Genomic DNA, 285,285 nt, shown 5'->3' with positions numbered 1-285,285 from the left:
GCTGCTGGGTGTTAATCCAGTGTTCCTGATTTCCCTTTGTGTGGTTTTCAGTGTGCTTGGAAGGATGTTCCCATGGGGAGGGGACAGTCCTCCCTGTTGTGAGGTGGCTTCTTTCCTCCCTGAATCCCTTCCCACAGATTCAAGGTTCTCAGCAGAGCCCCATCCCTGGGCAGGTGGCACCCCCCCCACCCCCACCCCCAGCCCCTACCTCGGCTTCCATTTCATGAAGCACCAACTCACTGGCAGATGGGACTCCCAAGCTCCTTCGGGGATCCCGTCCTTCACATCCGTGACAGGTGGCCGTCCAGCCTCCCCTTGAGTACTTCCCAAGCCAGGAAGCCCACTATCTCACAGTGTAGCCATTCTAATTTTGGCTTATTTAATCTGGCTCCCTCTAACCTCCACTGATTTTAGCACCTTAGAGCCTCACAGAATACATTCAATTGCTTTCTAATATGGCAGGCCTGTCCACACTTGTAAGGATTGCTCTCACTTCCTGGTAGAGAGTAGTAGCTTTCCAGATAGTTCTGGCTCTGTCACCCCCCCCCCCCCCCCCTGCTCTCAGGAACAGGTTCCTCACCCTAGTTGCACTGCTCTGAATATGCATCTGTCTCTCACATACTTACTTTTGGTGTTTATGCATTCACATTCCCAATTTATTCCACAAGAGACCTGGAGGGGTTTGCAGAGCATAAGTGATAGGGCAGTGTGATAAAAATGGTGAAGGAAATGTTAGCGAAGGGGAAATCAATGCAGGAAATGTTGCCCCAAGACCAACGTAGTACATACAGTTCTCTGAACTTGGCTAGACGCAGGCCCTGTATTTGCCCGTTGAGCTGACTGGCAACCAGATCAAAAAGGGGAACATGGACACTTACACGATTCAGTGCCCATCAGAGCAAACGGGAAACACAGCTATTCCTGGATCTGCAAATGAAAGGAAACTTTCTGAGTCCCCTGGGGAAGAATGCATCTAACATTTTTCTGAAGATAAATTCAAGAAAGGGAGTCTGGGTGGTTTAGTTGGTTGAGCTTCTGACTCTTGATTTCCACTCAAGTCACGATCCCAGTGTCATGGGATCAAGCCCCGCGTTGGGCCCCGTGCTAAGTGTGGAGCCTGCTTAAGATGCTGTCTCTCTGCCTCCATCCCCTGCTCACACGCTCTCTCTCCAAAATCTAAAAAAAATATAAAATAAAATGTGTCTTTTTGTTTAAAAAAAAAAAGATAAATTCAATAACACACTTACTCAAGCTGTTTCTTATAAAGTCATCTGTCAGTAGGGATGTAGGTTTTAACTCAAAAGCACATTTTCGATAAACATATACGCCCCAGCTTGTTAATGTGCCTCTCAAAATATGCCAATAAAATATCTCAGAATCAATCTGACCCAAGAAAATTACAATGAGATATCTCTGCCTGTTTTGGGACACTATATTTCTATTTCTGCAGCCTACAGTTGCATTAGCTTTTTGGACAGCGACATTGTTATTGACTCTTAGCAGTCTGCTCAAACCCATTCCTGCCGCCATGACAGGAACTGAATTTCGGCCAAGTTGTCTCCATCTTTTACTTGTGCAATTGATTTTTTGAACTTAAGTGCAGGACTCTCTTGTTTATCACGACAGAATACCATCTTGCGAGCATCACTCCATTTTTTTCCATCCTGTTGATCATCTTTGATTTGGATTACAGCAACCGATGTACCGTATTGCATCAAATCTAAGACTCTTCTAATTGTAAAGTGCACCATTAAAAACATTTCCTATGAAGAAGGAAGAGACACTCCCAATTAAATTATGACATGCCATTGATGGTGTGATGCATTCGAGCTCAGACATTTAACATGTGCATGGTAGAATTAGAGAAATACGGTATTAATAAACTCGCATCCTGTCCTTTGCAATTTGATAATCCCATCTCCCACAGCACATTTACCGGGTGTTCGCAAAAGGCACCCCACTGATGAAAACGCTGAGCTGGACAAGGCAAGGACCACGGGGGAGCCCTCTTGGGCTTTCTCGTTCATTTGTTTGCACATCCACTCATCAAATAAATATTAAGGGATCTGGTCAGAGCACAAAAGATATAGGTCACAAAAATGAAGAAGATCTGGTCCCTTCGATCCCAGTCTGGAATTTGCACATTAATCTGCTGACGCACACCATCTGGGCCTGATTATTCGGGCCCGTTGGGGTCCCCTTAACTGAGCTGTTGTCCACACCAGGACTTGAGGCTCAGTTGGGAAGGGCGACTGAAGGAGGATGGGACAGAGCAGTAGAGGGACCAGGACCTGGTCCCTGATTGCAGGGAGAAGTAAGTAAATAAGGAGGTCATAATGCCTGAAGGGTGAGTTGGATTCAGAAAGAACGGGCACCAGACAAGACTTGTCACAGTTGTCAATCCTCAGGGTCAGGTACTTGGGCAGGTGACTTCCAGAGGTCTGAGCACGCACGGGCACTAGGACAAGGGTCCGGGTCCAGACGGTGACAGTAGAATAGGGCACCAAAGACCCCCCAGCCCATGCTTTGCTTCTGGATGGGAGCTGGACCCCAGGAGGCAGGACCAGCCAGGCCTAAGAACCAGGTTCCAAGACTGTGGACTGGTCCTGTTACCTCAGCTGTCACAGAGTGGGGCTGTGTGGCGGTGGGCAGGCGTGGGCAGAGACTTTCTCCTGGGGGCAGTAAAAGTTTGGGCCTGGCCTCAGTGTAGAGCGGGGGGAGCCAGCCCCCGTGCTGCTGACATGCAACCAAGAAGGAAACTCAGGGGAGAAGGTGGAGAAGAACATAGGATGCCTGTTTCTGAGATGCAGTCTGAGGTCTCCTGATGCCTTGCCCCGGAGGCAGACAGAGAGTGCTAAGGTCTCTGACACATGGCGTCCCAGTCCATGGGCTGGTGGATAACAACACGAGCACATGCAGCTCTGAAGACCTGGGGGCGGGCAGAGGCAGAGGGAGGAGGCAGTGAGTTCTCATTCTCCTTCTGGAACGCAATCACTGTTTCATCCATCCTTCAAGATAACCAACGAACACTGCTTTGTGAAGCATCTACTCCCCGCAAGGTGTAGAAGGGGTGCAACTGGGGGAAGGCACTTGAGAACCATCTCTAAGAGTCTCCGTGCCTAGGGGTGCCTGGGTGGCTCAGTCAGTTAAGCATCTGACTTCGGCTCAGGTCATGATCTCGCAGTCCGTGAGTTCGAGCCCCACGTCAAGCTCTGTGCTGATGGCTTGGAGCCTGGAGCCTGCTTCAGATTCTGTGTCTCTCTCTCACTCTGTCTCTCCCCCGCTCGTGCTCTGTCTCTCTCTCTCTCTCTCAAAAATAAACATTAAAAAAAATTTTTTTGAAAGAAAGGGCCTCATCCCAATATTAAAAAAAAAAAAAAAAAAGAATCTCAGTGCCTAATGAGGAAGGTAAGACATGAACTCAAATACTTCAGTCTTTGGGATTAAGTCTTCTGTGGCTGTAACGTGAAAGATGGCCCAGCAGTCTCTCTGAAGCCCCACCCACCGACCCCCACCCCCACCCCCACCCCATGCCCCAAACCACAATGCAGTCCCTCTGGGTCCTGATGCCCTGGCCATCCGCTGTCACTTGCTTCAGGGCCTCCCCGTGTCTCTGCTCAAAGCTTGGAGATCTTAGTATGGATTTAGCATGCAGACCACACAAAAAGAGAGGTGCTCTCCTAATTCGGTCAGAACCTCTTCGAGACCACGGGTCTGAGGGAGTTTACCTTCGTGTTAAGCAGAAGACATGTGGTCCAAAGATGCTTACAGTGGGGTCCCTGGGTGCCTCAGCTCAGTCGGTTGAGCACCCAACTCTTGATTTCGGCTCAGGCCATGATCCCAGGGTTGTGGGATCGAGCCTCGTATCAGGCTCCATGCCGAGCGTGAGCCTGCTTAAGAGTCTCTCTCTCTCTCCATCTGCCCCTCCCCCGGCTTGCACTGTCTCCCTAAACAAACAAACAAACAAACAAACAAACAAAAGACAAAGAAGCTTATGGAATACATTAAGCAGGCTAAAATGAAATGATTAAGATAGCAGCCTACTCATCAGTGTTTAAGTTCATTTTATTTTTTTTATTTTTTTATTTTTTTTCAACGTTTATTTACTTTTTGGGGGACAGAGAGAGACAGAGCATGAACGGGGGAGGGGCAGAGAGAGAGGGAGACACAGAATTGGAAACAGGCTCCAGGCTCTGAGCCATCAGCCCAGAGCCTGACGCAGGGCTCGAACTCACGGACCGCGAGATCGTGACCTGGCTGAAGTCGGACGCTTAACCGACTGCGCCACCCAGGTGCCCCTTTAAGTTCATTTTAAATCCACTGTGGTATCCCCCATGTTTGACATTTGTAGTCTACCTCCATTTCATTAGTAGTAAAAATTGGGCTCAATGAAACTTTTTTTAAAAGTTTATTCATTTGAAAGAGACAGAGCAAGTGGGGGAGGGGCAGAGAGAGAGAGAGGAAGAGAGAGAGAGAGAGAGAAAGAGAGAATCCCAAGCAGGCTCTGCCCTGTCAGCGTGGAGCCCTGTGTGGGGCTCAAACTCAAGAACCGTGAGATCACGACCTGAGCCGAAACCAAGAGTCAGACACTTAACAGACTGAGCCGCCCAGGCAACCCTCAAACGTAAGAGAGAGAGAGAGAGAGAGAGTCAAGGGTTAAACAGTACATGTATTGAGTGCTTCTTATGTACCAGACCTCAGGCAGCAGGAGCCACGGGGGTACAGAGATGTGACAAACTACTGTCACCGTCTGCGGTGACTTACTGTTAGACCTCTTCCCAAGTTTAAAATTGCCATGTCACCCTTACTGGGACAAAAAGGCAGTTCCTTCTCTCTAAAGAGTTAAGGAATAAGTTCATCATGGTGGCTTAGAGTGATAATTATAAATCAAAGGCAGAACATTAGTTCACTCTCAGGTCAGAGTGAAATACAAATATAGCCGATTCTGGCCAAAGGCAACTTAATTCTAAATGAAGCACGGTGCCAGCGGCCAGGGTGTCAGGACAGCTTCATTACTGGCCCTAACTCCAATTTCCCTCAGGCACACGCGGGACTAGACAGTGCCCTCTTGCTTTGAAGGAAGTTCCTTCCAAACACCCCATCCCTCTGGTTCTGTGTTTTTGCTTTCAAGAGAAAAAAAAAAAAAAAAGGTACAAGACCTAATTAAGTCACGAATTTAGATACAAACTTTAAAATGTGATTCTTGTAATCACCTTCAGTTCTGTTATTTTTTAACGTTTATTTTGGCAGAGAGCACATACGCAGGCATGCGTGCACACACACACACACACACGTAGGGAGAGAATCCCATGCAGGCTCCGAGCTGTCAGCACAGAGCCCCCCCTCCGTGTGGCTGGAACCCACAAACTGTGAGATCATGACCTGAGCTGAGATCAAGAGTCGGACCCTCAGCCGACTGAGCCACCCAGGCACCCCACATTAAGTTCTGTTATTCACTAAGGCTTAGAGTTCCAGAGCTTTTTCTCTCCTGGGCCACACTTCGATTGAAATGTGGAGATAGTCGATTGACATTAGGATTTTTGTGCTTTTCTGGGAGGGCAGACACACGCCCCCAGACCTGGAGATTGTTCCGAGGCCCATCACGAAATGTGTCAGTCGGTGGCCTACGGTGACAGTAGAGGCAAGAATGTGGGGCACCTGCTGGGGCCGGGCGCCGCAGCCGACGCTGGGAATACAGGAGTTAAGTATCGGCAGCCAGTGTTTGATCGCCAGGCCCCGTTCTAAGCTCCCCACGTGGACCGCTGTCCTCAATCTTCACAACAACCCTGTGGGATGGGTGTTATTTCCAACCCCCGTGACCAGCGAGTGAAGTAACTTGCCCAGACCCGGGCTGGAGTTCACAAGCACAGGCAGGATTTAAACTGGCCCCGGAGCCTCCTCCCTCAAACAGTGATGCTGAAGGCCTTGAAATTACCTCTTCCTTTGCCAACATTCCCAACGCCGACCCAGTGCTTCAACTGCAAGGTGAGCTGGGAGCCTGAGCCACACTGAGAGTTTAATCCAGGCCTCCCTGCCGCAGCAGATGCACAAATCACCAGAGATAGATCATTTTCCTAATTTATCTGCTAGATAGTATTTTCCTAGCTCGTGCTGCTACGACCGAGTAGCTTATAGACCACGGGAATTTGTTTCTCACAGTTCTGGAGACTGGAAGCCCAAGATCGGGGTGCTTGTACTGTCAGATTCTGGTGAGGGCCCTCTCTTGGGTAGGAGACAGCTTCTCCTTGTATCCTCACAGGGTGGCAGGAGTGAGCCAGCTCCTAAGGGCACGAATCCCACTTGCGAGGGCTATTCCTTCATCCCCTAGGTACTTCCCAAAGGTCTGACCTTTAATACTATCACACTGGAAATTAGATGTCAACAGATGAACCTGGGGGTGGAGGGAGAGAAAATATTTAGTCTAATAACACTACCGATGAAGGACTTGGGAACAAGAAAGGTGCTTGGGCTCACAGGAATCAGGAAGGTGGGATGTCAAAGGTCGCCATGGGAGAGCAGGGAGACGTGTTAATTTATTTTAGTTTTTAGTGTTTATTTATTTTTAAGAGAGAGACAGAGAGACAGAGACAGCGTGAGCGGGATAGGGGCAGAGAGAGAGGGAGACACGGAATCCGAAGCAGGCTCCAGGCTCCGAGCTGTCAGCACAGACCCTGACATGGGGCTCGAACTCACTGAGATCATGACCTGAGCCGAAGTCAGACGCCCAACTGACTGAGCCACCCAGGCGCCCCAATTTTGTTTCTCTTTTCTGATTTAGAGTCTAAAGATGCTAGAATAGCAAACCGAGACAGAGATGGAACCCATTGGACTTGTCTGTTCCTACTCCCTCCCCAGGAAGATTGACATTGGGAAATCATTACTCCTTGACAAGCAATATAATGATGATTTACAAAAGCAACGCACTATATGCACAGGGCGCTAGTGACCTTATATAATGGCACATGACTGACTTAGGACCGGCAGGGCTTGGGGCAACTCTGGGGAGACCCTGAAACACAATCCTTCCCCCAGCAGACCCATGCATGCTTGGGCCTCCCTTCTATCTTCCTGTGCATGTGCTACTTTATTTAGGTATGGGATTTATTAAGTATGGGAGAGTCTTCTCTTGTGAGACAAGGATTAGGTCCTTGAACCCTCCCTCTACTCCACCCCACTGTGGATTTCAGAAATTCAAACATGTGCTCATGGACTTGGATGGTTCTGGCTGAGGCCAAATTGGAGAAATTAAATATAGGGGCTTCTAGGGATACATGTGCCTTTAAGAGAGGACAGGGTCTGTTCTAGACACTGCCTGGTCTGTCCAAGTGTGCCTTGGACGAAATAACTACAGTGCGTGCAGATTTGAAAAAATTAGTACCTTGGTTGTGCAGAGTGAGGCGTTGAGGACCGACGGTTCTACACTTGATTGGTGGCTCCGTGTTTTTTGGCAAATTACCCACCTCTACCTAAGCCTTGTCTATAAATGGGAATTATAGTAATAACGTGCTCAACTCCTTAAATGTGGGGAGGAATCAGTAACGGAACAATTCATGTACTGAATGCCACATCGGGCGCATAGCAAATGCTCAGTACGTGTCATGTAGAAAACCACTAAAGCATACACAGGTCGTTGAACAGCTGACCCACTCGGACTATGGGCAGTGTCACTGTGGAACAGTCCTCCTTGACTTGAATACTGAGGGCTGCGTCATAGCTTGGTCATCCATCACCACCTACAACGGTTGGCCAATTTCTGTACCAGAGCGAGTGAAAACAAGAGTCCCCGGGGTGGGTGGGAGGAGGCGCCCAGCTGGTCTCCACCTCCGTGGACCTACAGGGGTTTGTTCTGTTATCCCGCATACCAGTGACCACCATCAGGGACTGAATGGTGACGTGGGAGGCACGGGCAACCAGTAGGAGGAGCCATGAGGAGGGAGGGCAAAGAGGACAGGCCTTGGTTGGGGGGGAGGGGGGGGGTGAATGCAAGTTCCTGCTCTCCCAGCAGGGGGCAGCACGCGCTGAGGACAGGACTTTCAAGAACTCCGGATTCACTCGGGGGGACCACCCAAGAGTAACCCCGCAACATAGTGAGTTTCCTTCTAATTTGAGAGGTAGCAATTCAGAGCGATACATTGGGTATTAAAGTAAATGTGACTTTATTTTCTGGTCACAAGCCGGTGGGGTCACAGTCCTTGAGTTATAAAAAAACATAGAATTTTAATAAATTTGAAGCTGGTGGGATCACAGTCGTTGAGTTATAAAAAAAACATACAATGTTAATAAATTTGAATAAAAGAGTTAAACATAAATCACAGTAGAGTGACTGCAAATTGCAAAATAAGCTTATAAAAACATTCTAACATTGTCAGTACAAAGAAGCGTAAGCAAGATAAAAAATTTTTTAACTTTTTTTACGTTTTATTTATTTATTTTTGAGAAAGAGAGAGAGTGTGTGTGAGCAGGGGAGGGGCAGAGAGAGAGAGGGAGAGAGAGAGGGAATCCCAAGCAGGCTCTACACCATCAGCGGAAAGCCTGGCACAGCACTTGAATTCACCAACCGTGACATCATGACCCAAGACGTAACCAAGAGTCGGACGCTTAACCAACGGAACCACCCGGGAGCCCCAGGAAGATAAGATTTAAAAAAAAATGTCAAGCTCTTCAAAAATTTTAAATTATAACTTGTGATAGTTTTTCTTAAGATTTTGTTTTTAAGTAGCCTCTACACCCAACGTGGGGCTCAAACTCACAGCCCCAAGATCAAGAGTCATATGGTCTACCGACTGAGCCAACCAGGTACCCCTAACCGCTGATAGTTTTAAGTACTTTGGACTCTTTTCATAAATCATCTCATTTAGCCCTACTAATCCAAAAATAGTCCCAAGGATCAATCCCATTTTATGAGTGAAAAAACTGAATTTCCAAGAGATTGGGTGATGTAAAGGTATCAATTTAAACATATATGTCGATGTCCCCTTATGCTACTAAAATGATAATAATTCTGTGTTGTAGCAGCTGTCTGTGCATCGCAGGATGTTGAACAGCATCCTGGTCTCTACTCACTAGAAACCAGTAGCAATCCCCCTTCCTAGTTATGAAAATCAAAAATGTCTGCAGAGGGGTGCCTGGGTGGCTCCGTTGGTTGAGGGTCTAACTCTTGATTTCAGCTCAGCTCAGATCTTGATCTTGGGGTTGTGGTTTCAAGCCCCAGGTTGGGCTCTAGCTGGGTGTGGAGTGTACTTAAAAAAAAAATGAGGGGCACTTGGGTGGTTCAGTCAGTTGAGTGTCTGACTTCAGCTCAGGTTTGTGAGTTCGAGCCCCACATGGCGCTCTGTGCTGACTGCTCAGAGCCTGGAGCCAGCTTTGGATTCTGTGTCTCCCTCTCTCTCTGCCCTTCCCCTGCTTGTGCTCTCTCTCTCTCTCTCTCGCTCGCTCTTACTCTCTCGCTCTGTCTCAAAAATAAATAAATAAACTTAAAAATAAAATGAATGTGAATGACGCCAAAAGAAGGCAATGCCAAGAGAAAAGGACAATTAGAAATACCAGCCCTGGGGGCGCCTGGGTGGCTCAGTCGGTTAAGCAGCAGACTTCGGCTCAGGTCATGATCTCGCGGTCCGTGAGTTCGAGCCCCGTGTCGGGGGGGCTCCGTGCTGACAGCCTGGAGCCTGTTTCAGATTCTGTGTCTCCCTCTCTCTGACCCTCCCCCGTTCATGCTCTGTCTCTCTCTGTCTCAAAAATAAGTAAACGTTAAAAAAATTTTTTTTAAAAAGAAATACCAGCCCTGGCAAAAAGGGGTAGGAAAGTCAATGTAATATCAATATACAACATGGGTCTCTTGAATAGCATTTATAATAATTTATTATATTCATCACAACAACTATAACACACTAATGACCACCAAAATGAGATATTATTGTTATATTATGTAATAATTAATTATCAATCATAATCGGTAAAACAAAACAGTGATGTAAGTTTATTGGGGGGGGGGGGTGAGGGAAGGAAACGTGGGGAAGCAGAGAGTAGTGAAAATGACCTAAATCCTAATCTGTTGCAGAACTAAGTGATTAGATAATGTCTACAATTTTGAAATTGTGGAATAAACATGTTACGAGAGGTAAGCACCTAAAACAATAGCTAAAAAAAGTTAATAGCTAAAAAAGTTGTCCCTGGACTGTGGACAGGAAGGCAGAACACAGTGGGTCAGGGGACTAGTGTTTTTTATTATGTCCCTCTTAGTAATATTTATTTCTTAAAACGATAAGCATATGTCATTTTGATTAAGGAAGAATTTATAATCTCCAGACCTGTTGAAACTATAGTGAGGGGAGGATTCTCCTTTCTTGCTGGCAGGAGTTTTCTGGAAAATAGTATGATAATTATCAAGAGCCCTAAAATATTCATGATCTCTAGGAAGGCATCCTTAGGAAGAAGCTGGAAATGTGGGCCAAAATTTAGACACAAAGCCTCACGGTACGCCATTTGTAACAGCAAAAAGTCAGAAACAACATAAATATCCAGCATTTGGGGAGTGGCTAAATGAATGTATAGATACAAAATTAGTGCTATACAACCTTTAAAAGTGTTTATAGAGAACCTTAGTCATGCGGAGACATGCTTACCAATGTTAAGAGGGAAAAAAACAAGGCACACAACTGGCTAAAAGGCCTTATTTCAACCATGTGAAGAAGGTAAGGGCGGAAGAGAGACTTAGGTGGGAACACACAAACACATTAAGCCTGCTGGTCTCTGGGATGAAGGTCAACTTTCTTGTCTTCTCAGCTTTTCTCAGTTTTCTGATTTGTCTTCGATCAGCGCCTACTGTTATCATAATCCGAAAGAGCGTTAGTGTTCTTATTTTTAAGAGGAAAAGAGAGACAAACCATCTTGAGCGCCAGATGTCTTGGGACAGAGCAACACGCACCACTGTGCGGCTCGGGCCTGCAGGATGGAGTGAGGCGATTGCCCATCACCTGCTTTGGGCTTTCCTGGAACCGCTGAAGGCTGACTTCCCACTTCACTGTCAGCTAGAGATCAGGGGTGGAACAAAAGACTAATGTACAGTTTCACTTTGCGTAATTGATTTCGCTCATCAAGGCCTTGGAACACACGTTCGTTTTTATCCAGAGTCTAACGGAGGCGGCTGTTGTCATTTGTTGTCACTGTCAGATGTTCGAGTCTGTGGAGCTGGTCCTTAGGACTCTATGAATCCTTAGACTCCTCCGAGGAAGTTGAGGTTCTTCAATTGCACGTAGCAAACAACAGGTGAATGATGGCGTTTCCATGTAGGGCTGTTTGCACCAACCCCCTGGGCTCACGCGGATATGGCGAAATCTCAAGCAAATAAACAAGGCGTTACTTATTTAAGAGTCACGTTTTCACGGTCTTTTTTTTTTTTTTTTTTCCTAATAAAATGTAGCTTTTCACTAAAACGCTGAATCAAAATATTCTGTCACTCATGAATAATACGAAATAGAACAGTGCTTCTCAAACTTCAGACTTGTTGATTATCTGGGAAACTCTTGGGCTCAACCTCAGAAGTCTGATGCATTCACTCAAGGGTGGATTTAAGAATGTGCGTTTTCAACAAATACCATAATTTGATCTCCGTCTGTGTTTCTGAAACCAGTCTTTGATTGTTGCGGAGTCAGATTTCAAGTACATGCTCGGGGATGTAAAGTAAATATCTTCCAAGCTAAAAACTCGTCAGGATGAATCACTGCTTAATCCAACTAGTCCTCTTTAATTCACAAATAAATTTTTGTTTTTCAGTAAAAGATTGGTGTTTTAAGTGTGGGGCGATATCTTTATCCTACCTAAGATTCCAATGAAGTGACCGTAATTGGATTTTGGTAAAAGTCATAAATCTACAGGAACGAAGAAAAGAAGGAGAAAACATGACACTAGAAGAGAGAAGTCAACAGGATATTGGGAGTCGTAAAGAGGACAGACAAGTAGTAAACGATTTGGCGGTGTGGAGGAAGCAGAAATCTCCATGTGCAACAGAAGTGATCGTGAGAAGCCAATTCGCTCAAGTGAACCTCGGAGGCTTGGAGACCGGAGAGAGGTACCAGGAACCTCTGAGCTTAGGAAGGAGGCATGTGGCTGAAGAAAGCATTCACTCACCGTCTATACAAGTAGCAGTCAGCTCACAGGCCCCCTTCCCTCCCCCACTGCAGGAGACAGAAGATTCCTGTTCTACAAAGAGACAAAGAGGCCCTAAATCCAGACACCAAGCTAGTGAGGGGCAAGTGTGCCTGTTACCAGTTTATTGTCTCTCACTTCCAAATCCACCCTTCTTTGCCCTGATTTGTGATACCGGAATTGAAGCCTGTGAGCATTTCTTTCTTTCTTTCTTTCTTTCTTTCTTTCTTTCTTTCTTTCTTTCTTTCTTTCTTTCTTTTGCTGACTGGATCAGTATTAGGCTTTGTCGATAGAAGTTTCTAGAGTGATACCGGAATTGAACCCTGTGAGCATTTCTTTCTTTCTCTCTTTCTTTCTTTCTTTCTTTCTTTCTTTCTTTCTTTCTTTCTTTCTTTCTTTCTTTTGCTGACTGGATCAGTATTAGGTTTTGTCGATAGAAGTTTCTAGAGTAATACCGGAATTGAACCCTGTGAGCATTTCTTTCTTTCTTTTCTTTTCTTTCTTTCTTTCTTTTTTTTGCTGACTGGATCAGTATTAGGCTTTGTCGATAGAAGTTTCTAGAGTGACACTACAAGGTGATAGCAGCAGGAAGGTGCTTGTTTTCCTTGTGGTTTCTCTACCATTTTATTTAGTGGGGGAGCCAGTGGATTGGTGAGGGAGGCCTGGTGGTGTTCACCTCAGCGGCCCTCACCATCGGCTCCAGCCACACTCGGCTTGTGCTCTGTCTGCCCAGCAGTCCCTTCCATGGTAGCTCCAGGTAGGCCCTCGGGTAACCGTCTCCTCGCCTGGTGGCCATTTCCACAGAAATTTAGCCCATCCACACTTCTGCTGTGGCAGACCACTTCTACAGATCAGCACTGCTGGGGGTCCTCTGGCGGTCTCTTTGCCACAGGCGGGCTACGTGTTCCTGTAGTAGCCATGCCCTCTTTGAGGGGAGCTAATCGTAGCCTTGTGTGTGTGTGGTGGGGACAGGGAAGCGGTGTGCCTCTCCTAGTTCCTGGTCTCATTTCCTTTATGGTTCACTCTCCCTTACCTCAACGGTCTGAAGGAAATCATTGCTCTTTTTTTTGGCCACCTCTGGGGCCTTTAGAGGTTCCCCCTGCCTCCCTTGTTCAGTAATTAACCACTTTTTACTAGTTACCATTTCTCTATATTGATTTTCCTCTTTTGAATTACCAGTGTAGTTTCTTTCAATACAGCACAAGGGTTTGAAAATGGGGAGTAAGTGAAAATCCTCCTACGGGAGGGTGAGATCCCCAGTTTCCTTCCTTCCTGGACTCCCCCAACACTGGCATCCAGGATTATATCCCTCAGGCAGGAGCATTCCCTCATCAAGGAGCTGACAGACCCAGGAGAAAAGACTTAACATTGACACTCATGTTCTGCAACAAATGGCCAGGTCTTGCCTGATAGCCCAGTGGTGAAGCCCATTGGTCAGCGAGCTCCAACTCTGTTTATAATCAGCTTTTTTGGTTCTTTCTCATAAATACAAATAGATAACTGGAATCACCAGGCATCCGAGGAAAGTTTTCTCCCTAAAAGACAGTTTCAGTAATGAAGGAACAGAAAAAAATAAATTAGAAGGAAACACCTCGGACTTATCACCTGAGGCATGTGACATTCCATAGAATGAGGGGAAAAGAATGAGTAAATGGAAAATCCAAATTATGATCCTGAAGTTAAAAGCTCAACAAAAGATGGGAAGACAGAGTGGAAGAAATCCCATCGAAATGAACCAAAAAGACAAAAATATAGGAAAATACAAAAAATTAGAGCAGTGATCCAAGAAATATAACTATTTTAATAGGCATTCTGGAGAAAGACAACAAAGAAAATTAAATAAGAAATTAAAAAAAAATAGTACAAGAAAATCTCTTGGGCCATGAGCTTCCCTATTGGAAAGAGCTCTCTGAGTTCACAGAACAGTGGCACAGAGACATGTCATTGTGAAATTTTAGGCAATTGGGGAAAAAATAAGATCCTAGAATCTGAAAACCAGTAGATCTCTGGTAACCCCAGTCAGCAACCCTAGAAACTGGAAAACAGGGGGGAAATGCCTTCACAGTTCAGAGGGGAAGTGATGACCAACTTGGAATTCGCTGCCCAGCCCAACTATTCATCAAGTGTGAGGGCAGAAGAAAGACATTTCTAGAACATGCACATCTCACAAATTTCATTCCCTGTGCCACTTCTAAGAAGCTACTGGAGAATGTGCTTCATCAAACCGGGACACGGGAACATATGAGAGCTAAAACACAGGCATCCAACATAGGAGAGAGGCAGAGAGGATTCCCAGGGGACGCATCTGTAGCAAGAGAGGACAGAGACCCTGATAAATCAGAAAAAAATAAATAAATGAAGAGGATAGATTACCTTATGTCCTTATGTGTTTGCTTTGCGGGGAGGAGTTTTATTTTTTATTTTTTTGTTTTTATTTATTTTTTCTTTTTTTTTTTTTTTTCAACGTTTATTTATTTTTGGGACAGAGAGAGACAGAGCACGAATGGGGGAGGGGCAGAGAGAGAGGGAGACACAGAATCGGAAACAGGCTCCAGGCTCTGAGCCATCAGCCCAGAGCCCGACGCGGGGCTCGAACTCACGGACCGCGAGATCGTGACCTGGCTGAAGTCGGACGCTTAACCGACTGCGCCACCCAGGCGCCCCTTTATTTATTTTTTCAATATATGAAGTTTATTGTCAAATTGGTTTCTATACAACACCCAGTGCTCATCCCAAAAGGTGCCCTCCTCAATACCCATCACCCACCCTCCCCTCCCTCCCACCCCCCATCAACCCTCGGTTTGTTCTCAGTTTTTGTTTTTGTTGTTTTTTTTTTTTTTTTTCAACGTTTATTTATTTTTGGGACAGAGAGAGACAGAGCACGAATCGGGGAGGGGCAGAGAGAGAGGGAGACACAGAATCGGAAACAGGCTCCAGGCTCTGAGCCATCAGCCCAGAGCCTGACGCGGGGCTCGAACTCACGGACCGCGAGATTGTGACCTGGCTGAAGTCGGACGCTTAACCGACTGCGCCACCCAGGCGCCCCTGTTCTCAGTTTTTAAGAGTCTCTTATGCTTTGGCTCTCTTCCACTCTAACCTCTTTTTTTTTTTTTTCCTTCCCCTCCCCTATGGGTTTCTGTTAAGTTTCTCAGGATCCACATAAGAGTGAAACCATATGGTATCTGTCTTTCTCTGTATGGCTTATTTCACTTAGCATCACACTCTCCAGTTCCATCCGTGTTGCTACAAAGGGCCATATTTCATTCTTTCTCATTGCCATGTAGTACTCCATTGTGTATATAAACCACAATTTTTTTACCCATTCATCAGTTGATGGACATTTAGGCTCTTTCCATAATTTGGCTATTGTTGAGAGTGCTGCTATGAACATTGGGGTACAAGTGCCCCTATGCATCAGTACTCCTGTATCGCGGGGAGGAGTTTTAAAATTTTGACAGAGTTTAGACGAAGAGTTAGCGATAACACAAACGAAAATATACAGTAATTATCTTCAGAGCATTTTTTTAGAAGGAGGAGGATATGAATCATAGTAAGGTTTGTGGCTCAGCTGTGAATAATAGGTAATCAGAATAATGTAAACACTGAATATTGAGTTTTTAATAAAAAAAAATCACATCTCCCCCCCCCCGCAAAAAAAGAGCGTACTACAAGGATAGAGGAAGAGAAGTTCATGTGAGTGTGTTGGAGGGGAGGTGGTCGTTTGATAGTTAAATCCTCATTTTCCATAGTAGGAAGGCAATAGATAATACCTACACTTGAAAAATCAAGAAATTTTAAGTATAAGCATGTGTATCAATATGGATATAAATGTCAGAAGAGGGGCTCCTGAGTGGCCCAGTTGGTTAAGTGACTGACTCTTGATTTCGGCTCAGGTCATGATCTCACGGTTTGTGGGATCGAGCTCCCGTGTTGAGCGCTGTGCTGTTAGCACAGAGCCTCCTTGGGATTCTTGCTCTCCCTCGCTCTTTGCCCCACCCCACTCACATATGTGCGCACCGGCGCATGCTCTCTCTCTCTCACACAAAAATAAACATTAAAAACAAACAAATATCAGAAGGAATGTGTGAAGGAGTTGGAAATGGCTCCCTGTAGGGAGTAAAACTGGGGTACAGGCAAGAAAGACACTGCGCTTCCTTACTGTAAACCTTCTAGCACTTGTTGGATGATTAACTTTCTGTGCAAGTCTTCTCTGAATCCACAACTAAACACGAAAACAGAGAATTCCAATGACTTGCAATCCTCACTATTATTTTTGTGGCATCAGGTTGGGTGTCCCTGGGGCCACCTCTCGGTCCGGTGATTTGCTAGGAGGGACTCATAGACTGAGCCTATGGTCGTACTCACGGCAATGCTTTGTTAGAGCAAAAGGAGACAAAGTAAAATCAGCAAAGAGAAAAGGAGCACGGGGCAAAGTCCAGAGGAGGCCAAGCACAAGCTTCCGGAGTTCTCAGCGCAGTCACATGGAATGCGTTAATTCTCCCAGCATTGCCTTGAGACAACACCTGAGAAATACCATCTAGCAGGAAAGCTCATTAGAGACTCCATGTTCAAGGTTTTGACTGGGGGCTGGTCATGTAGACACCTTCAGCATAGCACGGAGGAGACTGAATTCTAGACTCCTGGAAGGGAAGGAAGGCGGGTGTCCAGCACAAGCCCCATTGTCTCACTAATTGAGCCACCCAGGCGCTCCACCAAGCCCTAATGTTGACACAGTTTGGGCGCAGCGAGCCCCTCTTATCATTTAGGGGACAAAACGTATCAGTCTAGGGGAGGGTTTATCATTGAATTTCCAACAGCAGCCAACGGCCAACCTTGCAAAGCAGGTCTTTCAGAGGATGGCAGTCTTAGTCTGCTAAGTTAACTCTTTTCTGCGTAGGCATTACAAGTTTTTACAGGTATTCTTACAACATATCACAAAAGTGCTGAGTGAACTGGAAAGACTTCTGCGTGCAGTCAGTCATGAGATCCTAGTTCAAATCTCATGCAAGGTGTCTAATGGTCATGTGATACTAGAGAGGAACTGAGATCACTTGAGGCTTACTTTTTCCATAGGGCTGATGGAAAGTTTGAAGGATATTATATGCAAAAACAGATACCCAAGAAGTGTTGATTGCATACAGTTTTGTGATTTTGCCTACTGAGTCTCCTCCCTCTTACACATCAGCCTTCTCACCCAGCCTCCTCTGCGGTGTTTCGGCATTAAAATAGACGTGTTCTACGAGGAGTTTTTAAATGTTTCCTTCACATAGTTTTGTCTCGGCTATGTAGCAATTCTGCTATTGTGTGCTTTTTGGCAAGAGGCTGTGCAGCTTCCCGGGCTCTGGGTGAAACCCTTTGATGGGTCCCTTAACAAGAGAAACCACATCAGGGGCGCCTGGGTGGCGCAGTCGGTTAAGCGTCCGACTTCAGCCAGGTCACGATCTCGCGGTCCGTGAGTTCGAGCCCCGCGTCAGGCTCTGGGCTGACGGCTCAGAGCCTGGAGCCTGTTTCCGATTCTGTGTCTCCCTCTCTCTCTGCCCCTCCCCCATTCATGCTCTGTCTCTCTCTGTCCCAAAAAATAAATAAACGTTGAAAAAAAAAAGAAATTAAAAAAAAAAAAAAGAGAGAAACCACATCAGTATAACCAGCTCTGAGTGGGTTCGGCCATGAAGACTCCTTGGTGGCTTTCTTCCATGTGTCTCTGGCCTGCTTTCATTCACAGCGATGCCCTCCAAGAAAGAGTTCCCTTTCCTTGGTTTCACCATTCCAGACTGTGCCCATGCCCACGATGTAGCCCTCAAGGAACTTACAAAAGTTGGGGAGCCCGTTGGCCCAATTATACCCATTCACTCTCCATTTGTTTCTGTCTTGCCTCCCTCAATCCACTGGTTTTTGACCACTTGCTCTGAAGTAACCCAACCCGGATCTTGGGTCCACTGTCCATCGGGCTCTGAAAGGCCATTTTCTGCACCGTTAAGATTGTTCTGAAGATGACATGAAATAAGGAATATGAAAGTGTCCTAGCAAATGTAAAATGTTGTGTGAGTCACGAATGTCACTTTACCAGGCAGTTTTAGAATTCTGCAGATCTCCTTGTTAAGTGACAATTATTTATACCAAAAGTGCCCCGATATGACACGGTTAAGCTCCTAGGACCTCAAAAAACTCCAAAACTGAAGTTTATTCTGCTGTTTTAAAAATATATTTATTAGCAATAAGTACTTTTTACCCAACTGAAATTCTTGGTCAGAATCCCTAGTATTTTATTGGCTTAAAATTTTACTTCAGATTTATGCCATTTATTATCAAATCAGTCAGTCCAAAATGAGGCTGTTTTGATGAACACAATAACTTTATTTCTTTTTAATTGTTTTTTAATTTTGAGAGAAAGAGAGAGAGCATGATCAGGGGAGGGGCAGAGGGAGAGAATCCCAAGCAGGCTCCGCAGAGCCCAAGACGATGAGGGGCTTGAACACACAAACCGTGAGATCATGACCTGAGCCAAAACCAAGAGTTGGATGCTTAACCAACTAAGCCACCCAGGTGCCCCAAACATAATAACTTTACATCAGAGGTTATGAATAACAGTTTGACTCTCACATTAGCCAACTGACCTCTGTATTTTGTTTTGAAGGCATAGCACTGAGAAAATCCTAATTGCACAGAATAGAAATCACAAAACATACGTTTAAAAAAAAAATAGCTTGCCTGAAATCTAACAATGCACTTTAATTAACTGTTCCAGAAGCTTGGAAAGGGAATAGGGTGTCTTGTGACTGTTTCAAAATTGAATCATTAACAATATCTAATAACTGCTGTCATCTTTAATTGGTTATTATTCTATGTGGAGATCATGAATGAATGGACTCCTCAGATAATATTCCACTATTTGGGAGAAGATACATTTTAATTGTATGGTAGCTTCTGATATTAGGACATTTTAATCCATGACCTTTTACAAAGTTTTCTATAACTTAGTTCTTGTCTCTGATAGACGTTCATTGAGTTTCCACACAGCAAATCTAACTTATTTTTTTCATGGTGACTCCACACTTGGTTCGGTTTAATCTCTGACACTTTCTGCAGTTATAAACCCAGCGTTACTGTAGACGACCATGTGATTTTATTGAATTTACTAAAAATATCAGTGAGATATGCAAGCTTGTACAACCGCATTATATTGCAGAGATATTTAACTCCGGGACGTATAAAGTCATAAGATCTCTCTATCAGCTTCCCTCAAAGTGGTTTCTTGTCTCATTTGAATTATTTGTACAAACATCCGGTCTCAAATGTCATTATGACAAACTAAAATTTGGTACTCACAGTCCATAGCGCTAGGAACAATGATGGAAAATCCAGTTTCAGGAATATACCTTAATCAGGTCAGACCATGTGTGTGGAATTAGCCCACACTGGGAAGATTCTGGCATCTTAGAAGGGGCTGTGTATCCCCGTGGCACATAGTGGTTCATTGAGCACATTTCAATGGCAGCATTTCTATGTGTTAAGACTTGTGCAGTTTTCTATTACTTTTGTGCTCAGCAATTATGGCACGGCTGCTTGGCCAGCTTATTTGGTGGAGTATTAAAATTGATCCCAGCAATTAGGAGTGTCTTTTCCTGTTACGTGGGAAACCTTTCATGTTTGTGCCCACATGATCGCATTGTGTAAGAACAAGTAAAGAGGTTGAGACCCGTGGCATTACTCCCAGCTCCCCACCCTTTTCACTTCACACTGGAAGCAAAGTGTGACCGTGTTTAAATACCACACACCGGGATGTCTTCGAGACGTACAACCACGGAGCCATTGCAGCTCTTGCAAACATCTAAAAAGAGGGCTTAGTAGAGAAATTGCTAAGAGTGTTCTCGGAAATCTTGGGGTCTGCTTCCTCCAAGAAGTCAGAGAAACAGGAGGCAGTAGACTTTCAATGAGTCATTAACTTGACATTCATTGGCCCTTTTGTTGACAGAATTTAGAAAGAGGTGGGTTTATTTTCATGGCTGCCACTAGCACTAATTCTAAGGAGGGCATAAAATGCAGGGCAGCTGTCTAGAAATCCCGGGCAGCATAATCCGGTGCCCTCTATTTACCAACGGGGAGAGGGGAAAGTCCTGTATAACTGTAAATCCAATAGGCTCTCAAGAGATTTGAATTGACCCTCAGTCCTGGTGTCTAGAAATCCATCATTCTACATAGACACAGGGACTTGAGCTGAATGGATAATTAGTATGGTGTAGAGAATTCAATTCAACCAGTATTTATTGAGCGCACTGTGAACACACAGTGTTCGGGGCCAGGTGCTGGAAAAGGCAGGAAACAGGGATGGGAGAAAAATATGCCACAATATATTAAATGGCTCCAATCCTCAGGAGTTTCCAGTATTGACAGAGAGGCCATACACACTTTGGAAATAATGCGAAAATTCTAGAGACGGTGTCTGACAGTTAAAACCATATTCTGAGTAGTGATGAGTGTCCAGAGTGACCTGTGGTCTCTGCTTGGGTCATGGGTTGGATGGGGATGGGGGAGGAAGGAGACCATCGCAGGCAATTGACTGGTGTAGGGAGAGATGATGAGGCCACATTAGGATAAGGCAGGGGAGAAGGACACCATGGTGATAGTGACAGAAGTGCCACAGGAGGTATTGACTGACATTGACATCTGATATTAGGACATTTTAATCCATGACCTTTTACATTGACTGACATTGACATCAAACTCTTCTTTTGACAATGTAGATTTCTGCCAATCCTCTTTTTTTTGAAATTTTTAAATAACATTTATTTATTTTTGAGAGACAGAGAGAGACAGAGCATGAGCGGGGGAGGGGCAGAGCAAGAGGGAGACACAGAATCCGAAGCAGGCTCCAGGCTCCAAGCCGTCAACACAGAGCCCGACACGGGGCTCGAACTCACAAACCGCGAGACCGTGACCGAAGCCAAAGTCGGACGCTTAACTGGCTGAGCCACCCAGGCACCCTGGTTTCTGCCAATCCTCTTAAAAAATATATTTTAATATATTTACATGTTAAAAATGTATCATATTTTATAATATTTTTAAAAATTATAATATTTTAATATTATATACTAAAAATGTATACTTTATTTTCTAAAGTCCTTTTCAGCTCAAACACAATCTATTTTTCCTAAGCCTGTTCCAAGTCTACTGACAATTAGAACTTTATGAAGAATCAAGTATAGGACTCCCCATTAGGATAGTCTAGAAATGATGGAAGTATAAAAAAAATGAATTTAAATTTAAAATGTACACTTAAGCTGAATACAGTTAGATATACAGAACAGGGATGTGAGGAAGAATAAGAAGAATGAGGGAGATATTTTAGCGATGAAAGGGGTTGCCGTAGAAATCCTATTTTGAAAGAATGTCTGCGGTAGACATGACTCGTGTACTCCTCCCCTTTCAGACGTGGAAAATTACAGTCTTCCAATCCTTTGAAGTTAGCCAGGGCCCTGTGGCTAACTTGGAACAATGTTGCCAGCCACTGTCCTATGTATCACTTCCGGAGGAAGCTTTTCAGTGCTGTGGGCTCGGTTCTCCCTGCTTTTCTCCTGCCACACTCCCGAAGGAGTCACAAACTAAGGTAAAGCAGCAAAGTGTGGAAGGGCTTCCGTTAGCCTGGATCCCTGAGGCATCTCGTGGAGAACCTGAAGAGTCACCCGGGACCTCGGTGGCTGCTGCACGAACGTCATGGAGAACCTGAAGCATAACCCGGGACCTTGGTGGATGTTGCACGAATGAGAAATGAAACTTTGCTGTTATACCATGAAACTTGGGGGTGTTCGTTATCACAGCATCGCCTATCCTATCCTGGTGGGTACAGTGTTTGGTTTTCCCTTTAATTTTCACTGAAAAAAACTGAATCTGCCTTAGTTAGCTCATTGGTCCGAGGATGGTTCTAACAAGGCCATGGACACAGATTTAATCTCCACGCAGGTCAATTAAATTCATGGAGAGAAAAATTATTTGAGAGGCGCCTGGGTGGCTTAGTCAGTTGGGCGTCCACCTTCGGCTCAGTTCATGATCTCGCGGTTCCTGGGTTCAAGCCTCACATCAGGCTCTCCGCTGTCAGCGCAGACCCCACTTGAGGTCCTCTGTCCCCCTCTCTCTCTGCCCCTTCCCCACTTGTTCTCTCTCTCTCCCTCTCTCTCTCTCAAAATAAAGAAATAAACTTAAAAAAATTATTTGAGGAGTCTATGGGACTCCAGCTTTGTGTGTCTTCTCTGATTCCCTTGATCGCCTCTTTATTTCCCAAAGCACTGCTTGCCTCCCTAGCTGTACCATTACCATCACCAATCTGCTGGCAACTGCCAAGATTTCTGAGCCATCTGGGGATGAGTTTTTAGTGCCAGCATGGTTTCATATCTCACGTCCCAAGCCTTGTTTGCTCCAAATCACGTTTCCACTTCTGGAACTTGACCGAAGTGATATGCCATGGAAGCATAGGATCTGGCTCTCTGAGCGACTGAGGGCCGTCACCTAAAAGTGCGGGGGAGTGGATTCTTCCTGGGATAAGACTTGCAGTAGGAAGTAGGAGATGGAGAGAGCCAAGGAGATAAAACGTTCTCTTCCCTTCTTCCTTCCCTACAATACACAGAGGCATGGATTTTTCTCACCATATTTCCAGAGGAAATTCCACCAACGCAACCTTTTCTCTTCATGGCTCCTTGTGAAGATCTGGCCACCCTGGGAATGCAGTGTATCACGCGACTTTACTTTTTTCCTCCCTTCCTTTCCCTTTTACTCATCCCTAAAACCATGGGCTTCCATCATCTTGAAAAGGAGACAGCAGTCTTTCCTTGGGATCTAATGATGAGTCACAGCCTTCACTCCAAAGTCCAGACAACAAATTCACAAAACAAAGCCACGAACCTTCACAAGGGGTCTAAACTAGAAAAGGTAAAAGGGGAAAGAGGCTCCATATATCGTCCATCTTTGACTTCCCATCCAGCCTATTTGTCACTTCTTCCTGAAATGAACATATCTGGGAAGTTTCTTTGGTAAGGAGCTCTCCAGGTTGCCTGGTTTGCCTGAAAATATCTTCATGTTAGCCTTCTCCTAGATAAGTAATTTGCTGGGAACATTTCTAATTTGACAGGTTGGTTGGTTTTTTTTTTTTCTTTAGCAATGTGAAGATCTTGTTTCGCCGTTTTCTTGTTTACGTCTCGCTGTTGGCGAGTCTTCAGACAGTCCTTAGTAGGTAATCTGTCTTTATCTTCTAATCGCTTTTAAGTCCCCTTTGTCTTTGGTGTTCTGCAGTTTAACTACAGCGTGTCTAAGGGTAGATTAGTTTTTACTTATCCTGTTCAGCATTTATTATGCTTCACTGATCTAAGGACTAAAGTAGTCATCAACTCTGAAAAACAGGTAGTGTGTCTTCAAATAAAAGGAGGAGAGTCTTTGAAAGTAACACTCCTGGCTTCTTCCATCTGTCCGCTCATCCTCTCCTCCCCTGGGTGGGAAGATGACTTATCCAGGGTGAGGTTGGGCTAATGTCTGAGTGTTCTCAGCTCCACCTAGAGTGCTCTTTCTCTTTGGGAGCTGACTGCAGGGAGTACGTGTTCCTTTCTGTTCCTCTGTGCTAAAAATTTTTCAGGGCAGATATCGTCAAGTACTGGGGAGAGGGGACAGGGCTTCGATTGTCCAACACCACCTATGATGGAGTGGGTAAGTTTGCTTAATTCTGAGATACAGTATTAGGAAGGCTACTCATGCATACTTATTCAACAGTTCCATCAATAATAAATCTGGCATTTTATCTCCACCTGCCTGCATCCAATGTACTTTATTCAGTTGGTTCCAAGACAGTAGAGAATGGAGTGGTACTTATTGGCCTTCCCCTTAGACTCCAATATCCCTGAGTCCTACTCTCTTATTCTGGAATCATTTTTTTAAGATTTTAGTTTATTTTATTATGTTTATTTTAGTTATTTTTGAGAGAATGAGAGCGTGAGCAGGGGAGGAGGCAGAGAGAGAGTGACACAGAGAATCCAAAGCAGGCTCCAGGATCCGAGCGGTCAGCACGGCGCCTGACATGGAGCTTGAACTCACGAAATGTGAGATCGTGATCTGAACCGAAGTCAGACGCTTAACCGACTGAGCCACCCAGGCGCCCCTAAAGCTTTGATTGTTCAGTAACCTCGACACCCAACATGGGGTTGAGCTCACAGGCCCGAGATTGAAAATCGCATACTCTACTGACTGAGCCAGCCAGGCGCCCCTGAAATTCTTGTTAATCTCATGTTAGACCCATTCTATTTCCCGTGCCCCTTAACTCTCTTTTTATATTTCCCTTCTTTCTGTCTTACTCTTTGCATCCTGGGTAATTTCTTTCAACTCACCAATTCTGTCTTCTCCTGTCTATACTCTCTTGCGTGACTCATCCTTTTTTGATGATACCTTTTTCCCGGCTCAATTCCAATTCCTTTTAGCGTTTTGAACTGTACTGTAATTCTAGTACGCGAAGTCCTAGATGATCTAACTCGACTGTTCGTTATTTTCACTGACTCTTGCTCGTGGTGGCATGTTTCCTTATGTCTTTTATAATTTCGTGATATGATCTTGTGTTTGGCTGAGTTGTGTTTCTCGGGATCCTGAGACACCTGGGCTGAGGCTATGCCTTCTAGAGGCAATTAGTGTTCGCTTCTACCGGTCGCCATGCACACTGCACACCTAGAGGCACGACACTAAATTTCTCAGCTTGTGACTTCTTGGCCAACACAGGTAGTGCATGATCAAAAGCCAAACTTGAAGTTTTAGGAGAGACTTTTTTTCCCCCTAGTCAGCTTCAGCCCAGGCTGAAAAAAACCCTGAATGACTCACTTTGCTTTTGAGCAGCTTTTCCGTAGACACCTTTCACTGAGACTGTTTGACATTACATGGGGGTCTTTGCTCAACTCTCGCCTGCAGATGGACCCAAAACTTTCACCTCAGCCCTTGTGCAACCATTAAACCCGTAACTCTGGGTTACAGAAATCAGCAAATCTCCAAAGGGCACCTACAACCTCAAAGTCAGTTCATTCCCATGTTTCCAGCTTCAGTTTCATTCTGTAGACATTTCACTATCTTGTCAAGATCAGTGACACCTTTCAGAGGAGAGTTGATCTATTTTTTCCAGAATCTCTAGATGTCTTATAGTGGGGTATTTTCTCAGGCTGTTTCATTTACAATAATGCCAGAAACAGAAATCTCCAGAATGCTAAACAAATGAAACACAGAGAATTTTCTGTCAATAAAATTGATTAAACTAGCACCATGACACGTGGCATCGTATCCACGTGTCGTGGACTTCTGCCATACTTTGTGGCCACCTCACTTTTGTTTTTAAGTTTATTTTATTTTTGAGAGAGAGAGAGAGACAGAGCATGAGTGGGGGAGGAGCAGGGAGAGAGGGAGACACAGAACCCGAAGCACTCTCCAGGCTCCGAGCCGTCAGCACAGACATGGGGCTCGAACTCACTGAATGCGAGATCGTGACCTGAGCCGAAGTCGGTCGCCTAACCAACTGAGCCACCCAGGCGCCCGACCCCACGTTATTTGAATAGCTTCCTGTGTTTGGGGAACTTCCCACATTGTGGACTTATCCTTCCCAAGGGGGAAACTTGAACTCATTTCCCCAGCTTCCTATGCAGGTGTAGGAGACAGACATGCTACCTAGACTCTGCTTATCGGATGCAAAGTACAAGACTCCAATTTGGCCAAGAAACAAAACAGATGAACATAGGGGAAGGGAAGCAAAAATAAGAAAAAAAACACAGAGGGAGATAAAGCATAAGAGACTCTTGAGTACGGAGAATATAAGCGAGGGTTGCCGGCAGGGTGTTGGGTGGGGGATGGGCTAAAGGGGGAATGGGCGTTCAGGAGGGCACGTGTTGGGATGAGCACCGGGGGTTCCATGTAAGTCACGAATCACTGAATTCCGTTCCTGAAATCATCATTGCACTCTATGTTAACTAATTTGGATTTAAATAATAAATGAAGTTGATAAAGCAAAAAAAAAAAAAAAAAGACTTAAGTTTGGAAAAGAACAATGTGAAAAGCAGAACGCATGGGGGTGGGGAGCTTTTGGCCAGAAGAGCAGCAGAATGTTACTTTTCCAGAAAGCGGTGTCAGAGCTTTTGATCACCAGTGCCCGGCGTCACCCGTGGGCACCGTACTGCTCCCTGTGTGGTCTTTGTTGGTACAGAGTCGTGATGGCACGCACTTGGCCAAGTAGCTCCCAAGCCTGACCCTCTGGCTTTCTCGGAGAGTCTGTGTGATACCTGATAGCCTGTAACAAATTCCCCTTCTGTTTACACCAGCTAAGTGGGTGATGGTGTTTTCAGTTAAGGCCCCTGAGTCACAGCCTGCGGATGGAGTCATGTACAGAGGTTAATGATGAAGACTAATTCTACAAGCGACACGCAGAAATCAATATTAGGTACAGTCCTGCCTCACTGAATTCTGTGTACTCGTAAAGGGAAGGCTTACAAACTCAAATCACCGGAATAAATTAGATACTATATTTAGAAGAGAAAAACCGCTTCAAATCTAAAAATACACCTGTCTCATCAACAATTTGTGTTCAACGGCAGCTTAAAATATATAGAAGTCTAGTGTCTGGTTCAAACTTAAGGGTATATGTGATGCGTGTGTGTGCGCGCGCGCATGTGTGTGTTTCAAGTTCTGCGTGATCTATGGTTTAGTTAAAAATAAGGAAGGAATATTTGGTTCCAGTTGGGATTTTATGTAAGTTCCTGCCAAGGTTATTATTACAAAGATGCAAAGAGGTCAGCACCATGGAGATAAATAATCACACTGATTTTCCACATGATGTCCCACGACACCCCTGATAAATAAAGACTATGCATCTCATTTCCATTCACCTCTGCTCTCTTTGCCTGGATTTTCCTCCCCTCCTGTCTCCACAGACCTAGATTATAGATGTCCTTTAAGGCTCCTTTTTAATGCTGTTCCCTCTGCTGAATCTTCCCTCCGTCACAGCAGAAGACATCAACACCTCCCTTCCCTGGACCCTCAAAGCGCTCCGTGACCCGCACTTACTCTTTGTGTATATGTCTGTAACCTGGGCACCGATCTCTTCTGGGGGAAGGCGATAGAGCCGGACCAGAATGGTCCTTGAGTTGCTGGTCAGCCGGCTCCAGGAAGGGGTCATCCTCAGCTCCCCATCTCCGGTCCCTGGGGAGTGTCCTGGCCAGGGAAGGCCGGGAGGTGGAGTGGAACGGAAAGGTGACCTATACAGGCCTCATCCGGTCACGTGCACGAATAGGATCACACAGGATGTAAAACCAGCTCTTCCCTTCTGTCTCAAGCCTTAGGCTCCAAAGCATGCCTAGTTTACTTCATCTGTTTGTCCATATTTCCCTCCTATTCGCATAACTCACACGTCTCATCGTACGAAAAGGCTCTCGGTTCAGAAGGCCTGGGTTTCCCAACAACAAAAACAGTCTCCTCTATTTGGTAGCCTTGGGGGCTTCAACCTCTGGGAAGGGAGGAGATGGTAAGGAATGGAAAAGCTCATTCTTCCATCTATCACCTCCCGGGGCTAGAAATTTAGCATTTTGAGTGACTGAGCCATTTCGACAGGGTCCTCGATCCTTGTACGGAGTAGATCGACACATATTTGTTTAAGGGATGGGTGGACTATGGAGGCAATCTGGCAGAGAAAATTCCACGTCCTGATGTTTGATGATACGTGACTTATAACGTCAAGACCTTTATACTCTCCTCTTTTTCTTCATAAACTTTTTTTTTTTTTTTTAAAGCGAGTGCAAGCAGGGGAGAGGGACCAAGAGAAAAAAAGAATCCAACGCAGTCTCCGTGCTCATTACAGAGCCTAACGCGGGGCTCAATCCCACAACCCTAGGATCGTGACCTGAACTGAAATCAAGAGTCAGATGCTCAATCAACCCAGGTGCTCCCGTACCCTCCTCTAACAAGGCATGGAATGCACGGTCTTTATCTGTCTGTGCAGCCCAGAGTGGTTGGCCGCGGTCAAGGGCTGAAGTCAGGAAGTTTGCTCTCGGCCCCCCTGCCCTCCTTTTTGGTCCCCCAAACCCCAAGCATCTCTCCTCCCCTTCCACCCTAGTCAGAGCCTTCTCAAAAACAGGAAAGATCTGATACCACATGTATTTTGACTAAAACCGTTTCTGGTGAGATAAACTAGATAATTGTAAAAGGTGAAGACGCTGTCTTCACGATATCACAGAAGCGTGACGGCTCAGGTAAAAAGAGATGCCTGAGCAGCAGGGCTTTGTTTCAGAGCCTGGAACTCTCTCGATGGACACAGGGGGCTGGACAGGAACCACCGCTGTAAGAGCCCACCCCAAGCAGCGGCAGGAGCAGGGTGGTGGGGCTCTGTGTGGGACAGGAGGTAATGATGTGGGCACCTGCTATAGTTCCAGGGAGGGTTGGCTTCTGGGACTCAGAGTGGGGCTTGGAGTTGAACAATTGCTTGCAGCGCTCCTCTGACTCACATACCATCGCACCTGTCACCTCCCCCCGACCATCCCCCAGGGCTGATGAGACCTGGCAAATAAGTGTATGTACATCTCAGCAGGATGGTGAGTTTTCCAGGCCAACTGTAGTATTTTGCAACCTTCTAAAGCATTCTTTTTTTTTTTTTTTTTTAACGTTTATTTATTTTTGGGACAGAGAGAGACAGAGCATGAACGGGGGAGGGCAGAGAGAGAGGGAGACACAGAATCGGAAACAGGCTCCAGGCTCTGAGCCATCAGCCCAGAGCCCAACGCGGGGCTCGAACTCACGGACCGCGAGATCGTGACCTGGCTGAAGTCGGACACTTAACCGACTGCGCCACCCAGGCGCCCCGCAACCTTCTAATCCTGTGCCTAATACAGTGCCTGGCACGATAGATGTCCGCTGTAAAACATTACTGGAGGGACAGATGGACGAATGAACGGCCGAATGAATAGCAAGTCGACATTTTCTGGGTCCTCCGAACTGAAAGACAGACAGGAGGGAGGCAGCTTCTGGAGGCAGCTGGGCAACGTCCTGAGCTTTCTGAGAGATTTCGTATGTTCACAAATACCATCAAAAATTCGGAGTTGCCTCCTGTGACCCTCTTTCCCCACACTTCAAGGTCTGGTCATATTCGTGTGGTCATAGAACTGTCTCTTCACCAGTTTTATGCGTCCACCAGGAGGCTGTATCCAATGGAAGGGGGGCTTGGAGCCAGTCCTAGGGAAAGATGGACACTTACTCTCTCTAACTCCCTTGCCTTCATCCATTGTACATTTACTGACCAAATTCTGTGGGCAGGAAGAAAGAAGTCACTCAAGGGGCCCATCGTCTGTCTCTTACGTATATGGCAGGCCAAGGTCGTCTTCGTGATTCGTGAAGATAAGTATGGTTCCTATAAGTATTTGTGAGGTGGGAAGATGGGGGTGCATAATGAGTGAAAACACAAGGTACTCTCCTCTGTGATGTATTTTATGATAACGTTGTACCTAAAGAATATACACACCCAGCGTAACAGTGAGTGTACTGCTTATTCTCCACCTGGCCTCGCATTCCATCTTTCTCCATCCGTGTATCAGGAAGTTGACCCCCATGGACTGTGTCACCTGGGCTCCATTACCTCTTGGCTGCCGGTGGGGTTGGCCAATGAGCAGCCATGAGAAGGGAAGAAACGTTGGGGTCCTTCCCTGCTTCAGTACTGTGTCCCTGGCTGTAGCTGTGTCCTTCCATGATGATGGCTCCCTCCTGGTGACCCCTTCCCCACAGCTCTGGCTTTCACTGGACCCCTTGTCCCTTCTAGTCTCAGGGGTAACAGCTTCATACAGTTCCTAACCTCTGGGTACCTCAGCACCGCTACTGGCCCCCTTGACCTTGCCCACCCGTGGTAAGTGGTCCCTTCCTTGGAGTCTCTTCAGTTGAACCATCTGGATGGAATTCTACTTCTTGCCAGCGCCCTGACTGGTACGGAGAAGAGTGTGTAGGCAGCACATGAAGAGTAATTTTCCACTAAAAACAAGTTCTTACATTGTGCTTGTGTTTTTATTATTGAAAAGCGATTTCTGGCTTTTCAATACCTTCCCGCCCAACCTGTTTTCATGAGCTCTTTTCACTGTAGCACGAGTACTGACGACAGCACTTCAAACACGTGGCTTATGGTGGATGTTCTGAGTGTTCCTGCCAGTTTGGGGGTTCGGGTTCCTGAAAGTTACAGTAATTCTACTGTGCAGGGGTCCAAGCCCCGGCAGTAGGAAGAAGAGAGGGTTCATTATCCAATCTCAGCCTCCAGGAATCCTAAACGGACGTTATAGCCAGGACCAGATACAAGCATAGTATGGTTTGAAGAACAAGGAGAAGGGCTCGCGGGCAGTTCTTGCCACGCTCCTGACACACTGGCTGAAATTCCTAGGGGACACCAGGTTTTTCCACGAATTGCACGTGGCCTGGTGAGGGAAGGCATTGTTGTGAATGTGTGTAACTGCTTTTTAGTCAGGGTGTAAATGATAGTGTCTGATCCTGTCCTGTTAGGAAGCAGGAACAGATCTGGCTCTGAGAAAATGCCAGAACCCACATGGAGGGGAAAAGGTAGAAGGAAAAGAAAGCCCCACTGAGCAGAGTGTCCCCTGAGGACTTCCCCTAAGGGATGTCGTCCCCCTGAGAACCCTACCTGATAAATACTCCTTCTGCAATGCAGGCCCTCGGAGGAGATCTCCCTGTGGGATGCTTCCCCTGAGAAGTGTTCCCCCTGAGGACTCCCCCACCCTGCCCTGATGAGTGCTCCCCCTGAAATGCATGCCCACCAAGGAGATTCCCTCTGAGGGATGCTCCCCCTGAGAAGTATTCCCCCTGAGGGCTCTCCCTTGGGAGTGCTCCCTCTGAAACACATAATTCTGGAGGAGATCCCCCTGAGGGATGCTCCCCTGAGAAGTATTCCCCCTGAGGACTCCCACCCAGGGTGCTCCTCCTGAAATGCATCCCACCAAGGTGATTCCCTCTGAGGGATGCTCTCCCTACACTCAATCTTAGCCAAAGGCTGAGAAGCGATGCGAGGGATGCTCCCTCTGAGAAGTGTTCCCCCTGAGGACTCTCCCTTCGGAGTGCTCCCTCTGACATGCGCACACCCTGAGGTGATCCCCCTGAGGAGAATTTCCCTGAGGATGGCTCCCACTGAGCAAGGCTTCTTTGGTCTCTTACAGATACTCCCCTGAACTCTGGGTTGAGAAAAGACTCTCTCCCCTAGAACAGGGGACTTTCCAGCTTAGCAGAGAACAGACTTCTCTTTCGTCTTCCTAGCAGCTCTTGGAGGCTACCAGTGGAGGGCTCCATGGGCCTAGCAGGTGTTCTGGAGAACATCAGGCAAGCTGCCCTGCTCACACGGCCTTAGTCCCTCTGCTCTGGGCAGAGGCTAGCCTCAGGCAGAGTTCTCAGGGGGCAGGAAATTGCCCCAAACCCCTCCCACATTACTCTTCTCCCCCTAGACCCCTAATCGTATCCTACCGTTTTTACCCCTTCAGTACTCAGCCTATGTGTTCTTCTTCCCACACGAAAAAGGCTGCTCTTTTCTGGGAGGACTTGTGTTATAACAGGGTTTGAGCCCTTATGCCAGAGGTGAAATGAAAATGGAAAAATGAAAGGCCTAAGGCCCCAGTCCATTTGCTTCCCACTGAAATGAAACTATAAAAACAGACAACAACAACAAAAACAAAGAACAGTGCATGAACTCAAGACCTAGAATACCTACTTTACTGAGTAAAAGATTGTCAGGGAGGAAACCAGTATGGCTCTCTCTCCATTAAAGGATTAGTATCTGGATACTGATGCCAACATCACTGGCCGGTCTGATGGTTCTCACGTGTAACTCTCAGTCCTGACACACAAAGCTCTAATAGTGAAATTTCAGTTATCAGCCAGTGTTATGGGAGCTATCTAGGGGGCCAGTGGGCCTTCCTGGCCCCTCGGACATCACACCAACGGGCTCTCCTTGTCCTGTCCCTGAGACACAGATCTCCCTGATGTATAAAGAGGGCCTGACTTTCCTCCACCTTCCTGAAGCTTCACAGAAGACCCCTGTCCCTAAGAGGTGAGTGGTAGGATTACTTGGGGCCTGTTCTCTGAGTAGCAGGAATTTCTACAGCTACTTGTCTCCACTTGCGTTCATAGGGAAACATGTCTCTAAGTACAACCAACAGTCACACTTGCTTGCCTTTACCTGTCCGGGTCACAGACATCTGCCTTGCCTCTCTTGATGAACATATAGCTCTAAGATCTATTCATTCAAACTTTGGTTACCTCGTTACCTAGAGTCTTTGCAGGCCACTCTCTGGCAGGAACCTTTCCTCTTGAGACTACCTGCCTTCTTCCAAAGCCTTCTGAAGGCTGATGTTCAGTTTGCTGATACTGAGGGTGGAAAAGATAAAAGTACTCATACTGATGTCTTTGTTTTCTGGGAATCGCTTCCCTGTTTTCTCAAGTTCACTCCACGAGGGGACCATGCAGCGTGAATGGTGAACCTGCCACAGGTCCCCGGGCTCCTCCCTGCTTGCCACCTGGTCCCCGTCATCTCCTCGCCACTGACCCAGGAAGCACCTATTACGTGGGTTATGTGGTTCTTCACATCACGGTGCGGTTCCTGAGAGAGATCGCTGGCTCCTGAACCAGCCACACCCATACAAATGAATGTGTTTTAATGAATAAATGAACGAATTTGCTTAGAACTATTTAGGGAGCACCAGCTGTGTTTCAGACACCGTGCTAAGTACTGGCGATTCCAAGGCCAACCGGACGGACCCAGGGCACCATAGCCCAGTGTGAAGGCAGGCATTACAGCAATGGCCGCTCTCAAACATTAGGAGGGTTGTAAGAGGGGACAGTCAGGGCGCCATGAGGAATTCAGAAGAGGAGCCTAGTACTCCAAGGGTTTGGGAAGATGTTTGGGGTCTCAGGCAAGAAGGATGATGTATAATGTGGAACAAATAGAAGCTGGCCAAGTAAGATGGTAGGGCTGGCCTGTGCAAAGGCCTAGAAGTGAGAGAATGTAAATATGTTTAAATAACTGAGTAACGCTGAATATGCCCAGAACTTAGTGATGGGGGTGAACGTGGGAAGATGCTTGAGAAGTAGGCAGAAGTCAGGTGGGGAAGTGCTTCAAAAGGCTCCTGCCTGGGGCTGTGGTCTGCCTTGACATGTCGGCCTCTGCAGTCCCTGGCCACTGTCCCATCAGCTGTGGTGGAGAGCGGGAAGGGAGCTAATCTGAAGGCAGTGCAAAAGGAAAAAAATAAACACTTGAAGAGTTAATTCTCATTATCCATGATAGTTAAGTTCTATAAAGTCACCATAAAAACTGAACTGGCAAATACCAAGCCATCGCTCCCAGGGGAGTGAAATATAGGGTTAGGTTCACGTGAGCCTCTGGTCACATTTTCAACAACTGATTAATACATAACCTTGTTTTATGTGTGTTTCTGTTTGTTTGTTTTCTTTTTTTTTTTTGCATGTTAGTGATGTTTTATTTGAACAACAGTGAGTGATTATGGAATCCAGCTCCTCAACTCTATTATATATTCAGATATACAACAATCAATAGGGAACATATCGGTGATTTCTTGACTGGGACCCTACCAATTCTTTTGCTTTTTAATATAATTTATTGTCAAGTTAGCTAACATACAGTGTATACAGTATGCTGTTGGCTTCAGGAGCAGATTTCGATGATTCATCACTTACATGCAACGCACAGTGCTCATCCCAACAAGTGCCCTCCTCAATGCCCATCACCCGTTTTCCCCTCTCCCCAACCCCCCCCATCAACCCTCAGTTTGTTCTCTTTATTTAAGAGTCTCTTATGGTTTGCCTCCTTCCCTCTCTGTTTGAAACTATTTTTTCCCCTTCCCTCCCCCCATGGTTTTCTGTTAAGTTTCTCAAATTCCACATATGAATGAAAACATAAGATATCTGTCTTTCTCTGACTGACTTATTTCACTTAGCATAATACCCTCCAGTTCCATCCACATTGCTGCCAATGGCAGGATTTCATCCTTTCTCATTGCCAAGTACTATTCCATTGTATATATAAACCACACCTTCTTTATCCATTCATCAGTTGATGGCCATTTGGGCTCTTTCCAGAATTTGGTTATTGTTGAAAGTGCTGCCATAAACATTGGGGTACATGTGCCCCTATAAATCAGCACTCCTGTGTCATTTGGTTAAATTCCTAGTAGTGCTATTGCTGGGTCATAGTGTGGTAGGGTCCGCTCCCTAAGGAAAGAAAAAAAACAAAAAAAACCTCAAGGCAACCTGGTTATATGCATAACTGACAACATCCCTCATGACCTTGCAGCATGAGACCACTTAAACAGACTACCTGTTTGTGTCTTACCATATATGGGAGACAAAGAAGTGGAATATAAATAGACAACTACACCACCACATGGCGTTTGGGGCTCAGTTCTTCGGGTACAAACCCAACTGAGTGGTGCCAGCAGGAATAAATTTGCTTTTTGGAAAGAAAGCCTCAGTGTCATGACTCTGTGCAAGAATCCTACTACAATAGGGTAGTTCTATTTTTAATTTTTTGAGAAACCTCCACCAGTTTTCATGCCCCCCAGCAGTGCAAGAGGGTTCCCGTTTCTCCACATCTTCGCCAGCATCTGTTGTTTCCTGATTTGTTAATTTTAGCCACTCTGGTGTGAGGTGGTATCTCAATGTGGTTTTGATTTGTATTTCCCTGATGATGAGTGATGTTGAGCATCTTTTCATGTATCTGTTGGCCATCTGGATGACTTCTTTGGAAAAGTGTCTATTCATGTCTTCTGCCCATTTCTTCACTGGATTATTTGTATTTTGGGTGTTGAGTTTGGTAAGTTCTTTATGGATTTTGGATACTAACCCTTTATCCGATATGTCATTTGCAGATATCTTCTCCCATTCCATGGGTTTCCTTTTAGTTTGGTTGATTTTTTCCTTTGTAGTGCAGAAGCTTTTTATCTTGATGAGGTCCCAATAGTTCATTTTTGCTTTTATTTCCCTTGCCTTCAGAGACATGTCGAGTAAGAAGTTGCTGCGGCTGAGGTCAAAGAGGTTGTTGCCTGTTTTCTCCTTTAGGGTTTTGATGGTTTCCTGTCTCACATTCAGGTCTTCCATCCATTTTGAGTTTATTTTTGTGTAATGGTGTAAGAACGTGGTCTAGTTTCATTCTTCTGCATGTTGCTGCCCAGTTCTCCAAGCATCACTTGCTAAAGAGGCTGTCTTTTTTCCATTGGCTACTCTCTCCTGCCTTGTCAAAGATTAGTTGGCCATACGTTTGTGGGTCCAGTTCTGGGTTCTCTATTCTATTCCATTGGTCTCTGTGTCTATTTTTGTGGTAATACCATACCATCTTGATGATTACATCTTTGTAGTGGAGGCTAAAGTCTGGAACTGTGATACCTCCTGCATTGTTTTTCTTCTTCAATATTACTTTGACCCTTTGGGGTCTTTTGTGGTTCCATATAAATTTTAGGATTGTTTGTTGTAGCTCTGAGAAGAATGCCAGTGCAATTTTGATTGGGATTGCATTGAATGTGTAGATTGCTTTGGGTAGTATTGACATTTTAACAATATTTGTTTTCTAATCCGAGAGCATGGGATGTTTTTCCATTTTTTTGGTGTCTTCTTCAATTTCTTTCATAAGTTTTCTATAGTTTTCAGCATACAGATCTTTTACCTCTTTGGTTAGGTTTATTCCCAGGTATTTTATGGTTCTTGGTGCAATTGTAAAGGAGACTGATTTCTTCATTTCTCTCTCTGTTGCTTCACTATAGGTGTATAGAAATGTAACCAATTTCTGTACGTTGGTTTTGTATCCTGTGACTTTGCTGAATTCATGTATCAGTTCTAGCAGCTTTTTGGTGGAGTCTTTCGGATTTTCCATGTATCGTATCATGTCATCTGCAAAAAGTGAAAGTTTGACTCCTTCTTTGCCAATTTGGATGCCTTTTATTTCATTTTGTTGTCTGATTGCTGAGGCTAGGACTACGAACACTATGTTAAACAACAGCGGTGAGAGTGGACATCCCTGTCGTGTTCCTGATCTCAGGGAGAAAGCTCTCAGTTTTTCTCCATGGAGGATGATATTAGCTGTGGGCTTGTCATATATGGCTTTTATGATGTTAAGGTAGTTTCCTTCTATCCTGATTTTCTTGAGGGTTTGTATTAAGAAAGGATGCTGTATTTTGTCAAATGCTTTTTCTGCATCTACTGACAGGATCATATGGTTCTTATCCTTTCTTCTATTCATGGGATATATCACATTGATTGATTTGCAAATATTGAACCAGCCCTGCATCCCAGGAATGAATTCCACTTGATCATGGTGAATAATTCTTTTCATATACTGTTGAATTCAATTTGCTAGTATCTTGTTGAGAATTTTTGCATCCATGTTCATCAGGGATATTGGCCTGTAATTCTCCTTTTTAGTGGGGTCTCTATCTGGTTTGGGAATCAAGGTAATGTTGGCTTCATAAAATGAGTCTGGAAGCTTCCTTCCTGGGAGTGTTTCTATTTAGAGACACCTTCTTTAAGGTATACTGTTGGGGCACCTGAGTGGCTCAGTCAGTTAAGCATCAGACTTCGACTCAGGTCATGATCTCATGGTTTGTGGGTTCAAGCCCCATGTCAGTCTCTGTGCTCACAGCACAGAGCCTGGAGCCTGCTTCAGATTATGTGTCTCCCTCTCTCTTTGCCCCTCTGCCTTTCTCTCTCTCTCTCTCTCTCTCTCTCTCTCTCTCTCTCTCAAAAATAATAAACATTAACAGATTTTTAAAAAAGATATATTGTCAATGCATTAACTAGAACTCATGGCGAACAGCACTATAACTCATGCCTTAATGAAGCTTTTCTAACACATATAGTTTCTCCATAAGGCACATCAGAGCCTTCCTGCCCTTAGGAACATTAGACAGCATTTCAATAATTATGGACTGTTCTCTCTTCCAAAATTCGTACATGAAAACCCTAATCCCCAATGTGACTGTATTTGGAAATAGCGCTTTTAAGGAGAAAATTTAAGTTAAATGAGAGTAAAAGATTGCGGCCCTAATCCAACAAGACTAGTGTTCTTTTTTCTTTTTTAATTTTTTTTTTCAGCGTTTATTTTTATTTTTGGGACAGAGAGAGACAGAGCATGAACGGGGGAGGGGCAGAGAGAGAGGGAGACACAGAGTCGGAAACAGGCTCCAGGCTCCGAGCCATCAGCCCAGAGCCTGACGCGGGGCTCGAACTCACGGACCGCGAGATCGTGACCTGGCTGAAGTCGGACGCTTAACCGACTGCGCCACCCAGGCGCCCCAAGACTAGTGTTCTTAAAGAAGAGGGGACCCCGGGAGTGCACCGGCCTAGAGAAAAGTCCACGTGATGACATCTGCAAGCCAGGAAGAGTGTTGTCATGAGAGATCAACCTTACTGGTGCCTTGGTCTTAGACTTCCAGCCTCCAGAACTGTGAAAAAATAAACTGTTTTTTTTTTTTTTAAGGCACCTGGTATTGTTATGACAGCCCAAGCTGACTTATATCAACAATGAATTGGGGGGACCATTTTTTAAAAATGTTTATTTACTTATTTTGAGAGACAGAGAGAGTGAGGGAGAGACTCCCAAGGAGGGTCTGCACTGTCAGCATGGAACCCAACGTGGGGCTTAATCTCACGAACTGTCAGATCATGACCTGAGCCGAAATCAAGAGTCGGACACTTAACCGACGGAGCTACTCAGGCGCCCCTGGGGGCCATTTTCAATTATGAAATCACCAACAAAGAAGCACAGAAGAAACGTCCAAGAGAGGAAGTGGACACACGTTTCACCACCCTGATTTAGCTCATCTGGGAAACCATGCCCCTGTGCCAGTCACAGTTCTCTCACTTTTTATACTCCTGTAACGCCTTGCTTTCGCCACTATTCTGGTTCAGAACGTGGTATCCTGGGGTTGACTTCTGGAATCCTGTCCTGTTACTCGAGTTAAATCCCCACACATTTGTGTCTCTGTTCTGATATGGTCCAACTTCTCCAGCCCGAGGTCCTCTTAGGGTCCAGTTTATATATTCTGTCATCTTTCTATGCTTAAAAAAAAAAATTGTCTTAACCCCCTTCTTCTCCTCCTCCCCCTCCTTCTTCTTGACATAATTGTCAGATTTACCAAGATTTAACATGCATATAGTTTAGAGTCAAGCAGTCCCACAAAGCTTATTACCAAAAAGGATACTAACGCTTGTAGTAGCCTCCTGATACCCCCTCCCCACATTTCCCACTCTCCAGGGAAAACCACCTTCACATTTTAAAAGTGAGTCTTTGGGTATTTACATCCCTGTCTCTAAGGATGATTATATAGTTGCTTCTTGATTTTTTTTCCATTTCAGGCATATGTGTATAGACTCCCCACCCCTAATCCTACCAGTAAAGCAACCTTATAATTTTGGATATGTCAACATTCAGTGTTTATATTATTAGTGGTCATGTAAGTGTTGTGCACTGCCAAGTGATATGGGCTGCAGTGATTTGCTTTTCTGTGCAAGTTATTATTTTTCCTATGGTTAATTATTGTCTTTTGTTCATTGAGTAATGTGCTCTGTACTTATCCCTAATTTATTCTCAAACTCTCCCTCAGAAATGTAAATCTTTTCTCAAAATGCTTAAATACATCAGATGTTTTATTAATTTCATCTTCTTGAATAATTCTCCCTTGGTCCCTTTCTCTGCTCCAGTCAGTCTCTCTCTCTCTCTCTCTCCCTTTCTCTCTCTCTCTCTCTCTCTCTCTCTCTCTCTCCCCTTCTCCTTTCCTTCCTCTCTTCCCCACCTTCCTTTTTTGGGTCCCAGTGTTCCGGAGTTTTACAATGATGCATCTTGTTGCAGATCACTTTCTTTCATGGTGCTAGGTCCTTTGTGAGCTCTTTTCATGTGGAAATTTATGTCCCCGTCTCTTCTCGGCCTTTTGGCTAAGATCAAGTGTGGAAACTTACGTCCTTCCATTCTGGAATGTTCTGGAATTATTTCATGGACAACAAACTCCCTCTGTGTCCACTGTTTTCTTTCCGGAATGCTCATTTCTTAGGTTTTGGATCTACTAGAACTGTGCTCCAATTTTAAGATCTTTTTATTACCATTGTTTCATTTTTGTCCTTTTGCTCTGTTGTCTGAGAAAATTTTTCAACATATCTTCCAGCCTTTTGTTGAGTTTTTCCTTTCTGCTATTATATTTGTAATTTCCAAGAATACTCTTTGTTCTCTGAATTTTCTTTTTTCATAGCACTCTGTTCTTTTTTCAGGGATGCATATTTTCTCATCCCTTTGAGCTCAATAAGGGTAGCGTGCTGTTTAAGTTTTCCTCCCTCACCTCCAATGTTTATGCTTGGGGTTTTTTTTGAGTGTCCATGTTTCAGATTGGAAGCTTTCCTCCTCTCCATGGTATACTCAACTATCTGCTCATATTTAAGAGAAGAACTGTAAAGACAACCTTGTGTGGGTAGGGGGGGTTAGTGACAGCAGACTTCACTCCAGGGTCGTCTAGATGAGTGGTTTCATGGGGAAACCCTGGATGTTGGTGTCATGAGGTCTTTTTCAATAAGATTTTTTTGTTAAGATCTGGTGGTTTTTTTTTTTTTTTTTTTTGAGCTGATAAGTCTTTTCTAATATCCTGCCTGAAAAAATATCTACATAATCTGCCTAGTTTCTGCAAGCTGGTAGGGTAGGAGTTCAATCCCAACATTCAGTAGAAAACTTTTATATAATCCCCCTGTTTTTTAATATAGTCCCTTTTGGTGAACTGTGCCTGGCATCTTCTAATCTAGAAACTCTGTTTTTCCATTTCCAGGGAGCAAACCTCCAGATCTCTGCCAGAAGTAACTGATCTGCATGGTGTAGGAGACAGAATCTGGGATCTAACTGCTTCTCATGAACCAGCCTTTCTGTTTCAGCCTCACCATCATTCCTACTTCTGGAGGTACCTCATGCCACCAACTCCTATGCCTTTTGAGTATTTAATGGCGTAAATCAGTTTGCACCATGGCTATCCCCATTACTGCCTTCAGATTGATGTCACTTTTGAAGTCTTCATAGTCAGCTACTGCCCTTCCCTCTGCCTTTTCCAACTCCCCAGAATACGCTATTGGGGTTTTTTCCTCTGTTTTCTCTTTTTTCGTGTGTGGTTTATTTCTCTTTTTCCTAAAGTGAGGTCTGTGCCCAACATGGGGCTTGAACTCAAGACCCCGAGATCAAGAGTTGCACGCCTCTCTGACTGAGCCAGCCAGGTGCCCCTGTTTTGGTGATTTATATCTTTTATTTTTGTTAAGTGTAATGTCACTTTTGTTGGGTTTCACAAGGGAGTAAAGACTGATGCAGGAGTTAAGCTCTTACCTTAACTAGAGATTCCTCTTCTTTATTGTTACCTCTGCCCTGTCCCCTCCCCAGTCACAGCCCCCTGCAATCTAGGTATTGTCTCCCTTGTGCATGTGGCTGGGCTCTGCTACACCAATTCCTTTTGGACCTCCAGGACTGGTTGACTGCTTGAATCCATGAAAGTGGAATCCCCAGTGCAAGCATTGGCAGGAAGCACCACCCCTGTGCCAGCCCTGGCCAGTGGGTAGATCTCATGTGGACAGGTAGGCTATCAGAAAGACCAGAATTTCCCTGGCCTCCCTCTCCTCTGCTTTGAGTTGCTGTTGAATAAACCACCAAGCCATCTTATGTCCAGATGTGTCATCGGGGTGGCCCTGTTCAAGGGGCCAAGGAGGTGACAGCCAGGCCGGTGGCTCCGTCTAAGCTTTGTGGGGTGGTCTCCCAGATCTGTTCTTCAGCTTTTAACACATATGGTATAGAACTTCATCCATTTGTCCCATGCGGCCCGGTGTTCGGAAACTAACACAGGTGAATCAAACTCACAGCACAATGAGTCACCGTATAGTGTGCCTATTGACTGATTTATAATCAACTTTGTCTTTTTCCAATAACCGGGTCATTTATACCTACTATCTGGGGTATTTCCGTTCCAGTATCAAGCCAGATAGAAAGCTCAGTTACCAGATGTCTTCTGTCCAACAAGACAGACCAGTTACGTTTACATCTATTATTTACAGTTAATCCCCACCCTGCCCCCATGAGCTGTTATCCTCATTTGACAGATAAGGAAACCAATATTCAACGAAGCTGAGTAAACTACTCCAGCTCTGGAAAGGCCTCTCTAGTGACCTTTGGTCTGGGTCCTGAAAGAAGACTGTGGACAGGTGAGGAGCCAGGGGGACAGGGCAGGCAGTGGCCCTGGAGTACAGAACACATGTCCCAGCCTGAGAAGCCCTGTGGCTGCTGCCTGGTGAGCATGGGTGAGCCCTGAGGGGCCCATGTGAGAGACTGCAGGGAGGAGGGCCGAGTCCACGGCCAGGGGCCCCTCGGAGCCAGGCTGGCCTGGGTGCTTGGATTAGACAGCTCTTCAGGGAGGGCAGGGGGTGGCTATCAAAAAGATCACACTTTTCTACGACACTCTTGTGTTGTTTCAGTCTCTCGCGTTACCTGGATATTTTTTCCAACTTGGCCGACTTCCTTGTCTAGAAAGTTCCCTGCAGAGGATTATCTTTTTTTTTTTTTTTTTTACTTCACTTATTGTGAGACAGAGAGAGAGAGCACAAGTGGAGGTGGGGCAGACAGGGAGAGAGAGAGAATCCCAAGCAGGCTCTGCACTGTCAGCGCAGAGCCTGACGCGGGACTGGGACCCACAAACCGTGAGACCATGACCTGAGCCAAAGTCAGACGCTTAACTGACTGAGCCACCCAGGATCCCTGTGGAGGATTATTTAACCAGGCTGTCACCGTCTTTCCTACAAGGTTGTATTATCCATAAGTCCTCAAGTTTGGCCGCCCACTGATGAGGAATAATTTGAGGACCAAAAGACCTGTGCTTCCCCAACTTAAATGTCCATTGCAATCACCTAGAGAGGCTATTAAAAACACAGGGGCCCCAACCTACCCCACTGAATCACCGGGATTTCTTTTCTGTTTTTTTTTTTTAAGTTGGTTATTTATTAGGTGATCTCTACACCCAGCGTGGGGCTCCAACTCACGACCCTGAGATCGAGAGTCACACGCTCCTTTGACTGAGTCAGGCAGGTGCCTCATTTTTTTTTAAGGTTTTTTTTTTTATTTTTTAATTTTTTATCTACAGTCTATTCTCATGCAGCTGGCCTGACCATTTCTTAGAAACTCCATGCCCCAGGACAGGATCAGTGGCAGGCTACGCATCAACAGACATGTGAGTGACTGCAGCATAAATCTTGAGCAAAACCCGTGTCTTCTGCCTTACGGTGGAGACTCCAGGCGGGCAGGGGATGTGTCTTCTGTCTACAGATGCCATAGATACTCACTGCCCTTCCTTTGACAGGACTGTCCTCACCCATCCAATCAATCGGCTAGTGATATTTTCCACGAAGTGCTAGACACAATACTGAGAAATAGTCATTGTCCTCAGGAAGCTTTCATTGATTTCATTTTTTATTAAAAAAAAATTTTTTAATGTTTGTTTATTTTTGAGACAGAGAGAGACAGCGTGAGCGGGGGAGGGTCAGAGAGAAAGAAGGAGACACAGAATCCGAAGCAGGCTCCAGGCTCTGAGCTGTCAGCACAAAGCCCGACGCGGGGCTCGAACCACAAGCTGTGAGATCATGACCTGAGCCGAAGCTGGACGCCCAACCGAATGAGCCACCCAGGCGCCCCTTGCTTTCATTGATTTTAAAAAGCATTTTTGGGGCGCCTGGGTGGCGCAGTCGGTTAAGCGTCCGACTTCAGCCAGGTCACGATCTCGCGGTCCGTGAGTTCGAGCCCCGCGTGGGGCTCTGGGCTGACGGCTCAGAGCCTGGAGCCTGTTTCCGATTCTGTGTCTCCCTCTCTCTCTGCCCCTGCCCCGTTCATGCTCTGTCTCTCTCTGTCCCCAAAATAAATAAACGTTGGAAAAAAAAATTTTTTTTTTAAAAAAAAAGCATTTTTTTTTTTTTTTTTTTTTACATTTTAATATCCCGGAAACGGAGTTGCGCCTAAAAGTTGATTGTATCTTAGCATTTGTTACGATGCAATAGAGAGTGTTTTTTCTTTCTTATGGTATGTAAAATGATGAAGCCTCTTGGAATCCATGGTATCTTCAAATTGATGAAACACAGTAGTTGCAAAGGGAATAATATACCTGTATAAACAGGTAACTGACGTGAACCTTGCTCGTGCCGTTCCCCCTGCACAAGTAATTCTGCACATCTATTTCATCAGTGCTACTGATTTATTATGACTCAATTCAAATGCCACTTCCTCCAGGAAGCCTTCCATGTCACCTCAGTTCCTGCACTCAGTGTGGATGCAGAGTCCTTCCTCCGGGCTCTTATTCTTGCCTCTGACCTCCACTTACCAAGCCGTGTTACATTCGTCCTCCCCTCTCCAGACTGTAAGCTGAGTCTAGGCAAAGATGCAGTCGTACCTCTCTGTGTTCCTACCACCCAGCACAGAGCCTGGTACGGAGACGTTCGGTCAACGTTTGTGGAATGCGTGAACGATGTACGTTCTTTACCACGTGTAATGCCACCGGATTTCAGCAGAAAGGCGGGGCTGAGGCTAGAAAGGCAAGGGAAGTCTTCATGAAGGGATTGGGAATGGGCCATGCTGGCAGGATGGCTGATGGAATCACTCAGGACTGCCGTGAGGGAGAAGAATGGGCCAGCGCTAAGACCTTCATTTCTCCCACCAGGTAGATCCCGCGAAAACCGTTACTTGGTTGGATTTCGTGTCTGAATTTCGGGAGGCTGTGGGGGTTCATCCATCATCATCCTTAATAATCGACTCTGGGTGTTAACACACAGACACTGAGGTTCAGAGGCAAGAGCGGCTCCCCCCTCGGTGCGCTCTCACAGGAAGCCCTGAATATACATAGACTTTGTGGTTTAGACCTCAGAGCTTCCTGTCAGATCTTGACAAGGTTTAGCAAGTCGAAGAAGCCAGGAGAAGGGGGGCAGATGGGACCACAAAAATGGCACCAGCATTTCAAAGCAGGTGCTTTCGCACCGCCTATCATTGTCAACCTTAACTGAAAACTGTTTTGGTTTTCTTTTCTTCCCACTTCCCCCAGTGCAGTTAGCATGTGGCAGCTCGCTGGGGATGGGGTATGCCCTTTTCCTAATGGCCATTTAAGACCCTCGGGGTTTGATTCCACCGACCTGGCTCTTGGCCTGCCTTTTGGTGGTGTTTGGTAGGCTCGTGTCACTGCCAGTATTCACGGATTCCTTTCTTTTCGGGGATGATTCTACAGATCCTTGTGCCCGTGTCTAAACAGTCAAGGAAGCGAGACCCAAACAAGTACGTTTGCTGGTGGCCCTCCTTACACTTTGCGCGCAGAGGTTTCAATCCATCAGACAAGTCTACATATAGCCTATCGGGCCAGCTTTGCAGCTGAGACCCGGGGAGCACGTTCTGGTTGTCCTCGGCGGGGGGATTAGGCGGTCCGGGTGAACTGGGGTGACCAAACTGGATCCTGCTGTCACACACACCCGGCCTCCTCCTTATCCAGCAGCTTGATGCTGGGCTTCTTTCTACAATGAGCAGACACGGAGGTCAAATGAAAGCTTTTATTTCCCTTCTACGTCCAAGATGGTGGGCAAGCGTCCACCAGATACATAAGAAATGCAAGGGCGTCTTGAGCAGGCAGACGGCTTGCAGCGAGGTCCCGGTGCTGCAGGACGCCTCACGTCTGCACGGGATCTGAAGGGGAGGCGAGGACTTGGTGGTCGGTGGCCCATCCTCCTGATGGTGGCACTTGTACTGCCAGCCCTTCTGGGCGTGACAAGGAGCAGCGGCTCCAGGTGTTAGAGCATGCAGGTGAGCTAGGAGATGCCGACACGGCATGGCCCGCGAGCCCAGGGGTGGTCATCCTACCACAGAACACGCCTGATGGAAGTGTAGGTGCTCCCCCTCCCAGCGGAGAAATTCCACGGTGCCTTTATGGGAAAGGACGATTTCTATCACTTTTAATTAGAGGAAGGGGACACCCAGGTCAGGAGACAGAGTTATGAGTTTCCTGTGGCCCCACGGGGAGCTTTGGGTTGAACTCGAGGCCTGGGGAGGGGAGGGCCTTTCTGCTGATAACCTTGTGTGGCTGGTGGAGGGGGGGCCTTCCTCTGCTGGTTGTGCTGGGCCCGGTGGCCAGGAGGCGGTGGCCGATGACCCGGGGCCTGGGGCCGATGACTGGGCGGTGGAGGAGCCTGGGACGCAGCGGGACTTTGAGGAGTCGAGCCTGGCACCTGGCAGGGCTTCGGGCCCCTTTTCTTGGTGGTTACTCTGCATGCTTTTATCTCCAGCTCTTCATCTGCAACAATAAAACCTCTGACAGGTCTCTCGGTAAGATAGGATTGGTGTAAATATTTACTGAGTGTACCACCTACGTGCAAAATGCCATGCTGTTTGGGGGGATGCGATGAGGCAGAAGCCCCCTCTGCGCTCTAAAATGTCCAGGTCCTGTAGGAGAGACAGAAACGCCCACCAGCAGGGTGGAGTGAGAGCCCAGGGCTTCCAGAACTCAGGGAGCCAGAGGCAAAGAGGCGGGGAGAGGAGACAGCTTTGTGTCTGGGTGTCCTGACGACATGGACCTCAGTGCCCTGCCTCTGGGTTATCCAAGAGACCATGCTCAGAGGGGACCCTGTGGTTAGAGCCCTCAGGGCAGGAGCTTAATAGTCAGAGGGGACATCAGCAACAGCCTGCCTTCAGGTGGGTTTCCCTGTTAGATCTGCCTTTCATGCAGTTGTGTTCCAAGGAACGTGAGCAAGAGGCTTTTGAGACCTTAGAAACTCCCTAGTGTCTATGCATTTCTCAGAAATTCACAAACCAGCCCCATCCTCTTGGGGTTGGCAGGAAAAGAACTTCTCGCCCCGTCTGGAATTTTCCATGATGTGTGACTGCCCTCCACGAAGGCAGGGCCACAACTCCCAGTAACGTGGCTGTTCCTTTGCTGTCTTAAAACCACACGGGCAATCTGTGAGGAGGCTTCCTACTTCTCTAGGCCTGGCGGGCCCCGCTGGCCCCTCGGGCCTCCCCGGGCTACGAGGGAGGCGTTCTGGTCTCTGTGTCCAAAGCCATCCTTGGGGGGCGGGGGGGCTCCCAAGGGAGCTGGGGTGGGCTCCCAAGGGAGTTAGGAAGAGGGTGTCCTCCTGGGGCCAAGGAATGGCCCTACATGTCAGTATGGAGCGGGTACAGCCCCGGGAATCACAGGCCCCCTCTGAACCACCCCCCACTGTAGCTTCGGGTGAGGCTGCCCATGGAAGAGCCGCCCCTCATGGCAGAAAATGCAGTCTCAGGTGGCTTTGAACGTGAAGACTCAGAGTCTAACAACGTGGTTGTGACACGTGAGGGGCCAGAGTGCTCTGTGCACCAAAGGTCAAGGGCACAGAAAGGGAAAAACACGTCCTCTATGCCACTTTTGCTGGCCCGAGGTAGCGGTGGGTACGCCAGCACGCTGTGGGGAGGACCTTGACCCTGACCCCAATTCCCAGCAGTGGGGCTCTTACAGCCCTCGTCTAAGGCAAGCTTGGGCTGCCCATTTGTCCACCACCCACCGTCCCGTCCGTTTGTTCTTCAAACATCTATTCCCTGTCTTCTGGGTTCGGGTGCCATGGCTAAAGTAGCAGCAACGGCTCGGCCGCAAACACTGCCCTCAGGAAGCCTGAAATCAAGTGACACAGAGCGGAACGCACACAATGCACACAATGTCCGTCTCCGGTGAGAGCCCGGAGGGGTGCAGGCAGAGCCCAGGGGCTCTGGGAGGAGGGGTTGGGTGTGGCCAAGTGGCTGAGACCCCCAAGCCGGCTCGCACAGACAGGTGAGCTGTGGCTCGGAGCGGCCTGCCTGGCAGAGCAGGACTGTGGGGCCCGGTTTGCCCACGCCTGTCACTTCAGCCACTGCCCAAATGTCTGCTCCCAGGAATTACTCCACACTCAGTGTCCTTTCTCACTCACCTCGCCTCCTGGGTACGCACCCGGGGCCCAGACTACGGTGACGCAAGCAAGATGCCCAGGGCATGGCCTTGAAAGAGCCCTCACTCTCAGGGTTGGGCAAGGGCAGCATGGGCCCTGAGGGCGATAGTCTCCTTCAATTTTGCTTCATTTGATGGGCTCCCGGCTTATATCGCCCTCGTCCTGACTCAGCCCGCGGGCCATAGGATTGGGAGGGAATCACTCACCCTCATTGAGCTTGAATTTCCTCACCTGTATGGATATTATCTATCTCACAGGATCACCGAGACAGTTGGATATGATAATGAACATGAAGCATTGTTACAGAGATAAGTGCCTGGCACAAGTGACCGCTTGTCAGCGTCGGCTAATGATCACGCTGGTCACTTTGGCCTGGCGAAAGCAGGGATCGCCTTGTCACGGGGTGCCACGCGAGGGCCACGTCGGAAGAATACGTGGTCTTTGACCATCAGGCAGTGGACAAATGCAGGGGGACTCGGGCAGAGAACCGCCTGAGCAGGGCACAGGGGTGACGGAGCTACGCGTGCCTGTGGGACTCGGCAAGCAATTCTGCTCCATGGGGGCAGAGAGCGCTGGAAAGATGGTGGTGGAAATATGGCGCCACACTGGGGGCAGTGGTGTGGCAGGACATGGGGCTGAGGGGCAGGGGCCCGAAGGAGACCCAAGGCGAGAAGTCTGAAGGAAGCAAGCTAAATCCAAAAGGGGTCCAAGGCCACCCCTGCTGGGGCAGGTTCAGCCCACATCCTTGTTTGCGTGGCGCTGCCGGTGGCCGGCATGGGCCTCCCGGGCCCGCTCTAGGGAGAGACCCAGAGTGAGGGGACCCAGCCCTACAGTGAATGGCAGATTGCCCAGGACCCGAGGGACCTTCCTGCCTGGCTGCACGTCTTGCTGTTGGCCGGACACAGCTTGCTGTACGCTCCTGGAGCATGGGGCCCCGCCCCCACCCCAGAGCCTGCAGGGACACCTAAGGCACCGTCATGTGAACTCACTGCCTTGGGTGGCCTGTACTGTATGCTCTTTGAGCCCAGCTCCCCACTTCTGAGCCTAACGTTCTCATTCTTGGTGGCTGTTGGAGAGGCCTGACTTGCGGACGCAACAGTCCCAGAACTAGCACGTTCCGTGTGAACAACAAACCAGAAAGGGGGGCATAAACCCCTGGTTTTAGACCATACGTGTCCTCGTAGGTCCCTGAAATTGTACCTGTGCTCCTAGGAGCCTGGTCCTGAACACATCTCGGGCTGCCCTCTCAAGAGAGGACGAGATGTTTGTTGATGGAAACCATGTTTTGACGCTAACCGCTCTACCCACGTAGAGACGTGTGGCTCATTCGAAATAGGTCCGCATAGGCCTTCACCGAGTCAGCCTCGGCGGGGGATTCCAGGAGGCCAACCAGGATTCGGCTTCTCACAGCTCTCCTACTGTCGCCACCGAGAATGTGTTTTTCAAAGATCAAGCTAACCACGAAATGGAACACACTGTAACCGCTGGTGATAAGCCTGACATCCTCAAACTCCCCATCTCCATTATTTTCTTTACAGACTCAGAGTGTCGTCCCCATGAGTTGTTTCCATGGGGATTTTGCCTGGGGCCTGCAGGGGGACAGAAATGGGGTGGCGGGGTGGGGGGACAGAAGTGGGGTGGCGGGGGGCGGGACTTACCATTCCTCCTACTGTTCTGTTTTTTCCTCTTGTTGATGTAGAAAATGAGTAGCACCATGAAGATGACGAAGATGGTGCTTCCTCCACAAACACCAATAATGAAATACAGGTCCAGACCCTTCTCTGCAAGAGGAACAGGAGTGGATGGAGCGGGGGAGGGGTCCCGGGCAGAGCGGCCATCTTACTGCGCTGGCCAAGGACTCCTGCCTCCCGCATGACGCGGATAAAAAGAGCCTGATGGGACTTTTCAACCTCAGAAAAGCCGAGCTCGTGGAGGCTCTCAATTGTGTCAGCCTCCAAAAGGGCAGGGTCCAGGATAAGCCCCCCGACCCCAGATGGCTCCTGGGTGTGGGGGGGCGGGCGGCTGGTCTGGACTGGAAATGCCAAATTCCTCGTGTGCTGGGACATTGTCCACTGCTCCTCATCAAGGCGCATGTCACAGAAGTTTAGCTCTGAGGAGGAGTTTAGAGACAATCTAGCGTCACCTTCGAGTTTCACAGACAGGCCCAGAGAGGGAGGATGAGTTGCCTGAGGCCACACAGCATCTGTTTCTGAGTGGTTCCTTTAAGCAGCCCCTCGTGTCCAGGTTTCTGCACTATTTACCCACCTTCATCTCTGGCTGCCCTCCTGCACCATTTTTCCCCCTCACCCTCTTGACCAGGCATTTTCCAAAGACTTGGGGTAAATCTTTCAGTTGTCCGGCCCACTGGCCAGCAACCCCTCCCGGATTTTCCCCGGCCCGTGGGAGAACCTCACACACGCAGTGAGTTAGCAGCAGCCGTGGATTTGATCTTCAGCTCACAGACCGTCAGTGGCTGTGATGCCACGAGGCTGACAACTCTGTGTGCAGAGAAATGGGTTTGAATCCAGGCTCTTCTAGGCAAGAGCTGTGTGACCTTTGGTAAGGGACTCCACCTCTCTGAGCCTGTTCCATTCTTCATAAAAGGGAGATCATGAAACTTACATCACAGGGTGGCTGTTGGAGGTCAATCAGATAATGGATGTGAAAGTGCTTTGTAAACTGTAAAACAACACATAGGGGTGAGGTCTTGTTCTTAGTAGAGCCCTGTGCACTGGTGATTCTGGGAGCCATTTCCCGGGAGAGGTGCTGGGCCGGCTGCCCTTTGTGAGTCAACAGCAGTTAGAGAGGCAGCAGCTGGGGCCGTGTGGCGGGGGACTGGCACATCTGGAGAACAAACTGGAGCTCAGCCAGTGTCACAAGGAAACCCTTTTCCAGCCCAACGTCCCCAGGAAGACCCTGTTACCCGGGAAGCCCACGATGGGCCCTGGCAGCAGGCCAGAGGCCCGAGAAGCAAACTGAACAGATTTGACTGCAACGGTTTGTTCATTCTCTCTTTCCTCGGGTCTCTCTCTGCCCCATTCTTTGCCTGCCGGTTACACAACCTCTCCCTGCCGTGTGGACGAAGGTGCCTCCATTCGAAAAGCAGGCAGGACACTAAGCTCCCGTTCCATGGGACCGAGAAAGCATTGGGGTCCTTTAGGCTCCGCAGGCTGAAGCCAGGGGTTGCTGGAGTCTCTCTCGGGCTCAACTCCCCAGGATCTGAGACAGGTCAGGGAGTGCGGGCCGAGCCACGCAGCCATGGGGCGGCCACACCCCAGTGTGGGGGCACTGGGAGATAGGCGGGCATGCCTCACACCGCCCGCTGGCAGGCCTGTCCGGCGTGGCCCTCCGAGGCACCTGGGGTGCTCTCCACAGGGAACCTTCCAGCTTGTCTCAGAGGCGGCCATGGCTCCATCATTTAAAACCACACCCTGTCCGTCTCTGAATCCAAGCGTTCGGCTTCCTGTGTGCCCTCCTGGAGATGATGTGCCCCTACGTTGCTGTGATGGGGTCCTTCTTCTGCCTCCAAACCTGCTCCTCCCTCAGGGTTTTGGTTTCGAGGACAGGCTCACCTCTGCTGAGCCAAATGGTTAGTCTTGTCCTTGCCCCGCTCTGGCTTGGCCCTTGAAAGTGATCCCTTTGAGGGTACCTGCACCTCCCCCGGCCCTCCCAAGGTGTTCTTCCCGTCTCTTTCTCGGCCCTTCCTCGGACTGGCGTCTGCTCTGCACCACAGAGGAAGGGACACGAAGGTCCCACCTTTGAGCCTTGGCTTCTCCCGAGGCCCTTCCTGACTCCCTCCATCGCTGATGCACACACATGTCTATACTCGTGGGCTCTGGCTAAAATAAACATGAAGAGCAGGTTTGCCCGATAAAACACAGGACACCCAGGTTCATTTGAATTTTGGATAAACAATGGATAAGTTTTAGCATAAGTATGTCCCATGAAGCACTTAGAAGATACTTATACTGTCTTTTGTATTTGCTAAGTGGGGCAGCTCTGATCAGGGGCCTCCCGGAAGGGGTAAAAGAGGTTGTGAAGTCAAGAAGGGACAGATAGATTCACGCAGGGAGCCTCAGTGATCGGGGGCAGGGGGGCGCGGAGCCATGGCTGGGGACCAACGTGAAGAGTGAAGTGATGCTGGTCTAAGCGTGTGGTGGGCAGACTCTAAGCTGGCCCCCACAGCCCCCCACCTCCGGGTATTCCCATCTCTGTGCAGTCCCCTCCTATGCATGTGGGCTGGGCTTACTGAGTTGCTTCTGAAGAACAGAACACAGCAGAAGTGATGGGATATGTCTCCTGAGGTGAAGTTACAAATAGACTGTGGCTTTCGTCCCGGGTACTTACTCTTTCTCTTAGCCAGCAAGGAGGGAAGCTAGCAGCCATATTGTGAGGCGGCCCAACGGTCCAAGTGAACGAGCCTGGACGTGGACCCTCCCCGCACCGAGCCTGGGCCTGACTGACATGACTGTGGTCCCTGCCGGTGTCTTGACTGCGGCCTCACGGAAGACTGAGCCAGAACCAGCCAGCAAAGTCATTCCCAGACTCATGACTCACAGACACTGGGAGACAGGAACTGTCATTGCAAGCCACTAACAAAAGTAATCTGTTATGCAGCAACAGATAACTAATTGAAAGTATATATGAAAAAGCCTCACTTCTGACTTCATAGCAGTTCAGGGCTGTTTCCAGAGGTAGCTAACCAGCCATAGTCCCTGTGGAAACTCAGGGCGTCTGGCCAATTAACTATTTTTGTGTGTGTTCAGTGTCCCTTCGGAGGGGTTAACCAGACAGCACGGGAAAGGTACTCATAGGATACCAGAAGAAGAGACTTTTGGAGCTCATGGCGCTCATTCTCTTTGTGGACCAGGTGACAGAAGCCCAGAGGTGGGGGTGGGGGTGGGGGAGCTCTGACGAGGTAATCTTGCTAAATTTGGACAGACCCAAACTAGAAGTCCAGGCCCCTGGTCCCCAGAGCTCCCACTACCACAGGCTGCCTCTCAAGAATTACTTCCGGGGGTCATGTCAAGCTGGGGACCCTGGAGAGGAGTTTAAACTCTTAGAGTTTCAGGACTTCCTGGTGCTGACACCACACGGGGCTGTCAGCTCTGTGGTGGGAGGAGCTTCGCCTCACTGTGTCCGCCGTCTTCCCTGGCCGTGAGCGTGTCCTCTCCCCGTAGCCCCCCTAACTTCTGGGTTCCTACGGCCCTTCTACCTTTGCTCCTGGTAGGAAGTACTGCCCATCTCCCTTGTACAAAGTAATCTTTTTTTGCTCCCTTCTCCATCATTACCCTGGGAGTCACAATCCTGGTCACTGACTAGCTGAGGGACCTCGAGCAAGTCAGTGGACCTCTCTGGGAAATGGGGGTTTGCATGAGATAAACCTCGACAGTTCCTTCAGAGGATCTTTTCGATTGCCTGACGTTAAATTGTGCCCCATGGACGGACGCCCAAGAACACCACACCCCTCTCTCCTTCAAGGCTTCCCTTGAAGGTTTCCAGAAGGAAGAGGTGTGTTTTCAAAGGGCTGCCTCCCAGCCCAGTCCCCCGTGCCCCAGAGCGAGTCTCTGCCCCAGACCTGACAGGCTGTGTTTGCCAAATGAGCTTGGGATGTCGGACCAGTGCTTGCCACGCACCTGAACAAGTGATCATCTTCACGTCGCTTTCCTTGCTGACTTTGTTTTCTGCCGTGCAGTTGACTAATATCTTCTGCTTGTTTATAAACCTGTATGTGCTGAATTTCGAAGAAACGGGCTTGATACTGGTCCCATTTACGTACAGTTTTAATTCAGGGTCTGTTCCATTTGCTATCTTACAGACCAGGGTTTTGTTGATACAATTCCAGTCGATGTTAGGCGTTGAGACCTTCTCTGGAAAAAAAAAAAAAAAAAAAAGATCCAATTCATAGTAGTCAATTTTCTGATTTTAACTGACATACTTATTTATGGAGGGGGGAATGGAGTTAGTCTGGGACCAGGAGACGATTTCCGAGACCACTAGTTATCGTTGCAAATCATTTTTATTTAAAGAATTTTTTTTTAATGTTTATTTTATTTTTGAGAGAGAGAGACAGAGCATGAGTGGGGGAGGGGCAGAGCGAGAGGGAGACACAGAATCGGAAGCAGGCTCCAGGCTCTGAGCTGTCAGCACAGAGCCCGATGCGGGCTCAGACTCATGAACTGTGAGATCATGACCTGAGCCGAAGTCGGATGCTCAACTGACTGAGCCACCCAGGCGCCCCCATTTTTATTTTTTTTATACAGCACACTCAGAACAATTTTTTTATGACGTTCATAGATACATCATATGAGCAGGAAAAAAAATGCATCCTGTCAAATGTTTATGTGCTATTTTATACCTCAAAATGTTTTCACATACATGATGTCACTTAATCCTAACAAAGAGAAGAGGCTGATTTTTCTTGCCATTTACAGTGGATATCCCCAAAGCCCTGAGAGGTTCAATGGTGATCTAAGGGCACCCACTAATAAATGGCAGATAACAGGAGAAGCTCACTCTTCTAAGCCCAAGTTCAGGAGCATGGGTAAGACAGTTAGCATGTCTTGATCCCCAAAACTTGAGGGGGGCAATGCTTCCATGCAGCCAGGAGCCCTACCCCGGAGGTGTCGTTACATGTGTGGTCTGGGACCTTGGTCACAAACAGACCCTACTCCCATCCATCCACCAGGTCCTGGGAGGAGAGGGCCGGGTGTGCAGCTCAAGTTCTGGGGTGAGTGGGTACCAGCCCCTCATAATCATCAACTCCTTGCCTCTCTTTTTCTGACACAACAATATTCCAAGGCTGCGTCATGGAAGAAAAAGCCCTTGGCTTCACACAGGGCTGGTCCAAATCCTAATGTCACCACTTCTTAGCTGTCTGACCTCCTTCTTTTTCTTCTCTTCTGTTCTTGTTCTCACCCTTGCTCTCTTTTCCCAGACTTAACCACCTTTCTCGTTCAATTTCTCTCCATCCATTTTGCAGCCAGATGGCTGCTTTTTCAACGACCCTCCCTCCCTGCCTCCCAGGCAACGTATCTTCTCTGTGCACGTTCCCATCAAATTTCATTTCTGCTCTAGTGGATAGGTATGCAGAAATTAACTTTTCTTCCCATCCCAAGATTCTTTGGGGTCCAGAATGAACAGGATGGAGGGCCTACAAGGCAGGGACAGTGAAGAGTCTAGGGGTCAAGTCAAGGTGTCTATTTGCCTTTTCAAAATCGAAAGAATCTTCTTTCTATTTCTAACAGTAACATCTAATCATTGTAAAACTTGATCAGCTACAGTAACGTTTCAAGATTAAAAAAATCGTGTGTAATTCTACTACCCAGAGTCAATAGATGCTTTCGATACGTAACACACGTACACATGTTTTAAAAACTAAAACTGGATCGTATGATTGTGTAGTCTGCTTTTTTCCCTCCTTACTGATGATCTGTTATGAAATTCTTTCCTTTCTGAACATCAAGAAATATTCATCTCCCCATCTTTTTAAATGAGGTGTCTTAATTTAATGAAGAAGTTTGTAACTGCTGGGGACTTTGTGACCCGTTCTAGTTTTTCACTAACATAAACCACACAGCAATGAGCAGGTTCTTGGAGCCACGTCTTTGTAAATGTCCTCTCTGTAAGTAGCTTCCCGGAAGAGGCATGGCTGGATCCAGTGGGGGCACATCACGTAGATGAGAACTCCCTAGATCCAGGTTGCTAGGATTTATTAGTTCTCCCCTAAGCTCTCTTTAAGAGAACTTCTGATGCCTCTTTAGCCAGGGGAAGCAGCCTCCTCAAGGAAACTGAAACTATAGATGCGTGAAGAAACAGGGTTGGGGTAGGGCATCAGCACTGAGCAAATGGGTATTGGGTCCCAGGTGCTGTCCAGCACCTTTGCTCAGTTATCTCATTGAATATCCCATGGAGTTATTATTACACAAATCAGGCTCAGAGCAGGCGGAGAAGTTGCCCAAGGCCATGTTGCAAGTAATGAGGACCAGACCACAAGCTGAATTAAGATGCCGTGTGACACTGACACACACACACACACACACACACACACACACACACTCACTCAGCAGGCACCAGTCGTGTCATGGAAAGATCTCTGTCTTTTGGCCAAGGAGAGTGGGGGTTATTTTTGGGTAATGAACACATTCTACAATCAGTTGTGAGCTAGTTGCCTAACTGAATATACCAAAAGCCATTGAATTGTACACTTTTAAAAGGGTGAATTTCTGGTATGTGAATTCTATCTCAATAAAGCTGTTTGGCGGGGGGGGGGGGGGGGAATGTCACCATCCTCATTAAGAGAAGTGCTGAACTTGCACCCTGACTCTGCTCCTGTCAAACTGTGAGACTTCGGACAAGTTGCTCCTGATTCCCTCTGGATGATAAGAGGATGCTGTCCGCATTGCCAGGAACCTTAAACAGGATCACGTAGCAGGGCACCTGATGCCTAGTTGATAAGCCATCATCACTGTGTTACTAGATGAGACACACGTGTAAGGCTCATGTTCGGGAGAGGACACTTGAGCCCATATGGACAGGAGTCAGGAGAGCTGTGTTCCCAGGGCCCGGAAGCAGAGGCCCCTTCCGGCTCTGTTCTTAGTCTCACCCCATTTCTGGAATATCCTCTCCGTTCGGGGTTGCAGAACTAGGGTATGGAAAGTTGTCATTTGCAGGGAGCTGGCCCATCTGGGATTGCTAGAGTGGGGGCTGGGAACAGGCCGGAGGGTGATCCTAGGGAGGGGGAAGGAACCCTGTCTCTGGCGACAATTCCTGTGCAAAGCACAGAAATATTGATTTATTTGCCCTCTGAAACTCTGGCTCATGCTGTTGCTGGAGTTCCTGTCTTTCTCCCCAAGCTTCTCTTCCTCCTATTGCGCCCCTCCCCCTGCCGAGGGTCTCCTGGACTTTCAACTTGAGTGTCATTCAATTTCACTTTCTCTTCCTTGTCTGCTGTACCCAGACCATCTTGCCCATCCTTCCCCGCCCCCCCACCCCCGTGTACCCTGCTTCCTCATTTACAGGCACCCTTTATTGAGGTCAGTGGTCGTGCTTTGGCTGCCCATGAGTCAGCTGGGGTGCTCGAACACCTGCTGATGCCCCGGCCCCATGCCAGGGAGTTCGGATTTGATTGGTCCGGGCTGGGACCTAGGCACCGGTAACCTTTCTTAGCACCTCAGTTGACTCTAACAGGCAGCCTGAGTTACGAATCACCATCCAGCTCCTTCTCACCTCACTCGGATTATAGCAGCAGCTCCCTGGCTCGTTGTCAACATGCACGCCGGCCCTCCCGGCCCACCACACACAGCCAGCCACCCCTGGCGTACCTTCTACAGAGAGCAGCAAGAGTTAACTTCTGCTTCTGATCGCTCTCCTGTTGAGTAGATCTCAAACACGGGCCGTTCATCTTTAAATTCATCACTTCCAGCCCTTTAGGGCTTAGAACGACTCCTTCAGGGCATCCTGGCTTCAAACGGCTCTCCCGATGGAAGACCCAGTACTCTCCAGTTAGCTTGCCCCACACCCCGCTTGCTCCTTCACGAGCCACCTGGAATGACCGCTGTTTTCTTCTGCCCACGTGCTCCCCTCCTCCTGATTGATGCCACCTTAATCTGGGTTGGACACTCAGCTCTACCTCCCTGTAACCTCTGAAGAGAGCGTTTTAGGCAAATAGAGGTGAGGATCTCTCCCCCGTGGATTTCCACACGTGTGGACCTCATCTTTTCCACAGGACTGGAGCCCTCACTGAGCTGGGAGAGAGGCATTAGATTTTTTTTTTTTTTTTTTAGAGCTCGCCCAAGGCCAAGGTCAGGCCGGGCCGGTCCCTAAATGCTATTCCCCTACTTACTAACAGCACCCATGCTGAGATGAAGGAATTTAGGGAATAAAGACTTACCTTGAATCTTCAGCTGAAATGTTTTTTCCAACGCATTCTTTCCATCCTTATCATATATAACTACCTTGTAGGTATCGCTGTCTTCTAGCATCAGATGTTTAATTTTCAGAGTTCCATTCATTGACACATTATATTTTTCATCTGGATTCTTAGGCTTGTTGCTAATTTGGAACCTCGCCACCTTCTTTTTGCCTTTTTCCCAGTGTATATCATCTATATTAATCATTTGAGAACCAGGAATGTCCAGGTTGATGTCCTGACCCAGGGTACCCCAGACGATATCATCATTTGCAGGAGCTGCACCTATAAAAAGCAAGACAGTTACCGAGATCTTGAGACTCCCTGCCAGAGAAAGCTGGGCTCTGACCTCTTCGACTCTAACACTCGCCCCAAGGTCGCCAGTGGAGACCCACGCCACCTTACCTTGGATGGAAAAGACGAAAATCAGAAGGAAGATTTGACATGTGAGGCTCATCTTTGGGATTAGTTTCCTTGTTGTGATTCTGAGCTCTTCCTGCAAAAGGAACTGAAGTAAGACCAGTGGAATCCACCCTCTGAGAACCAAACCACGTGCCTCTCTTTTTTGCTTCTTCTACTGCAGCAATCACACACACACACACACACACACACACACACGCACACACACACATGCATGCACATACCAACCCTGCTGATGTGCTCCTTTACCAAAGCAGGTATGTCTGTATGGGTACAGGTCTTCTTACCACATTTTAATCCTCACAAAAATCTTGGGTGGGTTTTACTAGCCCCCTCAAAGACAAAAGGAACCAGGAGGCTAAGTAAACTGCTCGGGATTCCCCTTTGGTTACTGAGGATTCAAACCTAACCATTCTACCCATTCCGCTACATGGCCTCTAGCAAGATCACATAAAAATACAGGTAAATGTTCCTGAGTATCATCGCACAAACCTGTATCCTATGATTAAAAGCATTGGGAAACGTATGCATGTGAAAGAAGTATGACAATGGATGTTTTTCTCGTTCTCGAAAGACGTATTTTTACATCCTAAAATTCTTTGTGATTAGAAAGAAATATAAGCCGAGTCTCGCCTGCAAAGACTTGAAATCCCCCAGAGCTTATGTTTAGCAGACATTTTACAACTCTGTTGAAATTCAGTTAGGTAAATAAAAACTTGTTCCCAAACAAACAACAATGCGTAGAGTCTGTGGAATAATACCATCAAACAACCAGAACGAATCATTCAGAACATTTACCACGGCTAACACTACAGATGGTTAAAAAAGAGAAAAGGAAAAGTGAGAGAGGACTCAGGAAGAGGGAAGAAATTTGCGGGTCAGGGAGAGAAACAAAGTGATGCATTGATAGATGCACACAGAAAAAAAATGCACCGAGAGAGCCAGCCACAGAGAAAAGGGACACCCGATTTCCAAAGTAAGTGTCTAGTTTTTGCCTCCTTAGGATAGAGTGAGTAAAAATTTTAAGACTATGCTTGCTTGCTTTTTTTAATTTTTTAAAAATATTTATTTATTTTTGAGACAGAGAGAGACAGAGCACGAACAGGGGAGGGGCAGAGAGAGAGGGAGACACAGAATCTGAAACAGGCTCCAGGCTCTGAGCTGTCAGCACAGAGCCCGACGCGGGGCTCGAACTCACGGACCGTGAGATCATGACCTGAGCTGAAGTCGGATGCTTAACCGACCGAGCCACCCAGGCGCCCCTTGCTTTTTTTTTAAATTTAGGCACAAATATGAATATTATCTCTGAGAAAATTGCCCAGGAAATGAAATTAAGTCAAAGCAATGGATCTCAACCACTGGGTAAAAGGAAACCTACAAAGAACATTTACAGCACAGAGCCTGCTTTGCATCCTCTATCCCCCTCTCCCTCTGCACCCCCCCCCCACATGCTTTCTTCCTCTCTCGAAAATAAACGTTTTTAAAAAGTGACGTTTATTTATAGGCAAAAGGATGGACAAAATGAAAAAACATGCTGGAAAATATGTGCCACATATACGAAAAATTATTAATCTCCAAGATCTAGAAAGGTTTCCCATTAATAAGAAAAGGAAAACTCAAGTTTTTTTAATTGGGCAAGGATACAAACGAACGGTTTATAGAAGAAATGCTTTAATAGAAGAAATGCCAAGCACATGACAGGACATCTAACATAGCCATGAAATACCATTATCACCACCAGATTGGCAACATTGGAAAAGATAATGATTTACATTATTGTCAAGAGTATAGGAGGGGCGCCTGGGTGGCGCAGTCGGTTAAGCGTCCGACTTCAGCCGGGTCACGATCTCGCGGTCCGTGAGTTCGAGCCCTGCGTCGGGCTCTGGGCTGATGGCTCAGAGCCTGGAGCCTGTTTCCGATTCTGTGTCTCCCTCTCTCTCTGCCCCTCCCCCGTTCATGCTCTGTCTCTCTCTGTCCCAAAAATAAATAAACGTTGAAAAAAAAAAATTTAAAAAAAAAAAAAAAAAAAAAAGAGTATAGGAGAAACATGCATCTTTGTACGATATTGAAGGGAGTACACATCCATACTTCATGGGGAATGAAATCTGACAATATCTGCCAACCTCAAAATATATATATACTTTTACTGAGTAATTTTAATTTGAGAAATCTGTCTTACACAGATATTTACATAAATGTGCAAAAATTCTGTTCAAGGATGTTTGTTGTAGCATTTTTTTTTTTGTAGTAGAAACTTGCAAACAACTAAAATTACAATATATTCACCTTATGAAACTCGGCGTCAAGGTTAAAGTAGAATGAAGTAGACCTAACAGTGAGAATTATACTACATTATATCATATTATATATTACAATTAGTGGATGCACTGGGGGAAAAAGTCCAGAAGGATGCTGCTGCCCTTTTAACAGTGTTCCTCCTTCAAGACTTCGATTTCGAGGAGGCTGATGAGAATTGTGCGCTTTCCTTTTTAATTTTTTTTTTTTTACGTCTATTTATTTTTGAGAGCCAGAGAGAGACAGAGCACGAGGAGGAGAGGGAGACACAGACTCCGAAGCAGGCTCCAGGCTCTGAGCCTGACGCGGGGCTCGAACCCACAAACCGTGAGATCACGACCCGAGCTGAAGTCGGTCGTCCAACCGACTGAGTCACCCAGGCGCCCCAGAAATGTGCACTTTTGACTTTACCAACTTCTGCGAGGTCAGAAATTTTGGTAACAAATGCTATTTTTGTAACGAAGTTTTTTATGTCTTTTTTTAAATAAAGGATGCTTCAGACACACGTGATTTTTTTCAAAAGCATAGGCAGATTCTGAGAAAGCATTAGCATCCAGCTTTCCACTCGTAAGTGACCAGCCCACTAGCTGGCTGCCCAACTTCAAACAGATCTGGTCTTGCCTCTGTGGCGGCCATTGTATTATCTGCCTCAGCTTTTAAAGGCAGTTGCCGCCCCCTCTTCCTCCCACTTCCCTGATAGTTTTTCCTATGCTTTCATGGAGCAAATGGAAAGCAGCTTTCTGTTCTTCTTTTTGAAACAATAATTTTCTCTTCCAGCTCATTCACTTCTAAGTAATGAGCATGACACCCAGGGCACGGACCGTGAAAAAGGAAGGGATTGGCAGATCTGACTATTAAAGTTTAAAACTTTTGTACATACAACCCCCTAAGAAACATTAAAAGACAAAGTACTAAGTGGGGCAAATGAATTGCAAGATGTATGACAAAGGCTAATATCCTTGAAATGATTTTTTTTTTTTTTTTTTTGCGTAAATGCAGAGAGAAAAGACGGACACCTTGATGTTAAAAATAGGTCAAGGTCGTAAAAGGGACGATTCATAAAAGAAGAAATGCAACTGAAAAATAGGCCCATGAGAAAGTAGCCAATTTATTAACAAACAAAGCAATGTAAGTTTTAACATAGATTCTCATTTTTCATTAAAAAAATGAAATAGGGGCCCCTGGGTGGCTCAGTCAGTTTAAGCGTCCAACTCTTGATTTCAGCTCAGGTCATGATCTCATGGGTCGTGATTTCGAGCCCCGTGTTGGGCTCTGTGCTGACAGCTCAGAGCCTGGAACCTGCTTCGGATTCTGTGTCTCCCTCTCTATCTCTATCCCTCCCCCACTTGTGCTCTCTCTCTCTCTCTCTCTCTGTCAAAAGTAAATAAACATTAACATTAATGTTAATTTTGTTAACATTAAATGTTAACATTAAATGTTAACATTTAATGTTAACATTAAAATTAAAAGAATTGAACTATACAGTGTTGATGATAAGTGAAAACAGACCTTCTGGTATATGGCCAGAAGAAATGCAAATCAGTGTAGTTTCTGGTAGAAAATGTGTCAGTGTGAATCAGAAGCATCAAAAATATTAATATTTGGGCCCAGCAAGTCCATAACAATGATTTTGTCTTGTGGAAATAAGGAAGGACTTACAAGACTTGGCTCTACGTTTATACACTGGTCTCTTTTACAAGTCAAAATTGGAAGCAATTTAAACGTCTGAGAGGAGGAAGTTGGTTGAGTTAATCACAATACAGACAAACTGACTATGAAAAACAAAGGTCACAATAAGCAATATAATCTCACTTCTGCTTCTCAAAAAGTGTGTTGGGCCATGCAATACTACGTGGCAGTGAGAAAGAATGAAATATGGCCCTTTGTAGCAACGTGGATGGAAGTGGAGAGTGTGATGCTAAGTGAAATAAGCCATACAGAGAAAGACAGATACCATACGTGTTCACTCTTATGTGGATCCTGAGAAACTTAACAGAAACCCATGGGGGAGGGGGGGAAGGAAAAAAAAAAAAAAAAGAGGTTAGAGTGGGAGAGAGCCAAAGCATAAGAGACTCTTAAAAACTGAGAACAAACTGAGGGTTGATGGGGGGTGGGAGGGAGAGGAGGGTGGGTGATGGGCATTGAAGAGGGCATCTTTTGGGATGAGCACTGGGTGTTGTATGGAAACCAATTTGACAATAAACTTCATATATTGAAAAAACAACAAAAAACAAAAAACAAAAAGTGTGTTGGGTATGTGTTTTCAAAGGATGTCCAGCAGGGCGTGGGCCCGTGCATGGCGGGATAATGGCAGTTGCTCTGTTGCCCTTGGTTCTTGTCACTCTTCTAATATTTCTAACTTGATCCCATGTTGCGTTTCGACCGAAATTGAAACGTTTATTTCGATTCTCCGTGGGCCCCATACTTACTTAAAAGCTCCAGCACCACGGACTGGGGAAATGGATGAAAGGGAAGACGGAAAGAAGCCAAGCAGGAGGAGGAAGAAGGAAGCGTTCTCAGAGGCTGCTGTGGGACCAACTCCTATCCCTGATCAGGGAAATGCCTCCTGTCCTGACCCCCACCGCCCTCTCTTGGGGTCAAGGTAACGCACTGGGGGAACCAGGCAGTGCTGATGCTGGCACTTCATACCCGACCGAATGTCGTCAGTTGCTGGATGTTGTTTTATTATTATTTTTTTAATGTTTATTTTTGAGAGAGAGAGAGACAGAGCGTGAGCAGGGCAGGGGCAGAGAGAGGTAGAGAAAGAGACACAGAAGCCTAAGCAGGCCCCAGGCTCTGAGCTGTCAGCACAGACCCCCACGTGGGCCTCGAACCCACGAACCACGAGATCGTGACCGAGGCTCAGCCGACAGAGCCACCCAGGCGCCCCTGAGTTGCTGGTCTTTTGAGTGGAAAGAAACTCAGGGAGGGATCTGGCCTCCACATTCCAGCGGAGGGTTCTGAGCTCAGGGAGGCCCAGGTCAGCAGCCAAATCCCCAGCCTCTGGGACACTGTGTGCGTCCTGCTGAGGCCCCCGGCTCATCCTGGCCTCCCTTGACTTAGGAGTCACTAAGTTTGGTCCCATCTTCCTACGAGACATCCATCTCCTCCCTTTGGTGCTTCCCACTGGCCCCTTTCCACACCTTCCCACAAGCTCAGGTGAGAAACACGGAAAAGGGGGCCGCATGAAGCATGTTAGACTAAAGCCCAGGATTCCAGGGCTTCACGGATGATCGGAAAGGCCACAGCCTGTGTGTGTGTGTGCAGCCCGGTCCTGCCCACGTCAGCAGGCTGGATCCGGACAGTCGCATCAGAACCAGCAGCTGCGGCCACAGCCACTCGTGCGGCACGCAGGCCCACAGGTGGCCGCTAATGCATATGCATGGTGGGAGACCCCGTCTTTGAGAGCCTCCTCCTCTGCCAGGTATTACCTCCGGCGGGGGGGGGGGTGGGGGGGTGGGGTGGGGGTTGAAAACGGAGTTTTCTTATCTTTTCGCGTCTGCCACCCCCGCAGCAGGGAGGACGGCATCAGCCCACGGAAACAGTTCCTGTGCGAAGTCTGGGTTCCTGAGATGAGCATCACCAGCTTGGAAGTCCCCCAGGGGCCAACTGCGTCTGAGGGGAGGGGTACTGAGGGTTGGTCGGCGACCGTGTAATCACGTGATTACAGAGAAGGGCACTGGGGGCCAAGCCGACCCAACCCACCGCCTGCCAGCTCCCCGGATCTGCGCGTGCAGGCCATGTCTCTGAGCCTCCGTGGCTCATTCGTGGCTCATCCGCGAGCTCATACTGAGATTCACATGCAGTGACTTGTGTTCAGCCTCCAGGGCGGTGCCTGGCCCCAAAGAGACCCTCCACAAACGCCCGTTTTCTTTCCTGTTGGCCACCACGTTCCTCACAGAGGGGTCTCCTTAAGTGAAGAAGCCGGAGGATAAAATAGAGAAGCTTCGGGGCGCCTGGGTGGCGCAGTCGGTTAAGCGTCCGACTTCAGCCAGGTCACGATCTCGCGGTCCGTGAGTTCGAGCCCCGCGTCAGGCTCTAGGCTGATGGCTTGGAGCCTGTTTCCGATTCTGTGTCTCCCTTTCTCTCTGCCCCTCCCCCCGTTCATGCTCTGTCTCTCTCTGTCCCAAAAATAAATAAAAAACGTTGAAAAAAAAAATTAAAAAAAAAAAAAATAGAGAAGCTTCACCTTCAGAAAGAAGCTTGAGGCTCTCCAGAGCCTCTCAATCCTTCCCAGCAAGAAAGTCAATGGTGTCAGAGCCACAGGAACTAGAAAACTTTACAAGGTTTCTTAGGCGTGCTTTACTTTTTTCTGTTTTTTACTTTTGTAACCTTACTCTCTACCCCCCCCCCCCCCCCCCGCCGCTTTATTTCTCAGGGCAGTTTAGCTAGAAGGCCCACAGGACCTGGGAGTTCGTGATCTAGGAAGCGATGAGGCAGGGGACACAGGGAAACAGAGCGCTTCTGGGCCCCTGGGGTGGGAACACAAGCCCAGGACACAAGGAGGTAGAGCCAGCTGCCGGGAATAGAGGAAAACAGGCCGAGGCCTCGCGCAGCTGGCCGAGAGCAGCGTGCAGCGGGAACTGCCTACTGACCTTGGCCTAGGCCGCGGGCCGGGTGGCTGGAAGCCCGTGCAGCGCTCTCACAAACAGCGAGAGCCCAATAAATGCTGGTTGTAGGAGCAAGCGAACAGAGAAGGTGAAGGAAGAGTTGGTGCTATGGAATTCAAGCTGGGGGACCCGCGGGCCAGGTATGCTTTCGAACTTCTGCTTGCCAGCTGTCTGAAATGGTGAGGTGCGGAGGCAGCACTCTGCCTGCTCAACCCAGATCAGAAGGTTATGGCGAGGGCTAGATGAAGTCACCGACGAGAAACCTTACACCGGAAGGGTTTGGAAGGTGCGGAGCTGGTGGGAGTGGCCATGAGAATCTTGCAGCGCGCGCGCGGGGTGGGGGGCGGGGTGGACCGTGCAGGGCAGGTTTCCCGGAGTTGGGTCAGCGGTGGTCAGACCCGACACCGGGTGAGAGGCTAAGTGCTTCAGGGTCAGGTGCAGAAAAGAAAACCATCACCTCAGGACAACCCAGGAAATTGATCCCTTCCGGCAGCTTCTAGGGCTGCCTTATTTCTCAGGACGTGGAGGCAAAGTCCCTGCCTGTTTCTGCCACCGTCTGGCCAGAATCTGAACTGCACCCTTGCTGATTTCTCTGTCGATGGTTGTAACACCTAACCTTTGCAAACAGACCGTATATTTGCATAGTGTGTTTGGGCTACGCAGTTTCTCTCTCGAAAATGACATTCTCCCATCCACATAGTATCTTTGCAGTTATAAGCATTTTTGTCGATGAACAAGCCAAAGTTTGGAGAAGCTTAATGAGTTTCTGGGGAGACTTAGCCAGGAGATGAGCCCAGATTCTCTGGCTGTAAGACCTGTGTTCTTTCTGCTATCACTAGAGATGTATCGGTTAGTTCTACCCCTACTATGGTAGTTCTCAGAATGGGAGTAGGGCGTTCTCCCAGACATCCTCTCCTATCCTTTCCTTCTACCGTGGCCCCCAACTCCCTACCTCCCCCAACTCAGAGGCTGAGTTGGGGCAGCCCGTGGGCAGGGGTGGCATGGGCAGTCTCCCCCCGCCCCCAGGGACCTCAGACAGGTGAGGGAGGTGAGACAGGCTCCCGGGAAGCAGGGTACACTTGAGAAGCCTCACAGGTGGAATTCTCAGATCAAAGACGCTCCAGCTGGGAGAAGAGGTGCCTGATCTGGACCTTGAGAGACCAGTCGGATGCAAGTTCATAAAGAGGTCAATGATGGGGTACCTGGGTCAATCGGTTAAACATATGCTCTTGACTTTGGCTAGGTCATGATCTCACAGTTGGTGAGTTTAAGCCCCTTGTCAGGCTCTGCACTGACAGCACAGAGCCTGCTTGGGGTTCTCTCTGTCCCTCTGTCTCGGCCCCTCCCCTGCTCACATGGTGTATCTCTCTCAAAATAAATAAACTTAAAAAAAAAAAAAGAGGCCAATTAAAGACAACCAGGCATGGGGCCTGGTGGGAGGGAGTCACAGACACCAGGGAGCCTGGAGGGGAGCCGGTGATTGTGAGAGAGGCAGGCAGAGAAGCTGCAGTGAAAGGTTTCAGAGAAGGATGAAATTCGTACTGTTTTCTTTATGTTTCATTTTTTTAAAATATTTATTTGTTTTTGAGAGAGAGAGAGAGAGACAGAGTGCCAGTAGGGGAGGGGCAGAGAGAGAGAGAGGGAGACACAGAATCGGAAGCAGGCTCCAGGCTCCGAGCTGTCAGCACAGAGCCCGACGCGGGGCTCAGACTCACGGACTGTGAGATCATGACCTGAGCCGAAGTTGGACGCTTAACCGACTGAGCCCCCCAGGCATCCAGGATTTCCTTTTTTTTTTTTTTTAATGGCTGAATAATATTCCATTGTGAATATCTACCACATTTTCTTTATCCACTCATCCATTGAGGGACCCAGCGTTGTTTCAATGTCTGGCTAGTATAAATAATGCTGCAATGAACATGGGGTGTGTGTATCTCTTCAAGACAGTGATTTCATTTCCTTTGGATATATTCCCAGAAGGTGGGATTGCTGAATCACATGGTAGTTCTATTTTTTAATTTTTTGGAGGAAACACCATACTGTTTTCCAGAATGGCTGTACCATCGTGGTAAGCGTTCTTATGACCAAAACACAGGGACACGAGAAAACTTTAGAAGGTGTTGAATACGTCTGTTCCCTTGATCATGGTGATGGTATCATGGGTGTTTGCATATGTCCAAACTCAACAAATTGTGTACATTAAATACATGCTGTTATTTGTGTATCAATGATACATTTATGGAACTTTTTTTTTTTTAATGTTTATTTTTGAGAATGAGAGAGAGAGAGACAGAGTGCGTGTGGGGAGGGGCTGAGAGGATAGAATCCGAAGTAGGCTTTAGGCTCTGAGCTGTCAGCACAGAGCCCGACGTGTGGCTCAAACTCACGAACCGTGAACTCATGACCTGAGCCGAAGTCAGACATTTAACCGACTGAGCCACCCAGGTGCCCCTGGAACTGTTTTGTTTGTTTGTTTGTTTTTTAAGTTTTTTCTTGAATGTTTATTTATCTTTGAGAGAGAGAGAGAGAGAGAGACAGAGCATGAGCAGGGAAGGAGCAGAGAGAGAGGGAGACACAGAATCTGAAGCAGGCTCCAGGCTCTGAGCTGTCAGCACAGAGCCCGATGCGGGGCTCAAACTCACGAACTGTGAGATCATGACCTGAGCTGAAGTGAGACACTTAATCGACTGAGCCACCCAGGTGCCCCTGGAACTGGTTTTTTTTTTTTTTTTTTTAAGGCAACAACAGAGGAGCTCTCTAGAAGGTCCCTGGAAAGGGGCCTGCATCCTAGGCCTCCCCCCCCCACCGCCCCCGTGGGTTTTGTCTGTAAACTTGTAACTAATCCCTCCTCCCTCCCCATGGGGGAGGGGGCAGTGCCACGTGCCAACGTGTGCCAAGTATGTATTAATAAACTCTGAACCATATTGGCAGCTTTGTGGTTTGCTATAGCCTTTTGCAGCCTGGGAAACGTTTTCCGATTAGAAGCCCCTGCTGTTTTATCTATTACATGTGAAAGTGAATACATCTCCACATGTCCGCTGGGGGTTGGCAAGTAACATCAGAGTGTGCAGTGAGGGGAAAGGAATTAAAAAGGGAGCTAATGTCGTCCTCGGGGAATAGCTGGGGAAGGGAAAAAAACCACTCTGGAAGAGATTTGCAGAGGGATAGTTTGCCATGTATTGTGACCACTCAAGGCAGAAGAACGTGTATGTTGTCCGCGCCCCCACCATGTAAAAGGCAGCTGTAAAGAATGTGATGCCATGGGCTGACTTAGAGGGGGAGATTTTTTTTTTTTTTTTTTTTTTTATCTCACAAGGCAGATTTGATTTCCTGTGAGCCATATGCTTGCTTTTCTTTTCCCCAAAAGGTCCATAATCTCATGTGGGAGAAATTCAGTTTTATTGGCTTTCAGAGAAGAGGGAATTGGAAATGTTAGATAAATAGAGACCACATGGCCCAGAATTTCACAGCACTCCCCCAAGGCTGTGGGCGGGCGTGTGCCACGAGGCTGTAGATTTGTGGACGGAAGTGCAAAACGGACGTGTGCATGAGCTGTGGGCAGGGCATCAGGAAAGGTGGGATTTGGCCCCTGCTCTGTTGCTTAACGTTTTGGAAGCCCACTTCCCCGTAGTGTGGGACCAGGGCAGGATTTGCTCCGTGTATCTGGCAAAACCAACGTAAGTATCCAAGGGAGCACGGTATGATCCCTGGGACTCGAAAGGGCCAGTCGTGGGCCAGGCACTGTAACTTACAATCCGACCCAAGCTAAGGTATTTGTTTAGGCACATTTTAGGTAAATACTAATTAAACCCTATGTTAGAACACTTTGTCTACAAGTGGCATAAAAAAAAAGTAGCAGAAAGCCACCTGAAAATAACCTTAATCAAAATATAAAGCAAATGAAATGAAATGAAATTAAAGAAGTCACAAGGATGCAATATACAGCATGGTGACCATACTGAATAATACCGTATTATGTATTTGAAAGATGCAAAGAGTAGATTGTCAGACGCCTCATTACAAAAAAAATAAAAAATAAAACTGGTAACTGTGTATAGTGATGGATGCAACTAGGCTTATAGCGGCGACCATTTTTTGCAATGTGTAGAACTATTGAATCATGATCTTGTACACCTGAAACTAATAGAATGTAATATGTCAGTGATACCTCAATAAAAAAAAAGTCTTAAAAAAGGCTAGACGTAAAGCTACCAGCTGATCCAGCAATTCCACGCTTAGGTATTTACCTTAGAGAATCGAAAACATGCTAACATCATTCTTGGCAATGAAATAGGGAGTGCTTCCCCCCCCCCCCCCCCCCCGCCTTGCCAGAAAGCAAAGACCTTACTCAAAATAGGGAGGTGATTAGCTCCGTCGGTCTATCCATCTGAAAGCTGACAGTACTTTACGGAGAGGCTGCTGTGTGCCAGTTTCTATTCTAAGAATGGCATATATAACAGCAATCCGAATAGCCCCGGTTTCTCCAAGGATGTATATTCTAATGGAGCGATATAGCTAATAATAGCCACGTGAATATATACATTTTTAGGTGGTGGTATGTGCTATAAAGAAAACGAAAGCAATCCCAGGGGCTGCAGGGTGATGAGGCGGTACCATTTCAGGCAGAGGGTCAGGGATGGCCTAACTGAACAGGTAACCGTTGAGCAGAGCCCTGAAGGAAAGGAGTAAATCATGCAAGGGTCTGAGGGAAGAGCATTTCAGGGAGAGGGAACAGCAAGTGCAAAGGCTGTGGGGTAGGAGTTAAAAGGCTAGTGAGGACAGCGTGGGCTGAGTTGGGGTGAGGGTGGTAAGAGATGAGGTCAGAGGGGGAGCAGACAGGTCAGGCAGGGCCTGAGAGTCAAGGTAAGGGTCTTGTAGTTGAATGGAGAGTTTCAGGGGGTTCTGAGCAGAGCAGTGATGTTATCTGACATATGATTTTGCTAGGGTCTCTGTCTGCTCTGTGGAGAATAGGGGATAAGGGACAGGGGTGGAGTCTCTGTGAGGGCTGTGGTGATGGTCTGAGCCAGAGGCCCAGGAAAACATCAGCAGACACCCAAGAAGGGATCGCGTTAGGGGTATATCCCAAAGGCAGTGCCGGTGGAGTTTGCTTCTGGATCAGCTCTAGTGTGGGTATAGGACCGAGGTCTAGGAGCGGTTCGGGCACAGCGGGTCCGGCACAGCGGGTCCATTGGCCCTGCTTTCATCTGTATCTTCACTTTCAGGTGGGCTCTTCCATATGGTGGTAAAGATGGCCACCAGTACCTCCTGGCCCACTTGGAGAGCCTCTCTCAGAAGAGCAAGGATGCTTTTTGTTCTGGAAGGATCCTCTCTTATCTCATTGGTCTGAACGGTGTTGAGTACTCACCCCTGAACCCATGAGACTAGCCAGGGGGTGGAGTTGCATTGACTGGGCTATGCCTGAGCCACATGCCCCATTCCCAGAGCACCGAGTAGGGCCAGCTTCCCTTCGCCACCTGGGGAGATGTGGATAGTGGAAAGAAAACCAAGAGTGGTCACTGAGAGAAGGGGGCTGGGTGTGGCTGACCACCAGTGTCCGCTGCAGCCAGGTGGCGTTTACCAAGGGCATCAAGTGCAAGTGGAAAGGGGTACGCATCAGAGATGCACACGGGTGAACTATCACGTATGGAGGCTGAGGAAGAAGGGGGGGCCAGAGATATTTCTAGAATAGTTTAGGCAATGGTGCTACTAGAAATGGGGACCGTGGGATCCAAAGCATGTTTCTGTTGCAACGGGGCAAGGTAATGAGTTAGAGAGAGGCATGGAAGAGAGAGAGAGAGAGAGAGAGAGAGAGAGAGAGAGACATGTGAATGACTAACCACAGGTCAAGGCACAATGAAATAGATGTTCAATACGAAGAATAAGCCGAATACGCAGGGGAAGCTATAATGGTGATGCCTGCAGGTCAGAGAGGGAGACATGGGACAAATTGTCCAGAAAGGGACAAATAGGCCGGTAGACATTTGGATCTGGCTCTCAACAGCCCAGGAGTGGAGTTTCGTTTTGTCATTGATAATGAGCACTTAATTATCCTGGGCCATGACCCTGCTAGGTAGGGAGCATCATTTCAGTTCACTCTGCCACCAGTGTGTGCACCAGAGCTGCTAATAGGTGGCCCGTGTGACTGCTCTGGTTCCCTCTTCCTTCTTGCCCCAGGGCACAGCCGTCTGTTCCACCAGCGAAACAGCCAGCAGAAAAATGGAGGGAGAAAGGACACTTGGTTTGGCCGCAGACGGAGGGCTGGAGAAAGCTGGGTGGTTTTCAGGGAAGAAGCATGCGGAGAAGGAGGGGGTCCCCCCATAATTAAAGCCCGACACAGCACTTCTTGTAAAGGAGAGCAAAATGCAATCAGTGCAACTTCCCCAAAGACTGTTGGAAAGCTCCGGAGAAAGAAATACTCTCCTGTCTGTGGAGAAGAAAGAGAATTAAACAAGAATATGCTGCATCAGTTAAAGCTTCCCGGGAAAAGATAAGAGTGGTGGGGGGAAAAAAAAATCAGAATTAGATCACACCAGCCAAAGCAATTAAGGAGAATAAGATGTGCTTTTACAAATATCAGGGGAAAGGAGATTATGGAGAGGAAATAAGACTTAATAAATGCAGAGGACCATGAAATTAATGATGACCACAAACAGCTGAAATACCCAATTCACTCTTTGTTAGCCTTTAACTAGGAAACAAAGAAAAGAAAGCACGCTATTACAACGTAAGGGCGACTTGAAGGGATCGTGGAGTAGACGCTGACAGGGAGGAGGGTTCTGAAACATCGCGGGCACCTTCCTGGGACCCAACGCTCATGCAGCAGCCCAGCCCTGCATTTGCACTGGTGATGCACAATTTCCTGAGTTTCGTGAATTGACAGAGCTTGTCCTTGGGAAGGACAGACCCGGGCCAGGCACCCCTGGGCCATGGGGAGTTGGGAACCATCAGAGTGGCCCCGAGGTAAACCACACACGGGAGCTCACCGGGTCTGCGACATGGCTCTCCCTGCCATCCTTCCCTGCCTCGCTCTCTCCCTCCTCCTCTGGCGCCCACTACTCAGTGGTCAGTACACGTCTTTTGGCTTATTCCCCACGAAGAGCTCGCCCACGAGATTGCCAGGTTTGTGAGAAATTGTAGGAACTGCAGAGAGGCTGGAGCATGCTGAGGAAATAAGAGTGGCTCGTCCTTTTTTGCTCAAGTGAGGAGATCGAGTTGGTTTGCATAGCTTGCTACCAGGAGTCCTGACCAATACAGCCAGCTGCTGCAACAGGCCCTGGGGATAAAGGTGTGAAGATAAGGGGCATTGCTCTCCAAGAGCTCACAGCCCAGTAAGGGCAACATCGTATAAACAGAGCTTTGCAAGAGGATGTGATAAATGCCATAATGGTGGACGTGCGGGCAAGTTGCCTGACAGAGGACGAGGGAGCCGCTCTGCTAGGGGAGGCCAGTGAAGGCTTCTGAAAGTCCCCCATGCTTTCTTCTGCTGGATGACACCAATTTTGACCAGAGGCAAAGGAGCGCCTTTCAGACAGCAGGTCCCCATGTGCAAAGGCCAAGAGGCACCAACAGTGTGGCATCCAATACATAAGTCATTCCCTTTCCTTTCTACATCTTCCCCGTATCTCTACCCTCCGCAGCCCGATAGTCTTTTATAAGTCAAATGTTTCTAGAGAGAGTTTTAGGAATAGATCGAACTGTTGGCTAACCACAGGTGTTAGGGACACCCTCTCCTCCCTTACTTGCCTTACAAAGGAGACTCAAATGTGAGAACAGTGCTGAACCAAGCAATAGACTTTCTGACCTGGTGGTTACAGAGGTTTGGGGGCGGTGGAGGGGAGATTCAAGAGCTGGAGTGCCATATTGATGACCACCTCCTGGGTCCAGATGGCTCTTAGGCCTCTGGAAAGCCACTGGGAAGCACAGAGCACCTCACACAGCTTCTCTTCATTCATTCATTCATTCATTCATTCATTCATTCAAGAGGCACCATGCCAAGCACCAACATGGTTCCCACCATCCCAGAGACGAAACCATCACAGAAACAGAGGAATACCTGTAAATGGGAGACGTGCTGGGGAGGAGAGACACAGGTGCTGTGACCTTGGACCCCAGGGGAACACGATCTGGTCAGGAAGGTGAGGGAGGCCTCCCTGCGGAAGGACCTGGGATGGGAAGGACCGGTAAGCCTTTACCAGGCCAAGACGATGAAAGAGCATTGGCCCAGGGCAGGGACAAGAGCAGGGGCAAAGGCCCATGTGAGGATGGCAAGTGGGCAGGATGGGTGATAGACTGAATGTAGTGGTGTGGGGTGCAGGGTACGGAGAGGGTCACATATCTGGCTGGGGAGAGGTGCCACCAACCAAGTGGGGACCCTAGAAGAGGACGTGTGGCCTCACTGAGCCTGGGCTCCTCTTACTCTTCACACGGACCTGCCCAGGGACCATTTGGAGGGCCCAGCGCTGTCACCATCACCCTGACTGGGCCCCAGACATCTGCTTTGATCATCAATAGGCCACATCATCTCCACTTCCCCAGGGGAGGGAACGTGGCACCGTGAGGCAACATTATTGCCACTGACCATGATGTTGCAACTGTTACTGTCATTCTATACTGTTTTCGCCAACTGCCTTTTTGGGTTTTATTTTTCCCCCTCCTGAAAAGAGATGGGGCTAATGGTGAAGACAAAAGGCCTGAAAAAGAAGCTATTGACTTGGCAAAACGTACTGAAGAGTTCTATGATCAATCAATCATACAGCGTTGGAATTGAAAGGAAACTTAGGGGGGGAAAAAGAAAAAAGAAAGAAAAAAATCTCTTCCAGGGCAACTTTGACAGCTGTTAAAACACCCCTCGCTTCAGTGTTTCCAATCCCTGGGAGCAAACTGTCTCAAAAAGCAGCCGGTTCCATTGTGAGAGGGCTCTGATAGCAGGAGATAGGCTTTTCTTGTATGGAGTCAGAATTGATCTCTGAGCAACCTCCACCCACCTGTCTTGGTTCCATTCTCCGGAGGCAGAGCGGGTCAACGTCCCTTTTAAAATGTGGTGCCCAGAAAGCGACACAGGACTCCAAATGCGGTCCGATTCAGTTAAAGCCCTGTGGGGAATTGAGAGGGCAAAAAAATAAAATAATAAAATAAATAAAGCCCCTGAGTTAACCAGCTTTAAAAGATGACAGTCACAGAAAGGCCCATGAGTGCAACCTTGGAACCATAAACTAAAGGAGGCCTTTGAAAATACCCAGCCGGCCCCTTCCCCCCAAAGAGGAAAATCACACGTCAACCTGTCCAAGCCGGAGAAGCTGACCTATTTTTTAAGATCTCCCAAAGCCAGAGTTCCAAGGATGTTTACTGCCGAGAGACTGCTTACAAATCAATCATTATAAAATATTTTCAAATCAGTGTTTTCTAGTAGATGAATTTGTTTCCACATTTTCCCCTCCCGCTTGCTATTCTCTCTCCTACCACATAAATTGTCTTTCTAATGAAGCCGCTTATTGTAGCATATTCCGACAGCGCGTGTTCTTTGGCTCCTGTAGTGTTTCAGTTTCTACGGCATTAATTAACCACACTTCTCTATCATTTTCCTCTTTTTTTTTTTTTGTACGGGATCCATGCTCTTTATCCTTATATCGTTGCATAATGCTTTGTGGGACGGATGTGTTCTCGAAATCGTGTGCAAATCTAATCTTCGCAAATCGAGTCTCTTCAATGAGAAGTGCCTTCCAAATGCATTTCGAGCGTTCATTATTTAAAAGAGCTCTGGGGGAGGCGGTCTGGCAGGGCAGGAAACACGGGGTCCTTGGATGCAGACATCTGGGTCCACCTCTTACAAGCTGCCACCTTGACCAGATGCATCATCTATATGAGCCTTGGTTTCTAATCGGTGAGATGGGAATAATTATTCCACAGTAGAAGGTTGTAGAAAATAAATCAGCAAGGCGAAATTCCCATGTCTTAGGAAATAGATGCGCCTTCCTCTCTTTAAAGTGAAGAATCTGGGGCGCCTGGGTGGCTCAGTGGGTTAAGCGTCCGACTTCAGCTCAGGTCATGATCTCGCAGTCCGTGAGTTCGAGCCCCGTGTCGGGCTCTGGGCTGATGGCTCAGAGCCTGGAGCCTGCTTCCGATTCTGTGTCTCCCTCTCTCTCTGCCCCTCCCCCGTTCATGCTGTGTCTCTCTCTGTCTCAAAAATAAATAAAACGTTAAAAAAAATTAAAAAAAAAATAAAGTGAAGAATCCATTTTAAAATGAATAATCTTGCAAAATTTTATTTTGCACGTTCAGACATTTGCAAGCACTCATTCCTTCTTTCTTCTTTTTTTTTTTTAAGTTTTATTTATTTGAGAGAGACAGAGACAACATGAGTGGAGAAGGGGCAGAAAGACAGGGAGAGAGAATTCCAAGCAGGCTCTGCACAGAGCCCGACACGGGACTCGAACCCACAAAACCATGAGATCAAGACCTGAGCCGAAACCAAGAGTCGGATGCTTAACCGACTGAGCCACCCAGGCACCCCTCTGATCGCTCATTCTTAAAGCAGGACATAATCATGTACTGACTTTGCTCTCTGACTTTGGAAGCTTTCTACAAAACGTCTTCTTGGGTTCCCCTCTCTTGCTCCCTACCTCGTTCTGGACACACCGCCTCATCTGGTCCGGAATGGAGGTTGACATCGGCAGGCTACCGGCTGCCTCGTCACATCCCTGCTTTGATCCACTGCACACGGGTTCTTGAAGCTTAGGTCACATTCTGCCTTTCTCACTGTCACATGTCTCTTCTGAATATCTTCACCTGCCTTTTTCCCATGACATCTGGGTCTCAGTGGTTCTCCCAGGGCTCTTATCCACAAGTCTGGAGTTTTGCATGCGCTCAAATCACCCTCCCTCCTACCTGACTTTGAGCTCCTTGAGAGAGCATGTCCACAGGCCAAACCAGTGCAAGAATGAACAGCTAGTGACCCTCACTGGAAGTTCCTTCTGTAGCCTGACATATGGAGCAAGTCACTTTGCCTCTCTGGGGTTCCATTTGCCATCTGTAAAACGCGGAAACACAATGATCTCAGGGGTTTTCCAGGCTTGAGTTCCCAGTCCTTAAAGGTTCACCATGGGAAAAATGGAGACATGGACCAGACAATACTCGGTATTTTTAAAAGCTCCAAAGAAAGTATACAGTGAATACTCGGTATTTTTAAAATACTAGGTATTTTTAAAAGCTCCGAAGAAAGTATACTGCACTGGCTAATTTCAACGCCGTCTCCTTATCTGGCTGGGATGATGTCAGTTTGGTGTGGTATCACAGGTAAAATCATGTTGCTCAGCATGTACGTGAGTCAGGATTCTTGGTCGCAAGGAATAGAAACCAAGTCTGATTGACTTAAGCAAAAAAAAAAAAAAAAAAAAAAGTCCATTGGAACAATGTCCGCTGGTCCCGGAAGAAACAGAGACGCGCAGGAGGGCAAGGCTCTTGAAATGGCCAGCAGCTAGGGGAACCTGAGTAAAAAGCAACCTGCTTAGACTAGCCCTGGACACTGGTCAGGGAGCCCCTGGAACCACCACTCGAGGGCGCAGGATGTTGCTGCCTGGAGGAATGACCCCCAAACCATGGCTGCCGCTGTGTGCCCCTCACTCTGGGTGCAGAGTCCCAGGTCAGACCATCCGGCCGGCTCATCTTCAGCTTTCTGTGCTCACGTCCAGCTCAGACAGGGACAAGTGTCAGGTCATCAGAGACTCTTTTGTGTTAGGAGAACTCCCCAAATACAGAAAGAGGAGCCACAGCTGGGCGGCCCCCCTCCCAACTGGCACATATCCACTATGGTTGCTAAATGTCATTTTTTTTTAATGTTTATTTATTTTTGAGAGAGAGACTGAGGATGAGGAGGGGAGGAGCAGAGAGAGAAGGAGACACAGAATCTGAAGCAGGCTCCAGGCTCCGAGCTGCCAGTACAGAGCCCTGTGCGGGGGCTCGAACTCACGAACTGAACTGCGACATCATGACCTGAGTCGAAGTCCAACTGTGTCAACCAACTGAACCATCCAGGCGCCCCGGTTGCTAAGTGTCATGATGAGTAAACCAATTAGAACTTAATCCATGGTGGGGGGAGAGCTTATTTCGGAACATAGGATTGATGGAGCAACAAATAGCAAACAGGCTTGATGGTTACAAAGGGGGTCAGGGCACCTGGGTGGCTCAGTTTGTTAAATGTCTGACTCTTCATCTCAGCTCAGGTCTTGATTGCAGAGTCGTGAGTTCAAATCTGGCGTTGGGCTCTGCACTGGGCTTGGAGACTACTTAAAAAAAAAAAAAAAAAAGATTGGCCAGAATAGATGATTTCTTTTTTAATTTTTGTATTTATTTTTGAGACAGAGCATGAACATGAGCAGGGGAGGGGCAGAGAGAGAGGGAGACACAGAATCGGAAGCAGGCTCCAGGCTCTGAGCCGTCAGCACAGAGCCCGACGCGGGGCTCGAACCCACAGACCGCGAGATCATGACACGAGCCGAAGTCGGACGCTTAACCGACTGAGCCACCCAGGCACCCCCAGGATAGATGATTTCTAATATTTCAGGGTAGGTTGAGGTGCCCCCTGCAGACAGAATGAGGGAACAGGGACCAAATTGATCTCAAGCTCTCTCTTTCATCAAATATGTGTCATAAAAACCTAGACTTGTAGAATTAATCACCGTTCAGAAATAATTAGGCACAGCTGACATCAGGTTCTGCCACATAGCAAGAAAATAAAAGGAGTAATGGCATAAACATGATACAAAGCTTTCTCTTAGGTAAGAGAAATCTGGAGGCAAGTGGTCCCAGGCTGGTATCGTTTCCTAGTGTTCATGAACCCAGGCCTCTTCTATGTGTGTTCTGCCATTCTTAGTAGTTCAGGGTTTTCACCCACAAGGATAGCTCCTCAAGGCTGCTGGAGCTCCAGCCACCATGTCTACGCCCCAGATAGGAAATAGGAGGAATGGTGAAAAAAGAAGGCAAAAGGGCACATACAAATCGATGCCTTTGAAGACCGTGAAAATCACGGTTAACGTGTCTGCTTATATCTTATTGGCTACGCCTAGCTGTGAGACCGCCTGGGAAATAAGGTCTTTTAGCTGGTCGCACTGCCACCCAAAGACTGACTGGGCAGCTAGCAGTCTTCACCTCCTCAAAGATGAGCAGAGGGAGTCATAGGTCTGGTTTGGTGGCCACTGGCTCTCCTTCTGCCCTCCTTCATCCCTCTCCCCAAATTTATGTGGTGTAGCTTAAGACCCAGGAAGCCTCGGTGGGAAAAACCAGCACAGGTGCCTTAGGAGAGAGCTTTCTGAAACATCTAGAAGGTGGGTCCTGCGAGGGACTTCCTAGAGAACAATAAAAACAATCAGCAGGTACTGAGTATCTGTCCTCCGCCAGGCACACTGTGTGAAGCGGTTTATCTCCATCACCTCATTCTCCCAGCGACTCCATGAGTTGGCACAATTGTACCCAGCCTGCAAGTGAGGAAACCAAGGACTGGTGGCAGTGAGCATCTGGCCTGGTCACAGTAAGTGGGCAGCGAGCATCGAAGCCTGGGTCTGACTCCTGAGCCTAAGTTCTTTTTTTTTTTTTTTTTTTTTTTTAATGTTCATTTATTTATTTTGAGAGAAAGAGAGAGAGAGAGCAGGGGCAAGGCAGAGAGAGAGGGAGGGAGGGAGGGAGAGAGGGAGGGAGGGAGGGAGGGAGGGAGGGAGGGAGGGAGGGAGAGAATCCCAAGCAGGCTCTATGCTGTCAGCACAGAGCCCGATGCAGGGTTCAGACTCCCGAACCGCGAGATCATGACCCGAGCCGAGATCAAGAGTTGGATGCTTAACCGACCGAGCCGCCCAGGCGCCGCTCTTGAGCCTAAGTTCTTAACCAGCCCCCTGCAGTTGCGCTGACCTATACGGTGTTTAGTGGCCACGAGTAGTGATGCACGTGTAGATACAAGGCAGTTGACTTAGAAGGTGATTTGATGGCTCAGTGGCCCCCTGCAGGGACTTGTGGCTATCACACTGAATAGTGAAGACATAAAATATTTTCTTTCTTTTTTAAAAAATTTTTTTTTAATGTTTATTTATTTTTGAGACAGGGAGAGACAGCATGAAGGGGGGAGGGTCAGAGAGAGAGGGAGACACAGAATCCGAAACAGGTTCCAGGCTCTGAGCGGTCAGCACAGAGCCCGACGCAAGGCTCGAACTCACGGACCTCGAGATCATGACCTGAGCCGAAGTCAGCTGCTTAACCGACTGAGCTGCCCAGGCGCCCCGACATAAAATATTTTCAACGCCACAGAAAGTGCTGCTGGACAGTGCTGTGCCAAGGAAATGGATTGTTTCTGGCTTCCATTCCTCATCCCAAAGGAGGTGTTGGGATATTCTCTTCCTTCCTCCAGCCTCTTTTGTTTCCCAGTTGCTCTGGCTTGCGACCCTCTACAACTCGCTGTGAAAAGAAGTCGAAGAAATTCCGAAAACGGTAATACCCATGGAAGTTGGGAACGCGGCAGCCTGTGATATTTCTGAAGCTACAGTACTTGGCTTTGGGGCAGGGGGACCATTGTGGGGACGGGGCTGGCTTGGCACTGAGGATGCTCCCCGGAGTTTACAGTCTGCTCAGCTCACAGGGTGACGGCTAGATGGGCGTGAGTTCCCGAACACCACGCTGCAGCCCCCTCATCTTTTGATTTCTTTCTTTAGCTTTCATTCTCTCCTTTCCGTTTTGGCACAGGCCCAATGTGTTTCGCTTTAAACTTGCTCCTTTAGGGACACCTGGGTGGCTTGGTCGGTTGGGTGTCCGACTTTGGCTCAGGTCATGATCTCGAGACTCGTGGGTTCGAGCCCCGCATCAGGCTCTGTGCTGACAGCTAGGAGCCTGCTTCTGATTCAGTGTCTCCCTCTCTCCCTGCCCCTCCCCCGCTCGAGCTCTGTCTCTTTCACTCTCAAAAATAAATTAAAAAAAATTACATCAACTTGCTCTTTTAAAAGGTTGCAGAGCTCTGGGCTGCTGCGAAGTCAGATTTTTAAGAGCACATTTGCATCTTTTCTCAGCTGCTGCCTTAATTACACATAACAAAGGTATTGCGCTATAAAAGAATAGTTGATGAGCCTGAACTATAATAAAAAGGTCTTGCCAAAAGCCATTTCCTTTGTCAAGAGAGAACTTGCTCAAAGGCAGCGTGAAGCCGTGATTCATTCTTCTACCCCAAGCGTTACTCCGAGAGAGAAATTCGGTTCGTTGGGAGTGGCTGTCGCACACACTTGAAGCAGTGACGGAGCCCTCAGTCAGCATCCTTGCTTCGGCTGGGAACGGAGGACAAGGGAAGCCCAGTGCTGTGTGACCGGTTTATCGGGGTCTGAAAATTTTGCCGGCTGACGGCCTGATTTTGTAAATACAGCTCTGTTGGCACAAGGCCCATGGCCATGCTCCTTCGTTTACGTGTTGTTTGTGGCAGCTTTCTCCCTGCAGCAGCCGCACTGCGTGGACGTGCCCTGTAAAGCCTAAAATACTGTGACCCTTCCCCAGCCTCTGGCTTAGAAGGCGGGAGTGGGTGGCAGGTCGTTTGGATGTCGCTCCAGGAGGGTCTGCCCTGCCCCTGCCCTCCCTCCTGGTCCGGGACGGCATCATCTCACCCCTGCATGGCTGCTCTAGCCTACCTCCGCCTACCGGTGTCCCCCCTGTCCTCTGCAGTCTGTGCTGCACGCTGCGGCCAGGGTGCCCCCTCGAAATAGAAGCCATTTCATGCCACTGCCTCGCTCTAAACCCTCCGAGGGCTTCCACATCATAGGCGGTAAAATCCAGGGTCCTTCATGTGACCGCAGGGCCCGACATCCTCTGCCCGCCACCCACCCCATTACCTCTCCGACCTGCTCGCTTCGCCTGGCTCCCTCTGCCCCAGTCACCCCCGCCTCCTGGCTGAGCCTCGAACTGCCAGGCTCTGCCCCCACTCACTGGCTGGCCTCCCAGGATGCCCGTCCACAGTGTGGCCTTGCTGTTGGGAGGCGGCAACCCCGTCCGATCCCGGGCATTTGGGGTAGTCTCCTGACTCGTTCTCACCTCCGCGGCATAACAGGAAGTGGGGTCTGTCGCCACTGGGGGGGGGGTACAGGTCTTAAGAACTGTTTGTGCCTCCTCTACTCCCCATCTGCCGACTCAGCTGGGAGGTCATTGAGGCCCTTGGAAATGGGAAAGCCACAAGAGGGAAGGCATGTGAGTCCCTGGACCCAAAGAAAGCATGCTGTCCATCAGCCAGCAACGCAACACCGGAAGGAACACGAGCAGGAAATAAACATCGGTTGTGCCGTATTGTTACCGTGAAGTTCTGAGATTCGGTCGCCTCGACAGTGAGTGTCATCCCGACCAACAGAGAACCTTTGCATTTGCTGTTCCCTCTGCCTGGAATGCTCTTCCCCAAACATCTGCATGGTTTTCTACGTCCTTCAGCATTCCGTTCAAATGCCTGAGCAAATCACCTGTGTCCCAGCTCCATTTGCCCCTGTACGGTTTTATTTTTCTTCGTGACACGCGGCGTCACCGGACATCGTCTTTATTTACTAGCTTATTCAGCACCTGACCTGTTTGCTATCTTTCTTACTCCGCTAGAATGTAAGTTCCCAAGCACTCAGCACAGTGTCTGCGAAGTGTAAGCGTTTGCTGAATGAACGAATGAATGAATGAACAGACTAACAATCCCAAGGGTCTTCCTGATGATGTACGCAAGGACTAATAGGAAGAGTGATAAGGTGGGGCGGGGAAAAGAAAGGATGTGGCGTGACTCTTTCTGCAATTTTTAATACTAAGCAAAGTATCATTTGATGGCAAGGCAACGTGGACGCCAGGCAGGGGGAGCCGTTGCTTTCGTGCGGGTGGGGGCCACAGGCAGCAGCCCTCGGTGAGAACCGCTCTCTCTGTCGCCCCTGAGCCCAGGCTGCTCAGAATCTCAGGGGCTGGGCATCAGAATTAGCCTGAGGGGCCCGGGGAAGCTTGCCAAAGGAGACAACACCCAGGAGGAGCTCGCCGTGAGAAGAAGCCAGGAGAGGTGTTCCTGGCACAGGGGTGACCCCGAGACGTGCCACAGCCTGGTGGGTTTGCGGAACCCTGAGCGGTTCGGTATGGTGTGAACTGAGGGGCAGGTGGGGAGTGGGGGAGGGTGTGGGGCCAGATCATGAACAGACTTGCTTGTTGTGCTAAGCAGCTTCAACTGCCTCCTGAAAGCTATGGGAACCAGGCAAGAGAGGGACAAGCAGCGGAATGGCATAATCAGGGGGGCGTTTTACGAGGCTCGTTCTGGCAGGGGTTGGCATGGGCGTGAGATGAGGGACCAGGTGAGGCAAATACATGGACACGTCCTGGGGGTGGTCCAGGACCCCGGCCCCTCACTGCTGGAAGATGGCACAAACCGTGGGGCCCAGCTCTCGCTGTGCCAGCTAAGGAGGTGAGTGCCATCTGGGTCTAGTTCCATAAAACCGTGGGCTCCAGGAGACAACAGTGGCTTCAAAAAGTGCATGTCTGAAACCTTACTGAGCTCTGCATTCACCTCTCTCACTGTCCAGCAGGGACCCTGCGGAGACGGGGGACCCTGATGGATCACTGCCCCAAACCAGTGCCTGTGAATACGCTAGGGGCCTGGGGTCACCACCAAAGGGAGGATGTTTGGGAGGCCCAGGCATCAGGTCTGTCATGTCATAACTTATGCTTTTAGGGTCCTGGCACCTGAGTGGTACCTGGAGAGGGACATCAAGGGTGTATGGACTATGCTGCTGCATTTCAGAAGAGCGGGGTTGGCATTCGCCAGTTAAGGGAGGCCCAGGGAAGGCGGGATGTCAGCGATGGCTAGCTGGAGCCACCCAAATGTCAGCAGTGGGTCTTTCATGACTCTTGGTTTGCTCCCAGACACTTGGTAGCCTCCATGTGGCAGTGTCCCCACAGCAGCAGAACCCGTGACACCTTCATTCCATCGCGTCCCAGGCTCTCCCCCACCCGTGGAGCACTTGCCGAGGACTTAGGGAATGGGAGGAGTGTGGAGTGGGGTCTCGCAGGTGTGCAGATACTATTTGGGGCTGAGGTGGGAGCACTCTAGGGGTCTGGCTTCCACGAATGGGCCTCGAAAGCCGGGAGAGGGTGGAGACAACCCCTGTTTCTCCTATGGTTTGTGCCGTGAGGAAGCGACTGCCTTCCAGGAGCTTAGAGATGTTCTGAGGCTGAAGGAGAAGGACAGGTGGGTGGGCGATGTCCGAAGCATGGTTAAGCACATGGAGGAGGTGACGCGTGCCTGGAGCACCCTGGAGACGGGCCTCTCCCAGGCTCTCTGCGGCTCGTGTTAGGCAGGGGTGGCATGGGGGTTTGAGTCGGAAGCTTGGAAGGGCTGGCAAGCTATGCGGAAGAATAAAGTGGGCAGGTGGTGACCAGTCTCCCCCCGAAGGGGGAGCCATCCTTCATCTCCAGCCATTTGTTGCAAGAGGGCTCGGGGCGGGGGGGGGGGGCAGGGTCATGGGTCTTCTGACTCTTTAAGATGAAAGGAAGATCCAGATTCCTATGCGAAATCTCCCCTATCAGTCAGTTTTGCTAGGTGAGAGCTGTAGAACAAACAGCCCCCAAAACTGGCTTATACCAGTAGAGGTTTATTTCTGTTCCTTCTGCATGCTGGCCGGGATGGCTCTGTTCTGAATGGCTGGCCCCATCCTGGATGTGCCTCTTGTGGCAGAGGGAAAAGAGGGCCTGCGGACCCACGGGCACCTCTTCAAGCTATGGCTCCCAGCAGGTGGCATGGGTCGCTCGTGCCTGCACTCCATCAGCCAGAGCAGGTGCCCTGAGCGAGGGGAGGGGAAGGGGGAGGCTGGATCCCTGCCCCTCTGTCTTTCACGAGGAGACTCGTGGGGAGACGCTGCTGCCCACGTGGCCACTGGCGGGCGAGGGGCGGGGCATAGGGGACAGCGGGGGCAAGGATACCATCTGCAACCCTCTTTTTAAATGTTAGCAACTGAATCAAAAGCACCATCAATGCTGGGCAGAGCCACACAAGACACAGGGCACCGTGGGCTGCCAATTTACAACCTCTGATTCATAGGGTCGGAGATGGAATGAACAATCTCGTGCTCTCTTCGCGAAACACAGAGCCCCCTGTCTCAGAATCCCCTGAGGTTAATAGTCCTCTCAAAAAGTGAGAAATGGTTACCGGGCCTTAACATTATGGGCAAATCGATACCGGCTCCTAGCAATCACCACTTCCTTTTACAAGGGCTCATGTATCTCCTTCTAGTAGTTTATTCATGAATATTACCCGGAATCTAAGTGGCCGGTCATTCTGTGATTTCCAGAGTTCCCCCTCTTCCGTTGTTTGCCTACAGGACATTTGCTTGGGTCTAGTCGTAGGACGTCAGTTTCGTCCCCACAGTCCCTTGAAGACTGTTGTTGGCAGAACTCAGCACTGACATTTGCAAGGCCTCTCAGCACCCAAGGGTTAAAGTTTCAGGCCAAGAAACTTAACACCATTTCCAATGGTAAGACGCTCTTTTAAATTCCCTTAGTTAATTCTTTTATGATGGGTGTGTCCTGGATGAAGCTGGCACCTGCCATTTTCTTTGAGAGCCCCATGGGTGGGTAGAATCTAAGGAAATTCCCATTCAAACTCATATTCATCTTTGTCCAGCAAGGAGACAGCGAGTTGGATCCCTCGGGACGGTCGATCCTCGGGTCACACTTTCGGAGTCATTTTGTTACCTACGTGCATACACGCGAGGCAAATGCCTCGTGCGTGCCCTTCGCAGCAATGAAACTCGTGATTAATCTGGATGGCCACCTTAGGTTTGGTTGATAAATGTTTTGTTTTGGCAGTGTATGTTTTTGTCCGTGATGAAGGCTGAGCTGAGTCCCCATGATCTTGCTTTCAGAGGAGGGGAGAAACAGTTCTTAACTCCGTACGAATGCTGAGGATTACCGGGTTTGCTTGTTCTTGCTGAGTGTAGAGTATTTTCTGCCTGAGCAGTTGTTTGCGGGAGCTGAGGGCCCAGAGGACTGTCAGGGACACCCAGGCAGAGTGCTCACCTCCCCTGGAAGAGAGACTGTAAGGAAAACTAAGGATGCTTGGAGCAGCGTAATTGGAGCAAACAGTTCCTGTCCTCCACGTAGCATGACTGAAGACTGGTGACCCCAAAGCCCCTTGGACTATTGTGCTCTGGACTGTTCTACAGGTCACTGCAGGACAAGATCGCAGACCTGGGGGGTGAGGGCTGGTTTCCTGGGGGAATGGATGTCCATCACCAATCACCACAGAGCAGGTGCCAGGACAGGAAATGCACACAGGGAGGCAGGCCTAGGAACCCCTCGCCCTCTCCCCGCCTTGGGTGGGGCCGGGGCTGGGGTCCAGGCAGAGCTGGCCTGACACCAGGAGGCTTGCGAATAGGCAGCTGTGCTGACTCATGCCACACATTGGCACGGCGGAGCCGTCGGGAGACAGCGCAGCTTGTCCGTGGAACAAAGGTTCCGGCCAAGGGGTGACACCAGGTCACGCGTCCAAGGACGGCGCTATGTCCACTCTGGTGTGGGCTGTCTTCGGGCAGAAAGCACGCCTTCTCTTTCTTTTCCCTTCTTTGGTCCTTTCACCCCTTTTTATTTGTTCTTCTCGATACGTAAGGATATGTGATCATTTTGAAAGGATTATCAAAATCAGACCAGCAGCATTGCACCATGCTAGCTGCATAAAAACATTACACATAACAAGGATAAAAACCATGTCAGTGTTCTGGGGGCCTCAAAATAGGTCTGTTTCTTCACCTGTCTGGAGAAGGTTTGTCACATAGAATTCACTACACACTCACAAGGGGGAAATTCTCCGTTTTTAAGGAAGTGTCACCCTAACCGTTCCATGTTCCGGGTTAGCTGTCACTCAGCACTTTCTAAAAAGGTAACAGGCAGCTTCGGGATGCTTTTATTTTTTTTTTTTACTTTATTTTTTTTTAGCATTGTTAACACATATCTCACTTTATTTATTTATCTATTTATTTTTATTTTATTTTAAATCCAGGATAGTTAACAAGCGGTGTTCTATTCGTTTCAGGTGTACAATTTAGTGATTCAGCACTTCTGTACATTCCTCAGCGCTCATCATGATAAGTGTGCCCTTTAATCCCCATCACCTAGTTCACCCCCCTCCCCCCTCCCCCCCCCCCCCCCCCCCCCGCCGGTAACCATCAGTTTGTTCTCCATAGTTAAGAGTCTGCTTGGGGCACCTGGGTGGCTCAGTCGGTTAAGCCTCTGACTTTGGCTTGGGTCCTGATCACACGGTTTGTGAGTTCAAGTCCTGAATTGGATGAGCATGAGGCCTAGCTTTGGGTGAGCGTGAGCCCCGAATCGGGCGAGCCCCACTTCTCTCTCTCTCTCTCTCTCTGCCCCTTGTGGGATTCTCTCTCCCCCACCATACTCTGCCCCTCGTTCATTTGCGCCCCCCCCCTCAAAAAAAGAAACAGACTGCTTTATGGTTTGTCTTTTTTTTCCCCTTTGTTCCTTTGTTTTGTTTGTTAAATTCCACATATGGGTGAAATCATATGGTATTTGTCTTTCTCTGACTGCCTTATTTTGCTTAGCATTATACTCTAGTTCCATCCATGTTGTTGCAGATGGCAAGCTTCCATTTGTTTTGATGGCTGAGTGATATTCCGCTGTGTGTGTGTGTGTGCATGCGTGTGTGTGCGCGTGTGTGTGTATACCACATCTTTATCCATTTATCCGTCGATGGACACTTGGACTGCTTCCATAATGTGGCTATTGTAGATGCTGCTGCTATAAACATAAGGATGCATATGTCTTTTTGAATTGATGTTTTTGTATTCTTTGGGTAAATACGCAGTAGTGGAATGAAATTACTGGATTATATGGTATTTCTCTTTTTAATTTTCTGAGGAACCTTCATACTGTCTTCCACAGCGGCTGCACCAGTTTGCATTCCCACCAACGGTGCATGAGGGTTCCTTTTCACCCTTGCCAATGCTTGTTGTTTCTTGCGTTTTTGATTTTAGCCATTCTGACACGTGTAAGGTGATAGCTCATTGTGGTTTTGATTTGCATTTTCCTTGATGATGAGTAATGTTGAGCATCTTTGCATGCATCTGTTGGCCACCTGTATTTTTTCTTTGGAGAAATGTCTGTTCATGTCTTCTGCCCATTTTTAATAGGATTATTTGGTGTTGAGTTGTATAAGCTCTTTATGTATTTTGGAGACTAACCCTTTCTCACATATGTCATTTGCAAATACCTTCTCCCATTCCATAGGTTGTCTTTTAGTTTTGTTGATTGTTTCCTTTGCTGTGCAGAAGCTTTTCGTGTTGAAGAAGGCCCAATAGTTTATTTTTGCTTTTGTTTCCCTTGCCTCAGGAGACACATCTAGAAAAACGTTGCTCTGGCCAATGTCAGAGAAATTACTGCCATAATTTGGCTCTCTTCTAGGATTTTTATGGTTTCAGGCCTCACATTTAGACCCTTAATCCATTCTGAGTTTATTTCTGTGTATGGTATAAGACAGTGGTCCAGTTTCATTCTTTTGCATGTGGCTGTCCAGTTTTCCCCACACCATTCATTGAAAAGAATTTTCCCATTACCTTTTCTTGCCTCCTTTGTTGAAGATTAATTGACCCTATAACTAACTATGGGTTTATTTCTGGGCTCTCTATTCTGTTCTCCTGATCCATGCATCTACTTTTGTTTGTTTTTTAAATGTTTATTTAACTTTTGAGAGAGAGCATGAACAGGATGGTGGCGGGGGAGGGGGGCGGCGGGCGGTGCAGAGAGAGAAGGAGACAAAGGGTCTGAAGCAGGCTCTGTGCTGACAGCAGCGAGTGCGACGCGGGGCTTGAATCCAGGAACCATGAGATCACGACCCGGGCTGAAGTCAGACTCTGAACCAACTGAGCCAGCCAAGCACCCATCTATGTGTCCGTTTTTGTGCCAGTACCATACTGTTTTGATTACTGCAGCTTTGTAATATAACTTGAAGTCTGGGAATGTGATGCCTCCAGTTTTGGGGCTTTGGTTTTGGTTTTTTGCAAGACCGCTTTGGCTCTCTGGAGTCCTTTGTGGGTCCATACAGGTTTTAGGATTGTTTCTAGTTCTGTGAAAAAATGCTGTTGATATTTTGACAGGGATTACATTAAACCTGTAGATTGCTTTGGGTAGTATGGGCATTTTAACAGTATTTTGTTGCCCAATCCATGAGCATGGAATATCTTCCCATTTGTTTGTGTCATCTTCATTTTCTTTCATTAATGTTTTATAGTTTTCAGAGTACAGGTCTTTCACCTCTTTGGTTCAGTTGATGTCTAGATATTTTATTATTTTTGGTGCAACTGTAAATGGGACTGTTTTCTTAATTTCTCTTTCTGCTGCTTCATTACTAGTGTGCAGAAATGCAGTGGATTTCTATATATTCATTTTGTATCTTGTGACCTTACTGAATTCATTTATCCATTCTAGTAGTTTCTTGGTGGTGTCTTTAGGGTTTTCTATGTACAGTATCATGTACTCTGCAAATAGTGAAAATTTTACTTCTTCCTGACCAATTTGTATGCTTTTTATTTCTTTTTGCCGCCTGATTGCTGTGGTTAGGACTTCCAGCACCATGTTGAATAGAAGTGGTGAGAGTAGACGTCCCTGTCTTGTTCCTGACCTTAGTGGGGAAAGCTCTCAGTTTCTCACCATTGAGCATGATATTAGCTATGGGTTTTTCATATGTGGCTTTATTATGTTGAGGTGTGTTCCCTTTATTTTTTTATTTTTTTATTTTTTTTTAACGTTTATTTATTTTTGAGACAGAGAGAGACAGAGCATGAGCGGGGGAGGGTCAGAGAGAGAGGGAGACACAGAATCCGAAACAGGCCCCAGGCTCTGAGCTTTCAGCACAGAGCCCGACGCGGGGCTCAAACTCACAGACCGCGAGATCATGACCTGAGCCGAAGTCAGACGCTTAACCGACTGGGCCACCCAGGCGCCCCAAGGTGTGTTCCCTTTAAACCTACTTTGTTGAGGGTTTTTATCATGAATGGATGTTGTACACTGTCAAATGCTTTTTCTCCATCTATTGAAATGATCATGTGGTTTTTGTACTTTCTCTTGTTGATGTGATGTTGATTGATTTGCAGATTTTGAACCACCCTTGCATGCCAGGAATAAATCCCACTTGATTTTGGTGAATGATTTTTTTTAATGTATTCTTGGATTTGTTTTGCTAATATTTTGTTGAAGATTTTTGTACCTATATTCGTCAGAGATGTTGGCCAGTAGTTCTCTTTTTTTGTAGTGTCTTTATCTGGTTTTAGTATCAGGGTAATGCTGGCCTCATAGAATGAATTTGGAAGCTTTTCTTCCTCCTCTATTTTTTAGAATAGTTTGAGAAGAATATATATTAACTCTTTAAATATTTGGTAGAATTCACCTGTGTAGCTGTCTGGTCCTGGTCTTTTATTTGTTGGGAGTTTTTTGATTACTGATTCAATTTCAATACTGATGGTTGGTCTGTTCAAATTTTCTATTTCTTCCTGATTCAGCTTTGGGAGGTTATGTTTCTAGGAACTTATCCATTTCTTCCAGGTTGTCCCATTTGTTGGCATATATTTTTCATAATATTCTCTTGTAATCTTTGTATTTCTGTGTTGTCAGTTGTTATTTCTACTCTTTCATTTCTGATTTTGTTTGAGTCCTCTTTCTCTCTCTCTCTCTCTCTCTCTCTCTGTCTCTCTCTGTGTCTCTCTGATGAGTGTGGCTAAAGGTTTATCAATTTTGTTGATCTTTTCCAAGAACCAGCTTCTGGTTTCATTGATCTGTTCTATTGTGTTTTGGCTTCTATTTCATCTATTTCTGCTCTAATCTTTATTCTTTCTTTCCTCTACTGGTTTTGGGTTTTGTTTGTTCTTTTTTTCTAGCTCCCTTAGGTATAAGGTTAAACTGTTTGAGATGTTTCTTGCTTCTTCAGGTAAGCCTGTAGTGCTATAAACTTCCCTCTTTGAACAGCTTTTGCTACATCCCAAAGATTCTGGACTGTTGCGTGTTCAATTTTATTTGTCTCTATGTACTTTTTGATTTCCTCTTTGACTCCCTGGTTGACCCATTCCTTGTTTAGTAACATGTTATTTAACCTCCATGTATTTGTGCTCTTTCCAGATTTTTCTTGTGGTTGATTTCTAGTTTTGTAGCATTGTGTTCCGAAAAGATGCATGCTTTGACTTGAATCTTTTTGAATTTGTTGAGGCTTGCTTTGTGGCCTAATATGTGATCCATTCTGGAGAATGTTCCATGCACACTTGGAAAGAATGAGTATTCTGTTTTAGGATGTAATGTTCTGAATATATCTGTTAGACCCATCTGGTCCAGTGTGTCATTCAAAGCCACTGTTGCCTTATTGATTTTCTGTTTGGATGATCTATCCATTGATGTAAGTGAGGTTTTAAAGTCCCCTACTATTATTGTATTACTATTGATTACTTCCTTTGTGTTTGTTATTAACTGCTTTATGTATTTGGGTGCTCTCATATTGGGTGCATAAACATTTACAATTGTTGTATCTTCTTCTTGGCATTGTTCCCTTTATGATTATATAGTGTTCTTCTTGGTCCCTTGTTACAATCTTTGTTTGAAAGTCTATTTTGTCCAATGTAAGTATTGCTACCCCGGCTTTCTTTCCACATCCATTTGCATGATAAATGCTTCTCCATTCCTTCACTTTCAATCTGCAGGTGTCATTAGGCCTGAAATGAGTTTCTTGGAGGCAGGAAATGGATAGATCTTGCTTTCTTATCCATTTCATCATCCTCTGTCTTTTGATTGGAACATTTAGTCCATTTACATTCAGAGTATTTATTGAGAGGTATGTACTTGTTACTCGTTTTATGGTTGTGTTTGTAGTTCTTCTCTGTTCCTTTCTTCTCTTAAGGCAAGCCTTATTCTTTACACAGAGTTGACACCTACTAAACAAGCCCTCTGCCCAGGCTGTGCCCACCAAGTGGGGTTTTCTTCCTTTTTTTGTTTTTTAGGGGAAAGCACGAACGCGGTCCCCCACTGCCACAAATTACACAGTCGAGTTTCCCACATTTGGGGAAATCGCAGGGGTCAGCACATCCGGAGTGCAATGGGTAAAGCCTCGCCCTGGGAAAACCACCTTCGTGATCATGGTATATTCCCTGCCCAACTGGCGGACAGGCAAAGGGGAAGCTTCTTTTTCTATTTTGTCAGACCAATGAGCCCTTTCCTTTCCGCAAAGGCGTTTTCTACATGCGAAGCCATGGGCCTGCTCAAGAGCGTACTTTTTTGTAATTTGTACACAGGCATTCCTAAATCTGGGCCTGAGAACCCCCAAGTTAGCAACATCTTTTAACAGTTGTTATTATTCTCTGTCTCCTTCTTCTTTAGTTTTGGAATGCTTAGGAAACTCTTGTTACGAGTATGATTTCCTGAGCTCCTGCTATCTGCTAGACCCTATTCTACACCCTGACGGCATATAGCGGGGGAGGGGGAGGGACAGACAAACCCCCTGCCCCTGTGCAGCTTGTGTTCTAGAAGGAGGTCAGTTGGTCTCTGCCGCACTCTGGGGGGGTTGAGAGAATGCCGTCAGCACCCCTCACGCTGGGGCATGTGTACTCGTAGCAACAGCAGAGCTGACTGGCTGTGGCCTGCAGAGTGCTAGGTTCTTGAGAATCATTACCGACAGGGGGGGATTTGAAGTGGTGGACAAACCTTTGGAGCCTAGCACCCTGGGCTTGGAAGTATCTAAGGAGCACTCTGAGGGGGCCAAATCCTGCTGGGGCCGTTAGGTATTCAGTGGGTACGTGAAGTTGGCTTGTGGTCGTTATATGTGACTTCATTCCTTCTCATCAGCATTAATCCTGCCTTTTCCAGTCTGATGATCCACCTCGACTGCGAATTTGGAAGTAAAGTACAATCTGAGCTCCGCTTTCTTGCGATCGCAGGTTAGCACCACACAATGAGTCCCAATTAGCCCCCGTTAGCCTCCCTTTCCTCTGGAGCTGTGTGCTCCCTGTGAGTCTCTGCTCCTGGAGATCTACTCTCCGGATATTTCTAACCCTTATCTGGACATGTCTAAAACCTGTTATCCCGGTGGGCTCAAGGCCCTCATCTGGTCGGGCCCTCGATGGCCTCAGTTTTTTCAAAGGCTGGTTCCTCTCGGGGTCTCTGTCACTACACATCTGCAGGGCGGGACGCCCAGAGTGAGTTCAGGGGAGCACTTCTTGTTTCTTTCTTTAAATTAGGGAAGATGGAAGTGTCAGCGGCACGAGGAGAATTTATCAGACCCCCTGTGTCTGGTAGGATGAGATTCCTCGCAATCTCCCCTGGATCTTGCTCCTGTGCCCGCCAGTGCAGTCACATGTGTCCTCGGAAGACTGGCTGAGCCTCCGAGCCCGAGGGCAGAGCCACGTTCTCGTGGACAAGCAGCAGAAAAGTGACGCTTTGGCAGCAGACGGCCGTCTGCTGGGACTCCACGTGCCCCTGGGTTCCTCCCTCCGCCGGCGTCCCACCCTTATGCTCTCTTTCCAGATCTCACTCGCGCATGTCACGTGGCTTCTGGCCTAAGGGTGACCTTGAGCCCGTGTTTGTCTGCTCCTGCGTTGATCCGTCTGGCACCTAGTGTGGTTCCTGCCCCAGAGGGCCTGTGCCTGGCTGCTTCTTGGGGTGACTCGCTGTCCTTTCAAACCCCGACCCTTGCCCCCCGTGAGCGAGCCCAGCACGCAGCCTGTGACACTGCTCAGGAACCCGGCCATCCGTTCCCTACCTCTGGTTCTATGCCCTGGAGCCCAGGCCACAGTCTCATTTCCCTTTCTCTTTTCGTCATCTCCGTGACCGTCTCTACCCTCATTTTGTGCACTTCCACGCACGTGTTCTCGTCTTCACACGTGGTCGCCCTCTCCTCCCCTTCTGTTGCTGCCGTCCCTTTCCATCCTCCAAGGCTCACGGCACCTCCAAGTCGCATGTGTCTTCCTGAGCTAAAATTCCAAGGTCATTGTTTTCAGATCCAACCCTGTACCCTGGAGCGTATGTGGACTTCCAAGACTACAAATTTTACTCCCCCTGGTTATTTTGTTCCTGGGAATTATGGCATTTCCTCCAGGTTTCCTGTTGCTTCCATTTCTTTGATTTCATCGAGCTCTATAATTATGCTGCCTGACTTAGTGCTTTGTTTAAAACAGTTTTGGTCTGGGGCGCCTGGGTGGCGCAGTCGGTTAAGCGTCCGACTTCAACCAGGTCACGATCTCGCGGTCCGGGAGTTCGAGCCCCGCGTCAGGCTCTGGGCTGATGGCTGATGGCTCAGAGCCTGGAGCCTGTTTCTGATTCTGTGTCTCCCTCTCTCTCTCTGCCCCTCCCCCGTTCATGCTCTGTCTCTGTCCCAAAAATAAATAAACGTTGAAAAAAAAAATTTAAAAAAAAAATAAAAAAAAAAATAAAACAGTTTTGGTCTAGGGGCGCCTGGGTGGCTCAGTCGGTTAAGCGTCTGATTTCGGCTCAGGTCACCATCGTATGGTTCCGGGATTAGAGCCCCGCGTTGGGCTCTGTGCTGACAGCGCAGAGCCTTAGATTCTGTGTCTCCTGCTCTCTCTGCCCCTCCCCTGCTCGCGCTCTGTCTCTGTCTCTCAAAAAATGAATAAACGTTAAAACAAATTTTTTGTACGCAGTTTTGGTCTAAAAGATGACGGAAATTTAACTTTGATCAGCTCAAGCAATAGAGAGACTCTGTGGACTCATAACCCAAACCAGAGGGGGAAGAAATAGGATTGGGCATCACTGGCCGGTAGGACTGGAGGCTCTCGGGGCACTTCTTGTCCCTCTTTCCTGCTTGCGGCAAGGCAGCTATGTCTCCTCAGGTGGCTTTCCTCTCAAGGCTGGAAGCCCGGATGCCAGTCATTCTAGGCACACGTGTGCCCAGCTCTGCCATCAGACAGGACAGGGCTTGCTTCTTGGTTCAAAATCCCTTGAGGCGCCAGATGGTCGTCTTGGGTGAATATGTCATTGCTGAGACCCATCAGTAGCCAAGGTTAAATACAAGGTCAGATGGCTCTGACCATCCCACATCTGTCCACCTTGTGGGAATAGGATATAAGAATCCAGAAAGTGCTTCCCTCTCACCTGGGCTCCATTCCTCACCAATTGGGGTACAGCTGCTGAGTCAGAGGGGTCTTGTCCTCCTGAGTCCGATTGGATGGTTAGCAGAATTCTGACTTTAGAATATTATTGTTTCCTTCATATAAGCTTTTCATGAAATGTCCTGTGGGAACACCTAAAAGGCCACAGAACTGGGTCTTTTGTTTTTTATGTTTATTTGTTTTTGAGAGAGAGAGAGAGAAAGAGTGCAAGTGGGGGAGGGGCAGAGAGAGAGGGAGACACAGAGTCCGAAACAAGCTCCAGGCTCTGAGCTGTCAGCACACAGCCCCACCTGGGACTCGAACCCACAAACTGTGAGATCATGACCCCAGGATGATATAATACAAATAAAAGCTGATATGTAAAATAGCTGTAATATATAGATATATGTGATCTATATATTATACCTGCAGCTATTATGTAATAATTTCTTGTTTTTAGTGTTTATTTTTGAGAGAGAGAGTTTGAGCAGGGACTGGAAGAGGACCGTCAAATAAGAATTCTCATAGTTAGCTTCATTGGTTTTGTGGTATATTGCAGAGAGAGAGGGGGACAGAGGATCTGAAGCGGGATCCATGCTGACAGCAGCAAGCCTGATGTGGGGCTCGAACTCACAAACCACTAGATCATGACCTGAGCCGAAGTTGGGCGCTCGACCGGCTGAGCCACTCAGGCACCCCTATGTAATCTTTCCGATAGGGAAAATAGAATAATTCAGTTCCTCCTCTAACTTGGTCAATCAGAACATTTTGTGAGTCACTAATTTTTAAAATTTATAAACTACCCAGCTTTGCACATCAAACCTTGCTCCTCTTCCTCTCCCTGTGCCCGTCCTGTGCTGGTGCCGTAGAACAGACTCATTTCACAGGAGGTCCCTGTGGTTCTGCATCTTACTAACAGGTCCATGGGTAAGTCTGCCCAGTGGGTGGTAACAGTATTCCTGCACAGGACAGATAAGAGCAAGTCTGTAGAAACGTCTGTAAGCCACACCAATACATCCCACTACACCCAAACTAAATATATTACCAACTGAACTTTCCTTCGCTGGTTCCCCAAAATGCCCATGAGCGCTCACGTCACCTGACAGAAGGGGAGTTTGGCGGAAGGAAATCCATAAGGCAAAGAGAGAGTGCCTGAACTGATTGTGGTTCAAATGTCTGTCCTCTGCAAAATTTATAAAACCACGTCCCATGTAAACAGATGGCTAGGGACCCTCCTAGGACGTTGGAAGAGGGCCATCAAATGAGAATTCTCACATTGAGTTTATTACCTCTGCACCAAACTCTAACCATGGAGGGCTACCAACACTTTACTGATTGGGAACAGTGACGTCGGTGGGCTTGCGACAAACAGAGCAAAGTTCCTGCTTATGTTCATCAGCAAAATCGTCCTAGGTTACGGCACTCTATGATTCGTAATGTATTGTTTGCGATATATTCCCTGCAACTGTTTCACAAAGCTGTGGTTGAAAACTACACCTACCTGTAAGGATGAAGATAATTACACATTAAATTTGTAAAATACGAAAATGTGTAAATTAGGTCTAGTGTTATCAGACCCATTTAAAAAATTTATAAATGAGGAAGCTGACTGGCAAATGCTTCTATTAGAGCCTGCTGTAGGCGATGAGGGCATGATTAAGAAAAGCAGACCAATGAGACAGTGGGATTAACAAGTGCAAATTAATGACAGATTGGATATAGGTAAGGAGGACGAGAAAGTATTTAAAAAAATGACTCTGAGGTTTATCATGAGTCTGGGCTTCTTAAAGTGGTTGCTTTTGACCTGCTGGGAAAACTGTAGATAAATATTCATTTTAGCATGGAGAGCAGAAAGGTTATGAGTTCAGTTTGCAACTGGTTAAAGTAATGCATTTCAAATTAACGAACTTCCCCGCTCATCTTGTTAGAATGTAAATGGATTTGGCAGTTTGGGGCAAGTCCCAAGTTTCTGCAGTTCCAGGAAGTTCCCAGGGATCCTGGTGTGACTGGTTTGGGGACCACACTGACTAGCAAAGTGTTAAAGGTGACTAATGAATTTTCCAGTATAGATTTCTTTTGAAAGATAAAGGGAGGGTCCTGACAGGAAGACTTTTTATGCATTTGGGAGGAAGCTGTCTACTGGTCTCTTCTAGAAGCAGGGGAGCAAAGGACTGGAATCTTGAAGGGATCCTCAATGCAGAGAAGGGGAGGATCCAGGGCAATCAAGGAGAAAGAATAAAAAGGAGAGCCAGGAGAAATTAGTGTCATCAAGGAATCCTGTGGAACACTGAGTTTCAAGGAAGAAGTCAGTGAAATTCCAGATGTAACTAATTTATCACACTATCTTTCCTGGCCCCCTTTCACTGCTTTGTCTGTTCTATTTTTTTCAGTGCTCTCGTGGCTGGAATAGGAGAATGGTTATTGGATTGTCTGCCCAAAGCTTTCCCCACCCCTTTTGCTAGGAAGGCCTCCCCTTATTAGTAAGACAGCCATAAGAGCTGCCATGTTTTTACATGACCCCACACCCTCTCCCTACAGCTGATTGGCCCAGGCATGGGCACCTGACCCCATTTGAGCCAATTGTAGTTCTTCCCTGGGATTATTCAAAATAGGACATGCTGGAGGCAAAAGGTGTTAGATACAAAATCCGCTAGCGGTTGCCAGCCATGTTAGGAACCAACACAGAAAAAAATCAAAGACAGGTGATGGAAGAGAGCCCTGGCAGTGTCCCAGTCTCTTCCAGCTGTTTCCAAACCCAGCTCCCTCCAGCCCTTCCTTTCCCAGGATTTGTTTATTCAGTACTCCTTTCTGTGACCCAGACAATCCCTCTATTGCCCAAGTTAGTTTGAGTCACTTGCCACAGAATCCTGACTAATACCCAGCAAACCTTTTCCCGACACATTTCCTCTTCTACGCCCCTTCCCCTGGGCCTCTGCACACTGTTGACTGTAGCCCTCCCCAGATGGTCACACAAGATGACAACAGGCCAGAACCGGCTGCTGGACAAGGCCCATAAACCCCAGTGTTGGTCTTGGTGGATGTTAATGTGTCACTGAACACCATTGTACCAGAACTATGTGTTCATGGCAACAGCTGAACAGAGCCCTCGAAAGCCTAATCTTTAGCATACTGGGGCCTCCCCTGGCAGATTGTTAAGACCCTGGGGGCAGAGCTTAATGTGCATAACTATTTGCAATGCACAATTTCCTTTTCACACATTTAGACCGAATTAAATTCGTTTTGGAATTCTCAAAGTTACTGCCTACCGACTTCTCTCCCCATCCCACCCCCCCAACCTTACTTTCCGTTATAGGCGCATTTCCCCAGAACTGAAAGCTACTCCCATCTCTAACTCCCAGAGGCCTCAGATCCCTGGAGAGGTCCTAGCCCTCCACAGTGTGTTAGGATTAGTTAACTCCTTACTTCACATAAGTTCCATAGGACTCCTTACCTGCTGGGAAATTAGTGAAAACAAATACAAATAAAATCTGCTATTCTGCAAAAAGGCAAATATCTTAAGTACTTCCATTCCCTCCTCTACCTCCAACACACACACACACACACACACACACACACACACACACACACACAGGTCCTGGCTGAGAGTAAAAAGCCCACCTCCAACCACCCCTCTGCAGACAGAAATGCTGGCATTCGTAAGCTGTCACTCCGAGGAAGACAGCAGCTGTGTTATTCTATGATTTATGGAACAGATTTGCATTTCCTTGCCTTTGAAGCTTGCCTATAATCTGCCACATAAATATTTGAAAGACAGGATGGTGGAAACAGACCTAAGCAGCTTAATCCAACACTGGGCAGGTAGAGGACTTGGGCTGGTGTTCGTTTCAAATGCCCCAGTGCCCCAGGGCCTGTGTGTGTGTGTGTGTGTGTGTGTGTGTACAAAATTGAAATTCAATGTTTAAACCCGATCCTACAGTCAAAATCCCACTTGAAGGAAAGCCAGGAGATGCCTGTCAGAAGACAGGTTTCATTTCATGTCTTGTCTCCTGGGCCAAAAGCCCAGCTGGCTTCCTTAAACTCTGTTCCAGGAAGTGGGGAGCAGAGAGGGAAAATGTCTCGGCCCACTAGAAGCCCCACCTGTACAAATGGGGTGATCTGGGCTCTGCCCTGCCCCGCGGCAGCCCTGAGGCCCAGGCCGTGGAGAGGCAGTTCTGCCGAGCTGGAGGAATACTCATCTCCCTGAGACTAGTGAGAGCTTTGGCCGTCCCAGCAAACCAGGGGCCCCAGGGGGAGAGCAAGGAAGCCCCCGATTGTCCGTGTGTCCACAGCATTTCCCCAAATGTGGCACAGAGCGCGCTTTCTGGAGTTGTTACAGGTTCCCGTCGGGGGGCCATCGTCACAGCACTCGTCAGCCTATTAAAAGCTGTCTAGGTTTTGCGGTAAAAACAACAATCTAAGTGTGCCTCACCTAATTGAGCAGAAAATAGGCACTTTTGTGTTTCACGGTACTCCTGTCACTACGCGATAGAATAAGGAGAAAGTGGGAAGTGGGGCCGTAATCTGATTCCATACATGTGTGCTGGTTCCCCTATGTGTGCTAGAAGAGACAGTGCCACAGGTGGTCCTCATCCTCAAGACCAACCGGGGGGGGGGGGGGGGGACCGCTCACGGCGACGCTCCTCATACGATGCCGTGCAAGTTTGGGGGGGAGGGGGCGTGGGGACTGATGGAAGAGGTGTTCCGATCTAAAAGGACCTTTCATAAAACTCTGAAGGGGGGAGGGCAGGAGACCCAGTGAACAGAGACCTCGACTGAGAATCAGGAGACATGGGGAGCCCTGGCCTGCCGTGGGTTCTGTGGCCCACGTCCGGCGCTCACCGACTTTGTCTCTCTGGACCTCTGTTTTCTCATCTGCAAAATGAGCTAGTTGAGCTCGACCTCTACGCTCCCTTTGAAACTACCATTCTATAGCAGGCTGCAGAAAGAGCCAAGATTTAGATACGTCTGATGGTGGAGGGACCTCTTCTCCCACCCCTTCCCACCTGGATCTCTGAAGCCCCAGGGGAGAAACCCCACCGCGCCCACAGCTAGGGTTGCCTGCAGACTCTGGACAGGGAGAGGAGGGAGGTGGGGAGATTGGCGGCAAAATTCAAATGTGGAGCCCCCAGGACCTGGCTTACCCTTAGGTAGAAAGGACTCAGCAGCACATCTCCAAGTCAGAAGGAAGCAGGGGGCCCGGCTAGTGTGGTAGCTAGTCGCCAGCAGACGGCTGGGGTGTCTTACCAAACTCCCAGCCCCCCAGATGCCGGGCACCCCTGCTCTAGGGCCCTGTGGTGTTGTCACACTGGACAGCAGCCTGCCTCAAGCAGCCTGCCAGGAGCCAGAGGTCCAGGAAAGCCATGCAGTTTGCAGACATGGGCGAGACGTCCTCGGGGACGTCCAGGAGGCTGTGGGCGTGAAAAAAACACTGAGCAGGTTGGTGTCCTGGGGTAGCGAGCCAGGGACAGGGAACTGGTATGGATCTGGAGTCATCCGGGCACCTGTGAGCCTACTCTCGTTTCACAGGAGCTTCAGAGAAAACCAAGACTTCAGATGGGTCTAGTGGCCACATCTTAGGGAAATGGCAGAGAAGCACTTCCCTTCTGGAAGCAGAAGGGAAAGAGCCCAGCCTCCAGAGGAAGCCCCCTGAGCATGTACCAGGTGTCACTGCTGACAGAGGAAGGAGGACGGAGACCCCACTGCTCTCTGGCCTGGCCAGGCTGGGATACGCATGACTGGCTTGAACCTGGCAGGAGCGGGGAAAAATCCTGGGAGAGGTTTTGGCTGTCAGCAAGGGGAGGCAAGAAGGGGGATGACCAGTCTCAAAAATGGAAGAAGGTTTGAGGACTCAGGTCATCCGTCGATGCTTGTGTCCACCCAGCAGCTAGGTTCTAGCAAGGGGTACAAAGGGGGATGGCTGTTGCCAACAGTCCCGAACACCAGCCCCTGCCTTCTCAGGCACTGCCCAGCCGCTGGCCCAGCCTGCCACAATGCTGGGGAGACCGGAGAGAAAACACAGAGAAAGTAGTTCCGTGGTTACCTCGCACCTGTCTTTTTATACCCCCCCCCCCCGGTAGGTGTGGCAGAGGCAACGTCTGCTGACCTAAACTAGGCAGTGCCCAAAGCCTTGGACCCCGTCGGCACGTTCTGCATCAAAACCGTGACAGTGTTCCGTCTCTTCACGAAGCCGAGCCCACAGCCGAGCCCGTTGTCCTATGGACTCAGCAGCTGTGCCTCTGACCTGGGTGGGGCTGCATGTCTGGGCAGGAGAAGCTCCAGGAAGCTAGGGTGACTGCCAGTGATCTGTTTCCAGCCTGGGGCAGGAGATGGGCTAGGTTCCAGGAGCCACTTTTGATCTGTCATTAGCACAGACTTTGCTCTAGCCGCACAGCCACCTCATTCCTGCCTCTGTGCCTTTGCACTGGCTGGTCCCTCTGCCTGAAATATCCTCCCCCTTCATCTTCACTTGGCTTGTGGTCCGTGCTGCATCAAATGTTCCCTTCTCGGGGCACCTGGGCGGCTCAGTCAGTCGAGCATCCATCTTTGGCTCAGGTCATGATCTCATGGTTTGTGGGTTCAAGCCCCGCGTCAGGCTCTGTGCTGATGGCTCAGAGCCTGGAGCCTGCTTCGGATTCTGTGTCTCCCTCTCTGCCCCTCCCCTGCTCGTGCTGTGTCTTTCTCTCTCTCCTTCAAAAATAAATAAGCATTACAATTTTTTTTAAATAAATAACAACAATCTATAGTTATCTTGTTTATCTGTTTCCACGTTCGTTGTCTCTTTCCCCACCGAGATGTCAGTTCCTTTAGAGGCCCAGCCTCTGTGTCTTGTTCTCCACTGTCCACAGCTTTTAGCACAATGCCTAAAGCAGGGTGGGTTCTTAGGAAAGATCTGTTGAATGAATAGATAAATGAATGGATACCGTTGCAGCAAGCAGTGTGGTTGCTTATTCAGGATAAGCTTGACCCCATGCTTTTCCATTTGTAACAGAACCCCAAATTTTGTTGGGCAACCTGTCCCACTCCTGACCGCGTGCTTTACTGGGCCATTCATGGAATTCCCTTTCCCTGGGCTAGTAATTGGTTGCAGAAAGGACACACAACGTGATTGTGCCCGGAACCATGAGCGTAAGTCTACTGGGTCAGAGAAGGGAGTTCTGAAAGAGTGTTTCCCTTCATGAAAAGAGAAGCAGACATCGCCTTTTGATCTGGATACAATGCCTCGTACAGTTGGAGAAACTGAGTCATCTGTGACATTACTGAGGAACAATCCTTGTTATGGGGCATAGTAAGTTTCCTCATTAAGCCGTTATGAATTGCATCTTTTGTTACTTGCAGCCAAAGGCATCTGAACCACAGAGACGACAGCATTTGCTGTCCCGCGGTCTGGTGGCTGCCACTAGGGCTAAGACTGGCAGATCCTGACAATCCAGAGTGCACCCGCTACAACAGAAGGGGGGCTGAGGGGGCCGAGAACCGGTGCCCAGAAGCAGGGGACTAGGCGGGTAAATGAGCAGTGTCACAAAGGAGGTGGTATCTGAGTCTTGAACAGAAGGCAGGAGTCGTCCAGACAGACCCACTGGTCAGGAGTCTCTCCGGCAGCAGGAACAACATCCCACGTTCCGGAGAACTGAAAGGGTAAGCAGGATGGCCCCGTAGGGGCCCTGGATGCTCCAGGCACTGAGCTAAGTGATTTAACATACAGGTCTCCCCTCTAATCCTCATGATATGAGAGCAAGTAAATACTGTTTTCCCATTTTTTTTTTAAACACGGAAACTGGGGCTCCAAAGAGCTGTGACTTGCCCAAGGTCATGCAGCCAGAACGTGGTAGAGTCAGGCTTTGAACACAGACCGTCAGGCTCCAGAGCCTATAATTTCTCTACCACCCCACTACTCCTATGGAAGTAGACTCTGTCCGGGAAGAAGACACTTGTAGACTGACCTGCACATAGAAGACAGCTTGGCTCCGTGAGCAGGAGAGAGAAGCGTGTGAGCAGACGGTTAGGAGGCCGTGTGCTCTGGGTGAGGTTGGGTGGCTGATGGAGACGGGGGCCGACAAGAGAGAATGTAGGTGGCCCGAAAATACCAACCTCTCTGGTGCTGTGTTTATTTTAAACTGAATGACTGCCATCTCTTAACCGTTTCCCTTGACATGACTCTTACGGCTAAATAGTATCCTAAAAATGTATCAGCCCACAAATTTTTGTTAACCGGCCTGCTAGGAATGCTATACAGATGGCAAAATAAATAAAACCCGTCTGTAGTTATGCCTGGCCTCCCTGAAATGGTAACTGGCCTGGGGCTCACAGGGACCCGGCTTCGAGAAGACTGCCTTAAATAATGAACAGGGAGCTGAAACGGGCATTCGGTCCCCGGGCACTGCCTGGCACTATAAGTTGGCACCCCAGATCCTTCCGACACCCTTGGTTTGCAAGCTCTGTTTTTCACGAAACAAGGGGTGGGGCAGATACCCATCCCCATAATAAAATAAAGGCACCAGCTAATTTCCCCAGGCTTCGATCTCAGCAGGGAAGGATACAATGTTGCAAGCCAGCAGAAGCCAAGCGAGTGGAGATACAGTAGTTCTGTTTTACATTACATTAAATGTTACTATTTCTGAAGGGAATATGTGTGGAGCGCTGGTGTAACCCATAGCAACCAGCTAATAAATTGTAACTTACACTGCCTCAGCTTATTGTAGGGGTGGAGAACAGCAGGGGGAAAAAAAACCAAAAAAAAAAAAAAAGGCAAATGCTGGCAAAAACACCACGTTTCCCCCCTCTCACTACCTCCTCGACACACATACACACACACACACACACACGCCACAAATACAGGTGTATCAGCGTTCTCTAATCAAATGATTTAAGGTGAAGTAGAACAATTAGCCGCCAAGCTTTTAGAGTTCTTAGCCTTCGTGTTTATGTATGTGCGATACCTCTTTCAGAGCTCAGAAGGTGCGTTGTAAATGTGGCTGACTGTGGGCCCTGCCCTCCACAAGGATGACCGTCCACATCATTTCACAGCCTTTATTGAGGGTGACAGTCCTCGGCGTCAAGCCCTGCACGCGGAATGGAGCCACTCAGCTCACCTCTTCTCCTTCTGTCTGCAAATAGCTCTGGCCTAATTGCTCCCATACTTCAAATTCACAGCAGGCTGGGGAGCCCTGCTCTTTGCTACACTGAGCTACTCTCTGGCCTCACCCCCCCACCCCCCCGCCCCCAGTGAGTCCTCCCCTCCATTAACTCCTGTTCCCTGAGCCATTCCGTCTTTTACACAGTCAGTCCCTCCGAAACGTGGGCATTGGATTTGGATTTACAGGAATTATTCATGGGGCACTTTGTGGCCTTGAGACAGTCTGTTCATCTGTTTGGGCTGATTAACTGGGTACAGCCCCTGTCTGTCTGTGTGAGCCAGGCCAGACTTGATGAAATTCCTCCCTATTCTGAGATGCCCAGCACTCAGCTGTCTGGAAGGAAATGACCAATGCCTGTGCCACCCGAGTCTGTGTCCCTGGGTAATTCTCCTTCTGTCTAGCCACGTCTGCCTGTGTGCAGAGGAGGGGAGTCAGGGGTGCACCCAGGCTCGGATTGAAAGGGCTCTCCTTGCCTCCTCCCCTAAGAGCCAGCACAGGCCACGGAGATGCATGGGGATTGGAACCAGGCATTCTGGACCAAGAACCTCCTTGGGCACTCACTGGCTAAGTGTCATTTGGAAAACTCAGGTGGCTTCTGGGGACTTAATTTCCTTACCTGCAATGTGAGGCCGCTAAGAGTATACGTTATTGGCTACCGTAACGAAAATCCCAGCTGACGGTGCTTTAAAGAGGAGGAAATCTATTTTCTCACGTAATTGATAGGGCAGGTTGGAGACTTGGCTTCCCCTTCCCTGTGACTCTCTCCTGGGTGGGACCCTTTCATCCCCATGGTCCTTACACCAGAGCAAATCTCTCCAGTGCCATGCTGGTTAGGCTGTGCTGTAATGTGTGTGTTTGTCCACTCACTGGATCCGATCCCCTCTCTCATCTCAGAAAGCCCCCGCCTGGTATGTGGTCAGGATGAATGGACAGGTGAACAAATGAGTGAATGATTCTAAGCTTCTTATGGACGGAAAAGGAAATTTGGGGAAAAAGAAAAAGCCATAATATGTGCAGGAATGCTCTGTCAACTGTAAGATGCTACAGAAACATTAAGAAAATTATGCTCATTGGGGCGCCTGGGTGGCTCAGTCCATTAAGCGTCCAGCTCTTGATTTCGGCTCAGGTCATGATCTCGCAGTTTGTGAGTTCGAGCTCTGCATCGGGCTCTGTGCTGACGGTGGAGCCCCCTTGAGATTCTCTCTTCCTCTCTCTCTGCCCCTCCTTCTCTCTCTCTCTCAAAATAAGTAAATAAATAAATAACTTTTTTAACAGTCGTGATTATTAATTATTACAGTCATGAAGCTTCCTGCTATAGGAACAGCCTCTTGGACGCCAGCATGAGTTCCAACGCCCGCCATGCTGGCAGTGGGAGTTTGTGATGGGACAGGGGAAGAAAGATGTTGTTTCTCAGAGAAGTTGACGGCTTTTGGCCCTTAAAAAAAAAACAAAGAAACAAACAGGCAAAACCACCGATAGTGTAACTATTAATTATAAAGGTCAAAAGGTGTCTTCACGATGGAGAGATCCGATGGACATTCCTTTAACCAAATAATTAATGAAACTTGGCATCACGAACAATGAGGCGACTGACCTTACAGATTCTTGACATGTGCAGTGGGAGGTGCACAATTCACCCGTGTAGTACTCGTCTCTCAAACAGTTTGACTATAATCACAAGGAAACAACCAGCAAATCCCAGAACATCCAACAGGACAGCCAGCTGAACTCCTTAATACTGTCAGGGTCATTAAGACAAAGAAGTCAAGGGGTGCCTGGGTGGCTCAGTCGGTTAAGCGTCCGTCTGACTCATGGTTTCGGCTCAGGTCATGATCTCACAGTTTGTGAGTTAGAGCCCCGCGTGTGGCTTTGAGCTGACAGCTTCGAGCCTGCTTGAGATTCTCTCTCTCTCTCTCTCTCTCTCTCTCTCTCCTCTCTCTGCCCCTCCCCCGCTCACAATTTCTCTCAAAATAAATAAAATAAACTTAAAAAAAGAAGTCAAAGGCAGCGGACGCTTTTAGATTAATGGAGACTAAGAAGATAGAGCAACCAAATTGCAACGAGTGAATTTGATTGGATCCTGGATTATAAAAATGCTACAAAAACATATTTTTAGATAATTGGACTACAAATTGGATAATACTGTTGCATCAGTGTTAAATTTCTTCAGTGTGATGATGTTATTTTAGGAGTGTGTCTTTATTCTTGGTAGTTACATAGTGAAATGTGGTGATGTCTGTAACTTACTTGGAAATGGTTTAGAAGAAAATACACACACACACACACAAATATACTCCTGTATACACACACGTGACTCAGAGACATATATACAGAGAGAGAAAACGCAAATGTGGCAAAATGCTAACTAGTGAATCTAGGGGAGGGGCACATAGCCATTCACTGCACTGTTCTTTCAAGTTTCCTGTAGCTTTGAACTTTTTCACTATAAAATATTAGGGGAGAAGACATTAGCAGATAGCATGAAAATTTACTCCCTTAGACACTCTTCCAGTTAGATATTTACATTTTGTCCATTTGGATTCTCTCCATGTTTATTATTATGCATTTGCCTTTGGACTTCCCTTTCCTAGGCTAAATTAGAAAAATCAGGGTCACGGGCACCTGGGTGACTCAGTCGGTTAAGTGTCGGACTTCGGCTCAGGTCATGATCTCACGGTTTGTGAATTTGAGTCCAGCATCAGGCTCTGTGCTGACAGCTCAGAGCCTGGAGCCTTCTTTGGATTCTGTGTCTCCCTGGCTCTCTGCCCCTCCCCTGCTCGCACTCTGTCTCTCTCTCCCTCAAAATAAATAAACATTAAAAAAAGAAGGAAAAAAAAGAAAATCAGGGTAACATATTAGAGTCCACATATTTGTAAAGATGCATGCTGCTTTCAAAAACATTAACTGGGCTCCTGCTGTGTATTCCTACTGTGTCTCTTTCTCTATCTCTCTGTCTCTGTCTCTGTCTCTCTCCTTTTCCCTCTTCTCCCTCATCTCCCCACCAGTGATCTCAAATGCTCCAGGCATTTAAGTGACCTTGGTCCCCGCAGTCAGGGCCCCGCGTATCCTAGATAAGACTTCCTTTGAGGGGCACCTGGGTGGCTCAGTTGGTTGGGCGACCAACTTTGGCTCAGGTCATGATCTCACAGTTCGTGAGTTCAAGCCCCGTGTTGGGCTCTGTGCTGACAGCTCAGAGCCTGGAGCCTGCTTTGGATTTTGTGTCTCCCCTCTCTCTGCCCCTCCCCTGCTCACGCTCTGTGTCTCTCTGTCTTTCAATAATAAATGAACGTTAAAAAATTAAAAAAAAAAAAAAAAAGACTTCCTTTGAGGAGAAACAAGGAAAATGTCCCAGCCCCCAACCCCCACCTCCCATAAGCACACACCTGAGACTTTGACAAAAAAGGACGGCAGGATTAAATTTTAGCTTTAGTTTATCAAGTCCATAATAGAGGTGGCATTGGGGGCAGGGTCTTGGTGGAGGAGGGGTTCAGAATTGTGGAAGGCTTGGTCTGGCCCTGGCCGCCAAAATGTAGATCAGGCCGAGCCCAGGATGCTAGGCCATCTGGCAGAGTTTCTAGAAAGGGTAGGTTCCTGCTGCTTACTGTCCCTGAAGCCAGAAAGGCCAGCCTGTCCCATTGACCATTGGCAAGTGGCCCTTTGTCCTCCTGTGTATCCAGCCCTGGCTGTGCTCATTTACCAGAGACACCACCTCTACGGTCTTCGGCCATCTAGTGACTTTATTGCTTAACTGCCTCGAGTACATGCCTTGCCCTCCAAACAGGGCCAGACTTTTCCGTAGGCAGAACCAGTGAGGCGATTATGGCGACGTGGAGGTCCTTTGGGACCACCCCTCATTGGATGCTGCCCAAATTTTAGGACAGTCCATACCTGACTTATTTATTCATTAGGCATCATGGGCAAAGCACCTTAGGCCTACGATACTTTGAGGGGCCCACAGAAATATGTTAGTTTCTTTTAGCATCAAAAGGAAAAAAAATGAACTATTAGGGATAAAGATCATATTCTTTTGTATACCAACACAATCATAAAGTATAATTTGTAATTTTTTTATACAGGAGTGCCTACCCCCCATGCCCTGAGGAGACGTGCCTAGGCCCCGGAAGGCCGCAGTGCAGCCCTGGGGTCTGGTTGGCTCTCCCCCCCCCACCCCCCCCTGCATTTCCCCCAAACCCAGACCTCAGGACCTCTCTCCCTGTTCCTTTTCTCTGCTTGTGGTGCCTTCCCCGGCTTCTCTCCCTACTGCAGCTGTATGGCTCATATTTCCTTGAATCTGCAGCAAAACAAGACAAAGAAGGACAATGTGATGAGCTCTTCTCCCAAACCGAATTTATACCAATTGGGGGACAGCTCTTTTTTTCTAAAATTGTATACTTCTTTCTTTTTCTTTCCTTTTTTTTTTTTTGGTACTAAAATGTGCTTTCATCTATAAAGTTATAGTGATGCCTGGGGCGCCTGGGTGGCTCAGTCGGTGAAGCGTCCGACTTCGGCTCAGGTCACTATCTCACAGTTCGTGAGTTCAAGCCCCGCATCAGGCTCTGGGCTGTCAACGCTCAGCCTGCTTCTAATCTTCTGTCCCCTTCTCTCTCTCTGCCCCTTCCCTGCTCATGCTCTCTCTCTGTCTCAAAAATAAATAAACATGGTAAAGTTATGGCAATGGCAGATGATACTCTGCTTGGCTATTATTTCATGAAATGTAGAGGTTGGTAACTCTCTGCTGGTCCCGCCTCCATATCCATTTCTGTGAACATTGTCCTGGCTGTGAAATTCCATGCTCTGATGGCTTAGATAACTTGAGTTTATCTTCGAGACTGACGTCTCATGGCTTATCCTCCAGGAAACCCCCCTCTGGCCCTGGGCTCTACGCCCCGTAGGGCCCATCAGACTCCATTCCTCGTGCCTTGTTAGCGTTTTCTCACCCATCTCGCCTCCTAGCCACCTTCTGGAAGGCAGGACTGCACCTGACTTCTTTGTGTCTCCTCCTCTTGGCACGGCGCCTGGCACACGGTAACTGCTCAATCAATCTTTGTTGGATGAATGAAGAAATATACTAATTCCCAGAAAAATTAAGTTAATGGATAGAATTTCTCCAGCTTTTAGTTTTTTTTTTTTTCCCTCTACATTTTTATTAAATCTTTGGCACCTGTTATTACTTGTCCACTGGCCAGTGCTAGCAGATGACAGAAAGAATTAGCAAGTAGCAAATGAATATTAATGGACCCAGACATAGCCGCCAGTGCTTAGTTTGACAGCTTGTTTTTTCTGTGGACAGGTGTTTGGGCTTATGGTTGTGGTTTTATATTGTGTGTTAGTGCCTGTAAATTTAATTAAATTTAACATTTCTCAGCAACTTAAGCATACAGTAAGTAAATACGTAGTTTTGTGATAAATCATAGACTGTATTTTGGACTTAAATATATCAATATTTCATGGTACTCTGCAAAGGGTACCATGACTGATAGGAACTCCACTGTATGAAAAATCTATAGAGACCAGAATTTAGAGAACCACTATCCTGGTGCACATTTGGGCTCTGCAGGCAGATTGTATTTTTTTATCATTTTTTTGGGGGGGGGCGGGGAGAGGCAGATTTTAAACTTTTTTTAAAAAGATTTATTTATTTTTGAAAGACAGAGACAGAGACGGAGAGGGGGAGGAGCAGAGAGACAGGGAGACAGAATCTGAAGCAGGCTCCAGGCTCTGAGCTATCAGCATGGAGCCCGATGCGGGGCTCGAACTCATGAAATGTGAGATCATGATGTGCGCCGAAGTCAGATGCTTAATCAACTGAGCCACCCAGCTGCCCCTCAAGGCAGATTTTAAATGGAATGGGGGCTCTCTGTGGTTACAGGGCTACAGAGCCTAAAAAATGGGGGGCAGGATGCAGGAAGCAGGGTTGGAGAAGTTTGTAGGAGGCCAAGGCAAATCACTGCTTCCCATTCTTCCCTCCCATTGCTTGGGTCTGAGAATGTAATTCCCTCTTGTTTATTTTTCATTTATTTATATTATTATTATTTTTAGAATACAAGCTTTGACATTGGACAAACCTGTATTTAATTTTTAAAATTTTATTTATTTTTGAGCGAGAGAGAGAGACAGAGCATGAGCAGGGGAGGAGCAGAGAGAGAGGGAGACACAGAATTTGAAGCAGGCTCCAGGCTCTGAGCTGTCAGCACAGAGCCCAATGCCGGGCTCGAACCCATGAACCATGAGATCATGACCTGAGCCAAAGTCAGATGCTTAACCAACTGAGCCACCCAGGTGCCCCCCTTCTTGTTTATTCTTGCTAAGGCTTCAGCTGTGTCTGTACGAATGTGTGTGTATATTGAGGGCATGGCAAATACCTAAAGCAGTTATTATTGGGTAAATCAGAAATGCCTTTGGTCCCTCTACTAAAGCTAAATCTCCCCACGCTCAGCTCTGATGGTGTTACTGGCCTCTTGAGAGACTCTCTAGGGACTGCTGTTTCCAACCTAAGCAAACCCTAATTTATTGGCCTCTCAAATCCTGACCCGACGTAACTTTCCAACATTAATCCATTCATCTTCTAGGCACACTCCGCAGGCTGGCTGAACTGAACTCACCATGTGGTTTTCCAAACCAGTCCCCCTTCTGGTGTCTGCCTTTGTTATTACAGTTCCCTGTTGTCTACACCTGGGCAGCCCTTCACCCTGTCTCCATCCCCCCAAATCCTACCCACTTTTCAAGACCCAGCTTACATTCTAATTCCTTGATGAGACTACTTCAATTTCCCCAAATGGATGTTATCACTCTCTTCCTTGACCTCTCATGTCTTTCTCAAGGCACTTATGTTCTGCTCTCCAGAATAGTAATTTCTGTATTTTATTATCTCCAGTCCACAATACAGACACACAGAGATTTGTTATAAGGCATTCATGGTAAAGGAGGTTTATTCATCTGGGGATAATACCATGCCTGGCACATTGTTCTCATTTTATCTATATGGCATTGAATTGAATTTGTGTCCTCAATAAGGCCAAGCTAAATTCTGCATCCACTTGGCTGATAATCTGTGTATCAGAATTCTTCCAGTTGGGAACCACAGATGAACCAACACAAAGGAGCATAGTCAACAAGGACAATGCATCATAATACCTCACATACTAAGAAATCTGGAGGTAAGGAGGCTCCAGGGTGGAATTCAGTGATTCCACGATGTCATTGAAGACCTGCCTTGGTTAGCACGTAGGCCACCCTTAGACCTGGTCATGATACGGCTGCTCAGATCTGGGTTCTACACACAGATACAACACTGGGGAGCAAAGCAAAACAACCATTCCCTCTACGATTCTCTTTTATCATAAGGGAAAATCTCTTCTAAGAGATTGCCAGCAGACCTCCTCTCACACATCATTGATCGGGATTGCAACACATGCCCATGCCTAAAACAATTGCTGGCAAAGAGAACAGAATTACTTTGATTGGCTCAGATTAATCAAGATTCACAGCCTTGGTCAGGAAAAAGGCTCAGCCTCTCCTAGGCACATGACCACCATGGATCTGAATAAAATTGTGTTCTGTGTCAAGGTGGAAGTAAGAAATGGCTTTGTCTAGACACCATAGTGCAAGTTAGAGTCGTTCTGTATTTATCATAGGCTATTGTAAAGCCTAGACCTACCGGAACAGGAGTCCTGAGCTCTTGGGTAGTAACGGGTAGCTCTTCCTACGGGGAGATCATAACAATAGCTACCATTCATTCCTCTCCCCTTTGTCCCTAATCTTCCAACACCCCCTCTCCTATCAAGTTCAGCCAGCGATCCTGCTGAGAAAACATCAGCAAAGAAATCCTGTGTTATTCTACCTACACCTACCCACCAACTTACATCAGCGCCCTCATGTTCTGCCTTTCTTCTCACATTATGTCCAACCTAGCTCCCAGCTAAGGCCAGTGATTCCACTTCTACCTTGGTTCCTGTTCCCACTCATCTACTCAAGCGCATCAACCAACAAATCTTTCTGTTTCCTGCACCACTTGACTTGCCTCTCTCTACTGGATCATTCCCATCCACACACAACATGCTTCCAACCTTAAAACGTACCCTCCTAGGAGGGCCAGGGTGGCTCAGTGGGTTAGGCGTCCAGCTCTTGATTTTGGCTCAGGTCATGATCTCAGGGTTGTAAGACCAAGTCCTGTCTCACCGGGTTGTGAGACCAAGGCTCGGTGCTGATTGTGGAGCCTACTTAAGATTCTCTCTCTTCCTGCCCCATCCCTGCCCGCACTCTCTGTCTCTAAAAATAAATAAATAAATAAATAAAACAAAAACCATCCTGTCTTGACTTCACATCCTTCTACCTTGGTGGATCCATTTCTCTATTTCCCTTTGTAACAGAATCCCTCAAAAGGGTTACCTGTCGCCATGGCTAAAACTGTTTTTCTCAAGGTAGCCAAAGATATTCATTGCCTAAATCCAGTGATTAATTTTCAGTCCTCATCTTATTGGATCAGTTAGCAGGATTTGACATAGCTGATTTCTTCTTTCTGCCAGTAACACACTCAGTTCCGTGGTTCCCAGGACGCCTCACATGCCTGGCTCTTCTCCTGTTGCACCGGAGAAAAGCCAGGTCCTCTTGTCACATTTGCAACTCCTTTTCCTTTCTTTTTTTTTTTTTTTTTTTAATTTTTTTTTTTTTAATTTTTTTTTTTTTTCAACGTTTATTTATTTTTGGGACAGAGAGAGACAGAGCATGAACGGGGGAGGGGCAGAGAGAGAGGGAGACACAGAATCGGAAACAGGCTCCAGGCTCTGAGCCATCAGCCCAGAGCCTGATGCGGGGCTCGAACTCACGGACCGCGAGATCGTGACCTGGCTGAAGTCAGACGCTTAACCGACGGCACCACCCAGGCGCCCCTCCTTTTCCTTTCTTAACGCTATGGTATCATGGAGCTTGGTCCTTGGACTTCTGTCTTCGCTGACTATACTCACCTCCCTGTTGCTTTTATCAGTATCATGGCTTTACTGTCTCTAAGTTGATGACCTCCTAGATGTGTTTTCAGCCTGGACGTGGCAACCAGACGCTAGACTCAGAAAATCCAACTGCCTACTTGATGTCCTCATTTGCATGTCCATAGGGCGTCTCAAATGTAACACGACTACATCAGTTAGCTATCGCTACAGAACAAACCCTAAAGCTTAGTGGCAATTTGGGCTGGACGCAGCTGGATGACTCACCTGGCCTCGCCTGGGGTCACTCATGTGACTAATGTCCTCTGGAGGCTTTAATGGGACAGGATGGTTTAAGGTGTCCTCGTACACATCTGGCCATTAGCTGGAGCTATTGACCAGGACACTTTGGCTGTCCTCTGTATGATAGCTAGAGAGGACAGCCTGGGGTCCTTACATGGCCAAGGCAGTGTTCTAAGAAAGCAAGCCCCAGTATATAAGCCCCAATCCATGGCTCCATGGGTGCTGTTATGGTAATAATTTCTCCCAATATCCAGGACAGGATTCATAGCATCTACTACCCCCACCCCGATCTGCACCAACGGCGGTCTTTGCCATCTCGGTAAATAGCCATCCCATCCTTTCGGTTGCTCAGGCCAAAAACCTTAGAGGCGCTCCGGAACTCCTTTCTTGTCACACTCCGCCTTGAATCCATCATCACGCTCTGTCCGCAATTCCTTAAAAAACATATCCTGAGCCCAGCCACTTCTCACCTCCCCCTTTTCGACCGCAATCTCCCACCTGGATTATTGCAATGGCCCCTAACTGGTTTCCCTACTGCTGCTCTTGACCCCTACCGTCTGTTTTCAACACATCAGCCTGAGCTACTATGTTAAAACATCAATCGGATTATATCACTCCTCTCCTTAAAAGTCTCCCAAGTTTTTACAATGGCCAACAAGTTCCCACATGATTGCTCTCCCTGCTACCACCCTCGCCTCCTGCACACATGCACCATTACCTCTCTGACCTCATTTCCAGCTACTTTCCCTCCCTCCCTCAGCTCCCGCCTCCCCTGCCTCCTCCATGATTCTCACTTGTCCCTGGTGCACTGCTGGCCCAGGGCCTTTGCACTCGCAGTTCCCTCTGCCCAGAATGTTCTTCCCCTGCACATCTGCGTGCTGGGCTCCTTCACCTCCTCCGGGTCTTCATTCAAACATTCTGACTGCTCTGTTTAAGACTGAAATCCCTCTTTCTGTGTCACAGCTTTCCCCCCCACTTCCAGGATTTCTTTTTCTCTCAGCACTTTCCCTCACCTGACGTTCTCTTGTCCTTTAATTATTTCCTTGTTTGTTGCCTGTCTCCCCCTCCAGGAAGGTTAACTCCCTGTGAGCAGGATTTCCTTTTTATTTGTTTTGTTCATCCAGCACCTGGAACAGAGCCTGGCATTTAGTAGATGTTTAATTATATTTGTGAAGTGGCTGAATTCATGGAGCACTTACTACGTGCTGCAGATTTCATCCAGTTTGTTGCCCCTGTATTCCCCCACACCAACCCAATGCAAAAAAGCACTACGATATCTCCTCATATGAAGCAGGTGCTATTGTCTCCACTTTGCAGATGAGGAAACTAAGGCTGGTTGGTTAAATAAATTATGCAGTCATGTAGCCAGTGACAGGGGAAGTGTGGATTCAAAGGAAGAGAAGGAGGAGGAACAGGAAGGCGAGGAAGAGAAGACAGTGAGGGGCGGGCAAGAGATGGAGGTGGTGGGCGTGGGGGGCGGGGTCTGGAACCATTCAGCCCCCCCCCCCCCCCCCCCCCCGGGGCCACAGTTGACCGCGGGACCACCCAGAAAGCACCCCTGGGATGAGGTCTAAGGTGTCTTCCCCGCCGTGTCCCCCCAGCTCGTGATGATCTTTTCAAACCCTGCTAGTAGTCCTGTCTTCTTTTTCCCATGTGCCGACAACTGGATACCCACACGGAAAACAAGCCTTTGAATTAAGCAGCAGTGGCTGGACTGTTGAGACCAATCTAACTGCATCCGGTCTCCACTCCCAGGCAGCTTTGCTCATTCCCTTCCCCCCGGGGCCTCAGGCGAATCGGCCTCACTCATATCTGTGGCGGGGCTCAGAAATGGCCATGACCCCCACCACTACACAGGCTGAAATGACTGCGGTGGGTGAGGGTAAAAGGGAGCCACCGTCTGATGTCTGGTGACCGGCAGTGGGCTGGGAGAACCAGGCCGGAAACTCCACAGGTCGGTCATTGTTGCAACGGAGGCTACTTTGGTCTTGTGACTGGTAGACACATGCATGTATTTTTTTTTAAAGAACAGTCTAGGACCAAGACAGACAACTGTGGTTGATAGTGTCTGGAGAAAAAGAACAACTATTGTGTTCGGGTTATCATATGATAGCTGGCAAAGAAAAAGGGCTTTGTTCTATGATTGGTTTCTCTAGTCAATTAAACCTTTAATATCTGCCATGAGGTCCCTGCTGCTTAAGTTAGAAAGACTTCATATCTGTTTCTGAGCCACATGCCTGCTTACTTAATTTAAGGTTCTGTCTCTTTTCCTTCTTTCCTTCCTTCCTTCCCCTCTCTTTCTTCTTTTCTTTTTTCTTTTCTTTTCTTTCCTGCCCTTTCCTCTTTCTTTCTTTCTCTCTCCTCTCTCTTCCTCTTTCTTTCTTTCTTTCTTTCTTTCTTTCTTTCTTTCTTTCTTCCTTTTCCTTTCTCTCTCTCTCTTCCCTCCCTCTCCCTTCTTTCTTTTTTCTTTTCTTTTCCATCTGCTCCTTCCTTCATTCCTTTCCTTTCCCAAGTATCCTTCTTTAGCTCATCCTCTCTTTCCCTGACTCTTTTCTTCCCTTTCTGCTCCTCTTCCATGGATAGGAAATTATAAGTGAGGAAAAGGAGGAGAAGATGAGGGGGTCACGGAAATGTTGCAGAAATAATAAGCGAAAGAAGCCTGTTGACATCCATGTATTATATTCTGTGCTGTGAACTTAAGGCATACGCGTGGCTTCTGACACACTGTCAGCTTCATCCAAAGCCTCAGGGGAGATGCTTTCCCTGACTAGGTCCCCAGGGTTCTAAGGTCAGTGCTGGGGTGGGACTCAGGGATCCCAGGGAGATGGGCGGTGGTGTTGAGGGCAGATGTCCCTTGCCAAGGCCTTTGTGGCTGGAACTAGAGGGTGATCGTTAACAAAGGCTCTCGGGTACAAGCGGAAATAAAAAACCTGCCCTCCTACTTGTTTGTATGAACCATCTATCCACATGCAGCTTGGTGTCTGCTGCACCGGGGACTAACTCGCCCAGAGGAAACTCATGAAATGCCCCCATCCCCTGGTTGCAGGAGCTTCCTGAAGCCTAGGGCCTCGGGGTCCACTCTGTGGGCTTGAAGCTGTAAGACCGGGTATTCACTTAGCCTCGCCTTCATTCATTCCATAAAGTTTTAGTTCAATGCCTGCTGGCCACCAGGCATAGTGCGGGGAGGGGTGGATGCTGTTATGTGGGGCAGTCTCTGGCCTCAAGAAACTCCCTAGGTGAACATACACGTAAACAAATAACCTAGATCAGTGAAAAAGCACTACCTTGGAGGACTATCCTAAGCACAGAGCTTTCGTGGATGATTCACTCAATGCTGGGAGGAGGCAGGCAGGGGGAGGTGAGGAGGGGCACTTCGAAGAGAAGCTGGTGCTTCAGTTGCTCCCACAAGAAGGCTGGGAGTTTGCCAAGTTGATGGGTTGAGGAAGAAGACCAAGTGCACCTGGCTGAAGAGCAGCGTATATATAAAGGCACGTCCAGAAAACCATGGGTAAAACCAGATTGTGGTGGGAAGGATCAAGAGCCTAGAAAAGCTGGAAGAAGGTCAAGGGCAGTTGGAGGCATGATTATAACCTATTCTAGGAGTTTGAATCTTTCATAAGCAATTGGCAGCCCCCGAAGGGTCACTTTAGGGAGATATGCACTTTAGAATAATGGATGGGCAGCGGATGAGACTATCACCTGGGACAGCAGGTGGGCAATGAGGACAATAGTCTAGAAGGAGGTGCTGAAGCCTGAGCTAGGGCAGAGGCCATGAACGCAGAAAGGAACAGACAACTTCAAAAGATGTTAAGGAGATAGATTTGGCAGCTCCTGTTACCAATTGGCCGTGGAAAGTGAGAAGTCTAAAATTAACCCAAAGGCTCTGGCTTCTGTGATTGAGTGAAAAGTGGTGTCATTAACCGACATAGGAAATCGAGGAGGAAAAAATAGATTCGAGGGAAACATAATGAACGGAGGTTGGGGCATGTTCAGGCTAAGGTTTGGTGACATCAGGTAGAACATTTCAAAAAAAGCCGTTGGTGCTCTAGGTGGAAAGCAAGGAAGAACTGGGCTGAAAGTACCAGTAAGAGTTGTCTGCTGAGAGAGAAAGAGAGACCACGTGGGTGTCTGGGGGAGAATGGGGTCAGGTGAAGAGTATATTGAGGTGAGGAGCTATTCTGGTTTGTCTTATACCCTACATCCAATCCAACAGGAAGAGCGGTCAGCTCTCCCTTCAACATACATCCTGAACCCACTTCTAACCACCTCCATCACCATCTACCCAGGCAAAGCCTCCATCATCTCTCACCTGAGCTATGCCATAATCTACTAATTGGTCTCCTTGCATCTATTTTTGCTTCCCTATCGACTATTTCCTATACACCAGCCAGACTGGCCTTTTGAAAATGTAAACAGAGTCGGGGCACCTGGGTGGCTCAGTCGGTTAAGCGTCCGATTTCGGCTCAGGTCATGATCTCGCCGTCTGTGAGTTCGAGCCCCGCATCAGGCTCTGGGTTGACACCTCAGAGCCTGGAGCCTGCTTCGGATTCTGTGTCTCCCCGTCTCTGCCCCTCCCTCACTCATGCTCTGTCTCTGTCTGTCTCTCAATAATAAGTGGACATTAAAAAAATTATTTAAAAAAATGTAAATAGTCATGCCACCTTAATCCTCTAGACCACCCAATGGTTTCCCTTGATGCATGAAATAAAATCCAAATTCCCACAAGACTCAAGATCTGGCCTTTGCTGTCTTTTCTGAACTCACCTTTCACCCCTCTCTCTCTTGCTCAGTCTGTTCCTGCCACAGTGACTTTCTAGCTTTCAAACAGGCCAAGCTTGTTCCTGCCTCAGGGTCTTGGCACTTTCCTGGAATGCTCTTGTCCCGGATCTTTCTACAGTTTTGGTTTCTCTGACAAAATTTTCAAGTTTGCCTTTAAAAAAATTTTTTTAAATGTTTATTTATTTATGAGAGAGAGAGACAGAGAGAGACAGAGGAAGTGAGAGGGAGACAGAATGCGAGTGAGGGAGGGGCAGAGAGAGAGGGAGACACAGAATCCGAAGCAGGCTTCAGGCTCTGAGCGCTCAGCACAGAGCCCAACATAGACCTCAAACTCATGAACCACAAGCTCCTTACCCAAGCGGAAGCCGGCCGCTTAGCTGACTGAGCCACCCAGGCGCCCCATTGAGTTTGCATTCAAGTTTGTATTTCTTTGAACAGAGCAAGCACAGGTGCTCCATTGTCTGTGTCAGACAACTCTAATATCTCAAGATTTTGTGGGCCTGTTTCAGTGTTCTGTGGTTTTTGCTGGCTCGCGCTCATATTGTCTTATTTCCTAGTTCCCTCCCGCTGTATGCCGGAAATTTCATTTTGGAATAATTTGAGGCCTAGGGGGGTTGGAGTTTTCTCCTGAGAGGGTTTCCATTTACTGCTGGAAGCCACCCAGTGCTACTCCTAGTCTGGATCCACTTTAAGCTAAGTTCTAGACAAGGGCTATAGATAGATAGATAGATAGATAGATAGATAGATAGATAGATAGAGTCCAGGGGACCTGAAGCCAGGTTGCCTGTCTGAGTAAGACCTGATTCCAGTTCCCGGTTACCCTAAGGACACGGCTCTTAGAGGATCCCAGCTTCAGGTTCAGAAGCCCCACCTTCTTCCTGGGCTCTGATGTGTGTCTCCTCACCATGGGAGGCCACCAGAAGCTGGGCTCAGTTTTACAGATATTTATTACATATCCATAGATGTCCGCAGGGCAACAGTGTCTCTGAAGGATGGTCTTCCTTTTCTCCTAGCTTCTGCCCAATAACTCCTCGCCGCTTTAGTAATGACTTTGGGCATTATTTACATTTTGTCCGGGTATGGTAGTTGCCAGCGGGAACATTGGTCCAAATCTCCTGGTCCGATGTTACCAAAATTAAGCATGTCCTGCTTGTGTCATTTCTTCCATGATTCGATTCCTCATGCAGATCTGTGTGCCAATATCATTTCTTCAGAGAAGCCTTTTATGCCTGTTCCATCGAAAAGAGCCACCCCTATCCTTGCATTCTCTGCTTTATTTTTCTCCATGACATTTAATCACCATCTGCTATTTGGTCGTATGTTTATTTGCTTACTTGTTTACTGCCTGTCTCCCCAGCTAGAATTTATTTACTCATTCGTGCATCGAATATTTACCGCGCGCATCCCATGTGCTAGGCATTATTCTAGGCATTGGGCGAACCCTAGAGAACAGGGCCGATCTGATACCAGCCCACAAGGAGCTTACGTTCCCATGAGGAAGACAGACAATATAACAGGAAAATAAATATAGAATATAAACTCCATGAGGAAAGGAAGCGTGCCTGCTCTCTTCAACACCGCGGGGTGTAGATCATTGCTTTAGGTTGACTGAATATTTGTGATAAAAAAAAAAAAAAAAGGAAAACAATCCTTGTTCCAGCGTTATTTTTCTGTATTATTTAATCCCTCATGTATTGCTGGTTTACTGCTTGTTTTCTCTTCACTATGTATCATTTTAAGCATGTGAAGGGTTAAAAAGACTTGTGTGTCAGCCCGGAAATAGAATCATCATTTACTATATTACTGTTATGGGGAAATATGTTCTGAGTTCCAAATAATTAACTTCCAAGTGAACTTTGGGAAACTGTCAGCTGGGCTCATATATATTTGGGTGAGATTTGCCAATGTCTTTGCACTCTTTTATAGAAAGAGGCAATCCGCCAGCCAGATCAGGCTAGACAGCCCTGGCGATGAGTAGGGTAACAGATGTCTCAGAAAGAGTGCCCTCACATCCAGAAGGCTCTCTTCTGCTCTCGGCTCATGGTTGTTTGGATTCTTAGAAATCTCAGGTCTGCGGTGACACACCTTCCCCTGTGCAAGGACAGAAGCTCTGTGATCAAACTAACATTTTTTTTTTCCCCCACCAGAGGGCCCGGGCTAAATTCTTAAGAGTCCTCCACTGGGGCAACAGCATGGCTGGTAGCCAATCCTGGCAGCCAGCCCCACCGCCCTGGGACACTGAGAGCGAGCGAGTGATGGGGGGGGTCAGCCCATCTAGCTCAGAGAAGTCACTCCAACATGACAGCATCATGGCATTCAGCCTGGGCTCAAAATCTTTGCCTACGCACATGCTCAGGGTTGTTCCGTTCTTTAGTCACGGGAGAGAGCCCGTGGAGGCAAAGCACAGGTGGTGAGCCAGGGCTGAGTAGAGGAAGAATCAACTCTAAGGCTGTCGTCAAAAAACAAAACGAAACAAAACAGGATTTGTTGGGATTTTGGAAGAGAAAATGGAGAGCAACAAAATGCTCAAGGTTTGGTCTGGGAAGGATGGGGAGCCTCTGGAGCATGGTCAGGATTAAGTTCAGAAGGGCATATTGGTGGGAAAGGGGGGGCTCTTCTCATACTTTTAAAGGGGGTGACAGACTGTGCCGTTGAGGGACCTATCAGGCAAGAGCAGAAATGGACTCAGACATAGGAGATGGGATCATGAATGTGTGAAAATCCATCCCACGATTTTGAACTGGAAGAGCCCTGAAAAGTCATCTAACAGGGGAGGTGAGGCAGCAGCCTGCACCCACGTTGTCGTGAGTCTCTGTGTCTCAACCCCAGGGGTTCCAAGGAGGAGCGGGAGGGAGAACCAGGAGGATGGGGAGAAATTTTTTTAATCAAGCCATCTAGTCCAGTCTCACACCAATGTTCAGAAACCAAATCTTCCAGGTAGGGTGTGGGAATCTGTACTTTGAATACTTCTGGAGTAATTTGTGCTTAGCCACTTTGGGACCTTCTGATTAGTCTAACCAACCTCACTTTGTACAATAAGAAACTTGGGTCCAGAGGAGTCAGAAGACACCATGAGCAGCAGAGCCAAGAGTGAAACCTAGAATTTCTGGCTCCTAGTTCCTTGCTTCTTCTTCTTCTTTTTTTAACGTTTATTTATTTTTGAGAGAGAGAGACACAGAGTGCAAGTGGGGGAGGGGCATAGAGAGGGAGACACAGAATCCGAAGCAGGCTCCAGGCTCTGAGCTGTCAGCACAGAGCCCGATGCGGGGCTCGAACCCACGGATCTTGAGATCATGACCTGAGCCGAAGTCGGCCGCTTAACTGATTGAGCCACCCAGGCGCCCCGGTTCCTTTCTTCTTATACTATGTGAAGTTCATATTTAGCCAAAATAATAGCCAGTGAGCATTCAGAACTAGCACCAGGCATTTTGCTAAGTTCTTACAGGAAGAACTGATACAGGCAAAATGCCTACATCAGCTCATTTAATCCTTGCAAGCTCCCTCCGAGGGCACATGCTATTGTTTTCCGCTTTCATAAACAAGGAACCGAGGCGAACGGTGGAGTAACTTGACCAGAGTTAAGTGTCGCGTCAGTAGCTCAGATCTGGCATCCTTCTCCAGTGTCGCCGTTCTGTCAGCCCCGAGAATCAGCGAGCACAGCTCTGGGACTTTGTGGAGGAGGGAGAGTGTTAGCTCAGTAGACTCTTCCCTCCCCCCCCCAGGGATACACCAGTGTTCAGAGTTCCATGGGGGCAAATCCAGACCCTTCAGTGACACCATATGGCACACCTAGGTTCTGAGCACCACGTGTGGGGAAAGCCTTAGGGGGTCTATTCTGCTCCCTTGCTACCTTGATCTCAAGATACAATAATCAACTCTCTCTTTATATATATATATACGTATAGATATTTAAGACAGATGGTATCCTGTGTAAGCTCTGTTCCTAGTCTTCAGCTCTGGGGATCCTCGCCCGTGTAGGAGGGTAATCACCAAGAAGAAAGCTTGCTATCAAGAGAATTGTTTAGCGGCACTTTTAGCTCTGACTTTGCTGTTTTGTTGGGTAAGGCGGCTTTGCTCTTTCCATTTGGCATTTTGAGTGCATTAAGAGCAATTAACACCAGTACTTGTGAGCATGAAGTGTCAGGCTATCTTTAGGCAAAATGCCTTGCCCTCAACTTTTTTTCAGTTGACAAAAGAGAAGTAGGCTAATGCCTTTTTTTCCCTCTGATTTAAAAAAAAACACATAACTTGATGCCACTTGCGGTTTTATATTAGCCTTTTGATGACAGCTATAGTGGGTCCAGAGCCCTCAAACTGAAAGAAGCACTTGACCGTATCTTCTCTGCAAATTCTGTGTTGTTGTTTCCCCCTCCAGTGTTTATTTTTAAACACTAGCTTCCAGTGGTACAATTAGGAGAAATTCCATGAAAACCTGGGTCTCCTTCTGGATCTCCTGCTTTTCTTGAAGAGTCAGAAAATCAGGCAACGCTGGACCTTTGGTCCTGACTGCCACCCTTTCAGTCTGGCTTCTGCAGGCTTCTGAACTGAACTCCCTGGGGGAGAAGATTAAGGAGTCATGCAAAATGTCCGAAATATCCACTCGATTCCGGGCCAATTCAGGAGAGGTTTCAACATTCCAATGTAAGTTGTTTTGAAGCAAGCTGCTAATGTTCAGCCTGGGCACCAGCCCCATTTGCTGACTGGGGACTTCTCTCCCTCACTCTCCTTTGATGCTTTTCCTTCCCTTCAGACTCTTTCTCTGTCTGCGGCATTTGGGTGGCTCAGCTAGTTGAGGGTCTCTTGATTTCAGCTCAGGGCGTGATCTCATGGTTCCTGAGATAGAGCCCCAAGTGAGGCTCTGTGCTGATAAGGGAGATCCTGCTTGAGATTCTCTCTCTCTGCCCCTCCCCTGCGTGCACTCTTTCTCTCTCAAAATAAGTAAACCTAAGGAAAAAAAAAAAAGAAAAGAAAAAAAAGACTCTTTCTTTGTCTGTAGATGGTTTCCTGATCAGCACTTCTTTTAATGGTTTCTACGTCTGGAGGGCAGAGACATTTTTTCACTGCACAGGTGTGCCTCGGAGATATTACACGTTACGTTCCAGACCACTGTGCCAAAAAGTGACTCAAATGGAATGTTTTGGTTTCCCCGTGCGTATAAAAGTTATATTTGCACTCTACTGTTGTCTATTAAGCATGCAATTGCATGATGTCTAAAAAATAATGGACTTACCTTAATTAAAAAATACTTTACCGCTGAAAAATGCTAACCGTCATCCGAGCTTTGAAAGCCAATCATCAGCACTAATCACAGCTCGCCATAACCAATAGAATAAAAATGAAAAAGTTTGAAATATCGTGAGAATTACCAGGATGTGACACAGAGACACCAAGTAAATAAATGCTGTTGGTGAAATGGTGCCGATAGATTTGCTCCAAGCAGGGTTACCACAGACCTTCGTTTTGTAAAAAAATGCAGTGTCTGTGGAACGCAATGAAGTAAAACGCAATAAAATGAGGTACGCCTCTACTCTACTCTCCCTGCCCTGTAGTTAGCACGGCCCTTTGAATATCTTAGATGGCCCATCGGTGTGGAAATTAGACAGATACTCCGCCTGGAACCAGCCATAACATACCTGGTGTGGTGATGGAAGTCAAGGATTGACAGACCATCCAAAAAAGACGCAAGGGGTCTAGGTGGTAGGAGGTGGGGGTAGATTGAGGAGGAAAGAACAAGAAGGGATAATTGAGTACAGGGTTCAAGGACAGAGGAAGTGGCTCAGGGGACTGAATGCTCAGGAAGTGTGGTTATGAAGAAGGGGTAGGGCACTTTGGTGGGGTCAGAGACCAGCACAGGCTGAGGTAGATCGTGCAGATCCCTTGACGCTCCTCTTTCTTTCCCCCTTCGTATCCAAGTCTCCAGAACATCCCACTGAACATATTTTCAAAATGCTTCCAGACTCCACCCCTATCTCACCACCCGTATCATTACCACCCTAGTCCTCGCCACGGTCTTCTCTCACCTGCACAACTACAAGAGCCTCCTTTCCAGTGGAGGCTCTTGTAAACAGAGGGACCCAAACTGCCCGCTGGCCCGTAAGGTCCTACAGGATTTGGCTCAGAGCTCTCTTCTTCCAGAAATTTCCAAAGCTCACTCACTCCTTCTAATCAAGTATCTGGCCTTCCCTGGTCACCCACCTAGAACAGAATCCTCCTCCCCACACCACACACACACACACACACACACACACACACACACACACGTGATTACCTTCTCCGGCTTTTCTTAAGAACACATGTCATGTTCTGTTATATATTTATTTGTTTCATTGTTTGTGTTTCCCACCAGAGTGTGAGTGCCACTAGAGCAGAGACTTTCTTGGCACATAGTATATGCTCAATTAATAAATGAAAGAGTCTAGCAGATAAGGAGAAGCGAGAGTTGCCAGAGTCAGGGTTGTCTTGAGGGAAAGAGGTAATATTGAACACACAAGAGGAGATCTTCCATATAACACTTGGCACATGTGATTAATATTCAATTCAATTCAATTCAATTCAATTCAATTCAATCCAATCCAATCCAAGTATTCATAGTGCAATTACCACATGCAGACCACAATGCCAAGAGTTGTTTGGGATAAAGGATAATTAAAGTGCAGTCCTGCCTGCAAGAAGTTTATAGTCTAGGGAGAGAGTTAAGGGCAAATAAGACCCCTTAGTTACTTTTTCACACCCCCAATAGCATGTTCTTCACTGCCTTACACACTGGGGGGAGGGGGTAACTAACTTTTTTTTTTTAATCAGTGGGTTACAGTGTATTTCTTCACAAAACCCCTTCATTATCATACAGTCCAATAGGGTGAAAAACATCTTCCAAACCTCTTCTGAGTTCTGAAGTCCACTCTCCACACCCCCAGTTGTTTTTTGGACATCTTCACTTCTTGCATGACTCTTTGGCATTTCAAACTCAGTACATCCAGTCTTATGTATCTTGATCTCAGTTCTTGAGGCCAAGCTGGTTATTCTGCCCCATTCCTCCTGGCATTCAGCCTGGCATTCCATAGGGCCTACCTCCTGACATCAAGGGGACCTGCTCATTCCTCTCCCTCCCTGTTGCTACTTCTGGGGTCCTGGTCACCATCATCTCTTGTCTGGATTTTCATCAATACCCACTAACCTCATGTAGAAGTCCTCTCCCATCCACCCTTCATGCCTGGGCCAGAGTGGTTTTTCTAAATTTTTAAAAAATGTTCATTTTTGAGAGAGAGAGAGACAGAGAGACAGAGAGAGAGGGAGACACAGAATCCAAAGCAGGCTCTAGGCTCCAAGCTGTCAGCACAGAACCTGATGTGGGACTCGAACTCACCAGCCGTGAGATCATGACCTGAGCAGAAGTCGGATGCTTAATAGACTGAACCACCCAGGTGCCCCAGAGTGGTCTTTCTAAAATGTACATCTAATAACAGTACTGCCTTGCTCCGAACCTTCAGGGGCTCACCATGGCCCTGGGCTAAAGTTCAAATCTTTTAACACATCATACACAGCCCTCCAGGTTCTGGCCCCAGATTTCATCTCTGCAGTTCCTTGCCACTTTCTAACAGCCTAGTTTGTGCCTAACAGAGATTTCTGGTCCTCTAACTGAACTACTCTGTCTTCCCTCTAGTCTTAGAGGATACTGATTCAGGGTCTGGACTCAGTGACTCCTCCCCTGCCCCCTTCCTTTGTGCCTCCTCTGCTCTTTTGGGTTCTACCTCCATTTTCACTTCCTCCGAGAAGCCTTCCTGACACCTGACCTGGTCTGGCCAAATTCCCTCCTCTTGATGTCCCAACCCCCCAACACAGGGTCAGGTCCTGGCTCATGCTTCCTCAACACTCTGTTCTTCTCTTGCCATACCTGTTTTATTGTCTCCCCACCAGATCAAGCTCCAGGAGGACAGGACTGTCTTATTTGACCTCGGTTGCCTTTTGACCGTTTTTACCCAGCATGCGTGTGTGTTCATTAAGTATTGAATGGATGAAAATGCACTCGTTTGATAGGGCTGTGCCTCATAAAATAATTATATCTTGCATTTACTGAGTGCTTAAGACGGGGCAGGCTCCACTCTAAGTGTTCTTACAAGTGTACCGTGGACATCTCACAGAACCCTATTCAGTAGGGAAGGGCTATTTCCCCATGCAACAGCAGACGGAGAAACTAAGGCACAGAGAAGTTAAGTAACTCGACCAAAGTCAGCAGCGAGGATGTGGGAGAACCGGGGTTAGAACCCGGGCTGTGCCGAGTTCAGTTCGGCCACAACTTCCAGGAAGTTCTGCCATTGAATAAAGCACAATATGGGCCTCCACCGCAAGCACAGATTCAAGACTCCTGACAAGGGCTTTGTTTTTGTTTCCCGGAGAGAGGACGTGCTCGCCAGACGCCCGCTTCAAGGCTCGCGGGTCCTTTGCGGGGCTTTGGGAAGGGCCTGTGCTTCCCGCCGGCGGCCCCGGCAGCCTGCGTGTGAACCGCCGATTAACTTTGGGATCTGCCCGGCTCACACACGCCCCCTGTGCCCAGTCCTGGGGTGCCCCCCGTCCCCCTCCCCGGGCAGGTGCGCCTGGGCGGGAGCACCAGCCCACGAGCGCCCCGCCAGGCCCCTGGCCAGCCCCTTCTCCGCGGGCGGGGGAAGGGGCGGGCCCGGGGGCGGCGCCTCTTGCCCAAGCCCCCGCCCCCGCCCCGCGCGCGGCTCGCCCGGGTGCTGCGGGCCGGGCCGGGGGGCGGGGATTCGGGAGGGGCCGGAGCGCGGCTGCCGGTGCGGCTGCGGGGGGAGAGGGAGGAGGCGGCGCGTCCCCAGAGGCGTGCGCCCGGACCGCCGGCCGCCGGACGGACGCGCAGAGGGAGAGGGCCGGGGGCGAGGTCAGTATCCGGTGGGGGCGCGGGCTGCGCGCGAAGGGGCGGCGGCGCGGGCAGCCGGGAGCCCGGGGCAGGGGGCGGGGAGGGCGGTGGCGGGCGCGGGGCCGGCTCCGCTCCGGGGTCGGGCCCCAGACCCTCCCCTGGCCTGGCCACGAGGGCGCCCCGGCAGCGGAAAGCGCAGCCCCCCGCTCGCTTCGCCCTCCGTCTCTTTTCTTTCCAACCAGCGAAAAATAAACAGCCGGGAAGGTAAAACAATAGCGGGGCCACCTGGGACGCGGCGCGCGCGGAGCTCCCACGTTTGGGGCGGGGGCCGGAGGTGGAAGCGGGAGTGGCGGCCCCACGTCGAGCCCCCTCCCGAGCTGCCCCGCGGAGGGTGGGGCTCCCGGCGGCGCCGGGCTCGGCAGGAGGCGAAGGGAGTGCCCTGGAGTGAGCCGTGTGGGCAAAGTATTGCAGGAACCAGCAGGCTTCCCGCAATTGCCCGGCTCCGGGCGGGGAAACTGAGGCGGGGGCCAGTGGAGCGACTTGCCCAAGGTCAGAATGCACGGGTGGACGGTCCTGGTCCAGGAACGGGACCCGGGCGTCCGGAGCAGCCCGGCGCTCGGCCCCTCTCGGTTTTGTGGCGCTTGTGTGCGCCTTGGCTACATCTGTCTTGTGTTTCTTTCAGAAATCGGCTGGCATTGTGGGACCGGCTTCGCTTCGGCGCCGCCGAACGCCAACTTGCTTCGTTTGTTCTGGGAAGGTCTGGGGCAGGTGGCGGCCCCGTGACCTACCGTCATGGATGGAGACGGACTTTTGGATGAAGAAACCCAAACAGTCCGTGCTGTTCCCGGGCGATTTAGCTGTCAAAGGTTTTGACAAGACCTACCGTCTTCCCTTTGGGGAATCCGAATGAGGGAGCTTACAGACACCTTCACTGGGAAGCCAAGGACATTCCTGTATAATCAGCGGATGAAAGGATTTTCTCAGACTCTTTTTTCCCTTTTCCTCGAGGATTAGTTCACTGCAATCTACAATTCCAGTGGAAACCGCTAAGGCACAGGATGTGACAGAAGCCTAGAGGGCCTTCAGAATTGTTCTGGACCCTTCCTTTAGCGTAGGGTAGTTTAACACAAGCCACTGGCCGCCCTTCCCCCCTCCCCCCCATCTTGCCGATGATCTCTTCTCTTTAACCTCTTCTCATTTTTTGAGTTAAGTTCTGTTTCCAAAACTGCCCTCTGGAGCTATAAGTGGATTGCCAGAAATGAGAGATTAAGTGCGGAGAGAAGAGGAAGCGTCCTGTGTGGTGTCTCTTCTCCGCTGCCGACATGAAGTGCTTTTTTCCAGTGCTCAGTTGTCTGGCTGTGCTGGGTAAGTGTCTCCGCTTATCAGTGCGATCGATGTGAAAGTTTAACCTGCCGTTGGTTCCTGTAATTCCTTGTGGTTCTTTCCCATCAACACTTGGCTTTGGGGGACACCACGATGCAGCCGGTGTGTGTCACAGGTCGAAAGAGGAACCAGGAGGAACGATGGGATGTTGCCGGTTGTCTTTAAGAAGGAACATCTGCTGTCCTTGAAATGTCTGTCCCGGGCCCTGTGATGAGATTGCCCCCATCTGCCAGTTGGTGGTTTAGGGACTCCGTGTGGCTCGTGGGTTGGCTTCTCGTAGTGTCATAAACTTCACTGTCTTCCCTTCTGTGTTGGTCCACATCAGTTCCTAATTTGGAGTGGGCACGTTATTCTTACGGTGGGGAAAGTTGGTTTGGTGGTAAAGATGGTGTTTTTGTTTGTGTGTTTGTTTGTTTTTTGGGTTTTTTTTTTTTTTTTGGAGGAGAAAGTAGGCATGAGTGGAGTAGGGTGGTGAAGGGATGCGTTGCCCTGCCCAAGCGGTCTGGAGACTAAATGTGTGGGGGTACCTGTCTTATGTCCCCTCAGCAAGGAGCCTCAGACCGTAGTTCTGGCAGGAAGAGAGACCCGAGGAGTGGAAAGCTGCTTGGGAGGGGGTGTGTTCGGATTGGTGGGGGGGGGGGCCCGCTGCAGAAGGCCACAACGTCTAGAGCAGGACGACGAACTGTGGCCCTGAGAGGCGAACCCTTGTCACCTCTCTTGGGGATTCCCTCCTCATTGCAGAGGTCCCCCCTCCTTTGCCCACGCTCTCCATGCCGATGAGCACCATCTTAAGTGTGGCATTAGAGAGGACACATCTCGGGTCTAGGATAAACTCCCACGCCGGGATCTCACGCACCCTCCGTCTGTCTCCTCAGACCTCGCACACGAGCACACCCTCTGATCTCTCTGTATGGTTCTGTCCCTTGTGTTTGGAAGAGGGCATCACACCTGCCTCTGGTGTTTGCATCTCCAAATCTAGATATTTTGCATTTACGGAGTTTATGCCTGAGCTGCCGGCAGTGGAGATAGCTCTCATGCATTGTCTCTACCCATGCAAGAGTTCACAGTTGGGCGGAAAGAACGGATTTTGGAGTTAGAGAACTTGATTAGAATCTCAGTCTCATCACGTTTGCCATGCGAATCTCTAAAATGGGATGATACCTCCAAGGCCTGCCTTGCCAGTTCAAGGCTATAAGGTGTCCTAAATATCTCGACTGCTTTGAAACACGTCTGGGACACCTAATAAATGTTCAGTTGGTGGTTCTCAAACTTAGGCGCATGTTGGAATCACTGGGGGAGCTTTTTGAAAATTTCCATGTCCAGCTCTCTGCTCCCCTAGGTAATTCCAAGTGAAAGAAGCAGTGTGTGAGTTCATTAGAGCCAGCCCTCCCCGCCCTAGCACACACACAGACGCCGGTCTGGCGGCAATTTAGTCAGTGTTCTGCCCCGGTGGGGGTTAGGATCCAGTGTCCCGTGTCTCCTGTCTGTTCAGGCAGAGTTAAGGCAGGTAGCTCTGGGTTCGCCAGTCCTAAATAGCCTAGTGGTATTTGTTATACTGTATTTGTCATTCACTTAGTGTCTGGGTTTAAATCAGTAATTAGTGATTCATGTGGATTCACGAGGACAAACAAGGAAAGCCCTGCGGGGTTGGATGGCTAAGGTGGGAAAGAGGGTTGGGTGGAAGGGTGGGACCGGGGCTGGAGGAGGAACCGCCAAAGGCAAAACAGGGAACTGTGACTTTTGTGCCTTTTGTTTCTCCCGGCTGCTCTAGAAATGTGTGGCCTCCTGCGGGTCCCCCCCCCCCCACCTGCTGTTTGCCCTCTGGGCGACTCTGGAGTGGAGCTTGGGCACACTGTTATCTTCCCTCCACTCCCAGCTTCGTGTATAAACAGGTGTCGTGGGCCAGGAAATGAATGTCAAGGTGGCCTTGAAGGGGAGCAATGGCAGATGACCAGACGTGGGTGAGGGTGGGAAGGTTTCGTGCCTGGTGTTTTTGCACACACCCCTCCGGGGGAGTCTCATCTTCTCCCCTTCCCCTGCGACTCTCAGCATGGCCAGGAGGGGGTCTTGCCACTCTGCTGTTAACCTTGGAGAGCAGGAGGTGTTGGGAGGGAACAGAACCCAGGTTGGGGGTCGTACTTCCCGCTTGCGGTCTGGTGTGGGCTGATTCATGCGTCAGCATTCTTGCTGTGTAACGTAAATTAATGTGTAATTTCAAAGAGCAAAGAATCCTGAGGTTTTATGCTCCTGTGGGTCACACACACCTGGAATATAATTTTGTTTGTAAAAAGTAGGATAAGGCTGAGTCCTCTGGCACTGACATGGGTGCCGCCAGCCTCCAGAAATGGCACTTCGAGGCAGAACACCCTATGACAGTACGTGAGGGTGCGGACAGGACCATCTCTCACCTGCCTGCAACTCCCTCCACATCGTTAGGCCTGTGCTTTCTGCGCCCTTCCTTTGCCAGTGTCTGGGATTTGGATCAGCTTCCTCCTCTTCTGCCTGTCTGGGTGCTGAGTCCTGCCCTTGTCTTTGTCCTGCTGAAGCCACATGCGTACTGCTTCCTGCCTCCTTGACCACTGTGTCTTGTTTCTTTCTCTGGTAGCTCGGGGTGCCCCACCCAACTTGGGAGCCATTGGCTGCCACGGCCACCCTCGTTCCAATTCCAAAGCCATCTTTTGCCGGGGCCTGGTTGAGCCATGAGGATAGTAAAGTCACCAGTGCTGATGGGTGGAGACAGGGGCAGAAGATGAGGGGAGAGAGTAGGAGCATGCATGTGGAAAGGAGAGAATGAGGCTGTGGCTGTGCCTGGCAGCAGCCTGCATGAGTGACAGTGACATGGAAAGATGACAGCCACGTGGGAGAGACCGAAAAGGATTTGTGTTTGCAATAACAGGAAGGGGACAATCAGGAAAGATGAATATAAGCTTCAGGCACATGAAGCAGATTTCGGCTTTGCATAACCATGAGTAGTGATGCCCTCCTAGACCAATGCTGATGTTGCAAACAAGATGAAAGAGCTTTAAAAGTGTTAGCAAGGAGAAATGTAGGAGCTTGGAACATCTCCGGATCAACACAGGAGAGTCCGTGGCTGGCTAGTGGCCGTATGGGTTCTCCTACAGTGGGAGAGAATTTCATTGTAGAGTTTGGGCAGCCTCTCCCTTGAATAGGATGGGACTGAGGCAGTGATCACCTACCTCCCAGTCAGTTAGGGAAGGCTTCTTTGGGTAGAGGCCAGAGGGTTCTTCCGAAAGAGATCGAAAGGTACTTTGATGTTCTGATGAGTGTGAGCTCTGGGGCAGGACTCGTGATCAAAGGCAGAAGGGAGAAGCGAGGCAGTGTGGGGCAGTAGGGGGAAGAGCTCTGACGATGGTAATTTATGGATGAACAAACAGCATCCCCACCAGCTGTCCCAGGGGTGGTGCACTTCCCTTTCCTGGGGACCATTTAACAAGGGTGCTGGGGAGGGGAATTCTTTTTTTGGGGGTGGGGAGGGGCAGAGAGAGAGGGGGACAGAGGATCTGAAGCGGGCTGTGAGCTGACAGATGACAGCAGCCAGCTGGATGCAGGGCTCGAACTCACGAACTGTGAGATCGTGACCTGAGCTGAGGTCAGACGCTCAACGGACTAAGTCACCCAGGCGCCCCACCGGAGAAGGGAATTGTTGTCAGGAGGACTAGACGGGCCAGGATGCCTTTCAGCTGTGTGAATTATCAAGCCACCTCTGTGCACCCAGGGCTGTGAAGACGCCCCGGTCTCCTGCATTTTGCATAGCAGCAGAACAGTACCGCCTCTCCTGGCTCTGGCCTTTGCTGTGAAGCAAGCCCTATCTTGTTAAGTCCTCAGAATAGCCTCACTGGATAGATGTCTCACATGGTCACCTTTTTGTAGGTGGAGATACTGAGGTCCAGGGAGCTTAAGGAACTTGCTTCAGTAGACTACTGTCCCCCAGTTCCATACGGTGCTCCACAGTGGTGTGGAGGCCCCTTCTGTCTTGTTCCATGTGCATGCCTCCATTCCCAAGGTCATGGCATGGTCTAAGAAGGCTGTGCTGGCCCTAGCCTTCGGGGAGGAGGAGAAGGAATGGTGAAGGGCAAGACCTCCCAATTTAAGAACACTTCCTGAAAGTTGCACACATCTCTTTTTCTGCTTCTATCCCCATCGGCTAGAACTCGAGTACGTGACTGTATGTGACTGCCAGGTAGGCTGGGAAATACCATCCTTCATTCCGAGCGTACAGCTAAAAACAGGGTTGTGTTACTGCTGGGGAAGGAGAGAGCCAATTTTGGAGGGACGGCTATGGGCTGCCGGCAGAGTGGCAGAGCTAGTAAGCGGCAGCACGGGGTTTTGAAGCCAAGATCATTTGGTTCAAACCCTGTGCCCTTCCATGTCACCCGCTGCCCCTCTGTGAATACCCAGGCCCAGCCCCTGGCCTCTAAGAAGCCTTATCGGGAGGGCCTGAGCCAGATGAGCCAAGAGTTGTTACTCGGGAAGCAACATAAATCAGCATATGATTACGCAGGCAGTGTTGTGGTTTTAGCAATAGTCCTGTTCTGCAGTGTTTATAGAATGCTCATGTGCCAGTCACCGTTCAACCCTTCACAGAGCAAGCCCTTCTGTATTAAGGACCATCTCTGGCGTGTTCACTGCCGTAGCCCCAGAACTCGGCCTTCTGCGCGTACCGGCACAAAGTAGGCATTGAGTTGATTTTTTGGTTGAATAAATGGTTTCTGTGTCAGCTCCTTTGATCATGATAAGGAAACTCAAGGTTCAGGGAATTAAAATCATTTTGCTCAAAGGACAAGAGCTAGAGATTGGCTACAGGGCCTGGGCTTTTATACCACCCAACAGGGGTTCTTAACCTTTTTTGTGTCCCTGGGTCCTTTGAGCGGTCTGGAAAAGCCTATGGACCCTTTCTTTGGGTAACACTTTGAAATTCATAAATAAAAATACATCAACTAACAGAGGAAATGAGTTCTATTGAAATACAGTCATCAAAACATTAAACAAATTTGGGATCATAGCAATACGCTTCTTAGGAGCACATTAAATAACTAGCTCAAACAGCAGTTCTAACAATTACCGTAATTATGGCACAGTGAAGAATGAAAACGGTGTGTTGAGGCATCTGTGTCAACTGTGAGGTGATGTGAAGGCATGTGTGACTTGCGTTGTGACAGAGTCACAGGTCCTGGAGACATCGCCATGGTGGTTGCCTACATTTGTAATCAAACAGTTCGCATTCACTTAGAGGTTAGCTGCAAATAAAGCTGTCATTTTTTTTTTTTTTCTTCAAGTTCACATACCTCCTGACTTCCGTTCACGGACCCCTGTGAAGTTCAAAGTAAAGTTCAGGGTAGGCAGCGGTTGCTGGGAAGATGCTGTGTGAGAGGACTTTATTGGCTTTCAGAAACGGGCAGGGTTTCCACGCGGGGAGCGTTCTATTCCCAGTAGAGTCCTGATGGTGCTGAGGAGTCTGTGGTCATAATGGTGGTAGAGTGGCCCTTTAGGGTTCAGAGAAATGACTGTCAGGGGTCTTCAGGGTCCAGTTCATCTCGGATGGTGAGGACACAGAGAACTGGCTTCGACTGTAATGCGTTTGGGATTTGGGCTTAGACTGAGCCCCTAGGGCCCAGGCAGACCACTTCGGCGGAGCCCCGACCTAGAAACTGAATGAAGTGGCTTCACTGCTGGCCTCCCGTGGTCCCCGGCCTTGTGCCTCCTCTGTTATGGCTCCTTGATTAATATTTTGAGGTTCCTTTGGGAGCTCCTCATTTGCTATGATTGGACACCTGTTTCTTTGCGGCTTGGAAGTGAGCACAGCTAACTCTTCGTGAAGGGTTGGTTTTTAATTTAAGGAAATTTAGGACACCTGTGTGTGAATGCCCCTTGATTTTCAAAGAAATGAGTGGTTGCGTCAAAATCAAGCTTACATTTGTAGAAAATCACATGTTGCCAAATTCCTTCATCAGGAATGCTTTATTAAGTGGCTAATTGTGGGCCACAGTGGTGGGGACTTAACAAAGACTGTGGCAATGGACCTCCCTTAACTGGAACCTCCAATTAAGTGGGATTTTGTTTCTATTATTTTGAACTCCACTTTCCGAAAGGCCGAGTTCACAAGATGTGGTAGCGAGGATTTATTCTCGAAATGGGCTTCCAGGGCACCGTCAGTCCAGTCTCTACATCTTCCGCATCTGTAATTATAGTAGCAGAAGAGAATGATGAGCCTCAGGGCACTGTAAGATCCTAAATCACAGATTAAATTATATTAACTCTACTCAGGCTGGAAAGTGGTCAGATGTATTTCAAAAGCCTTTATAACAGGCTTTATAATAACGAGAGTTGAAGCAAAGTTTCTGTCTAATCCTCTGTTAACCCTTTAATTAAATTCATCCAAATACCCTATTCCCTGTCATCCCAGTGACCCAGGCTTTGCTGAACGCCACCCTGTCCCTGTCTTCTAGGGGATGATCATCTAAGGCCAGCCGTAAAACAAATGGTAAATCACTTTGCAAATGGAGAGGAAGACATTGATAGTCTGTGCTCTCTGAGGATGGAAGACAGGTGTCCTTTGGGGAGGGAGGGGCCAGGCAAGTTTGTTCTTGTTTTCAGCTCAGCAGGAGTAGTGAGGAAACTCTGTCCACGAGGGAGATTGAGGCTGGAGTAGCTTATGAGTGGTCAGTCTGGAAAGGCTTTCTGGAAAAGCTGGAATGTTAGACATTTCTTAAGTAATGGGAGAGCGAGGTCCTGGCAGAATTGTGGGGTGAAGGACACCCTGGGCACATCGGGCTGCTTTGAGAAGGCTTCTCAAGGGGTGGAGGAGCCTGAATGTCAGTGCGCTGGCTGGTAAGAATTGGAGCGGTCGGCATGAAGTGTGGATATTTGGGCCTGAGACAGAAGGAAGATACCAGAGAGCTGTAAGTGGGTACCTGGAGGACCACTGGCGAGAGAAGTGGTCCTCTGGAGGACCACTGGCGAGAGAAGGCCGGAGGTGGGGGTCCAGGGGACCTGTTCCTGCACCAAAGGACGAGCTGTCATGTACCCATCAAAAACCAGGGCAACGACATTCTGACAAAACTGTGAACTCAAACTGCTGTCCTGACTTCTAGTGGTGGCATCTTCCCCTTGACTTTCAGGTCCCTAGGCCTTCCTTTCTTAAAATGGGGCAAAAGATCCAATACCAGTTGTGTGTTCTTTCCCGTTATGATGCCTTGATGTCTGGGAGCATGTTCAGCATTGCCTTAAGTTGGCGTTATTTTTGTGTATTTGCTACTGTTTTTGTTTGTAATACCCATTTTCCCATTCTCTGGAGCACAGTCCATACCTCCTTTCTCATGGTGTCTTCAGAGAACGCCGTCTCTGCCCGCAGGGCACCGGATCCTGCCTGTGGTGTGTTGGGGACAGAGATGTGTCATGAGGCAGGCTGCTGACCTCCTTCTCACGGACCCCTTTTATGAACTTCCCTTCCCTCAGGAGCCCCATACATTTGAAATCCTCTGTCTGTCAGCAGTAAGTAGTAATTAATCTGTTTTTCCTATGTGGTAACCAGTATGGCTGCTCACCCTTGGTAGAGTGATGTAGTTCATCTCTGCAGCAAAATTAATCTGGCACTCTGCTTAGTCCATGACCAAAGGACCCACGTGGCCTTGCCTGTTAGGTCTTAGCCTTGTGTCTCCATGATAGGGGAAGTGTTGTCATTGTTAGGTGTTTTGAAATGTCCAAGGTGGCCGGCTTTCTGACAACCCCACGGGTTACTTTGAGAACCCCAGGGGACATGGATACCCTCGATGGTGTTTGCCATTAATTGGTTGCTTTGGTGACCTCGATTGACTTTGCTAGGGCGACTTTCCGTAGAAAGAGGAACGGGAGACTGGAGTTGAGTATTCATTGCTACAGGTCAAACTACACCTGTCCTGTTCAGGGACATCCTACTCCTCTTTTTGTTTTTTTTTTTTTGTTTTTTTTTTTTAATTTTTTTAACGTTTATTTATTTTTGAGACAGAGAGAGACAGAGCATGAACGGGGGAGGGTCAGAGAGAGGGAGACACAGAATCTGAAACAGGCTCCAGGCTCCGAGCTGTCAGCACAGAGCCCGACGCGGGGCTCGAACTCACGGACCGCGAGATCATGACCTGAGCCGAAGTCGGCCGCTTAACCGACTGAGCCACCCAGGCGCCCCTTAAAAGACTTGCAGAGAAACTTCACAACGTCTTAGATGTAACAATGCCATCAATCTTAAATGTCACTGAAGACTTAATTTGAATTAAGTCGTAATTTAAAACAGCAAATACGGTGCTTTAGGGTAACGTGTTGAATAAAAGTAAGGTCCTGAGAGATTGGTTTCAATTTCAGAAGGTAGATTATATTTGTTTGCTTTGTTTTTTTGGATTTTAATTTGTTGACAGAGGTAACACGGGAATATAGTTCTGTTGTAAAAAGTCTAAACGGTACAGACAGAGAGTAAAATGTGCAAGTTCCCCTCTCCACCCCATGCCCCTTATTGAGGTCTGATATATGTTCTTGACAGTTTGATATATATTCTTCCAGGTCTTTTTCTATAATTTCTATGCATGCATACTCACGCAGATATAGATTTTTTTTTCTGACATAAATGGAATCATGTAGAACGTATTGTTCAACCACTTGATTTAAAAAAAATTTTTTTTTCAACGTTTATTTATTTTTGGGACAGGGAGAGACAGAGCATGAATGGGGGAGGGTCAGAGAGAGAGGGAGACACAGAATCGGAAACAGGCTCCAGGCTCCGAGCCATCAGCCCAGAGCCCGACGCGGGGCTCGAACTCACGGACCGCGAGATTGTGACCTGGCTGAAGTCGGACGCTTAACCGACGGCGCCACCCAGGCGCCCCCAACCACTTGATTTTAAAGGGGTGATTTGCCTCACTGTTTTTTCAGGCTTAATTTTATGGCCATATCAGAACTGATTTGGTTATTTTATAGCTAGTTGGAACTGTAATTTGTGAAATCAGTGGGGGAGTAGTGAGCCTCATTCAATAGCTATATCGTGGAATAATTTTGTCCTGATGTATTAAGGCAAGAGTCATAATAAAAACACTGCCCTTAAATTTTAATGTATTTAATGAAAATAATTGACTTGTTTATTCGGACTCTTTTTTCCCCAAGCACATAAATTTAACAAATTGAGTACACACATATTTTGTTGACTGTTTTCATTATAATTTTGAAATTATGTTGAATGAAAATGAAGCCTATTTAAAACTTGTTAAGAGGACAAGCATAAATATTGGGTTTGGGGTCTAATTCAGTCAAGTTCTTTATTTGTTCATAGACTGGGGGAAAACTGGACAAGTTTTTCTGCATTTTCTTAAAAAAATTTTTTTTAACGTTTATTTATTTTTGAGAGAGAGAGAGAGAGAGAGAGAGAGAGAGAGAGAGAGAGACAGAGTGTGAGCAGGGGAGGGGCAGAGAGAGAGGGAGACACAAAATGGGAAGCAGGCTCCAGGCTCCGAGCTGTCAGCACAGAGCCTGACATGGGGCTTGAACTTACAAACCGTGAGATCATGACCTGAGCTGAATTCGGATGCTTAACTGACTGAGCCCCCCAGGTGCCCCAGTTTTCCTGCATTTTCAGTTCCCAAGTGATTCTTCCGTGTAGAATGAATTGGACTAATGTTGCCACTGAGGTTGCTGGCTACCAGACATTTAAGACCTTAACCTAAAAGAGCACTTTTTCCTCTAGCCCTGCAGAAGCGGCTGTTTCTGTAAAAAGATTATCATTTCAAAGTGTTGGGTTACTTCTCAGGTTCGCTGGTTATGACTGTCTTTAAATCCCTGGGAGCACATGCAGGTTTCTTGGATCGTTCACCTTTACACCAGATTTTTAAAATAGTTACCGTTTTGGAGGGATGGTCATTGGGTTCACATGTCCAGTCTGCTTTTCTTCAACAGCAGGGTTTGATGTTCCTACCGCCCATCCCAAGACCACTGTTCCATTAGAAACTACTTGCAACACTTTCCTAAAAAGGCTATTTATCTGGGGTGCCTGGGTGGCTCAGTCGGTTGAGCGCCTGACTTCGGCTCAGGTCATGATCTCATGATTCGTGAGTTCGAGCCCCACGTTGGTCTCTGTGCTGACATCTCAGAGCCTGGAGCCTGCTTTGGATTCTGGGTCTCCCTCTCTCTCTGACCCTCCCCTGCTCATGCGCCATCTCTCTCTCTCTCTCAAAAATAAATAAACATTAAAAAAATAATAAAAAAAAAAGACTTTATCTGTTCATTCAGCAAATATTTGAGTGCTGGCTACAAGCAGCTCATTGTTCCGTTTTCTCACGTACCAGGAATTAAAAGGTATAATCATGACACATGTTCTAAGAAGTCACCTGATCTGTATTTTTTTAATCTTTTAAAAAAAATTTTTTTTTCAACGTTTATTTATTTTTGGGACAGAGGGAGACCGAGCATGAACGGGGGAGGGGCAGAGAGAGAGGGAGACACAGAATCGGAAACAGGCTCCAGGCTCTGAGCCATCAGCCCAGAGCCCGACGCGGGGCTCGAACTCACGGACCGCGAGATCGTGACCTGGCTGAAGTCGGACGCTTAACCGACTGCGCCACCCAGGCGCCCCAGTATTTTTTTAAATCTTAATAAATAGATTAATTAAAAACACTCTGACATTTGGGAACTCTTTTCTGTCCCTGAGGTGCAAAATCTTTTCTCTTCCTGTTACTTAACGTCTTTTCCTCCTGGTTTGTTGTCACCTCTTTAGCAGTGGTGATTACACATACCCCATCGGCTGTGACAAAGGGCCCTTGATGACTAAAAGAGGAGTACCAGTGATTGGGGGAGATTGGGGTGGGTGGCCCAGCGAGGGCAGATTCTTTCTTTTGAAAATACACAAATATCCCAAGTCCTGGAGATGTAGAATGCCCTTATTAACTGTGGGGGATATTGTCTGTCTGTGGGAACTGGGAATCTCACTCTTAGCTCTGAATTTCTAGAAAGCCGGAACAGAAGAGAACTAGAGCAGTCACATACTTGTCGTCAGACAGGAGACACATCCACACCGGGCTTTCTCCTGAGCACCCTTATGTTGGGGGTGTGGTGGCGGGAAGGTTGCTACGTCCCCGACCTAGGACTCCACCTCCCTGCTTCCCAGTAGAGCCTTGGGAGGAGAGGCTGTGGGGACAGCTCAGGGCCCTCTCCATGTCGGCCCCATTTTCCAGAAACTGTTGGGTTGTCTCAGTGGGATCCAGGCTCTTGCCAGGTGCCGTCATCTGACCTGGGGCTGACCCTCCCCACGCATCCATCCACTTCTCTCCAGCTTCACCAGCGCTGCTCCTGTCTCCACCAGTTCCCTGAGACTCGGGGTTGGAAACTGTGCCTGGTGGGAGTCCCCTCCACCCCAAAGCTGGTGGCCGCTGCTCCGCAGAGCGTCTGGGACAGGGCGCCATCCTTCTCGGAGGCCTTTCTGGCGTTCGTCATCGGTTTTGTTCCGCGGTGGTTTTGTGTTGGTTTGGGGATGGCTGGTCTGTTGGGAATTCTGCTTCCCAGATGGACACGTCTCCAATAAACTATAGGGAGTGACTGTGCAGGTAGAGTCATTCTGTCTAGGCTCGTTCCGAAACCAGGCAACCCTCTTTATGATGCTGTTTGGAAATGATGTGCTGAACAGTTTCTTAATGTCTTCTGATGTTTTAGTACAGAAGATGGCATGGTGGACCGTTTTGCCGTCTGCCTTCTATTATTTCGTTACAGAAACACAAGATCACATCTGAGCGCCTTGCCTGGTTCTTTCTCCGTCCCTCTGTTGGAACGGGGGCTGTGGCCCCTAGCCGGGTGTCCTGGCACCTTTCTGGCTAGAGGAACAGCATCTGTAACTCCTGTCTCACGCTTGTATGAATCCAACTCTTCTGAATAGCTGTCCCCTCACACACCCTCAGCGGACTTCTCGAAGGGAGGAAGGACACAGAGACCTCAAGTGCCTCTAGGCTTGAATGTATTTTGAAAGGATCCTCATGGATCTCACATGTAATCCTTTTATCCTAAAGGGGAATTATTCTGGGGGTGAGGAAAAGACTGCCGTGGCCTGGGTTGGGGGAGAGTGGTAGAAGGACTGGAAAACGCCCCGAACAGAAGAGAGAGTCTCTGGCATACACAGTCTTTGTTTTAAAATTAAAACATTACGTAATACAAACATTTGCCTTCCCACTTTTACCCCTGCCACAGAAGAGCTGTCATTTCCCATATTTGGAATTTGGGGAGAGACAGGCCTCATTCGAGGACAAGGCCGGATCCAGTCTATGCTTTGGGGGAAAGTAAGTAAATATGAGAGCCTTGAGGGCTGCGGTATTTATGGTGAATCTATGATTACTGCATGTGCCTCCTTGTCATGATTTATTCAGCAGCCCCTGACGTCCTGGTGCTGATGCCGTGCCCATCAGTAATCTGACTCCTGTTTTCTTCTCCATATTTTGCCTTTTGCAAATGTATAGGCATTCGGCTTTAATCAAGTAGGCTTTTACTCTGTCATCTGTAACGGGGCTGACTGAAGTCATGTGGAGGATTTTAAGTAACTAATCTCTTAAGACATTCAGAGCATAATCTCCCCCACGCCTTGCTCATCCTGCCTGCATCGGGGAGATTTGCAGGGTTCTGCAAAGGAGGCAGGATGGGGACTTTGGCATCCTTCGGAGAGACCGGGTTGTCCTCCTTGCCGGCGACGGGCTTTTGTTTGCTTTTGGCGTGGGGACAGGGTCTGCTGATGATTTGCCATGTCGAGAGAGTTCAAGACGCCCCGTGAATGTGACTAGTGTGTTAGCAAATCTCGGAGCCGGTGCAGAGAACGAGAGGCCAGATGCGCACGGAGATACCGTCCAAGCTCATTGGTGTCTGTGCAGTGCGGCCGGGGCTGGCTCTCAAGGAGAGGCTGCGAGGTAGATAAGAGGCCTGCTGGTCCACGGTGTTCACTGACATTTGTCATTACATTACATTATATCAGATCCGTGACAGGTTCGAGGGTGCAGGACCTAAAACTTTCACGTGCTCTGCTTATCATTGGAATGTGACTTCATGTGCGTCGTTTATTAGACTAAACTGGATTACAGTTTCTTTTCACATCGTCCTTTCTTGATTTTCTGGTTTCAACCCCTTTCTGATGTTGGCTCAGTTTCTTGCTGTCAGAAGTGTCCTGCAGAGGAATTTGGCGAACTGCAGGTTCAGACTTCGGTACTTTGTCTTAATGTGACGGTAAAATCCCTAGCAACATAGACTAACAAAGAGGATTGGTTTGAATCAGTAAAATGTTAGAATTACCAAATATTTTTCAAGAACTTCGCTGTTATTACTTTTAAGTAAATACTGTAACTCAAACTAGGCTAATCGAGCGCCTAATAAAGATCCTTAGGGGATCCTGCTTTAGGAGAGAAATAAGAATGATTTGCAATTAGCGCACCAATTGTTTATGTAAATGGAGTTTCTGAAAAACTGGATTGTGCTTGAAAACAGTTTGTTCTCTTAAGTATTTTAAATAGTCCCTATGAAACCCTGTGTAATACACTGCCGGTCAATTATATGTGGTATAAATACCTGTTTCACGAAGACCTAATTTGACATTATTAGCAATATTGGAATTTCCAAGCTAGTGGAGTCCCTGATCCTTACCCCCCAATTCTTCCACAGCACCTGCACGTGTGTATTTTAACATGAATTAGTAAATTTAACAACTATCTAATGTGTTCTGCTGTGTGCTTGGCAGTGTGTTCTATAGAAAAGACAGCAGCCAGCACCCTTATGTAGCTTACAGGCTAGCAAAGAAATCAAGCAAGTCCACAAATAAGTACACGTATAATTAATTATAGTAGTGAAGCTGAACGGTGTATTACTTTTTAATTAGCGGTCTAACGCACCAGACTGTAAGTTCCATCGGGACAGGGATTGTATCTGTGTGTTGTTTGTTGATCATGGCATCCCAAGCCCCTCCTTCACCTCTTGCCTGGCGTGGAGTAGATATTAGGTTGAATTGTGTGACATTGCCACGTTAGTAGGTCAGAAACCATTGAATATCAACAGCGTCATATGGTTCAACGTACTAGTTGTTGAGTCAATATGTATCGAATGTTGACTGTGCGTTGTAATCAATGAACTCTGGGAGCATGCTGCGTTTCACACGGTTTTCTTCAGCCAAGGACATGCTTGCTACCCTACTGGAAAAGGAATTTTAAAATTTCAAAGAGCTGAAACTCAGGGACCTGTGATGTAGATAGGGTGCCTCGATGGGACTTTGGAGCCTTGTGTTTGGTATGGTTTCTGTGCAGTTCCTGGCACGTTTCCCAGGCTCAGGTGCTGTCAGCAGCCCAGAGAATCTGGGAGAGGTTGTGGGAAAAGCTGACATGAAGGAGGAGATCTGAGCGGGATGGCCCCAGAGAAAGGAGGGAGGGGAGACCTATCAGCAATGGAAAGACCCGTCCCTTTAGTCCAGAGTCAGAGGGAGCCCTCGCTTTTACGGCCCAGACCTCACGTGTTCTCATATTCAACGCATTTGTGTGTGCCCACGAAGTGCCCAGTTACTTGCTAGGCACCGACTGTCCTCATTGTGAGCCTCCTTTGTGCCTGATGGGTTGTGGGCTGGCTGTAGATCGCTGGCCCATTGGAGGCAAGGGTTGAACTGAGGAGAAGGCCCAGCTGGGCCCTGCTGGGAGAAGCCTGGTGCTCTGGCCTGTGGCCTACTCCGTATCTGTGGAACTGGGAGTCGGGTCCAGCCTAGGGCTTGGACCGAAGCTTCCCCAAACCTCCTCTGCTAAGTACTTTTTTTGCATCTGTTTGGATTTGTTGGCCTTCTCTCCAGTTTCTCTGCACAAATGTCCAATTGTGTCCACTCTATTATCATGCTATTTTCTCACACCCACAGGATAATTTCTAGTTCAGCTCAATTCCACAGCTCTTTGTTGAGCACCCTTATGTGCCAGCACAGGATGGGGGTGGCAAGTGAGGAAAACACAAATATGTGACATCGGTCCCTGCCTCTGGCAGATGCCGTTGGTTGCCTACGTGGCAGCCGTTCTTTTCTTGACGGCGGAGCCCTGACTTGGTTTGAAGGTCATGCCTCTCTCTCTGTGCTACTCAAGGAAAAGTGACCCTGCTTCCAGCTCCAGAATAAAAGTCGACTGATCTAAGCCAGTCATAAAGGCCCATAGTTTAGACATGGGCGTTTGGCAGAGTTTTGGCCAGTGAGATATGAGGAGAAGTCTGCTGTGGGGATTCTGGGAAAAATGTCTTCTCTTAAAAAGAAACACAGAAGGGGCACCTGGGTGGCTCAGTCGGTTAAGCGTCAACTTTTGGTTTCGGCTCAGGTCATGATCTCGAGGTTCGTGAGTTCGAGCCCCGTGTCAGGCTCTGTACTGACAGTGTGGAACCTGCTTGGGATTCTCTCTCTCCCTCTCTCTGCCCCTCCCCCACTGGTAATATCTCTGTCTCTCTCTCAAAACACACACACACACACACACACACACACACACACACACACACACACACAGGAGGAGGACAGCTCCTTCCACTAGATTCTTGGAAATGAGGCAGCCATCTTATCACCATGAGGAAAGGAAGTCTATTGAGCCCTCAGAGGTGAGGAACCAGGGTCCTTGATCACAGAACCACTAAACACTGACAGCCTGGCCTCCATACTTTCTGTCTTCTCTGTTGCAGCCAGTCGAGTTGGTGTTTTTGGCTACTTATAGTTGACGGCAACCTGTATTAGACTCTCCCTCAAAGGAGCAGGAAATAAGGATTTGTTCTCATAAAACAGTACGATTCAGCTTATCATCCACAGGCACACTATTCAGAGCCAGCGTTCAGCCCCATGGTGAGCCAGAAGGGAGAGAGGGAAGTCCCTTGGCCGGCAAAGCTGGAGCAAGGAGATTGTATTTGGAATGGATCCTGAGGTGGGATTAGGATTTGTGTGGGAAGAGCAGGAGGACATTCCGAGCAGCGGATGGCATGAGCAGACTTGCAGAGATAGGAGTGGCCAAGGCGCTGTCAGAGAACGGCGAGATTACGTCCTAATTCCACAGGCAGATTCTAGAGCACGGCGAGCTGCAGGCTTAGAAGGTGACCCTTGATGGATGCAGTGAGAGGCGTTGTGAGCAGGGGAGAAGCTAGGAATGGGGACCTTGAGGGGGAGGGGGAGGCCACCATGTGCCGGGTCGGTTAGAAGGGAAGACAGCAAAAGCTGAGTGGAATAATTCGGTTATAGGTGGTGAGGTTTGAGGTGACAGCAGTAGGAAATAGAGGAAGATATCGGAGGAAAATTGTAAAGGAGTGAAGGAACTGCTGAGAGACGGGTTGATTGAATGCGGAGAAAGGGGGACATCTAGAAGCTGCCTCTGAGTGTTTGAGCGTGATGACATAAAATGGACATTTGAAAGAGGGGATCGATTTTAGGACGATGCTGTCTGGTCTTTGCCACTGAGGCTTTGAGGTAATGATGGAAGACCTAAGTAATGGGACCTTGAATTCATCTGAAAATACGGGTCAGGCCTTGGGAATGAGAGGCCAGGGCTTACGATGATGTGTCAGGGACAGCGCAGATACACGCATAGCCCTCCAGATCTGCACAGTTTTGTGGGGTCATGTGCCTGTTCTTAGACAGTAAAATGGGTGAGGAAGTGGCAGGTGTCATCTCCTGGCGGAGGCAGCTAAGAACCAGTATTCTTGCATTTCTTCCCCCCCTTCCCCTCCCCCCCAGGCCCAAGCATCCTGGGGGCCAAGGGCCACGGGCCTCGGATACCGTCACAGGGGGAGGAGGGCCTCCTTCCAGCATAAGACTTTGATTGTTCTGCCCTTGGCCGGGAAGTCGTGGTGGTGGAAGCCAGACCTGAAGCTGTAACAGAGTGGCGCTGCTCCCTGCTGCTTGTGCAGGGTCCAGGTGATACGTGGTCTTCAGGTTACGCTTCAGCACCTACTTCTGACACGGTTTGCTCAGAGGTCTGCGTGGAAGGGGTTAGAGCTCACCGGCTGCCTCTCGTTCTACCTCCGGGGCTTAGTGGTCTTGGAGGGTGAGTTTACTTCTTGCCTCTAATACCAAAGCCTTTTAGCTTTCCAGGGTAGTGGCTCCCTGCCCACGAGCTGTGGTAGGGAGACGGACGCTCTCTCCAGGGGTACCAGCGTGTCCAGTGGCTTGTGTAGGGGAACGTTTCGGTGGCCGGTATCCACTGGTGACCAGCTTGAGCGTCTCAATCATCGGTGGGTCTAGACAGGGAGCTTCAGGAAAAAGTTCCAGAGCTCCACGGTAAGCTAAGAACGAGGTGCAAAGCCCAGTTTTTTTAACCTTCCTCTTCTCAGAAGATTGGAAATGTGCCTTTTCTTAAAGGCTCGGGAGTGTGTGGAGCAAGGCAGGCCCTGGGCCCAGACCACTCTTTGCTACGGCCGGGTTCATGTTGCCGGGCTGACTCACACTATTTTCCTAAGGGCAGGGGCCCTGATGAAGCGCTGGGAGGCATTTGACATCTGGTTTTCGTCAGGCAGCGAGTAAAAGTGCAGATGCCGAATCTGATCTTGCCTTAAACAAAGCAGAGCTGGATGCAGGGGAAGGGCCTTTGTGAGGCGCCTCTCCTGCTCCGGGTGCGATCTCTGGTGCGCTCTGTTTCTCGTCCAACTGGAAACTTGGAGGCCCACGGAGACCCAGCAGAAAAGCCTTCAGACGGAGGGATAGCCAGGCATTGGCCCCTCGGGCTTGTCTTTATGAATTTGAAAACTGAACGACATGGAGGGACCGTTCCTCTGTCTAACGTTTTTTTAAATTTGTCTTCCACTTTCAACAAAACCGAGGTGTCCTGAGTATTTGTGGGTACCGGTCTGTTCATGGGTAGCCGCCCTTATTTTACCCACTGCTCTCCCTGTTTCCTCTGACAGGCCTAGAAGGTCCACGTGTCGTCCCAGGAGGAGATGACACCAAAGCCATCTGTCAGCCTGGCCTTTTCCTTTGTCCATCTGTCCTTCCAGTCACCCTTCCATCTGTCTAGCCAGGCCACATTCAATAAGCATTTGTTAGGGAGCCGGCAGTAGGATTTGGGGCAAGCTACTTAACTCTTCTAAGCTCCCATTTATTTCCTCATCTGTAAAACAATAGGAGCCACTCATGTGGGTTAGTGGGAGAATTGAATGGGGCCACCCTAGGGAGAGAGCCCTTGGCACGTGCCTGGTGCCTGGTAAATGCTCAGCGGAAGTTGTCCTTTAGGACCAGGGGGCCTCCCTGGTCAGCTGACTGGTGGCAGGTTGCCTTGGCCATTTGGAGATTGGATTTAAGCCACAGTACATAGTTGCTGAGCCGTTAATGCAAGACCTTTGGACCACATTGTCACATTGTCGTCACATTCCTTAGGCTATCTTGCCGTTCTTGTTTCAGTCTGGGCGAGGCCACCGTAGCAGGGCTCCAAGAATCTCTGAGCCTTTGAACATATCCACTGGCCGCGGAGTGTCCACCAGCCTTGGCCTCATTTGACGTTGAGAGCCGCGACAGCTCTGAGGGGGTTTCCTCACCCCGTTGATTGGGCCCTACCCCCTGGGGCTCGCCTGCCTGTCTGCCCCACCTCTTTTGCCACCCGCCAGCCCTCTGCCTCTGCGCCTTGGCTTAGGCGGTGTGTCAGCCGGCCTCGCTTCCAGCCTCCTCTATCTGCTCAAGCTCCTGTTTCTGTCCGAGCTCCTGTTCTCTTGCCTGTTCTTCAGGATTTCCCCCATTTTGCGTTCTTTTCCAGTGCTCTCAGGGAGCGGTGTTGATGTCATTTCACGCACCGTGCTGGGGTTTATGGAAAGAATGTGCGTTGGCATTTGAGTGTAAGGAATCCTAGAGTATCTGTTTAGAGTGTCCTGCGGAAGTGAGTTGTTTATTGCTGGCTGGCGTGCTGGGGTGTGGGGGGGCGGGGCTTGGGGAAATGGATACCTGTGTTACCTGGGATAGCATCCCCTGAAGCACAGGGACCCCACAGGCAAGAGTAGGCTGGCCAGTGCCGGACTTTCCTGCTGGTGGCAGTGGCTCCTGACCCGAGGGAACCCCAGTGTTTGCTCCCCTCCCTTCCCTTGTTGTCCAGACTTCGCCGTCTCCCTCCTCTAGATTTCTCCACTGACAACTCACTTGCTTTTGCCTCTGGTGACGTTGGTATCCTGTGAATACTCTTCAGTGGCCGCTTTCTGCCTCCCTCCTACTCTCCTCCAGTGACTTGAGGAAATTCTCGCCTGCGCTCTTTATGAGCCAGAAACTACCCGTGTCGCGGCTGGTCAGCGTATTGTGCTAAGAGGAACTTGTGAAGTAAAACGAGACACACTAACGAACTGGCACCTTTTGCTTCCGAGCCTTTGAAAGTTCCTAGGAGTCTTGCGGGTCCATGCTTTCTGACCTCAGCCCCTAGAAGTCTCTGGCTCCCCCTGAAGGCAATGATAATGGCATTTACCCAGGAGCCAGGCACGGGAATGCACTGTCCTGGCGCCTGTGGGAAGTGACGGGGAGTGGCCGAAGCTGGTGTTCCGTGTCACAGAGCCCAAGGGTTCAAACGGCAGTGGGAACAAGCCACAGTGTTTTATAAAGGAGACTTTGTCCTGCTCTAGCTCCACTCTGTGTTTAAGCTGGCGACAGGAGGAGATGATGCAGTTGTGGGCAGGCACTTGCACGACCTCTCATTAAGGCAGGCGAAATGAGAGGCCTGGAGGGCCCAGCCAGGCTGGCCTTGAGCAAAACGGTCCACAGCTGTCCGGCCCTTGCCACCCCCTCTGTGCTGTTCTCGGTCTCCCCACTCCACCCCCCCACCCAGCCCCCGAGCAGCCATATCCACGGCTTCCCTCTACCCTGTGTCCCACTCAGGCTACAGCCTGCTCTCCTGGTCTTCACCGAGCCCTCTGGTGCATCCCTGACCCCTGACCCGGAAGGTTTATGGATCGGTAGGGTGGCTCCTTTGCACTGAAGAGGGAAGCAGAAGCTGACATTTATTTAACCCCCAAGTCAGTCCAGTCTGTGTGTTCACACACATTCTCTGACTTCATCCCTGCAGTTTCGGGTCAGAGGACTGTCATGCAACCCCTTGTCCAGATGGGGCAGTCGGGGCACAGCGAGGTTGTGTGATTTCTCCAGGTCACGGCCAGCACAAACCACTTCCTGCTAAGGAAAAGGAGCCGAGTATTGGTCTAATCTGCTTTATTGTGGGGTAATTAACATGCAACAGAAATTCACCAGTCTTAAGTGTATGGTTCCATGAGCGCTGAGGGATGTTGGTGTGAACCGCCATCACAGTCAATAGAGAGTGGTACTTTTGCCCCCGGAAGTTCCCTCCTCACACCCTCAGAGGTAGCAGGTACAGATCTGGTGTTTGTTACCACAGTGCTGTCCTGGCCAGAGTGTCGGCCATATGCAGTCCTGCAGTATGAAGCCTTTTGAATTGGACTTCTCTCACTCAGCATAATGCTTTTGCGATTCATCCGTGTGCTTGCATGTACGGATAGATCGCATTCTGTGATGGACAGAATGTCCCGTTGATGGACATTTGGGTTGTTTCCAGTTTGGGGCTAGTATAAATCTGCTGTTTCATGTACGAGACTTTGTGTGGATATAGGCTTTCGTTTCTCTTGGGTAAATAAATACCAGGAGTGGGTATTGCTGGGTCATACGGCGAGTTTACATGTAACTTTATAGGAAACTGCCAGACTGTCTTCCCCAGTGGCTCTGCCATCCTCCTTTCCCACCAGCAGAGTATGAAGGGGGACTAGCACAGTTGACTTCTAACCTGGGGCCTTTCCGGTCATCCCATAGGGTCACTAGCTGCTGTGGTGTTACTGGCTGATAATCACTTTAATGTGTACTGAGCTTGCACTTTTCCTTTCCTCTTCTTTTTCTTTTTAAAGAGTTGTTTGCCTTTATATTTATTCAGATTAGAGAATTCTAGAAAGCCCAGAGCCATTTGGGAAAACACATATTTGAGATTCTGTTCCTCTAGAAGCATCCTGGTACAAAAATCAGTATCAGATAGGGTTCTCCTGAGAAAGAGAACATAAACGTTTATAACATGAACATATATGCATGTATGCATGTGCGCATATATATGTATGTATACATATATGTACAGACATGCATATGTATACACACAGGCACACATACAGAGATTTAACTTTTGGAATAATTCTTGTGGTTCTGTGGTTGGCAAGTTTGAAGTCTCTAGGGAAGGCCAGCATACTGGAAACTCAACAGGATTTTACCCTGTAGTCTGAGCCTTGATTTCTTCTTCACTAGGGAAACTTCCATTTTTCCTCTTGAAGATTTCATCAGAGTAGCTGAGACCCACCCATGTTTTCAAGGGTAATATCCCCTCAAGTCAACTGATTGTAGATATGTTTGGTTCCATAGCTGGCTCGTGTAGTGGCTAGGTTATAGTAACCAGTTACAGAGCCTGCCCTTTTAATGTGGGGTTTCTGGAAAAGTCTTAACATTTGGAGCCAGCTGATATTAGAGAGGTTTTCTCCAGGTGGCCCTTGGCAGCCCAGAGCAGCCTCCTTCACTGGCTTTCTTCTCTGCCATCACCTCGATTCGTAATTTGGAGTCACTGCTTGGGGCTCTCCTTAACAGGTGCCCAGTGACTGCGGTTTTCCTGCCTTACTTTCCAGTTAAGGTCCCTGATGTTTTGGCAGTCCCAAATGGACAGGGACGCTGTCAAATCATCATTGGCCTTGGTGTGGCTCCTGGGGAAATAGAGAAAAGGAGTTTGAGGAGCATGTGGCTGGGTTTACCTTTTTCTTTATTTGTGGTGGCATTTCCTGTGTGGGGACCACTGACAGGTGTTCTTTGGTAGGGGTCCAGATGAAGGAAGCATGGGTCCTCTGGTCTGAAACATTGGTGTCACGGAGTAGAACGCTGAGCACAGGTTTGGGGAGGGCAGGATCAGCTGGGGAACCTGACTGCTAGGCTCTTCACTGTCCTGCCCTTGAAATGGAAAGTGTTGGTTTCCTGCCCTCCCCCTGACTCCTGCTAACTCCTGACCTTGGGTGAATCATCAGACCTTTCAGGACCTCAGCTTCCTCACTGAGGAGTAGGGACAATGGTCCGCATTGCACGGGGGGTTCAAGGGTCAGCTGCACTGTCCATGGGATAGTGTCTTGTGTACACACGTAATGTCATGAGACTTGGCCTTGGCCACTGCCCTGACACTCGAAAGCCACCTCCTCCAGCTCTCCTCTGGGATCGCTGTGACTGGGGTAGGCTGGCCCAGGGCGCTGTCAGCTGAGAAGGCCGGCCTCCGAGAGCTTGGGGCATGGAAACTTCCTGCTTGCTCTCACAGACTGACAGTAATAAATGCACAAAAGAGGACTGAGCCACTGCTGAGCGGCCAGGAGTCAAGGACACAAAGGATGGTCAGGGGAGTGAGTCAAGGCCCCTGAAGGCCACACGATGAGTGTCCATCGCAAGTGGGATTTCTTGGTCACCCAGGGTTGTGAGTACCAAAGTTGCTGGATTGCCAAGGAAGATGGGTCTTGGGGAGCCTTGTGGGAGGAACAGGAGCTCTAATCTGGGAATCCGGAGACCTGAGTTCTCTAAGCCCCTTTGTCAGGAGCTAACCATGTGACAGGTGACATGGCCACGTGATACTGACAGGTGTTCTTTGATGAAGGAAGCACAGGTCCTCTGGTCTGAAACATTGGTGTCACAGAGTAGAACGCTGAGCGCGGGTTTGGGGAGGGCAGGATCAGCTGGGGAACCTGACTGCTAGGCTCTTCACTGTTCTGTCCTTGCACAGGTTGAGCTCAGTTTCCTTTTCTGTGAACAAGGGAGTGGGACAGGATGATCTGACTCTGGAGCTTTCGCGTAGCATTTGGCGAATGAGGCTCTACAACTCCAGTACCTCTCACTGTGCTTTTTGGACCAAAAAGAGAGTTTGCAGCCTCTGTTGTTACTGGGAGGTAAATCCCTGTGGCTAATGAATAACTGCTTTAGGGGCAGAGGTGGGGGGAGTGGAGGCTGCAGAGGAAGGTGGTGGTGGGGTGGGGAAGGTTCCAGACGGGGGATGATTTAAGGCAACACTATGCAGAGGAGCCTGAAAATGCCTTTGCTGAGCGGTGTTTGCCATGGGCTCCCTGGCAGGTGGCCTGGTGGCCCCCACTGACGTCTGCCACCCTGAGCTCTCAGGGCCCAGCACACAGCAGTGAATGATGATGGTGCAGTGGGCCTCCTGCCCCGAGGGGTTCTGCCTGCTGCCACCACGCCCTGCAGCTCAGGACACTTCTTCCCCGACAGCCCTGGAGCTCCTGGCTCTAAACCATGGGCTCTAATTCTGGCGGAGGCTTTTCCTTTTCCACATTTTCTTATCCACTTGAGCAAAATGCTCTTCCTTCCTCGCCGTGCAACAGGAGTTTTTAGCTTTCTCCCTGGTCAAATGTTGCTCTGCCCTGAATCCCACTCTGTTGTTTCTTTAGGTTTATCTTTCATATCCCAGGCCTGGACCCCTGCCCCTTAAGCATAGGGACTCAGGTCCTCCTGGCTCTAGCTGCTTGGAGGCATCTAGAATTCTAATATTATTCATCAAGGGTAAAGTTGCCCTCAGAAATGTGCAATATGAACTCTTACCTTATGGAAGTCATTCCAGACGTCAGAACCAGAAGCCTGAGGACCAATTTCTTTTCATTCTGAAGTTTTCTTTAAAAAGATAATTCTTGCACCTGTTAAAAGACAAATTTGGAAGAATGAAAACACACGAAATGTTCCGTATTTCGAAGTAAAATTCTATGGAACAGCATCTTGGGTGGTTTTTAATGGTGACCATCCTACCAATAGTACTTAAAAGTCTGGTAACATTTTAGGAACACTAATTGGATGAATACCGTTCCTAACTTTTCTGACTTAAATCATAATAACACAATTCAAAAGCCCTTCTCCAAGCTTCCTTTTGTCCTCTGCTGCCCTTTTAGCTCTGCCCTCTGCCCTCTCAGAAGGCTGCTCTCTGCCGTGATCACTGCTCTTGTTTCTTTGAGGTTTATCTTTGCTCTGGATGCTGCTACTGCTTTTTCTTTTTTTTAATTTCCTATTGTGGAAAACTTCAAACGTATACTCAAGTGGAGAGAGTAGGATAATGACCCCCACGCACCCATCACCCAGTTCCAGCTGTTATCAGCTCACAGCCAGTCTTGTTTTATCTGTACCCTCATTCCCTTTCCTACCCTTCCTGTATTATTTTCCAGAAAACCCAAGGAACACTTATTATCTGCCCATGTGTTGTGGAAAATTCTTGTCCATTAGGCTGCATTTTTCAGTAATTTGTGTTTGCATTTAAAATCCCTCTTCAGAATAACAAGGAGGTAACATTTTGTCCCCATCAGATTGGTGAAAAATGTAGAAGCCAAACAATACCAGGGAGTTGACAAAGACTTGGAACAGAAGGAACACTTAAACCCTGACCTTGGGAATGTAAATTGGTGTGCCAGTGTTGCAGAGCGATTTGGGCAGCGCGTAGCGTGACTGAAGATACCCTTAGATGAACAATTACAAGAATATTCATTGCAGTGAAGGGTCGGAAACCATTTAAGCATTCATCAACAGGAAAATGAATAGATAAATTGTAATAGATACAGTGAATATTCATACAAGGGACTATGATATGCAACAATCAAAAGGAATGCACTTGGAGTGACAGATGTCAACAGAGATTACTCTCAAAAATGTTTTGTCAAGTAAAAAAAAGATGCAAAGTGCATTCAGCGATGACATTTTAAACAATTTTGAAATGTGCAGAAACTCTATATTGTTATACATCTATAGTAAAAGCATAAAAACGGACGGGAGTGATAAATGCCAAGTGCAGGATGTTGTTGTTTCTGCAGTGGGGGCGGGGGTGGAATGGGACTGAGGAGGGGGAAATACAGACACGGGCAGCATCTCTAGGGCTTACTTCCTTGGAAAAAAAACATTAAGCAAGTGTGGCAAAATATTAGGATTTGACAGTCCTGGAATAGACACAGGTGTTTATGCTTCTTCATTCAAAAATTAAAGAAACGTGCAATTATTTTCAGTCTTCTGAACTTGAGGTGGCTCCTGTTGTTGCATGATGTCATTAGCATCTAGACTGAAGCTAAGAAACGTGTCCGTTCCTGAGAAAATGCATATTTTGTCATTCGATGACAGTGGGTTGTGGATCCCCTTAAACTTAATAGGTTCCTAGAGGCCCACGATTCCACGTATTTTCCAGACACTTATATTGACACTTAGAAAAAGCCAAGTAATGAAGCCTTAATGATGTGACTTAACAAGATATAGAAGAAGCAATTACATTGTGCTTCCTTTCTTCTTTTGGAGAAGGTGGGAGCAGCGTGGGGGAGGGGCAAAGGGGGACTCTTCCTTCCCTGTATGTAGTCTGGTCCTAGATGCGGTCTCCTTCCCCTCATCTGCAGTCATTGAACACCCATCTCCACGCCTGAGGCTTGCACCGGAGTAGGACAGATGGTCCCGGAGGAGGTAGGATTTGGAGAATGAGGCCTGGGTGACCAGATGTACGCAGGATGGAGTTCCCATCTTTATACCAAGACATACATCTTGAAGACCTGGTCCCTGCCTGTCCATCTGCAGCTGTGCTCCGTGTACCTGTGCTCATCCTGGCCTTTTAGCCAGAGCCCACACTAGTCCTCTTGGCGAACTCACCCTTTATCCTCTGGTTTTGCGTGTGCCCTGCCCTCACGTGTGGATGAGTGCCTCCCTATACCTGTCCCTGGGCTGCCTGTCCTTAACTCCTGTTTACTTCCCGAGATGCCCTCCCTGCCTCTCCCCAGGCTGACCCCACCCTCCCATGGTCCCTGTGCAGTTAGCGCCTTATCTGGTTGGTGCCTCAGCCCATGCCCATCCCCCTACCTGTTACTTTTTCCTGGGCAGTGATGCAGGTAGAACGGTTCAGAGTACGGACCCTGGACAGATTACTTACCCTGTGGGCGCCACATTCATCTGCAGACAGGGTGAGAAGGGCACCGACCTCACGTTGTCGTGAGGGCTAATTGTGCCCCACGTGAGGCCTTTAGAGCAGGGCCTGGCAGGACTCAGTGCTGAGACTAGCTGGTGCCGCTATTGTTATTTTCCTGCTTCCTCCCCCTTCCTCGTTCTCCTTTTTTCCTTCCCTCCTTCCTCCTCCTTTGTCCTTATTGTTGTTCAGTCACCAACACAGGCGGATGGAAACCATTGTAAGCAAAGCCTATTGGCAAATTTTGGAAGGACCAGGGGGAGATCGGATGGCTGGGGGTGCGGGCCTGGGATTTGGACACCTTGAAGACCAAGGTGGAGGTATTTAGATGAGAAGGGACTGGCAGAGTGGAGCCCCTGGGAATAACACATTTTCTTAAAATTCAGTTGTATTTTTAATATGTGCGGAATGGCTTAGGACTTGGCATCAAACTGCATTTCCTGAGAATGCCTACTGTGTGTGCCAGCAAGAGGCATGGTGATGCAGTGCACCTGTGGGCGGGACAGGCAAGTGGAGGTCTTGTGCCCAAGCATCCTGTTCATAGTTCTCTGGCTGGATTAGGGTATTGTAGGGTTCTGTCCTTGACCATTCTGCACTTTTTCTGGTGAGTTTTGATGAAGGTGAAGGTCATAACTCATCTAAAGTCATTTAAAGAACTTAAAAACAAGAAGAGACAGCAAATATGTTGGATGGTAAGGAAGACAAAAAACTAGGTAGGCTGATGTTCTGCATTCTGTTACGATAGAACTGGGCTAAAGGCGAGGTTTGGAATCTTAGCTGCACAAGTGTGAGAGGCGGAGGCTGTGGGAAGGATGGCAGGTTGTAGTTGGCAGGTACCAACCATGTGGTGTGGCCACCAAACAAAGCTGTCTTGTCTGCACAGAAAGAAATTTGGTGTCTAGAACCAGCGTGGTGGTCTGCTTGCTCTATGCCGGTCAGACCACAGGTGGGGGACGGCATGAGGTTCTGGGTAACACGTTTGGAGGGACAGAGGCAAACCGGAGCCTGTTTAGAAGAAACAGGGGAATATCTTGGGCTGTCCAGCCTGGAGAGGAGAAGCTTCAGAGCTTCTAGATGGCAAACTCCTTGAGCACCAAGATGGTTCCTGTGCATCTCTCGTAGCCTTAGTACCTGTTTCAGTGTCTCGTGCCTAGAATGTGCTCAGTTATTACCCACTGAATGGGTAGACAAGTGGCTGGGCTCGTCCTGTGTCCAGGACCCCTGAGCTTAATTTCAGTTCAGAGTAAAGAAGAACTTTCTAACAGAGCTTCTCCATCTGGGCTGCCATCAGTGGAGATGAGCCACAGGTGTGGGGAGTCAGGCTTAGGGGGCAGTGAGACCAGGGGGCCCCAAGAATCATTCTTTACATCCCTGAGTCAGGGCTTTGTGTGGACGGAAGTAAAGGGAGTGGGTAGAAAAATCTGTGATTGCCAAGGGTGGCCAGGAACAAGTAGATTTGTAAATGAATCTGCTGGAAACTTATCAACGCACCCCTCCCCCCGCCAAACAATGCTTTTTGTAATTTCTGGTTAAAATGCCCTAATTTGAAATAACATCGAGTAGGATTTAAGTTAATAGTGTGAATCGCAGTCCCATTTGCTCAGCCTCATGGCCCAGATCGGCAGAGCCATTTGTCACAGTTGGTTTTAAAGCCAGGAAGAAAAATACTCCTGGATGCTGGCCAGGACTTCTTGTGGAGATGCTGTCTTTGGAACATGGAAGGGGTGGGTGGTGAGAAAGCTGAGGTTGGGCAGAAGGAGGGCCATGTGCCGGGAGGCAGGAGATGGGGTGCCAGTTTCCGTCCCTGGCGTGCTGGTTGACCTTGGCCGAATCCTGCAACCTCTCAGGCCTTGGTGCCTGGTGGAGAGGGGGCCCGGCAGAGCATGCCTTCTCCAAGCTAGGCCAGGACCTTCTCGTTCTTTTATTCAGTCAACTAATATTTGGAGCTCCTCTTAGGTACCAGGCACCATTCTAGAAGCTGAGAATCCAGCGGTGCCAATACTTCTTCTAGTTTTAAGACCTGGGATGCTAAGAGTGGCCTCATCCATCCCGGAGACCAGCATTTCTTCCAGGCAGAAGTGCATGCAGACTGTTGGGAGCTCAGGAAGAGTTGTCAGCAGCCTTCCTCCTGATGCGCTTGAGGCCTGAGAGGGAGGAACCAGGGCCAACTCAGAAGTGCATGAAAATCAAGCTGTGGAGATTTGGATCGCTGAACACATGCTCCCCAGAGCACCTCTGAGAATGGAAGGAACCGTAAAGCTGGTGTAGGGAAGGTGGTCGTGGAGTGGGGCTGTCTGCAGGGCAGGGCCCCCCCCTTTGCTGGAGGAGGCTGTGGGAGGCCTCAGGTGGGCTGGTGGGTGGGGGGAGGGTGGTGAGGCACCTGTGGGGAGGCTTGTTCTATGAAGTGGAGGTGCACTAGGAAGGGGGTTCTGGGAGAATGAGCGATTGATTCCTCCTGCAAGCATGTACCGGGTACCTGCTGCTGAAGTGCAGAGGGGCCCATAGAGATGGGTTACAGGGGGGCTGTGACTTCAGCTGCCCGGAGGCTAGCAGGGCAGAAGAGTGTGGGGCGAGCTGCCCCAGGGGGCAAGGACAGCCTCGCAGCAGAGATGACAAATGGGCTGGGCCTTCAGGAGGGACTAGGAGTTGGCTGGGTGTGGGGCAGAGAAAGAGCCATTCCCGGGAAGGGCTTTGGAGTCTTCTGAGTTTGCATTTGTGTTATGGGTGGAGGCGGAGGCCCCGTCAACAGGCTCTGGTCATTTGATTCTTGGAACGATGGGGGATATACTTCAGTGCCCAAAAAAGAGGTGGCCATCACAGTGTTCGAGGCTGAGAATTCTTTGTGCTTAAGCTGCCATAAGTCTTTTCTGGAACACTGTGGGTGTAAAACAAAAAATAGTCCTTCCTGCTCTGTGTGTGGGGAGTTGGAGGGATGAGGGCTGGGAGGTGGCTGGCGGGCCAGGTGCAGGGGGTAGCAGGTGGACGGAGGTATGGCTGCCCGAGGGGGCCACAGGAGGGGCTGAGAGTGACTGAGTCAACAGGATTTAGAGACGGTCCACATTGAGGTAGCAGAGAAGAACAGGGATCCCCCCCTCTGCCAGGAAGAGAGCTGAGGAAGGCAGACATCAGTGGGGATTGTTTGGGAGGAAGTCAAGTATGGGCAGACACAATGAATTTATTTAAACACATTTCTGGAATTGGCGGCTCGACTCCAGGGCTTGGCCAGGCTCCGTGCCTCAAAACCAATGAGAAGTGGGGGCAGGGAGGAGGGGGCGCCTGGGTGGTTCAGTCGGTTGAGCGTCCAACTCTTGATTCCAGCTCGGGTCATGATCTCGTGGTTCATGGGTTCAAGCCCTGCATCGGGTTCCACGTTGACAGTGTAGAGCCTGCTTGGGATTCTCTCTGTCCCTTTCTCTCTCTCTCTCTCTCTCTCTCTCTCTCTCTCTCTCTCTCTCTCTCCCCTCTCCCTCTCCCTCTCCCTCTCCCTCTCCCTCTCCCTCTCCCTCTCCCTCTCCCTCTCCCTCTCCCTCTCCCTCTCCCTCTCCCTCTCCCTCTCCCTCTCCCTCTCTCCCCTTGCCCACTTGTGTGCACATGTACTCTCTCTCTCCCTCAAATAAATAAACTTAAAAAAAAAAAACAGTAAGCAGTTGGAACCTGAGGTGAGTTTGAGATGGGGTCTAGACCTTGGGGATTCCATTGTTTAGAGGCAGGTTATCAGTTACATAGAGCTTTTCAACCAACCACCCCTAATCTTGGTGGCTTAAAATAAGAATCCTTTTATTCTCTCTCAGGAATCCTGTAGGCCAGGACTTCAGGAAGGGTTTGGCTGGTAGTGATTCTGGCTTAGTGTTTTTGGTGAGGCTACAGGCAGCTGTCGGCTGGGACTCCAGGAGGTGGAGCTATGGGGACCAGCCTCTCTTTCTGTGGACATTCTTGAGGGCTGGCATGGCTTCCTCCCAGTATGGCGGGCGCAGGGCAGTCAGGCTGCTTCCATGGGCCCCAGGGTTCCAAATGAGTGTCCTGAGAGAGCCAGGTAGAAGCCTCTTGTGACCCAGCCTTGAGGTCACGAGTGTCTCTACTGCCGTAGTCATAAGCCTACCCAGATTCAAGGGGAGGAGACTCAGATCTCATCTCTCCATGGGAGCCATGTCAGAGTCAGGTGAGCAGAGCACATGGAACGAAGGTACCATTGTGGTCAACTTTGGGAAACACTTGCTCAAGTGGGGAAATGGCAGGAACACTTGAACTCCCCAATACATTACAGGCAGAGAGTTGGGGGCGCCACCTGTGGTTGGTGGGCAGCCCAAGATACTGGGCACACAGGAGAGGATGCGGCAAATGATGATGAGCCTGAAGAACGAGATGTTCTTGGCCTGAGGACGCAGAGGGAGGGAGGGCGGGAGGGGCAGAGGGAGGTGCAGTTTGGCCAGAACCATGTGCTTTTGGTGATTAGTTGTTTTCTTCACGTGCTTGAGCCCATCCCCCCCACCTTCCCCTTAGGGCTCTAAACGACACTTCATTAGGGGAAATTGTAAGTTATCTTAGTCTTTTTTATTGTCTCTGGATTTTACTTTGGCATAGCATGCATTTTTATTCATTTACTTTTGAATGAGTGAATGGATGCACGTGTTTAATTTAAAAAGATGCACAAGGATGTAGATGGTGAAGATTAAGTCTGCTCCTCACCCGGTCCCCGGAGAGACTACCGCCGTTGCAGTGCACGAGTGAAATATTCTCCCTGCTCGTCTGGTCTGGCCCTGAGGTTCTTCCCTCGCCACTGCCTCCTCTCCAGACCCGACGACCCAGCCACCTTCGCAAGAAGGCAGGGCCTGCGGACTCCGGGTCAAGCCCAGCCTGGGGCTCTGTTCAGGTTTTTCTGAACCTGTCATTTTAGATGTTGCTTCTAATTCAAGTTGGATTCATTCCACGTTGGTTCTTTATTTCTGCTTTGTGTGGTTTCTAAGTGTTCTTTCACTCCCAAGATCCCGATTTCTGATATTTTTTGTTCTGCCAGTTCCACGTACGTTTCCCTGGTAAAGGGACGTCTGTATAGTTGGGGGAATCCACGGGCTTTGAATTTTGGTAGTACAGAATCACATAAACTTGGAGCTAAAATGGGACTGTAAGGAATGTCTTGTTGTTTTCCCTTTTTGTTTGTTTGTTTTGGTTTTATTTATTTATTGCACGTAGGGAATTCAGCCCTAGAGAGGAAACTGAGAGATGGTCTAATGTAAAAAACGAAACAAAATGAAACCAAAAAAACAAAACACCTCCCACAAAAACCCCAGACCAGCTCTGCTCTACTTCCTTGGGATGGATGTCAACCTGCAGAGACCCCCGAGTCCCTGGAGCAGGTGGTGGGAAGTTCCTGATCCAGCCCTGGACAGGAACGCCTGAACCCAGGATGTTCCAAATGGCTCGAGTGTGGGGACCCTGGCGCCGTGCCCGGGCCTGGGTCGACTTCTTAGCTGGCCTTCAAAAGGACAGATTGCAGCTGGGCTCTGCGCGGTACCTGAGCACAGCTCACAGACACCAAAGTCTGTGTCTCTGCACTGCGCAGCATCGATCCGTAGCATTCGAAGCTATTTTTTTCTCTCTGAGTGTCCACGAAATTCATTACTTTACAATGAGCCTGTCAGGGATCACCGCAGCGAAGAAGCTTTCCACTCAGGTCCCAGTGCCTCATTCTTAGCGAATTTTGCCTTAGCAAGTAAATCAAATATGCTGTAAACGCACTAATGTCACTATCCCCACCAGTGGGGATCTACAACTTTGTCAGAGCCCCTTTCTGTCTATTGCCTCGCCTGTTCCTGGTTGCGGCCCTTTACTTTTCCGGATTTGGCTGGAGGTTCTGCAGAAAGGTTTTTAACCGCAGCTCCTTTGCCCGTAAAAAGCACCCCATGCAGTGGGGCCTGTGCTTGGCTCTACGGGTATGGTGAGTTAATCCCGCCAGACAAGAGGAGCTCTAAGTTAATGAGTACAGTCTCTCTTTTCCCTCCTAGAGCATGGATTTCCTGTACAGTCCGTGCTGAGTTCCGGGAGACAGAAACATATGGCTGAAAAAGGATCGCTGAGCAGGATTAAAAATTAATCCTTCAGCGTCCACGTCCTCATTTGTTGCCTTCCAGGTTCGGTTTTCTTTCTGCCTCTGAGGACCCCTCATTCGGAGTGTTGTGTGGTCAGTTACTCCACGGTTCTCTTGAAAGCGGTTTCGGAGACGCTGTTTAAATCCTGGTGGGTATGTCGCCTTTCAATGGCAGTCTTCTGTGCCGAGGGATGCTGGCAGCCCCTGCACCCCCAACCCCGCACCTGTCCCCCCGCACCCACCCCCCTGCCACACACCCACCCGTAGCTCATCTGGCCCTTCACAAAAGGCAACTGATAACTCCCCTTATCAGCACTAGATGCGTTGGAGACCTTCGGGGATGGTCAGCGTTTTCTGGTTTTGATTACCACGTAACTATTTTAAATGTGCAGCCCTAGCAAAGTGATAACCTTCACAACCATATAATCAGAGCCCTCATTAATGGGATCATTTTCTGGGTGGAACATTGGTTGTCTTTCCTCCCTTTTCTCAACCCAGCGTTCGTTGATTGAGTCGTGTGAGTCGAATCCTTGACTGCCTTCTGGGAAGGGGCTCTGCCCTTGGTGACTTCTGCTGTGTCTGGACCTTTGTGGTTAACAATGCCCATTTGGGAGCTGCGGGGTCTACAGCTGATGGAGGTTTTGAGGAGGACCGAATGCCAGGTATTTGGGAACAGTTGAATTAACCGTCTTCTGGCAACTTTCTCAAATGGCTCAGTGGCTTATCATGGCCTATGAGGCACCTCCCGTCTGAGTGCCTGCCATCCATCAGCTGTGTGACCGTCCTCTGCTCCCTCTGTCCTGCAGAGGGTTGTTGGAGGAGGTGATTTCGAGCTGCAGGTGGTGGGGTGGTCTGGACAGTGGGGCTCTCAGTCCAATGATGACCTCATCAGCTTCCCCACAAACCCGCTTCCTCTGTCTTCTGCACACCTACCCAGTGGCCCAGATCTGGGAGTTGCTCTGGACAGCTCCCTGGACACCCTTTCAGGCTCTTGACCACATTTCCGTGCATCTTTTCTGCCAGACTGCCTCCCTCCACCTCCTGTGATCTGCTCTACTTGGGGCCTCAGTGGCACTCTTATGGATCACCGTGAGGATCCCCTGCTGGGACCCCTTTCCAGTCATTCCTGCCAGAAACATCTTCCCAAGACATGATTCAGAATATATATTCTCTTTTTAACACCCCCTCAGTGACTCTTCATTGCTCTTGGACCAAAGCCTCTTTACCATGGCAATAAGCCCCTGCTTCATCTTGGTCTGAGCCCTCTGTGGGCCCTCTAGCTCCCTCACGCAGCTCTATGTGGACTCAGCCTGCTCTGTGCCGAAGTCTGGGTCGTGTTGTTCCAGCCTCACCGAGCAGGAATGCCCGCTCATCCTGCTTCAAACTGGCACAGGGAAGCGCTGTTCTCTGAAGCTCTCCTGACTCCCCATGGTTGGCAGGGATGGCTTGCCCTGTGTCCTCCATACGCCCTTCACAGCACTGCTGGCTCTTTGCAGCCTTCGTTTACACATCTGTCTCCACCTCCTGGACTGTGAGGGGATTTGGGTCTTGTAGTTCATCAGCCTAAAGAACACAGCGGCTGGCAAAGGAGAGGCACCATCCGTATTTGTGGAATGGATGAACAAGGAGCCCATGGTAGTGGCTTGCCATCCACTGTGGCTCTTAATTTCTCCGAGCCTCCGTTTGCTCACCTCATCTCTAAAATGAGGACGGTACACTTCTCTTAGAAGACGGCTATAAGTTAAAATGAGAACGCACTTGTGGAAAACACTAGTATGGTGCAGGTTTGGCTAATGCCAGGGATTTAGCAGGTACTCAGTCCTTATGGCCCTTTTCAGGTGACAGCCAGGGATAAAGCCTCAGTTTCAGGATAACGCATCCCATTACTGCCTTGAATCTTTTGTCTCCTTTCCAAGAGGTCTTCTGTCTTGCCCCTAATTAGGAGGGCGTGTCTGGGGAACACCTTTAGCGTCTGGGCTGGGTTTGCCACCATGGGGGCAGAGGCCTTTGAATCCTTCCTTCTTTGTGGGACCGTCGGCAAATGTTCAGAATCCCAATCCTGAAATCTCTGTTCCTCAAGGCTTCTCCAGGGCCTTTGATGGTGCGGCCGCCCTCGCTCTCAGGCTCTCAGTAGGGAACTACAAACAGCCTGTAACGCATGTCATGTCCTTGGCCCCCGGTATGTCAGAGGCAGCCTGCATGTTAATGCCGGAACTTCCGCTTTCTCGGGGACTCCTCCAGCTGGCTGTCACTCAGGTGCCTTCTTTGTACCCTGGAAGGACGCTTGTCATCAGGGCTCACGGTTTCCATTCATGCTGTGCAGGGGCATCCAGTTGGAAGAAGCAAGAGAAGAGATACGTAAGGGGGCTCGGAACAGATCAACATGGAATTGTAAGTTTAATAGCTTGGAAAATTAGGAGTTTTAGCAAAGTGACTAAATAGCTTAAAAAAAAAAAAAAAGGAGATGAGGTCAGACCTGTTCTGCCAGACCCTTGAGCAAGTACGAAGCTCAAATAGAGGGCAACTGATTAACCATGCGACATGTTGCACCTGCCAGGTCACCTGGCCAGCCTGGCCCTGGCTGATTTTGCCATCATATTCGCTCTCAGCCCTTCCCTGTTTCACATCACCCCGCCACCCCTGCCCTGCACAGGCTGCCTGGCCACCCCCTCCCTCTCCCCCTCACACAACCTCAGACTCATCTGCACAAAAGCATTCACTCCTCTCCGACTCCTTTTTTGGGGGGTGAGGGGGAAAGCGGTCTGAGAATGCCTTTCCAAGTGTAATCCATGCAGAGTGTAGAATGCTTAGGGAGCACGACATGCAAAGAAAAACTGTCGCTTGTGACCCTACTGTCCTTTAGTGTTTTCCTGAAGATGAGCCCGGTTCTTTCCCCACACATACATAGCGGGATACGGGGCGTGGGGGAGTTCCTTACAAAAACACTTTCAAACCCTTTAGAGCCTTTTCCTCCTTTACTTTGTAATAGGCTTTCAACATTTAATTTAATTTATTTATTTATTTATTTATTTATTTATTTATTTATTTATTTAATGTTTATTTTTAAGAGAGAGAGGGACAGAGTGTGAGTGGGGGAGGGGCAGAGAGAGAGAGGGAGACACAGAATCTGAAGCAGGCTCCAGGCTCGGAGCCGTCAGCACAGAGCTCGATGTGGGGCTCGAACTCATGAACCGTGAGATCATGACCTGAGCCAAAGTTGGACCCTCAGCCGACTGAGCCACCCAGGCGCCCTCAGCATTTTAGGTGTTCATAATATTTCCCTATGATTTTTGATGGCTTCGTAGTATTTCGCCACAGGGGAAGGGCCGTAATTTACGTAATAGAGCCTCGCTCAGTGGACCTCTCCCTGCTTCTGCAAGCGCCCCACCCCACCCCACCCCTGCTCCATGTTCTGTCCCCCTTTGGAATCCCACAGCCCCACATACCTTCCGGGGCTATGTTCAGAAATCCCCGGGGCTGCTGCAGAATTAACCTTCACCTCCACGGTTCTCCTTTGTGTGTCTGTGCTCCCCAGTAAGAACAAGCAGGGGACCCGCTGCTGGCTACCTGGTGATAGTCATGCTCAAAGCATGTTCCTTGAATTAAACTGGAAAAATATGCAACCCAAGGGCTGCCCACAGAGAAGGGCAAAGTGCAAGACACGGAACCACCAACAATGAAAGTCAAAGCTGAGAGAGGAGGAATGGCCAGGAATTATTATGATAAGGTAACAGGTGCTTGGGAAAATCCCCAGAGGCAGTGTCCATGCACTTGACTATTAATTTTTAGTTGAGTGTGGATGTTGGTGCTTTATTGGTGTGCTAGACATATTTCAGGATCCCTGGCCACTCATGCTTGAAACAGGGGGTTGCCCCCTCCCCCATGGTTCCTGCTGCCTTGTATACAACAAGGACCAAGGGGGTAGTGGTATTATGCCAAGTAATGGAATACAGAAGCCTATCTGGTCAAGTCTGGCTTGTCAATCTGGTCAAGTGTGTATCATAAATGGTCCCCAAATCCACAACTAAGCCTTTGAGGTTAGTGTCTGGGGATTTTGTACCAAGAGCCATAGTGGGATGTTGTGAGTATACAGTAATAATAGGCATATGTGAACTGAATTGTTGGAGCACAGAAACTTTGGCCAAGTAAAGGAAGCCCATCCTTGAATAGAGGAGGGCCTAGGTCACATGGGTCTCCAGTTCCGGGCTTTCTAAGATCCACGACCCATACTCTTGGGTTGTTTTGAACTTCCACAATATGGCTTGTCAACCCCCCTTCTTCACTCCCCCCCCCCCCCAACCCCACCACTGCCACTTGAGTTAGTCGAATGGGCCCCTGTGCTCAGCTTCTTGTGATTATCTGGCTAACCTCCAAGAGGTGGCCCATGTGTGTGGGGATGGTCATGGTCAGGAGGATGGTCATCTCTGCTGCCAACCTATCTGCTTCTCTCACTGTCCCTCCCTTGCTGTGCTGCAAAGCCAGCCCTGGCTCCCAGAGAGAGCTGCCGGGAACCTCCAGAACTGAAGGTGGGTATTCTGGGCTTTTCCTAACTTTAGAAAAGTGGAGCCTTGGAGCCTGCTGGACTCGTTGGCTCATAGGCTCATCCATCAGTAACATTTACTGAAGCGTCTACCAAGCCCCAAGCACTGAGCTTATGGTGTGCACAGATAGCAGCTCAGATTCCTGCTAAGCGTCACAGCATGACCTCCAGAAGGCCAAGAGAATGTGGGGAGAAGACTGCGGCCTTGGGCGGAGTTGGGAGAATAGCACTAGTGGTTCGTACAAGGAGCGCACACTGAGTGGGAGCTAGAGGGGCTGGACCCAGAGTAGGAAACTGGGGAAACAGTAGGAAGCCTGAGGGCCCTCTGAAGACCACCCACTGGAAACCTGTGTGTTCTTGGCAACTGGATATCCCCCATTTCTCACCTCTGTTTCTCCATGGCCTTGGCGTCGGGAGAGAACAGGGTGGGGGGACATTGTGTCAAGGGACACGGCACAGCCTCCTGAAGCCATAGCCATGGGTACCGGTTCACATCCAGGACTTGGTCTTATTCCTGATGCACTGGACAAGCCCCTCAAGGCTTCTGCATCAGAGAGGTAACATCCTAATGTTGCCTGAAGGAACCCTTGTGGCGTTTTTTCAGGAAATATGTGGGCTTAGCTTCCTCCTCCTCCTGGGGCCACGAGAGCATCAAGGGGGACATAGAAGCCTGACAGCTTCTAGGAGGAAGAGCCAGGTGACAGGGCGTGATGGGAACCAAGGAGGTGTCTTTCTGTTCCTCGTGTGGGACGGTGGTAGTGGCCAGTAAAGAGACTGTTTGGAGATCAGCACATACCTCTCAATCGGCCTGAGAACTTGGAGAAACTGGGGCATCTCAGGTCCAGAAAGGCCCCCTAAAATAGTGTCAGCAGCAACAGTTATGAAATGCATGCTTGTGAGAAGGAGCAGGCCTTTGCTGGCCCCAAGTGAGGGTTCTTTTGCTGGAACGCACGTGAAGTTTGTGGTTCCGAGTCCATCAGACTTGACCGGGGAGCTGTGCCGTGAGGTGGCCTCTTACTAAAAAGAAATCAACCTGACGCTGATGACCACACTCCACCCGTTTCTGTTATCTTTGAAACCGGATGGAAGGAAACAGTGGTCAGTAGGTACTAGGGTAATTACAGGGAAAGCATTTACAGGCAAGTAATCTGATTCCATCTTTTAATTTTTTTTTTTCCTCCTCCAGAAAACAGAAGGCAAATACTGGTACTTACGTTCAGTTATAAGCATTTCCGTTGGATATGCCGCCTTGAGTCCCGGTGGAGGTGGGAAAAGGGTCTGTTACCTGCGCCGTGGGCATGATTGGGTCAGGGCAGGCTGCATAGCTCCCCTGTCTCCTTTCCAGACGCCGTTTCCATGCTGTGCCATCCTTAGGATGGGGGTGAGGGGGCCACAGGTGAGGAGTATGAGAGGGTGGGTGGGACTCGGGGGCATCAGCCCTACCTTTTCTGGGAGTGGAGGGTCATGGCGAGGGCTGAGTGACAGGAGAGGGGGGGGCTGAGGAAGAAGAGGGAGGTCTGGTCCTTGGGACTGGTCCTGGTGCCGAGCTTGTCATGGAGCGAAAGAGTCATGGACGTCTTGGTCCATGACTTGGACCACGAATTGCTCTGGTCTTCCCTGTGGGTTAAATGGTTAAGGAGAGAGAAGCTGGAGGGGTGTACAGATTCGGGCAAGGAAAAGGCAAAGAGGTAGTGTTCCTAGACAGAGAACAGGTTTTGAATTCAAGTTCAGCTGCTTGATGCTGGAAAATCAATACTTGAGAGGCAAGTGAGGGCGGGAGAGGAAAGCTTGCTTTATTCAGGAAGCTGGAAACCTGCGAGGGTGGTGGACTCACGTCTCAAAGACCATCTTCCACAGCCAGGCAAAGCTGGAGTGGTTTAAAGGGGAAGTCAGAGGAAAAGAGAGGGGGTGTTCCGTCCAGGAGAAACAGGTGCCCTGGCAGGTAGTCCTAGGTGGACATGACCCTGGACAGATATGCTGGCATCAGCCACAGCTGTTTTCCATTGTGGTCAGACCTTATCTTCTGGGAAAGTCGGGTCCTTCACTCGTCAAGGCCAGTGATCTGCAAAATCTCAAGAGAAGTAGGTTAGTTCAGCTCCAAACCAAGGGACTTAGGTCAGTGAGCAAGGAGCACATATCCCTTAGGACCGGTTGGAGTGCTATTATAGTAGGAGGCATGTGGAAAGAGAAGGGCATGTTGGTTATAGCAAAAAAAAAAAAAAAGAAAGAAATTAAGCTAATATCCATCAATAAGGGAATAAATAAAATGTGGTGTAATTCCAGGAGGGGGTACTATACACCTATATAAAAGGAAGGAGCTAGAATTATGTTTAATGTCAAAAACATTGAGGAGCAAAACCAAGGAATGTGTCTGTATGGAACCAAAGTGTTTATATGAAAAAGTGGTGACTGATACTGTATATTTTCAATGATTATATATACATAGATATATATCTTTATGTGAATGGATTTTATTTTTATTTTTATTTTATTTAAAAAAAATTTTTTTTTTTCAACGTTTATTTTTGGGACAGAGAGAGACAGAGCATGAACGGGGGAGGGGCAGAGAGAGAGGAAGACACAGAATCGGAAACAGGCTCCAGGCTCTGAGCCATCAGCCCAGAGCCTGACGCGGGGCTCGAACTCAGGGACCGTGAGATCGTGACCTGGCTGAAGTCGGACGCTTAACCGACTGCGCCACCCAGGCGCCCCTATGTGAATGGATTTTATAAAAGAGTCTGGAGTGATATATCATCCTTAAATCATGCCGATCTCTGGGGAAATAGTGGGGGGAAGCAGGATGACAGCTGGTAGTTGGAAGAGATTGAAGGCTTACAGTATTTTCATTAAAATGGTTTAAATATTCTAACTTAAGTAAATATTCGGATGTTTCAAGCATTTTTGAAGTCACAGTTCAGTCTTCTAAGGTGGCATCTTCAAGTTCAGTAATGAGAAAGGAGGCAGCAGCTTGGGAGCAAGGACCCAGCCCCGGGGCTCGCTCACCCAAGCCCTAACGCAGACAGCGAAGCAGCCTTGTCATGACTCAGCAGTGCACGTATCATGGAGGTCAAGGTCGGTTTGGGGTGAAGGGAATCGTCGTGTTTGCCGTCTTTGCTGGTCCTGTAGCTGGTAGTCACACCTTCTTAGAAGTGGCATCAATAATTTAACATTAATTAATCATCATCTTTGGACGAGCTCTATTTTAGGTACCACTGGGGATTTAAACCAAAAAAAAAAGGAGAAGAAGGAAAGAGGGAAAAAATACCCTGGGTGGTATTTTTGTCCTTGAACTTAAAACCAGGCCAGGCCCTCATCTTGTCTCACTTGACTGAATCTGGTCTCCCTGCTTCTAGTCCTGCCCTCTGCTCTGTCCTCAACCTGTCACCAGAGTAATGACTCAAAAACACAACTCTGATCTGTGACCTTCCCTTTCTTCCGCTAGCCTCTTTTTCCACTTCCCCTGTCCCAGAGGACAGGTTTGACTTTATTAACATGCCTTTCAGTGCCCTTTCCCACCTGGCACTCATGGACCCTTCAGCCATGTGACAAGAGCCCTTGGCAAACTTCTTGCTGGTCCTAGAATACACTAGAGTGTTTTTAGTGTGGCGTGAACTTTCCCTCCCATCCTTCAGGACCCAACTCAAATACCCCTACTTCCACGAAGTCTTTTTGGACCTACTCTCTCCCTCTGAGGGCTCTTAACCTTGCACTTTGCCCCTCACTGACGTCACATCCTGTTGTATAACAACGATCAGTTATGCGTATTTTCTCTGGGATTGTCAAGTTAACATAAAGCTGTATCTGATTAATCTCTCTCTGTTTCTGGCCCGGTACCCTTCATCTAATAGGTACTCAAAAAATGGTTGAAAGTGTAGTGTATGTCCCAGTTGTCTTTGCCATGTAACTGATTACTCCAAAGCTCAGTTGCGAAAACAACTATTTATTCTCGCGGAGTCTGTGGGTCAGGAATTTGGGCGGGCATGGCAGGAATGGCTTCTCTGTGTTCCCCAGTGTCTGAGGTCTCAGCTGGGAAGATTCCAAGGCCAGGAGGCTGCTTGCAGCTGAGGAATCATAGGAGGGCTTGGCAGTGGTGCTGGCTGTGGATGGCAAGGTCTTTCGGGCTCTGGACAGGAGCACCCTACCCATGTGCCTTGGGCTTCCTCACAGCATGGCAGCTGAAATTCTTACACAGTGGCACGGACACTAGGTAGCAGAGCAGAAGCTGCATCACTGTTTATGACCTTACTCTGACATTCACAGGGTCACGAGCCCGTCCAGGTTCAAAGGGCAGGGAATTAAGCTCCATCTCCAATGGCATGGTCACATTGAAGAAGAGCTCATGGGACAGGAGATTTTTTTTTTTTTTAATGTTTACTTCTTTATTTTTGAGAGAGAGAGAGAGAGAGAGCAAGTGCAAGCGCGAGTGAGCAGGGGAGGGGCAGGGAAAGAGGGAGACATAGAATCTGAAGCAGGCTCCAGGCTCTGAGCTGTCAACACAGAGCCCAATGTGGGGCTTGAACCCGTGAGATCATGACCTGAACCGAAGTCAGACGTTCAACCAACTGAGCCACCCAGGTGCACCCCACTTTGTTTTTAATGTTTATTTATTTTTGAGAGAGAGACAGAGCATGAACAGGGGAGGGGCAGAGAGAGAGGGAGACACAGAATCTGAAGCAGGCTCCAGGCTCCGAGCTGTCAACACAGAGCCCAATGTGGGGTTCGAACTCATGAACTGTGAGATCATGACCTGAGCCGAAGTTGGATGCTTAACCGACTGAGCCACCCTGGTGCCCAAAGTTCTTACTTTTTTTTTTTTAAAGTTTATTTATTTTGAGCGGTGGAGGGCCAAAGAGCAAGGGAGAGAGAGAGAAACCTAAGCAGGCTCCGTGCTGTCAACGCAGAGCCCGATGCAGGGCTCAGTCTCACAAACCATGAAATCATGACCTGAGCCAAAATCAAGAGCACATGACCTGAGCCGAAGTCGGACACTTAACCAACTGAGCCACCCAGGCGCCCAGGACAGGAGATATTGTTAAGTGGTGTTTGGAAAACACACCTTTCTGCCCTGGGAGAAATTAGTTCCATAGCTAGAGCTAATATCATTTATCACTGGGGCTACTCCTGCACCGTTGGCTTTATGCCTATTGAGCACTTATTATGGTCCATGTACTAAGAGTTTTAAAGGGGGAACTCACTTAATCCTTCAACAATGTGGTGAAGATTGTATCTTTTTACAAATGAGGATACTGAGGCACAGAAAGGTTAAGTAACCAGCTAATGCTGTGAGAGGTCAAGGAGGGAGAAAATTCTGAATTAGATCCTTCAGGTCTGTTCCGGGTTGTGGCACCACACATAGCACATAGGAGTCCGTGGCTGTCTCAGGGAACATTTTTGATGGTACTAAGGTGTTTGTGCCTATGGTCTTGGGAAGCTAAGCACACGGCCGTCCTGGTTCTGTGGCTTCCCTGTGGGTATGGGGGTCTGTGTGTGCGCGCCCACACCTTGGTTAGGGCACCTGGAGTGGGTGGTGACATTGACCTAGTAGGACCTTCTTTGTGAAGGTGCTTTTCGTGATGCACCTTTCATGGGTGTCTCCAGCCTGACTTCATTGACCGGCTTCCCCCACCGCTTGCCTGGGGCTCTGTGTCTGTAAAGTGAAGTCACTAGTAAGAGTATAGACTTCATAGAGTTGCTGTGAACATTGATATTAGTTAATACACATAAGGCACTTGAACAGACTTTGTACCTCATCCAGCAAGTGCTGGCTCTTGTTGGCAAGGGCCAAGCTTTGTGTCTGTCTGTCCCCCCGTCCAGAAGGAGATCACATGGAGGTTCTTTAAGCTCACGCCACTTGTTGTCCTCCCTAGGCTGAAGGCTAAAAAATGGGGATGCCCAGACCTTGTCCATTTCTGGAGTGGCCTTCCTGACTGCTCTCTCCCAGGCACTTGTGTTCTGTGAAGCTTTTATGCAGCCCAGTCTCTGCTCCGCGGAGGGTCTGTTTGGCATTTTAAACTTGAGGGCCGTACAGATTCCCCATCATAGTCTTTAGGGCCAGGTTGGCAAGAAAACCCAGTGGTTTATCCTCACTTATCACTGATGTTTACCTGGCACATTCAGCATGAGCCACAGACTGAGAATAAGTATTAGTCATGTTCGTGGTCTTGGAGAAGGTGACTGAACCTTGAAGGGCATCTCCTCATCTGGTAAATGTGGCTCTAATGACTTTGACCTTTCGTAGCGTGAGGATTAAATGAGATGATGGATGCAGAACAGTTAGGGTAGTGTCTGGCACACTAAAGTGCTGATCACTATCATCATTTATCTTCATTTTAAAGCAAAACATACTTGCTTATTTAAAATAATGGGAGAGGCGCTTGGGTGGCTCAGGCGGCTAGGCGTCCGACTTCAGCTCAGGTCATGATCTCGCAATTCACAAGTTTGAGCCCCGTGTCGGGCTCTGTGCTGACAGCTCGGAGCCTGGACCTTACTTTGAATTCTGTGTCTTCCTCTCTTTCTGCCCTCCCCCACTCATGCTCCATTTCTCTCTCAAAAATAAACATTTAAAAAAATTAAAAAATAATAAAATAATGGGAAAATAAAAGAAGAGAAAGGGAAAGTCACCCGTATTCTCACCACTCAAAGATTCAGCCTAGCATCATTATGTTTTCTTCGGTCGTTTTTCTAGGTAGATTTTTTTTTAAACATAATTTTACTACATGTGCAATTTCGCAATTTTAACCAAAAGTTGAACATCAGTGCTCCTTTTATGCGCTCATCCTTCCAAAGATTTTTCCTCTGTTTAGATGATCTCATGTGGGTAGAAAGAAAGGGAACTCTTGAAATATTTGTTTGGTGGCTTTCGCAATATTATTTGATCTCTGGGGTTGCCTGTGAGATCACTGGATGGTACATTACATGATTCCCATTTTATGGATACGGAAACATACTAGCATGGTGGAATTTGTCCCAGCTGGGTGCTGAGTGAGCTCTGATGACTGGAGAGGCCACACTGGAAGAGCAGGTGTGGAATGGTGAGCTAGATCCTTTGTCACCTTGACATGCTCAGTCATGCTTCTTAAACATAGCCGTTGGGTCCCGTGCCTAGCGATGTGGCTTCACTGAACCCCGGCATATTCTAAAAAATGCATGAGAAGCTGGTTTTCGCGGGCACAGTGACCCCTCCTTGTCACTAACTCCTGAGTCATACTGCCCCTAGCTAGGTTCATCTAGGACTTAGTACAGAGGAAGAAGTGAGAGCATCCTTGGACATGCAGTATCTTGAAAAGCTAGCTAAGCGATGCCATGCATTTGTTTATGTGACTGGAGACTGTCACAACTAAATCTAAAAGGACATGGCCTGTCCCAATGACCATGGACTGTCTAAAGCAATATTCTTAATCTTTTTTTCTGGGTGTTGAATTGCTTTCAGAATCTTAAAATTTATGGACCCTTTTTCCAGAAAACACATACACGGGCACAGGACACAATTTTTCATTAAATGTAGGACTCACAGGTGTCAATATTAGTCATATACTGGTACAAAACAAATTACCCCAGAACTTAAGGCTTAAAACAACAGTAAGTTCTTCTCAATTTTATTGTAAACCTAAAATTGTTCTTAAAAAAAATGTAGTCTTCCAAAAAAGGATTTTGATCGGAGAAGCTATGTGCACTCTGTGAAAGCAGTAATTATGGCAGTTGTCGATAAAATTCTTAAAATGATACAAAAAGTCAACAAACAACACACACACAAACAGTAAACGTTATCTCATACAGTTTCAGAGCATCTTAACTGGGTGGCTCTCACTCTGTGCACCCCCCCCCGGGGGGGGGGTTGGGATTGCAGTCATCTTGGCTGGCCTTGAAGACCCTCTTCCCGGGTGGCTCAGTTAAATGCTGGTTGTTGGAAGGAGGCCTTAGGTAGATCTGCCCAGAAGGCTGCTTTGATGTCCTCATGACATGGTGTATGTGATCCCAGAGAGCAAGGCAGAAACCCTGTTGACTATGGCCTAGCCCTGGAAGTCAAACTCCATTATTTCTGCATTTCCTATTGGTCGCACAGGTCAACTCTAATGAGTGCATAGGGTAAGGTATGGAGGGTGACCTCTGGTCCTCTCCATGTGCGTCACCGTCCCTGCACATTGACCTGCAGGTTTTCCTAACCCTGTCATTTAGGGTTTCTATGTGGGGGTTTCATTGCATGGGCATGGTTGATTAAATCATTGGTCGTTGGTGTTTGAGCTCACTCTAGTACCTATCTCTTCCTGGAGTTTGGGGGGTGGGGTTGAAATTTTCAACCCTTTAAGGAAGGCCAGCTCCACTCTTGAAAGTGTCTACAGGCCCACCTTGAGACATTAGCATAACCCCGTAGGGGAAAAAGGGGCTCTTTATGAATGACAAAACACGTTTCTATTACTCAAGAAATTCCAAGGGTTTTCAAAGCTCTGAGCCACATACCAGGGACAAAGACCAAATACATATTTTCCATTATACCGTGTTAGTCAATAAAGAAGAAATGTTATACAGCAATCATACCTTATTTTTATTTTTGGTTAAAATTTTTTTTTCCTACGTCTATAACTAGAACATACTCTTTGCAGAGGATGGAGGTTGGGAGGGAGTAAAATGTAAAGAAGAAAATAAAAATCACTTGCCATCCTATTACCCAGTATTTTCTCTTAAACTTTTTTAGGTTTACAACAAAATTGAAAGGAAGATGCAGAAGTTTCCCATATGCCCCTGCCTCCGCACACAATGGCATCATGCATTATCAACATCACTCGTCAGAGTGGTACATTTGTTACCAGGGATGTACCTGTACTGACACATCATCATCACCTGAAGCCCATAGTTTACCCTGTGGTTCATTCTTCTTGTAGTACATTCTGTGGGTTTGGATAAATGTATAATAAAATGTGCCCATCATTACAATATCATACGAAGTATTTTCACTGCCCTAAAATTCTCTGTGCTCTGCCTGTTCATCTCCCCACCCTCTGCAACCACTGGTCTATCACCTCCATGGTTTTGCCTTTTCTAGAATGCCATATAGTTGGATTCTTATAAAGCCTTTTTTAAATTGGTTTCTGTCATTTAATACTATGTATTTAAAGTTCCTTCATGTCTTTTCATGGTTTGAAAGCTCATTTCTTTTTAATGCTGAATAGTATTCTGTTGTCTGGGTGTACCACAGTTTATCTGTTTGCCTACTGAAGGACATCTTGACTGCTTCCAACTTTTGACAATTAGGAATAAAGCCGATATAAACATTCATGAGCCGGTGTTTGTATAAACGAATGTTTTCAGCACCTTTGGGTAATGCCATGGAGCACAAGTGCTGGATCATAGGGTAAGGGTATGCTTAGTTTTGTTAGAAACCCCCACTGTCTTCCAGTATGGCTATATTATTTTGCATCCTACTAGCTATGAGAGTTCCTCCAGCCCTACATCCTTGCCAGCGTTTGGTGTTGTCATTGTTCCAGATTTTGGCCACTCTTACAGGTGTGTGATGGTATCTTTTTGTTGTTTTCATTTATATTTCCCTGCAGATATGAGATGTGGAGCATCTTTTTATATGCTTACTTGCCATCTGATATCTTCTTTGGTGAGGTGTCTGTTAAGGTCTCTAGCCCCTTTTTTTAATCCGTTGTTTGTTTTTTTTTTTCTTTTTGAGTTTTAAGAGTTCATTGTATATTTTGGGTAACAGTCTTTTATCAGATGTGTCTTTTGCAAATATTTTTTCCCAGCCAGCAACTTGTCTTCTAATTCTCTTGATTTTGTCTTTCACAGAACAGAAGATTAATTTTGATGAAGCTTAGCTTATCAATTATTTCTTTCATGGATCATACCCTTGGTATTGTATCTAAAAAGGCGTCACTGTACCCAAGTTAATCTAGGCTTCCTCCTCTGTTATATTCTAAGAGTTTTATAGTTTTGCAGTTTACATTTTGATCTGTGATTTGTTTTTACTTAGTTTCTGTGAAGGGTATAAGGCCTGTGTCTAGATTATTATTTTTTTTTTGCATGTGATGTTACGGTTGTGTGAGCCCCATTTGCTCAAGACACTGCCTTTGCTCTATTGGATTGCCTTTGCCCCTTTGTAAGATCACTTCACTGTATTTATGGGAGTCTCTTTCTGTGGTCTCTGTTTTGATCCATTGATCTATTTGTCCATTCTTTCTCCATCACTGTGCTGTTTCATTACTGTGGCTTTACATAAGTCATTTTTTTTTAATTTTTTTAATGTTTACTTATTTTTGAGAGAGAGAGAGAGAGAGAGAGACAGAGACAGAGCACAAGTGGGGGAGGAGCAGAGAGAGAGGGAGACACAGAATCTGAAGCAGGCTCCAGGCTCTGAGCTGTCAGCACAGAGCCCAACGCGGGGCTCGAACTCACAAACCATGAGATCAAACCGTGAGATCATGACTCAGAAACCCTGAGATCATGAGCCGAAGCTGGACGCTCAACCGACTGAGCCACCCAGGCGCCCCTATAGTAAGTCTTAAGGTTGGGTAGTTTCAGTCCTTCAACTCTGTTCTTCTCTTTCAATACAGTGTTGGCTGTTCTGGATCTCTTGCTTCTCTGTATAAAATTTAGGGGGCGCCTGGGTGGCGCAGTCGGTTAAGCGTCCGACTTCAGCCAGGTCACGATCTCGCGGTCCGTGAGTTCGAGCCCCACGTCAGGCTCTGGGCTGATGGCTCAGAGGCTGGAGCCTGTTTCCGATTCTGTGTCTCCCTCTCTCTCTGCCCCTCCCCCGTTCATGCTCTGTCTCTCTCTGTCCCAAAAATAAATAAATGTTGAAAAAAAAAATTAAAAAAAAATTTAGAATCAGGTTGTTGGTATATACAAAATAACTTGCTGCGATTTTGATTGGGATTGCATTGGACCTATAGATAAAAGTTGGGAAGAACTGATACCTTGACAATATTAAGTCTTTTTATCCAAGAACATTGAGTTTTTTTCCATTTATTTAGTTCTTTGATTTAGTTCTTTGATTTTATTTAGTTCTTTACCATTTTGTTAGATTTCTACCTATTTCATTTTTGGGCAGTACTAATGTATATGATATTATTTTCAATTTCAAATTCCTCTGTTCATTGTTGGTATATGGAAGGCAATTGACCTTTGTATATTAACCTTATATCCTTCAGTATTGTTGTCATCATTTATTTGTTCTAGGGTTTTGTTTTGTTTGTTTTTTTGTTAATTCCCTTAGATTTTTTTTATATAGACAATCGTGTCATCTGCAAACAAAGACAATTTTTTTCTCTTCCTTCCTAATTTGTATATCTTGTATTTCCTTTACTTGTCTTATTGCATTAGCAAGGACTTGATAATATTGAAGAGAAGTATGATATTGAAAAGAAGTTGTAAGAAGGAAGATCCTTACATTGTACTTGATCTTAGTGGGGAAGCTTTGAGTCTCTCACCATTAGGTCTGATGTTAGCTATAGGATTTTTGTAGATATTCTTTATCAAGTTGGAAAAACTCCCCCGTATTCCTAGTTTACTGAGTTTTTATAATGAATGGTGTTTGGATTTTGTCAAATGCTTTTCCTCCTTCTATTGATACGATCATGTGATTTTTCTTTTTAGACCATTGATGTGCTAGATTACATTAATTGGTTTTCAAATATTGAATCAGCCTTGCATATCTGGGATAAGTCCCACATGGTCTTGGTGTATAATTCTTTCTGTAAATCATTGAGTTTGATTTGCTAGGATTTTGGAGGATTTTTGCATCTGTGTTCATAAGAGGTATTGACCTGTAGTTTTCTTACAATGCCTGTGTCTAGTGAGTATTAGGGTAGTGCTGGCCTCATAGAATGAGTTAGGAAGTATTCCATCTGTCTATTTTCTGAAAGAGATTATAGAGAGTTGTTATACTTTTTCCCTTAAATGTTCAATAGAATCTACCAGTGAATAAATTTACCATTTATTTTTATTTACCTAGGCCTGATGCTTTCTGCTTTGGAAGGTTATTAATTATTGATTCAATTTCTTTAAGTATAGGTGTATTGAAATCATCTATTCCTTGTTTGAATTTTCACAGATGGTGTCTTTCAAGGAATTGATCCATTTCATCTAGGTTATCAAATTTGTAGGCACAGAATTATTCATAGGATTCCTTTATTATCCTTTTAATTTTCACAGACTCTGTAGTGATGTCTTTTCTTTCACTTTTGATATTAGTAATTGGTGTCCTTTCTCTTTTTTCTTAGTCTGGCTAGGGGCTTATTGATTTTATTGATCTATTCAAAGAACCAGCTTTTGATTTTGTCGATTTTTCTCTATTGATTTCCTGTTTTCAATATCATTGATTTCTCCTCTGATTCTTGTGATTTCTTCTGCTTACTTTGGACTTCATTTGCTTTTCATTTTCTATTTTCCTAAGGAGGAAATTTACATTACTGATTTGAGATCTCTCTTCTTTTTGGGGCACCTGGGTGGCTCAGTTGGTTGAGCATCCGACTTCGGTTCAGGTCATGATCTCATGGTTCGTGGGTTTGAACCCCACGTCGGGCTCTGTGCTGACCGCTTGCTCGGAGCCTGGAGCCTGGAGCTTTGAATTCTGTGTCTCCTCTCTCTGCCCCTCCCCTGCTCCCACTCTGTCTCACTCTGTCTCTCAAAAATAAATAAATGTGTAAAAAAAAAATTAAACTAAGATCTTTCTTCTTTTCTAATACATGCATTCAATACTATAAAATTTCCCTTGAAGCACTGTTTTCCCTGAGTATCACACATTTTGATAAGCTGTGCTTTCATCTTCATTTGATTCAAAATACTGTACTTTTAAATATGTCTTGAGATTTCTCCTGTGACCCAGGTATTCTCTAGAAGTGTGTTGTTTGATATCCACAGTTCGGGATTTTCCAATTATTTTTCTGTTATTGATTTCTAGCTTAATACCATTGTGGTCTGCTAGCAGACAGTGTATGATTTCTAATCTTTTCAATTTGTTAAGGTGTGTTTTATGGCCCAGAATGTGGTCTGTTTTGGTGAATGTTCCATGTGAGCTTGAGAAGAATGTGTATTCTGCTGTTGTTGGATGAAGCGGTCAATAGTCGTCCATTATATTCAGTTGATTGATGGTGTTGAGTTCAGCTATGTCTTTACTGATTCTCGGCTTGTTAGGTCTGTCTATTTCTGACGGAGGTGTACTGAAGTCACCAGCTATGATAGCAAATTCATCTGTTTCTCCTTACAGTTCTGTTCAGTTTTTGCCTCATCTAGTATGTTGTTGTTATGTGCATCCATGTGAAGAACTGGTATGTCTTCGTGGAGAACTATGTAATGTCCTTCATCAGCAGCGATAACTTTCTGTACTTTGAAATCTGCTCTGTCTGAAATTAATGTCGCGACTCCCGCTTTCCTTTGGTTAGTGTTCACATGGTGTGTTTTCCTCCATCCGTTTACTTTTAATCTACACGCATCTGTGTATCTAGAGTGGATTTCTTGTAGATAAGATGTAGTTGGGTTGTTTTTAGATCCACCCTAACAATCCCTGTCTTTTGGTTGGCACATTTAGACCAGCAATCGACATTCGAAGTGATTACTGATATGGTTGGATTAGTATATACCACATGCGTCACTGTTTTGCATTTGTTGTCCTTGCTCTTTGTTTTTGTTTTTGGCTTCTACGCTTTTTCTGCTTTTGGTGCAGTTCTATATAATACCGTTCAGTTCTATATAATACTGTGAATACTTGTTCTTTTGTTTTAAATTACATAAGTGATATTTGCTTGTTGCAGAGGAATTCAAAAAGTATAGGAATGTCTAAAGGAAAAAAAAATTAATTAAAAAAAAAAGGTGATCCCTGCCCAGGAGGAGTCTTCTGTTGTAGACTTAGAGGGAAGATGGGAGGGGCCATGAGGTTAGGGGATGCCTGAGCCCCAGGTAGGGGACCTGGTTCTCTTTGAGGTCTCAGAAATTGAGGGGCAGTGCTAGAGAAGGAACTATGGGGGGGGTGGTGCACAAAGGGAATAAGACTGAGGAAAATAAGGTAATTTTTACTTCTATGTTAGGGTCCATTCCCTAAGAACGGCATTATTTTCAGGGGTCAAAAGCCCTTTGGGGGCAGGAAGGAAATTAAGGAGATAACGAAAACATGGGTGCAACTGAATGTGTGTGACTCAAGTACAACCCAGCGTTTACTTATTTGTTTGTTTGGCAGTGCTGCTTATAACCTGCTTCTGGCTTGGACAAGTTGTTCTGACCCCGCTGCCCTGGCTCCTTAATGCCACTTAACACTGTTTGCTTTTCAGGGGGTGGTGTGTACTATCCAAGGACCAAGCACTTTGGGAAGGTCTGTGGGTTGGATGCGGGCTGGGGGCTGAGTAAGCTCAGCACTGCCTCACAATAGCCAGTATCTGACGGGCCTCCCGTCCACCCAGTCACTAGGGAAGAGTGAAACTTTCTTGACCCAAATCGATGTGGAGTGTTTGCAGAAGGAAGGAGCTGAAAGCCAGAGAGCTTGAACGTTAGGACATGTTTTCTCATTTGGACACCTGGTTGCCACTATGTGGAGACACCCGGGAGGAGCAGTTCCTGACCCTGCCATGCACTGGGCATTTTAGAAATGCGAATGCCCAGTTCCCTCAGGTGGGGTCCAGGCCCTGCTATTTTGTAAAGCTCCCTGGTGACAGTACCATAGAGCAAGGTTGAGAAGTAGCGTCTTCAAGGAAGAAGCTGGCTCCCGACCTGCCTCCAGCCTTCTTTTTTTTTTTTTTTTAATTTTTTTTTTTCAACGTTTATTTATTTTTGGGGCAGAGAGACAGAGCATGAACGGGGGAGGAGCAGAGAGAGAGAGGGAGACACAGAATCAGAAACAGGCTCCAGGCTCTGAGCCATCAGCCCAGAGCCTGATGCGGGGCTCGAACTCACGGACCGCGAGATCGTGACCTGGCTGAAGTCGGACGCTTAACCGACTGCGCCACCCAGGCGCCCCATCCAGCCTTCTTTGCAGCGGGCGGCGACGAGTGGCGGTGGCTGTTGGTTAACAGAACGCTGAAGTGCAAAGAGACCTAAATGTTATGACTATAGTTACATTGTTTTCAGAGTTCTGCGTTTCTAGAGAACTGCAAACATTTGATTTAAATGTCACCATATAGATATTTTAAGTTGTCATAAAAAGAGTACACATAGTCAAAATGTTATACACCACATTTTAACAGACTGAAAATAACTAATGAGCTGTCTTCTCAATGACTTTAGATATCATAATCAATGCTGTCAAACAGAATGGATCGGGTAAATTCACACACCACCATGATCTGTTGATTCGGTTCCCACCCTTCATTTTTTCAGTTCCCACTTTCTGGTGCTGAAGCCAAGATGAGGTTCTGGGCAAGACTTCGTTTGGGGGAAAAGGTTCTCTGTGAATTACGGTTCATAAGCCACGGGTCTTGCCTTGCAGGGTCTGTTTTAAAGTCTGTCATCTTGTCGATTAGATCAGCTTGCTTTGAGGCACAAGCCCTGCCCCCCCTCCCCCTGCAAGCTGCGCCCCCGGACTGGGCTTAGAGCTGCGTCCTGCTAGTACTTGAGCTGTACCGGCTGTTCACCAGCTGGACCCCCATCAGATAGGTTTACGCTGGGGGCAGCTGCGATTCCTTTCTAGAGGGGGAGAGGGAAGGTTTCACGGAGTGGAAGTGCGCTGCAGCTGTGGGTGGCCCAGAGATGCTGTCATTGTCAAGGGGCCATTGGAATGTCCTTGGGTGATCCCTGGCCAAACCCTGCGGATCCAGAGCTACAGAATGTTCCAGCCAGAAAGGGTTAGCTAGCGGCTCTTTACTGAGGAGTATTTGTGGGCTGGACTGTGTATCGGGGGCTTTGCACATGTTCTCTTACTCAGTCTTTTCGATAGCTCTGGGAGGCACCCATTATTATTCCCTTCTTCCAGATGAGGAAACTGAAGCTTGGGGAGGTTAAGTTACTTATCCAGAGTCACAGCTAGGAAGTGACAAAGTCAGCTTTGGCACATGTGCTAGTCCACTCCCAAGCCTTCTTAGAAATCATTTTAGGGGCACCTGGGTGGCTCAGTCGGTTAAGCGTCCGACATCAGCTCAGGTCAGGATCTCACGGTCTGGGGTGCCTAAGTGGCTCACATCGGGCTCTGTGCTGACAGCTCAGAGCCTGGAGCCTGCTTCGTGGATTCTGTGTGTGTCTCTCTCTCTGCCCCTCCCTCATTCACACTCTGTCTGTCTGTCCGTCTCTCTCAAAAGTAAATAAACATTAAAAAAATAATACTGTGGTTGAAGAGATTCAGGTCTAGAAAGGAAAAGCAACTTGTCCAAGATGACACATCCCGCTCCAATTCCTGGCAGAGCTGTGGCTAGAACTCACCTGCCTCGCTGCTGTGCCCGGCTGCTGCTGCTTCAGGGAAGGAAGCCCAAGGGCATGTGCCCCCTCCCACCTGCTCAGTGGCTCAGGCAGGATCAGTGCTAGGCTGGCATGGAATGAGAAGTGAAACTCACCATATTTCCTCACCCCTGAGTCTAAAGGGGAGACCGTGTTAAGAAAAACATGGAGGAGGCAGAGGGGACCCCAGAGAAGCATATCCCAGGTGGAAGGCAGGGGGACTGGTGGGGAATCAGAGCCACCATACTAAGGGCAGGCTTGCTTCCTTGTTACGGGTCTGCACTGTCAGCCCCCCATCACCTGCCATTGGCAACGTGTGGGCATCTGGGCAGCAGGGATCCGCTTACAGCCCTGCACATTCACACTCAGGGGCACTAACTCGACTTAAAGCTGCTGCAGCCTGCAGGAGCTCAGCTCTGCCCCCATTCAAGGAGGGTAGAGGAGGTTAAGTCACACTTCTCCACGTGGTGTCCCGGGAGTAGCCACATTCGAAAACACAGGCTGCAGCTCCAAAGAAAGGACACCGGGACTCCTCCCTGCCTGCAGGCCCAGATTGCAAGACGGTTGCTTTTATTTGTTTTCATCTGACTGTGTGCCAGGGATTCAACTTTTCCTGCTCGTTTTATTAAAAACTTTATAAGCAGCGTTAATAAATAGATATAAAACCGCCACACAGATGACAAACAGAGGGACTAAATGAAACTCCCAGGGGTCAGCCGTTGAATAAGTAACAGAACCCCGACTTTGCGTGATCCAATTTCCATATATGCAAATTTGGGACAGAGCTTTACCACCGAGTGTTTTAATTAATATTTATAAATCACAGAGCGCCTCCGAAAGGGCCAGTAAGCTATTTATATTATCATGTCATACAAACAACAAAGCCTTTGGGGATTGCTGCCTGCGCTGCATCTTGGTCTGAGGAGTAAGCGAGCCTGTGTGTGTGTCCCCCACAGGTGTAGTGCTGGCACAGCGGCATGTTGCCGTCCAGGAAGGACCCCTGTACCGCACGGAGGGCTCCCACATCACCATCTGGTGCAACGTGAGTGGCTACCAGGGGCCTTCTGAGCAGAATTTCCAGTGGTCCATTTACCTGCCGTCCGCCCCGGAGCGCGAGGTCCAGATCGTCAGCACCGTGGACTCTTCCTTCCCTTATGCCATCTATACCCAGCGTGTCCGTGGGGGGAAGATCTACGTGGAGAGGGTCCAGGGGAACTCGGCCTTGTTGCACATCACCGATCTCCAGGCCCGGGATGCCGGGGAGTACGAGTGCCACACGCCCAACACGGATGAGCGGTACTTTGGGAGTTACAGTGCCAAGATGAACCTAGTAGGTAAGGAGGTGATGTTTCCCGTGGCCGGTGTCCCACCCGAGCAGGTCCACTCGGGCCGCTGTAACAAAATACCGCAGACTGGGTGGCTTCAGCAACAGGCATTTACTTCTCACGGTTCTGGAGGCTGCGAGTCTAAGATCCAAGTGCCGGCACAGTCGGTTCTGGGCGGGGGAGGCCCTCTTCTGGGTTGCCGACTTCTGACTTCTCATTGTCTGCTCCCGTGGCAGAAAGGGAATGAGAGAGCTCACTGAGGTCCCTTTCCAAGGGCACTAATCCCATTCATGAGGGTTCCACCTTCCTGACTTAATCACCCCCCACAGAGGCCTCACCTCCAGACACCGCTGTGTGTGGGACCCACTGGGATTTACCATGTGGATTTGGGGGGGGAGGGGAGGAAATAAATGTGGAGTCCATAACACCGAGTCGCTTCTTTAATAGTGCAACTGTATTTCACTTGGAAAAAAAACCCAAAAGACCAAAGTTCCCCACACATTTGAGTGGTTAACACCTAGCATGAGTGAACAAAGGTTGTGGGTTCGCTTGTGAATACATAGCAGGTTGAGGCTAAAACTTATGAAAACTTGTAGTGCAGGTGTTAAGAATTCAGAGAAGGAAGGGGCGCCTAAGTGGCTCAGTCGGTTAAGTGTCCCGACTTCAGCTCAGGTCACGGTCTCACAGTTCGTGAGTTTGAGCCCCGCATCAGGCTCTCTGCTGTCAGTGCAGAGCCTGCTTGGGATCTTCTGTCCCTCTCTCTCTGCCCCTCTCCCGCTCTCTCTCTGTCTCTCTCTCAAAAATAAACATTAAAAAAAAAAAAGAATTCAGAGAAGGCTAACGGACCCTGTAGCTGGTGAAAGGGGATAGGGGATACAAGGCAAGGACATCTGTGGTTGCCCGAAGAAATGACGAGAAAGACGGAGCATAGGACATCAGCTGGAAGAGAAGTGAAAGGGCTTGCAGATGGCAGGCCCTTGGACGGGCTCAGCGACACCGGGGGCACTGCTCAGTCAGGAAGTGGATACGGCTGTAGGTCCTTGCTCAGACGGGAGCTGGCGGTAGGGGAGGGGACACATTTAGGTGCGGACGGCACTGGGCCCCCGTGCTTGCTGACATGAAGGGTCACCAGTATCGAGGCTGGTCTTCTTTTTCTGCCCGAGTCATGATCTCCAGGCATAGCTGTGATAATAAAAACTGGAAAGTTAAGACTTGGGGCAGAAGGACAGAACAGCCTTGGTATTGTTGACCGTCCTCATGGGTGAACATTGCAGCCCCACACTGTCCACCCAGAAATCCCCCCGCCCTCCACGCCAAGCTCGCCGTTCCTGCCACGTCCTATCAGGAGGCCTGCGAGAGCCAGGCCCGAGGTGGGTGTGCTGAGGAAACACACACTGGTTGTGATTGGGGTGTCCCCATCAGGCCGAGAGGGGCCGTGTTTAGTCTCCAGAGTACGGTTCTGACCAAGTGGCCACGAGGCAGCGTCCTCGCTTGCCCAAACTATGGCTTCTTCCAGCCCAGACCACTTTGACACATGAATCATATGAAAATCCAGCCTATCAGACAACCAAGGATGCTCTTGCTTTCCTCTACCAAAAAGATTTTCTGAAACCTAGCCTTCCTAGAGCAATGCATTGCTGACGTGAGCCAGGGGGAGGTGGGGGTGGGATGACGAGCAGGGAGGAGGTGAGCCGGGCACACAGAGACGTAGACTTCTAGGAACTGTTTCCTTTGGAAGATGGGTCAGAAGCCAAGTGAAGGTATCCTGAAGCGGTACCAAAGCAAACCATCTGAGCTTAAAAAGAATATTCGTTTCACATGGTATTTTCAGGGACTTCGTTTAGTATGTGAAACGAAATACATCCCGCCTATTATCTAAAAGTTATTAAAATACCGAACAGGTAAGTGTCAAAAAATTGCAGTCCAAACCCAAAGAGAAAATCCCTTCTGTTTCTGTGCCAGCTGGGGTCACCTGCGGCCTCACGGTGATTGCCGAAGGCTGGGCGGGATGGGCGGCTGGCCCCCGTGAGTGTGAGACTGATTCTGCGGCTTTGTGACCGTGTGCTCGGGATGCTTCTGTGTTGCAGTGATCCCTGACACTCTGCAGACCACGGCCATACCGCAGACTCTGCACAAAGTGGAGCAGGACCCTCTGGAGCTGACCTGTGAGGTGGCCACGGAGACGTTTCAGCACAGCCACCTGTCTGTGGCCTGGCTCCGGCAGAGAGGGGGCGAGAAGCCCGTGGAGGTGATTTCCCTGAGCCGAGATTTCGTGCTTCACTCCAGCAGCGAATATGCGCAGAGGCAGAGTCTGGGGGAGGTACGGCTGGACAAGCTGGGGAGCACCACCTTCCGCCTCACCGTCTTCCACCTGCGGCCCTCCGACCAGGGCGAGTTCTACTGTGAGGCTGCCGAGTGGATCCAGGATCCGGATGGCTCGTGGTATGCCATGACCCGAAAGCGTTCCGAGGGAACCGTGGTCAACGTCCAGCCCACTGGTCAGTCTCTCTCGTGCCCATTCTCTGCCTGACGGTGCGGGTTGTCAGACGCTGGGAGGGTGTGCCAACTCCTTCTCTGGTGACCTCTGAAAGTCCTAGGAATGTATAGATACCTACGTACCATCTGACCGACTAGTGAGTCTTGGAGAGGGCAGCCCGGACCGAGTCCGGCTTACAGACCTGGTTTCTTGGACCTACCTGGAATTTTATATTTCCTTGAATTACAAATTCATTTTAAAAACTGGGAGATGTCACATAAACTGTGTCTGATGACTGGGTTCCCCCATTAGCCACACTGGTCTGCCCCCTTTGATGATGTTGCCTGTTTTGGGGACCAGTCCTGTTTCGTTTGTGAAAGACATTTGAGATTGTGAGCCTTCCACCAGAGATATGAAATTATGATCTAGAGAAATTTTGGCTTAAGTTATTATTTCTTTATATTAATGATATGTCTTTGGTGGTGTTTTACCATTTCCGAAATGCTTAATCGCCTATTCCTTAAGAGTCCCTCAGAAGTTCTGCGAGGTCAGGCAGTGGTGGGACAGATGCCAGGGGCAGATTGCTTTGTGGGGGTTCCCTAGAGAGGTCATGGGAGGGGTTGGCAAGGCCAGCTTGGCAAGTGCCAGATTCTTCCATAAATCTGGTGAAAGAGGAGGTCAAGTGACATGTTTATAGCTGGGGCAAGAAGATGGCAGCACCATGAGCCGATTCCTTTCCTGCCTGCTCGTATTATTCTCCCGCAGTCTCACACTGTGCTCCCCATGCCCCTGAGTCTAGCCGTGCTCCAGATCAGAGCCGACCACTGTCACTGGCTGCCTCTGCGGGGCTGGGGGAGGGCTCTCCATGAGCCTTCAGTCCCCCGGCTTTGGTTGCAGGGTGGTGATTGTGCCATCATCAGGCACAGCAAGTGGCCCGCGGACCTTCCTCGTGTTGCCGCTCACCTCTGGCGAGGGGCTGGCGTTGGAGATGTGTAGGTGCGGCAGGTGAGCTGTGGTGCCGGTGGGGTCTCCTCTTCGGGACCTGTCCTTAACGTCACACTCCCATTTGCTACATATAGTCAGTGGCCTTGGTCTTCTGCCACTCATTCATAGGTCCCTGTAGAGCAGTGCTTCCGACTTGCCCAACAGTCTGCCTTCCTGAACCAGGCTCCTGGGCTGGGATCTGGGAAGCTGGATTTCCAGTACACTGTCCAGGCGATTCCACCACCACTCGTGTCGTCAAGCATAGCTCCACGGGTGATAGGGCAGGAGTGATTCTCTGGACATCTGATGGGCTTTGATGAGAAGCATTGGCTCCCGGAAAGGGAGTGTTTTATCTGCTCTGCAGGACCCAGAGCATTTAGCAGCTTCTGGATCTTCCAGTACTAAGACATCTGTGGAAGCCACTTGATTTCATATTTATCCTTTCCCTTCCTGGATGGTTTTAAGATCGGCTTCAAAAGTCTGGACCAAATTTTGAATCTTAATCCTTTTAAATTAGGTTGCATCAGTTAATCTTTATTTTAATCTTACCAATTTGGGATTAGGACTTTTTGCATTTGCCCAGCAAATGTATTCAGACGAAGCCAGCAAAGGGAAAACCAGATTGGAAAAAAAAAAAGTTGATGGTGTTACTCTGTGCCTCTGGGCTCTTCGGGTTCAATGGTTGCAGCCCCAGCTTTGTCCTTCTCTTAGTTCATTTCAGTAAACATTTAAGAGGTCTCTGCTGCATTCAAGGTGTGGCACTGGGGTTTCAAAGATGAACGCCTCTTGGAGGCTGCACTGAGGGAAGGTGTGGATGTGAAGGCCGGTGGCTAAGTAGAGTGTATTGAATGCTGCGATGCTATTGTGCGTCCAGAGCTCAGGGACACGGTGACTGGGGAGTGGTCTCGCAACATTAAGTTTTCCCTGGATGGGAGCATTAAGGCAAATCCAAGAAAGCCAACAAGTTTGGTGAGTTGAGCCAAATCTGAAGCCTGCAGAGGCGTCAGAGGGACAAGCATAAAGGCTCAAAATTGTGTGCTGTGTTTGGCAAGCAGAGAGGAGTCCAGTGTGGGGCAAGCTTGTGTCCTGGGAATGAGTGAGGAGAAGAGGAAGGAAAGGCGGCCAGAAGCCCCACATATTGTGATCTGGAGCTTGGCCTTGACTCCACCGACCAGGTGTTTGCAAGCTGTTCTTGGGATCTTAGGAAGCCCTTAGAGCTGGCTGAGAGGTTGCATGTGGAGGTGTGTATGTGTCCATGTGTCTGTGCGCACCAGGAGGTGCTGGAGGAAGGCGTGTGAGGGCCACAGCGTTCCCTCCCCTGCTTCAACCAAATGCTGTCTATATTGGGCGACACAAGGTTTTGTAGGAACAAAGTCCCTTGCCTCTGTACCACCCCCGCCCCCCACCAAGGAATGCTTAAAAATCACTGCTGCAGACACTTAGAGGGGGGAAATAGAGATTTTAAAGGAAGGAATGACAGTTAGACCTGGGTTCTAGAAGCAAAAAGCCATGGAGGCCAGATGGAGGTTGATTAAGCAGGTTGGGTCTGATGTGGACAGACCAGGTAAGAGAGAGCTGTAAGGCCAAGGTCAGGTCGGTAGCAGTGCCTGGAAGACACGAAGAGAGTGCTAGAGACAGAGTAGGGAGCATCACTGTGCAAGGCAATCTGTGGGATTGCCTGGGAACTCTGAGGCCAGGGCTCTGGGTGATTCCTTGAATGGGGATAGGGAGGGAGGGGGAAGGAGAGGTATCGAGAGTGTGCAATGTCCTGCTTAAAAGCCTCTGCTTCCCCATTGGTGGCAGCGCTGGTTGTCTTTTCTTCTGTTTCTGTCGATTTTAGTCAGGGAGTCTATCCTGCATGCAGACTCTTAGAGAGGGAGATGCTAGCAGGCGAAGCACCATCCATGCGTCATCTTAGAGGCTGAGAGCTTAGAGCTCTTAGAGCATCTTAGAGCTTAGAGGCTGAACCTGGGAGGCGTGAGAGCCTCCCACTGTCTCACTGTGCGTGGGATGCTGTTAGTGGTGATGAGCCCTTCTTTGAGCACCCCCCCCCCCATTCCTGATCAGACACCCAGCTTTCTGAAGGGTGCTTGGATTCATTGTCCATTTCAGAGGTCATTAGCTTTCGGTGGAAGTGGGTAAAAATTTTCCCTCTCCATCTTTCTTGAGATTTTATCTGACAGGTGGTAACTCATGGAGAGACTTTGGTTTTCCCTTTGCCCTTGGAATTGTGTGAAGGGTTGTCTTACCTGTGTCTGATTTCCAGTACCCATGTGGCAGTGGAGAACATATTTCAGTGTATGTATTTTTTTGAGCATTTATGAGGATTGGGGTCAGCACTGTGTAATTTTGTCTCACGTGTCAGTGGGGGTGAGTCCTACAACATCTGCAGAAAATGTTTGCAATCCTGCTGCTTACATGGGGTTCTGGGAGTATATAGATCAAGGGTAGGCCTGGGTAAGCGATGTCAAGGATGATAGACCTTGTTGACCTCTGCGTCATAGGCTGCAGACGGAGCCCCACACGTCTTAACTGAGGTAACAAGCCCCTTAGACTGTCTGGGTCTAGCTGCCTTTGAGTTCTATCTGCGACCCTCAGGAATTTCTCTGAAGACTCTGGGTTTTTCTCTGAAGACAAGGGGGAGTGCTGTGGTTGGCACTGTAAAGAGGGCATGGGGGGGTGGGAATTTGCTGGTGCACTTGGGTTAGCCGGGGGCCCTCATTCACCCAGAAGGCATCCATCGTTTTGTTAATTCGTTTTCTTAGACAAAGAGTTCACCGTGCGGCTGGAAACGGAGAAGCGGCTGTACACGGTGGGTGAACCAGTGGAGTTCAGATGCATCCTGGAGGCTCAGAACGTTCCCGACCGTTACTTTGCCGTCTCCTGGGCCTTCAACAGCTCGCTCATTGCCAGCATGGGGCCCAATGCAGTGCCGGTCCTCAACAGTGAATTTGCCCATCGGGAAGCCAGGGGCCAGCTGAAAGTGGCCAAAGAGAGCGACAGTGTCTTTGTGCTGAAGATCTATCACCTCCGCCAGGATGACAGCGGGAAATACAACTGTCGTGTGACAGAGAGAGAGAAAACGGTCACCGGGGAATTCATCGACAAGGAGAGCAAGCGGCCCAAGAACATCCCCATCATCGTCCTCCCCATCAGTAAGTAGAGAAGATGTGCTGTCTCCTTCTGCTCCCCGTGGTCTGGTCTGTAGCTGGCATCATTTAAGAGGAGTCAGGGGACCCATGAGCTGCGGGGGAGGGGGAGGGAGGGGAGGGCGGGGCTTTTGGAACTCAAGGGTTCAAGTCAGCTCTGGCAGGCAAAACCAGTTCACCTGTCTCCCTTCTCCACTCGCCTGCCCACACTTAGCAACCCCCAGTTAGGCAGAGCGCAGGGGTATGTCTGCAGGCTGGAGGGGGCATCCCAGATCTGAGCACTGGCTGCCCTCTGTCAACACCAGCACTGCCAGCTCAGCTTGGAGGAAAATCAGGAATCCAGGACGCCTGTTGGCTCCCATGTGGGAATTAAGTCCCAGATGGAGTGGGTAGAGGCCTACCTTGAAATCTCACTTATGAGGGTTGGTCTTTTGTGGGAGGATTTTAAATCTGAGAGCACATTATTAAAAAGGATTTGCTGTCTGGGTTTGGGGGGTATAAGGGTTGGCATTTCCCTAAATGTCTCTTCCCTATTGAAATTGTGTTTTCAAAAGTCAGTGGGTGGGACCTCTTACGTCTTCCTGAGCATAGCCTTCCTTTTAAAGCTTAGCCAGTTTCCAAGGATGCTTGGTGGGCCCCCACCTCCATGTAAGCTGGGCTCATCTGGGTCTGGGTGGGTGATGGTTGTGGCTGGGGACTCGGGCACGACCCGTGTTTGCTCCTGTTGTGTTTAATCATCCATAGTATCAGGATGTTTTCATTAACATCTCAATTCTCTCCTAGTTCTGTTTTTAGTAAAAAGAGAATTAAACATTTAATGCCATGATTTTAAACAAGACAGGGAAGTTTTAAAACTAACCTTTAACCTTTTCTCAACTACTCAAACTGTTCTCTCCCCTAGCCTTGTGATGATTCCCTTTACATATTTATTTACACCTGTACGTTTTTGACGTAGTTCTCTTCAAGCGAGAAGGAAAGAGTAGACACGGGGTCTTGCCTACTTCTTTCTTTTCTCACCAACACGGTTCCTTTCTTTCGTACTTCTGTTTTTGTTTCTTTTTTAAATCTCTCTCACACACCTAATTATCTTGACATTGTTTTGTTTCCTAGACTTTTTTTTTTTTTCTTTGCAATGCCTAGCATGGTGCTTTGCATAGGGTCGGTGCTTGCTGAATATTTGTAGAGTTGAAATTGTTGAACTGAATGCCCATTCTCCTGACTGTTTTCCTGTCGGTTTGTGCTTGCCTTAACCACGGACTCTCTATTTTTAAATCTGCAACTAATTCCTCATTGTTAAGGATCCAGTGAAGGGCAGCCACGCTGTTTACTTCCTGTATCTTTTGTGCTAAGAGATTTCCCCCGACCCCTTCCAAGAACTTGTTTGATGATCTGTGGCCTGCTATATTGCTTTTCCAGCAGATAACTGGGTAGTTAAAGTCCCTCAGCACCACCAGATCCTGCCCCAAGGCCACTTGGGTAAGTCTACCAAAGAACAACGGTCACGTCGGTAATGGTGATAATGCCTTGGATTTTAATGGCGCTTTTCCTCTCAAGAGCCCAGAGTGCTTCTGCATATATCACTTCCTTCCCCGCTCCCACTCCTCAAATCCCCGTAGAGGCCAGTGTTCTCTCCATCCCGTGAGCGAAGAAGCCAGAGCACCGTGCAGAGACGCGGCTGGGCCGGTTCCGTTCGTGGTTGAGCGTGTGTTGCGTTAGAAATACTTGCTTCTAACTCCAGACCCACCGCTCTGCGCTTAAGCCTGTGCTACATCATCCGGCTCCTGATTTGAAATTTCATTTGGCGAACATGCAGTCAGAGTCTCATTAGTTCTGTCCTAGTTTTCGCTTCATCCAGAGAGTTTTAACTGGTCAGCTCGCCTTTTCTCAGGCCTGGGAACGCCCATCCCGCATCCTAAGGGGCAGCGCCCGCACCGCACCTGTGTTTGCCTCTGCCTGGGATGCCCGCACGGTTTTTCTTCTCATAGGACCACCTGTAACCGTGCGATTCTTCTGGGCTTTTGCTGGAGCCACAGAGCACCAAACAGCAGCCCTCATCGCTCGTAAGCCAGGGCTCACGGAAGAGTCCACCGGGGGGGCAGTAGGGAATGGCGGTGACACCCTGCAAGTCATATTTCTGCTGGAGGCCAGCAAAGGGGTTTCCCGCCCCTGACACCGGAGTTGTCCTTTTGATGCCCCACATGGAATGATAATGCTGGGGAGGAGTCCTTAACCTACAGAGGAAGTATGATTACTGATGATGACAAGTAAATTACCTCCTCTGGTATTGTCGGTGCTGTGGCCCCAAGAAGTAGGAACTCTTAGTGTCTCCGTTTTGCACGTGAGAAAAGGAAGTGGGGGTAGGTTAAGGAAGAACCCCAAGATTCCAGAGCTAGGAAGCAGTAAACCCGGCTTCAAGCCCTGGTCTGCCTGCCTCCAACTCCATGCTTTGAGCCACAGAAGCCTGGTCATCTCCATAAGTCATCCTGGTATGGCTCCTGGGGAGGTTGCCCTCCCGGGGAACCTGAACCCTGCCCAGACCTATTTTTCACACGAAATAAGCCAACCCGCAATGGGTAGCAGGCATCCTCACCATAACAGAAACTACCTGCTGGGGCTTGGGGCTCATCTCTGTCTGTTTCTGCCTGTGGGGGAAAATATGGGGGAGCAAAGATTGATTCAAATGCATGGTTATGGGTATGTATGTGTGATCCCTCTCGATAATCAGGTATGCCTCTGAATCGGGGAATTTAACTTAATTGATTAATTTTAAATTGTGTTTCATGTCAGTGGTACCCGGAAAATTGAAGCCAAATTAGTTATGGTGCTTTGTATTCTTTAACACTTGTTTTTTTTCTTTTAACTCGATGTAGATAGTCATACAAAATAGCATATGTGTAGTGAAGGCAGATTAGAATGTCCGTGGTGTTTATGAAAACAAAAGTTGTTCGGAATAGGAAAGTTAACGTGATCACCAGTGACCAGTTTTTGAAAACCTGCTGTGTGTCAGGTGGTTGACATACATTGTCTTGTTAACTTTTCAATCTTTAAAACAAGTGCACGGTAGGAACCACACCATCCCTGTGCTGCAGAAGGAGGCGTATAAAGTGTAATTAGTTCGACTGAGTGACCTTAGAGCTAAGTGAATAGCAAAGGAGCAAAGAGAGTGGGGTCCTTATCCCCAACTCTGATTGGCAGGATGTGTTAGGGTCAGAGCAGCGGAACCAGGGCTGAATGTGGACGGCAGGGTAGAGAGCCAGGGGCCTTGGTCGGTTCCTCTGCGTTCGTGGAACAAGTATGAGGGCTCACTGCCACACGCACTATGAAAGCAGACATCTGTCCCAGTCTCCCCCACACCCAAGCAAGCACACGTTATCTTCCTGGTACCTCCCGTCACTTTTGTTCTGCTTGCTGATATTGCCCGGAGGGGCTCAAATGGCCCATGATAGATGTTCTGCTCTTATTTGACTGCCGTAGCACCGAACGGCGGGAAGATGGAGGTGATGTAGAAATTTCCGAGTTGTTCCACTTCCTGAAATTCCGAGTTGAAAAACCCTTGAGCCCCAGCTGAACAGATTACCGATAGAACGTCGGAACGTCACCGTGCTGTATTTCTTAGGTTCCGGTTCAGTCTCAGGTCTTAGACCCTCAGTATCCCACACGGCATCTTGGTCCCCAGCAAAGGGCCTCCTAGGTGATGGATCTAAAGTCATGGGGAGCAGTGCCCAGAAGCAGCCAGGGCTTGCCGCAGCAAGTGTCAGAGGGCGTTCCTCCTGCCAGGTGAAGTGCGTAGCGTGACACCCGCACCCAGCCTCCTGCCCTGTCTGTGGGGGAGGGGGTAGTAGAGGCCGGAAAGCCCCAGCGTGGCACTCTCTCCCTCTTCCCAGAGAGCAGCATCTCCGTGGAGGTGGCCAGCAACGCCAGCGTCATCCTTGAGGGTGAGCACCTGCACTTCTCCTGCAGCGTCCGCACGGCGGGCAGGCCGCAGGGCCGCTTCTCGGTCATCTGGCAGCTCGTGGACCGGCAGAACCGCCGCAGCAACATCATGTGGCTGGACCGGGACGGCACCGTGCAGCCAGGCGCATCCTACTGGGAGCGCAGCAGCTTCGGGGGCATCCAGATGGAGCAGGTGCAGCCCAACTCGTTCAGCCTGGGCATCTTCAACAGCAGGAAGGAGGACGAGGGCCAGTACGAGTGCCACGTGACCGAATGGGTGCGGGCAGTGGACGGCGAGTGGCAGATCGTGGGGGAGCGCCGGGCCAGCACCCCCATCTCCATCACGGCTCTCGGTAAGGAAGCACTCGGCGGTCCTTTCTGTGGGATCGCTGGGAGATTGCTCCCACATCAGGTCCCTTACCCTGACTTTTATCAGAGTCCTGGCAGGAAACAGATGGCCCCTTCCAGAGGGTTTAATTGAAGGGACCGTGTACGAAAGTGCAGGTAGGGTTGACGGGGCCAGTGGTGCACAGTGGGGCCCCTGGGGGCCTGGTGACGGCTGGGGGCAGTCACTGTTCCTGGGTCTGCATGGTAGGAGTGAAGTTCGAAGTTCTGGCCAGGGGAGCGAAGCCACCCAGTAAGAGTGGTGGCCCCAGGTGGGGGGACCATGGTCCCTGCCAAGACCAGCAGAGCAGAGCAGAACCTCCCTCGCCTGTCCCCCAGGCTCTCCTGCCCTGCAGCCCAGGGGCCCAGCCCTCCTCAAAAGGCCAGAGCAAGGCAGAGGAGGGTAGGAGACCCCTTTCTGCCATTTACTTAGCATTTACTATGTTCCTGGTGGAGTCTAAGCACTTGTCCCTTTGAATTCTCACCTAACCAAGAGCTCAACCCTTTGATTTTACAAGGGGACTGAGGGAGACAGGTTAACTAATTTGCTCACGGCTACAGCTTTTAAGCGACAGACTCACAGTCTGAACCTGGGAAGCTGGGGATCTCTCTTCATTTCCCACCCCCCCCCCCAAAAGTCTGTGCTTTTATCTCTTCCTCTATAAGGCACCATCCTTAGCCACTTGCGCATTAGCATGAAATTCAAAGATACCTTGAGATTTGCTAAAACCAGAGAATTAGATTTGCTTCTCACGGGGTAGTTAAAGCGGCTTCTATCAACATTTATCCGCCTAATATAATCAGTAGATTAAATTTTAAGAGGCCAGTCTGCTACTTGTTATCATGTTCGGTCTTCCTGTTTATCAGGACAGCTGTGACATCACTTGTCCTCGGTGACCGTGTATCCCACTCCCTGGGACCATGTTGCCCATCAACTTCCTAGCTAGAGCTGACACCCCAGGAAAGATGGCAGCCCCCGCTGGTTTTGCCCTCAACAGAGTACTGTATTCTCACCCAAGATTAGAATTACACTTCTTGTTCTAAAAGCTTAATCCCAAAGATTGGCCTGCTTCATGTAGTAATTGCATTGCTCAGCTTTCTCGCTTTGGAAACTTTGTCCAGTGGCTGAGTTTGCCGATGAGCTCAGTCCCCGGGCCAGTGCTCAGCACCAGTGTGGACCTGTGGAAATGTCCGGATGTCCAGTAACAGCCCTTTTCCCCACCCTGCGAGGTTAGGAATGTCCAAGGAGCGGTCAGGATAGCTTCTCTTAGGTTATCCCCCTGACGTCTGTCATACTCATCATATGTCTGTGGTTTCCATAGTCAGGGTCACCACGGGCTCTGACCTGGGATCCCGGGCTTGGTTCTGCTTACCTGTTCTCTACCCCTGGGGTGCCTCTGGCCAAAGCCGTAATCAGGGAGACCCAAGCAGTTGTGGCAGGGAAGAGTGGGGGGCACTGTGGGGTCAGGTTGCCTTTCAGTCTAAATAGTGACACACACGTGTTTTCATATTGACGGTGTCAGGTATGGTTCACTCTCAGGTACCCAGCTGAGACAGCAGATAGGAACATCCTCCAGCCACACGTGGGCCATTATGAGCGTTCAGTTAAAGTAAATTCAGTGCACTGTGCACCACGATCATGGCATGTGCTCTGTCAGCCCTGGACAGAGTCATTTGCTTGGAGAAGCTCTCTCTTCTTGGGATGACATCTTTGGATGCTGGGGCCAGGAACACTGGGAATGTCCTATCCCTAAGGTCCTGTGTCCTGCCACTCTCATGGCAACATATTCCGCACACAGGGGCACAAGTGACTATCACAACTACTTAATGTTTAAGGATGGGTTTCTGGGTCTTAAATTTTTTTTTTTTAAGGAGACATAAAGAAGCTTATGAAATCCAAATTGAAGATCGGGAGTTTTCAGCAAATTATTTCCACTTATTTGCTGACTTAACCTCCTCACCTGAAGCCAAAAGATTCATTCTGTGCGTAGTCTTTTCCCTACAGAATTGAAAGTACTTTTCTTTGTGTCTACTTTGTCCCTTTACATATTTAGTGAAATATAGCGTGTGCCAGGTACTATGCCATTCCTAGTATGTTGCAAATATTAATTCAGTCTTCCAAATACGTTGCAAATATTAACTCACTTAATCTTCACGAGGACCCGTTTTACAGATGGGGAAATCAAGGCAGAGAGAAGTGAAGTAACTTGCTGTCACACAGCTTAGAAAGATCAAAGTCGGGCCTCTGGCTCTAGGGTCTGTGCCTTTAACCACTTCCCATGGGTAAAACCGCCAGATAAGACCCCTGACTCTGCCATTTCCTGGCTGCTTGATCGCGGGCAGTTTATTTAACCTCTCTGTGCCTCTTCCTTGTCTGTAAGAAATGGATGAGATGCCTTCTTGTCCTACAAGGTCATTTTGAGGACACAGTGACGTGTGGTGGAAACACAGCAGTTGGCCCCACGCCTGGCACACCGCACTCAGTAAACACTGGCTGTTTGCAGTCTTATGATCATAACCAGTGTGTTAATATTAAGTAGTGTTTCAAGGTGAAGGAACTCGCATAGCGCCCACTGAGGAGTCGGTATCCGGGATCAGCCTGCTGCCGTCAGTAGGGGGCAGCCTGCTGTAACTGCAGAAGCTCACCTCACTCAGTTCCCCACCTGCTCAAGGTCAGCCCACCCGCTGTGGGTCCCTCACTGCCCATCTTCCCTGCATTTCACAAAGAAAGTGGAAAAGGAACTGGTGAGCAAGCCTGTACTGCTTGGCCTGGGGAACAGGGACACATCCTCTGCCTCCTCCTTGTCTAGCTCCAGTGCCTTGCGGGCCAAGCAGAGGAGGCGTCGGGGGGGTGGGGGTGGGGAAGTGTCCACCTTGCAGGCAGTGAATGACGTTGGCTTGAGGGCTTTCTCCTGTTTCAGCATGGGATCCCCAAATCTGTAGGAATGGCTCTGCCTACGTATCCTCAATCCTGGCAAGGGCTGATGGGAGGCAGATCGACATGAAGGTTTCATCAGGAAGGGTTTGCTAAGTGCTGCTTGAGGAGCTTTCCTCTGGCCTCTGTGTATGGGGTCTTATGGGCTCGTGCTAAATGCAAGCTAAAGTGATCTGGCCTGGGCATCAGGAGAGAGCCGGAGCCTCGGTTCTGTGCCGCTAGCTTGGCCCACAGCCCCACCCCTGCTGCGCACCGCCCTGAGAAATCCTCGTGTCTCCCCTAGCTGGAGTCTCTCTGCTCTCTCTCCAGAAATGGGCTTCGCGGTCACAGCCATCTCGCGCACGCCAGGTGTGACCTACAGCGACTCCTTTGACCTGCAGTGCATCATCAAACCCCATTACCCGGCCCGGGTCCCCGTGTCCGTGACCTGGCGGTTCCAGCCAGTTGGCACCATCGAGTTTCACGACCTGGTGACCTTCACCCGGGACGGGGGGGTCCAGTGGGGGGACAGGTCCTCCAGCTTCCGGACCCGAACGGCCATCGAGAAGGCCGAGTCCAGCAACAACGTGCGCCTGAGCATCAGCCGGGCCAGCGACACAGAGGCGGGCAAGTACCAGTGCGTGGCTGAGCTGTGGCGGAAGAACTACAACAACTCCTGGACGCGGCTGGCGGAGCGGACCTCCAACCTGCTGGAGATCAGGGTGCTGCAGCCAGGTCAGGGGGCCCGGGGGGGGAGGGGGGGCGCCCGGCACGCGGCCGGGGGGAGGGCAGCGCACACGTGGGGCCCCCGGCGGGACCACTTCCATTTCCCAACTTTGTGGCTCAAGAAATTTCCAGCCCGTAGGTAGCCGCAAGAATCCCGTTCCCTTGTCTCGACGGCCAGCGGTTAAGGTCTTGCTGTGCTTGTTTTCCCTCTGGTTTTCGTGCTGTTGTCTCTGAACCATTTGAGGGGGGGTTGCAGGGCTTGGGACTGTTCCTCCTCAGTACTTCCATGTGTATCTCCTAAGAATGAAGACACACTCCTGTGCAACCACGACACCACTGTCACCCCCCAGAGTTCCACACGATGACGGCATGTTACCAGCATTTCCCCCGTTGTCCCAATAATGTCCTTGGTAGCTTTTTTTTTTTTTTTTCCCCTTCCAAACCAGGATCCAGTCAGGGATTACAGACCACTTTAACTTGTCATGTCTTTTTAGACTCTGGTCTCTTGACATCACGCCGTCTCCTAAAACCCTTTCCGCAGCAGCCTGGAGGAGGTACACTGTTCCCTGTTGGCAGACAAGGAACGTGGAACGGGAGAGGGAACATGTGAGGCACTTAACGGAGTAACTGCCTCGTGGCAGGTGCTTAGGGTCAATGGTTTTATGAGAATTTCACAACAACCCCAGGAAAGAGGAAGTGGCTATCCTAGGGTCATGTAGCTGGTAAATGGCGGAGCCGGGGTTTGAACCCGTGTCTGTCTGTCTCCCATGCTGATTCCCTGAGCCAGGCTCTGGCCTCCTCCTTGAGCTCCCTTTCCCCACAGAGGAGAGTCTCTCACGGCCGTTGGTAAAGCCGCACTAATTTGGGAAGCCTGGGTCAGGGGGGTGTTCTGCAACCACTCCGTCATTGGGCGCTTTTCCTAATGCGGGGGAGGGGTCAGGTGTATGTGCTTTGATGGGCCTCCCTGTGTCCGTCCCCTCTCCTGCTTGGTTGGAAGCGGCTGTGGTGTGGAGCCCAGGCTGCTCAGCGTCTCTGCCATTGCCAGGCCCCTGCACAGTGGGGCACACGCACCTACGCGGCGAAGGGTGGGTTGGATGAGAGGTGACTTTGCAAAGACGTTTTTCTGACTCTGTGACCCACCCACTTTGCAAACGTGGTTTGAACCGCTTGCAAAGAGGATTCTTCTGCCCACTCACAGCCATGGTTCGTACCTGACCTGGTCTGCTCCGCCATGTGAGATGGTCACGGTGTTGTTTTCAGCAACGTGAGGTTACTTGGGGGTATTGTCTGAGTTTACCCTTGGCCTCTTCTAACCCCGTGAAAAGCCCTCTGTCAGAGGTGCCGGGCTGGCTCAGTCGGTAGAGTATCTGACTCTTGATTTCGGCTCAGGTCATGATCCGAGAGTCCTGGGATAGAGCCCCGCGTCGGGCTCCACACTGAGCATGGAGTCTGCTTAAGATTCTCTCTCTCTTTCTCTCTCTGCCCCTCTCCCCCACTTGCAGACTCTCCTTCTCTAAAATAAAATAAAAAATTTTAAATTAAAAAATCCTGTTCTGTACCAAAGTTTGAAACAAGCAACTTGTAAAAATGATGGGACCGTTCCTTGGCCAATTAGAGCCTGAGCCTGGGCAAGCGGAAGCTTAGGGAAGAGGCTGTGCTGCTTAAGTGGATTTTTGGGTTAATGGAGGGTTAAGCAGAGACCCCATTTTGTGTGACCCCTTGTTGTGGAAACGCCTAGGGACACACGTGTCCGCCTTACTGACTAGGACATTCCGATTGTAATTGCGCATTTGTGGTCTCCTCCGGCCCTCAGGGTCGGTGTTGTGAGCCATGGAGCCCGTCAACATGGTTCCACGGCTGTAGAAAGGTGGGTTCACGCTGACCCCAGGACCTTGCCTGACATTGCCTTTTTGAACCGATTCCTAACTCCTGCTTGTTTCCATTCCTATTTGGACTCTAAGGCTGGAGCACGTAAGGGAAGGCTGAGGACAGCTCATCAAAGGTTTGAGTTCTTTGGATTCTGGTTCATTTATGGTGTTACTAAAGAGAATAAGGGAAAACTATGTGTGAAGTTAGCTCTCGGGTGCCCGGCTGTGGGCTTAGCACTTACATTCTTCTTAACCATTCATCACCAACAGTGAAATGATGTGGATGTTTGTATCCCCATTTTGGTTTCTCCATGGAGAAACCAAGGCCTCCCGGTGCGTCAGAGGTGTGGTAGCAGCCAACCGGCTTGGGAAAACTGAGGTGCAGCTGCTGGTGGTCTCGGTCTCCCCGACTTCCAGATGCCAGCCATTTCATTCCTCCCGGGGGGGGGTGGGGGGGGGAGGATGTCGCCGGAGAGCCAGGCAGTGGAGGGCTGTCTCCGGGTCTCTGTGGCTTGCTCTGAATTGGTTTGTGTTTTTCACTGTCAAGCAGTACTGGCGTGGGAGGCCTGGGAGCGGCTGTTTGTTGTGTGGCCTCTGCTCAGAGGTGAGCAGCGGTGCACTTTCGAGGCCCCCTGGAGGCTGCCTCCAGAGCCCCATGGGTGCTGTAGCTGCTGCCACCGCCCAGGGAGTGGCTGAGGCTCAGAGGAGAGTTCATGCCTCTAAGTGTTACATTCTGTCCTTTATTAAATATTTATGCAGTTAGCACTTCCTGCTTTCCAAAGAGCCTCATGTTCGTGTTTACTTCCCCCCCCCCCCCCCCCCGCCACACACACACACACACACACACACACTCGGGTGGGTACTGTGCTTCCGTGTGGGGTAAGTGGAGGTGGAAGATCCCAGAGGGCTGACCGTGTCCAACACGTGGCGCATGCAGCCCCCTTTGTCTGCACCACCACCCTGGGAGGAAGCTGTTGCTTCCTTATAAATGGAGTAACTGAGGGGGGCGCCTGGGTGGCTCAGTCGGTTGAGCGTCCAACTTCAGCTCAGGTCACGATCTCATGGTCCGTGAGTTCGAGCCCCGCGTCGGGCTCTGTGCTGACGGCTCGGAGCCTGGAGCCTGCTTCCGATTCTGTGTCTCCCTCTCTCTGCTCCTCTCCTGCTCACACCCTGTCTCTGTCTCAAAAATAAATATTTTAAAAAATTTTAATAAATGGAGTAACTGAGGCTCAGAGAGGTTCTGACTCACCAAGTCAAGTGTGTGGCGAGTGGGAAGTCGGGATTTGAACCCAGGTATGCCTTGTTAAAAAGCCGTGGGGCTGGGTGAAAGGGAGACTTTGACTTTTTCGAAGGCCATGTAGTCAGAGATTATGTTTTTGCATTCAGCTAACAGCCTCCTTCATAGAAGGAGTTTCTCCGTAGATTGCTGGCATGGAGGTCTCAGCACAGGTGGCTGTAGCAGTAACAGTAACACTGATGTAGCAGCTGATACTTATTGAGCATTTCTTGTGTGTCCGTCCCCATCCTGAATGCTTTATATGTAATAGCTTGCTTGGTTCTTAGCCCATGCAACACCGAGAGGGGGTCCTGTTTCATCCACTTTATAGATGAGCACACTGACACAGCGGTTAAATAAATTACCCAGTGATCCCTAATAAGTGGCAGAAGCAAGATTCAAATCCAGACAGGCAGTCTGGTTCCAGAATCCAAGCTCTTAATTTTATTATATTACGTATTTTTCTGGACAGTTACTATTTTATGTTTCTTCTCAGGAATCCTCTGTGGTACCAAGTACTTTTATTTGCTGTCTCCTCTCTCTGGTTTACCATCCTCGAATTGCTGATGCCCTTTAGCAGATACTTAAATTTGTTTGTTTGACGTTGGGGTCACGAGAAACCCATACGGGTTCCAGTTTGCTGATGGTATAGGGGTGTAATTTATGCTTCCCCTAACTCCCCTGTTTCTTCAGATTTCTGCCACAAGATGGCCCCTAAGACTTGGGGATACCAGAGCTCAAATCCAGTGCTGGCTTCTCTTCTTTCTCCCCTCCCTGCATTCCTTGTCCCTCAAAACACGGCTTCTTATTCCTGCTCTTACTCCCCACCCCCTTTTAAGAATATTTTGTCAAACATTCTTATTCCAGCAGAATCAGAGAGAAACCTAGAGAGTGCTGGCTCTGTCATGCTGGTCCATTTATCAGCCTTTAACTGCTGATGTCATCTGCTCCCAGAGGGCTCTGTGTGGTCTGTGCCCCAGACCGGTCCTTGCCAGGGCCACCTGCTGACCTGACCACATCACAGGTATTTGATTCATTAAAATCTCTGGCTGGATGGCACGGTCGATTGTGGATCCATCACTGACCATTCTTTTTACCTGCTTCCTGTTCCGTCTGCACATCCCCAAGGAAATCTTCAAGGAATGCCATCACTCTGATTTTGTTGATTTCGCTTAGCCTGACTCTCATTGATCACAGAGTGTGACCCCCATGGGGCATTTAGGCAAGACTTTAAGCCAGCTCAACATATTCGATTCTTTGCTCTTAATCCATTCTTTTCTCTTTTAATTTCGAAGCATCGCTTTGCTTCCTTCTGATTTTCTTTAGCACCAAAAACACCCTCCAATTACACATCCCTAAATACGGAAGCAATAAGGGAAATGTCAGCACTCATTTTCCAAACGTTTACGACCCTCTCCTGGTCTGGCTATTAAATATTGCACATTCAGATTGACAAAGCAATAAACAAGCTTCCAGGAGGACAGCCTCCAGTGCAGAAAGCCGACTTGTCAGTGGGTGTATTCTGCTGGGATTTACTGATGGGTAGTCAGGATGAATATTTAATACCCTCCCTCTGGATGCTGCCAAATCCGTTTTCTCCAATTTCTTATTGCTGACCTGGCAGATTGGGCGAGCTGAGGGCTTTTTCTTTGACTTGCATGGGTCCCGGGCATGTGAACTGTGGCTGTCCTTGTCACAGTCTGATAAGTGACAGGCTGCCTCATCCCAAGTGGGATTGGCCCCTACTTTCTTTCAGGAGAACCTGGGGTTCCCCTCCCAGGCCACGAGCCTGTGGCTTCTGCCTGCTAACTGCTCAGAGACAGTGAGCATGAGTGCCAGGGCGCCTAGAGGAGTCCCCAGCACCCACCCCCAAGCCTCCAGGCCTCGTTGTCATGGTGACGCCAAGTGTACCAATTGGCAGGCCCTGCATAAAGGGTCACCGCTGTGTCTGCAGACAGGTGAGACAGGGCATGTCTGGGTTACCCCGAATTAGCTCTTTCTGCTTCTAAACCTTTGCTACTTTTCTCCTTGCTCCTTCCTCCCACTGCTGCCCACAAGCACATTTGAGCACCTACTGTGTGCCCGTTTCCATGCTGCAGCTGCAGACTCCAGTCCCTGCCTGGAAGGCTGTCCTGAGGGCCTGGGAGGAGGGAAGCACAGGGAAGAGTCACAGCGGTGCAAGAGAGCCAGCCTGGGGTATGACCGATGGGCTCAGGGAGGGAATCAGCATGTGTGGGGGCGGGCAGTGGGACGTTTCCAGCTCAGAACAGAGTGTGTGCAGAGAACATTACGGACGGAGGAAGCAGCATGCTTGTTTTGATACGAGTGAAGCATGGGGTCAGGGAGGGGTTTGTCCCCAGGTATGTTGTGAGAGCCAGGGGAGCCCCTTTTATATATTTTTTTTAAATGTTCATTCATTTTTGACAGACAGAGACAAAGCGTGAGGGGGGAAGGGCAGAGAGAGAGAGGGAGACACAGAATCCGAAGCAGCTCCAGGCTCCGAGCTGTCAGCACAGAGCCTGACGCAGGGCTGGAACCCACGGAGCGCGAGATCATGACCTGAGCTGAAGTCGGACGCTTAACCGACTGAGCCACCCAGGTGCCCCTAGGGGAGCCCCTTTTATACACAGAAGTATGGAGGGTCACCGTATGTGATGGTTAAAAGCACGGACACACCAGGCAGCCTGACTTTGAATCCTGGCTCTACCACTGGTCAGCAGTGTGCCCTTGGGCAAGTGTCTGTAACATTGGGACTAATAATACTTATTTCATAGGTCTGGTAGGGAGCAAGTAGTTAGCATTTCTGAAGTGCTTAGAGTAGTGCTCAGCATGTAGAGAGGATTACATACATTTGTTAAATAAGAACGTTCTAAACCGAGCAGTTAGGAGTTCCCATCATGCTCCGATCATATACTTCTTTTTATAACAATCTAGAACAGTCCCTTTACTACATGAAATTCCTAGACCATCTCACATTCCTACTCAACACAATCTTTAAAAATTGTCACAGTGCCCCAAATTGTGGAAAAAAGGATGAATTTTTTAGAGGGTGGTTCATAATAAAATGATGCACTGTAACATGCTGTAACATGTAACGTGCTCAGGGTCGGCTACCCCGGGCAGAGGCACTGCGGCTCTGTCCCTGTGCACACCGGCCGGTGCGAGGGGCGTTGCTGTCCTGGACAGGGCGTCCGAAATCCTGAGCAACTCTTACAGCAGCACTGAACAGAGCAAAGGAAAACCCTTCCTTCATTTATCTGGCGTATAGTAAAACCATGCCAAGAAAAAAAAAAAGTATTGTGGAGATAATAAAATGAAACGTATGTAGGTTCTAGGCTCAGGGACAGAGTTTTCACCCGTATGAATGTCCTTTGAAAGTCACACGGGACACGAGGTAGAGTTTTGTTGCATAGAACCATCCCAGACGTGGCTTTACATCTGTCGCAGGCGCTCGTCCATTAAATGTGACTAGAGCCCTTACCCAATCAATGTGACCAGGAAAGACCTGCCCACAGGTTTCCACGGCGTCCCTGGGGGCCTTGCTGCCCTGTTGAAAACTGCTGTCGTGGGGCTATTGCTTGGCTGGGAGCAACACGCTCCCGTTTGCAGCTTAGGAAGCTCTCCCTGGCGGGGGCTGAGGCTGCAGGCAGGAAGGCTGGAATGCAGGCCAAGTGTAAGGTTGGACACAGATTCTAGGGGCACAAATGGGGCCTGGCCACGGGGAGAAGAGGAGCAGGGGCTTAGGATGTAACTGCTTGACCGGCAGGTGCCTTTGCCGTCTCCTTCTCTGAGAAAGGGTGGCACACGCACCCCCATAGTTTTCTCTTCTTGACTGACTTGGTTCTCGTAAGTTGACAAACGTCTGCTGTCCAGCCGCTGACCCCCTAATGCCTAACATTAATGATCATTGTCACATGTTCTTAATAAAGCACAGCCTCTTCTCTCTCTCTCTCTCTCTCTCTCTCTCTCTCCCTCCTCCCTCACGGCTTGTGTCTCCTTTCCTGCTACCACTGGCCTCTGCTCACCCCCTGCACAGAAGCTGCTGTCCCCTGGGTTTCCCGTGGCCACCTCACCACCACACCTGTGGCTTCTCTTGTGAGACTGCAGGTCGCTGGGCCTCCCCTGCGTCGTTTGTGATTCAGTGGTCTCAGCAGGTGCCCAGGTGATGCTACTGTGGGAAGGCCACGGATGCCTGCTGGGAGCCCCGGCGGGGGGTTGGGGGGGGCGTGGCATCGTCTGACACGCACTCCAGGCCCCTCACTTCATCTGCCTGCCGTATTGACTGCTTGCCCTTCCCTGAAAGTGGGGCACAGAGAAGTTCTCACCTTCGCTCACCTGGGTGCCCTTTCTCCCCCCGTCCTGTGCCTGGGGAGCACCTACCTAGTCACTTGTTTTTCAGGGCTGAGCTCAGAGGTCACACACTTTTTGAAATGTGCTGTCCCTCCCATCACAGTCAGGATTAAATGCCTTTCCTTTATATTCCATACCTCCAAGACAGGATCCATCACATATTTATTTGGTCATCCTTTTATTAGTTTGTTTAGCAAATGCTTGGGCCACAGATCATTCATTGCCCTTTAAATAATTCAGTAGGAAAGAAAAGGCCTTTAAAAAGTTAACCTCAGGGTGCCTGAGTGGCTTATTTGGTTGAGCATCTGACTCTTGATTTCGGCTCAGGTCATGATCTCATGATTGTGAGACTGAGTCCCGTGTTGGCCTCTGTGCTGAACATGGCACCTGCTTAAGATTCTCTCTCTCCCTCTTCCCCTCTCCCCTGCTCGCCTGCTTTCTCTGTCTCCCGCCGAAATAAAAACAAATTTTTTTTTTTGTAATTAACAGCTCTAGCTGGATGTAAGGGAATCCTTTACCAATGGAAGTTGTGTGTGCCGAGCACAGGTACAAAGCAGAATCCGCAGAATGGGTAGGTCGGCTGGTGCAGTGGGCCCCCTTCTGAGCTGGCTCCCTCCTTCCTCCTGATGCCTCCCACCTGTTACCACCCCGTCCTTGCTGTAACGCAGCATCCTCTTCTCAAACCCACAGCACACGATTCCATTTGAGGAGAGGCCTAGGAAGGAAAGCCTCCAGATGCAGAAAGATAGAGCCCCTCCCTCAAACAGGGCACAGCTCTCCCAGCTCTGGGAGCCTGAGGTGTCCCCGGAGGCGGCGTGTGTGATAGGGTGTGACTGGAGCCTGTGCCGGCAGGTGGGGAGGCAGGTGGGGACCTCGCCCCGAATCCTCTCTTCCTGCCGCTTCCTCCTGCTGACTCGCTGTTGGGGATTAACCCGGCCTTGGCCCCAGCATCTTTCCTTTTTCACCTCTACGTTGTTGCCTCTCGAAATCCACTCACTCACAGGGCCACGTCCAGGATTTCTCAGGCTTTAAGGTGCACGCGAATCACCCAGGGATCTTGTTAAAGGCAGATTCTGAGCCAGTGGGCTGGGGGGCGCCGGGGGGTGTGCGGGGTGGGGGGGGTCCCAGAGTCTGCATTTCTAACAAGTTCCCAGGTGACCCTGCTGCTTGCTGGTCCAGGGGAGCACTTCAGTAGCAAATGTTCCAGTCTGACCCGTTGTCCTGTTGAGCTTTGAACGTGGGACTGAACCCAGAGACCAAAAAGAAATGGGAAGAGCGAAAATGGATTGCGTGTTTGTGATCTAGCAGGCTCTGCGCTAAAGTCTTTCTATAGACCATTGCGTTTAACCTGTACAGCACTCCTGTGAGGTGCTGTCATCATGCAGATGAAAATTCCTCCGGGCCTTGAGGGCCCCCGGGCCCCCCATGCCTCTGTGGAGGAGGGTGGTGTAGACCGACACACTGCCCAGGGCAGTACTGGACAGGACTCGGCGGATCTTCCTAATTAGTCGTGGGGGCTGCGGTCTCTGGGCTTCAGGGAAGGTCCTCCCTGCCCTTGAGATGCGGGAGGGAATTCAGAGCATAGAATAGGAGCTGACCCCTCGCCCACCTGTCAGGCATGCCCCACATTTCAAAAATGCCTCTCTTTCTAGCTTTTCAACACTTCACAATATTTTGACATGGGAAGGAAAGAAAAAAAAAATGGCAATCCTTTGAAACATTTCTCTTCCTTGGATCCTTGCTCTGGGACCATGTGACCGAACTGAAGCTTAGTCATAGGATTCCAGTTTAACATATGCAGTTACTATAGCAATTGAGGTTTCCTTAGTAACACTTGCAAAAATAATCTGGCCCCAATTAATAATACATTTTAAAGCTCTTTCTACTCTGCACTGAACAGCCCAGTTTTCTTGGACAAGAACCAGATAATTCAGGTGGTATCATTTGTGCTGATGTAGATATCATTTGCATGCGGTGAATTGGGTTGGAAAGGAATGAAAAGGGAGCTGGGTGTTCTAAGTATTGCCGGAATCCGATCTGAAAAGTCGACTGGCAAGCTCGTGTGCATCCAGTTTGCTGAGCTTGGAAGCTAACTGGTAAACCCTGCCCAGGATTCCCGGCGTGCCCTGGAGGACTCTGTGTGTTTGAAGAAGGGAGAACGCGGGAGACTGGGCTCCAACAAAAGACAAAACCAGAAGGGTGGGCCGTGGGACCCGGGAGTCCTCTCATGTTGGTGCGTTCTTGATGGCTTGAGAAGGTCTGTGGGGACGTGAGTTCAGCCAGCAGTCCTTTGTGAAGAGTGTCACCCGATTCACCACTGAGTTTCTTGTCCCTAGAGTGGCTTTTGTAGTAATGGCGTTGGGTATCAGATCCCGCCATCCGCAACGTTTGTGCGGGACCAGGGCATCCAAGTGACTGTCTGCGGCTTTCAGAAATTTGAGTTGGGGTGTGAAAAGGTGCTTGCACTGATAGCTCCCCAGGAGGAATTCAGAGTTACATCTTCTTCCTTTTTTAAAACTTTTTCAGTACGGAGAGGATGGTCGGTAGCGGGAAAGCAGAGCCAAGTGTAATAAAGATGGAGTGGGTATGATCGCAGATTACCTACGTAAGATATATGTCATTCGACCTTGGCTTCCTGCCACCTCAAAGGCGAGCATAGCCATTAATTAGCAGGTAGGGTGGCACTCCGGAGTCTGCCCTCCCTTCCGGTTTTGGAGCAGGGTGGAGAGGGGAAGGACACTGGAGGTGGTTCCGTTCTGTCCCATTGCTCGGCATTTTCTTCTCTGCCCTCTCCCTCTCTGCCCCCAGGAAGATCACCCCAGCAATCCCCGAACTACCTGCTACCATATTTCTCTCACATGCTCTCCCCCACATATCCCAGCAGACACTGATTGAGTGCTTTTCCATAGCCCAGGCGCTGTGCCAGGCTCTGGGGGTGCAGTGACGAGAACATCCCCTAGGCAGGACAGTGTTCTTCAGGGCATCCCTAGCACTTACTAGATTCAGGAGGGGCACACTCAAAATACTTGCAGACTGCAAGGGAAAAGCTTGATCTCTACCCACAGGGCGCTCAGAGGCTAGGGTGGAAGAGAGACTAAGGAAAAACCTCCGGAAGATATGTCGAAGACATGGTGCCAGGGCAGAGAGGGGCTGCTGGCCCAGTAGGATGGGAGGGAAAGAGGGGGCATGGAAGGACGAGGGCACAGACGGATCGGGGGTGTGGAGGGAGATGGTGGAAGGACATAGGCAGAGAGGACAGCTGAGCAGAGACCAGAGCTCAAGGAGGAGGTGCAGGGGGCTGGGGAGGGGTGGGGGCGCTGGAGGGGTGAGTCACTGAGATGAGTGAGGACAGTTGGGTGAGAGCCAAATCCTGGAGGGACTTTGTACTGTGAAAAGGATTTTTTTTTTTTCCTTTATGAGCTCAAGCAGTTGGGAGCCATTGAACTTCCTAGGCAGGCAAATGATTGAAGTTTCAGCTGGGTCCCCTGGAGGCTGTGTGCAGGTGAGGGGAGCAGGGAGGAGACAGGTGGAGGGATGTTGGGGTAAAACCGGCTCCGTGCAGCCTCCCTCACACCGAGCCATGCTTCGAAGGAAGCCCGCCCGCGGCCGGCCCTCCCGGAACCGTGCGGGGCAAAACCAGGCTGGAGGCCGCACGTGAGGCTGGGGACGTTCCTGGGCGGGTGTGTGCAGTGATTGTGCTGAATCGCCCCCTTTCCTTTGCAGTGACAAAGCTGCAGGTGAGCAAGTCGAAGAGGACCCTCACTCTGGTGGAAAACAGGCCCATCCAGCTGAACTGCTCGGTTAAGTCTCAGACCAGCTCGAACTCCCACTTTGCGGTGCTCTGGTACGTGCATAAGCCCTCAGATGCTGACGGGAAGCTCATCCTGAAAACCACCCACAGCTCCGCCTTCGAGTACGGCACCTATGCCGAGGAGGAGGGCCTGAGGCCCCGGCTGCAGTTTGAGAGGCACTTTTCCGGGGGCTTGTTCAGCCTCACCGTGCAGAGGGCCGAGGTCAGTGACAGTGGCAGCTACTACTGCCACGTGGAGGAGTGGCTGCTGAGCCCCAACTATGCCTGGTACAAGCTGGCTGAGGAGGTTTCGGGGCGCACGGAAGTCACTGTGAAGCGGCCAGGTAAGACAAGGGCGCGGCCGGCATGGGGTTAGTACAGAGAGGCTTCCTGAGGGTGACAGGGCTCTGTGGGGTCCACACGGGGTGTGGGTGCAGGTGCAGAGACCTGCCTGGGGGTGACGGGGTGCCGCAGGGTCCACGCGGGGTGTGGGTGCAGGTGCAGAGCCCTGCCTGGGGGTGACGGGGTGCCGCAGGCTCCACACGGGGTGTGGGTGCAGGTGCAGGGGCCGTCACCCTGGTGCACTGTGGGCTGCCCGCTTTGTCTGCAGTGAGAGCGTCCTGGTGCTGAGGGCAACCCCAGGAAAGCGTCCTTGACTCTGCTCTTACGGACAGCGTCTTCCTTACCAGGAAGAGGCCCAAGGGGCGGCTGTGCTGAGCAAGAGGTGGCAAGGGAGGGTCCCTGGCAGCTCCTGGGTCTTCTTTTGGGTTTGCAGGTCACACCCCGGAGCTCAGTCTGGCGCCAGCTCCATAGCCAGCATTCTGACCCAGAGGGCACTTTCTAGTCTCTGTCCTCTGCTTCCCCTTTCTTTCTTACTACCCATTTCAGGAACCCTCCCTGTCTGCAAAGCGATCTGCCCCTCTGCCTCCTCTCAGACTGTGGGTGCGGCCCTCATTCTGCTGCCTGACAAACTGGGCTGGCACCTGACCTCTGCTGGAATGCTTCCCGGGGTGGGGGGAGCTTTCTACATCTGCAGGCCTCATGGGTGGAAAACCCCCCTCCATGTAATTTCCCTCCAGGTTTAGGTCTGCCCCTGGAACAGCCCAGGATAACTTTGGGTCGTATCTTTTCACATGTGAAGGGTGCCCCGTCAGTCTCCCTTTCCCCTTGTTAAAGAGCTCTAAGCCCCACCTGATGTAGCCTTAAGCTCCCTGTCCATCCCTCATATCTGCGTGGCCTGTGATTTGTTGTCGCTGCCTGTCCTTCCTGATGGGCGGGGGTGCTACCCTAAGTCCCATCTCCATGCATTCGTTTATATGCTGTCCTCTCTGCCTGGAACACCCCTCTCCCACTGCCTCTCCCCTGTCTCTACCCCATCCCCAAGACTTCACTCGACATCACCTCCAGGAAGCCTTCCATGCTTTCTCCCATATCGCCAGAGGTTCCTTTGTCGTTATAAAATACCTAATGTAACAATTATTTGTTTGCAATTCTTTTCTACTCTAAGCACTTTGAGGACAGGGCTGTGTCTTTGTATTTTCAGCCACTGGCATGGTGCCGTTAATAAATATTGATTGAATAAGGAACAGATGGCTGCTTTCCTTGGACACCCCAGGGCCTTTGTAGTTACTGTTCTCTTAGCCTGGAACAGGTTGACCATAGATCTTCATTTATCTCATTCTTCCTCAGAGAGGTGTTTCTAGCTCATTTTAACTAAAATAGCATCCTAGTCACTTTGTACCCTTTCTCTGTCCCCTGCCTAGCACACACCCCCACCTGGCATTCTGTTTCTTTACTTATTCATATGTAAGGAATTATAAACTGCTTATTCGTATTTATACATATGGAAATTCACTCATCATGAAATATGTGTTATATATAGAAGTGTGCGTGTACGTGTGTGTGTGTGTGTGTGTGTGTGTGTGTGTGTGTGTGTATTTTTTACCTTTCTGTTCCCATGGCTTGTCTCCCAGGAAGCCTCAATAAACACTTGTTCAGACAGCACATAGGACCAGATGCAGAGGCCTGGACGTGGCCCGGCCCCCTCTTTTCCCTCCAGGTGTTGTATTGCTAAGACTGCCCCAGTGCAAATTGTCACCCCCCTCAGTGGCACTTTCGGGAACCCTTCTGCTGATGTATTGCAGAGGAAGCTCTGGTCTGCCTGGTCCCTCTTGGTATTTCCAGAGACCTCAGGCCAGTCCTTGGGACTTTTGAAAACTGGCATTTGTCATTTGGCCTACACGGGTTCTCTTAGGTTTCTGTTCTTCCTGTCTGTTTTCAGTTCTGGTCACTTTGTCTGGTGGGGGGACATGATCCCCCCGCCCACCAGATGTGTCATCCTTTCCCTTCACTTGTTTGTGCAGAAACTAAGAGAATCTTGGTGGATCCTAAATTTATTGAGGGACTCCCCCCATCTGAGACTACAGACCCACAGTGAGCTCACTGGGGCAGGAAGGATGTTTGTCAAAATCCGTGTAGGGAGAGCCATCTCTGGGGAATATTAATACCATAAACAGAAAACGCACAAGACCCTGATTAAAACAACACGTTCCTCCTTTTCAGTTGAGAGTTTTCATTTGTTTTTTTTTTTTCCTTCCTCTGCTTCTCCTTTCTCTACACAACACCCCTCTCCTTTTTTTTTTTTTTTTTTTTTTTTTTTTTTTGCTGATGAGAAAGAATATGCTTCTAGAGCTTTGGGAAAACACAAAGAAGAAAATAATGTTTCAACCCAGGACAACTAGAGTTAACATCTTCACACACACACACACACACACACACACACACACACACACACGTATATGTATATTCTGGGGAGACCAGTTATTTAAAACAGTTTTTCTGTTATTTTTAATTTTTGACCTTTTAATACCAAAGGGTATTGCCTTCCATTGTAAAATACTCGGGAAGTTTTGAAATGTAAAAAGTAAAACGTGACGGTGCGCGGCCCTCTCCCTCTTCAAATGTCACTCCAAAGGTCTCCTTCCCCAGGTGTTCCTGCAGTTCTGTAGCTGTTTGATCTCTCTGGTCCAGATAGACTCATTAGGACCTTTTAAGAAATTACACGCCTGTCATCTGGGTGTACCATCATTAACGACACTTTTCTCTCTAGAGGAGGATCTGATGGGCTGAGCTGTCAAGTCACTGGTTCCATCCATATCGGCCTTTTCTTCACTAATGTCAGATCAGTTCTGTTCCCACCTCGAGAGGGAACCCGAGAAAACAAGGACTGCGGTTCCTAAGGCCAACTCGGGGACATATTTAAACTGCTTCCTCTGTAGTTCTTTGGTGGTGGACAGTCCGGTGTATTCTAGCCATCCTGTGGTCAGTTTTTAAAATTTGCTCTGGGCTTGAAAGGGGGTCTCAGCACGCCCTTTCCCGCCTGTCCCTTCGCAGCCACCCCTCTGGTCAGCTGTATGCTTATGGTCTGCTGTCACTGGGTGTGGAGGCATCCATAGCTCATGCTTGTCCTCCTCTGTGCATCTGAATCGAGATATAAATTGGGGGACAGCTGTTACCATGAACTGCTGACAGTCCGGGCACTCGGACACGCGATCCAGGAATGCGTTATGTGTAGGGCGCTCCACCCAGAAGTGTTTCTGCTGATGGAGTGTGCCGCTGCCCTTTAGCACAGGGAGGGCAGCCGTCGGCCTGCCTTTGCAAAACGTGCATGCGAGCACCTGTTGTGCCTCGCTGCTAATGTGTCTTTCCTCCCCTTTCCAGACAGCCGCCTGAAGCTCAGCCAAGCGCAGGGGAATCTGTCGGTCCTGGAGACGCAGCAGGTGCAGCTGGAGTGTGTGGTGCTGAACCGCACCAGCGCTGCATCCCAGCTCGTGGTCGAGTGGTTTGTCTGGAAGCCCAACCACCCGGAGCGGGAGACTGTGGCCCGCCTGAGCCGCGAGGCCACCTTCCACTATGGAGAGCAGGCGGCCAAAAACAACCTGAAGGGGCGGCTGCATCTGGAGAGTCCTTCGTCCGGCGTGTATCGGCTGTTCATCCAGAACGTGGCGGTGCAGGACAGCGGGACCTACAGCTGCCGCGTGGAGGAGTGGCTCCCCAGCCCCAGCGGCGTGTGGTATAAGCGGGCAGAGGACACTGCCGGGCAGATGGCTGTTACTGTCATGCGGCCAGGTGAGGCTTCACATCCCCAGGCCCTCACTGCTTTGGGCGTTTCCCCTCGTGAGTGTCCTACTTTGTGCGCTGCGCAAAATACGTTGTTTGCGGTTAAACATAGGAGCATTTACATTTTGCGTTTATAATTGTCTCAGATTTTTTTCCCCCTAAGCGAATGGGAAATTGCACATCTGGCTTTGGCCTAAGGTGACCCTCTCTCTTCGCTGGAGTAACATTTTTCACTTGTTGCAGAACACAGAATATTTTCTCTTTAAAGAATACATTCAGATTCAGGAGGTGGTAGATATGCAAAAACTTTTGAAACAGTAGTCGTGCGGTTCAAAAAATTGGGCTTGTAGGTTTTCAGTGGAAAACAATGGATTCATGTGCTTTAAATAGAAAATGATGAAATTTAGTCTTTCACTTCCTAATAATTTTATTGGTGCCGACGACTGTTCTGACTGCACTGTGTGGCTTTTCTTGTCCTTACCGTTGTTCCTAAAGTGGCTAAATGCACATAATTACTCAGTATAATGATCGTTACACATTTAAACCCATAATTAAAGCAGAGGTGAGCAGGATTCCTGTGTCCTCTGCAATATCACCTCCTCATTCAAGTCAGAGCGAAAAGTCAGTGCCTCCCCCCGCAGCGGACGTGGGGCAGGAATGAACTTTGTGGCTGGGCCAGTGCGAATGCTCCGTCTTGCCCATTTTCTGAGCATCCCAGGGCCTCTGTTGGTGGTCTGGTGGGAGCATTCGTCATGTTTCCACACCTGCGTGGAGCGGCTGTCTGCCTTGGTGGGACACGGGGGCCTCGCAGCTGTGCTCACCCCATGCGTCATGGAACACACACTTCGAGAGTGAACGTGCCCTTTGTTACAGAAAAGGGCATTATCTCTCTGCTCTGTATCTTGCCGAAGCTGGACAGGAAATCACCCCTGCCTGGGGTTACTCCTATTTGCCATGAGCTTATGTGTTTTCTCTTTTTGCCTTGCTTAGAAACTGCCGCGTGTCTTCTTCCAAAGGTAAATTGGCAGAGACGTGGCATCTGAGTGTGCTCTTCTCCCCGGAGGCTCACCCGCTTGCACATTGCCAAACCAGGGCTCCAGGTGGCCCAGGGGCAGACAGACATTTCTGGACTGCCCACTGCATTGCAGCTTAACCTACAGGGGAGGGGGAGAAGCACCCTTCTTTCTTGTGGCTTACACCTGAAGCAGGAAAGAGTGCTAAAGTCTACACAGGGAGATGGTTTGGCCTCTGGCAGAAGGGGACGGACACGGGCCACCACATTAGTGAGAGACATGCTACAGGGAGTGGGGGGAGGACACGGGAAAGTGGGCCTGTTTCATTCAAAACACTTGTATTGAGTCATCACTAAGCATGCGAAGGAGCCAGGAAATTTACATGAAAAGTTAAGCGCCGGGGCACCTGCGTGGCTCAGTCAGTTAGGCGCCTGACTCTTGGTTTCTGCTCAGGTCACGGTCTCATCGTTCTTGAGTTCAAACCCCTGTTCATTGCGGAGCCTGCTTGGGATTCTCTCCCTCCCTCTGTCTCTCTCTGCTCCTCCCCCACTCAGGCTTGCTCTCTCTCTTTCAAAATAAATACATAAACTTAAAAAAAAAAAGTGAATGCTTACATTGTAAGCATTCAGACAAGAAGAAAGCAAGGGGAGAGTAGGTGGGGAAGAGGCCCTTCCGGGGTCTCTGCCATCTTGCCATTGCGTGGCATCACATTGGCCAGCCGCTGGGAGCTTTGGGACACCAGCTTGGTAGGCTCTGCAGGGCGAAGGTGCCCTAGGATGTGCCTTAATCTGTAGGATTCCTCTCTGATGGCTCGGGACACAGTCAGCCGTGATCTCTGGAAGGATAAACCAACGTGCAAGGGAGCAGGAGTCTCTATGATAGGGTATTCTCCACCCTGCCACGTTGCCTTCCAGTGTGTTCTCCCCCACCGGTGCTGGGCCGAGGCACTCTTCCCACCACCTGTACCCAGGTCCTGAGCTTTCAGGTGCCCGTGACGCACACCAAGATTCTGGATGGGGGTGTACGGGGGCTTGGCAGAGCCCCACAAAGGTGGGGGCGCCCAGCTTTGTGTTCACCTGTGAGCGACATGAAGCCAATTCATTGAAAGCCCAGGACAGTACCTGGGAAGTGGTCCTATTTGGTCTTTATCCAAGCAGAATCCGATTTGGTATCTCTGCTTTTGTGGCTGTTATGTTGGCATGTTTTGCGAGCATTTCATCAACAGGGCCAAACAGGCCATTTAGGAGGGAGGGAACGGATTATTTGTTGAGTACCTACCCCAGTGAGCCAAACAAAGGCAGGGGGGAGGCAGCAAAATGAAGATAGAGATTATAGCTGCCGGGTGGTGTCTGTGAGGTCTGACTCACCTGCTTGGGCAACCTCTCCACGGCTGTTTTGTGTCTCCAATCTCTGTCGGGAAGATGCTGTCCGGGACATCCTTCTGGGGTCTGTGCTCAAGGTGAGGGGCACTTTCGGGTCTGTTGTCTATGGCTGGGCTTCAGTCCTTGGAGAATACTTACCTCCTCGGTTCCCTGGGGCATAGGTAACCATCTACACGCACACGGTTTAAACTCCAGAACTGCTGAAGGGTGAATTCCTTGTCCAGGGTTGCCATAACAAATTAGTGTAAGCTCCGTAGCTTAAAACAACAAAAATTTATTGTCTGATGGTTCTGGAGGCTAGTGGTCTAGAAGCAAATTATCAGCAGGGCCAGGCTTCCCCCACTGAAGTTTCTAGGGAAGAATCCTTCCTTGCCTCTTCCAGCTTCTCTGTGGTCCCAAGTATTCCCTGGCTTGTGGCTGCATTGCCCCAGTTCACACGGCCTTCTCTCTGTGTGGCCCCTTCTCTTCTCATCAGGACACCGGTCGTTGCATGTAGTGCCCACCCTGAATCCAGTAGGAGTTCATCACACCTGCAAAGACTTTATTTCCAAATAAGGTCACATTCTGAAGTTCCAGATAGGCATGAATCTTGGGGTTGGGGGGACCCTTCAGCCACTGCAAGAGGTTACAGTGAAAGTAAGTGTCCCTTCCTCCCCGGATTCCCATGAGCAGCCGTGTTACCACCTCTTGTGAGTTCTTCCACAGATATTTTGTGCAAATGTAACCAAATCCACGTGTCCAAACAAAACACATTTTCTTCTGCATACAGTGGCACACAGGGTGCACAGCTCTCCTGTAGTCTAGCCATCTTCCTTGGGCCCTTCCTCATCTCTGCCACGTACTACTGCCTTAACTCCTTCCAGTAGTAGTTGTGTATTGTATGTTACTGTGTTACTAGAATGTATTTGGTGATGGACACACGGGTTGTTTTGAGCAGAGAAACTAAAACACCCTTTTCCTCCTTTTTTGCCCCTCACCTCCCCTAGACGCCGCCCTGCAGGTGGACACGGTGGTCCCCAATGCCACGGTGTCCGAGAAGGCAGCTTTCCAGCTGGACTGTAGCATCGTTTCTCGATCAAGTCAGGACTCCCGTTTTGCCGTGGCCTGGTACTCTCTGAGGACTAAAGCTGGAGGGGAAAGGGGAGGCCCTGGCCTGGGAGAACAGGAGGAGGAGGAGGGGGACGAGGAGGAAGAAGAGGACCTCACAGAGCGGACGGCCCTGCTGAGCGTGGGCCCGGATGCTGTCTTTGGCCCAGAAGGCAGCCCGTGGGAGGGCCGGCTTCGCTTCCAGAGGCTCTCCCCCTTGCTCTACCGGCTCACCGTGCTGCAGGCCAGCCCCCGGGACACGGGGAACTACTCGTGCCGCGTGGAGGAGTGGTTGCCCGGCCCCCAGAAGGAGTGGTACCGGCTGACGGAGGAGGAGTCGGCCCCCATCGGCATCCGTGTTCTGGACACAAGTGAGTTTTCCCAGGTTACAGGGGAAGGAGGTCCCTGCTGGTTCCAACTGTTGATTCCAGCGGTCTGGAAGAATGAAATCAGAGCTCGATTATGGCTCAGTAAGTGGTTTTCCCACCTGTCCCAGGCATATCGGCTTTGAAACACCAGTTTGTGGAATTGACCCTTGACTGCCCCACGTGGGTAGGAATTAAAGTGATCACAAGCCTGATGTCCCACCAGATTCTATTTTAGTGAGAGCTCATCGTCCAAGTATATTGGTAGGTGTTACTGGTGGCTCCATAGCCAGCCTGGCCCCTCTTTAGCCAGTTACCGTGTTTCAGACTCATAAGAAGGGAGAAAAAAAAAACCCAAAACAATGAAGCCTGAGTACGGTCTGTGTTCTTGGCTCATGTGTATTTTGGAGGGTGATTTCGAGGTTTAGGGGGATGTCGCATGGTTGGGAGAACCAACTAGTAGAAGGGCAGTGGGTGATGCCACAGGGCATCTAGGAAGGGCTTAGCGGCGGCCCTTGCTCCCTTGGTCCAGGACTCGGACTTCTCACCCGATCAAGGAACTCCATGGACAGAGACCAGAGGAAATAATGGCTGTGCTGAATAATTTGTTCTAACAGGGCACTCTTACAGTTGCCTTTTGTCAGAGCGTGGGACACGGCAGACTGAAGGCGGTGTTTGTTACAGTAGAATTAGCCTGGAATGCAGAAAGACAGAATCTGCTAGAAACTGTAACTTCGTTTCCGTTTCAGCCAATGCATTTTACTAGGTAATTCTGACTTGAATGTTTGAGCTTTGTCAGCTTTTTCTTTTCTTTGACTACCTCCTGTTGATTAGATGGAACCATATGAAATTGAGGTTTTGTAAGTCAAAAGTGGGTGGAGCGGGGAACTATCAGCGATTTCATGTACTGTGGAAATCTAATAAGCACGTGCTGAGTTTTCTTCATGATACTGATGACAACAGCTGTGCAGTAGAAAAGAACGCAGAGAAAAGCCTAAATGAGACTCAGACCCCTGACAAACTAGTGCATGACCCAAAAGGACAAGGGAAGGTGTTTAGACCCGTCTGCCCACCGCGGATGCCCCTATTTATTACGTTTCATAGAACGTGGTGGTCAGCCAACAGCCTTATTTTCTAGGGAAAAGGGAGGTTACCAGGGGCTGGGCCCCTGCTGAGGCCTTGTGGGTCTGGGAAGAGGGGGGGCCGGTTTCATCCTCTTCCATGTCCAGAATGAATTCTGTAGCCACAGACACACTTTTGGACACTTGTAAGTGGTCCGTAATGGCATTTCAGTTGATAATGTTAACCACTGCTAAGGTTACTCAAGTAACCATCGTCTCTGGTAAAACTGCTCTGAGAAGCTGGCGGGGAGAGAATGTGTCACTTCCCAGAGAAGCCCACTTGGAGCAGAGCTCGGTGCCAAGGGACATGGGAAACACCACCGGGCAGGAGGTGCGGACTCGGTGCAGTCAGCGTCTTCTTGTAGGGGCAGCTGGGTTCACGGTCAATAGACTACATTTTCTTATATGACTTTCCAAGCCGCAGTCCTGGCTCCCGGTGGGAAATGGGGGTACCGCTTTGAATGAACTTCCAGCTGTGAGTGGAAGGAGGCGCCGCTGTGAGAACCCGGCCAGGAGGGTGGTCCCCCCACCCCTGGCAGCGGCAAGGGAAGGACAGGGTGGGCGCAGGGTTTGCGGGTGGGCTGGGCCAGGTCTTGAGGCGCAGAGGCGGGCAGTCCAGGCTCCCCGCCCTCACTGTCCTGCCTCTGTTTCAGGTTCCACCCTGCAGTCCATCATCTGCTCCAACGACGCACTCTTCTACTTTGTCTTCTTCTACCCCTTCCCCATCTTCGGCATCCTCATCATCACCATCCTGCTGGTGCGCTTCAAGAGCCGTAACTCCAGCAAGAGCTCCGACGGGAAGAATGGGGTGCCCCTGTTGTGGATCAAAGAACCACACCTCAACTACTCCCCCACATGCCTGGAGCCCCCTGTGCTCAGTATCCACCCAGGAGCCATAGACTAAGGGGACCGCAGCGGCCCTCAGCCGCGGAGGAGCTGACAGTCTCCCTTCCTGCCTCTTGCTCTGTGATCGGACGGCGGGCAGACGGCGCTGCAACTCTTGGAGTGCTCTCCTGGCAGCCAACAGTCAGACTTGAGCAACGTTCCAAGTCCCGGATCCCGCACAGAGACAGACCGCCTCTAGGTGGCAGTCGTGGTCGGTTAGCTGTTTTGGAGCAGATGTCCTTATCCTGCAGAATTAGGCTTCTTGTTTTTGTTTTTGGTAATGTAGTGAGTAGCTCCAGATGCCACATCTACTCACTGATTTATATCGTATTCTCAGATAGATGTTACAGGGGTTCTTATTCTTTGTAAGGGACTCTTTTTAAATCCCTCCGGTTTACCCTTCTTGGGTTCCGTAACGTTGCGGACGAATTTCTCGTAACATACCACCGATGGCCAAAGGGAGGATGGACTTTTTGGTGCAAAGGAATCTCTTCCAGGACTCTTTGTTTCTGCATACTTGAAAATACTACTCACGGATCAGAAACATGCCCAAACATTTTTTACTTTCTTAACGAGACTTGAAAATTATGTGTCATGCGGGCCCAATTTGTATCTTATCTTTTCCCTCAGCTGGAGTTGTTGGAACCACTTTGTAGTCAAGATGAAAGCATTGAATTTTGCTTCAAAGAACTGTGTACGTATGGGAGGAATCCTGCATAACCCCATTAGAGTAGACGATGCCCGACTGGACTGTCAGGGAAGCAAAAGTAGGCTTCGTTCCAACCTTGCCAAAAAATTACATATTAAAAAAAAAAAAAAAAAAAAAAACCACAACTTTGTTGGAGAACAAGTCGAAAGCCCCAAACAGCACACGCTTTGCTGGCTAACCTGGACAGAAGGCTGCATTTAGCAGCCACTGACTTTCAGATTGATCAAAGCCAGTGATTAGTGAAGGAAGGAAACAAGGCTAGTTGTTGGCTTGATCTGTTTCGCAGGAGCGGCCTCGAACTGGTAACTGTGCGCGGGTGGGCTTCTATTTTAAGGTGCTTTGCCACACTCTTAAAGGAAAGTGGCCAGTGAGCCTGAAAAGGGGGCCGTGCTGAACTGAACACACAGGGCCCAAGCAGCCACCGTATGCACCCTACACCGGAGGGCACAGGGCCCGGCAGACCGCTGAGTTCCTCCAGGAGTCGGTGGTGGGAGGGCGGTGGTTTCCAGAGCCTGGAAGTTGGAGACCAGGGGAGAGATCACCACCACCCTGGAGATACGAAGACTAGGTTTTTCTTCTTCCTTCCAACTAGATTTCCCTCCAAGGTAACGGTGTCTTTCTCATTCACCATTTCTCTCTCCATGTGTCTCACTGCCGTAAGAGTATCTGCCTAGGAGAGGTCCAGACACAGCCCGTCTGTAACCCTTGCAGACCACCTAGTCCCGGCTTAGAGTCACCTCATGCCGGTGCAGGGTTTTGCCCTTCCCCTTCTTAGATCTTGTTTGTGGTCTTAGGTGATTTGGTTGTTCACAGTTACGGTGGCTTTTTATTCGAATGCCCATTAGAGCCCAACAAGGCCCCAGTCGCCCTGTTCGTTCACACTATGGAGCAGGGTGCTTACCACCCGCCCCCCCCCCCCCCGCCCCGCTCCTGTGCCCATTTGCTCACCCCAGGGGAGAAGCATGCCCTGACTTTCCTATATTTTGCTGGCCAAGAGTGCCATCCCCTTTCCTCCGGGAACTTGCATCTTGAGCCCCAAGGGTACACCTTGCTTAGAAAAAGCCACCAGGGATTCCGGAGCGAAGTCTGAGCAGAGGGATTGTTGTCTGTCCTGAGACGCAACAGACTCCACGAGAGGCCGTGTTGGTGCCCATCCGCATCAGGGTCTTTGGGTGCACAGGTGGTGGCCTGGGTTTTCAGCAGACGCCTTGCTGTGCCGCAGCCCAGGGGAAGCAAGGTGACGGACTGGCTTATGTAGTAGACCGGTCTCCTCTTCCTCCCCGCACACCAGTACTGTCCTCTGAGACCCTGTGTAGGCACCACACCTTAATCCCTAACACGCTCATTTCCATGTATTATGTATGCTGCAGCAACGCTTTGGGGCTACAGTCAGGCTCAGAGGTGAGGGAAGGAGGCAGTCCTTTGCCCCATTTCTTCATTACAGGCGCGTGGGCTTTCTGTGGGAAATCGGCCCCTGCCCTGTAGCCTGAGTGCTTGAGGGAAGATGCCCGGCTTTCCTCTGTGTGAAGGGAAAGATGCCGGAGGGCTGGGACTGGCTGTGTAACTACTAAGAGCCCAGCTTGCCCACAGGTATAGAAAAGTAGGTGATGCACGCAATTAAAGATGTGGAGCGGTTACAGGAAATTTGAAAGGAAGAAAAGAAACCGAAGCCAGTATTTTAGTAATTTTTTTTTTCCCGTGTGTATTTTCTGTTGGGCTGGGGGATACCATCAAAGGGTGAGCTTTTCAGCTTTCTGTGAAGATCCCCAGGACCTTGTTTGGCCATTTCTATGGAAATGTGTGTGGTGTCAGATGAGTGGTAATGGTGCCCTCCAGTGGCTGGGAGACCTCATTGCACATGGCCTGCCGGAGCTCGGTGCATTGGGACCAGGAGAGGAAAAATTGCCAACTGGTTCTCTGGACGTATTTACCTACGGCTACAATGTTGCATTAATGAAAAACTACACTGTGCTAGGCCCATTCCGGACACGGATACGACCGGCACCCTCTTTCATCAGGGTGTTTCTGTAGCAGGTTTTCATATTCTTTTCAAACAATGGTTTCTCTGCGTTTATTGTTGAAAAAAAACAGGTGGGGTAAGAAAACTACCCATGCATGATGTAGAGAGCTGTTGATTTGTTTTTGTTTGTTTTTTTAAAGGAAAACTATTTGTAAAATGTTGCACTAAAATGTTTTATATACACTTCAGAGACCTGTAGTAAATTATGTTGAAAATATGGCTGTTTACAGTTACTGGAGTACACGGTCCTTCTTTCTCCCCACCCCCACCCCTCCCACCCCTTAACAGCCTCTCTTGCTCTGTGACACTGTGCCCGGGGGGTCTGGAGTTCTGCTCCTGACTTTGGCCTGCTGGGCTCCAGGGTCAAGAATTGCAGCCTTCACCGCCACATCCTGCCCCACAGCCTAAAGCGTGCCTTTGTACAAACGATGACTTAAAAAAAAAAAAAAAAAAAAAAACAACAACGCTTTCTCGACACTTGACTGTCATCTGCTGAGAAGTATCGTAAAAGGCTACGCGGCCTCTAGATCCGTGCAACACACAATACACCCGGACTCCCCAGAGGCGGTTTCGGAATGGAACTTGTGAGCCTAGCTTTCCTTTTTAGCAGGGTGGGCCAGGATGGGGTGGGAGGAAACTGGTGGAGAAGGGGAGAAGGAACAGCAGGAACAGAGGCGGAGGGCCTCTGCAGCAAGACCACACCATCTCTCCCAAACGATGTGCTGCTGTCCTGACCCGGGAAATCGTCAGCAAGCATTTTCCAGGATGGAGGACAGAGCGGCACCAGCACACCAGCCTCTGTGCCCTGCACACCTGGAATGCTGGGATGTTTGTGGGGCGGGGGGGGGGGGGGGGAGAGTTCAGCCCTTCTGCAAAGTGAGAATGACAGAATGATTAAAGCCACAGCAGCCATACGGCATTAGGCAGAACCCATCTGTAATTCTTTAAATGGCACAGAATATGCAAAAGCAACTAGAGGGACGGTAAAAAGCAGAGGGAGGCGCTTCCTTTTCTTTTTCTTCTTTTTAAAAATCAAACCTTTCAGAGGCTTTAATGTGTGTTTCCCCCAGCTCCGCAGCCCTATCTGCAGCATCCTTATCAACTTCTTGCAGCTGCTGGCCTGGCTAGGACTTGAAATGTGATTGTTTATCCCTTGGGTATCCAGAATGGCTCCATGTTAAGCCTTGCATATTACTTTTGCCTAATTTTTTCCCCAAATGCTCTCTTTCTGCCAGGGAACATTTTAAAAAGGGAAGAAGACTGCCCCTTTACGCCTTGGGTGCAAATCTGCCCAGTGTTTATGTAAGTGAAGTGAACGGACACTTCCGAAGCAAGAGGCAGAGACAATTTCCATGTATGTGGGATTAGGGGTAGTGTTGTGCTCAGTGCATTCTGGAATGTCTAAGCTTCCTTGGGGGTGGGGGGGTGGGGGTAGTTACAAGGTTGGCCAGAACTAGAGCCAGGGTACCGGAGAGGGACATGCTTGGAAGAGCAGCCACCCCATGCCACATGAACAGGCTGAAATGAGGCCCCCTTTCTTACCCCTAGTTCATGATTATGTACACTGACAAGCTGATAAAACTGGACCTCTCAATACTGGCCACGGGACGAAAAATGTATCTACTCTCCTTTTGATGGCGAGTCCTCAGTATATGAATAGAGCCTTTTTGGCTCGTTGCGTAATCCAGGTCCACCTTTTTGAGCCACTTTTGATTCATGAAGTCGGCTAGGCCACGCATATAAGCTCTTCTAAAAATGCTTGACAGAAGCACAGCATTTCTCTTATTTTTTTTTTTCAACGTTTTTTATTTATTTTTGGGACAGAGAGAGACAGAGCATGAACAGGGGAGGGGCAGAGAGAGAGGGAGACACAGAATCAGAAACAGGCTCCAGGCTCTGAGCCATCAGCCCAGAGCCCGACGCGGGGCTTGAACCCACGGACCGCGAGATCGTGACCTGGCTGAAGTCGGACGCTTAACCGACTGCGCCACCCAGGCGCCCCTTTTTTTTTTTTTTTTTTCAACGTTTATTTTTGGGACAGAGAGAGACAGAGCATGAACGGGGGAGGGGCAGAGAGAGAGGGAGACACAGAATCGGAAACAGGCTCCAGGCTCTGAGCCATCAGCCCAGAGCCTGACGCGGGGCTCGAACTCCCGGACCGCGAGATCGTGACCTGGCTGAAGTCGGACGCTTAACCGACTGCGCCACCCAGGCGCCCCTTTTTTTATTTTATTTTTTCAACGTTTTTTATTTATTTTTGGGACAGAGAGAGACAGAGCATGAACGGGGGAGGGGCAGAGAAAGAAGCACAGCATTTCTCTTAATAAAAGACCTGACACTGATTGTCAGTCTTGGTCAGAGGAGCGTCCAGCCAAAGAAGACCCAAAGAATCCTATCTCACCCAAAGGCTGGAGACCATGACCTGAAGCATACTTCCCAGACCCAGGTGACTGGGCAGTCCTTTCCTTTGCCCTGCTCTTGAGAGGGTTGGCGGCTCCTGCTGGCCAGTCCCAGCAACGGCACAGCTGCCTATCCCAAAGTTGCACCTGCTCTCCTGCCAAAGGGAGAGAGTGGCAATTTGGATTTCGCGTTAGTTGGACTCCCAGTCCTGCCCCTTACTGTGTGTCCTTGGACAAGTCGTTTACCTTCTCTGAGCCTCCGTTTCCTCCTCTGTGAAACTAGGGACAGCAAGAAGATAAAATTATTTCAGGTAATGCACTTAACTAACACAGGGCCTGGCTTAGCGCTCAGCAGATGTTTGCTAGGATCACTTCTTGGTTCAAAAACTCTCAGGGGCTCTCCAGTGTCTAAAAGTTTGACCCTATCCTAACTTTCCCGGTTGGTCTGAGTTCCTACCAGCCAGGGGCAGAGCAGAAACTTGATTTCCTCACGTTTTGTGCTGTTCGCTGCCCCTGCCTCACGTTCCCAGTATCTACACATAGTAGGGGGTGTCTTAAGCTAGCATGCTTCATGGTACGTGATATTGGTCCCAGAAACTTCACCGATAGAGATAGCTTTTAAGATGTTATGGCTGATTTAAGAACTAAGGAATTCTTACGGTTCAAGTGTTTTGAGTGGTTTTGGGATCCTCACTTGATGTTGGAGATGACATCAGCAAGAAAGCACACTTCCACTCAGTTTCACAAGTGACATGTTAGTGTTTACTAGGACAGGAGGGAGTCCTGTTCATGGGGAGAGCTTCCAGGTCCCGTGGAACTTAGAGTTCCCCTGACTCCCATCACTGGACAGAGGCAATTCCTGTGCAGACAGGGAGACCATCGTGACGAGCTGGTTCTGGGAGCAGAGTAGTTTGGTCTGGGGCCAGACAGGCAGCAGAGAGGGCAAGCCAATCAAGAAGACTAATCACTAAGGTGGAGTGTTCCAGATGACTGCTGCAGCCTGGGCGGGAGGTTTTGGGGGAGGTCACACAGTGAGGGGATCCACCACACCGGACTCCTCAGCCTAAGGGAAAGTCCACAGTTGAGATGGAGGTAGAGAGGAAAACACAGAGGAAACTGAGAAGGGAGAAACCCAAGGCTGGAAGTCCCAGCTCCGGAGGAAGGGAGTGCTGGGCGTCGGGGGCAGCCTTCAGGAAAAGGTGGCTCGACCTCGAACGAGATCGGCGGGACCAGGTAACCCCGCACATCCTAGCAGGGGTCCAAAATGTTTCCTTTTAATGTGCGCAGACAGTGACCCGCAGGAAAGGCGAGCCCCGCGCTCTGCTGTTGGAAAGCGCTGAAGGAATGAAGGGCCTGGGAGCCTCCCAGTCCTCTGGGAGAGTCCTCCAGTCACCGCAGAGGCCGGCCGAGCGGGGCGCAGCTCCCCCTACCCCCACTTGCGGACACATGCCTCCGTCTCGTCCCAAACGTCCAGCAGAAGTGCTGCAGGAGGAGGAGGAACCAACACAAGCTTGGTTTTAAAGACGCAAGCCACCGTGAAGGGACAGCTCCACAGAGCAGACGGGGAGGCGGCAGAACGACTTTGGGGACCGGGGGGAGGCAGGATGGCGTCTGGAGCAGATGCAGGGTGCGGGGGCGGAGCGCGGCTGCGCCCGACGCGACCGGGAAGGAAGCTCCAGAGTTGGAAGGGGGAGCGAGCCGAGCGCGGGGCGGAGCATGTGGGTGGGGCAGGGCTAGCGAGGGGGCGGGACGGGACGGGACCCGGGCTAGCCAGGGAGAGGGCGGGGTAGGGCGGGGCCAGCGAGGGGTGAGACCGGCCGGGCCCGCGAGGCGGTGGGACGGGGTGGGACGGGGATGGGGCGGGGCCAGCGAGGGGCGAGACGGAACGGGGCCAGCGAGGAGACGGGACGGGGCCAGAGAGGTGGCGGGACGGGACGGCACCGGGGCTACCAAGGGAGAGGGCGGGGTAGGACGAGGCCAGCTAGGGTGGGGCGGGGCCAGCGAGGGGCGAGACGGGACGGGGCCAGCGAGGAGGCGGGGCGGGGCCAGCGAGGAGGCGGGGCGGGGCGGGGCCAGCGAGTGTGGCGCGGGACAGACGGGAGGGCGGGACCGGGCCTGCGCACGGCGCCGGGCGGAGCTGCCCTGGAACTTGCAGCCCACCCTGGCCCAGTCAGGGTGTGGAGGCTGGCCGGACGAGCCATGCACGCGGGGAGAGACGGGCTCTTGGCCGCGGGGATTCTCGGTGTGGCCTGTCTGGTGCTCCATTTGGGTGAGTGGAGGCCTCCCCCGGGACCCGGCGGGGACTGGGCGGTGCCGGAGATGTCCTGGGACCCCAGGGCTCCGGCGCCGAGTGGACGGGCTGCGCCCGAGGAGGCTGCAACTTGGGTTGGGGAGCGGGGGGTGGGTGGCGGGGGAAACGCTGCCCGCGGAGAGACTTGTCCCGTCGTCAGCGAGTCTCTCGTGGGTAGTCAGGAAGTAACTTTGACCTTAGGCACCGGAATCCTGGTTGGGAAGAGGGACCGGACTCCAGCTCGCTCACCTCTTCGGCGTAGTTTCCTCTAAGACCCATCGGAACTCCCTCCCCACCTCTCCCCCCCCCCCCCCCCCGCCCCAAGTCGTGTCACCTCACGACTCCCTGTTTCTCCGGAAGGGTGTGCCTTTTCTAAGTTCCAGGGACTGCTAGCGGCTTCCCCTCCCCGGGGTACTTCGCCGCCGCCAACTTGGTCAGCCCTTTCACTGCTTCCGCTGCCTGTGAGCCCTTTGAGGACGGGGTTGGGCAGCGGGTTCCACCTGCCCGAGGAGTCGGCTGGTCCGCCGCGCGGGGAGGGGGCGCGCGAGCTCGCTCGGCCGCCTGGCGTCCCCGCCCTCGCCGCCCCTTGCCCCCGCAGCCCTCTCTCCTCCGACACCGCGCGTTTGACTGGCACTGCTGCCGGCGGGGGACCTGGGACGGGGACTGGCCGAGGGGAGCGTCTGAGTGGGCGATGGCCTCACTCCGGGATTCCTAAGTAGGGCGGCCGGTGCTCTTTCCTGCCCTTTGAAACCGTAAGGGAACTGCCTTCATCCCTTTCCCACTTCTTCAGCGGGATTAACAGCCCCATGAAATAAATGTCTGGCTCCGCTGTTACCTCCCCACTTTCTCTTTTCTTTTTTTTTTTTTTAATTTTTTTTAACGTTTATTTATTTTTGAGACAGAGAGAGACAGAGAGAGACAGAGCATGAACGGGGGAGGGTCAGAGAGAGGGAGACACAGAATCCGAAACAGGCTCCAGGCTCTGGGCTGTCAGCACAGAGCCCGACGCAGGGCCCGAACCCACAAACCGCGAGATCATGACCTGAGCCGAAGTCGGCCACTTAACCGACTGAGCCACCCAGGCGCCCCCAGCCTCCCCACTTTCAGTAAACCCCTAACACACACGGTCCTGGCCAAACCCCCGGAGCATGTTTATAAACCCTTAACTACTTTTCCTTAACGGGAGGGTTTCCCGTTGGAGGCCCCTTGGCCCAAACTACACATCAATCTTCCAGCCACTGAGTGCCTGTGGGGTACCCATATCTGTGGAGTACAGCTTGCGGGGAGGGGTTGAGACCTCAAAAGCGCCTGCATTGCAAGGTACAGAAGTAAATGTAAGACAGGCCTCTGAGCATAAGGTGCTGTGGGCATACAGAGGGAGAGAAGACCGTCGTGAAGTCAGGTATCTCTTGTGAAGCAAAGACTTCAGGGTAGGGAGGGTATGTGAACCTAGCCAACCGGGATATGTGGTGTGTGGACACGCGGTGATGTGGCAGAGGATTCCAAGAGGTGACAAAGACAACTTGGCAGGCGAAGGAGAACTCTTTCTGGGCCTGGCAGAATCGGAACCCTGTGCTTAGGAGGGATAATCTGGCCTCCGTGCAGAGGAAGGGGTGTAACTGGGAGGAATCGGAGGCTGGGAGGAATTGGAGGCAGGGAGGCCAGGGCAGGTGCTATCACAGGACCCCAGGAGCTTTGAGGCTTTCCTATGCTGGTGGCCGTGGAAACCAGGAGACACGCAAACAGGCAGAATCTGACTCATTGGGAAGCAGCCCACCAGTGATTAAGAGCATCAGCTCTGGGACGCCTGGATGGCTCAGTCGGTCAAGCATCAGACTGCAGCTCAGGTCATGATTTTATAGTTCGTGAGTTCGAGCCCACATTGGGCTCTCTGCTGTCAGCTCAGAGCCTGCTTCAGATCCTCTGTCCCCCTCTCTCTCCCTTCTTCACTTGCTCTCTCTCTCTTTGTCTCTCTCTCTCTCAAAAATAATAAACATTAAATTAATAAAAGAGCATCAGCTCTCCAGTCAGATGCTTGGCTTCCCACCCTGGCCCTGCCCCTCACCCGAGTTGTAACTTCTGTACATTACCTAACTTTTCCATGCCTCTCTGGGCATGGAAGACAGAGACCACTTGCCTTGGAAGAGAGAGACCACTCACTGGTGAGGAAGGATAATAATAGTGTGTGCTTCATAGAATGATTGTGAACGTCAGTCACTGAACAAATTCTTACTGAGTGTCAACTATGTGTTGGGCACCGTACAAGAGAGTGGGGTTGCAACAAAGAACAGACTTCCCTGCCTTTGTGAAGCTTACGTTATAATGGGGGAATAAATGAGTAAATATGTAGACATTGAATGGTGGTAAAGTAAACACTGATGAATCCGAGATTAGTAATGCAGAGAAAAGGAGAGTGAGTGTGGTAATATTTCTTTTTAATTCTTTAAAACTTTGGAACATTGCAAATCTGTAGAATAGTTGCAGAAAATAGCATAATGAACCCTTATACACTTTTCTTCTGGAATCACCAGTTATTAACATCTTGACACCTTTGGTTTACTTCTCTCTGTTCATATACATGTACACTTAATTTTTTTGTGTAAACCTTTGAGAGTTGCAGATCTTTTTTTAAAAATAGAATTTATTGTCAAATTGGTTTCCATACAACACCCAGTGCTCATCCCAACAAGTGCCCTCCTCCCTGGCCATCACCCACTTTCCCTCCTCCCCCCACCCCATCTAGCCATAGTTTGTTCTCAGTATTTAAGAGTCTCATATGGTTTGCCTCCCTCCCTCTCTGTAACTTTTTTTCCCCTTCGCCTCCCCCATGGTCTTCTGTTAAGTTTCTCAAGATCCACATATGAGTGAAAACATACAATATCTGTCTTTCTGTGCCTGACTTATCCCACTTACACAATATCCTCCAGTTCCATCCGCGTTGCTGCAAATGGCGAGATTTCATTCTTCCTCATTGCCAAGTAGTATTCCATTGAATATATAAACCACATCTTCTTTATCCATTCGTCAGTTGATGGACACTTAGGCTCTTTCCATAATTTGGCTATTGTTGAAAGCACTGCTATAAACATTGGGGTATATGTGCCCCTGTGAATCAGCACTCCTGTATCCCTTGGGTAAATTCCTAGCAGTGCTATTTCTGGGTCATAGGGTAGATCTATTTTTAATTTTTTGAGGAACCTCCAAACTGTTTTCCAGAGCAGCTGCACCAGTTTGCATTCCCACCAGCAGTGCAAGAGGAGAGTTGCATATCTCATGACACCTTACCCCTAATATGTGAACATATGTTTTCAAAGAACAATATGTCTCCAGTAAGCCATGGAACCATGATCACAGTCAGGAAATACACCATCGATATGATACTGTTTTCTGGTAGAGTCCAGAAGCCAATCCTGGAGCACATTCTGCATTTGGTAGTCATGACTGTTTAATCCCCTTTATTTATTATTATTTTTTTATTTTTTAATGTTTATTTTTTTGTTTTGAAAGAGAGAGAGAGAGAGAGAGTGGGAGGGGTGAGGGGCAGAGAGAGGGGGAGAGAGAATCCCTAGCAGGCTCCTAGCAGTCAGTGCAGAGCCCCACATGGGGCTCGATCACGCGAACCATGACATCATGGCTTGAGCTGAAATCAAGAGTCGGAAGCTTAACTGACTGAGCCACCTGGGTGCCCCTAATCCCTTTTCATCTAAAACTTGCCAACTCCTTTTTTTGGGGGGTGTACTTTATGACATCACCACTTTTGAAAGGTCTGGGCCAGTTTTCTAGAATGTCCCTCAATTTGGCTCATCTGTTTTCTCATGATTAGATTCTGGAGTGTTAGATTCTGGAATCAGAGTCAGGAATGTTTCACAGGTGTGTTGTGTCCTCCGTGCATCTCATTAGGGAGCAGATGCAGTCCATTTGTCCCATTATTGGAGACCTTTGGTTGTTTTGTGAAGGTGATCCAACCAGATTTCTCCTTTGCAGAGGCACCTGTTGCCCTTTGTAAATTAATAATACATGATTTATCAAGTGACACCTTGAGATTGTGTGACTGTCCTGCAACAATCTCTCACCCGATGTTTCAGCATCCAGTTGTGACTCTTCCCCAGGTCCCTTAAAATATTTGTAGATGGCAATTGTCTCTCCCTAATTTTCTTGATACACCATTGACATTCTTCAGTAATGAATAGCTTTTTCATTTTATTTTTTTAGTGTAAGTATAGACTCCTGGATATTTTTTAAGATGGCATTCTTGTTATTATCTATTTTGATGCCCAGTGACCCAGAATTTGGCAGATGGGAACCTCTGTGTACCTCAGTGTTCTTTGCCATGTTTCCATCAGTTTTTGAGCATCTCCTACTTTCTGGCACGGAAAGATGTTCTGGACTCATTTTGTACCTTTTCGGCCTCTGCTTGTAATCAGTAGATTCTCTTGTTCCTCTGAGTGGGAGACGGAATTTAGAAATCAGTATTTTTGGGGTGCCAGGTGTGCTGAAGGCTAATGGAGTCATGGTTTCTAGGCTCTATCCGTTCTCAGAACTAGGGAAATAGAGTTTTCACGAAGTTATGGGTTTATCCTTTTACCACGAAGCCTAATGTAACCATTTGGTTCATCGTTTCCTCCTTTCCCTATTTGTACCTCCTTTTGCCACAGTGAGAACTCTGTTCCTTATAGAATCAGTATATTTTCCTAATATACATTAAACACAAAATAGTTTCCTAATTGCTATACCAGTACCACTACCAAGCACAAACTTTATTAAATACAGTTCAAGATTTCTTTATAGTTCTGTTTAGTCTTCCATATAGCCCACTGAATATGTACAGAAAACTGTATTTTAAAGTTATTTTTTCCTTCTGTGTGGTTATGCTATCAACTCAGTATATAGTTGAATTAATTTTTTTAAACTTAAAAATTATTTATTTATTTCGAGAGAGAGTGATTGAGCATGAGCGAGGGAGGGGCAGAGAGAGAGGGAGAGAGAATCCCAAGCAGGCTCCCTCCTGTCAGCGCAGAGCCCGATGTGGGCTAGTCAGATCATGACCTGAGCCAAAATCAAGAGCCAAACACTCCACTGACTGAGTCACCCAGCTGCCCCAATTTGTTTTGTTTCTATTCAATTTTAGGGTTCCCCTCCCTTGATTTAATTTTTAAATACGTAAAATATTAACATGGTTCCAATCAAACCATGTAAAAAGATAAGCTCAGAGAAAATCCTATTCCCACCTTCTCCAGCTGTTATAGCAGATACTGTTTGTTTCTGTTTTACCTTTCTTGTTTCTTTTTATAGATACAGATATGCAACCATAGTACTTTATGTACTCTTCCGCTCCTTATTTTTGTCTCTTAACCATATGTCTGGATAATCTTTCCATATCAGTTCACAGAGATCATTCTTATTGTCTTTTTATAGTCGTATAGTACTCCATGGGCTGAATGTGTGGTATTTCATTCAGCCACTCTACTTTCTAGTGGTTACTGTTTTATACTGTGTAGTCAGGGGAGGGTCTCCTTAATTGTTCGGGGGAGTGGTATTCCAGGCAGGGGGGCTGGCAGCAAAAACCCTGAGATAAGCTTCAGGCATTTAAGGAACTTCAAGGAGACCACTGTACGAGAAAGTAGTAGGGAATGAACTTGTAAACATAATCAGGGCCAAGTCCTGGAGATGGTTTTATGGGCCCCGTTAAAGGCTGTGACTTTTTTTACTCCCGGCAAAATAGGAAGTTTTAGAGGATTTTGGACAGGAGGGAAATTACAATGGTGGAGTGTTTCAATGAATTACTCTGGCTGCTGCGTGGAGAACAATCTATAGAGGGGCAAAGGAGAAGCGGGGAAACCAGTTGGGGAGGCTGTAGGAACAGTGCTGGTAAGAAATGATTGCAAGAGAAGAGGACTGAATGGGAGATAGGGAGATGTGTTTGGAAGGTAGAGCCAGCGGGATTGGGTGCTGGGTTGCATCATCAGGGTAACACGTGGACAGGGCCTTGGTAGTGCTGGGCAGGTAGCAAAGCTCTCAGTAAGAACCTGCTGTCTTAGTTGTTTTTTGTGGGGTTTGTTTTGTTTTGTTTTGTTTTGTTTTTTTCTTTTAGCAGAACCTGCCTTATTCTGCTGCTGTGGACATTTTATGGTTCCTTTATCTTGCCAGCCATCTCCCCAGCTCGAGTTTCTTTCCTTGTATAGGAACCAAGGTGTAAACTGCTTCTTTAAAAGTTCCTTTCATGGATGTATTTTCATGTTGTTTTTAACAACAGTGGCAAATCTGGACATTAGATGCTACCGGTTTGTCAAGCATGTCTCCATTTTAAGTTATAAAGCTATCTCGCATTATTATGTGAGACTTCTTCATGTTTTTTGCTGCAATCAAGGTTCAAAGAGTCTGTGTGTTCTTACTTAGGAAGAAGACAATTTGAGTGAAAGTAACGCTGTGTATCCCTGCGGGAAAACGGGGCCCATTGTGGTAATAGTAGCTGTCACGGATTGAGTAGGTGCTCTGCGCCAGGTTCTGTGCTTAGCAGTTTTAGACTTTTGTTTTCATTGAACTGTCACACCAGGTGGTTTTTTTTTTGTTTTTGTTTTTTTTTAGGTAGAGACTGTTAAAGAGGAGAACAAAGGTTAGGTAGGTTAAGTACTTTGACCAAGTTCACACAGGCAAGGAGTGAGCGCGTGCCAGAATCCAGGTCCATTTGACTCAAAATCCATGCCTTCCCAACACAAGATTAGATGAGCCACACTTATGAAAACATGAAGAGCATACATAATCTCTGTCTCCCTCTCTTTCTCTGTTTATTTTTTTAGTAATCTCTACAGCCAGCACGGGGCTCAAACTCAGTGATCCTGAGATCAAGAGTCGCACACTCTCGCACTGAGCCAGCCAGGCAGCCCCATAGATGATCTCTTATATGTGACGTGTACACATTGTCCGCTGTAATTTTGCCAAGGCCTGTGAAATTAAATAGGATGGCACAGTTACCAATCACGGAAGATTGCTTTCAATGTCACCATCTACAAAGGGGGCTTGGGGAAACCTCCTCTGGGATTTTAGAATTCAGAATGGGGATTTATTTACGTGTTTATTAACATTTTGTTGTAGTTATACTCTGTCTATACACCCACACTTCACTCCCAAGTACTTTTGCATAGTATTAATAATATAGTATTTGTGAAAATTAACAATAATCTTATAATATCACCTAACTTCTGCCCTTATTCAGATTTCCCTAATTGTCACAAGAATGTCTTTTTTTAAAAAAACCAGGATCTCCTCAACTTGCACTTGTGACTAAGTTTTTGGTTTAATTTTGATGGGCCTCTGAGAAATTTTGAAAGACCGTTGGAACCACCTTTTAAGAACGAGATCTAAGAATGTGTCTCATCGCCTCTTGAGCACTCTGACTTTTCTGGAATAAAAACGGGTTTTCAGGGTAGGTTTTGGTTTCTCTGCTTGAAAGCAGAAAGTTTGCCTGCGTCCACGAGTGCTCGTTTGCATGACTTTTCCATCTTCTGATTTCCTCTCACGTTTCTTAAGTGCAGAAAGCTTTTTCAAGCTTTTACAGGAGGCTATAGCCTCTTAGATTCTGCAGTTGCAAATCAAACCATCCGTCTCAGGACTAAAGTGAAACCAGGATACTACTTTCCATTTGCTCGGACAAGTTGAGGTCTGAATACAAAGCATAAGATAGCGAGACCAACCCCAGGAAAGTGCTGGAAAATATTTTAGTAGTTCTTTGGAGATAGCTTTGAGTGCCTGCCACCAGCCTCAAAGGAAAATGTCTTCCAATTACTTTACGGGCACAGGATCTTCTCCTTTGACTCCTTTCTTCCTTCTCCTCCTCCTCCTCCTCCTTCTTCTTCTTCTTCTTCTTCTTCTTCTTCTTCTTCTTCTTCTTTTTTTTTGTCCTTTTTCTTTTTTTTAAATCTCTTGCCCTTGTGCCCTTTGGTCTTTTCCTTCTCAGCTGCTGCTCGTGCCTGTGGGGCTCCAATGAAAACCAGTAGAAGTAAGAGACCTCTTGCCCAGAGTCCCTGAAATAAGTTCATGTCTGCTCTCTGCCCCCAGCTGGGAACACCTAATTCTAAGGTCTACCCTTTGTGACCTTGAGATATCTCTTCTGTCAACCAGGTATCCATCTGAGGAAGCTAAATTGTTTTGATAGACTTGTTCTCAGGCCCATTTTGGGTCCTAATGGCCTTCACTTCCTTTTCGTAGTGTTCCCCAAAATGTCTGTTGTGACTAGTGTCTGAATTTCCACCCGGCTCACTGCTGTGTAGTTTCATGAACATTTTCCCCCTGTAACAGTTAAGAACTAGGGAAAAAAATGATGTGTTACATACACATTCAGAAAATAATGAGAAAATCAGATTCATAAGAAACTAATCATAAGTGAGTTTTTCAACTATGAACTGAATAACTGGAAAATAGTAGGGATGATAAAGAAATTCCTAACGAAATGATCAATAGGGTGTAGAACTACCTTGAATCAGACTTTGGAGAATAAGTTTTAAGAGACTCTTAAAGAGAGTCTTAAATAGCTCTAGTGAAAACCTTATTCCCCAGAGCATGCTGTAGTTTTGAGATGCGTCCTCTAACAAGAACGTGTGGCTTTTGAGGATGGTGAGCTCACAGATGTGGCTTTTGAGCAAGACGGTACATGGGTATCTTGGAAGGACAGGCTGGGGGCAGTGCCGTCAGTTAGAAACACGGTACAAAGCAGATGAAATTGATTTTGATGATATGTTTTCTGTCACCTATTACAGCCACGATGTTTTCATTTCCACATGTAGTCAATATCAAGAATATTACCGAGGGATTTTACATTCCCTTTTTCGTATTAAGCCTTCAGTGTCTGGTGAGCATTTTGCGCTCACAACACGTCTCATTCCGGACAAACCACATTTCGTGGGCTCTTGAGCCGTGTGTGGGTGGTGGTTACGGAGACACGTTGTACAGACTGAGAGAGGGAAATGAGACGGTGTTGTAGTGTAAGAACGGAATATAATGGGCCATATTCTAGCATGACAGAAGAGAGAAAAACTCAAAAGGAAACTGATTTAATTGGTTCCAACATCTAAATTCCAGGTGAGCTCACCCAGGAGGCAAAGAGTAGCTTGACCACTGAAAGCACCTGTGAGGCGAGTTCTGGGGGGGGTATGGGGGGGTGTTCTGAGCCTGGGGGGGGGGATTATTGCCTGCTGAGATTCAGGTGGCTGCTGTTTCAGGCTGAAATACAGGAGACAGGGAAGCAGGGTGGTGCAGCCGAGAGCAGTGGGTTCCCGTCTTTAGCAGTCATGGCCCCACAATCCCCTGACCAGGTCTGGAGGAGGGTGGAATTGTGGCCAACAGTGCAGGCTTTGGAGCTGGCTGCCCTTGTCCGGACACCAACCCTGTCCTGGGCCAGCTGAGAGACCTGGGCCAGCTCCTAAACCTCTCTGAGTCCTAGTTTCCTAGTTTCCTCATCTGTCGCCGAGTGGCTCCCATTTTTGGCATGTTCTTCCCCATACTCTCAAGCTCATACCCTCACTTTTTCCTGGGCTGAGCTGGCCTAGGGTTCATTTGGATCGGATTTATGAAGAGCTGGGTTAAAGAAACAAGCTGCATTACACTTCCTTCAGTAAAAAAAAGACTCCATTTCTTCTTTATTATCTCCATACCCGGTGAGCAGATTTCCTACCCCAAAACAGGGACTAATATGAGGACTGATTAATATGAGAATACCTGGGGACCTAATAGGACAGATTATTTGATATTAGACATGTTAGGAGAGTGGCCTCTCCTCTGTATCATCAGTGGGTATGTGCGGAGAGACGCTTTCTCTCCCAAAATGCCACCACCTTCATACTCCAGGTGGATGTCAGCTGAGAGTGTGCTGTGACGCAGTGGAGAAACGCTGTGGTCACAAGCCCCCGTCTGGACAAGAGACTCATCTGCTCACTAGGGTTCAGAATACTCCAGCCCCTGCTGTCGTCATGCTTAAATGAGTCTTTAACTGAAACACCGTTGTAATGTCGAACATACGGGGGGAAATACTAAGGCTTAAATAATAGGGTACTGAAACTTTTAGGGGATTTTTTTTCCGTCCAGTGAACTTTTAACTGCTAAAATCTGCAGGCCATCCTTAAAAATATTTCAGAGAGAAATATTTTATTTAAAAAAAAATTTTTTTTTTAATGTTTATTTTTGAGAGAGGCAGAGACAGAATGTGAGTGGGTTAGGGGCAGAGAGAGAGGGGGACACAGAAGCGGAAGCAGGCTCCAGGCTCTGAACTGTCAGCACAGAGCCCGACGTGCCGACGTGGGGCTCGAACTCACGATCATGACCTGAGCTGAAGTCAGACGCTCAACCGACTAAGCCACCCAGGCACCCCTAATTTTAAAATTGCATTGTTCATTTCTAAGGAAAAAAAAAAAAAAAAAAAACTCAAGAAAAACCTTCCTTCCAGATCCCGGGAGGGTGGGCAGCTCCTTTCTAAGAAATGGCATCAGTGAACACCTTGCTTCTCCTTAAACCTCAGACGGGCTATTACTTTTGATTAGGAGCTGACATCCTGCATGGGTACAAGCGGATCTGGTACAGTAGGAGGTGTAGCCTAGTTAAGCTGGAAGGGGAAGCAGGGGACAAAGGGGACCATCCCCAGAGGAACAGCAGTGGGGGAGAGATGGGAGTGGGAATCCAGCACTCCCCCTATCCCTCCCCCCCCCCCCCCAGTCTGGCTGTGGGGCTGGTGGTAGGTGTCAGGGGAAGGGGACTGTTTTGCCTGCACACGAGGGGTCCCAGGCCACTTACTCTTCAGCTCCAGTTAAATGTCTCCACTTCTCTTTGCTGAGTTCACGATTCATCAACCAGATTCCACAGCAGCTTAGGGATTTGCAAAGCTCAGGGTTTGGGGTAACTGCCAGCTTCTGCGGTTTTTGTCAGGAAGCCCCACCTTTTGGACTACAGTTAAGCTGTATTCAGATAAGTGAAGGCACTCAACAAACATTTATGGAGTGTCCTTCCTGTGCCAGACCACGCGGATACGACAAAGACCAAGGATGACACTTTGTCCTCAGACGGTTAGCCTGGCTGAGGATACCCTTGAACTCAGCTTGGAATTAGTTGCCAGCTTTTACGAATGAGAAGTTTTCCATGAAATCTGAATGTGCAGCATTTTTTGGAAAAGCAGAAGTTCTGCAAATTCTATGTGCCCACGTGGGTGGGAGCTGAGGAGTCAGTCCCCAGAGGAGCACGTGCTCACCAGCGCCCCCTCTGTCTGTGGGCTGCATTGTTGGTCTCTGCCAGCGTTCCGTCTGCCAGTTCTCCCAGGCTCCTTGGTGGCTCCTGTGGTTTGGCTCGTTCCCCTCGTAACGTCTTTGTTTGCCCCTCGTTGTTTCCTTCCCTGCTCTTTCCTTGCTCTGCTCGCCCTACGTTCGAGCCACTCCTGTCCCCACCCCGTGTATGACTTACCAGTGCACACAAAGGCCTTCGTTTCTCATGGTCTTTCATTGTGAAGCCCTGTCCCATGTCCCTTTGTCACATCTGAAGTTGTTTACAAACGACACCGCCACCATCACAAAACCCAGGTTTTGAATTTGGGTCCCCCTGTCGCATTTTGGAGGTTTGGGTTTATCACTTTCTTGTTCAATCAGACCTTCTCAGTTTCCTCATGTATGTGAGGTCAGGGGTGGTGGGGGCCACAGACTCCTGTTCTGTCAGGACCCCTGGGGCCCTGACATTCAGTGATTCGGGGGCCAGCGAGCTTGGTGCCTCACCCGCACGTCTCAGAGACGCACTTGTGGCTCAGCCAGAGCAGCTCGAGCCTCTCGTTCCCAACCTCTGCCGTCCAACTGCATCGTAGAAACTGCAGCCACAGAAATCCTGTATCATGTCACGGCTTTGGTAGCCACATGCCACATAGCCCCGGTAAGAAACAGTGCTTCCGAGCATTCTGGAGCCAGTTTCCCCACCACACTAGCTACTCACTCAATCTTCGTGTGCCTCAGTTTCCTCCTCTGCACAATAGGGTCAGAGATAACGCCTGCCTAACGTGGCTCTTCAGAGGACTCACCGGGTATGTACTCGTAGAGCTCTTGCAACAGTGCCTCGCAGACAGCAAGCACTATCTACGTGAGTGGTTAAATAAGCCAAAAAGAGCAGTCAGTCTCAATCCCAGAACCCAAGTAACAACACGCGGAGGAATTTGTGGCCAGGAGTGGGGATCCTTCTGCCTTCGCTCAATAGTCACGGTGGCCACGTTTTCTAAGTCAAAAATCAGGGCACTTCAGTTTTGCAAAATATTCGGGTGCCACTTCCTGACTTCAAGCCATATAAGAAGAATTATCAAAATTGGGTGCGGTGATGATGTTTTGTGAGGATGCTGCAACAAAATATTTGGAGTCAGAGCTGTTTTTAAATATATGATCCCTCTATCTATAGGCATTGAGGTACTCTCATATCTTTAAAAGATCTTTCAGTACTCTTCAATACAAATTAAAAAAATTCTGGCTAGCATGGAATATCTGTTCAGGCAATCGCTGATACATGTTTTCTCTCCCCCCGCCTCTCTCTCATTTTAAATGATGAAAGCTCACACTAGGTGAAATGATGAAAGGTCTCACACAGCCAGGATCACGTACAACAAAGGCCTTGATGTGGCTTGGCTCGCTGAAAGAGAAAGAGGGAAGCCCTGTTGAAAGCCTACTTCATTCATTTCAGCTATTGTTTAAAAACTTCCCTCTTTTTTTTTTTAAGTTTATTTATTTTGGGAGAGAGAGAGAGAGACAGTGTGGGGGAGGAGCAGAGAGAGAATCCCAGGTGGGCTCCGTGCTGTCAGCACAGAGCCTGACGCGGGGCTCGAGCTCACAAAACTCAGATCATAACCTGAGCCCAAACCAAGAGAATGCCGCTTAACCGACTGAGCCACCCAGGCATCCCTGAAGACTCTCAATCTTATTCAAACCTCAAAACGATCCTTTGTGGTAGGCATTCTGATTTACATTTTACAGCCGAGGAAGCCTAGTTTGGGGGGCTTTTGAGAGTTCAGCTGGGCCCATCTGGCTGAGAGTCTGGTACTTACCGTTCTGCCCTCTGGCATGGTAAGTTGGTGTCCCTGTGTTCCCTCTTTTGACCACTCAGTTATCCGCAAAGCAGCCCGCTCACTGCTGACTCCTTTCCTTTGCTGCTATTTGAGTGCAAATTCATTCATTCATTCATTCATTCATTCATTCATTCATTCATTCATTCAGGGTGTGTGACCTCTGAGAAACAACTCCTGTTCTTTTTTCATTGGCAATTGTCCTATCGGCAACTTATCTCTCCGGTTTAGTCTCGGAAGTGCAATGGAAAAGACTTTGCTGTGGGACTAGAATGCTAGACAGTAACCACTACAAATGTGATGAGTCCCAAGTCTGTATCGCCTCCTGTGAGCCCCAGACCTGTGTGCCCAGCAGCCTACTGGACATCGCTACACAGCGTCTGAGACCGAAAGCACAATTTTCCCGCCCAAAGCTGGCCCTCCTCCATGTCCCCTGTGTTAGGGAACGACACCACCACCCACCTTGGGGAAAGATTATAATACAGGTAACAAAAAGTTTATAACCTACAAGGAACTTGTAAACTTTGATGAGAAAAAAACAACCCAACGGGAGAAAATGGCAAAGGATGTGAAAAGACAGTTTTCAGAAAAGGAGATCCAAATAATGCAAAAGCGGAAAAGATGCCTAAATTTCTAGAGGGCAGGAAAATGCAAATTCAGATAACAGTGAAATATTGCTTTATGTCTGATAATTAAACGTGCAAAAAAAAAAAATCACAGGATGCTTGCTGAGCACGAGGAAAAGGTAACTCAGGTGTTACTGATGGAAATGTGACAAGCAGAAGCCAGCAGCGTGGGAGCTCCTATTAACATAAAAAATTTGTTTGCCCTTTGATTCATTCCCACTCCTAGCACACTCTGCCATAGATATGAGACCACAAATACACAAGAACTTGTACAGAGGAATCATTATTACAATTACTGCAATAGAAGAGGCTAGGGAGAGAAGGTGTGTTCAGCAGTGATGGATATCTGGTTTATTGTGGTTCGTTCGTACCCTGTCATAATAGGAAGCCACTAAAAGGAGGAAAGTCTTGCCACACCAGTGGATTGGGTGGGACTTTTATGAAGTATTCTTGATTGGAAGGGCAAAATGCAGAGACGTGTGCATAAGACCATTTTTTGTTAAACCATGGCAAATTCTTTGTGTGTGTGTGTGTGTTGTGTATGTATATATCACATAGAACGCATATATACATATATACGTGTATATATACACACATACGCATACACACACACATATATACATATATATACGTATATATATATATATGTATATACATATATACGTATATATATGTATATGTATATATATATATATACACATATATGTATATATGCGTTCTATGTGATATATCTTTATCTCTACTAGATGATATGAGCAGGTAGAAGAATAGCAAAGGATATATTCAGAGTTGTTAACATAGTTTACAGGACTGAGGGTGGTTATAGGGATTGGGGGATAGGGTAAGGCCTCCAAGCCACACACCCAGGCCAGAGAAGAAGACTGTGCTAAGTAGATATATCATTGCTCTGCATCTGTATAAAATTGTATCTATGTGTCTATTATATACTTTGTTATTGAACACATTAAAACAATTTTTTAATGTTTATTTTGGAGAGAGAGAGAAAAAAAAATAGGGCGGGGGAGGGGCAGAGAGAGAGGGAGACACAGAATCCGAAACAGGCTCCAGGCCCCGAGCTGTCAACACAGAGCCCGACGCGGGGCTCGAACACTGACATGCCTCTCGGAGCCTGGTTGTTCACCTGTGCGACGTGGTCGCTGCAAAGTGTGTGACGAGCGGTAAAAAGGGACACGAGGGTATGTGAACACACCACATGCAGCGAGTAGGCATTTAGTGACATTTTCCTTCATTTTGCTTGGTGCCCTGTCACTTCACCTGTGAAATGGGGGTAATTCAACTAAATAATTTTGCAAGTTTCTTCAGCCCCAAACTGAATTTGTTGGAACTGGTCTCCCCCCCCCCCCCCCCCCCCGTGCTTCTCGCCAGTCTCACTCCATCCCTGACTTCTTTCTTCCTCCTGTTCTCAAGCTCAGGACACATCGCCTGCCCCTGGGAAGACAGCAGCCATCCGTCTTTCTGCAGCCAAGCTTCCTCTCATACCCCTTCTCTTCACCCACCACCCTACCCACTCCCATTCACTCACTCACTCACTCACTCACTCACTCACTCACTCACTCACAAGACACTTGGAGCCTCCACTGGTGGCTGTGGATAGATCCTCACTCCTCGAATCCTTCTCCCTCTCATCCACCTTCCCATGTGCTCTAGTCAAGTGCAAGAGAGAGGGCGTGATCAGCAAAGCATCGAGGGCTGCTGGTGTATTTCTGTGGGCAGCCTCCCTTAATTAAGGGAGGCAGGTTCCAAAAATCCTCACAATCGGCAAATGGGAGAGATTTCCTTCGTATTTGAAATCACTGAACACGTTGCCTACAACTGGTCTGTCTTGATTTTTCCCATGCTCTTTCAATTACCATGCTTGCTACTAGGCAAAAACTTCAATCAAGTTTTAATTTATCTTTAATGCCTTTCCCTTAACAGCTGCTCTTCTCTCTTAACAAGAAAGTCAGGTCTGGAACCAGATGCATTTAAACCCATTTTGGGGTATCAAAAATATTCCAGTCCAGTGGTGGTAGTAAATATCAAACAATTGGATTGGCGTGGAGTAGGCAGGAGTGTCTGTTTGAAGCGTTAGTTTCTGTGCTGTAAATGCTCCCACCATGTGGATTTCAAGCTGTCAGCCAGGCTTGGCTGAATGGGGTCCGGCAGAGATGCTAACAGTTGGAGCCAGCTCCCCCACACCACCGAACCTAGTCCCCGTGCTCTTACTCTGCGTCTTGCCCCCGACTTGCTTCTCAGTCATTGTTTCTGACCTCAGCTAATAGCCCCAAGTCAGTCAGCCAAGAAGGATGCCTGACCAACACCGTTAACTCCCCCCTCTCCCTCACCCCCCACCACTTCACTAATCCCTGTTGCGATCTCTCCCACGGGGCTCTGGAATCTGCCCTTTTGTCCATTCCCCCCTCCCACACCCCGGTCTGGTCCGTCCGGTCCTCCACCTTCTCGGTGCTCCAGCACTGACCTTGATTCTGGTTTCCCTGCCTCCGTGCCTGTCCCCAGTAACCACTCTCCACTCTGCTGGCAGGGCCAGTCTGCCGAAACTTAAATTATATCGTGCCAGTCTTATGTTTAAAGCCTTCCTACGGCTTTCCCTTGCCATTAGGATAAATCCCAAACCCTTAGCATGTCTTATCTGACACCCCCAGTAGCCCATGAATGGGCACTGTCACCTGGGCCTGCCTGCCTCTCCAGCCTCATTCCCCACCCGTGACTCACTTGCTCTCTTTGTCTAGCCGTTGGGAGCTGCTTTTATTTCCTCAAACACACCAAGCTCCTTCTTGACTCAAGGCCTGTCGTTTTGGAGGCACTGCTTCCTCTATCAGAATGATTACCTCTCCTCCCCCAGCCCTCAGCCGGCACCTCTTGTCCCGCAGGGATGCCCCCAGTGCGGTGTTACTGTGACTTCCTGGGGAAGGCCCTTGACGAGGTGGCTCCCATGCCTGCTTTGTTTTCTCCACACTGTGGGACTTCTTGAGGGCCTAGAGTGACACCTGTGTGGTCAGCTGTCACGTTCACAGCCTTGCCCACAGTACCTGGCATGGGTTTGGTGCCCCACCAGAATTGAATACAGTTCTTGCATTTATGCGAGCCCCAGTCCTCCCCTTAAAAGAGTAAGCTTTGCCTGGTCAAGCATGTTGTACTCGCTCTATTTTCTGTCAGTGGTTTATCAAGTTAGCACAGCAAGTAGCTGATGATAATTTTTACTGCTAAATTTAACTTTTTTTTCTCCCCAGAGAGCATCTTGGAAGATGGCTTTCTATTTTCAATAAAGTCGTGTTGTTTTTCCTAACCAATTTCTTTTTCCCTCCTAGACTTCATCAGCTGTGTTTCCCAGCCGATATACGGAACTGTAAACATGAGTGTAACTTTGTACACATCGGGCTCTATACCCATTAAAGAGATAATGTGGAGAAAAAAAAAAGATAAAGTCGTAGAATGGGATGAAGAATTCTTAAAGCCCAGAGCTTACCCACCGTTTGTAGATAGGGTTCATCTGGACGTCACATCAGGAAACCTTACCATCTTCAATCTAACATCATCGGATGAAGAGGACTATGAAGTCGAACTTTCAAGCATTACCGATACCAAGTTCACCCTTTACGTGATTGGTGAGCATTCGATAAGTTGGTTTGTTTTACACGGCAAATTGCCAACTATTTTAAGAGACTAACACAAATGAATGGTTTATGAGGAATAAAAGGATTAGGTCTCGGGCTGTCAGGGTTTTCCTCTCCATCTGGCACACAGGGGCCAGTTTCAGTCCCCTTGTCATCCTCTGAGTGAGGAGGGGATGTGACCGAGGTGGAGAGGGCAGCCCCAGCTGGGTGGGGCTGCTGGCCTCAGCATCACTTGTCTTACTAGGAATATTCTGGAAAGGGATGGAGTGTCAGTCATGAGCTCAGAACTCTTTGAGCCCCTTTGATAGATGACGCTCTGTTTCCACCTGCACCCCACCCCAGGAGGTGGATTTTTTTTTTTTCCTCTCCTATATCACTTTACACTGGAACTGGAGAGAGGGTATAGGTTCCTCCATGCTGCTTGCCGATGCTTCTGGGTTCTTCTCCTTCCTTGTTGTCATCAACTGTAAGGCCCGTGGGTACATCCCAATGGTTTTGGGTCATTCGGATGCCTGGCTGCCTTTTGCTGTTTCTGATGTTCCTGCTGTCATTAATTCTTAGTGATTATAATATTAAATATGTAATTCTAGTATCCTGGCTTCTGAGTCCCTCAGCTCTCCCGTGATGATCTTGTCCTCCCTCCTACCACCCCGCCCATGGATAGAGCCTAGATGTTGTCACCACCACTCATTCTAAGCCCTCCGCTGTGACACGCCAGGTGTCCCACTGCCATGTGAAGCTCCTTTCTCCGCTCAACTCTGCCTTTCCTTCACTTTGTGTGGCCCCCGTCCTCCTGAGGCCGCCCAGGCATGCTCGCTCACTGGAAGACCTGCCTAGCTTCCTTGCTCCCTTTTAAGTGGGTCGGACTCACTGTCTGTCCAGCCAGTCTCAAACCAGTCTCATCTCATCCATCTCACACACCGTGGCTGCAGAGAAACCCATCGCCCCGCAGAGCCCCACACTGTACATTTCTGGTCACTCGCCTCAGTCAAGTCCAACGTCCCCTCTCCTCAAGCCTCGAACACCCCCCTTCTCCAGACCCAGTCCTCAGCTGACGGCTTCGCTTCTTGTTTCACTGTGGAAGAGAAGCCCTCAGAGGAGAATTTCCCCAGGACGTCACCCTCAGCCCTTCTGCCTACCTGCCCTTGAGCCTGCTGTCTCTCCCTGGTCACAGGACCAAGCCCTCCACTGTGCCCCGAGGCCCGCCTCCTGTCACTGCGCTCAGGGACATCTGCTCTGCTCCTGCGACAGTCTCCTCCGAGAGCTGCCAGCCCATCCCCACCAGCAGGCAGTATGCCATCAGATATTCATGCCATCACTGGGAGCCCTCTCGTGCCCCCTCCACCCCTCCAGCTGCCACCCACTTGCTGTCTTGAGTTTATAGAAAGTCCCCTTGAAGAGTTGTCTGTATTTGCTTTATAACCCCTTTCCTCCTGTTCACTTTAACCCACTCCAAACAGGCTTTCACTCCCTCACTGCACCAAAGCTCTTGACGTCCTCATTAACGAGTCCAGAGATCCATTCATGCTCTACCCGCGTCTTTCTTGCCGCCCAGCAGCATCCCACATAGCCGATCACTCCCTCCTCTTTGAGACCCTGCCTTCTCTTGGCATCCAGGACACCACCCTCTTCTGGTTGTAACTCACTAACAGTTCCTTCTCAGCTTCCTTGGCTGTTTCCCTCATCTTGCCAACCTCTTAGCCCTGGAGACTTTAATGCATAAGCCACTCTTCTCTGCGCATTCACAACCCAGGTGGGTGAGCTCATCCAGGGGTCCGGCTTTAAATATCACTTTGTTGCCGATAATGTACAGATTGAGAGCTCTAGTCCAGCCCCCCACTGAGCTCCTTATGTGTGTTTCCAGCTGCTTACTGTGCATTTCCACTCGGACACCTGATTGGCCTCTGAAATACCACAAGTCCAAGAGTGAGCTCCTCAACTTTCCTCTGAAACCTGTTCCTCCCCAAATCTCCCCCAGCTTGGTTGGTGGGATCTCCACCCTTTCATTTGCTCAGGCGAAAGCCTTGGGGTCATCTTTGGCACTGTGCTTCTCTTTCTATTCCTCTTCCTCTTGAACACCATGTTTATTCCACCAGGAAATTTTTTGGTTTCACAGAATCTGACCACCTCTCAGCACTTCCTCTGGTGCTGGTCCAAGGCTACTGCTTCCGCATCTGGAAGATTGCCGTGGTCACCTGATTGGTCGCCCAGCTTCCACCCTTGCCCAGTTTCCCCCCAGTTTCATTGAGACCTCATTGACATCTGTCACCATATAAGTTAAGGTACACAGCATAGCTGTTTGACTTACATATATTATGACCACACTTTGTTTTTAAATACAGGCAGCCAGAGTGATCTTAAAACAGAGGCTAGGGGATGCCATTCATCTGCCGAGAGCCTTCTAGTGGCCCCCTCTCCCTCTGACCTGTAGTGGCCTGCAAGGCTGTATGGGATCTGGCATCCATGGCCTTCTCTTTTTGTTCTCAGGCATCCGAGTGTTGCCCTTGCCTTTTGGCTGACTTTTCTGTGCTACCCACTGCCCCCATCCCAGCATTCACAGCTGAGTCTGTAGTCATCTCTCCCCTCTGTGGGATCCCAGGTTCACTTGTTTTCTCCCAGAAGAGGTTGTTGTTCTAGTCCTGCTGCCTCCATGCCAAAGGTGTTTTAAGAAGATCCAACCGGTGGCAAAGTGTGTAAGATGGTTCCCAGGGGATGGAGAAGAGGCAGAAAGTCCAATGTAGAAGTTCAAGTCTGGGTTCTCCAAGTCCTGTTTGAGGCAGTCTCAGTGGAACAGGGGAGGGGCAGTGACAAGCTGGATAAACCACTGTTATTCACCAATTCACCTACCTGCTCTGCTGGAGACATTAGGAGGAAGAGAGACTTTCTCTCTTGTTCATCGTTATAGCCCCAGAGCTCAGTAAGGGACTTCAGTGGCTAGTAGGCATTCCACAAATATTTGTTCTAGCAATGAAAGCAATCAAACTAGGTGTCTGGGACGTGGGAGGTGCAGTTGACAGAAATGGGGGCTCTCAGACTGGGTGGCTGGTTTGTCCAGAAGAAGATCAACTCCATTTAGAAAAGCGAGGCTTGTTAGGGTATGCAGGCATTCTGTTAGAACCATGGATGCCTTTGATGAAGCAGAATTTTTAAAACATGCAGGTTTGGGATCTGGCAGTTTATAGAACTAGCAACTAAAAAGATTGATTTTGAATCTAGATGACAATGGAATCATTTTTTTTTTTTAATGTAAATTCAAATTAGTTAACATACAGTGTAGTATTGGTTTCAGGAGTAGAACCCGGTGATTCGTCATTTCCATATGACACCCAGTGCTCATCCCAACAAGTGCCCTCCTGAATGCCCATCCCCCATTTGGCCCATCCCCCCAGCCAACACCCTGCCAGCAACCCTCAGTTTGTTCTCTGTATTTAAGAGTCTCTAATGGTTTGTCTCCCTCTCTGTTTTATTTTTCCTTCCCTTCCCCTAAGGTCATCTGTTGAGTTTCTCAAATTCCACATATGAGTGAAATCATGTGATAACTGTCATTCTCTGACTTATTTCTTTTTTTTAAATTTTTTTTTTTCAACGTTTATTTTATTTTTGGGACAGAGAGAGACAGAGCATGAACGGGAGAGGGGCAGAGAGAGAGAAGGAGACACAGAATCGGAAACAGGCTCCAGGCTCTGAGCCATCAGCCCAGAGCCCGACGCGGGGCTCGAACTCACGGACCGCGAGATCGTGACCTGGCTGAAGTCAGACGCTTAACCGACTGCGCCACCCAGGCGCCCCCATTCTCTGACTTATTTAGCTTGGCCTAATACACTCTAGTTCCATCCACGTTGTTGCAAATGGCAAGATTTCATTCTTTTTCATTGCTGAGTAGTATTCTTGTGTGTGTGTGTGTGTGTGTGTGTGTGTGTGTACACACACATATATATATCACATCTTCTTTATCCATTCATCAGTCGATGGACATTTGGGCTCTTTCCGTAATTTGGCTATTGTTGATAGTGCTGCTATAAATATTGGAGTAATGTGTCCCTTCAAATCAGTGTTTTTGTATCCTTTGGATAAATACCTAGTAGTGCAATTGTTGGATCATAGGGTATTTCTATTTTTAATTTTTTGAGGAACCTCCATACTGTTTTCCAGAGTGACTGCACCAGTTTGCATTCCCACCAACAATACAACAGGTTTCCCTTTTCTCTGCATCCTCGCCAACACCTGTCGTTTCTTGTGTCATTAATTTTAGCCATTTTGACAGTTCTGAGGTGGGATCTCATTGTGGTTTTGATTTGTATTTCTCTGATGATGCGTGATACTGAGCATCTTTTCATGTGTCTGTTGGCCTTCTGGATGTCTTCTCTGGAGAAGTGTCTATTCATGTCTTCTGCCCATTTCTTCACTGGATTATTTGTTTTTTTTTTTTTTCGGTGTTGAGTTTGGTAAGTTCTTTATAGATTTTGGATACTAATCCTTTATCCGATTTGTCATTTGCAAGTAAGTATCTTCTCCCATTCTGCTGGTTGCCTTTTATGGATTGTTTCCTTCTCTGTGTGGAAGCTTTTTATCTTGATGAGGTCCCAATAGTTCATTTTTGCTTTTGTTTCCCTTGCTTTTGGAGACAGGTCAAATAAGAAGTTGCTGCAGCCAAGGTCAAGAGGTTGCTGCCTGTTTTCTCCTCCAGGATTTTGATGGCTTCCTATCTTACATTTAGATCTTTCATCCATTTTGAGTTTATTTTTGTGAATGGTGTAAGAAAGTGGTCTGATTTCATTCTTCTGCATGTCGCTGTCCAGTTCTCCCAGCACCATTTGCTGAAGAGATCATCTTTTTTTCCATTGGATACTCTTTGCTGCTTTGTCGAAGATTAATTGGCCATGTATTTGTAGGTCCATTTCTGGGTTCTCTATTTAACAATGGAATGCATGTTAGGAGCTCTTTCACAGAGTTTGTAAAACAGTTCAAACACTTGAATTAATTTCTCTTTTTAAACTTGATGAAATGCTTAAAAATAATTTATTTTTTTAAAATTCCACAGTAATTCCACAAAGGTGCTTGATCTCAGTAGTTAGATCAACTGGTGGATAGCCCTTAGGAAGCTGAATTTGCAAAACCCTGCAGAGGACCACAGTATGGGGGCGGGGGTGGGGGTGGTTTTTCATCAGGAGGCAGTGATACTGGCACCATTAAATGTGGGACCCCAATTCCTGGCTTAAGAGTCTGGATTTTAGCCTGTGGCAGTGGGAAGCCCCTGTAGCCCATACTGGAACAGATAAGTGACTTGATAAAATCTGTTTTCGGATCATTAATAAGATGGTAGGTGTTTATGGTAAATTAGAGGAGACACCAGTTTGGAAGCTACTGTGATCATCCAGGGAGACAGAGGTGTTGCTAGTAGATATTTGGAAAGGAAAGAAAGGGAAAATATTTCTAAGAAAGAGCCAACAAAATTAGATTTTGGTTATAAAAAGACATAAGATGACTCGAGATTTCACGCTTCACACCTGAATGAGAAAACGATTGGTCATACTTTTTCGGGGGGTGGGGAGGGGAATGAGGAAGGCATACTTCCTTCAGGGTTTGTTAATGTTTAAGTGACTTGGTGATCTTCCGGAGACACGGGGCCTAACGGGAGATTTTCAGAAAGGATATTTTAGGCAGGGGGATTTCCTGGCACCCCCTAAATTCAGGCATCTACTTCCTTCTGTGTGTAAGTTGATATTTGGTTTCCTTCTTCCCTCAAAATCCCCTTCAAATTTCCACCACCAATGCTTATTACGTCTTGCTTTTTTTGGTTGCAGTAAAGATGGTGATGTCCACGTAAGTAGAATTAACTGCTCTATCCTTAAATAACCTAAAGCGATATGACTTTTTATTAGAGTTAATAGAAATGTACAAATGCGATCAGATGTGTATAAGCAATTCTCAGCCTTACAGAGCAGCAAGCTGAATTATAAATTGGCTGAGTTATCTTAGGGATGAAATAAGTGCCTTTCCTGCCAGTTTAATGCTGCTTCAGGTACAGGTGGAACTAACATTTGTTAGCAATAGCTGTGGGAATTCTCATGGGCAGTGTAGGACTGTGAAGCTTACAGACAGAGATCTGAGTTGTAGGAGCTCTGAGCCTGATGCTGCAGGAAGGTTTGCATGCTTTTTGGTGAGCGGGACGGGCTCTTTGAGGTTTGCTTTCTGGCCACAGAGGTGTAATGAGACCGCCAGAAAGAGCTTCTGTTCAGTTAAGTGAGCTCTAACAACATGGAAAATAATACAAAGTCTTCCTTTCAAATGTCCTTTCAGATTACTTTTATATTCCACTAGACTTCACAGTCTTTAAAGTATTCTATTTTACAGATGAAAATGAGACGGATTTAGCCACGGGTTTTCCCATCTGTAGAACAAGAGTCCTGGGCTATATGATGCCTTAAACGTGTTCCAGCTACCTCAAGGGCTGCGGTCACACCACTCTCCAGGGCCAAAGCTCACACCTCCCAACTCCTGGTGGTGTTACACACCCTCCTGGGGAGCCTCTCCTTCTTGTCCTGTGCTCTGTTACAGCTGGCATCTCTGTGCCGGCACTGCATGGTGATCCATATGGCAGGAATTATCTGTATTATCTCATTTCATCCTTATCAGAATCCTAAAGGGGACATACTATTTGTTTCTTTATTGCACAGGAGAGGAAACCTAGGTAGGGAACGGGGCCAGGGAGGGTTGTGATAAGGTAACTTCCCAAAGGCAAATGGTGTGAACCCAGGCAGTCAGGCTCTTAAGTCCATGCTTTTAGGCACCACACTGTTCCTTTTTCGGAGGGGAGCTGATTGAAGGATTTACATTTTATGGAGTGGAGAGGATAATTTGAAACTGCCTCCCTGAACGTATCCGTCCATCCATCCACCCACCATCTATCCCTCCATGTATCCAATATCTGTTCTTCTAGAGGAGCCACCTGTGTTCCATGTGTTATGTCAGATGCTGTGGTTGAGAGGCGAGTGATATCCAGCCTTTACCCTGCAAAGATGCACAGTCTGGGGGCTCATGAGGCACGTCTTTTCAGTCTAGAAAGTGTTTGATGATATACTAGACGTTGACCGTACTGGATCAGTGAGCAAGAATCTGTAACAGAACACACGGAGCACCCGCATCCGGGTCACCTGGGGTGACGGGGCCCAGCAATCTGCATTTTTAACACGTACCCTCGGTGATCCTCATGCACGTTAATATTTGAGAAGCTCTTCTATGGAACATTTCTAAGGAACTAGAAAACTCGGTTTCATGCCGCTGGGAAATGCCCAGCCCAGTTGCAGAGGCAGGCACAGGAACACGCAGAATCTGGAACCATCAGGTGTGTTTCTCAGCTGCATGGAGATACACAGGGCTGCTTGGAGGTGCTTCAGGAGCCGATCTCCGAGTGTGGGAGGCAGGACGGACCTGAGGAGGCCGAGGAGGAGGGCTCTGGGCTTCCCAATTTTGAGTCAAGAGAACAACTGCTTATCCTCCTGAAGGATATTGGTCTGTTGCTTACAATTTAATTTGGGGAAAGGTTTCCATTGCCTTCTTTGAGGCCCCATCTAACAAGTTATGTGAGCTGGATTAAACCTAACAACTGAAGAAGCCCCAAGCAGAAAGGGAAGTCATGTGTGACTCAGGTCTCACTTAACTGAGTGAGAAAGGAGTGTTGACAAAATTGGCGGGGCGGGGCGGGGGAGGAGAGGAATTGAACACTTCCAGTTTTTAGAGTATATTAGGTTACTAATTAGAACATAAGCATTCCTTTGCCTTAGAAAATATCATTTTTAAATGGCAGCATAGATGAACATTAATTTGCTTTAATTTGCTTTTTAGTAGATATTCATAATGTATGGAAATTTTATTATCCAAATGCTACCATGACCATTTTCTGGATAGTCTATATATTTGTACGTGTTTTCTCAAATTTCTTTGGGTTAGTTGTTGGGCCAAAGTAGAGATGCAGGAAGGTATATGAATTAACAAAGGAAAGAATAGCTAATAGGATAAACTAGCATTGCAGTTCTTAACCCATCCTTTTTAAAAAAATTTTTTTAATATTTGAGAGAGAGAGACAGCGACAGAGAGACAGAGCACGAATGGGGAAGGGGCTGAGAGAGATGGAGACAGAATCTGAAGCAGGCTCCAGACTCCCAGCTGTCAGCACAGAACCCGACGCAGGGCTTGAACCCACGAGCGGCAAGATCATGATTTGAGCCGAAGTCGGACGCTTAACTGACTGAGCCACCCAGGCACCTTGCCTCTATAGCCAGCAGGGAGCACTTGCTACAGGAAGGCTGGGAGTAAGGCCTCTAGACTGGCAGGTCCGTGACAGGTGCCGTCCCCTACTCTACTTATTATCAGGGTCTCCCCACAGTATAGCTACACCAGATGTTTTGCAGACACTGTTAAGTCAGACGTCTTTTACAATTAAGCATTTTTAGATTTTAGAAAGGTGGTATTAACTCTTTCCTCTCTGTATGTTACAAAGCACCCACTTAGTTTGGGGGACCGCCCCATATTCAAGCACATGAACATTTTTGATACAACATGATAATGAATATTTGAAGTGAGAAGAATAAAAACAAATCCTCATGTCAATTCAGATCAGGATTTGCAGCTATGCGACGTTGCTACTATCTTGGGTAATATCTTTTGGCTCTCTGAATTGAGGATAAGGGATGTGGTGCCTGTATGTAGTCTGAATGTGAGCAGGTAGGTCTGACCCAGGAGAAGAGAGAGTTCTCTCCCCTTGGAGCTCAAGGAAGGTGGTCGGCTTGCCTTTTCTTTTTTTTTTTTCAACGTTTATTTATTTTTGGGACAGAGAGAGACAGAGCATGAACGGGGGAGGGGCAGAGAGAGAGGGAGACACAGAATCGGAAACAGGCTCCAGGCTCTGAACCATCAGCCCAGAGCCTGACGCGGGGCTCGAACTCACGGACCGCGAGATCGTGACCTGGCTGAAGTCGGACGCTTAACCGACTGCGCCACCCAGGCGCCCCCGGCTTGCCTTTTCAAGCTCATAAGGAAGTTGGGAGCTCTTCATCTATTTGGAAAAGATGAGTCTAAATATTACTCTTTTCTGGACTAAATATTACATTTCTTTTTTTTTTTTTTTTCCAGAGCCTCTTCCATTTCCAACACTAAATTGCACATTCACTGCCGAAAACATTATAGTCCGCTGCAGGATCCCGGAAACCTACAGTAGCCATATAAACCTTATAAAGTACTCCTGGAATTGCTTCTCGGAACAGTGTCAAAATAGCACCAATTCATCTGAAGTTTCTATTAAGAGGGAGAGTGGTCTCTCACAGGAAATACAGTGTATCATCAGTAATCCGTTGTCCAAACAGGCATCATCACTGGTTTTAGCAACCTGTGTCCCAGGTGAGTACATTTCAAAATGTGTCACGGCAGAGATACCGTAGACAAGTGTGGTCCAGGGACCGCTGGTGGTTTGTGAGTTTCAAACCACAGATGTAGTGGCTGACCTACATTTCACAAATCTGATGCGTAAAAGAAGTTACAGTTTTCACTCCATTTTAACGTACAGCTAACATTTCATAGCTCTTTCTGTGTCCGGCATCATTCTAATACATTTGTTAATTAATTCAGTCCTCACACAACTGCGTGAGTTGGCTATGAGTGACGGGCTTGATTTTCTGGGGAGAAGCCAAGACAAAGGGAGTTTAGTTTGATTGCCTAAGGTCAACAGCTAGTGAGGGACAGAGGCTGGTTTTGCAATCAGGCCATCTGGCTCCGGAGCCCATGCTCTTAACTATTCACAACACCACTCCATAATTTCTTAATAACCATCAGGTTCTTGAGGGTTGCATGTGTGCCGCAAAGAATGTGCATTTGGTACGTTTGTCTAGGCTCGCGCTCCGTGAGTAGCATGACAGTGTGCCTTCCTTGGCTGTGCTCCTTTTATTTTGTTTAACATGTACATTTGTAATTTGCAATTTTTATTTTCAGTTTTTGACAATATATCCCCAGTTCACAGACAAAAGGATCAGCGATTTGAAAGTGGTTCATTAAAACATAAAAGAAGAGATGAAAATAGTAACCACTCTAATTCAGAATAATATCATAATTATAGATAGTAAACAGGATTCTAGCTCTAGAATATGAGCTTCCTTGGGTTAGGAGAGGGTGATTCTGTGAATCGATTTTTTTTGAATAAACAATTGAAACAGAAAAAGGCAGTTCGTACACCTAATGAATATAAAAAACTTGAATTAGATTTGATTATTGAGCCATTCTCCCTGAGTCCGCCATGTATTATCCTTCTTCAAATCTTTCAAATAACGACATGGAGGTGTTAAGGTAACTATATCATTTTCAGACAAAGCAGCATGACTTCCTGGGTAAAACCAACAAATACTTCCAGACAAAGTGTAAAATGAGGTCCAGTTCATCACTGATGGTTTTGGTCCCTGAGGACAGAGAAAAGACCAAACCCACAGAAGTGCCACTCAAAGCGGCACCGTTCGTACAAGTCGCACGATTGTCCAGAAGATTTGAAAGCCAGCTGCAAAATCAATGACTTTGTTATGCTTGGAGCAAACGTTTCTCTATTACTCCCACCTAGTGGGTGTCGTGTGATATCCCAGCCGTACAGTGTGGAAATGCAATCTGCATGCTAGCACATAGTTGCCTTGTTGTGGGAACAGAAAACAAAACCAGTGTGCTTTTCTGGCTTTGGCGTGTGTGTAAGGCACATAACCAACAAGAGAAGGAAAGGATTTTATGCAGAATGAACAAGCAATTTGAAATCTGGAAAAGCTTCGCATGTCCCAAGAGGCAAATACTTCGAAGGAAATAATTTCTGAATAAGATCCTCTATAGGATGATAGGGAATACTTTAATTAAGAGAATTTTCAGCATTTTGCCCTTGCATAGGTTTTCATTTAACCTTTCTCATTAGAATTGAATGCCCAAATAAGATGCCCTTCCCTGTAGATACCACCAGAAAAGAGTGTCACCAATTCGTCCCTCTCATTGATATGGTATAATGTTGTTGATTTGCAAACAAACCCTTTTTGTTATTAGATAATGGTGATTCACTCATCTTTCTTTTACATTTCCTCCCAAACTGATAGTTCACACCGCATTATAGATTAAAGTTTGAGAAACATTGCCAGATAGTTCTTAGGTCATTTAAATCCTGGAGTAGTGCTGACATCGGAGACCTATATCTGGAGTCCCTCAAAGCAAATGTCGAAGAACCCTTTTCTTTCCCCCCCATTTCTAACCTAATGATCTTAATGGTTCTTTTCAACAATAAATGTCTCTCTCTCTCTCTCTCTCTCTCTCTCTCTCTCTTTTATACCATGGATGAGTTTTGAATACTTTTCTGTAGAGTTGCATGTATCGTAACAGATAGAAATTCATGTGCGTCTAATGGTTAAATAGTCTTTCTTTTTTAAGTGCTGATTTTTTACATCTAGACTTTTAACACTTGGTGGATGAAACGTAACTCACACTGACCAGCCTGTCACCCTTCGCAGACCCCCCCCTCCCCCACCCCGCAGTTGACCGTCTTATTTGTTGCTCACAGCCACTGTTCTAGACTGGCTGGACAGGAGTTGTTGTTTACCTTTTGAGAGTGAGGAGACAGGTTCAACCGGTGGGGTGACTTCCCCAGGTTCACTTATGTAATGGAGATAGAATTAAAATTTAGGTCTTTGAATTCTGGAAGTTGTTTGTTTCGTTTTCTTCCCATGACATCATCCTGATTCTGTGTCTTAAAATAAGTCAAATTAAGAAAAAATATTTGACTCCTTCACAGGGATTGGCTGGCAAAAACCATACCATGTGGAATGATAGTACAGACTATGGGGGGGTCTATAGGACCAGGGATGAGGTTTCTTCAATAAGTAAATTATAGGGGCACCTGGGTGGCTCAGTCATTTAAGTGTCTGACTTCGGCTCAGGCCATGATCTCAAGGTTTGTGGGTTCAAGCCCCGCGTCGGGCTGTGTGCTGACAGCTCAGAGCCTAGAGCCTGCTTTGGATTCTGTGTTTCCCTCTCTGTCTCTGCCTCCCTCCCCTGCTCATGCTCATGCTCTGTCTCTCTCTCAAAAACAAACATTAAAAAGAATTTAAAAAAAATAAGTAAATTATAAGGGGAAGAAAAACAGAGGTGATGGGGAGCTTAGAGATTAAAGACATTTAAAAAGCCTATAATTAATTACAATATATGCACCTTGTTTGATCCTGATTCAAACAGAAGAAAGTGAAAAAAATTGGAGATTTAAGTGGTGACTGCATATTTGATTATATTAAGTGCTTAATTATTTTTTTAGGTGCGATAAACACATGGTTATGTTTTACAAATAATCCTTATCTTTTGGAAATATATACTAAAATGTTTATGACTTAAAAATTGTGCTCTCTGGAGTCAAACAGGGTCTCTACCTGCGTCGCAGTGAGTGGGAAGGGAGAAGGATAGAACCCAGTCCTTCCCTTTATTTATTTATTTGTAAAAATACTTATTTGTTTTTGGGAAAGCACACGTGGGAGAGGGGTAGAGAGAGGGGGACAGAGGATCCGAAGCGGGCTTTGTGCTGACAGGCTGACAGCGGCGAGCCCGATGCAGGGCTCGAACTCAAGAACCTCGAGATCATGACCTGAGCCAAAGTCAGGCGCTCAGCCAACTGAGCCACCCACGCACCCCTCAGTCTTTCCTTTTCAAGACCCACCCAGTGTGGCATGCATCACTTCCAGTGCCACCCGCTTGGCCAGACAGAGTTCACGGCCACGACTGCTGGGGGAGGCTAGGAAATGTCCTCCTTAGCTGGTGGCCATGTACCCATTTAAAACACAAGGGCTCTATTACCAAAAGAAAATGGGGAGATTGGGTGTTGGGAACCGATCGATGCTTCTACCACAATGACTATAACCTATATCATTTTATTTTTATTTTTTTTGTTTTGTTTTATTTATTTATTTATTTATTTTTATTTATATATGAAATTTATTGTCAAATTGGTTTCCATACAACACCCAGTGCTCATCCCAAAAGGTGCCCTCCTCAGTACCCATCACCCACCCTCTCCTCCCTCCCACTCCCCATCAACCCTTAGTTTGTTCTCAGTTCTCAACAGTCTCTTATGCTAACCTATATCATTTTAAAACAGAGACAAAATCAGAAAAATGTAAAGACGGCTATAAGTAGTAAATATTAGTAGATGTTCTTGCTTTCTTGCACCTCACTGGGCATCTCATGTCCTCCTTGGGGAATATGCAGCTAATTTAGAAATTCTGGGTCTCAGCCAGAGGACATGGTGTCTCAGAAGACCGTGATAGTGGCAGACATTGGGAGAAGTGGTTCAGGTTAGGGTACATTTTGAAAATATAGCCACAAGGAATTCCTAATGGTTTGAGTGGCGGAGAAGTTTCTCTAATAAGAAATGTGCAGATGACTCCTAGCTTTCTAGCTCAAGCCCCTGGACGAGCAGTGGTGCCATTTACTGAGACTGGAGAGTGGAACAGCAGGTGTAGGGAGGAAATAAGTTTGGTTTGGGACATGTTTCAGGTGCCTGTTAGATTTCAAATGGAGGCGTCAGATAAGGCGCTTCGACTTGTGAGTCTAGGTTTCTGGTGAATAGTTAGCATTGGAGAAATAAGTTCGGGCATAATCAGTGCATAGTTGGCATTTAAAGCCATGGGACCAGATGAGATCACCTACTGAGCAGATATGACAGAGCACTGGACTAGGACCGAGTCTCAGGGACTCTGGCATTTAGAGGCTGTTGAGAGGAAGAGGGTCCAGCAAAGGAAACTAAAAAGGACCACCAGGGAGCCAGGAAGAAGACTCCAACATTGTGGCATCCCAGGAGCCAGGTGAAGAGGGCTTTAGCACCTGTCCGTGCAGCGGACAGGTCACGAAGGATGAGCAGAATTGAGAACTTGTATTACTGTCATTGTTGTCTGCCCTGAGTACCTGCTGTCCCGGAGTGGTGGCAGGATCTGGCATCATCCATGGGAGAAAGGTTTTTGGAAGGGACTGGGTCAAGTAGCCTTACATTCAGCTGTTCAAAAAAAATTTTTTTTAAGTATCAAGTGGCTTAAAAATATAGATGACTTCTTTTACATTAAAAAACAAAAATCCAAGATAGGCAGCCCTGGGCATATTGCTGCTTGATGAAGTTGTCAGAGACCCAGGAACAGCCCAGCTCCTTCCGCCTTCCCCACTATTTCAGGCAGGAAGATCCAGAAAGGAGTCGAGGCTTGGGAAAAATACCACACAGCCCTTCCTATATCTCATTGGCCAACACTTAGTCACGGGGTCAAACCTAGCTGCTTTCTTGCAGCTAGAAATTAATCTTTTAGTTGAGTGATAGTATGGCCAGCTGAAAATCTGAATTCTGTTACTAAAGAGGGGAGAATGAATATGTGGGGTAACTGGGGGGTAACAGCAGTTTCTGGCCAGGGGGCCTCTCAAGTCAAACCAATAAGTGACTTCCTATTTGTGGTAACCCATCTGTGTTCCTACTACGAGGAAAGGGTGTGGGCTCGCATTCTCCATCTCTTTATTCACTCGCTTTCTCCCTCCACTCCCTGCTCCCTTACCATTTGTGGGTGCTGTCAGCAACCCCAACCTTCCCTTCGCAGTGCTTTGTCATCATTTTGTCGTATCCTTAAATATTCTGCCTTTTGATTTTTAGTAGCTGGATAGGGTCCGCCTTGTAAACACCGTACTTTTCAGTTGAGGACACTTGGGTTGTTTTTGCTTTTTGATACTATAAGGAAAGCTGCGGTAAATACCTTTGTGCCTTTTTTGGAGGGAGAGGAGGGGCACATCACTGATGGTTTCTGTAGGTTAGCATCTTAGAAATGGAATGGCGGGGTCAAAGGATGTTAGTAGAGATACCGGTAGCATCTACTCAATAGGTTGACGATAAAAGCTAATAGCTAATAGTGCTCACAACTGCCCTATGAGATAGGCATACTCCTCAATCCCTTTACAGTCACCCCTCGAGGAAACTGAGGCACCAAAAGGTTAATATTGAGTACTCTCTCAATATTGTAATATTAAATTAAGGCCCGTTAGGCACTACAGCCAAATTGCCTTGCCAAACACATAATGCTGAGTTCAGCTTCCATAGGCAATGTGGGGTGGCCGAAAACACAACTTCTAGTGCATCGTTTGCGTCTTTCAATAGATAACACTGGGCCTGCAGTGTGTCAGCTTTGTGCGTGTAAGTTTATTTAGAAACGCAGTCAAGTCTCTTTATTTCCAGTAGTTCTGTTTTATAAAGTCACTGTGAATATGGAATTAGTGAATGCTGAATGTTGCTTCTGGGAAATGCAGGGTTAGGTTTCCTGCAAGCTTCTGGTGACACATTTTTGCAAGAAATCAACAAATAGTCTTGTTTTGTGTGTGTTTCTATTTAAAGACCCCTGGTTTAATATATATTGTTGACTCATTAACTTTGGACTCACGGCCAGCAGCACTATGACTTAGGCCTACATGAAGCTTCTCTAACACACGCATTTTCTCTGGAAGGCACATCCCAGCCTTCTGATAGCACACCTCAGCATTATGTTCAGGGCCATTTTAGACAGTGAGATAGCCAAAAAAAACCCAAAAAAACCACAAAAAACAAAAAACAAAAAAACCCCACAAAAATGTGAAAAGAATGGCACTGAACAGACCAGGAGTAGGACACTTGTTTACAGTAGGAGAGAGGAAACAAGAAGGCAGAGCGCGGCCTTGTTCGGCCTCAGCCAGGGAGGTGTGCGCCTGGAAACCAGATTTTTCACCATTCTGCTGCGCGTGTCCTCCAGGGACGGTGAACGTGTCGTGAGTATTGATTTGGGGACTGCAGATACATTTTAGCAAGTAGGTAGGTTGCTGCTATGGAATCTGCAAATAAGGAGAATCAACTGTATCTCTGTTTTCATCAGTCCAACTAATTATATTTCTTTTTTTACAGATAATTCAAGGCACAGGTTTGTGATTATAACAGCAGTGTTATTTGTGGTGATACTGGCAATGTTTGTATTGCTGTATAGAAGAGGTATGTATACCTTCTCTTAAAAAAAAAATAAGTTTTGGGCACCAGGGTGTCTCAGTCGGTTAAACATCTTGATTTCGGCTCAGGTCGTGGTCTCCCTGTTTGTGAAATCGAGCCCAAGTCAGGCTTCCTGAGCCTTCCTGAGCTTTCCTGAGTCTCCCTAGAGATTGTGGGCCAACCTAGAAGGCAGACTGTATGCTCTGGAGAACTGGTGACCTGTTCACATCCTGTTCTTTCCTGGTGACCAGAAACCCTTCCTTCTTCAAGTCCCAGAGGGCACGGACCAGGTTGTAAATGTGAAGAGTAGGTGTTCTTGAAGCCCCGACACCTTCCATCTCAGCCTTTGCCAGAAAGGCTATTTGCAAGACTGATGTGCGACTCCCTCGGGGAATGCTGAGGAGTAAGCTTTCAGCCAGGGGATGGCATGTGGGATCCATGCCATTTCACATTCATGTCACGGACCAGGTTTGCCAACTTAGGTGTCGGGTTCCCTGGACTTGCACTGTTCAGTACAGCAGGTGTTAGCCGCACGTAGTGGTTTAAATATCGAATTTCATTAATTACATTTAACTTAAATTCCTTTCTTCATTTGCACTATCCACACATTAAGGGCTTGGTATCTACGTAGAGCTAGTGGCTACCATAATCAGGCCAGGTAGAGAATTCCATCATTACAGTAAGTTCCATCAGTCAGTGCTGACCTATACTATTATTGGTGTATTGCCATTAGAATATGATTTCCCAGGGATACTGTTTCCATGTTACAGGGCGCAAATACCACGAAGATCCCTAGGTAACAGATTACTAGTCAGTAGATTCTCCTCTAAATAAGAGATAAAAAGCAGCTCAAGAAAGTTTTGAGGCTTTGTCACCAATGAGTAAAATACCTGGGGAGCTCCAATGTGCTCTTAAGAAGGTTATTTTTAATCCCCAATAGCAGCACTGTCGCTAACGTCCCTTTAACAGATTGGTCCCCCAGAAACTAAAATCAGTCTCCGCTGAGAGTTGTGGTGGGTCTGTCACCGGAATTCCTGAACCAGAGAAAGATGGTACTAAGTGCCCATATAATTCCAAAGCAGTTGGTTGATTTAACGTAAAAAAAAAAAAATTCAGTGGAGAGAGAATGACTCCTGCGGTCAGTGCCGATAGCACTGAATAACCTGAAAAAAAAAACTGTCTTGAAAAAATACTTCAGCTGGCTTCACCACTCTGAAGCCATACATTGGAAAGGGTGGGGCATTTGGCGTGGAGCCTTCTCAGGGGGCCAGGTGAACGTAAGCAGCTCCGGGGGTGGGTTGCAGGTGACAGACCCCATTACAAGTTCAGTCAAGCCTGTGGACTATGCTGCTGGGCCGCTGGCATGGCTCCAGATGAGGGCTCATTCCTTTTATGGAAGGAGGATGCCTTTTATGGATATGTACGTGTGTGGAAGCCGTATCTTAATGTCCGAAACTGTGCCGTCCAAAATGGTAGCCATGAGCCACATGTGGCTGTTGAACCCTTAGAACGTGGCAGTCCAGAGCGAGATGTGCTGTAAATGTAAAATACACACTGGATTTACAAGACTTCATATTGAAAAAGGAATGTAAAATAGCTCATTAGTAATGTTTGTGTTGGTTACACACGAAAACGATAATATTTTTAATGTGTTGGGCTACTCAGTAAGATACACTTTGAAAACTAATTTTACCCGGTTCTTTTTACTTTGTAATGCGGCTGCTGAAGTGTTTAGATGACTTGTGTGGCTCACATATCCCTGGGCGGTGCCGGCCCACACCATTCTGGTCTCCCTTTCATCTGTAGCCTTGTGCGTGAGCCGCTGTAAGAGATACTCGTTTTGTTGACAGTTTGGGGGTTTGTTTTTCTATCGTCTGATGACCAATTTCGGAACAACTCTCTGGATGACCTCTGTAGTTAGTTTGACGTAAGCATTTAGGAGAGCAGCTCGACAGGGCTGTGGTTTAGTTTTCCAGATTCCGGTCGTAACTGCAGATTTCAGCTTGTCTTTTCAGTTCTGTAACTGAGATGGAAATTTCTTCATTTGTAGATTTTATGAAACGTGGTGGAGAAAGAGACAGAACTGAGTAAGTACCCTGTAGACTGTGCGGGGCGGGGGGGGGGGGGGGGAGGGGGTGTGGAATTGTATATTGTGTGCCTGAACTGGAACAGCCCTGATATAGAGTGCCTTTTGCTTAGGAACCACGTGCTGTGTGCTGTCACTCATCTTGAACGCTAGCATCAGCAGGGACATTAACCACAGTTCCTTAAGCACCACCGGACTAGGTGCTTTCCACCTGCCTCCCTCTCACGCCCTCTCAGTGGGCCTCGCACGGGGCTATCGTTACCACCTGCTTAGAGACAGCGACAGTGGGAGGAAGGCAGGTCCTATCACCAAGCGGTCGAGCTGGGATCCAAATCTGGGTCTTCGGACTCCAAGGGGTATACTGTTAGCCTCCTCCTCCCATCCCAGGAGACTTAGACTGAGGATGGGGTTCACTTTGGGAGCCAGGGTCAGGGCCGGGCCTGCATCATGAACAAAGGATGGGACCCAGACATAGGTAACAGCAGCAATGTTGCCTGAATCGCCACAAGGAGGCTCCAGAAGGGCCTCTGTCCCCTGCCAGGCCCCTGGCGCTCAGGGAGAGGGGCCCAGGAGCTGGGCTTTAGGGGGCAATGGGAAGAGTCAACGCTCAGGGCCATAAAGGGTGGGATAGGGGCAGCACATGTCCGTGGATAGAGGAAGATGGGGCTAGACCGGCAGGTGGGGCCAAGCCAAGATACTGAGAGAGAGTGGCCGAGAGTTTGTCACATTTGTTTCCGGGAAACCACTGAGGATTTCTGAGCAGAGCTACGCTTTAGGCACAGCCCTCTGCTGGCACGGCCGAGGGTACGTTAACAGACACGAGGCTGGAGATGGGGACACTGGTCAGTGGGTAACGAAACAATCCAGCTGAGCGGAGAGGGCCTGAACCAAGGTGGTCATGGTGGAGATACGTGTGGAGGGCTGGGTGTGGGAGGAAGTGTGGAGGTCGTGTCCATGGACTTTCCACGGAGAGTGTAGGCCCCCCCAGGGGTTCCCTTCCCTTCCAGCTCACCTGTCATGGGCCTCAGACAGGTCACTTAAACTCTCTGTGCCTCAGTTGTCTCGTGTGAAAAATGGGCATAACAAAGATAGAGAAGTCAGAGTAAGAGTGTAGGTGATAATAGTGTAGAAATAACAACATATACACACAAGTCGATACAAATAAAATGCTTAGAACAAGTGACTGGCTCCAAATGGTAGTTAGTAAATGTCACCATGCCATCATGGTTATGAATTTTATTGTCATTCAGGAAAGAAGCCATAAATGACAGGAATTCTGACCCCAGGAGCCGGTTGCACCCCGCCCCGTAGCAGAGGAACCAAACAGGGCTCTTGTTTGGGTGAGTCTGCGCTGTGGCTGGCTGAATTTGGGGTGCGGGCACCTTGGGTAGCGAGGCCTGGCATGTAACTGCGGAAGTAGCTGCAGGGGCCGGGGCTGGAGGCACAGATTGGGGCACGTCTTCATCAGGACGGTGACTGATGCCCTGACGTCTGAGGTCAGCAAGAAAGACAAACTCAAGGCCCAGGGGTGGCGGGTAGAGGCAGAGGAGCGGGGGTGGGGGAGACAAGTCGGGGGTGGGGGGTGGGGAGGGAGAGCCAGGGTGGGCCCTGCCAGAGATCCTCGGGGAGCAGGCTGCATATGAAAGGTCAGGAGAGGCCAAGTGGGAGGACAGGTGGCCGAGACCTTTGGCTCTGTTAAGTGAGTTGCTGACTTTGAAGAAAGCCACTGGCTCAGCGGTTGGGGTGGGATTTGGGGGAGGACCACTGTGCGGCTGTGGGCACCTGCGTGCATTAGGGCCCTCGGGCTCTGGAGTTTCCTTCCCTCCCAGCTGTCGGGCGGGGCATGCCCAGCTTACCAGGGAAGCCAGCTGTGGCAGGAGGCCTGGGGCAGCTCTGTAAGCTGCGGGCTCAGGCTGGGCAGGGGCAGTGAGGCTGTGAGGGGTTGATGGGCCAGGAGGCCGTGCGGAGAGGCCTGGAGAGGGGTTGAGCGACAGTAGATGAGGCGAGGAGCAGGCGTGCCGGCAGGGACACGGGGGTGGGGGAGGAGGGCAAGGGGTTATGGTGCGAGATGGATATCTCAGATTGGCAGCAGTAAGCAGAAGTGCCAGGGGAGGGCGAGAGTCTGGGTGGGCCTCTGCTGAGACCCAGCTAGTTATGGCGGAGGTGTGGCCATGAGAACAGTGACTGGGAATGTGGTTCAGGGAGGGCTGTCGGCCAGGGCCCCTGGGAGAGGTGATGGAGTGACCCAGAACTCATGCCTTTACCTGCTCCTTTATTCATTCAGCAAAGTTGCACGGAGATCACTCGAGCAAGGTCAGGCACTATGTTAGCTGATGGCTGGAGATCATGTATCCAGTGAGGCTAGACCTTGTGTGGGATTCAGAGAAGGTGTATGTTAGAGTTCCCACCTCCGAGAAGCTTGCGGCCACATGGGAGAGCATGAACGAGCATATACGCAGAAGGGCTTGGGCACGGGGCACTGGGCCAGAATGTGTGATGTGGATGGTCAGGGCTGGGCAATCAGCCAAGGGGAGGTGAAGAAGCCAGAATAATCGTGAAGACTGAGGGGAGCAGGACGTGAGTTAGATCTTCAAGCCAGAGCGTGGTGGAAAAGGCATTCCAGCCCGGAGAAGCAGCAGAGGCAAAGACATGGAGGGGAGCTCGACCCTCGCGGTTTATTTGATGGAGAGATCGCCCTGCTTAGCATCAAGCTGAAGAAATGCAAAAGAGGGAAGTCTGGGGCATTATGATAGAGTGGTATGGGAAGAGGGAGCCATTGTAGGTTCTTGAGCAGGAGAGTTTTGAAAAGCACGAAGAGCCGTGCTTTGGAATACTAAGCCTAGGATGGTAAAACTGGCATCTGCAGAGAAACCTGCGGGTCGCGTAGGGGCTCGGGGTGGGAGCTCAGACTTGCCGGTGTACTTCTGCTCACTCTCCAAATTTTGTACTTTGTGTGTTTCCTACCTACTTAATAATTTTTAAGTTTAAAGAGCCCACTGTGGCTGCAAGGGGTGGGGGGGGGGGGTTCCCTAAACTCACTGAAGAGTTATCTATGTGGTGGAGGGGCAGGGATCGGAAGAGGAGTGGGGGAGGGGACAAGCATAACCAGGAACAAATGCCAGATTCTCACATGTCCATGAGGACAGCATCGGAAAGGGCTAGACCCAATCAGAAAACATCAGCCAAGTAGGTTTCAGATGTCTGAGGGGCATAATATTACACTTCTCCCCCAGGCAGTTCAATTGAACAATTTCTGGGAGTGCCGCTAGACTCCATTTTTGGGTAAATGCCTGGAAAACAGATCACAGAGTCAAGCTAGAAAGGGAACAGAGAGTCCCGTTTCTCGGGGAAGAAAGAGTTGCAGGCGACGTCTCAGCCTGAAGGTGAGCTGGAGAGGCAGGCCTGATTCTTCGGCAGTAGATACAACAGGCGTGGGCGCGGGTGACAAGGGCCCCTGGGGGAGAGGCCAGGGAGCAGCGGGCCCCTGGCCCTGCGTGGTGCTGCCCTAAGGAGCCTGTGCCTGCTGGGACAAGCTTGAGAGGCACCTCACTCTCTATCCCCCTCAGAAACTCACAACACCTGTATTTCATAGTCCGTTAGATTCTTCGTAAGGAAAACTCGTATTTTGCTCCCCTTTCCCTACTCCCTGTGACCTGATTTTTTTTCTTTTATGATCTCTTGTTACCAGTGGAGTACAGATATTTGGGGAACTCTGGTCTGGTCTGGGCTGAGCCTGTCGGACCTGGTCTGGTCTAGTGAGGTACGGGCTGAGGCAGGCAAAAGGCAAGAACTGGAATGTCAGTGTGAAGGGGCATGCCCAAGGGGGGCCGCAGCTCTCCGTTTGGGCTCATTTCCTCTGAGCTAACCCAAGACGGTTTGTCATCACTACACAGATGACTAAACAGGAAGAGAAGCCGAGGAGGGAAGAAAAACCATCCCCAGCGGACTCATACAAATACCTGCTAGAAGGAGTGACAGTTTAATAAGGGCTCTTCAGTCTCAGCTTTCTTATTGGGAAATTTCAATTCCATTTCAATTCAATTTCACAGGCTGAGTTGGTTTGAGGAGAGGGAACTGGTAAGGAGTGCTTTGCACTGAAGGTAGTACCTCAGGTGGACCTCCAGCTCCCATCCCAGGAGGGTTCGAGACCAGCCTCCCTCCATCTCTGTTCCTAGAGCCCTTGGTTTTGATGGGCTTATTATAAAAGGGCTACTCACATTAGAATAGGAGGGTAACTAAGACTCCCGCTCTGCATTTTACAAGTTACTAACATGAGACCTTTTTTTTTTTTTCTAATAGCTCCAGCTGACTGGTGCTTCAAGATCAAACCAAGTGTACAGTAACTAAGTTATTTAAGTAACGAAAAGCCATCTGGCTTACCATTGAAGTTTGACATCATTTTCAAGGAAATTGTGGAATCCTAACCTGAAGTGGTCCTTTGGCAGAGGGTCTTTTTGGGAACACTTGGTGGGGTGGGGGCGGGGGAGCTCAGTCGACTGAACTTCTGACTCTTGGTTTCGGCTCAGGCATGATGCCAGGGTCATGGGGTTGAGCCCTGTGTTGGGTCCATCCTGAGTGTGGAACCTGCTTGGGAGTCTCTCTCTCTCCTTCTGCCCCTTCCCCACTCACGCTCACTCTTTGCCTCTCTCTCTCTCTCTCTCTCTCTCTCTCTCTCTCTCTCTCTCTCTCCAAAATAAAAAAAAAGGGTTTTTTGGTTTGTTTTTTTTTTTGAAGAAACATCAACTAACAACCAGCATCCGTAGCTGTCCTGTCGTTGCTACTGTTTTTGGCTCCACTACTGTGTATGACCACGGTCTCTCAATGTTTTATAAAATTTATGTCAGGGATGTATATATTGTAAATAAATATGTAAGCGGTCGGTGGTCTGCAGAGACACTTGTCTCCTTAAGATCTCTGACCCACTCAGTACCTGAGTGTTGGCTGTCGCTCGGGCAGGGAAACGGCAGAGAACTCCTAGAAACCGCAGGGTCCTGTGCAAGTACAGGAGAGCAGCCTCTTCTGAATACGGCGGAGGACGGCCCCAGCTGCCTGTGTCCCTGTCCTCAGCCCCTCACTCCGGAGCCCGCACTGCCCCTGGAACCCCGGTCACATGAGAGTCTTCAGCCCGAAAGAGGAAATAACGCTTCTTTACCCCAAGGCAAAGTGTGTGAAAGGCACCCCATGGGACAGCTCTGTCCGGGCCGCCCCGCAACTGTCAGCAAGAAGGAGGCACCTCCGGGCGGCAGAGCTTCTTCTCCAGGTGCGTGTCTGGTTAATCTTGTCAAACCCTTTATTCCGGGCCCGGCGGGGAGCCTGGGACTCCCAGAACATTCTTCACCCGGAAACTTCGTCCCTGTGTGCTCTGTTCTGCCCCTTCTGACCCCATCCCATCAGCACAATTCCTAGTGTTCCCTGCTGTGGATGTTCTCTGCACCTTTCTGTTCTCACGGAAACCTGACTCTCCCCGACGCTGCTCCTCTCGAGGCCCCTCAGGGGGCAAGAGTGAGGGGCCAAGTCCTCCTGGCTCCTGTCTGCTTCCAGCCCACGCCTTCTGCCCCAGTTCCGATGCACCTTCCGGCACATCCCCACCACCAAACATCCCCTTTTCTAGTTCTCTTTGTTACCCCTCAACTTGTGAAGATTGTAGTGCTGGGTCCGGATCACTCGTTCCTAAGGCTCCTCCCTGCGGAATCTGACTGCGTTCAAAACCCCCCAGATCCGCTGCCCTGGCGTGGTCGGCCCCAAGCGCCTTGTCCTCTTCCTTTCCCAGCAGCCCCTGCCCTGGTCCTGCTCCTGACCTTCCTGCACCAATGCCCCCAGCCCCGCACAGTCCCCGTTATAAGCGCACCTGCTCTGCTCTGTGCCTTGCACGTCTCTCCCTGAGCGCCCCACTCCACGGACTCCACAGCCCCGCAGGTGCTGCAAGCCGGTGACCCCACTGCCTGCCACCAGCACACGGCCGCTGCGGCTTCTCGTTCCCCTCACTGTACTGGGTCTCCATCTCCACCGTTCGTCATGAAAGCGACTCTGCTACCGTCACTCTTTTACCGCTCCCACCCCCCCAACCTGTCTTCCTCTGGCCAGATCCCCAACCGTGCGCAGTCACCTCTGCTGGCTCCCTCCCCGCCCCCACAGCTGCTGCGCGTTCCTGCCAGCAAATACGGCACTGGGCTGAGTAGTCATTGCAGGGGCCGCAGACCCCCAGCGGGCCCCCAGTGTCTCTCACGTGGCCTCACTGTGTGGTCCTGGTCGGCTCGCTCACAATCTCCTCATCTCTCTTCCTAGACCTGCAGCCCTGTATCCCCACACTGAGCGGCTCGCTTTGCTTCCTCTGTCACCGAGATGAGAAGTGTCCAGAAGCAGCTCCCACCACGCGTCCACACACCCGGCCGCGCTGGCGGCCATGTCCCCTGCCTCCCCTCCTGGGACTGTGCGTGAACGCCCCTCGGCTCTCCCCCTCGTCTCAGTCTGCCGGGGCTGCCGTAACAACCAAATACCCAAGACTGGGTGGCTTCAACAACAGAAATTTATTTTCTCACTGTTCCGGAGGCTGGAAAGTCCAAGATCAAGGTGCGGGCCGGTTTGGCGGCTGGTGAGGGCTCTCTTCCTGGCTTGCCAGTGGCTGCCTCCTCGCCGTGTCCTCTCATGGCTGGGAGAAGAACCCTGGGGTGTCTACTCCTCAATCCGAGCAGGAGCTCACCCTCGTGACCTCATTTAACTTCTGTCAGCTCCTCGCAGGTCCTGTCTCCAGATAGAGTCAGCTGGGGTTAGGGTCTCAACATACGGGTTTGAGGACAAAACATTCCATCTGTAACACCGCTTGTGGCCAGGACCCCACCTGGGCTACTTAAGGACGTCGCCCGCCTCGTCCACCTGTCTCCCCCGTCATCAGCGTTTACCTTTCTGCTACATCCCACAAACACACTGTCGTTTCTCGCATCTTCCAAAACCCAAGAGCCTCTTTATTCAGTTCCCTGGCTAGCTCTTGTCTCGTTTTCCCCACTCTCTTCCACGGAAGGGTTTCTCCAAAGAAATGTCCTGTGCTTCCTTTTCTGGACTTCTCTCTTCCTACTCTTTGTTGTACGCACTTCAGTCAGTCTGTCACCCCCACTGCCTGTCAAGGTTACCAGCAACCCCTTCACCGTAGTGTCTAGTGGGCATTTTTCCAGCCTCGTCTTGCCCTGCTTGTAAGCAGCATGTGACGCAGTGGTGCACCTCCCACACGCCTAGTGCCTCGTAGGTGCTGGGCTCCACGGGGGGTGCGAGATGAAGAGAGTTCACACGGTGACAGACCTATGAGCCCTTATGGTGAGTATGCTAAGTCCTCAAATGGAAGTATATACAAAGAAGTAAAGAATTACAACCAAATGACCCAGCCGTTGCACTCCTTGGTATATTGCCGGGAGAAAATGAAAACATGTCCACGCAAAAACTTGTTCGTAGACCGTTATTCACAATAGCCGAGTAGCGGAAACAATTCAAATGTCCGTCAACCAACGACAAGATGGATGTGGGACATCCGTACAATGGGACAGTAGTTGGTATAAAATACAATGAGGGGGGCTCCTGGCTGGCTCAGTCAGTTAAGGGTCTCACTCTTGGTTTTAGCCCACGTCATGCATGACCTCACGGTTCATGAGATCGAGCCCCGCGTTGGGCTCTGCGCAGAGCCTGCTTGGGGTTCTCTCTCTCCATCTCTTTCTCTGCCCCTTCCCTGCTTGTTCTCTCTCTCTCACAAAACAAAATAAAACTTAAAAAAAAAAAAAAGGAATGAGGGTCTGATGCATGCTACAACATGAGTGAGCCTTGAAAACATGCTCAGTGAAAGAAACCACATACTCCATCATTTCACGCATACAAAATGTCCAGAAAAGGCAAACGTATAGAACTAAAAAGTAGATTACGAGCTGCCTAGGGCTGGGAGGAGGATGTTGGGCCGGGGGAAGGGAGTGATTGCTAATGAGCGTGAGGTTTCTTTTTGGAGTGATGAAAAGGTTCTAAAATTATAGGAATTGTACGACTGTGAATAGACTAAAACCATCAAATGGTCCACTTTCAATGAGTGGCTTGTGTTGTGTGTGAATTATGTCCTAATAAAACTATAACCGAACGAACAAAGCAGTTATGGGAGGGGCCACCCCTGGGAAAGAGGGTGGGGGGCACCTTCCCTGAAGCCGGCCTTCCCCGCCAGCTGCCTCAGCCCTGGAGACTCCACAGGCGATGTCCCTTCCCTCAGGACCCCGACTCCATTTCCCCCCACTCTACTCAGGGCTGGGAGTCACCAGAGGACAAAGCGACGTTCTATTTGGAAATCAGAGCAAAGAGCAATAACCCGGCCTCAGACACTAGCCAGCGAGTCTATAAAAGCGTCATGAACCAGCGTTCACCTTGGGATCCTGAGACAGGTCGTCCCCACCCACTGTGGTTCTCCTCCCTGCCACCCCCAGCCATGCTCCCTCCGCCCAGCACACACATCCCCGGGTCCTCTGTGTGCTGCCCGCATTCCTCTTCCCTCCCCCACTCCTCCTTCCGGGGTGCCCTCCTGCACAGCCAGGGGACCCGCCGCCCTCCACCCTCTGTGAAGGCCCTCGGCCTCATCTCTGCCCACCTCTGCATCCCCAGTGCTTCCCCCCAAGCCTCTGACTCCACCTGCAGCCCACCCCAAGGGACAGGCGGGTGCTGTTGCTTCCCTTGATTCATGAAGGACGAAAGTGACAGGGGCATGTCCAAGGTCAGTGGGTCACAAGTGGAAGAATGAGGATTCCAGCTCCGGGAGTGCAGCCCCAGAGGGCTCTTCACCACCACGCTCTACTGGGAGAGCTAGATGCACACAGTCACTCTCCCACGTATGGCTGGAAGACCTCTGAAACCCTCCGTTTTATGCGCCCCCCCCCACAACTGTCAGAGTGGTGTTCCAGCCTGAGCAGAGAGAGCACCCCACCAGGGTCTGCAGGGCCAGAGGGGGAGGGGCCGGGGATGGGAGAAGTGAGAGCAGAGTGAGCAAATGTGTGTGGGTTCCCTGGGCAGCCTGGGTTAGTGTCTGACGTCTGGGGAAGAAGCGTCCTTCCTCTCTCCCCGGGCTTTTCCTCTTCTCGATCTCCTTGTCTTCTTCGAGATTTCTCAAGAGTCTTTCGCCCACGGAGTAAAATACTGATGAAAGCAGGAGGGCCTCTGTGTCTTGATTTCAGAATCAGGGGAAAGCACCCCAGTTAATAGTGCCCTTCTCACGAGCCTCCTGAAACCCCCTCACCGCTCACTCCTTCCGACAAAAGCAGTTGGAGCCACGGCATTTACAGGCCTGTTTAGGGGTGACTCATGACACCGCTTGATCAGCATGCCTCGCCTGGCCAACCGATACTGGAGATGAGCAAAAGAAAAAAAAAAAATGCGTGCCCCTGTATACACGTCTGAATGCGTTTTCCTAACGAGATTTTTCTAGAACATTACAGTAACTAAAAACGAAAAAAAGAAGGTATATTCAAACTCAGTAGTACTTTTAAGTTTAAATAGCTTGTTTACACCCTAAAATAGTGTTTTACTAGGATGGTCCTTCCTGGCTTTAATGAAAAACTCAGCAGGAATCTCAAAATCTGCTTCTTTGCTTATTTTCAACGGGGAACATTGCCACATTGAAGCATTTCTCTTGATCAGGTGACGATAATTTCCAACGGACTTTAGATCACGTGTTTATTTAAAGTGTTGAGACTTTGTTCATCTCAGATTGTTTTTGCATTAAGTTTGATTCGTACAAATTTTGCATTAAAGATTATTTATCTTGCTTACTGGGTTCTTGTGGTGTCCCCTTAAATTTCGTAGCTTAGCTGAAGGTCTCGTTGGCCTCACCCTCAGTCCCGGATCAGCTGAGAATCTTCTGAAAGCAGAAGTATCAGGAAGAGAAGAAAGAAAACCAATTCAAACCTTCTTCTTTTTTGAATTTGGATGTCTTTAGATGCGCAGTCACTCTGTTTCACCACGGGCCTCTGCTTTCCAATTGTCTTGCACCCATTTCCTGGCTCTGGGCCCCAAGCCACGGAGACAACTGTGTGCTCTAAATATGTCCCAGAAGCAATAGAGAGCCGCAGGACAGCTGGACAGGGCAAAGGACAGCCAGCCCCAACCTGTGCGGTCAGGGGTCAGTACCCTTCACCACCACCAACCCCACCCCCACCAGGTCCTTCACATCGCGAAGTCATGGTCCACAATGCCACGGGGGAGGCATTCTCTGAGAAGGGCTGGGGTTTAAATTTTCCACCAACGAAGAGAAATGACAACTCAGAGTCAGAACTGAGTTACGGACACTAGAGGGCATTACCTTTCTGTCCTATCTTAGAGTGTGGACTAAGAATCTTGTCCACGAGAATCACCTCTACTGAGCCTCTCCTGTGTCCCAGATGCCTTTGGCCTCGCAACCTCTGTTTAATCCTCACTATAACTGCTAAGCAATTTCCCCACCACCGTTCTCCATTTCCCAGGTGACAGAACCGATGCTCAGAGAGATGAAGTGACTTGCCCAGGGACACTTGCGGTGAGCCGGTGAAGGTGGGCCCGGATCCTCTCGATCTGCTCCAAGTGTAAGTAAGCTCCACATGTAAGCTTGTGGAGGGACAGAACCCTTCACTCCCTCCTGTTGCTAAAAATACTGTAGAGGGTGTGCACACGTGAAAAGAAGCCGGGTGGTCCTCTCGTTGTGGTAAATACTTTTATGAACAGTCATCTGAGTCTCAGAAAAACTGTGAGTTAGGCAGGGTCACCCCATTTTGCAGATAAGGAAACAGCTGTAGTGACATAAAATGATGTGTCCCAAGTTACCTAGCAAATTAGGATATTTAAAGCTGGGCCAGAGTTCTGTCCTGATGCTGGGTCCCCTGTCCCGGGACAGTTTTGTAAGCACCCAGGCTGGCACCCCAGCCAAGCCTCTTACCCCAGACTCGTTGCCGGTTCAGCAGAATGCTACCTAACATACGGTAAAAAGGACGCAATCCTCCGGGTAATCCTGACCCCCACACTCACAACCCTAGCTATTTCAATCACAGAATAATTGATAGAGTCACATAATCAGAGAGCTGGATGTCACCCACCAAGGCATCTTCGCCCTCGCCAGTTCACAGCGCGTAAGAATTTTCAGTGAAGTTCTGCCTCTCATAACTGACTCGCCAGGCTGCGTGGCCCTGCATGTTCTCTCCGTGAAATGCTGGTTGCTGTTCCCTCCCAGGGGGCACACTGAAGCAGGCCAGAGGATGCTCGTGGCTTCCGGGGTGCCACATACACCGTGTCTACCTGTCGACATGAATGTCACCTGCAGGGAGATGAGTTTGTCCCCAAGCCTGTTCTGTGCCAGCCGTACTCCAATGGATGTCACATAAATGGGGGAAACGTGGGTGTGAAACAAAGAATTATTGATTCTGTAAGAACCAAGGTGACAGTTTGGAGAGACCTAATAGAGGAGAGATCCTAAAATGGGGTTATTGTTGAACCGGATGTAGCAAGACAGCGGAAAAGCCTGGAGGCCGAGCATAGTATCTAAAAAGTTCCTCTACTCGACTTGTTTTCAAGTGTCTGAGGTTCTCGCTCTCCTCTACGGAAACGGACGTTAGAAATTGTAGACAATGAATTCAGGGTGTGATTTCTGTACAAGGGCAGGGTAGGGAGGAACTGCAAGAAATAGACATATCCGCAGTGCAGAGACCTTGACTCTATGTCAAACTCTCGGTGAAGGAACGGACGTCTGTATGTTTTGGGTTAACAGAAATGTTTAAGATATGTATATGAGATTTAAAATTTCTTCTTACATGTACTCACGCACATACCTTTACATTAGCGGACAAATGTGATCGTACTACATGTTTTAATTTTTGATGGAATCCTTTTTTTCCCTTTATCTTCGGATTGGGACCTCCCTCACTTTCTCCCACCCCCCTCTTACCACGTGACTGTCCATCCTCCAAACCAGGATGCCACTGGGGCTGGTCTCTGCCATGTCTCCTCCACGTTCATGGTGTTGGCTCACACACACAATGGGGGCAGAGGGTGGGGAAGGGTGGCGTATTTCTTCTTAAAAGTGGGATGATGTTATGCACAATTTCCTTACCAATTATTCATGGTAATCCCTATGAGTCACCTATGATAGGTCCAGTTTGTTCTTTATAATGGCTGCAGAATGTTTCCTCACATGTCCTAATAGATCACCCTCTCCCCCTCTGAAGGACATTCGCCTTGTTTCTAGGTTTTGCTTTCCACTCTAAACAGCAACCTAGTATACCTCCTTGTGCGTATGGTCATACATTCCGGTCCAGTTCAGCCTTGAACAACACGGGTTCGGGCACCGACCCCCACGCAGTCAAAATTCCATGTCTAACCTTTGACTCCAAAAACTTTACTAGTAGCCTACGGTTGACCAGATGCCTTACCGGTAACATAAACAGTCAATGAACATACATTTTGTATGTTACATGCATGATATGCTGTATACTTGTAATAAAGTAAGCTAGAGAAAATCAAGAAAATCGTAAGGAAGAGAAAATACATTCATGGTGCTGTACTGTATTTGTAGAAGAAAATCTGCTTATAAGCGGACACACACTTTTCAAACACGTGTTGTTCAGGGTCAGCTGTGTTTTTATGTCTATGGGGTAGATTCCCAGAAGTGGAACGGATATGTCAAAAGGTATATGTATTTTTTTTTAATTTTTTTAGTGCTTATTTATTTTTTGAGAGAGTGCAAGCAGTGGAGGGGCAGAGAGAGAGGGAGACACAGACTCTGAAGCAGGCTCCAGGCTCTGAGCTGTCAGCACAGAGCCCAACATGGGGCTTGAACTCATGAACCATGAGATTGTGACCTGAGCTGAAGTTGGACACTTAACCGACTGAGTCACCCAGGCCCCCTGTATATGTATTTTTAACTTTAATTTCAGCAGATGTTGCCAGATTGCTTTCCAAAGGCTATGCCACCCGAAGGCAGTGATTAAAGGAAAGTTTTCTTGCATTCCCACCGGAAAGAGGTATCATCAGTCTTAAAATGTTGGTGATCCTGATAGACGCAAAGAAATATCTCATTGCCACTTAAATTGGCATTCCCTGATTGCTAGAGTCTGAAACCTTTTTTTGTGTTTTTTAATCATTTGGAGTTGCTCTTTTGTGCATTGCCTACTTGCATCTTTGCAAATTTTCCTATTTTTAAAAAAAAATAATGCATCGCTTCAATTAATTCTGCAGCTCGTTGATCAGCTTCCACCCCCTGTGCTGTTAGGACTGAAAATGTTGTATATGTTGATACACTGCTATTGTAAGCCATTTGAAATGAACAGGGGATATGAGGGCTGCAAAGGGCTAGGCAAAACGTATGGGGAAAGAGGTTAGAAAACCAAAAGCAAGAGGAAGGATGAAATAAGAAAGCCGGATTCTTGAGAACATAGAAATGATGTAGCCCCATGGGGCTCAAATTGGTATATGGGGAAAAAAATACAGTGAAGGAGTCAAGACTCAGGCACACATTCACGGGCGCATGCCTGCACACACACACACACACACACACACACACACGGAGACACACGAGCCATTCACTGAACCTTTACCGCGTGCCAGTCACTGTGTTAAGTGCATTGTTTGCTGAATCTCACCCTTCACTAGCAGGTAGATAGTACTATTATTCCCATTAAGCAGATGGAAAAACAGAGGCTCACAGAAGTATAGTAACATGGTTAAGACTGCATTGCTCGTCAAGCGGTAGAAGCGAGATTGGGACCCAGGTCTGCCTGCCCCAAGCCCTAAGCTGGGAGATGACCAGCCTGAGAAGTGTGGGTGGACAAGGCTAGCATCAAGGGGATTGGGTCTAGACCAGGTTTCTAAGCTGGGCCTGGGGAGGGGTTACCCAGGAGGCGGAAAGGAGTCAGAGACGCTGAAGCCTGGGTTGGGTGATTTCTTGAGGAACCAATGTGGTCAGAGGGGGCAGGTTTCAGCCTTGTAGACCGTCGGGGCCCTGCCCCAGGGCAGGGGTGGCTGCCGGGTTCATATAAGCACCCAGCGGCTGAAGTGACTCACCCAGGCTGATGTCACCCCATATCCTCTGCTGCAATCACAGTGAAGCGAGTGTCACGACCCGTTGGAGGAAGTGCATATTTAAGGGGCTATTATTGCCTCGGCCCCTGGAGAGAATGAACAGCCTTGTTACCCCCCGAGTTTACAAGGGCTTTGCTGCCCAGCCCGCCCCACGTCTCAGCCTCTGGGTGACAAAACGACTGAGGACAAATGACTGGGGAGTCACGTTGGTGAGGCCCCGCGAGGGGTGTGAGGGCAGCAGGTGCAGTGAGCACGGGGCCCCCCAAGCTGCAACATAAGGGCAGAATCAGTCACCCCGCACCTCCCAGGGGGAGAGCGAACTCATCCTGAAGCACTGAGGCACTGTATAAATAGCAGCGCTTGCCCTGGGCCGGGTGGCACTGCTAGAAAAGCCTGGACTAACCTGGGGAAGCGGTTGAGAGATCCCCTTTGCCCCCAGGTGGCTGGTGAGGCTTGTTCCCTTCCGCCCAGAGTGGAGGGTGTTCTGAGAACAAGAGGAGGTTAAATGTGACTTATTAATAACAGCGGGGCTTTCCAGAGCACCCCCCCGAGCTAGATGCCCTCCCAAAGGGTGGCTCCACCGGGGCACCCCTCCCTGCGGTGTCTCTGGGAACCTGGGAAGAGGTTATTTGGGACTGGATCCGGCAGACGGAGGTTCGAATCTCGGTTCTTCCGTTTATGAGGGGGAAGTCACCCTCTGGCCTCCAGGTGTGTGTCTGCACAGCGGAAAAGCCCCACCGATTGGTGGCACCTGGAAGGCCCCCAGTGGGGGGAGAGGAGAGCTGGGTGGGGACACATGTTTGCAGGGATCCTGCTGGGTTCTGCATTCTCTCTGTGGAAACCCATCGTACCCCGTAAGGTGGGCATGGTGACCCTTCTTTTACAAATGAGGCATCGGTGCTCAGAGGCTGTGAGCCATCTACTTGCGGTCTTGCCCTTTGAACCTGACCCCCACATCTGTGCCCTTTACACGATACGACACCCACAGTCTTCTCAAGCCTACAATTATTTTTCCTGCGGACGGACGATAGGAGAATCTCAAGCTACAAAATTGGGATGAGGTGAGTTTCAAACACAGTCTCATATTCATTTCCTTACCCCGCTGTTCAGTCACCTCGTCGGTGACTCCTGGTCACCACTGTCCTTTCTCTTATCTCGCTCTGCCCGCACCCCCAGGCCAAGGTTGGAGAACCATCAACCCGTAAGTACAAGAAGCCTTCGAGGCCATTCCTTCCCGCTCCTCCCTCTGGAGGCGGGGAATGAACTCTGGAACATTAGGGGTCCAATGTCACCCAGAGGAGGCCAGCTATGAGTGCCGGCCGAGCCCCTTCTGGAGCCCCCTCCCCCCCTCAGGACGCACAGTGCCTCCCGCCCCCTTCCCGTGCCGCTCTCTCGGAAGCTGGCGTCAGAGACACAGCATTAAGGGCAGGGACGGATCCCTGCATGTTCCTTTAAACTGGACAGCTGGTCCACCAGACTTCCATTTTCTTCTTCTGGATCCGGGACATCTGGTTGCTTAACAAATGAATGTTTCCATAGAAGGTGGAAATAAAAACTTTTGCTAAAAGACTGGGGAGGAAGGAAGGGTGCGTGCGGCCGGGGGAAACGGGAAGTGCGTTGAGCTCTCTGCCCAGGATGGGGGCCTCCTCCGCCCAGGCCTCCTGCTCCTTCTCCACTCCACTGCCAAGGCCTGCTGCATTCTGGACTTCTAGGTGCCAGCCCCCTCTTCCCACTGTTCCCAGGGCCAGCACCCTCCTACTGAACCTTCTTCCTCCTGTGAGTGTTCCCTCTGACCCCCTCTGGCTCTCTCCTCCTCCTTCTAATGTTTATTTATTTTTGAGAGAGAGAGAGAGAGAGAGAGAGAACGAGCAGGGGAGGGGCAGAGAGACAGGATCCGAAGCAGGCTCTGTACTGACAGCACAGAGCCCAACACGGGGCTCGAACTCATGAACCATGAGATCATGACCTGAGCCAAAGTCGGCCGCTTAAACGACTGAGCCACCCGGGCGCCCCTCCTTATCCTCCTTATACCGAGTTCCTGCATCGTGTACTTTCATGAGGTCTTGAACTTCCTTTTCTTTATTTGAGGCTGTGCTGCAAGAATTTGCTCAGCCACCTGACACATCGGGTTTAAAAGCCTTCCACTGGCTAGCTGCGTGATGCTCGGCAGCTTGGTCTCTGGACCTGTCTCGTCATCTGTAAATGGGGAGAATAATGTGTTTGGGGCAGGTCTCGTGTGTGAGAATCAACCAAACAGTGTCCCTAAAGTGTTTTGCACATTGCAAGGGCACCACAGATGGTCCCTCTTCTTCTAGCACGTTGATTATCCTGCGTTAAGACTCAGCTCCTGCTGAGACCAGCCCCAGTGCCCCGAGGGTCTTCCCCGGGTGGTGCCACGTCAAAGATGTCTTTCTGTGACCCAGAGGTCTGCCCTGGTGCTTGCAGCCCCTCTCTGCCCCTTGCACATGGCAAAGGGATCCTGCTGCAGCCTGCGTCTACTGCACCACCTGCGTCTGGAGCCAGACTGGGCATGCCTCCAAAGCCATCATAATTTCCAGGGTCCGATTACTCAGTACAGTCCGCAGAGGCCCTCAGAGGCCCGCAGAGGCCCCAGAGGGAAGAATGACAGAGTGGAAAGGAAATGTGCCTTGGGAACTTGGGTCCAACTTTCTGCTGTGTCGCTAACCAGCCTTGTGTCCTTGGGCAAGTCATTTAGGTTCTTTCTGACTCACCTAGAATTTTAATTAGAAATTGCTCCCCACCCACCTCCCCCAGCCACGCTTTTCTTCCACAAATATAAATTGGACCTATAGGACCTAGGGATATGAAAGGGAACAGAAGCAGGTGAAACCCTGCCATGATAGCATCATGGCACCCATCATCTGATGAATAAATGCAGACTTCTGCCCCTGAAGAAGGATTCTTGGTGCTGGAGTCTGACAGTGACCTCGTCAGGGAGGGCAGGGCGTGCTTTTTGATGAGGCTGTGACTGAGCCAAGATTGAAGGACAAAGAGGCAGACACTGGCCACGAGGGATGGAAGGGATCTCCAGGCAGAGGACAGGGCCAGCTGGAGAGACCCAGTAGCAGGAGGGGACAAAGGTGTGGGAGGAATCAGAGGATGGCCACTGGGAAGGGTGACTGCAGAGTTGAGTTTTGCCTTCAGTCTCTCCGAGCCCCCGAGATGTTAAAAAGAGAGGATGGCCAATCCACAGGCGGCTGGGAGAGCAATGAGTGAACCTGTCAGCCCCTCATCTCCCCACTCATTTATCAGATGAATGTAACAGTCACCTGGCAAGAGCTTGAAGATTGGGGACATGGCAGAGGATGTTTCGATGAAGGACATTTTGATACACAAAAGGGATGGGGAAAATCTGGAAAGTGAGGTGACATCTCAGAGTTTGGGCCCAGGGGGGATGTTACGTGGGGCCCCCGGGTCCCTTCTGGGGAGCTCAGGGCACTGGGCACCTGGCATCAGAAGGGGGTCAAGACAGGGGTCCCGAGAAAGAAAGGGAGAGTATTCTGGTATCTTTAACACCAAAGGGATCTTGGTGATTTCATAATCAGGGTCGTGGCTAGCCGTTCCTGAATATATCATGGGTAGAAAAAGGAAAACACAGTGATTGTTTGGGGCTTTTACTGAGCCAGTGGTGGGTGCCCTCTAAGCCAATGGGAGGAGCCTGTTATCGACAAGGAAAAATGCGTATGTCCATAACTGAACTTCAATTCAATATGTGGCTCATAAAGACATTTTCTGTCTATGCAACCTGACTTTCTACTATCTTAGGGAATTAGATCCAGATCTGCCTGCCTGTCTGAGCACAGCAGTTAATTGCATGGGGTAGACGCTTGCTGTCAGACCACAGGCAAATCACTTAGGGATGGTGAATCCCAGTTTCTGCATTATGAGTTGGGAATAATGATATCTACTTCACTGGGTCAGACGGGAGAATGTATGTAGCATGTTCAGCACGGTGTCTGGTCCTGTGGCAGCAGGTGTTGTTACGGCAATTATTCTGTATGTGTGATGTAGCTGTAAAGCTTCTATAGGGCCAGGAAGGCAATGTAATCAATAGCAAGGCGGGCGGTAAGAGACAATAGGGGGTGATGGGGAGTGTAGCAAACTGGAGAACCCTTGCCTGTCTAAAGGGGGCAGCAAGTCCTCAGCCTCAGCCATTGGCTGCGGCACGAGAACTCAGAACAAATGTGGCCTGACCTTCCCAGAAACGCTGGGAATCCTAGTTTATGACTTTGGTGTTCAATTCAAATGAAAAAACCTCACAAACAATAACCACCGGCATAGCTGACAACATTATGGGACGCACAGAACAGGTCCTGGAGCAGTGCTGGACTGCAGGAAGTTAAAACAAAGTTCCAGAAAGGCCAGCGGTCCTCAGGAGTCCGATTTGCCCCACAGAGAAGACTCAAAAAGCACCTGAAGGGCCACGAAGGCAGCCCGAAGTCACTGCTCCTCACCCGTTAGGGGACACGGCAGCATCGTTAAACATGCGTGCACCAGCCTCCCTCGGGGAGGATTTTGAGGAGGACAGCTCTCATTGACCTGCACGTACTGGGGCAGTGGCTCAATGACGGTCCCAGCGGTTTACACTCCCAGCCCAAGAAGCGAGCTCCTGGGGAACCGGAGGGTGTTTCTGGAGTTGCTCTAGGAGGCTGCAATACCGCCGATGTCCACTGGGGGTCTCTCTCGCACCACTGATGGCATCACCACCCCCACGTCTAGCTGGGGCGGGGTTACTGCTGGGGAAGCAAGGTCAGGCCCAGCGTCTGTGGAAGGATTGCCATGCCCTTCACGGTGATGTGACTGCCCGGTAAGTGTTTACAGAAGCCAAACTTGGATTTTAAGGGACAGCTCTCCTGCCAGCCAGGCAGCCTGTCTCAGTAGTCTTTCCTGTGCGAGGAAAAGTCCTTGGAGATGTTCTCTGCACACTAGGATCTCGTGATGATCCTAAGAGTTTCTGTGCAGGTGAGCTCTGTTGCCCTCATGCCCAGCGTCTCTCAGACGCTGGCACTGAGGAACCTGCCGCCCCCTTCCCTGATAGAGCTGAATAAGAAGTATATTCCTGGGGCACCTGGGTGGCTTAGCCAGGGGTCCGACTCTTCATTTCGGCTCAGGTATTGATCTCGTGGTTCATGAGTTTGAGCCCCGTGTCAGGCTCTGTGCTAACAGCAGGGAACCTGCTGGAGATCCTCTCTCCCTCTCTCTCTGCCCCTCCCCTACTCACGCTCTCTCTCTCTCTCTCTCTCTCAAGATAAATAAATAAACTTTTAAAAGAAGAAGAAGAAGAAGTATATTCCGGGTTTCAGGGATTGCGCTGTTGGGGGCAGTTTTATCTGGTCAAAACTCCCTAGCTGAGAGGTCAGAGATCTGGGTTTAGCTTCCGGTTCTGCCATTTATTAGCCATAGGGCCTGTTTCCTTATCTGTAAGACGGGCCTAACATTGATCTGGAAAAATCGTTTCAGGTATTAAATAGCAGTGCATGTGAAACATTTTAAAAACTGAAACACGTGTGACTCATTTACATGGTTGCTGTAGGGTGAGGTGCCAGCCAACGTTTCCTGTAAAGTGCCACATTGTAAATATTTCAGGCTTTGTTGGTTTTATCGTCTCCGTTACAGCAACTCAATTCTGCTGTCACAGCCCCAGACGATACAGAGAGAAACTAGTGGGGCCGAGTTTCAACAAAACTTCATTTTACAAAAACGGGCAGTGGGCTGGATCTGGCCCGCGGGCTGTACTTTGCCCACCCGTACAGCCTGGCTTTGTATGGCCTGTGAGCTAAGAATGGTTTTCATATTTCTAAGGGGTCTTAATGCACCAACAAAGAAAGATAGGTGACAAAGGCCAGACTGTTGGTGGCTCCCAAAGACCACAGCATTTGCCATCTGGTTCTTTACAGAAGTTGGATGCATCCTGCTCGCGAACATCTCGGGCACGGCTTAGCCCAGGAGACAGCAGCTCGTCCCTGAGTGTGGGGTGGCCTGGCTGGTAAGTCATAACACAACAGGCAGGAAACCCGGTGGCCCCTGGGACCATCAGTCTCACCAGGTGCGGGACAGAGGGGACGCATGGCTTCCCGGTTCTCTTTTCAGGTGCCTATGTTGGATGGCCCGTTTGAAAGAGGGTCAGAAAGGATTTCATCTGAAAAGGAATCAAGTGCAAGTCAAGTGCTTTCACTTCCTGAATTGTTTCCAGCGCACAAGGTTGTTCTGAACGTGGGCCCTGAGTCGTGGGGGAGCCCAGGATGTCTGCTCACCTGGGGAGCCAGGGGATCTGACACAGAGGCCAGAGAAGGGGTGCTGTCAGGCCAGAGACTGGCTTAGAAGCAACATGCTTCTTCCTTGTTCTGGGTTCAGTCACACAAATGAGCAGAGGCAGCAGCCTCCGGGCCCAGAGAAACAGTCCACAAAGACAAGAGAGAGAACGCTGGGCTGGGGGACGCGTGTTGCGCCCATGAAAGCGATGCCTTCTACGGAGAAGGCCGGGAAGCCTGGACCCTTGGGAGCAGCCGTGTTGGGGCATTGGGCGGGGGAAAGCGGGGGATGTGTCACAGTGCTTATTGGTCTGTTTCTGCTCCTCTCCCCTGCCCCCCATTCCTCCCACTGCCCCCGAGACAAGGTGCTGTTAGGAAAATAGGGGCTGCTTGGCCCCACCGAACCCTCTCGTCTACCATCAGGAAAATGGTGGCTCTCCCAGTATCGTTATGGTCCCGCTCAGCCCCCGGGGCTCGGAACAGGGTCTCCCTTCATCTTCTCGGGCCCTTTTATGGCAGCTCTGGGTCTCCCAAGGAATGGTGCTGGAAAGAAGACTTTTGTCTTTTTTGTACTGCTTTTCCTGACTAAATATCATAGTCATTGCAGAAAATTTGGCAAACAGAGACATGAGTAAAAAGGAAATGTACAAGGGGCGCCTGGGTGGTTCAGTCGGTTGAGCATCCGACTTCAGCTCAGGTCACGCTCTCACAGATCGTGAGTTTGAGCCCCGCATCGGGCTCTGGGCTGACAGCTTGGAGCCTGGAACCTGCTTCGGATTCTGTGTCTCCCTCTCTTTCTGCCCCTCTCCTGCTCATGCTTAGTCTCTCTCTCTCTCTCTCTCTCTCTCTCTCTGCTCCTCCCCCACTTGTGCTGTCTCTCTCTCTCTCTCTCTTGAAAATTAAAAAAAAAAATGTACAGAATGATTTTAGACTGAAAACCAGATTAATTCAGGAAACAATTACTTTATTGAGCACCTAGTATGTGCCGGGCGCTGTTCTTGGTGCTGGGGATGCTGCATGAACAAAGAAACGTCCTTGGCCTCTCGGAGTGTCTATTCTAGTAGAAGAGACAGTGAGTAGAGCAGGGGAAGGGCCACCTTTATTGATATGGGCCCAGAAAACGAGGAAGCAACATGGTGGGTATCAGAGGAAGGGCGTGTCAGGCAGAAGGAATGGAAGTGTGGCAGGAACCTGCCTGGTGTGTTCAGGGGTGTGAGGGAGGCCAGCATGGCTGCAGCAGGTGAGCAAAGAGGGTATGGAAGGAGAGGAGGCAGGGACAGCTGGCCGAAGACACGTGGGGACTTGTCGATCGTGGTGAGGGCTTCAGATTACTACTGAATGAGACAGAAATCCAACGTAGGCTCTTGATCAGCAGAGCAACCGACTGGCCTTATGCTTTGAGATAATCACTCTGGACGCTGGATGGAAAGCAGGCGGGGCCTGGGGGTTGGCAGGGGTGGGAGCTGGGATACCAGTTAGGTTACTGCGGTAATGCAGGGGAGAGAGTCTTCCTTGACCCCCCTGGAGCCCCTGACTGGGGCTGGAAATCCCACTCACGAAGGCCAATCAACAGGAGAAAAGCCCGCACAAGAGAACGCGGACCCAAAGCGGTGACCGGATCAGGAGGCTTTAGGCAAAGAAACGATACAGTTTGAAGAACTGGCAAGACACAGGGTCAGGGCCACGGGCAGCGAGTTTATTTCTACGGCCTTCTCAGCTCCCAGTTCCCTGTCACCAGTGACGTCTTCCTGCCTTTGGGTGCCTTTCACATGGGAGATTTTATCTCCTGGTTTCAGGACAAAAAGAGTAAGGGAGGCCTTGTGGCCTCAGCTGTTTCTTAGGTGCCTCGAATTAAAACAATATGCCATGGTGTTGAGTCTTGGGGCAACATGTTCCGCTCCCCTTCGATAGTAATACAAGGCTGTAACAGTGGAGGGAGCTGCCCTGGGGGAGGCCTGGAGCCTCTCCCCTGGGGTTCCTGCTGCTTCTTCTCAGTGGCCTCTCGGAGAGTCCACTCTGGAACCCCAAGATGCCTGGCTGCACAGTTTGAAAACCGCTGGAAGGGAAGGTCTCTAAGGGCACCTCTGGCTCCGGGCTCCCGGGCTCCCGTGTCCCTGCGGGCCAGGCTGTTTGAGGCCCAGACCTGATTGATTCCATGAGAGGCAGCCTGGCTTCCATTTGCCAGGCCTCTGAAAATGCCGACTTGGAAACTGGACGGGTTTTTCGGGGTCCAGAAAGGGGAGGGATTTTGAAAATTAACTCAATTCCCAGGTGCAGAACGTGGCCAGCCCTGCGTAGGAATTGTAAGGAGGAGTAAAACAAAGCATTTGCCCCAAGGAACCCACCGGCTGGCCCAGGAGCTAGGAGGTCATATCAATGGCAAAAGGGGTCTGTGACCCCTTGGCCCTGACTTGCTTCCATATGCCCTGGGCCCGTGGTTCCCAAACCGGGTCGGCCATGAGGGCACCTGGGAAGCTTTAGACCACACAGGCTTCCAGAGGGTTTCCTCGTAGATCGCTCAGTCTCCTCCTTAGTCTCTCAGAACGTCTCTGGGCTGAGCTAGTGGTCTGTGAAACCACTTAGCACCCTGATGTGTCCTTAGGACACCACCAACATGGAGGGAGATGTTCCCACAGAGCCCCACAGATCTCACAGAGGGGGAGCCCTCACCAGAGAGAAACAACTAGGAGGCGAGGCTGGCTGAATAGGTGGGACGTGAAAGTCCATGCCAGGACCTGAAGAAAATTGGACATTTCCAAGCAGAAAGAGAGAGAGAGAGAGAGAGAGAGAGAGAAGAAAGGGGGAGGGGAGGAGTGAGTGTATCCTCTGTGAGTGAATGGTAATTTTCTCACAGTTGCCGGGAAGAAAGAAAAACAACAACAACAGCAAAAAACATATCAACAAGACCAGACTGAGAGCCGCCAACTAAAAAGATTTCTCTGAGTCAGACTTCTTTCCTGGAAGCTGTGAACTTTATCCTCCGGCAGCCATTAATCTAATATTAAGGCCCTTAACCTTCTTAATTGTTCTCTTTCAGCATCGGCTGGTTTCATATTAACCTTTCAGTCTTTCCCATAATGCAGTTACCTCCAACTCCAGCCAGCGCTGATCCAGGGGCGGCCGCTGGCCCAGTGCCTCCCTCTCCCGGGCTCCATGGCCTTGTCCTTATCCCTCTGCGGCCTGCCCGCTTTGCTCCCTGAAGGCCCCCAATGGCCCCAGGGTGTGGCCGCCCAGCCTGAGTTCGAGTTCCGGCCTCTCCTCTGAGCAGCGTGTCTGTTTCGAGGGGGGCCTCGACTCCTTGGGTAATTGCTGAGTAAGTGGGAGCATTGGGGACGGTGGGGAGGGTCTTTTGTCCCACAGGAGAGGCCACTGGGGCCCTTTCTCGTCTACAGTCAGGGCAGAGCTACAAAGAACCTTGACATTCACTTTCCAAACCCTTATTTTGGGGGGCACAGAGGCCCCTCCTTGAGGTGGGGCTGCAGAGTTCAATCAGAAGCAGAAGAGGGGAGACCCCGGGAGGGGACTTCCCTCTGCCTCGCCAAACCCGCTCTGGGCAGGACGAGGACTAGTCGAGGCTGGAGGCTGTCTTCCCAACGTGTCCCCGGAGGGGCGAGGCTGGGGCAAAGCAGATTCTTCAAAGCCTGTCCCCGCCAGAGGCCCTTCTCCCAGCTACAGTGGACCAGAGCTGACTCTTCCCTGGCCCTCCTGCCTGGGGGGCTGGGCTCCAGGCTTGGTGTTCGTCTTGGACTTTGGCCTGGTGAGGACACCCTCGGGCATCAGGATGGGAAAAGGCAAGCCCCTCCCTCATGCAGGTCTTTTCCTGTCACTGGGCATGTGAGCCCACTGCTGTCCCCACACCAGAACCGCTCTCTATTTTGTTGTGCTCTCCAGGCACTGCGCCCCTTTCACGAGTGAACGGAGCCCTGGGCTCAGTGTGGGGGGAGTTGAGCTCTCTGCCCCTGGGCCCCTGGTATCCTCTGGGCAGCTCTGCCTGGGGAGGGCGTTCTTCCAGACCTTCTCCAATGTCGATTCCACCCTGGAGACACCTTGACTTCAGCCCCTTTCTTCCCCGAGTGGGATGCCTTTCTCAGTGTAGTCTCAGGGGACTGGAGGACAGATCCCAGGGAACGGTGGCTAGGCCACCAAAACCCAACATTGCTTCCTTCTCCATGGGGTCCCGCTCAGCTCTGTTTGCCTACAACCACACACAGTGAGGGGGTGTCCCCCAGTGCTGCACCCCCAGGTTCCGGATACAGGGAAGGTCCCCAACCCACACCTTGTGTTGGTAGGCTTAACCTTGGCCTCAAAAGCACTCTGGAAGAGATCTAGTTTCTCCCAGCCACAAGTAGCTGCCATTAGGTTGGGCAGTCATGCACAGCCCTTCACGTGAAAATACGGAGGCCATGTTAGCCTACGGAGGTCATGGGCCCTCCCTGGAAGTACATATTTCCCTAGATTTGTCCCAGCTGACAGGCAAGGGGGGCTAAGAAAACACAAAAACAAAACAAAACAAAAATAAAAACCACTTTGAAACATACACACGGTTTAATAACTACAACAATTAAACACTTCTAAATCGGAGGGTTATTTTATACAACTGGAGCTTTAGAGTTTTTTTTTTCCTTTTAGTACATTGGCACAGGTTCAAAATGATATCCAGAGCTGTCCAATTTGCCTATCGCCCCAGACTTACTGATCTCAAGAAGTGAGACTAAGTTTAGATGGACAGGCTGGGGGCTGAGTCGGGCATCTCAGCGCCGGGGAGCAGCGTCCACCAGGGACCTGTGGTCAGGGGAGCCCAGCCCGGGATCTGCATGAGGGACAACAAGCTGGCCCAGCTGTGCTCTCGTGGGGCCTGGGATACTGTCAGGAAGATACAGTAAACGAGACTGATTAAGGGGGAAACAAACATCACAAGGAGAGAAACAAAGCAAGTGATTCCACTCAAATGAATTAAGAGCAAACTCATGAAGCATGGGGTGGGTGTGGGTTTGACTGGAGAAAGGATTGGGGGTGGGTGTGGTTAACCCAGGAGGCAAGCTCTACACCGGAGGTGGAGGCAGCTGAGAGAAAGTAGGGGAAGGTCTCCATATTTGGGCGGGGCTTTTAGTGGTGGCGGGCAGGGGTGTGGATAA

The 285,285-nt window shown here is 48.8% G+C and overlaps 3 protein-coding genes, 1 long non-coding RNA gene and 1 other non-coding gene across 10 annotated transcripts; 3 read left to right on the top strand and 2 right to left on the bottom strand.

Annotated features, from left to right (window-relative positions):
* Window positions 1–44,746: 44,746 nt before the first annotated feature.
* On the bottom strand, window positions 44,747–57,625 carry CD2 (CD2 molecule). Its single transcript, XM_025935055.2, has 5 exons — window positions 57,473–57,625; window positions 57,050–57,352; window positions 52,794–53,027; window positions 48,816–48,938; window positions 44,747–45,497 (listed from the first exon to the last, which is right to left on the bottom strand). Exons 1-5 carry the CDS (start codon window positions 57,522–57,524, stop codon window positions 45,199–45,201), a joined length of 1,011 nt encoding a protein of 336 aa, XP_025790840.1. The 5' UTR covers window positions 57,525–57,625; the 3' UTR covers window positions 44,747–45,198.
* Window positions 57,626–90,395: 32,770 nt separating this feature from the next.
* LOC112849186 (U1 spliceosomal RNA) lies at window positions 90,396–90,557 on the bottom strand. The gene has a single exon (XR_003222610.1). It is a non-coding gene; the product is annotated as a U1 spliceosomal RNA (small nuclear RNA).
* A 34,837-nt stretch (window positions 90,558–125,394) lies between these two features.
* IGSF3 (immunoglobulin superfamily member 3) lies at window positions 125,395–219,908 on the top strand. 6 transcript variants are annotated; one of them, XM_086717926.1, is made up of 12 exons: window positions 125,395–125,524; window positions 126,186–126,868; window positions 180,773–181,150; window positions 183,229–183,639; window positions 187,367–187,756; window positions 189,170–189,226; window positions 191,635–192,036; window positions 195,312–195,716; window positions 206,925–207,335; window positions 210,712–211,119; window positions 214,492–214,962; window positions 216,731–219,908. In XM_086717926.1, the coding sequence occupies exons 2-12, from the start codon at window positions 126,826–126,828 to the stop codon at window positions 216,979–216,981; spliced, it is 3,627 nt and encodes a 1,208-aa protein (XP_086574052.1). In that variant the 5' UTR covers window positions 125,395–125,524; window positions 126,186–126,825; the 3' UTR covers window positions 216,982–219,908. The 6 variants fall into 6 exon arrangements, with proteins under 6 accessions (XP_086574052.1, XP_086574047.1, XP_086574053.1 ...); XM_086717921.1 differs by having other exon boundaries at window positions 189,167–189,226; XM_086717922.1 differs by lacking the exon at window positions 125,395–125,524 and adding an exon at window positions 125,616–125,767 and having other exon boundaries at window positions 189,167–189,226.
* A 4,269-nt stretch (window positions 219,909–224,177) lies between these two features.
* CD58 (CD58 molecule) lies at window positions 224,178–264,752 on the top strand. Its single transcript, XM_086717920.1, has 7 exons — window positions 224,178–224,359; window positions 241,402–241,698; window positions 250,840–251,103; window positions 257,660–257,743; window positions 259,788–259,824; window positions 261,074–261,163; window positions 264,123–264,752. Exons 1-6 carry the CDS (start codon window positions 224,290–224,292, stop codon window positions 261,132–261,134), a joined length of 813 nt encoding a protein of 270 aa, XP_086574046.1. The 5' UTR covers window positions 224,178–224,289; the 3' UTR covers window positions 261,135–261,163; window positions 264,123–264,752.
* Window positions 264,753–278,341: 13,589 nt separating this feature from the next.
* LOC147578281 (uncharacterized) lies at window positions 278,342–283,361 on the top strand. The gene is made up of 3 exons (XR_015255031.1): window positions 278,342–278,706; window positions 279,797–279,885; window positions 279,990–283,361. It is a non-coding gene; the product is annotated as an uncharacterized LOC147578281 (long non-coding RNA).
* Window positions 283,362–285,285: the final 1,924 nt, after the last annotated feature.

Source organism: Puma concolor, chromosome C1, assembly GCF_028749965.1.
Source record: "Puma concolor isolate L17-30 chromosome C1, mPumCon1.1.hap2, whole genome shotgun sequence".
Lineage (NCBI taxonomy): Eukaryota > Metazoa > Chordata > Mammalia > Carnivora > Felidae > Puma > Puma concolor.
This window is presented reverse-complemented; position numbering and strand designations above follow the sequence as displayed.

Excerpts from the sequence above, each read along its gene's own strand:
- CD2 (XM_025935055.2), bottom strand. The coding sequence starts at position 57,524 with ATGAGCCTCACATGTCAAATCTTCCTTCTGATTTTCGTCTTTTCCATC. Across the intron at positions 57,353-57,472 it reads TTTCGTCTTTTCCATCCAAG|GTGCAGCTCCTGCAAATGAT; the intron begins GTAAGGTGGCGT and ends TGCTTTTTATAG. Across the intron at positions 45,498-48,815 it reads ACAGAACAGTAGGAGGAATG|ATGAAGAGCTGGAGATAAAA; the intron begins GTAAGTCCCGCC and ends TTATTGTTGCAG.
- IGSF3 (XM_086717921.1), top strand. The coding sequence starts at position 126,826 with ATGAAGTGCTTTTTTCCAGTGCTCAGTTGTCTGGCTGTGCTGG. Across the intron at positions 183,640-187,366 it reads GGTCAACGTCCAGCCCACTG|ACAAAGAGTTCACCGTGCGG; the intron begins GTCAGTCTCTCT and ends TCGTTTTCTTAG. Across the intron at positions 195,717-206,924 it reads GATCAGGGTGCTGCAGCCAG|TGACAAAGCTGCAGGTGAGC; the intron begins GTCAGGGGGCCC and ends TTTCCTTTGCAG.
- CD58 (XM_086717920.1), top strand. The coding sequence starts at position 224,290 with ATGCACGCGGGGAGAGACGGGCTCTTGGCCGCGGGGATTCTCGGTGTG. Across the intron at positions 251,104-257,659 it reads TTTAGCAACCTGTGTCCCAG|ATAATTCAAGGCACAGGTTT; the intron begins GTGAGTACATTT and ends CTTTTTTTACAG. Across the intron at positions 257,744-259,787 it reads TGTATTGCTGTATAGAAGAG|ATTTTATGAAACGTGGTGGA; the intron begins GTATGTATACCT and ends CTTCATTTGTAG.